General features: G+C 40.0%; 3 protein-coding genes and 2 long non-coding RNA genes across 10 annotated transcripts; 3 read left to right on the top strand and 2 right to left on the bottom strand.

The window, feature by feature from the left end:
- Nucleotides 1-11,856: 11,856 nt before the first annotated feature.
- Nucleotides 11,857-36,245, top strand: PSMC6 (proteasome 26S subunit, ATPase 6). Its single transcript, XM_027552969.1, has 14 exons — nucleotides 11,857-11,987; nucleotides 12,962-13,041; nucleotides 13,133-13,172; nucleotides 13,421-13,473; nucleotides 16,369-16,436; nucleotides 16,681-16,795; nucleotides 20,902-20,989; nucleotides 22,270-22,331; nucleotides 22,414-22,537; nucleotides 22,891-22,952; nucleotides 24,374-24,494; nucleotides 24,638-24,718; nucleotides 31,762-31,833; nucleotides 35,405-36,245. The coding sequence occupies exons 1-14, from the start codon at nucleotides 11,861-11,863 to the stop codon at nucleotides 35,521-35,523; spliced, it is 1,212 nt and encodes a 403-aa protein (XP_027408770.1). The 5' UTR covers nucleotides 11,857-11,860; the 3' UTR covers nucleotides 35,524-36,245.
- A 1,571-nt stretch (nucleotides 36,246-37,816) lies between these two features.
- Nucleotides 37,817-140,993, top strand: STYX (serine/threonine/tyrosine interacting protein). Of its 4 annotated transcripts, none has more exons than XM_027552964.1 (11): nucleotides 37,817-38,171; nucleotides 53,175-53,207; nucleotides 58,232-58,285; nucleotides 61,820-61,917; nucleotides 70,717-70,777; nucleotides 71,172-71,208; nucleotides 71,641-71,680; nucleotides 71,772-71,822; nucleotides 73,490-73,562; nucleotides 85,033-85,126; nucleotides 140,863-140,993. In XM_027552964.1, exons 1-11 carry the CDS (start codon nucleotides 38,115-38,117, stop codon nucleotides 140,880-140,882), a joined length of 618 nt encoding a protein of 205 aa, XP_027408765.1. In that variant the 5' UTR covers nucleotides 37,817-38,114; the 3' UTR covers nucleotides 140,883-140,993. The 4 variants fall into 4 exon arrangements, with proteins under 4 accessions (XP_027408765.1, XP_027408766.1, XP_027408763.1 ...); XM_027552965.1 differs by lacking the exon at nucleotides 140,863-140,993 and adding an exon at nucleotides 88,031-91,349; XM_027552962.1 differs by lacking the exon at nucleotides 140,863-140,993 and adding an exon at nucleotides 87,729-91,349 and having other exon boundaries at nucleotides 37,818-38,171.
- On the bottom strand, nucleotides 92,180-105,460 carry GNPNAT1 (glucosamine-phosphate N-acetyltransferase 1). Of its 3 annotated transcripts, none has more exons than XM_027552966.1 (6): nucleotides 105,282-105,460; nucleotides 100,197-100,364; nucleotides 99,162-99,224; nucleotides 97,866-97,993; nucleotides 95,248-95,309; nucleotides 92,180-93,974 (listed from the first exon to the last, which is right to left on the bottom strand). In XM_027552966.1, the coding sequence occupies exons 2-6, from the start codon at nucleotides 100,348-100,350 to the stop codon at nucleotides 93,827-93,829; spliced, it is 555 nt and encodes a 184-aa protein (XP_027408767.1). In that variant the 5' UTR covers nucleotides 100,351-100,364; nucleotides 105,282-105,460; the 3' UTR covers nucleotides 92,180-93,826. The 3 variants fall into 3 exon arrangements, with proteins under 3 accessions (XP_027408767.1, XP_027408768.1, XP_027408769.1); XM_027552967.1 differs by having other exon boundaries at nucleotides 105,194-105,386; XM_027552968.1 differs by lacking the exon at nucleotides 99,162-99,224 and having other exon boundaries at nucleotides 105,282-105,391.
- A 22,879-nt stretch (nucleotides 140,994-163,872) lies between the features above and the next one.
- Nucleotides 163,873-220,170, bottom strand: LOC113899729. The gene is made up of 3 exons (XR_003512972.1): nucleotides 220,010-220,170; nucleotides 167,899-167,986; nucleotides 163,873-164,024 (listed from the first exon to the last, which is right to left on the bottom strand). It is a non-coding gene; the product is annotated as an uncharacterized LOC113899729 (long non-coding RNA).
- LOC113899730 lies at nucleotides 171,639-179,247 on the top strand. Its single transcript, XR_003512973.1, has 2 exons — nucleotides 171,639-172,603; nucleotides 178,708-179,247. It is a non-coding gene; the product is annotated as an uncharacterized LOC113899730 (long non-coding RNA).
- Nucleotides 220,171-239,099: the final 18,929 nt, after the last annotated feature.

Below are 239,099 nucleotides of genomic sequence, written 5' to 3'. Positions count from 1 at the left end.
TCATCAATACCAGGGCTACGTATGTTGATTTTCTAGTAGTCACATCAAAAGAGCAAAAAGAAGCAGGTGAAATTAATTTTAATAATAGATTTATTGAAACCAATATATGCAAAATATTTCCAAAAAAACTCAATATTCAACGATTCATAATATATTTTACATTTTTAACTTTGAAATCTGTCATGTATTTTATGCAAACTAGCCACATTTCATAGTCAAGTGTGGACCGAGGTGGGAGATCACTCTATTTTATAGGAGGAAACAGGCCCAGAGAGGTGAGGGGATATGACCTAGGCCTGGCAGCTGGCGTGAGACAGCCAGGTCTTCTGAGATCAGCCCCGGGACTGGTCCGTCAGCTTTTTTTGTTTGTTTCTTAAAGGATATACTTTTCAAGGTGAAACTGGAAAGCTCTCCAATGTCTTACACATTGCATTAAAAGTTAAAATATTTCCGTTTATTTTTTGGTAAACCATTTTTTGTTTTTTCTTAAGAAGTCATCACTTATTGACTTAACTCTAGAATATGGTAGACCTAAAATAGGTTTTATACTCCTATTTTTCTAACTGAGAAAAATAGGCATAAAATTTATATACATTATTAAAAATCACTTAGTGTGATAGAGGTGAGACTCATGCCCTCTGCTCTGTCCATCGATGCCAGTGAACATGTAATTAAAAAGTCACCAGTCATCTGATACCCTGGTGGACCGGAGTAGCTCTGATCCTAGTATTTATAACATGCTGCTGCTAAGTCGCTTCAGTCGTGTCCGACTCTGTGGGACCCCATAGACGGCAGCCCACCAGGCTCCCCCGTCCCTGGGATTCTCCAGGCAAGAACACTGGAGTGGGTTGCCATTTCCTTCTCCAATGCATGAAAGTGAAAAGTGAAAGTGAAGTCGCTCAGTCGTGTCCGACTCTTCGAGACCCCATGGACTGCAGCCTACCAGGCTCCACCGTCCATGGGATTTTCCAGGCAAGAGTACTGGAGTGGGGTGCCATTTCCTTCTCTTCTACAACATGCATGTTAATACAATCACTCTCTTTTTACCTGGAAAGTTTTCTTTTCATTATACTGTGTATGGGTTCTCATATCCCTCTAGGGACAGACCTAACTCATTAGATCCCTTATTATGGATCTTCTTGGTTTCCTTTTCACCTGGTTCCAATGTCTAAATTAATTTCAATTCAATAAACTTACACTCTGCCAGAATGAGCCTGACATCAGAGATACAGAGATGTATGAAAACCAGTCCCTGCACGTGGATGGACACCCCATGGACTTTAGCATGTCATCTTTTATGACAGTTTTACTTTATGTCTCTATTACTGAACTGTGATCTCTTTTAACTCCCTAAACAGGGATTATGCCTGTGACTCCCGAAAATATTTGCATGCACTTGTAAAAATGAATGAATATATTTCATATGGCTAGAGTATTAACAGGCTTCCCTGGTGGCTCAGACAGTAAAGAATCTGCCTGCAATGCAAGAGACCCGGGTTCGATCTCTGGGTCAGGAAGATCCTCTGGAGAAGGGAATGGCAACCCACTCCAGTATTCTTGCCTGGAGAATTCCATGGACAAAGGAGCCTGGCAGTCTACAGTCCATGGGGTTGAAAGGAGTTACACACGATTGAGCGACTTTCATTTTCAGAGCATTAATGTCTGACGATTAAGCTATCAAAATGAGAGACACCATATGAAAAAGGGGAAACTAAATAAACCCTAAAATTTCAGAAAGAAGCAATCTCAACATGAATCAGCTCTGAATTTCATGCTGATGTAATAGCCCGAAATTTGGAAGAGTTTAAAAACATCAATATTCCCATGAAAAAGGCTCTATTCCATGACTTAAAACTCTTGCCCAGAACAGATTTCTAGCAAACATATCAGAAGCAATCACCATTTAAGATAATCTTTTTTACTTTATTGTCTGCCCCCGGCCCGCCTTATTGAAGTATAACTGACAAATAAAATTGTAAGATAATTAAAGAGTATATCTTGGTGATTTGACATACATAGACATTGTGAAAGGATTTCCGCCATCAAGTTAACACATTTATCATCTTACATATTTATCCTTCTTCCCTCCCTTGGTGAGAGTATTTAAGTTCAACTCTCAGAAAATATCAGTGATACATTACAGTGTTATCGACTATGGCTGCCGTGTTACACAGTAGATCCCCTGACTTTATTCATCTTACGGCTAAAAGAATGAACCCTTTTACCAACCTCTTCCTGCTTTCCCCACCCTCTTGTCCCTGCCAACCACTTTTATACTCTGTTTCTATGAGTTTGACCTATTATTATTCTACATATGAGTGATGCCATGCGGTACTTGTCTTTGTCTAGTTATTTCACTTAACACAAAACTCTCAAGGCCCATGCATGTTGCAGCAAATGGCAGGATTTCCTTTCTCATGTGAAATAATAGTCTGCTGTATATGTATACCACATCTTCTTTATTCATTTATCCATTGGCAGACACTTAGGTTGTTTCCATACTTTGGCAATTGTGAATAATGCTGGGTGAATGTGGAAGTACAAATATCCAGGGAATCCCCTACTTGCCCAGTGGTTAAGACACTGTGCTTCCAATGCAGGGGGCACGGCTTTGAGTCCTGATTGGGAAAGTAAGATCCTACATGCTGTGTGGTGTCAAAAACAAACAAAAAGAAGTATAGATATCCAGGTACAAACCCAGAAGTGAGATTGCTGGATCTTACTTTATTGTCTTGATAATTATAATTATTCCTTCCACATTTGTAAGGGATTTTAGATTGTATAAAGGTTTTTACATATTTGAATGTTTTATACATATTACAACTATTACTGACATTTCCCTGGGAATTCTTCGGGTTGGTCCTTTGTGTGAGCTCACTTCTTCAACTCTGCCTGCTCTGGCATCATTTCGTCTACGTTAAGGCCCATGAAATAACCGATTAGTCATCAAATAACTATTTAAGGAGCATCCACAGGGTACATAGTTCAACCTTGGATTTCTGAAAGTCCAGCCTCTCATTTATTATAACTTCACTAAACAGTATCCAATGTTTTAGAGATGAACAAGGTCACCACCTTGTTATTCTAATACTAGCAATCATAACAATAACATGACTTAGATTTAATGTACACAGCATTTCTTGATGGAATTCTGATTACTCTGCAAATAACAGCTATTATTATTTTTTTAATGACCAAAGCAGGAAATGGCTTGAGGCCAGTTTCTCAAAATGGGACATGGAGATTTTTGTGAGAAGCTTCTAGCTACATAAAATAATTTCTGACATTGAATAGACCAGAAGGAAATGATTAAGGGAAAAAATGTGGTCAAGGAAAAGGATTGTGATGACACACAAGAGGAAGAAAGGCTAAGTAAACACCTAAAAGGTTTGTGCTGATATTTGGTTAGATCTATTTATGTAATATTTACTGAATGTGTGTGCACATGCCTTATCAGTAGACTTTCTGTTGAGCTGCTTCAGATCATCTGAGTTGGAGAGTTGTTTTGCTCAGTTGCTAAGTCACATCTCTTTGTCACCCCATGGACTGTGGCCTGCCAGGCTCCTCTGTTCATGGGACTTCTCAGACAAGAATACTGGAGTGGCTTGCCATTTCCTTCTTCAGAGGATCTTCCTGACCGAGTGATCAAATCTGCATTGGCAGGCAGATTCTTTACCACTGAGCCACCAGGGAAGCCCAGTTTGGGGAGAGCTGCCATCTAAGTTCTGTCATCATCTTCTTTACCTTGGGTTTCTGAAAGAGCAAACTATATATAGTAACTGACTTCACTTCTTAATTTCCCATTCACACTTTTGCCCATTGTGTGCCAACTCCACCTTCCTACTCCTCTTTACCTGACTTTCTTATCACCAAATCCAATTACCATTTTTCATTGAAATCATAACAGCTTCATTGCTTTGACAAAGCTGATTCCTTCTTCCTTAGATTCAATTTTCTATGTGGTAAACACTCCAGATCCTCCTTATAGTCGTCTGATGTTATGCAACTGTCTCCTTCATGGGCTGTCCCTGAGCCCTCCTTTAAGATGTGAGTCTTCCCCAGGATTCTATCCTTTCTTCAGTGCTTTTGTTTATCTATACTCTACCTTGGAGAAACTTGCCCAATCTCATGATTTTAAATATTTCCTTTATGCTAATAACTCCCAAATCTGTTTTTCCAGTTCAGATCTCTCCCTTAAGCTTCTATGGAACACAGCCATCTGGTTTTCTCACATTTGTTTACATTACCACGTATATATATTGACAGCAAGAAATCAGGAATCAGTCTCAGTTTCCCCCTCTCTTTCATCTCCCATGATCTACTGATCAATCAAATCCCACCAGTTCTGTCATCAGTTTATTCCCTCCTCACCATCCTTATGACCTAGGACTAGTTTCAGCCCTGACTGTTGCTCACCTGATTTATTACAATATTTCCTTAACTGATCACCCAGCTTCTAGGCTTGTACTCTCAAAAAACAGTCTTCCCTGCTAACCTGATTTCTCAAAAATGTAAATTACATCTCTGTCTAAAATCTGCATGCTCTTGATCTGGTGCTTCTGAAGAATTAAATTCAAGATTCGCAGCACAACATTTAAGGTCCCCACTATTTCTCCAGCTTCATCTCCAACACCTCTCTGCCTTATAGCTAGTGAACTGCTATTATCCCCATAGAGACCTTGCTGGGCTTCCCAGGTGGTGCTGGTGGTAAAGAATCTGCCTGCCAATGCAGGAGACATAAGGCATTGGGTTTCAGCCCTGGGTTGGGAAGATCTCCTGGAGGAGGAAGTGGCAACCCACTCCAATATTCTTGCCTGGAGAATAGACAGAGGAGACTGGCGGGCTACAGTCCATAGGGTTGCAATGAGTCAGACATAACTGAAGAGACTTAGCACGCATGCACAGAGAGCTTGTACCCAGATGCCACATCTTTGCTCCCCCTATTTCCACCCCTGAAATGTTTTCTCCCCTGTCCCAACACCCATCAACTTAATACAACTGGCTAATTCCTTTAAGGGGCTTCCCTTGTGGCTCAGCTGGTAAAGAATCTGCCTGGAATGCGGGAGACCTGGGTTTGATCCCTGGGTTGGGAAGATTCCCTGGAGAAGGGAAAGGCTACCCACTTCAGTATTCTGGCCTGGAGAAATCCATGGACTATACAGTCGGGCACGACTGAGCAACTTTCACTTTCACTTTCAACTGCTTTAAGATTCAGCTCAGGCAGCTGCTACCTCCAGGAAATCCCCCCAACACCTCGTTTATGGTTGTATAGATTCCTCTTCTTTGGTCTCATAAGAGCATATAATTGTGCCTACCACATGGAATTAAATATAACTTATGTATAGGTTTTCCACATTCAACAGGCAAGCGGGGAACTTGCCTTTGGTAGTCTCAGTTTTTCCAGCACTCAGCATTATGTTTGTGCTTCACAAGATGACCTCTGAGTGAGTTAGTCAACTTACAAACAAATTAACTAACGAACGTAAAAAGATACGAGCAGCATGAGATGTCACAGGGCAGTGTATGATTACAATCCAAACAACCACTTAGAAACTTAGAAACAAATCGATCATTTTGGGCAGAAGTAATTTTGGATCAGGGAGAGGACAGAGCAGAATTGGAATTGACAATAGAAAATTAACAAAAGGTATGGATGTGGGAAAACTGATGACAGTAGAATCTCAACTACTAATTGATTCATTAGGAAAAATAAAAGAACGTTATCTAAAATTCATTTAGAAAACATTTCAAGATCAGGACTCTCCCCCACCTTCAGCAGACCACCTGTAATGCTCAGTTTCAAAACTGCAGACCTTATACACTTCTTTCCACTCACCTCATCACTCCTGATCCTTTTCTCTTCCATTCTAGAAGGCGACTGGAGTCCCTGGTGGTCCAGTGATTAAGAATCTGTCTTCCAAAGCATGGGATCAAAGCATAGGGTTTGATCCCTAGTAGGGTAACTAGCAGGCTGAGACAAACAGCTTGTGTACCCCAGTGAAGACCCAGAACAGCCTAAAAAAAGAAAAAGAAAAGGGGATTGGAGAATTTTCTAGGAATAAACAATGGCATCAAAAACAACAAAACAGCTGGTCCCCTCCACTCACACTACTGTTTTTTTTTTTTTTTTACTTTAGTGCCTCACTCATTCTATGATCAGAAAATTAAAGCTCACCAGATTAAAGAATGCCTCCAAAGTAAAATAGACCAAAATAAATAGGAAAAAGGGAACTTTGAAGAAACACAGAGAGAAGAAAGGAAGACAATCAAAAAGCTATACCAGAATCATCAAAGTCATAAGAACGGGATTACATTAAAAAGAACAAGCAGGGAACAAGGAAGAGTTCTTGGAAACCAAATATATGGTAGCTAAAATAAGAAGTTTCGATAGAAACACCAGAAGAAATGTTGATGAAATCTTCTAGATAGTGAAATAAAAAGACAAAGATGTAGAAATAGATAAGAAGAGATGGGGGGAAAATAGAGAATTCGTTCAAGGAGAAGAGTCTGACTAATAAGAGTACCATGAAGGGAGAACATACAAACAGAGGAGATAATCTTAGAAGTAATTCAATAAAATAACCAAAATGGAAGAATGGCTATCTAGATTCACTGGACACACTGAATACCCAGTGGATAGAAAATTCTCCTAACAGAGACAAAAAGTTCAGAAAGAAAAAAGAAATCCTGGTTTCTGACAAAAGATTGAGACTCAGCAAGGCACTGCAGAAGCCCTGGAAGATACAGGACAACGGAGCAAGGCCTTCAACATTCTGAGAATTTTATAGCCAGTTACAATGTTAATTAAGTAGCAGAGCAGAATTAAGATATTGTTAGAGAGGAAGGATAATGTACATTTTTACTCCTTTGTCATAAAATCACTGAGAGGATATGATCCAACCAAAAAAAGGAAAAAGCCAAAAATGAGGAGACCTGGGTATCAGGAAAGAGAAGATAGTACACAAGAGATGGGTTAAGGAAGTTCTAGAAGAGAGTTATGCAGCATCCCTACAGAGCCCAGATTAGAGCAAGAAGACAGTGGCCTCCAGGAGGGGTTTCTCCAGGAAAATCAGGACAGGAGGGATACTTGATGTGACTTTCTGAAAAACACTAGAGAAAAAGTGATTAAAAAAAAAAAAAACCCAACTAAACACTTTTTAAAATGAGGCAGCTTTTAATCACAGGAAGTTCAAAACAGTTTTACAATAAACCTAATATAACTATAGCATATTGTTTGTCCTGGGTGGCCTCACAATAAGACAAATACTGGACAGCAATTTAACCAAAACTTGTGTATATTGTATATGAGAGGTGGAGGTAGGGAAAGAGGGAATCTGGAATAATACAAAGGTGCTGAGTCTTTACCTTATTAGGAAGTCAAAAGATAAATCCTAAAATTGATCTAACAAGAAATAACAGCATAAGCATATTACTTAAAAATGTGGTGGTAACCCACCTCCCCCCTCAAAAAAAGGAATTAAAGGATGGATCTCAGGGGTAGAAAAGGATGGGGGAATGGACTCTTTTTCAATCTAAGCCTCATAGTACTTAAAAAATTTTTATGTATTCAGTTCAGTTCAGTTCAGTTTAGTCGCTCAGTCGTGTCTGACTCTTCGTGACCCCATGAATCGCAGCACGCCAGGCCTCCCTGTCCATCACCATCTCCCGGAGTTCACTCAGACTCACGTCCATCAAGTCAGTGATGCCATCCAGCCATCTCATCCTCTGTCGTCCCCTTCTCCTCCTGCCCCCAATCCCCTCCCAGCATCAGAGTGTTTTCCAGTGAGTCAACTCTTCGCATGAGGTGACCAAAGTACTGGAGTTTCAGCTTCAGCATCATTCCCTCCAAAGAAATCCCAGGGCTGATCTCCTTCAGAATGGACTGGTTGGATTACCTTGATCAAAAAGGGTATTTCCCACAAGTCTAGGAATTCAAACTTCTTGTTCTACCTCAACATTTTACTGGTCAACCATAGATGCATTCAATTAAGTGCATTCTGATAAGTATTTCAGGGTAGATACTTGAAGTGGCAAATTTCTAAAAATTCTAGTGTTGTAGCCGGTGTGTGAACAAGAAAAAGTAGTTGCCACCTGCCTATCTGGTACTGTTTCCCGATTTCTCTCTAGAAAAATATTAGTTCTTATTGTATTAGTTATCCTTCACCGTGTAACAAATGATCACAAAACTTTAGTGGCTTAAAACAACAAACATTTATTATCTTCAGTTTTTGTAGGCACTGTTACTTGCCCATCTGGTACTGTTTCCCAATTTCTCTCTAGAAAAATATTAGTTTTTATCATGTTAGTTGTCCATCACCATGTAACAAATGATCACAAAACTTAGTGGCTTAAACAACAAACACATTATCTTCAGTTTTTTGGGTCAGCAGTTCAGGAACAGCTGAACTGGGGTGCATGACTTATTTCTCATGATGTTGCAATCAAGCCGAGAGCTTCAGTCATCTGAAGGCTTGCCTAGGCCTGGAGGCTCTGCTTCCAAGATGGCTAACTCACATGGCTATTGGCAGAAGGTCTCAGTTCCTTGATGGCTGTTCCTTTCCATGTGAGTCTCTCCACAGGTCTGCTGATGTGTCTTCTTAGCATGATGGATGGCTTCCCTCAGAGGGAGTGATTCAAGTCAGAGTACGGAGGAAGCCCGAATGCCTTTTAAGGCCTAGCCTCAATGGCTGTGTACCATCACTTTCACTTCATTCAATTTGTCCGAAACATGTTGCTAGACCCAGGGGAAGGAAATTAGGCTCCACTTCTTGAAGTGGGAAGTATCAAAGCATTTGTGTACATATTTTAAAACCACAACACCTATCAATGCTACATTAGGTTAGGAGACTATCTGTAAATGATTTATTGAGGATCTAAATACAGCTCATCACTGTTCATTATGAAATCACTTTTAATGATCCTTTCCTCAATAACTAAGATATGGCCTAACTTCTCACCTCACTTCTTCTCTGCTCTGCAGTATTTTAAGTGCCTTGAGAACTGATGACATTTCTTAGTGTTTTTGTATCCCTGTATATCTATCACAGTGTTTAACATATTCACAAATTTATTCAATAGTATATATATGTATGTACGTGTGTATAGATGCTTTCAAATTGTGGTGCTGGAAAAGTCTCTTGAGACTGCAAGGAGATTAAACCAGTCAATCCTAAAGGAAATCAACCCTAAATATTCATCTGAAGGACTTATGCTAAAGCTGAGGCTTCAATACTTTGGCCACCAGATGTGAAGACCTGACTCATTGGGAAACACCCTGATGCTGGGAAATAGTAAAGGCAAAAGGAGAAGGGTGTGACAGAGGATGAGATGGTTAGATAGCATCACCAACTCAATGGATATCAATCTGAGCAAACTCTGGGAGATAGTGGAAGACAAAGGATACACAGTCCCTATGCATGTGTGTGTGTGTGTGTGTGTGTGTGTGTGTGTATAAAACCATCTTCTGAGGATACAATAATGAACAAGAAATAGTCATAGTTCTTGTTCTCTTAGAATTTATAGTCTCCTTGGGGAAAAGACACATTTAATTGCATTTAAATATTTGAGCACACTTATGAATGTACACTTACCAATTCAGTTACATTTTCTGATGGACAGGGATACAGTCTTAGAGGTGTATATAAAAAAGGAACAGGACTGTTCTGTTGTAGGCATAGAGAAAATAGATAGGAAGTTCAGCTGAAGGGGAATTTTGCCAGATGGGTGAACAAGAGTCAAAGGAGTGTAAAATATTGGTGTATGTTGAACTAACACACCAGTACTTATAAATATTTATTGAATTGAATCAAACTGAGGTGCCTTTTTTCTTCTTTGCCTCTTCTTCTCTTCTTTACTTCTTGATGTTAGAGGTGAAATACTCTGGTATGGACAGACTAGTTAGACCAGAATAATCGCACCTGAGTGGGAGAAGGGACTAACCCTGCTCAGTCCACCTTCCTTGTTTATTGTCTAACTGCGATTTCCAGTTATATTTGGAAAAAAACAGAATAGAATATTCACACAATGTCCGTAAGATTTTTTCCCAGTAAATTCGAAGACATCTTTTATATTTTCTAATATTTTAATTTCCTAACAAAATTTTTGGTAGTTAAATTTACTTAAATTTGAACTTCATATGCATACATAGGATATACCTATTGAAATTCAAACATCAGAGCCGCTGGATGAGATGACAGCAAATGGAGTCAGGAATGCGACTGATTCTGTTGAAACAACTACAAATTCTCTCCAGGAATAATGCTGAGAAGAGGTACAGCAATGTGGATCTGTACCACAAAGTTTGAGGTCATTACTACTCTTAAATAATTTAAAATAACACTATTGAATACTTGGGGCTTCCCTGGTGGCTCAGTGGTAAAGATTCTGCCTGCTAGTGCAGGAGATGCAAGAGACATGGGTTTGATCCCAGAGTTTGGAAAAGCCCCTGGAGGACGAAATGGAAACCCATACAGTATTCTTGCCAGAGTAAGATACGATTGAGCATGCACACATGTATTAATAGCTTAGAGGCACGCTGTTATTTAATACTCATGACATCCCTATGAGATAGGTAAAACATTATACTCATTTTACCGAGATTTTTGAAAGATTCATTTGTCCAAAAGCACAGAAATCTTATAGACAGTTCTATCAGGTTTCACATTCCTTACTCAGTCTACTTCATCATCTTTATCTTGTGCCCCTCATCTCCACAACCCATCCCTTCCGGTCTCATTGGCCTTCTCTCTGTTCCAAGAAATGAGCCAAGCCCCTTTCACCTCCAAAATCACTGCAGATGGTGACTGCAGCCATGAAATTAAAAGACGCTTACTCCTTGGAAGGAAAGTTATGACCAACCTAGATAGCATATTGAAAAGCAGAGACATTACTTTGCCAACAAAGGTCCGTCTAGTCAAGGCTATGGTTTTTCCAGTGGTCATGTGTGGATGTGAGAGTTGGACTGTGAAGAAGGCTGAGCGCCGAAGAATTGATGCTTTTGAACTGTGGTGTTGGAGAAGACTCTTGAGAGTTCCTTGGACTGCAAGGAGATCCAACCAGTCCATTCTAAAGGAGATCAGCCTGGGTGTTCTTTGGAAGGAATGATGCTAAAGCTGAAACTCCAGTACTTTGGCCACCTCATGCGAAGAGTTGACTCATTGGAAAAGACTCTGATGCTGGGAGGGATTGGGGGCAGGAGGAAAAGGGGACGACAGAGGGTGAGATGGCTCTGTCATCGGTGGATGGCATCACCGACTCGATGGACATGAGTTTGAGTGAACTCAGGGAGATGGTGATGGACAGGGAGGCCTGGCGTGCTGTGATTCATGGGGTTGCAAAGAGTCAGACACGACTGAGCGACTGAACTAAACTGAACAGCATTTATTACACTTTGAAATCTTTTTTTTTTTAATCTTCCTACCAGATCAAATCCTTAGTACTTCATTCACTGAATGAAGAAATAAATCAATAGCTTACTCCTTCTGTACCTGGAGATCCTAGATAGTATTGTGTTATACCAACAGGTATACATCGAAAAGCCATAAGCGCTACTTAGAGAAATATGTATATTCTCTATTTTACTCTCATATTAATTTATTACATTTCTTTAGTGGTTCCAGGACAGGATAACTTAAAAACACCAAGGCTTCTCAGGGGACAGCGCCCTGCTCTACCCAGGCCGACCAGCAGGGGACGGTGTAGGTGGAGGTCTCCTTCCGCGGGCTCCGGCGCCCTAGACGCAGAAGTTGGAGAAGTGCAGTGAAGAGGCGGAGCCAACCGGAAGGGGCGGGGTCACCTGCGAACCTGCCCTTCCAGGGAGGCTCTTCTCCCTCGCCCCGCCCCTTCCCCCGCCCGGGCGGCCATGGCCATTCCCGGCATCCCCTATGAGCGACGGCTTCTCATCATGGCGGACCCTAGAGATAAGGCGCTTCAGGACTACCGCAAGAAACTGCTGGAGCACAAAGAGATTGACGGCCGTCTCAAGGAGTGTGAGTGCACCTTTCTTTCCACGTAATCTCGTACCTGGACCCGCTTCTGTCTCTGCCGAAGCGGAGGCCTTTTGCCGAGTTCGGCAACCGAGTCCCGGGGATGAGAAGGCCTCAGTCCAGGGACAAGGCGCTTTGTCATTCCGCCCAGTACTTGGGAAGCCGAGCCTTTTCGGGCGTGGAAATGATCTAGTCTGGTCCAGGTGACATACAGAACATCCCCAGTTCTGAGATAAAAGTGGAAAATGACCCGACAAAGAGTGGGGAAGAAGTTGGTCAGAGATGTTTCCCAGGTTGAAGTGCAAGGAGTGCAGTATTGGTGGAGCCCCGGAACCCGGAGCGCGGAAAAGACTTGAGTCAAAGAAGCTCAAGCAAGAGATGAGATTCTAGGGGGATTGGCTTGTTAGTGGAGTAGAAAACCGAACATGGGGTTTAAGGGATAAGGCGTATCAGTCAGAGTAGCCCTTTTCATCTTTACTCGTGTTTTGAATTGTACTGCATTAATTACACACGTTTCCCTTACCTCCTGAACTAAATAAAAGAGTTGCATTTTTTTCTTAATGCACCGTCACCGACGTAATAAATGAAAACCTTAACCATACTTCTGTGGAGCTTTATTTAGGTTAAAAAGCCAGAGGGTAACAGTGCATGTAAATAGATGAAGTGAGGAGGGTCTAACTCTTATTCGGATTTGTAATCTCAGATTCGGAAATGTCAGAAGGTCAATATCTGTTAAGAATGTTACCTAAAATGTGCTCAAAGAAGTAAGTATTGCCGATCAAGAAAATAAAAATACGTGCTTTCTCTGTAATATTTCGTTTTGAAACATGTCATCTACAAACAGCATTGTTACTTTTGTGTGGTTTGATTCAGTGGATATAAAATATATGTAAAGTGAAACAGACAAAAATTAAGATTTGGTGGCTTAAACTCGCGAAGATTACTTAATTCAAAATGTTCAAATTATATTATTTCAGTAAGGGAACAATTAAAAGAACTTACCAAGCAGTATGAAAAGTCTGAAAATGATCTGAAGGCTCTACAAAGTGTTGGGCAGGTAGGTAATGGAGTTCGGGATGTAGAGGGTGATGGTGATTTATTTTTTTAAGCTCTTGGCAAAAAATAATGCTCTCTTTTTTCTTTATTAGATTGTGGGTGAAGTACTTAAGCAGTTAACTGAAGAAAAATGTAAGTGTATTAGATTGTTAGTAAAGAGAAAAAGAGCAGGGTTACCTCCTTTCTGTCACCAGCTTTGAATGCTTATTGCTTAAATGATTATAATGAAGGTGGATGATATTCTTGCATAGACTGAGTTTTCTTTCAACTCTTGTCTTTTGGAGAACAGAAATAAAACTCAACGTGCCATCAATGTGGATATATTTAGTTTTTACTTTCTATGTTTCAATTTGTTTTTTCATTTCTTTTTTCCCCTTTAGTCATTGTTAAAGCTACAAATGGACCGAGATATGTTGTGGGTTGTCGTCGACAGGTAACATTTTATATTTGTATAGTGCTTCATAATTGACAAATGTGCTTTGAGATAAGTTATTTAATTTTCCAGGTAGGCAAGTTAGAAATTATGCCCATAACTCCCGAAGGTGGCTTGTTCAGATATAGCTAATTATTAGCAAAGCCTAAACTCAAACCATGGGAGAAGGCAATGGCACCCCACTCCAGTACCCTTGCCTGGAAAATCCCATGGATGGGGGAGCCTGGTAGGCTGGGGTCCATGGGATCGCTAAGAGTCAGACATGACTGAGCAACTTCACTTTCACTTTTCACTTTCACGCATTGGAGAAGGAAATGGCAACCCACTCCAGTATTCTTGCCTGGAGAATCCCAGGGACGGGGGAGCCTGGTGGGCTGCTGTCTTGGGGTCGCACAGTCAGAGATGACTGAGCAACTTCACTTTCACTTTCATGCACTGGAGAAGGAAATGGCAGCCCATTCCATTGTTCTTGCCTGGAGGATTCCAGGGACGGGAGAGCCTGGTGGGCTGCCGTCTTGGGGTCGCACAGAGTCGGACACGACTGAAGCAACTTAGCAGCAGCAGCAAACTCAAACCATGGATTTGACTCCTGATGAAAGCTCAGCCGTGTCCGACTGTTTGCAACCCCATGGACTATACTGGCTATGGAATTCTCCAGGCCAGAATACTGGAGTAGGTAGCCTTTCCTTTCTCCAGGGGATCTTCCCAACCCAGGGATTGAACCCAGGTGTTCCGCATTGCAGGCGGATTCTTACCAGCTGAACTGTCCTGGTAGTCTACTTTTCTGCTTGATTGCATTAGCTCAGTCAACTCTACACACAGAGAAATCAAAGAATCTTAGAACTGAAAAATAATTCAGATTATTTTATTTTAATGTCTCTTTTTGAAGAAGACTTAAAAGTATTAAACCTTATAAATTGCATTTTAAACATTCAGAAATATTACTTACCAACTTTACTATAGGTTGAATTGATTTTGTGTGAATTGGTTTAGATTAGAATAAGCAAATGGCAACCCACTCCAGTGTTCTTGCCTGGAGAATCCCAGGGACCGCGGAGCCTGGTGGGCTGCCATCTATGGGGTCACACAGAGTCGGACACGACTGAAGTGACTTAGCAGCAGCAGAATAAGCAAATTGAGATAACTCCAAGTTTTATTTTGCAGTCAAAAACTGACAAATAGATTTGAATTATTTAGTAACCACTGAAGCCAATTTATGTACTACTCTATTCTTTAGGAAATGCCTTTAGCAGATTTTTAAAAACTCATTGGAAGAGCTTTCTCTGAGTATTTGTTATATCAGGTTCAGGTTTTAAAACATTGACCCGACATGGCTATAGAATGGAATTTTACCCAGGGACAAGGTTCAGTCTTAAGATTTTGCTTACATATAAGTGGGATGATATTTTCTAAATCAAAATTTTAGATGCCTAATCCTATAAAGAATATTTATGTCCCTTTCAGGACCCTTTGGATGCCAGAAGTTGGCATTTACAGATATTTCATGATTATATGAGGGCAATAGAGCATTTGAATGCTGAAAAATATTAGAAAGGCCAGAGTATATATTGCCTATAGATATAAATGAAATAACTTCTTATTGATCTCTGTTTAAGCTCTTGTTTCAAGTACAGTAGTCCCTCATCCGTGGGGGATATGTTCCAAGACTCCCAGTGGATGCCTGAAACCTAGGCATGTAACCAAACCTATATGTGCTGTATTTTTTCCTATACATACATACTTATTATGATAAAGTTTCCATTTATAAATAAGGGAGGGGGAACTACTGAATCTGGGAAATACTTTTAGTTTAATCCATTATATTAAACCTAGTATTTAGCTTGCTCCCACTTCAAGTTGCTCTATCTTATCCAACTCTTCGCAACTCTGTGGACTGTTGCCCTCCTCTGCCCGTGAAATTTTCTAGGCAAGAAAACTGAAGTGAGGTGCCATTTCCTCCTCCAGGGGATCTTCTGACCCAGGGATTGAATCCATGTCTCCTGCATTTCTCTCCTGCACTGGCAGGCAGATTCTTTACTATTGAGCCACCAGGGAAGCCTCCCACTTCATTTTAACTGGCACTAAATCCTAAACCAAGCACTCTCTGCAAAATTCTGTGAAAAGTGTTCAGTAATTTGTGTGATTCTGAAATTGTATTAACAAGCAGTTTTCTAAACTATTGAAAAGTAACTCTTTTTGACAAACAGCCTGAGCATGATTGAATCTCTTTGGATAGATTCTATCCAGTTCTACCCAAATAAGTTACACTGCCTAAATATGCCAATAAATTATTTAGTATGATTCAACTTAACATAAAATATATTTACCGTGGTGTCTGACATGTAGCAAAGGCATAAATGAAGGTTGCTGGGATTTTTTTTATTCTTTAGAATTTTACTAAATCTCTAGAGGGAAACAGTTCATTTCTCCCTTATCTACTGTGATCATAGAGTATATTCTTCTCAAAACCATAGTTTTTAAAATAAATTTAATGGACGTACTTGTAAGATGCTTTCCTTTCTTTCTTCACAAATGTTCACTAAGGAATCTGTATATATACTTTGCTACCAGTTTCCAAAGTCAAAAGTCAGTGCCTAAATCAAAATGATGAGCAAAACTATTAAATAGTGAGCCTTTGAAAGTAAAATATTGCAGTCAGTTCCTGCTTCAAAAACAAAGTCGTTGCCTCCTCAAATTTTGTGTATTAGGGGTTTCACAGTGAGACTGCACAAAAGGGCACTTTTTTAAGAGGCAGAACTCCATGTTGTTTATAATCTAATATTAGTGTTCTCTCTGAAGGGTAAAAATGATTATTTGGCTTCTAACTATGCTCTTGTTAGACTGTTATACCCCCTTTCAAGTGTTTATGTGACACTTTCTGTTTTATAAAATTAGCTTGACAAAAGTAAGCTGAAGCCAGGAACAAGAGTTGCTTTGGATATGACTACACTAACTATCATGAGGTAGGTATCTTATACTATTTAGTTAACCTTTTATTGTCATGGAGGGAAGATTTTATCCAAAATAGATGCTTCCTGAGATCACTGAATATTTTGCCACTTTTCTGCTTTTATTAATTTCAGATTAGTTTAAACATGATTTTATAAGATCTCCTACACGTTCTTGTATAAGCAAATCATTTATACTCTTTGTAGGCTGAGACAAAATACATCTTTTAAAAGAAAAGTACACACTTTATCATTACAGATATTTGCCAAGAGAAGTGGATCCATTGGTTTACAACATGTCTCATGAGGACCCTGGGAATGTTTCTTATTCTGAGATTGGAGGGCTATCAGAACAGATTCGGGAATTAAGAGAGGTTGGTAGTGTATGCTTTGTTCTCTGAACTTACCAAGGAATAGTACTGGTTTTAAAATGCCTGAAGGCCAGAGCCTGTGGTGTCTGGGTCTCTGGAGCCTGAGCGGCAGTCGGGAGGCTGAGAGGCAGATGGCAGCGCTACCAGCTCCTCTCCCTGCCCTACCTCTGTCCTAGTGGCCACGCCCTACCTGTGTGGTGGTAGGTGGGCTGTCTGTTAAGACGCATCATGTACATTTGTATCAAAAATAAATAAGTGACCATGAAAAAGAAATACCTGAAGGAAGGGAGAGGATGTAAAATTACTTTGTCCAAATAATATTTACTGAATATTATATAAATAGTATTTTTGCTGAGAGAAAAATAGCTCTGAAGCTCTAGCTATAAAAATTACAGGTTTTTGTAATTTGGAGATAATTTGATGTTAGAAAAATCTTACCCTTTTTTTTTTTATGACAAGGGGAAAAAAACTAAGAATAATTGACATATGCTGAATATATTGAATAATGGATATAATCCAATGCTCATGCCATCTGTTAGTTTGATTATCTTGTAATTTACTTGGGTTGGAGCACATTTGGATGGTGTGTGTAATGTAGTTTTTTCCCATAACCTCGTTATACTGTTATCCTTATAATAGAGTAAGTTATCTGTGTCTTACATATTTTATTTTGTTAAAACTGTTTACTGTCATTTAAGAAAAAGACTGGCTTTGGATGGCTTAAATGGTGTGCTGTTGTCCATGGGGTCGTAAAGAATGGGGCACAGCTTAGCGACTGGATAACAGAAACAATTAAGTTCTTAGGTGAAGAATCAAATCAGGATTGCCTTGCTTCACAGCACAGATAGCTTCTTAACACTTCTCTTTTAAGCAGATTAAATTGTCGTATTGATTTCATCCTAATTTAGGATGGAGATACTCAGGAATGAATTTGGTTAGTCAGAAAAGCTTACATTATCTGATTTCAGCACTTTAAATTTCCTCGAACTCTTATTAAAGGTACAGATTCATAAGCTCTCTGCATGGTTTTGATGTAACGGATTAGGGGTAGAATCCACAGGAATTAGCATTGAAACAAGCATTCTGGGGGCCTTGCGTTACTGTCCAGTGGTTAAGACTCTGTACTCCCAGTGCTGGGACCCTGGGTTCCGGTCCTGGTTGGGAAACTGAAATCCTATGTGCCTCATGGTGTGGCCTAAAACGCAAAAATAAGCAAGCATTCCAGATGATTATGAAACCAAGCTTTTTTATTTTTTTTTTTAACCATACTTGAGGAAGCACTGGCTTAAGCATAAATAAAAGCCTGTTATTTTCACTTAGTAGTTAATGAAAGGGCAGAGAGAGAACTGGTGCTTCATGAAACACTGAAATCTTTTACAGTGGTTTGCTGCATCAGCCATAGGAGCAGAATCTCTCTCTGTGTCTTCTCCTCTCTCTCACACACACACATACACACACACCACAGACATGCAATCCGTTTTCCATCTGCAGACAGTTGAGAATATTAATTACACACACACACACCATGGACATCTGTAGACAGTTGAGAATATTAATTAAACACACACACACACAGTCCATGAACATGCAGTCCCCCTTTCCATCTGCAGACAGTTGAGAATATTAATTGCCCACAATTTTGGTATGTCTTAATCATACCTTGGAGAAGGCAATGGCACCCCACTCCAGTACTCTTGCCTGAAAAATCCCATGGACGGAGGAGCCTGGTAGGCTCACTTTCATGCATTGGAGGAGGAAATGGCAACCCACTCCAGAATTCTTGCCTGGAGAATCCCAGGGACGGGGGAGCCTGGTGGGCTGCCGTCTATGGGGTCACACAGAGTCGGACACGACTGAAGTGACTTAGCAGCAGTAGCAGCAGCAATCATACCTTAAGTGCAAAACTACTCAAAAAAGTTTCTCTCTCAAGTTACTGGTAAACAGTGGCAGACTTCATTTTCGGGGGCTCCAAAATCACTGCAAATGGTGACCACAGCCATGAAATTAGAAGACACTTGCTCCTTGGGAAAAAAGTTATGACCGACCTAGACAGCCTATTAAAAAACAGAGACATTGCTTTGCCAACAAAGGTCCATCTAGTCAAGGCTCTGGTTTTTCCAGTAGTCATGTATGGATGTGAGAGTTGGACTGTGAAGAAGGCTGAGAGCTGAAGAATTGATGCTTTTGAACTGTGGTGTTGGAGAAGACTCAAGAGTCCCTTGGACTGTAAGGAGATCCAACCAGTCCATCCTAAAGGAAATGAGTCCTGAATGTTCATTGGAAGGACTGATGTTGAAGCTGAAACTCTCAATACTTTGGCCACCTGATGTGAAGAGCTAACTCATTGGAAAAGACCCTGATGCTGGGAAAGATTAAAGGCGGGAGGAGAAGGGGATGACAGAGCATGAGATGGTCGAATGGCATCACCAACTCATTGGGCATGAGTTTGAGTAAACTCCAGGAGTTGGTGATGGACAGGGAGGCCTGGCATGCTGCAGTCCATAGGGTTGCAAAGAGTCGGACACAACTGAGCGACTGAACTGAACTAGTTACTCGGACTGAAGAGTTTAAATTGGACAGTCAAATCCTCACCTTTTTGGTCCCTCACTTTGCTTTCTTTGAATCAGTCTTAGGGCATTGAGCTGACTGTGGCTCAATAGCAAGGAGAGATAAGGGAAAGCCTTCCTCAGTGATCAATGCGAAGAAATAGAGGAAAACAACAGAATGGGAAAGACTAGAGATCTCTTCAAGAAAAATAGAGATACCAAGGAACATTTCATGCAAAGATGAGCACAGTAAAGGACAGAAATGGTATGGACCTAACAGAAGCAAAAGATACTAAGAAGAGGTGGCAAGAATACAAGAAAGAACTATACAAAAAAGACCTTCATGACCCAGATAACCACGATGGTGTGATCACTCACTTAGAGCCAGACATCCTAGAATGCAAAGTCAAGTGGGCCTTAGGAAGCACCACTACGAACAAAGCTAGTGGAGGTGATGGAATTCCAGTTGAGCTATTTCAAATCCTAAAAGATGATGCCGTGAAAGTGCTGCACTCAATATGCCAGCAAATTTGGAAAACTCAGCAGTGGCCACAGGACTGGAAAAGGTCAGTTTTCATTCCAATCCCAAAGAAAGGCAATGCCAAAGAATGTTCAAACTACTGCACAATTGCATTCATCTCACACACTAGTAAAATAATGCTCAAAATTTCCCAAGCCAGGCTTCAACAGTACGTGACCCAAGAACTTCCAGATGTTCAAGCTGGATTTAGAAAAGGCAGCAATGGATATGAGTTTAAGAAAGCTCCAGGAGTTGTTGATGGACAGGGAAGCCTGGCATGCAGCAGTCCATGGGGTCGCAAAAAGTCGGACACAACTGAGCAACTGAACTGAATTAGAACATTAAGAGCAGAACTTACGGTTTTATTAAGACTATGACAAATGGCAACCTAAGAAAATTTAAATAACATTTCTTTCAGTGGCAATTTTATCATTATTTTTGTTGTATTCAAATGCAAAATAGTGTGGATCTTTTTGGGATTTTTTTGCTTAACTGATTTCTTGTATAATTTTTTTGTTGATGCAGAGGTTATATTCAGTGAAATTATAAATGTACAAGTTTTTAAATGTACAGCTCAAGTATGTTTTGACAGGTTATATGCCTGTGCAACCATCACTTCTGTTAAGGGTGTGGTTATTTTAACAAGTGTGTTAAATAAGTAGTATAAATTACCACATGCTTTTTTTACAAAATGAGTATTTTTATGTATTTATTTGACTGTCCTCATCTTAATTGTAGCATGCAAGATCTAATTCCCCAGCCCAGCCTTCTGCATTGGGAGTGTGGAGTCTTAGGCACTGGACCACCAGGGAAGTTCTGCCACATGCTTTTTAATTAATTTTTAAAATATTTTAAGCTCTTTAGATTTAAGAGATATCATCTGCCTGATAAAAGACCTCTAATATAAATGGTTTTGTATAGCACCGAATTCTAGATCTTTTATGAATTATGCATGTACGTAATAGCTCATATTGTACTTAAAATATTTGAAAGTATGTTAAAATGTTAACTAACTGTTTAAGAACCTGTAACTTCTTTTCCAGGTAATAGAATTACCTCTTACAAACCCAGAATTATTCCAGCGTGTAGGAATAATACCTCCAAAAGGCTGTTTGTTATATGGACCACCAGGTTGGTATTAAGCTTCATCTGTCTCAGTATGAATCAATGAATAAAACAATAAGATGGAAATATTTAATGTTGCCATTTCAGCCTTCATTCTGTTCAGAGTAAGGAAGCAACTGGAGATGTGTGTCTATAATTTTATTAGGCTTGCTTAGTCTTACGTTTCATAAGTATATATCTTAACATGTTGTGTGATTCTAGCCAGTTTTCCCATGTGGTTCACAGACCCATGGGTATCCCAGAGATACTTTCAGGGCATCTGCAAGGTCAGAACTTACTCTTGTAATACTAAGATGTCAACACAGTGAAAAAGGCAGCTAACATCTGTGTTGATGGTACAAGGCTGCTCATGATGTAGCATGAATCAGTTAAGTCAGTGGCACAAAATGTTACAATAGTCATTGTCTTTGTGGCCATTCAACATGTGCAGTATGGAAAGAGGCCAGTTTCACTTTAAAATGTCCTTGATTAACTGGTAAAAATATGAACTTTTGATCCTTGAATAATGTCTTGTATTTTGTGAGGAAATGGAAAATAAAGTACTTCTGTTGCGTTCTTAATAGGGTAGATATCTCCAGGAAAACCATTTGTGCTGTTATACAGTTGCCTGCTGAATTCGCTGCTTTTCACAGAGTGCCATTTTACTTGAAAGAAAAATTTACAATTAATTATCAGACTGGTTATTGGTAACCTTGCAAATATTTTTTAAAAAATGAAGTTAGCCAATCATGTTAAACAACTGACCCCATCTGTAACCATTGATAAAATTGGAACTTTTCACACGAAAATTTTTGAAAACTTTATATCTGGTACTATGAGCTTGACAACTTTTCCAGTGTGTTAATACAGGACAGGATGAGATTGGTGATGGTATTAGCAAATGTGATTTTTTAAATATTGTATAATGGAAAATGCCAGTATTTGGAAGATTTTAATAACCCACTGAATCAGTAGTTTCCAAATAGCCAATACTTACTATTACAATATCATACCAAAGTAAAGATCCACTCAGTGTGCAGTATAGACTAATGGATTTTAATATGCAAGTTTCCATCATAGTTTGTTAGTACGTAGGGTTTGGTATATTTCTAGTTATGTATTTGGTTGGCTTAAAATAAAATTAGAAAGGATATTTTGAATAAAATGGAAATTCTGTTCAGGACTTAGCCTCCTTTTGCAAAATTTACTATTCAAAGGATTACATTCTTAAAAGCTTTTGAAAATTTATCTTATTTTCCCTCAAATTTATATTACTTTTCAAAAATTACTTCTTTTTTTATTCCCAGGTACAGGAAAAACACTCTTGGCACGAGCTGTGGCTAGCCAGCTGGATTGCAATTTCTTAAAGGTAAAGGGAAGATTCTTTGTGTAGTTGTTGAAATTAAATTTGAATTGTCTTATGTTTACCTTAATGTTTTTCCTTTAATCAGGTTGTATCTAGTTCTATAGTAGACAAGTACATTGGTGAAAGTGCTCGTTTGATCAGAGAAATGTTTAATTATGCCAGGGACCATCAGCCATGCATCATTTTTATGGATGAAATAGATGCTATTGGTAAGAATAACAGTTTTTAAAATTTATTTTAAACTTTACTTGAAAGTGTTAGGAAAACTTTTTTTAATCTAAAAGAAAATTTTCCATCTCTTTTCACCTCTAATTGCAACTTCTGTGAAGTAGCAAGATGAATGTTACTGTTTTTTGATTCTTAAAGTTTAACCAATCTTAATAAATAAACTTTAACATTGAGAAAATGAGAAACATACCAAAATCAATTCTATCAGTATAATTTTTGTTAATTAATTTTCATCTTAATACTTTAAACCCTAGAACTATCATTTTCATATTGTTTTCTTAAATGATGCTTAAAGAGGAAGAGTAACACATAAGTTTCCATATCATTATTTCAGGTGGTCGCCGGTTTTCTGAGGGTACTTCAGCTGATAGAGAGATTCAGAGAACTTTAATGGAGGTAATATTTGGTAAAAGTGGTTTAGAAGAAAATCAGTATTTATAAAATGAATAAGTATACATTGGATATTTGAAAGTCAAAATATGTACAATGGTTTAAATGAAGAATGCACTTACATATGAACTTAGAAAATATTGCCAGGAATGAGCACTTTTCTCTGGCACAGTCTCTAGTAAGAAAATGAGTCCTAGAAAACAATAGGGATATCCACAGATTTTCATTTGATTTATTGCTGGCTGTACTGTTCTGTTTTTTGAGCAGACTGGCCATTTAATATTTAAATTGTATATTGTATTTATGTTGTGAATGTGATCTTGTATTAGTTTTATAAAGATATTTTACAAGTGGCAAATATATTAAAACTGATAACAGTAAATGAGTTGTGATTATGTCTTAGGCTATTCTGAAAATTACTAATACTTTCCTCTATTGTTGACAACGAAAGAAAGCTAAAATTGTTTTGATTATTGAAGATGGATGCTGGGATATTGAAATGTTTATTAAAGCTTTTTCCCACTCTTAAGTTCTGTGAAAGTGATGGCAAGATTTTAAACACATTTTCCAACTTGTGTAAATAGATAGGTAGCATAGGTAATACATTGTCAGTTTGTGTCTTAGTGGGGATATTGGAAAACTGTTTTTTATAAATGTTTCTGGTCTGCTCAGAATATACACAGTAGTTCAAAATTAGTTGTAGAGTCTTTTAGAAGCCTTAAATTGAATTATTTTTAAAGCAACACATGCTAGTTTTATTCATGTAGCTGATATGTTATTAGCTAACATTTTGGGAATGTTAGACATGTTGACATGAAGAAATAGACATATTGTTAGATTAGCTTTGTTTTAAAGATGTTATTGAATGCAGTTTTTTCCAGCATTTACTCAAGAAGACTTTAGAAATCGAAGGAAATATATTAGGTGTCTCAGTATTTCTATGTATAATAGAATTATTTGAAAAGATATTTAATGGATTTATTATCAGATTTGTAGAAAATCATTGTGTCCAGTTATACTAATGTAAATTTTATATCTGGCATACCATAAGCACTTGAAACGTTAGTTACTATTTTTACTTTAAAATTAATTCTATCAAAAAATTCGAACATTGGAAATCAGAGCCACATAGTTTAGTTTCATAATTTTTGATTAGATGGATGCCTTCAGATTTATTAGACCTAGTCTGAAAGCTGTAGAAAGGTATATAGTTAAATAATCTATCTTGGAACTTGTAGCATGAAAGATATATCCCTTTATGTAAGAAAAAAATATTCCATCAAATGATCATTCTGTACCTCATATATCTATCTGTAAGCAATACATTTCATGGCTTTAGGCATATAAAAGTTCTGTCTTGAGTTTTTTAATGGTTGGGATATTTTATAAAATGTATCTTTGATTTATATTCACAAATACATTCTTAGCTACTGAATCAAATGGATGGATTTGATACTCTGCATAGAGTTAAAATGATCATGGCTACTAACAGACCAGATACACTGGATCCTGCTTTGCTTCGTCCAGGCAGATTAGATAGAAAAATACGTGAGTTAAATTTCTTTGCCTGTTGTCCATTTCTCTTCGTCTATGTCTATTCTCTATCCCAAACCTCCTCCTCACCCCCTACTCTATTTAACAAAGAAAAAACCTGACTGTAATATAATTTTTTATAATTTTCTGATTTTCAGATATTGATTTACCAAACGAACAAGCAAGGTTAGATATATTGAAAATCCATGCAGGTCCCATTACAAAGCATGGTGAAATAGGTAAGGAAATAACTTATTTTTTATATATTCACATTTCGTAACCGTGAAGCAAAATACTACTGGATATTACCGATAGTCTACCAAATTGAGTTTTAGATTCAGGAAACACGGTGGTCTTGAATTCAGCTAATAGTTATTGAGCATCTGCTCTATGCTGAGTTGTTCTAAGTGCCTAGGATATAGCAATGAACAAAACAGACACGTTCCTGCCATCATATGACTTGTCAGGAGAGACAGGTGAAGTGAGTAAAATATTCAGTTGACTCTTGAGCAACGTGGGATTGAACTGTGTGGATCGGCTTATATGGGGATCTTTTTCTCTAGCAAATGCTGTAGTACTACCTGACTGGCTTTGGTTGAATAAACAGATGCAGAATCAGGGATATGGAAGGCTGACTATAAGTCATGCACAGATTTTCGATTATGCAGAGAGCTAATGCGTATACCCTTTGTGTTCTTCAGAGTCAGCAGTCTAGTATGTTCAGTTCAGTTCAGTTGATCAGTCATGTCTGACTCCTTGCGAGCCCATGGACTGTAGCACACCAGGCTTCCCTGTCTATCACCAACTCCTGGAGCTTACTCAAACTCATGTCCATCAAGTCAGTGAAGCCATCTAAGCATCTCATCCTCTGTCATCCCCTTCTCCTCCCGCCTTCAATTTTTCCCAGCATCAGGGTCTTTTCCAATGAGTCAGTTCTTCGCATAAGGAGGCCAAAGTATTGGAGTGTCAGCTTTAGCTTCAGTCCTTCAAATGAATATTCAGGACTGATTTCCTTTAGGATAGACTGGTTGGATCTCCGTGCAGTCCAAGGGACTCTCGAGTCTTCTCCAACACCACAGTTGAAAAGCATCAATTCTTCGGCACTCAGCTTTCTTTATAGTCCAACTCTCACATCCATACATGACTACTGGAAAAATCATAGCCTTGACTAGACGGACCTTTGTTGGTAAAGTAATGTCTCTGCTTTTTAACAGGCTGTTTAGGCTGGTCATAGCTTTTCTTCCAAGGAGCAAGTGTCTTAATTTCATGGCTGCAGTCACCATCTGCAGTGATTTTGGAGCCCAAAAAAATAAAGTCTGTCACTGTTTCCACTGTTCGCACATCCATTTGCCATGAAGTGATGGGATTGGATGCCATAATTTTACTTTTCTGATTGTTGAGTTTTAAGCCAACGTTTTCACTCTGCTCTTTCACTTTCATCAAGAGGCTCTTTAGTTTTTCTTTGCTTTCTGCCATAAGGGTGGTGCCATCTGCATATCTGAGGTTATTGATATTTCTCCCAGCAGTCTTGATTCCAGCTTGTGCTTCATCCAGCCCAGCATTTCACATGATGCACTCTGCATATAAGTTAAATAAGCACAGTGACAATATACAGCCTTGACGTCCTTTCCTGATTTGGAAGCAGTCTGTTGTTCCATGTCCAGTTCTAACTGTTGCTTCTTGACCTGCATACAGATTTCTCAGGAGGCAGGTCAAGTGGTCTGGTATTCCCATCTCTTTCAGAATTTTCTACATTTTGTTGTGATCCACAGAGTCAAAGGCTTTGGCATAGCCAATAAAGCAGAAGTAGATGTCTTTCTGGAACTCTGTTGCTTTCTCGATGATCCAGCGGATGTTAGCAATTTGATCTCTGGTTCTTCTACCTTTTCTAAATCCAGCTTGAACATCTGGAAGTTCTTGGGTCACGTACTGTTGAAGCCTGGCTTGGGAAATTTTGAGCATTATTTTACTAGTGTGTGAGATGAATGCAATTGTGCAGTAGTTTGAACATTCTTTGGCATTGCCTTTCTTTGGGACTGGAATGAAAACTGATCTTTTCCAGTCCTGTGGTCACTGCTGAGTTTTCCAAATTTGCTGGCATATTGAGTGCAGCACTTTCACAGCATCATCTTTTAGGATTTGAAATAGCTCAACTGGAATTCCATCACCTCCACTAGCTTTGTTCATAGTGATGCTTTCTAAGGCCCACTTGACTTTGCATTCTAGGATGTCTGGCTCTAAGTGAGTGATCACACCATCATGGTTATCTGGGTCATGAAGGTCTTTTTTGTATAGTTCTTCTGTGTATTCTTGCCTCCTCCTCTTAGTATCTTTTGCTTCTGTTAGTTCCATACCATTTCTGTCCTTTATTGTGCTCATCTTTGCATGAAAATGTTCTCTTGGTATCTAATTTTCTTGAAGAGATCTCTAGTATTTCTGATTGTATTGTTTTCCTCTATTTCTTTGCATTGATCACTGAAGAAGCCTTTCTTATCTCTCCTTGCTTTTCTTTGGAACTCTGGATTCAAATGGGTGTATCTTTCCTTTTCTCCTTTGCCTTTAGCTTTTCTTCTTTTCTCAGCTATTTGTAAGGCCTCCTGAGACAACCATTTTGCCTTTTTGCATTTCTTTTTCTTGGGGATGGTCCTGATCTCTGCCTCCTGTACAATGTCACGAACCTCCGTCCATAGTTCTTCAGGTACTCTATCAGATATAATCCCTTAAATCTATTTGTCACTTCCACTGTATATTTGTAAGGGATTTGATTTAGATCATACCTGAATGGCCTGGTGTTTTTCTCTACTTTCTTCAATTTAAGTCTGAATTTGGCAATAAGCAGTTCATGACCTGGGCCACAGTCAGCTCCTGGTCTTGTTTTTGCCGACTGTATAGAGCTTCTCCATCTTTTGCTGCAAAGAATATAATCAATCTGATTTTGGTATTGACCATCTGGTGATGTCCATGTGTAAAGTCTTCTCTTGTGTTTTTGAAAGAGGGTGTTTTCTAAGACCAGTGTTTTCTCTTGGCAAAACTCTGTTAGCCTTTGACCTGCTTCATTTTGTACTCCAAAGCCAAATTAGCCTATTATTCCAGGTATCTCTTGACTTCCTACTTTTGCTTTTCAGTCCCCTAAAATGAAAAGGACATCTTTTTTGATGTTAGTTCTAGAAGGTCTTATAGGTCTTCATAGAACCGGTCAACTTCAGCTTCTTCAGCAGCATTGGTCGGGGCAGAGACTTGAATTACTGTGATAAAAGAGATCATTCTGTCGTCTTTGAGATTGCACCCAAGTACTGCATTTTGCACTTTTTGGTTGACCATGAGGGCTACTCCATTTCTTCTAAGGGATTCCTGCCCACAGCAGTAGATATAATGGTCATCTGAGTTAAATTCACCCATTCCAGTCCATTTTAGATCACTGATTCCTAAAATGTTGATATTCACTTTTGCCATCTCCTGTTTGACCACTTCCAATTTGCCTTGATTCGTAGACCTAACATTCCAGGTTCCTATGCAGTATTGCTCTTTACACTTTCAGACTTGACTTCCATCATCAATCACATCCACAACTGGGTGTGTTGTTTTTGTTTTGGCTCCGTCTCTTCATTCTTTCTGGAGTTATTTCTCCACTGATCTCCAGTAGCATATTGGGTACCTACCGACCTGGGGAGTTCATCTTTCAGTGTCCTATCCTTTTGCCTTTTCATACTGTTCATGGGGTTCCCTTCTCCAGTGGACCATGTTTTGTCAGAACTCTCCACCATGACCCGTCCATCTTAGGTGGCCGGTACACTCATGTGTCATAGTTCTTTGATTTAGACAAGGCTGTGGTCCAGATCAGTTTGATTAGTTTTCTGTGATTGTGGTTTTCATTCTGTTGTGCTCTGCTGGATAAGGACAAAGGCTTATGGAAACTTCCTGATGGCAGAGACTGACTGATGGGGAAACTGGTTCTTGTTCTGATGGGTGGAACAAGCCCTGGGACAATGCTCAGTAAATCTTTAATCCAATTTTCTGTTGATGGGCTGTGTTCCCTCCCTGCTGGCTGGCCACACTATGGTGGAGGTAATAAAGGTGGTGGTGACCTCCTTCAAAAGGTCCTGTGCACGCTCTGCTGCACTCAGTGTCCCCGACCCCACAGCAGCCACCGCTGACCCATGCCTCTGCCAGAGACTCCTGGACACTCGTGGGCAAGTCTGGGGCAGTTTCTTGTTGGGTCACTGCTCCTTTGTCCTGGGTCCTGGTGCGCACAAGGTTTTGTTTGTGCCCTCCAAGAGTCTGTTTCCCCAGTTGTGTGTAAGTTCTGGCGGCTTTATAGTGGGGTTAATGGTGACCTCCTCCAAGAAGGCTTATGTCATACCCAGATCTGCTGCACTCAGAGCCCCTGTCTCTGTGGCAGGCCACTGCTGACCTGTACCTCCACAGGAGACGCACAGACACTGTTCTGGCTCAATCTCTGTGGGGTCTCTGGGTCCTGGTGCACACAAGGTATGTTTGAGCCCTCCAAGCGTCTCTGGTTGTATGCGATTTGATTCTAAACGCAGTTTTGCCCCTCCTACCGTCTTGCTGGGGCTTCTCCTTTGCCCTTGGACGTGGGGTGTCTTTTTGGTGGAAACCAGCATTCTCCTGTCAACAGTTGTTCAGCAGTGAGTTGTAATTTGGAGTTCTTGCAGAAGATGAGCGTACGTCCTTCTACTCTGCCATCTTGACTTGCCTAATAAATAGTTACTGGATGATGATAAGTAGTATGGAGAAAAATAAAGCAAGAAAAGGGGAATAGGTAATGTCAGGAGCAGGTATGAACATGTATACAGTTTTGAATGGAGGTAGGGAGGGGGAAGCATAGGGAAGGCCTTACCAAAGTGATTTTTAAGTAGTGACCTAGAAGAATATTTGGGGAAAGATCATGCAGAAGGATCATCAAGTAAGAAGACCTTGAAGTAGATGCATTCCTGGGCCAGCATTGAGATCAGAGTGTCTGTGGCAGAGTCAGTGGGACAGTAGCAAGTGAAGTGGGCTTCCCTGGTGGCTCAGCAGTAAGAATCTGCCTACTATGCAGGAGAGGTGGGTTTGATCCCTGGGTTGCGGAGATTCCCCTGGAGAAGGGCATGGCAACGCACTCCAGTGTTCTTGCCTGGGAAATCCCATGGACAGAGGAGCCTGGGGGGCTACAGTCCTTAGGGTTGCAAAGAGTTAGACACAACTGAAGTGACTTTGCAGCAGCAGCAAGTGAAATAAATCATAGAAGTAATGGGAATCAGGTTGTGTAAAGCCTTACTGAGGCCACTGAGTAGGAACTCTGGCTTTTGTTTTTAGTGGTATGGATACCATTGGAGGATTGTGAGCAGAGGAATAAAATGACCTTTTTATTATTTAACCTTCTGTTGCAGAAAATTAGAAATACATAAAAGTAGAGATGAGTATAATCTTATCAAGTATTAAATCCCCAGCTTCAGTAATTAACTCTTGGCCAATCTTGTTTCATCTGTAATCTCTTCTACCTCTTAATTTCCCTTTGGCTTTTTAAATTCCAGGCATTATAGTATTTGTAAATTTTTCAAATTTCACTTACCTTAATTAAGATCATTCTGGCTACAACTAGAGGGACAAGGATATAAACAAGAGGATCAATAACGTTATTTCAGTAATGCAGGCAAAAGATGATGGTGGCTTGGTTTAAGGAGGCAGCAGCAGCTTTTGTACTAATGTGATTCTGGACATATTTTTAAGATAGAGGTCATAGGACTTGCTAATGAATCAGATGTAGAGTGTGAGCTAAAGAGAAGAACCAGGAATGACATAGGTTTTTGATTCATGCAACTGGACAAATGGAATTGCCATCAATTAAATTTGAGGTAAGACGGGAAAGATTAAGTTTTAGAGGGAGAATGAAGAATTTTATTCTGGCAGTATTTAATCTGAGATGCCAGTTAGATAGCCAAATAAAGATGTTGATTAGTAATTCTTGGAGCATCAGTAGTTCATTGGAGAGGTCTGTGCTGGAGCCAGAAATATGGGTAATGTCAGCATAAAAATGGTTCTAAGGAAGTGACCATGGATAGAGAAGTGTTTTAAAAACTGAGCTAATTGCAGCATTAAGAAGTTGAGAGGAAAAACCATCAAAGGAGACTGAGAAAGGATAGTCACAGAGGTAGGAATTAACCAGGAGCTGGTGGTATCCTGGAAGATAAATGAAGAAATTATTTTAAGGAGGGACTAATTTCCTGTCAAATGCTGACAGTGGGCCTGATAAGAAGAGTTCTGAGATTGATTTACTAGGTGAGGATCATTGGTGATCTCAAGAAAAGAAATTGGAGTGAGAGCCTTATGCAGATGGATGTCAGAGAGATGAGGACATGAGGCATTGAGTTTAGACACTTCTTTTAGGACTTCTTTAGCAAAGGGGAGAAGACACGGAGGTGCAGCAGAAATGGAGAATAGGAACTGGGGGAGTTTTCTTTAAGATGGAGGAATTTACAACACTTTTTTTTTTTTTTTTTTTGCTGATGATAATGATCTAGGAGAGAGAGATAAGTGAAGACTAATTGATGAATTGTCTATGTGATTTCAAATAGAGATTCACATATTCTAGATTGCCTGACAAGGATGTCTTATCACAGATTTTCACATTGTAGTAGCCTTTGTTGCCTCTTTTCTTCCTATCCTTCATCAAGTCTATAATTGCTTACCCTAATCAGCAGCTCTTCAAGTCTCATATGGACAGAAAGGTCATGTAGCTATTACTGATATCATAGATCTCACCACTTGTAGCTTTCACAGAAACCAGAAAATGTAGCCAATAGTCATGCTAGCATTTAAAATTGTGTGTGGTAAAATGATGTCTGATGACTTATTTTTGGTGTAGTTTGTATTTATTTTAATGATTCAATTCCATTGTGGTTACAGTTGGTTTTGAATGTTCTGAATTTGTTCAAATTAGATACTTGGTTACAGTTTTAGAGTCATAACTTGACAGATACGTGAAGTTCACATGTGTTTAATTGTGTCTCTGTGTACAAACAGGTTAAGATGCTTTCAGATCTTGATTGTTTCTTGGTTTTAGAGTTTTAGAAGTACGTTTATTTCTGCTTGGTGCTGGTTTACTTAACAGAAGTATTGCTTTTAGTTGTTGATATTGTGGAATATTGACACAGATGTTGCCTAGCTGACTTATTTCAAAGCAAGCTCTTAAGTTAAATTTTCTATATGGTCATAAATCAAGTAAAGGTCTACTGTAACTATTTTTTTTTTACAACTAATTTCCAGTATTTTTCTTAAACAGATTATGAAGCAATTGTGAAGCTTTCAGATGGCTTTAATGGAGCAGACCTAAGAAATGTTTGTACTGAAGCAGGTAAGGCTTTAAAGTACAGTTTTTACTCTTGATTTTGATTTGTTTAATTTACTAAAAATGTGCTTGTGTTTGTCCAGATGCAGAGCCTGGACTTTGCAAGGTTTTGAGTGCTTGTTATTTTCTGGGAATTGATTCCAAGAAGTAGGAGAGAACAGGGCAAGTGAGATGCGAAGAGGGAAGGCTGTTACAAGGGTACATCGCTAAAGTAACTGTTGTAGGCAGGAGGTGTTTGATTCTGATGAAGCTTCAGAGAAACATACAGAATTCTTTCCAGGATTGTCTGGCTGAAATATGGGAGACCAGAGCATTTATTTACCAGCTCTTATCCTCTATTCCTCCATGGGATGAGATCCCCTTGGGAAGGTTAACTTCTTGGCACTTACAGATGCCTCTGGGTAGGGTATGGAAAAACATGCATGTGATAGCATGCTGTCCCCCTGGAGTAAGTCTGAGACCGTTCAGAACTGCCACGCCTGCAGAAACTCAGCCGGGCCAGCACTGGGGGTCACTCCATCCACTGCAAAATGGTTGACAGGCCTTCTGACACTGGTCAGCCAGTAGTTCAGTTTCAAAGCTGGATTTATGAGTTTTGTGTTCATGCAGTTTGTGGAAATGTAGTAGTTTTTTAGTATGATTTTCTCTGTGAATTGTGTGATTTTTATTTCTGGTACCAAGTGGCTTTAAAACCCTATAGAGTCACTTAGATTTGTCCTCCACACAAAATTTTTAATTAAAATTAATATCTACAGTATATTTTAGACTTTCATAGGTTGCATATGAACAGTTTTTAAGTATTACAATATGTGATTTCCTCTTGTTTTCATTTTACCTTTAGCCTTATTTTTACGTTTCTTGTAAATTCACCAGTGTTTAAAGAGGCTGCTCAGACATGCTTCTCCATAGGAGTATCTTCGGGTATACTGTGAATCAGTATCTAGATCAAAATCTGCAGGTCCAGAAACTCTGAGTAGAAGTCACAGTTAATCATGCTCACAAAGACTTACTAATAAGCCAAAATATTGAGGTAAACTCAGTAACCTACACTAAAAGCAAACCAAAAGTGAAGTCGCTCAGTCATGTCAGACTCTTTGGAACCCCATGGACTCTAGCCTACCAGGCTCCTCTGTCTATGGAATTTTCCAGGCCAGAGTACTAGAGTGGGTTGCCATTTCCTTCTCCAGGGTATCTTCCCAACATAGGGATCGAACCTGAGTCTCCCACATTGCAGGCAGATACTTTACCAACTGAGCCACCAGGGAAGCCCACAACTTAAATTATGATTCATTCTCCTTTCAGAATCTACATTGGACCAAATTATTGGAAGATTATTTTGGTGAAACTGAAATCCAAACAAAAGCAGTATCATAATCTTAAAAGCTGATACCATTAAGTTATATTCTTTCCCCCACATTTTTTAAAGTTTATTTTTAGCTATTTCCCAATAAAGAACTGTAACTTGTGTGTGGATTAAAATTTAAGCTTTTTATGCTTCTCATATGGAGACAAACTGAATTTCTTTGGTTTTCTTTTTATTCAGCTTCAAATTTTTTTTGTTAACATATCTTTCTGTGAGTTAAAATATATTTAATTCAATTATAGTTGTCTTTTTCCATTCAGATCCTGAGATTATCTTTCTTTTTGAGAATGTATCTCAGATTCACTCATTCACTAAAAATTATTTGGAAACAGTAATATGCACAGGGTTTGGAAAAATAGCTTGCCTAATTAAATTACAGCCTTCTAAACAGGTTTTAAAACTTCACTATTAAAAAAACTAGTCATTTCCATTCACCTAATTTCTGAGGATAGCACAGAATAACTATTGCCAAGATTTCTTATATAGAAATCTTAAAAGGGAAGACAGGAAGCAACCCTTGAAATTTTCTATTGCAATCCAGTCATTTAATGTTAGTGAAAATTCAGTATAAGCAGATTCTCAGTGAAAATAGTAGTAGGATTCATTTATTTAGTAGATTATTTTACCAGTTTTAACTTATTATGAAATTAGGTTTGTCTAAAAATCTGGGACCTACATCTATGACACAATTAACGTTTTTTAAAAACACATACAAATCTTTACCTCCTTGTCAAGTAGTATTTGACAAGTAACGTGTCAAAATTTGAAAGCAAAAATTGAATTGTGGTATTTGAATTGTGAAAGTCATATTATCAATTTGTACATGAAAAAGGTAAATTCTCTTATATGAATATGCCATTGGCTTTTGTTAAAGCCCACTATTGACTTTAATTCTTATTCTCTAAGTTTTTGATTATTAACAAGGAAAAGATATCAAACTTACTGGAGTTGTTTTGTGTTTTCCCAAACCATAGATGGGAGAAGGCAATGGCAACCCACTCCAGTACTCTTGCCTGGAAAATCCCATGGACAGAGGAGCCTGGTAGGCTGCAGTCCACGGGGTCACAAAGAGTCGGACACGACTGAGCTACTTCCCTTTTACTTTTCACTTTCATGCATTGGAGAAGGAAATGGCAACCCACTCCAGTGTTCTTGCCTAGAGAATCCCAGGGATAGAGGAGCCTGGTGGGCTGCCGTCTTTGGGGTCGCACAGTCGGACACGACTGACTCGACTTAGTAGCAGCAGCAAACCATACATGTGCTTCCTCCTTCCAGGGGATTGCTGCATGTAGAGTTAGGAAAGAGCTGCCTAAAATGTGTATGTATGTATTGTTGATAGTTGGGTTTTGTTCACTGGCTGACTGGTGACTCAGACGGTAAAGCATCTGTCTGCAATGCAGGAGACCTGGGTTCTATCCCTGGGTTGGGAAGATCCCCTGAAGAAGGAAATGGCACCCCACTCCAGTACTCTTGCCTGGAGAATCCCATGGACGGAGGAGCCTGGTAGGCTACAGTCCATGGGGTTGCAAAGAGTCGGACACGACTGAGTGACTTCTCTTTTACTTTCACTTTTGTTTTTTCAAGATGCCATTGGATACAGGGACTATGTGAGCTGGAGTTAAGTATCCAGATAATTTTCTCATTGTTTCCTAATTTTTGGTTTGGAAAATAATGCTCACTATAGCTATGGAAATTAGTTGAACAATGATAGTGGTTTTTAACAAATTGGAACTGCTTGCTGAGAAGTAGTACCTCTGGGTTCCTTCACATTTATTCCATAGAATAATATTACATTATTTACTTTTCTTTTAAAGGTTTTTAAATTGAGATATAGGTTTAATTGATACATAAACTAAATTGACATTTAGTCTCATGTGTACAACATAATGATTATTTGTATATATTATGAATGACCACCACAGAAAGTCTAGTTAACATTCTGTCATCACACATATAAAAATATTTTTCTTATGATCTACTGTTAGCAACTTTCAAATATAAAATGCAGTGTTAATAAGTATAGTTACCATGCTGTACATCTCCAGGACTTACTTTTTTAAGTGGAAGTTTGTACCTTTTGACCACCTTCACCCATTTCACTTACCCTTCTTCGTTATTTTATAATAAATAATCACATATTAAATATAGCTTCATTATTTTATAATAAATAATCACATATTAAATATAGCAGTCATGTTGTTTTATTCTCCACAGGTATGTTTGCAATTCGTGCCGATCATGATTTTGTAGTACAGGAAGACTTCATGAAAGCAGTCAGGAAAGTGGCTGATTCTAAGAAGCTAGAGTCTAAATTGGACTACAAACCTGTTTAATTTACTGTAAGGTTTTTGATGGCTGCATGACATCTACTGGCTTAATTTTAAAAAAGTTAAGGAAAATAATGTATTGGCAATGATCTCATTAATAGCATATGAATAAAAATGTGTATGAATAACATTGTAAAAATTAGTAATTCAGTAATTCTGCTTTTAAGAAGTACAGAGGAAATTTGTATGTTTGTTAATGTTGCATTTATTGCAGCAGAAGTCAGAAGAGTATGTTGAAGCTTTTTGTATTTGCTGTGTGAGTATTTTGTAAAACCTTGAAAATGGTTTGACATAGTAGTACCAGGGAGCATTTCTTATGACTTATTTTATATCACTTGTTTTCCTCATCCTAAAAAGTTTAATAAAATCTGTTTAATTTAGTTCTACAAATATTCTTGTCTTTTATAAGACTACATTTACAATGGTCTATTAGGTTCTTTAGTAAGTATAATAAACTAATAACCAAGATGAAGTTGTATTTAGATTGTAGATTTTTGAACTTTAAAACAGTACCTACACTCAGTGTTCAAGACCATTTTATTACATGTAACATAGGTGTGTATGTGTGTGTGAGAGAGAGAGAGTCTATATCTGTATATCCCTCCTTCCAGAAAGTATTTATTTCTTTGCCTACTATGATTAGGCTGTATGATAGTTGATTGATATAGTACATGCACATCCATACCTTTTTTTTAAGATTATGATTAAAAGTAATGTTTGCTATTAAATGTGACTTGGTTTTCTTGATTTTTGTAAGATGATAATTTCCTTTTGAGGAGGTTTGTACACTCTTCTCAGAAAAATTTACACATAGGTACACACAATTTTGCATATATTAAAACTTACAAGATGTATTATTTCCCAAGCTCACCCATGGACTCCATAGGTATCTATGGATACCAGGCTCAGAGTGTCTGATGTAGGGGATGTTGATGTCAGAAGTGTTCAAAACAAAAGTTCTGTTACCTATACACAATTCTTTCTCATATTATGTGGCAATTAAAGCTTTAACAAATTACAATAGGAAATCATCATTGGGCATCAATTAAGATTATGTTATTAAAGGTGCAGTTAAAAAAAAGAAACTGTCTTCAGTTTAGTAAACACTGAAGAAGTGAGTATGACTCAGGTAAGTATAAAATCATTCTTCTAATAAAAAACTTGCTAGCAGAGTAATATGTACCTTTTTATAACTAAAAGAGAACTGTTTATAGATAGTGATAAAGAAAATGGAGCCCTCAAACTAGCCATTTAATATTCAAAATTAAACAGTTCTATTTCTCTATATATTTAGCGTGTTTCATAAATATGACTATAAAAAGTAATAGGATGTCAGGTTTCGGTCAAATATCAATGTGCTCTTTTTATTCTTTCCATTGTAATTCGCAGTTCAGTTATTGAATGATTTTCTCACTTTTTTACTTTAGTGGGGGGGGTGGAGTTTTTAAAAGAGTAAGTTTGGTGTACAAATCTTGAATGTTTTAAGTGTGGGTTCTTCCACTAATTTTCTTAATTTTCATCTGTTTAAAAAACAAAAAAGATACCATTATCTCCCTAGGCCCAGAGAAAGTGTTATATACCTGAACTTTATAAACAATATAGTATTAACTGATTCAAACTCCTTTTAAAAAGATATCGAAAGCCATGTAGTTTATAGTTTACTAAAACGTTGAAGTCTAATCTTAAAATTAAAGAGACCTTCTGTATTATGTACAAATTAGTGCGCTATCAATTTTTCTTTAAGATTTTTTCTTGATATTTTCCAATTGTCGTATTCCCAAGTATTGTTAAAAGTACACCGTTTCGATTTGCTTAAAAGTGATAGTGTTTCATTCTCTGTGTAGCATTACATAATTTTCAGGTGAACTCTTCATTACTCTTTTTTGGTTATAACCTCACCACAGATTGCGCAGGATTCTCAATAGAGGAGAAAACTATAGTTTCCTTTCGTATGCCAGTTTATGGTGGCTAGGATGTCTTCCCGGTTCTTACACCAAAGTAGGGATTTGCGTTGATTCCAGAAAGGGCATTGTCGTTTCAGATTATCCCACTGCCTTTCCCAGGACAGTCCTTCCTTCTCCCTCCTGCGGCAGCCCCACCTCCTCCGCACCCGGCAAGCTCCCGCCCGGGCGCCTCCGGGGCCCCGCCCCCCCGCGTCTGCGCGCTCGCGAAGGGGCGGGGCGGCGGCGCGCTGACACCTGGCGGCTGCAGCGGGGGCGGGCCGAAGGCAAGCGTAGGCTGGGATTGGCTGGGGCGGCGGGGGGACGGCGGGAGGGGGAAGGAGGGTAGACGGTTGTAGGGCTCGTGTTGGTGCCAGAGCCTGGGCGGCCTGAGGGGCGCGGAAGCACGGGGGGGAGGAAGACGGCAGCAGCATGGCGGCCGGATACGAGCCGCCCAACCTTCTTCCCGGCTGTCGCGGCCGCTGTTGCCGGAGTCGCCGGGACCCTATAGTCTGCGTGTGTTAGTTGTAAGCCCGCTGCCTCCCGGTCAGTCCTCCGGTCTACCTTTCCTTTCACCGCCACTGCCTGCCCGAGGGTCGGCCGGCGGGTAACTCCCACTCCTACCCGGCCCCACCCACAAACCCGCGGGCCAGGACCATGGAGGACGTGAAGCTGGAGTTCCCCTCGCTCCCACAGTGCAAAGAAGACGCCGAGGTGAGTCTGTCAGTGACTAACACGCACAGGCCTCAGTGGCTCTTCGCCGAGGGGCGGACCCCAGGCCCCAGCCGTCGGAGCTTTCACCTACTGGTACCCCTGTTGCCTCCTGAGGGCGTCTCGGGACCCCGGGGCGGAGTCTCTCGCTCCGGGGCCGTCTGCCCCGACCATGGCTCCGGGAGTTCCTCTTCCCCTCCGAAAACGCCGGGGCCGGGTCTGGTCTACTTACTTCAGTCCTTTCTTCCCCAGATTCGGCGTCGAGGACTTACTTGAAGTAAGGTAACCCTTTTATTGCCAAAGCAATGCAAGGGTATGTTTTTAATCTCATTTTGAGGGGTAATCTTTGGTGTCATCGATTGACTTGTGGGACACATGAGCCCACGTGTGGAATTGATGTGGGGCCTGAACTTGGAAGTGTGCCTTCAACAAGTTTCCAGAAGCAGTTGGTTTGTTTTGATTTGATTTGATTTTTGGTGTTCTTGAGGCAAGCCGTGATCATCAGAGTAAAATGGCACGAAACTAGCTCATTTGAATCTGAAAACTTCAGTCAAAAAACTTGCCCTTTGGAGGGAAATTAATATGGGGATTCTTTATAACTTGGTCTCCTGATTTCTAACTCGGGGTTCTTTTTATCCCATCTTACATCTTCCCTCCCTAACGTTTGTATTGAGTTTTCCCCCATCTATTCCTAGTTTAAAATTCTTTATGGTATTGCTGCTGCTAAGTCACTTCAGTCGTGTCCGACTCTGCGCGACCCGACGGCAGCCCACCAGGCTCCCCCATCCCTGGGATTCTCCAGGCAAGAACACTGGAGTGGGTTGCCATTTCCTTCTCCAATGCATGAAAGTGAAAAGGGAAAGTGAAGTCGCTCAGTCGTGTCTGACCCTAAGCGACCCCATGGACTGCAGCTTTCCAGGCTCCTCCATCCATGGGATTGTCCAGGCAGGAGTACTGGAGTGGGGTGCCATTGCCTTCTCCGCTTTATGGTATTGGAGACTACTAAATTAGAAATTTTCTGAAGACAAAATGCGCTCTAGTAGTCTCAAGAAAGAAATGTTAAATTTCTACTTTTAAGAGATCATTCAGTTTATGGCAGGTATTCATTCTATTGAATGTCTTCTTTTGTGGTTGGTTCACTTTTTTTGATTTGGGGGATCATTGCTTGTGATAATAATCCTTGAGAATTTCATGTTTTAGGAGATTCAAATAAAAAAAAAAGTAGAATTTAGGTTAGGTTAAAAATGATTTTATACTTTTTTCTTTTATATGGAATAATGTGAATGAAGAGTATGCTTTTATATCCTTGAAATGATTCAGTAATTTCAACACTAGGCAACCTTAGAAATAATGTAGAGCTTTCCCACTTTTAAGATGAAGAAATAGTAGCTTACTAAGAATAAATGGTATTCCTAGTGCACCTTGGTCTTCTTGTTCTCAGTTCATTGTCCTTTTAAATACACCTCAATTCTTCTCTGTTCTCGTCTTAATAGTTCTAGTTTAAAATGTTTACAGACTTTGCATCTAATCTCTTATTGAATAATAATATATCTTATCCTTGCAAAGATTGTAAAATTCTTAGGAATACAGCTTACTTCTTTCCTGCTTGCTGCTTTTCTTGTGTTGGAGAGAAGTAATACTTAACCCTAGTACATAATGATATTCATATCATCCACTGAAAGCCAGTTCGTTCCTTATTCTGTAGCATTGGATGTTTGTTATCTCTCAGTTACAAGTGACAGAAACCAGAGGAGCTTAAGCAACAGAGAAAAGAAGTAACAAAATCCAGAAAGTTTGGAGTGCAAACTGGTCTCAGAGACTTGACTAGATGGTATTAAAAATGCAGCAGTACAGCCCCTGCCTTTCATTAATGCCTGTCTCTATTTTCTGTCAAGATCTGTTCTTTTTCTTGGGCTTCTCCACAGGTATCAAGTTTGACCATCAGTTGCTTGAGGGTCAGACCCTTAGAGCATTCACATTAAGGGGGGAAAGGCACTTTTCTCTAAGCTTTAGTGTTCAAAATCTAGTGGATTGGCTTATCCTTGGGATCAGTCAGGAGAGCCAGGAAGGGGTGAATATAGTGAGGGATCCAGTCTAGGTCACATACTTCTGGGCTGAGGGGACTGAAGTTTATCATTGGTAGTCCTCCCACCAAGATGATAGGAGCATTTCACAGAAGATGGAAGATGCTTTCTGGCCAGACAGAACTGTAAATAATCGTAAATAGGGCATCTAGTTAATTACGCATGGTAAAGTGACTAATTGGAGAAGGCAATGGCAACCCACTCCAGTACTCTTGCCTGGAGAATCCCATGGACGGAGGAACCTCGTAGGCTACAGTCCATGGTGTCGCTAAGAATCGGACACAACTGAGCGACTTCACTTTCACTTTTCACTTTTCATGCATTGGAGAAGGAAAAGTGACTAATAAAACAATGTTAATTTTTTAATTTCCAGTGAAATATGTAAAGTGGCAGATGTTCTTACACAATTATGGTGACCAGCCAGCATAATTTTTTCCACATAGGAAGCACTCCCAATCACATTCCAGTCTTGCTTAAGTAAAAAAGAAATTCAAGTACAGTAATTTCAGTGAAGACTATTAATGATTGATGTAATCAGGATATGATAACTTTATGATCCTGTCACCTCTATAAAAATTTTTACCTCCAAGTTTCTTGAAATACTGGATAGAGCACTCTTCCCAGAATGGTTGCTAGCAAAAATTTAGGTCAGCTTGCAAAAAGATTGTCATTCCTTTAAAATTGCTGTAATTTCATGTTGTTTTGAGGATGAAGTTCAAACCCTAATGTCATCAGCATGGTCCTGTGTGAACTGGCATCACCTGCCTCTCTTAATCATGTTATGAGCAACTCTTCCCCTTGCTCCATTCGGGCCCTATCTATAGTCACCTTCTCTCCGTTTCTGGAATGCTTCTATGTTTTTCCCCCTACCTTAGGAGCTTTAAGCTACAATTTTCCCCTGCCATGACTGCCAGCACATTTCCCTTGCCCTCTCCTGATTAACTATTTATTTTGGGGCTAGATCCCACATGAGGCATCATTTTTTCTGAGAAGCTTTCCCTGATTTTGCCAGTTCCTCGTGTCCACTCTCCCATCTCCAGAGGAGTTCGATCCCCAGGTTTCTAAGCTTCTGTAGCACTTGCTGGACTTCCCCAGTGGCTCAGCTGTAAAGAATCTGACTGCACTGTAGGGTACTCAGGTTTGATTACTGGATTGGGAGGATTTCCTGGAGGAAGAAATGGCAACCTGCTGCAGTATTCTTGCCTGTGAAATCCCATGGACAGAGGAGCCTGGTGGGCTAGAGGAGTCCATGAGGTCACAGAGTTGGGAACTACTGAGTGACTAAACAACAAGAGTAGGATCACTCAAGGAACTTTTAAAAAATAACCAAGGCTGGACTCCTTTTCTGAGTTAATTGGTTTAAGATGGAACTAGATAATTCCAGTGGCAGTTAGGTTTAGAAATAACTGATGTGGAAGCATCTTACTTAAATACTTCTTTGTTTTTCCATATCCTCCCAACCCTCTCATTTTTAAAGTAAAAATTGCTTTTGGTCCTTTGGTTTAAGCAGAGCTTGAGCTAGGCCAGAAGGAAAGAGCTTACTCTGAAGAGGATCTTTTTTGGGGGCAGGGAGCGGTGAGAGAAACTATAATACTACTTTTTCTGTTTTGTGAAGTGTCCCAGCTCAGGTATAGTATTCTAATTTTTTTTTTCCTTAACTGCCCCAACCTGTTGTTTAAACAGTCCTCTTGGTATTTGTAAACATTATGTTTCAACCAGCCTAAGTTGGTACATTTATTTGTTTATTGGTCTTTGAACATTTTTATAGCATTCTTTCTGTCCCCTAAGTGTGATTTTATAGGTCATGTAATTGCATTTGCTTGAGAAGTAAGAAGAGAGCCTGAAAGATGTTTTAATATGTGGTATCTTATAGCTCATATTGATTGAAGGATTTTCACTTGTGAATTCCCATCAGAAGCATGGTGTGTTTCACAATTAAGGATATTTTGGCTTAACTGGCTTGCTTTGGTTTGAGAAACATAGTTGGACTGCTTGGCTAATCAGCAGAGTTTGGGAAATTGATTCTACTAATTAATTATAGGAGTAACTCAAAATACATCATATCAGTTATAATGAGAGTCTGCCTTATTAATACTACCATCTCTAAAGAGATGAATTTTTGAAACAATGTGGGCAGGCTGAGATTAAGATTGAGTGTGATATATATGCAAGACTTGGTTATTAGATACATGTTCAGACAGATACATGTCTGGTAGAGCAAGACTGTGAGCATAAATGACTTTCAAAGTCCTGATCTAAAGGCAGAGTTGGTAGACAAGGCAAGTTTAAGATTTGTTCTGTAGGTAGTAATCAGGCTAGATAAAGAAGGTAAACTTCTGAGATCAGGATCTGATGCTGGCACCAGGAAATGCTCCAAATGAAATTTTCTATGAGAAAAGACATTCTAGGTTTCAAAGGAACCATGCCTGTTACAGCAAGTCATATAACAGGTGAATAAGAGTAATTTTTATCTGTCCAGTGAATAGGAGTAATTTTTCATTCTCTTCTATACAGCTTGCTTCTTACTCCTTTATTATCTCTTCTATAAATACAGTATATGTGTTCTATCGAATACAACCTTATGAGAAGCTCAAAATTTATTTGAAGCCTCTTGTTTCACTTAAAAATTCGTATAAATTTTGAATTCTATTCATATGGTCATGTTTGTTTTAACATGAATGTTCTAAGTTAGTGGTCAGTGAAAATATTTTTTTCCTCGGGGGGGGGGGGTGGGGGTGGGGGTGGAATTTATGATAAAATTGACACCAGAAAGAAGCACATGTTTATCCTGTGGCTTTAAGTGCCATCAGGTATATTGCCTCATAGTCCCTAGAATATATGTACACCACTTCTCTATATATGGTCCTCTTTTTTTCTTCTTTTGTCACACATAATGTAGAAATTTCAGTTTTGGTAAATTCAAACGTACATATTTCTTTAATCACATCCTTTCTCACAACTCTGACAAGTTTTTTCAGGAATATAAGGCTGCTAGAGAATCTTTAAAAAAAAAAAAAAAAAGATCCATAGAGTCTAGTGCCATGAATCTCCTCAGTGCATATTCTGTATAGGTACTGTGCTCAATGGTTAAGGGTTCTGTGACTAAAATGACAAGAGTATTTGACTTGTTTAACATTTTTTCAATATAAGAAGGTTATAATATATTGGTAAGTTATAAAAGCAGATAAACATTCAGTTTGTACAGTTTGATTACATTTCCCCCTCTACTGGCTTGTAAATTACATACTTTTTTCTATTCTATTAATCTCTATAAGCTAATCATATTATATAGTCTATATTTGTTAAAATATAACTATATGTTTGCTTATAGTTCCTTCTTACATTGAGAGACTGTATAGTGTAGTGATGAATAGAATGGACTCTATAGAGTCAGACTACTTGAACTTGAAGTCAGGTTATGTATGCTCTCAGTGCCTAAAGTAGAAATGTAAAATAGAGACAGCAGTACTTTTTCTTCAAAAAAACATACTTTAGATGTTCTTTTAATAAGAGTCTGCTGGTAGAGACTCTCTTTTGTTTATATGGAATTGTCTTTTATTTCACTTTTGTTCTTGAAAGATGATTTTCTCAATATATATCCTAGACTAACAGTTACTTATTTCACCATTTTGAATGTATTATTCTTCTGGCGTTTCATTCTTGTAGTTGAGAAATCAGTCAGTTGAATTGTCTTTTCTTTATATGTAATCTGTCGTCTTGTCCGGATTCTCTCTCCTTTTGATAGAGATTATAAAATTTACATAGAGTATAATGCAGATATTATGTACAATCAGTGAGTTTTGTTAAATATATACACCAGTGTTTACTGCTTCTATCAAGATATAGACCATTTCTCCCAACATAGGAAGTTACCTCATATTTCCAAGCAACACCTACCACACCCCACATTAGGCAATGAATATTATGATTTCTATAACCATAGTGTAGTTTTGTCAGTTCTTGAACTTCATATAAATGGAATCATGCAAAAGAAACTGTTTTGTTAATGACTTTTTTCACTGATCATAGTATCTGTGAAGTTCATCTCTGTTGTGTTTATGAGTTGTTGATTCTTTTTTATTGCTGAGTACTGTTTCATTGTATGAGTATACTATGTATAGACGTTTGGGTTACTTGGGGTTATGATGAATAAAGCTACTTTGAATATTCTTGTACAAGTCTTTTTGGTGGACATATGTTTTCATTTCTCTTTAGCAAATCTTTGTTAAGAATTGCTCAATTAATAGAGTAGGTGTATTATTAGCATTTCATTTTATACTCGCATCAGCAGTGTTTGAGAGTCCCACTGGCTCCACATCAACACTGACTTATATAGTACTGTCACTTTTTAACATTAGTCATTAGTGGGTATGTAGTGGTTTTAATTTGAATTTCCTTAATGACTGACTAATGATGTTGAACATGTTTTCGTGTGATATTGACCTTTTAGTTATTTTCCATGAGATGTCTCTTCACTTATTTTCCCATTTTAAAAATTAGGTTTTCACTTTATTGTTGGTATTTTGTATTTTGGATACAAGTCTTTTGTTGAATATATGTACTACAAATATTTTCTTTCAGTCTGTGGCTTGATCTTTTGTATTCTTAGCAGTATATTTCAGTTGATTAGAATTTTTTAATTTTCATTAAATCAAATTTACTAAATTGTTTTTCCTTTGTGCTTAGTACCTTTTGTGTCCTCTTTAAGACATTGTTCCTTTCCCAAGGTTGCAGATATTCTTCTATGTTTTCTTCTAGAAATTATATCATTTTTGCATTTATGTTTACACACAAACACACATATACTTTTTTTTCATTCATTCAACAATTATTGAGTGCCCACTGGCTTCCCCAGGTGGCATTAGTGGTAAAGAACCTGCCTGCCAATGCAGGAAATGGAAGGTAGGTTTGATCCCTGGGTTGGGAAGATCCCTGAAAGAGGAAATGACAGCCCACTCCAGTGTTCTTGCCTGGAAAATTCCATGGGCAGAGAATCCTGGCAGGCTACAGTCCATCGGGGCTGTTGAGAGTTGAACACAACTGAGCTCCTATGCACACAGGAGTCAAACATTGTTTGGGTCAAGTCTCATAGACCCACACAAAGCTGCATCTCTTTGACTGATTCACTGTGTGCCGAGCACTGTCATCAAGTATTGGAAGTAGATTACAGCAATGAAGACACATGAGACATTTGTGTGTGTCTGTCTGTGTGTATGCACATGTGTGCATGTGTGGTCAGGATCAAAATTTATTTTATTTCCCAGACATTTATTCAGTTATTTCCAGCATCACTTGTTGAAAGACTTCTTTCTCCATTGAATTACATTGGTGTCTTTTCAGGAAAATTAATTGGCTGCATATATGTAGGTCTTCTGGCCTCTATTCATATTTTCCATTCTTCTATTTGCTTTTAGTCTGGAAAAAAAAAATCTTCTTTCTGTGTTTGCTGTGCTGAGCAGTTTCCTCTTTTCCTGTTTACCTGTGCATTTCTTTCCCTTATGGGCTGCCTATTTCTAAGGTACCTTTAACTCGTTTTGGAAAATTCTTATTAATATTGTGTGCAATATTTCCCCTTTATTTTTTCACCCCTCCTTCTAGAACTTAGATTCTATGGATGTTAGACCTTTTACTTCTATCTTACCAGTCTGTTAACTGCTCATATTTTCCAACTCTGGATTTAGGTCATTTCATTAGTTTTGTTTTCTAATTCACAAATTCTCTCTTTAACAGTATCCTTTCTTCTGTTTAGCCTATCTGATGACTTTTCATTTCAATTGTACATTTTCAGTTCTACATATTCCTTTTGGGTCTTTAAAAAATTGATTTCTTAATATTTGATTATACTTAAGGGTACTTTTTTTTTTTTTTGCATTCCAGTCCCCTATAATGAGAAGGACATCTATTTTGGGTGTTAGTTCTAAAAGGTCTTGTAGGTCTTTATAGAACCGATCAACTTCAGCTTCTTCAGCGTTACTGGTTGGGGCATAGGCTTGGATCACCGTGGTATTGAATGGTTTGCCTTGGAAACGAACTGAGATCATTCTATTGTTTTTGAGATTGCGTCCAAGTACTGCATTTCAGACTCTTTTGTTGACCATGATGGCTACTCCATTTCTTCTAAGGGATTCCTGCCCACAGTAGTAGATATAATGGTCATCTGAGTTAAATGCACCCATTCCAGTCCATTTTAGTTCGCTGATTCCTAGAATGTCAATGTTCACTCTTGCTATCTCCTGTTTGACCAATTTGCCTTGATTCATGGACCTAACATTCCAGGTTCCTATGCATTATTGCTCTTTACAGCATCTTCAAGGCTGTGTATTGTCACCCTGCTTATTTAACTTCTATGCAGAGTACATCATGAGAAACACTAGGGTGGAAGAAGCACAAGCTGGAATCAAGATTGTCGGGAGAAATATCAATAACCTCAGATATGCAGATGACACCACCCTTATGGCAGAAAGTGAAGAGGAACTCAAAAGCCTCTTGATGAAAGAGGAGAGTGAAAAAGTTGGCTTAAAGCTCAACATTCAGAAAATGAAGATCATGGCATCCCGTCCCACCACTTCATGGGAAGTAGATGGAAACAGTGTCAGACTTTATTTTTCTGGGCTCCAAAATCACTGCAGATGGTGATTGCAGCCAGCAAATTAAAAGATGCTTACTCCTTGGAAGGAAAGTTATGACCAACCTAGATAGCATATTGAAAAGCAGAGATTTTTTTTTTGCCAACAAAGGTCCGTCTAGTCAAGGCTGTGGTTTTTCCAGTGATCATGTATGGATGTTAGAGTTGGACTGTGAAGAAAGCTGAGCACCGAAGAATTGATGCCTTTGAAGTGTGGTGTTGGAGAAGACTCTTGAGAGTCCTTGGGCTGCAAGGAGATCCAGCCAGTCCATTCTAAAGGAGATCAGTCCTGGGTGTTCATTGGAAGGACTGATGCTAAAGCTGAAACTCCAGTACTTTGGCCACCTCATGTGAAGAGTTGACTCATTGGAAAAGACCCTGATGCTGGGAGGGATTGGGGGCAGGAGGAGAAGGGAACGACAGAGGATGAGATGGCTGGATGGCATCACTGACTCGATGGACATGAGTTTGAGTAAACTCCGGGAGGGAGTTGGTGATGGACAGGGAGGCCTGGTGTGCTGTGATTCATGGGGTTGCAAAGAGTCGGACACGACTGAGGACTGAACTGAACTGAACTGAAGGGTACTCTTATAGTGAATGTTTTATCATATCCACAAAGACAGCAATATTTTTTATTGTTGTAATTAATATCTGAAGTTTTTGTGGATGTGATTCAGTTGTATGGCTTCTGATACTGGCTTATTTCCTCCTTTTTTTTTTAATGAATTTTTAAATTGTGAGTTCTTAGAACTTAACTTTTGAATTATTTCTGATTTAGGTTTAGAGTATGTTCCTCCAGAGAGAAAATGCATTTACTTCTCCCAGGACACTCATTCAGGACCACTTGACATTAAATTTTCACTTGGTCTCACGAATCAGACTGGTTAACACCCCATCCCACTATTACCACCACCACCTACTCAGGCCCAAAGATAGGAAAGGCAGGGGTACTCATTTTTATGGGGATGAAGTAAGCTTCTACTCCCTCCAGTGTGTCTTCACTGAAGGTATTGCCCTTTGGGGACCCAGTGTTTTGGTCATGATCTCGCTTTCCACTTTGAGTAGGTCCTAGGCTTTCTCTCAAATGCAGTGCCATTTAAAGCAAGACCATGGTGAGAATGTGGAACAACTAAAACTCCCATCCATTGCTGGTGGGCGCATAAATTGCTTTTGGAAAACTTTTGACACTGTCTGGTAAAGCCAAATATAGGCCTACTCTGATTGTCATTTAATTGCCACATATATTCAAGAGAAATAAATGCATATGTCCATCAAAGGGCATATAAAAGAGTTTTCACAGCACCTTTATTCATAATTGCCAAAACCAGAAAGCTACTTAAATCTCCATGAACAGGAGAATGAGTCAGTTGTGACTGCACAGCAATAAAAAGGCATAAACTACTGACATACACAACAGCATAGATGAATCTCATAGACATTAGGTTGAGATAAACCAGACCTAAAATAGTACTGCTGTATGATTCTTTCCTGGTGGTTCATTAGTAAATAATTCTCCTGCCAGTGCAGGAGATGAGGGTTTGATCTCTCGGTTGGGAAGATCTGGAGAAGAGACTGGCAACCCACTCCAGTATTCTGGCCTTGGGAATCCCATGGACAGAGGAGCTGAGTGGGCTCTGGTCCATGGGGTCATAAAAGAGTTGAACATGACTTAGTGACTAAACAACAAATGATTCCACTTACATGAAGTTTTAGGACAGACAAAACTAAAATCTGTAGTGATAAAAGTCAGTCTGAAGACAGGAGATACTGACTGAGAAGAGGAAAGAGGGAACTTTCTGGGATGATGGAAATCTCCATCTAAGTTGTGATTTTGTGGGTAAGTATATTTGTAAAGAAAGGCAATGCCAAAGAATGCTCAAACTACCGCACAATTGCACTCATCTCACACGCTAGTAAAGTAATGCTCAAAATTCTCCAAGCCAGGCTTCAGCAATATGTGAACTGTGAACTTCCTGATGTTCAAGCTGGTTTTAGAAAAGGCAGAGGAACCAGAGATCAAATTGCCAACATCCGCTGGATCATGGAAAAAGCAAGAGAGTTCCAGAAAAACATCTATTTCTGCTTTATTGACTATGCCAAAGCCTTTGACTGTGTGGATCACAATAAACTGTGGAAAATTTTGAAAGAGATGGGAATACCAGACCACCTGGTCTGCCTCTTGAGAAATTTGTATGCAGGTCAGGAAGCAACAGTTAGAACTGGACATGGAACAACAGACTGGTTCCAAATAGGAAAAGGAGTTCATCAAGGCTGTATATTGTCACCCTGCTTATTTAACTTCTATGCAGAGTACATCATGAGGAACACTGGACTGGAAGAAACACAAGCTGGAATCAAGATTGCCGGGAGAAATATCAATAACCTCCGATATGCAGATGACACCACCCTTATGGCAGAAAGTGAAGAGGAACTCAAAAGCCTCTTGATGAAAGTGAAAGAGGAGAGTGAAAAAGTTGGCTTAAAGCTCAACATTCAGAAAAGAAGATCATGGCATCCGGTCCCACCACTTCATGGGAAATAGATGGGGAAACAGTAGAAACAGTGTCAAACTTTATTTTTCTGGGCTCCAAAATCACTACAGATGGTGACTGCAGCCATGAAATTAAAAGACGCTTACTCCTTGGAAGGAAAGTTCTGACCAACCTAGATAGCATATTCAAAAGCAGAGACGTTACTTTGCCAACAAAGGTTCGTCTAGTCAAGGCTATGGTTTTTCCTGTGATCATGTATGGATGTAAGAGTTGGACTGTGAAGAAGGTTGAGCGCTGAAGAATTGATGCTTTTGGTGTGTTGGAGAAGACTCTTGAGAGTCCCTTGGACTACAAGGATATCCAACCAGTCCATTCTGAAGGAGATCAGCCCTGGGATTTCTTTGGAAGGAATGATGCTAAAGCTGAAACTCCAGTACTTTGGCCACTCATGCGAAGAGTTGACTCATTGGAAAAGACTCTGATGCTGGGAGGGATTGAGGGCAGGAGGAGAAGGGGACGACAGATGAGATGGCTGGATGGCATCACTGACTCGATGGACGTGAGTCTGGGTGAACTCCCGGAGTTGGTGATGGACAGGAAGGCCTGGCGTGGTGCGATTCATGGGGTCGCAAAGAGTCGGACATGACTGAGCGACTGATCTGATCTGATATTTGTAAAAATTATTTGAGCTCTACATTCAGATTTGGTCGTTTTAGCACTTCATTCTTACATCCATTTTAAAAGCCAACTCACGGGAAAAGACCCTGATGCTGGGAAAGATTGAAGGCAAAAGGAGAAGGGTGTGGCAGAGGATTAGATGGTTAGATAGCATCATCAACTCAGTGAACAGGATTTTGAGAAAATTGTGGGAGATAGTGAAAGTTGCTCAGTCATGTCCAACTCGTTGCCACCTCGTGGACTATACAGTTCATGGAATTCTCCAGAATACTGGCGATTTGCCTGCCATGTGGGAAATCTGGGTTCAATCCCTGGGTTGGGAAGATCCTCTGGAGAAGGGAAAGGCTACCCACTCCAGTATTCTGGCCTGGAGAATTCCATGGACTATACAGTCCATGGGGTTGCAAAGAGTCAGACTCCACTGAGTGACTTTCACTTTCACTTTCTGGGAGATAGTGGAGGACAGAGAAGCCTGGCCTGCTGCAGTCCATAGGGTCGCCAAGAGGTGGACATGAGTTAGGCACTGAACAACAGTGCTGCCCTCATAAAATGAATTTGAAAAGTGTTCCCAGTTTTTTTGTTTTTTGGAAAAGTTTGTAAAGGATTGATATTAATTTTTCTTTGAACGTTTGGTTGAATTTACCAGTGAAGTTGTCTGGTTCTGGACTTGTTTGTTGGGATGATTTTGATCAGTAATTCAGTCTCTTCGTTGTTTCTTCAAATCTTATTATTGAGTTTTAAGAGTTCTTTTTATGTTCTATATAGATACAGTTTATTTATCAAATACATTCCTTACAAGTATTTTCTCCAGTTCATGGCTCCAAGTTTCAATTTTTAACTATGAATGCTTCTTATAAAGAACAGATATTTGTGTCATGATGGAAGTCCAGTTTATTGAATTTTTTCTTTTATGTATTGTGATTTTGGTGTCATATTTAAGAAGTATTCGCCTAACCCAGTCACAAAAATATTCTCATATGTTTTCTTCTAAAAATTGTTATTTTGGGTTCACATCTAAGCCTACAACATTTTTGTTAAGTGGAAGATATGAATAAAAATTTGTTTTTTATTTAAAAGAAAAAGAACAGAAACATAAGACTGAAAAGACTAGCAGATTTTCTCAGGATGCTGTGTTTCAGTGTTTACTGCCCTTACTGGGTTTGTGCTTTCTTATGTTTGTGAGTGTGTGTCTGTCTGGGGACTTTCCTCACTTCTTAGTTCATCTGTGCATTTAAAGATACTTTTGAGTCAAAGTTAACATGCCTCAGATTGGCTATCATTGGCTGTGATACTGCCACTGTGCAAAGCTAAAGATACTTTGGAAGATGTATTTTAACAGTCATTTTGTAGATGGTTTCTCAGGGTTTATAGACCAGTTCTACATTGTTGAGACCAGTTTTCAAGATTTGAAACAAAAAATGTATTTTGTTTCTCTTTATTAAAAAAAAAAAAGGAATGGTGATGGTCATTGTAGGAGTATATATTCTCTTTCCATTACAGAAGTATAACATTTCTACCTTCTGTGTTAAAAATACTTTTCTGACTTGGGGAATCTGGGTGGAGGGTAAAGGGAATTCTTTGTACTATTTTTTTAACTTTTCTGTAATTCTAAAATTTTCTAAAGAAATGTAAAAAACCTTTTTGCAGTTTTAACTTTAGAAACCTAATTACTATTTTTAATTCTGAGTTTTAAACAACTAAGCTAGAAACTTTTAGAATGTAGTCCATTTACAAATGAAGACTACCTGTAGTGTATTTGATTTCTCATTTCAATTCACTGTAATTGCTTTTATCTTCTTCTAACTTTTAAAATATTTTCTGTCTTTGCCATTTTGCTTTGGCATTTTTCATGGAGAAGGAAATGGCAACCTACTCTTGCCTGCAAAATCCGATGGACGATGGATGGAGGAACGTGGTAGGCTACAGTCCATGGGGTTGCAGAGTCTCACACGACTGAGCAACTTCCCTTTCTAGCTATTTTATTTTGGTCTGCATTCCAAGAATGAACTCTGTACTGACGTAAAGTGTATCTTTAAAGGGACTTGAACTAGACAGAATCAAGCCCAAGTAAGATATGGGAAAGGCTATTTGATAAGCATCTAGCAGTTTAGATCAGGCATGGCAGATAAATACCTATCACATTCTGTTCTTTTTTCATCCGTTGCAGATGTTGCTCAATGATCACAGCACTCTTTTCTTCCTTGAATTTTTCTCCACAAAAGGTTTAATTAATAGCTGTCTGAAAGTGAAAGTTGCTCAGTCGTGTCCAACTCTGCAACCCCATGGAGTATACAGTCCATGGAATTCTCCAGGCCAGAATACTGGAGTGGATAGCTTTTCCCTTCTCCAGGGGATCTTCCCTACCCAGGCATCGACCCAGGTCTCCTGCATTGCAGGCAGATTGTTTACCAGCTAAGCCACAAGGGAAACCATGAATACTGGAGTGGGTAGCATATCCCTTCTCCAGCGGATCTTCCCAACCCAGAAATTGAACCAGGGTCTTCTGCTTTGCAGGCAGATTCTTTATCAACTGAGCTATCAGGGAAGCCGATAAAGTGAAAGTCACTCAGTCGTGTCCGACTTGGCAACCCCATGGACTATACAGTCCATGGAATTCTCCAGGCCCGAATAGTGGAGTGGGTAGCCTTTCCCTTCTCCAGGGGATCTTCCCAACTCAGGGATCAAACCAAGGTCTCCCGCGTTGCAGGCAGATTCTTTACCAGCTGAGCCACAAGGGAAGCCCAAGAGCTATCTACTGTCAGTTGATTAGAGGTGGCAAAATGACAAGGTGTCTGTTTTACATCTCTGATTTAGAATATCATTTTTGTGAGAAACATCTGGAATACCTATACTTTCAATTACTGAACTATTCGGTCTGTTATAAAGTAACATAATCATAATTTTGGAAGCCTGACTACTTAAGAGTCACCTTAATCGTTGTTTCTTATCACTTAAATTTTCACGTATTTATGAAGCCAGTTGATCTGCTTGTGTTTATAGAATATTCGCCAAGTATAATGTATTTTTAAAAAATCCGTACACTTGTATATCACATCTTTGACCTTTAGTTGGGTGACATTTTTCATAATGTTATTTACTTTTCTTATGTTTTCCTTCCATTTTTAAGGAGTGGACCTACCCTATGAGACGAGAGATGCAGGTATGACAACCTCCTTGTTTATTCCAGCCAACCTGTATTACTGTTACTATCATTATTAAATAATTTAACCTAATTTCACAAAGGATTTGAGCCCTATTGACTCATAATCTGTAGGTTCATCACTGAGTATTTTAAATACTCATATTAACTTTTAACATGTTAAAAGTTAATTGTGGCTCTTAAAAAGATGGGAGATGAAATTTCTTAGAATCATTGAAATAGTTACATATGTATGTGTTTAATGAGTCACTTTGGTTTTCTTCATCTGAAAAATTGGGCACAGTATTTGTATTATTTCTGAAAGCAGTTTGCTTTCTGTGTTTGTGTAGTTTAGATAAATTCTGGAGAGTAGACTGTAAAGCATATCACCGTTTTGACTTAATTGTTTACATTTGTGTCTGATTTCCAGTCAACTTCAGTTAATTTAGTGAAATTCTCCAGAAGATTGAGTTGAATACTCACACTATGTGGAGGAGGAAATGGCAACCCACTCTAGTATTCTTGCCTGGAGAATCCCATGAACAAGGGAGCCTGGAAGGTTACAGTCCATGGGGTCGCAAAGTGTCGGACATGACTTAGCAATTATAAAGATACAGAAAACAAACTAGTGGTTACCAAAGGAGAGAGAAAAGTGTGGTGGGACAAATTAGGTGTATGGGATTAAGAGATTAAAAACACCTATGTATAAAATAGCAACAAGTTTTTATTGTATCAGATAAAGAATTATAGCTATTACTGTATAATAACATTTAATGGAGTATAATCTGCAAAAATACTGAATCACTATGCTATACACCTGAAACTAGTATAATATTGTAAATCTACTATACTGAAATTAAAAATTTTTAAATTTTAAATAAAGAATAAGCAGGTGAATTTTCCACAGGGAATTGATAAAGACTATTTTCTGGATGGTACAAACCAACATTTAATAAAGGGAATTTATGGAAAAAAAATACAGTATGGAATGAATGAATTAGTGATAGCTTGACATTGTACAGGAGGCAGTGATCAAGACCATCCCCAAGAAAAAGAAATAGAAAAAGGCAAAATGGTTGTCTGAGGAGGTCTTACAAATAGCTGAGAAAAGAAGAGAAGCTAAAGGCAAAGGAGAAAAAGAAAGGTATACCCATTTGAATACAGAGTTACAAAGAATAGCAAGGAGAGATAAGAAAGCCTTCCTCAGTGATCAGTGTAAAGAAATAGAGGAAAACAATAGAATGGGAAAGACTAAGGTCTCTTCAAGAAAATAAGAGATACCAAGGGAATATTTCATGCAAAGATGGGCAAAGTTGGGCACAATTACCGGGGTCCAGCCCCGGTTGGGTCCAGGGATTCCCTCGGGGGGACGGCGTTGGCGATTAAAAGGATAGATAAAAGGAGAAAGATCAGAGGCTTAATATAACTGGTTTACGCGGAAAGCCAATAAAACCTGTGACACCAGGCTTGCACTGACCATGGAGGCCATAGGCGCCCTCTCGAATAGCAGAAGGTACCCCACCTTAGGCACCTTCTGGAGTGGGTCTTAGAAGCCCGGGCAAATAAATGGTCTCAGAGGGCCCCCACGCTCCCAATTATTTGTCCTGAAAGAAGAACAGAGAAGAAAATGAGAGAAAAGGAAGCAAGAAAGAACGACACGGGGAGACCAAGCTTTGAGCAAGGCGCGTAGCTTTATTTTCAAAGGGAGCTTATATACCTTAAATTGTGCATAGAGGATAATAGGGGGTGTAAAATCATGCAAAGTCAGCAGTCTTTGATCCTTATCGAGACCAAGTTTTCTTTTCTGCAGACTTATCGTATACAAATGGTTTAGGTGATTTACATCATCTTCTGGCCAGAAGGCCTGTTAACATTTTATGACTCTGATAAAGGTTTGTCAACCATAAGACTTATTTTCTCTAAGAGTAATTATTTTAAAGTTTGGCGCTATCCTCTGAAGGCGTTAGATAAAGTTGCATTCCTGTAGGGCAGAGGTGCAGTGGGTTTACAACAAGGAAAGAATTTATTACCTTAAGGGTCTAAAGTTGTTAGCACCAAGGCCACTACTTACATTTTTCTGTATACCAACTATATTAATTAATACACTTTTAAGGATACAATACAGGGGATTTGGAAACTTGGCAGCAAGCATTGGCTCAACAATGAAATCTTCTAGTTCTATTCTAACAATTTCTAACTCTCCGAGAGGCTCTATACTATTTGAATATCTTAAGCTTCCCATGCCTCTCAAGGTTGGGAGGCTGTAAACAATCATATTCGTGGTCCGGATAAACCTGTCAAGCAAGTTAGCCATCTGAGGGGTTTGAATTGAAACACTCCTATTATGCCCAGGAGGCTAATTAGCTAGAGCTCTAAGTTGATTTCCTTCAAAGAAAGGTGGTCAGGGATGGCCCCCCGTTAATGTCAGAGGAGTTGGTGAAAGTCGTAAAATAGTAAGACAGATTCTGGTTTTGGGGTAGACGCTTAGGCAGATCCAGGGGGGGCCCTCAAGCCCTGACTTGCCTTGCCCGTCATGGCTCTCCTGCATGACCTTGTCATGGGTAGGAACTCCCGTGCTGGCTCCCGGCACACAGTAAAGGACAGAAATGGTATGGAACTAACAGAAGTAGAAAATATTAAGAAGAGGTGGCAAGAATACATAGAACTATACAAAAAAGATCTTCATGACCCAGATAACCACGATGGTGTGATCACTCAACCTAGAGTCAGACATCCTGAAGTCCAAAGTCAAGTGGGTCTTAGGAAGTATCACTGTGAACAAAGCTAGTGGAGGTGATGGAATTCCAGCTGAGCTATTTCAAATCCTAAAAGATGATTCCGTGAAAGTGCTGCAGTGAATATGCCAGCAAATTTGGAAAACTTAGCAGTGGCCACAGGACTGAAAACAGTCAGTTTTTATTCCAATCCCAAAGAAAGGCAATGCCAAAGAATGTTCAAACTACCGCACAATTGCACTCATCTCACACGCTAGCAAAGTAATGCTCAAAATTCACCAAGCCAGGCTTCAACAGTATGTGAATGGTGAACTTCCAGATATTCAAGCTGGATTTAGAAAAGGCAGAGGAACCAGAGATCAAATTGCCAACACCCGCTGGATCTTCAAAAAAGCAAGAGAGTTCCAGAAAGACATTTACTTCTACTTTATTGACTATGCCAAAGCCTTTGACTGTGTGGATCACAACAAACTGAAAAATTATTAAAGAGATAAGTATACCAGACCAGTCAGGAAGCAACAGTTAGAACTGGACATGGAACAACAGACTGGTTCCAAATCATGAAAGGAGTACGTCAAGGCTATATATTGTCACCCTGCTTATTTAACTTCTATGCAGAGTGCATCATGCGAAATGCCGGGCTGGAGGAAGCACAAGCTGGAATCAAGATTGCTAGGAGAAATATCAATAACCTCAGATATGCAAATGACACCACCCTTATGGCAGAAAGCAGAGAAGAACTAAAGAGCCTCTTGATGAAAGTGAGAGTGAAAAAGTTGGCTTAAAGCTCAACATTCAGAAAACTAAGATCATGGCATCTGGTCCCATCACTTCATGGCAAGTATATGGGCAAGTAGTGAGAGACTTTATTTTGGGTGGCTCCAAAATCACTGCAGATGTTGACTGCCACTATGAAATTAAAAGACGCTTGCTCCTTGGAAGAAAAGCTATGACCAACCTAGACAGCATATTAAAAAGCAGAGACATTACTTTGCCAACAAAGGTCCGTCTAGTCAAAGCTATGGTTTTTCCAGTAGTCATGTATGGATATGAGAGTTGGACTATAAAGCAAGCTGAGCGCCAAAGAATTGATGTTTTTGAACTGTGGTGTTGGAGAAGACTCTTGAGAGTCCCTTGGATTGCAAGGAGATCCAACCAGTCCATCCTGAAGGAAAACAGTCCTAAATATTCATTGGAAGGACTGATGCTGAAGCTGAAACTCCAGTCCTTTGGCCTCCTTCTGTGAAGAAGTGACTCATTGGAAAAGACACTGATGTTGGGAAAGATCGAAGGTGGGAGGATAAGGGGACAACAGAGGATGAGATGGTTGGATGGCTTTACTGACTTGATGGACCTGAGTTTGAATAAGCTCCAGGACTTGGTGATAGACAAGGAAGCCTGGCATGCTGTAGTCCATGGGTCGCAAAGAGTTTGGCTACAACTGAGCAGCTGAACTGAACCTACATAGCGAAACTTTTTGTTTCGTTTTTCATCTCTGCCACTCCCAAGGTCAAGGAGTGTCTCTCCTCAGGAATTCCTTGACCTCTAAAAAACCTGTTTCTCTTAGTGAAAATTCACTTGTTAAAAATATGTGATTACCAATGAGGTATTTTATTTGGTGCTATGGGGAATGCAAATATGAGTAAAATTTAGTTTCTGCATACAAGAAGCTATGAAATCAAATCTATACACAAATAATTCTGATATCCCATAGAATTGAAGTATAAAATTGTGTTAGTATATAGGGTATGATATATCCCTACTGAAGAGTTTCTATATTGAATTCTCATAGAATAAATTTTAATTCACGGTTCAGATGTTATTTATTTAAATTGCTGAATCTTAAAAAATAAAAATAAAATAAATTGCTGAATCTTGTGCTACTTTTCATTTGATTGAATAAGATTTTGTGTAATTCTAAAAGGGTGATTTTTTTTAATACCTGTTTTATTTCTAGACTGTAGCAGAGAATAGAAGTAAAATTAGAGGTATTTTAGTAATCGAAAAGACAACAATACTAATTATACTAAAAGACAAAAGTACTGATTCTCAGACTGCTTATAAAAAAGCACTATGGAAGTTCAAATACCTGACTTTTCAGAATTAATTTAAATTTTAAATGTGTCATCATGTTATATAAAGCACATCTGCATTTCTCTTCCCAGTCATTTGCTCAGTGTTGCTAGAAAATTCTCCCTAAATAATAAACTTTTTAGCAAATTATTATAACAGCTATGAAAATACTTACATGGTACGTGTTTTGTATAGATTTAAATTGCTGGTGGTAAATAGCTCAATATTTTTTTCTAGGAAATTCTGCCTGGTTTGTTTTTAGGCCCATATTCTTCTGCCATGAAAAGCAAGGTAAGAACTTTAAATTAGATTCATCAATAGACCTTATTAACCAACTTTTTCGGGTGAGTTTTTGTAGTAGAAAGAGTTTTGTTTGAGGAAGGGCCACTGATATTGCATATTAGCAGTAATTGTGACTCTGGAGTACCTACTTCTTTTGAAATTTTAATGGACCAGTGATTCTCAAGTGTTTAACCACAAATCACAAGTGAGGTTTTATATTTTTATTTTCCTCATGAAATCCATGTGCTTAAAATACTTGCCCAAACTGACCTTTAATAATTTATTTACCTTCCAGGATACCTGGAATTGCTAATCTGGATATTGGACATCTGCAATTGCTAATCATAGTTTCTGAGAAATATGAGATGTAATTAAATCCCCAAATAAGATTATTTTACATATTAGTTAAAGGGTAAAATAGAATGTGCGTGATGAGCGTGTACAAATACATTCATAGAACCCACATATTTTAATTGAAGTGACTCAAATTTTATTTCTGTTTTTCCAAACTATGGAGATCTAGAACCTCCAGGTTGTAAAGTATTGTATTATATATCTAGGTGTCCTGTATATTTACACTGAAATGTATTTCTTTAGTTACACAATTGAAAGGGTAGATCTCATTCAGATATATGTATTAATAGCAGTGTTACCAATTCCTAGAGGATTCAGCCCTATGAATTATGGCAATGCTAATTCTCTTTGAATTATAATATAAAACATCATATCACAGATGTTTTCCCTAATACCCTGCCTATTTAGAAGTCGGTTTGATACCTGCATAGGTTTTTTTTAAAAACTTTAGAATTAAAAACTTTTTTGAAATAATTTGGTAATATTTATGAACTTTAGGTGATGGGACGTTTTGTTTTTTAAAGTTAATGTCATTCATTTTGAAACTGGAAAGCTTTTTGACTGTTGAGGCATATCTAAGAATAATAGTAGTAATTTGATGGCCTGCAACTAAGTTGAGAAGGTGGGATGTTGATAAAAATATATATCTAAATAAGTACTTAGAAAAGGATATGGTAGATAACTATAGACTTAAATGTGATCTACTTTGTAAAAACACAGTTATTGCCCAAATAATGTAATATTCACAAATACTGGGATTCAGAATGATTTTAGACTATTTGCTTTTGGTATTCTCACTGTGCTTTATAAATATATATATTATACTGTTTGTCATATTAATTTGTAAGCATTTGTTTACAGATACATTGTCTCAAAACCTCTTCCCTCCTAACTTCACCATGGTCTCATTAGATTGCAGAAAAGCTTCTATGGCAAAATTTGATTATTTCCCACCATAAATCATTATAGTTCAGCCCATATTTCTTTTCATATCATCTTAAACAGTAATAGCAGAAGAGTAATAGAAGTAAAAAATCCTTAAGGAATAAGCTCCTTATAAACTCATTTAGTTTGGCCTTTTATTACATTCAAATACAGTTTTAATAAAAGGGACATATTTAGGGTCTTTGTAGGTAGTGAACTGTTTCTTTTTATAAAATTTTTTCTGTTTGTGAGATAAGGTTATAGTTTGCTTTGTATAAATAAAAGTCTGTTGAAAACGAAAAAAAAAATTTATGTGCTATTATATTTGGGTTCCGTCTTAAGGTTTGTTTTTACTTAGTAATCTAATGTGCCTTCCAAGTTTGTTAAAACAAACAGGTTTTATCCCTGATTATATATGTCTTCTTGTAGTTTCTCATATTCATAGAGTAGGTACGAAAAGTTCACATATCATAGATCAGTGATAGACAAGTGAATGAATATTGAATTCACTTTGGAGGTTCTATAAATATGAATATGAAACATTGATTTATTATTAATCCTACCAAATTCTTAACCTCCTTTCCCCTGTCTCAGGATGTATTCAGGAAATACAGATAACTGAACTGTAATCTATGCCAGACATAGGAAATTTTGCTGCAAAAATTAACATTTAGAAACAACACTTTCTTGGCTTAGGCTGCTATAATAAAATACCATCGAGTGGATGGTCTCAGCCACAGACATTTATTTCTCACAGTTCTGGAGGCTGGGAAGTTTGAGATGAGGGCACCATCATGGTTAAGTTTTGGTGAGGGCCCTCTTCATGGTTTGCTGCCTTCTTGAGGTAGTCTCACATGGCAGAGGGATGAAGCTCTGATCCCTCTTCCTCTTGTAAGAGCACTAATTCCAGCATGGGTACTCCACCTCATAGCCTCATTTATATCTAATTACCTCCCAAAGGCCCCACAAACTAATATTACCTTGGAGGTTAGGGCTTCAACATAGGAATTTTAGGGAGACACAAGCATTTGATCTGTAATAAGTAGAAATTATTCTTGAACTTTTTTATGCATTATTAGTATTACTGTTCTATTAATATAGAAAGGGAATTAAATATATAGGATTATAAACTGAAAATAGAAAACACAGGCTTATTAATAATTCTGATTCATCATGATTTGTTCATTCATTTCTTGAACATGTAATTATTGAACAACAACTGTGTTCCAGGCACTGCTTTACACATAGTTAGCATGAATCAGTGAACAAAGTCACTGATGGCATACATATTCTAACTATTTAAATAACATGTTGTCTGTAAATTTCACTGAAGCCTATGGTCACTTACAAATAAAAACTTAACAGTTTTTAGAGTTATCATGTTAAATTTCTTTAAATATAGAGCCACAAAGCACCACAGAATACTTTGGAGTCGCCAGTTTTAACTTTAGGAGAATTTTTAAAACCTAGAAGTTAGTTTTTGTGAATTGTATAAATTAATTCTGGCTTAAAATAGAAAAAGTGTCCTGGGAGATGCAGAGAGCAGTCTAGAGATTTGGGCTCCAGCACTGCTATTAACTAGGTCAGAAATGTTGAATAACTGTTTATGTTAGAGTAGTTCTCTCTAATAAATAAGAATTGTAACCAATATATATAACTGCCATTTACTAAAAAAACTTGCTATGTGTCCCAGCCACTATTCCAAAGATTATCTTACAGAATTCTCACAACTATTCAGTGAATAGGTAGTGTTTTCCTAGTTTTCACGTGAGAAAATTGAGCCACAGTGCTCAGGTCATTAGCAGAGCTGGGATCTAGAGCTTGGACTCCATAGCTCATGACTCTGTACGTAGCCCATGCCTTTAACCACTATATAGTATTAAAAATAAATAATAAAGAGTATATAAATGTAAATTATAAATAAAGTATGTTATACATAATATAAAGGTCAAAGGGTTAATATATATAATGAAGGTAGAGTATTGTTTCCCAAATAAATTATCTTTAAGGTCATATCAAACTCTAAAATTATAGATATAAAATAATTCTGTAAGCCTTTTGAGAACATGTAGTGTGTTTATCTTGAATCATTGAAATATTTTGCTGATGACTTTAAGCATGTTATTATGAAATTAGCTTTGATTCCCTGTATTTAAAGCTCAGATGTGGCTATACTAACTATAAAGTTGAGTCCTATGTATTTTCAGATCTCTATTACAGTAAGATGATGTTTTGTATTTCAAACTATTTCTCTTTTTTTAATAGCTACCTATACTACAGAAACATGGAATAACTCATATAATATGTATACGACAAAATATTGAAGCAAACTTTATTAAACCCAACTTTCAACAATTATTTAGGTAAGAATTGTTGATATAACATAAAAATGTTATGGGTATCAAACATGTAATGTTTTTATTTTAAATTGATTTTATTATATTGGACTTCTGTATATATATGTTTTATAAAGATGGGTCATACAGTACATCATTTAAAGAATAAACTTCCCTTAAAATATTTTAAATAAGTAATTTATGCACATAATGTAGAATTCTAAATGTTCAAAAGAATGTATACTGAAAAGTAGTTTCCCTATTCCTGTCCTATAAATAGTCTATTCCCCTCACTACAAGTATCTATTGTTACTTTTTTTTGAGTATCTTTTTAGATTTATGTTACATATATATTTACAGGTCAACTTAGGCTTTTTAAAAAAAATTATGTATTTAGGAGATTGCTTCATATTATTACTTAGCTACATTCTTCTTTTTTTTTTTTCTTCATTGCATCTTCTGGCTGGTAGAACCTCAGTTCCCCAACCAACTGGGCCACATCAATGACAGCCTGGAATACTAACCACTAGCCCACCAGAGAATTCCTGTGTTATTCTTTTTAAGTAGACAGTAATCTATTGTATTACTCTACTAAAATCTATTCAAACTATCTCCTATTGTTAGACATTTAGATTGTTTCCAGACTATTGCTAATGTAGTGACTATCCCTCTATGTCATTTAATTCATATGTGAATATATCAGTAGGATAAATTTGTAGTAGAATGACTGGATTAAAGAATGTGAGCATTTAAATTTTAATGGATGTTACAAATTGCCCTCCATTGAGTTGCATCAGTTTGCATTCCCAGTGCAAAGTAAATGACAGTGACTCCTTCCTTGGTATCTCTCTCAGACAGAATTATAAAATATTTTTAATTTTTTCCAATCTTGTTCATTTGCTAGTTCATGTCTGACTTTTTGCAATCCATGGACTGTAGCACACCAGGCTCCCCTGTCCTCCACTGTCTACTGGAGTTCACTCAAATTCATGTCCATTGAGTCAGTGGTGCTATCTTAACCATCTAATCCTCTGCTGCCCCCTTGTCCCTTTGCTTTCAATCTTTCCCAGCATCAGGGTCTTTTCCAGTAAGTTAGCTCTTCGCATCAAGTAGCCAAGGTACTGGAGCTACAGCTTCAGCATCAGTCCTTCCAATGAATATTCAGGATTGAGGTTTTTTAGGATTGACTGGTTTGATCTCCCTGCAGTCCAAGGGACTCTCAAGAGTCTTCTCCAGCACTACAATTAGAAAGCATCAGTTCTTCATCACTAAGTCTTTATGGTTCAGCTCTCATATATGTACATCAGTTCAGTTCAGTCGCTCAGTCATGTCCGACTCTTTGCAGCCCCATGAATCGCAGCACGCCAGGCCTCCCTGTCCATCACCAACTCCCGGAGTTCACCCAGACTCACGTCCATTGAGTCAGTGACGCCATCCAGCCATCTCATCCTCTCTGGTCCCCTTCTCCTCCTGCCCCCAATCCCTCCCAGCATCAGAGTCTTGTCCAATGAGTCAACTCTTCGCATGAGGTGGCCAAAGTACTGGAGTTTCAGCTTTAGCATCATTCCTTCCAAAGAAATCCCAGGGCCGATATCCTTCAGAATGGACTGGTTGGATCTCCTTGCAGTCCAAGGGACTCTCAAGAGTCTTCTCCAACACCACAGTTCAAAAGCATCAATTCTTCAGCGCTCAGCCTTCTTCACAGTTCAACTCTCACATCCATACATGACTACTTGAAAAACCATAGCCTTGACTAGATGAACCTTTGTTGGCAAAGTAATGTCTCTGCTTTTGAATATGCTATCTAGGTTGGTCATAACTTTCCTTCCAAAGAGTAAGCATCTTTTAATTTCATGGCTGCAGTCACCATCTGTAGTGATTTTGGAGCCCAGAAAAATTAAAGTCTGACACTGTTTCCACTGTTTCCCCATCTATTTCCCATGAAGTGGTGGGACCGGATGCCATGATCTTCTTTTCTGAATGTTGAGCTTTAAGCCAACTTTTTCACTCTCCACTTTCACTTTCATCAAGAGGCTTTTGAGTTCCTCTTCACTTTCTGCCATAAGGGTGGTGTCATCTGCATATCGGAGGTTATTGATATTTCTCCCGGCAATCTTGATTCCAGCTTGTGTTTCTTCCAGTCCAGCATTTCTCATGATGTACTCTGCATAGAAGTTAAATAAGCAGGGTGACAATATACAGCCTTGATGAACTCCTTTTCCTATTTGGAACCAGTCTGTTGTTCCATGTCCAGTTCTAACTGTTGCTTCCTGACCTGCATACAAATTTCTCAAGAGGCAGATCAGGTGGTCTGGTATTCCCATCTCTTTCAGAATTTTCCACAGTTTGTTGTGATCCACACAGTCAAAGGCTTTGGCATAGTCAATAAAGCAGAAATAGATGTTCTTCTGGAACTCTCTTGCTTTTTCCATGATCCAGTGGATGTTGGCAATTTGATCTCTGGTTCCTCTGCCTTTTCTAAAACCAGCTTGAATATCAGGAAGTTCACGGTTCACGTATTGCTGAAGCCTGGCTTGGAGAATTTTGAGCATTACTTTACTAGCATGTGAGATGAGTGCAATTGTGCAGTAGTTTGAACATTCTTTGGCATTTCCTTTCTTTGGGATTGGAATGAAAACTGACCTTTTCCAGTCCTGTGGCCACTGCTGAGTTTTCCAAATTTGCTGGCATATTGAGTGCAGCACTTTCACAGCATCATCTTTCAGGATTTGAAAGAGCTCAACTGGAATTCAATCACCTCCACTAGCTTTGTTCGTAGTGATGCTTTCTAAGGCCCACTTGACTTCACACTCCAGGATGTCTGGCTCTAGGTCAGTGATCACACCATTGTGATTATCTGGGTCATGAAGATCTTTTTTGTACAGTTCTTCTGTGTATTCTTGCCATCTCTTCTTAATATCTTCTGCTTCTGTTAGGTCCGTACCATTTCTGTCCCTTATCCAGCCCATCTTAGCATGAAATGTTCCCTTGGTATCTCTAATTTTCTTGAAGAGATCTCTAGTCTTTCCCATTCTGTTGTTTTCCTCTATTTCTTTGCATTGATCACTGAAGAAGGCTTTCTTATCTCTTCTTGCTATTCTTTGGAACTCTGCATTCAGATGTTTATATCTTTCCTTTTCTCCTTTGCTTTTCACTTCTCTTCTTTTCACAGCTATTTGTAAGGCCTCCCCAGACAGCCATTTTGCTTTTTTGCATTTCTTTTCCATGGGGATGGTCTTGATCCCTGTCTCCTGTATAATGTCACGAACCTCATTCCATAGTTCATCAGGCACTCTATCAGATCTAGGCCCTTAAATCTATTTCTCACTTGCACTGTATAATCATAAGGGATTTGATTTAGATCATACCTGAATGGTCTAGTGGTTTTCCCTACTTTCTTCAATTTAAGTCTGAATTTGGCAATAAGGAGTTCATGATCTGAGCCACAGTTAGCTCCTGGTCTTGTTTTTGCTGACTGTGTAGAGCTTCTCCGTCTTTGGCTGCAAAGAATATAATCAATCTGATTTTGGTGTTGACCATCTGGTGACGTCCATGTATAGAGTCTTCTCTTGTGGTGTTGGAAGAGTGTGTTTGTTATGACCAGTACATTTTCTTGGCAAAACTCTATTAGTCTTTACTACTGGAAAAACTATAGCTTTGACTGTAGGGACCTTTGTCAGCAAAATGATGGTTTTGCTTTTTAATATGCTGTCTAGGTTTGTCGTAGCTCTTCTTCCAAAGAGCAAGTGTCTTTTAATTTCATGGCTGTGGTCACTATACCATGCAGTGATTTTGGACTCCAGGAAAATAAAATCTGCCACTGCTTTCACTTTTTCCCCTTCTTTTTGCCATGAAATGATGGCACTGGATGCCATAATCTTAGTTTTTGAATGTTGAATTTTAAGCCAACTTTTTCACTCTCCTCTTTCACCCTCATTAAGAGGCCCTTTAGTTCCTCTTCATTTCCTGACATTAGAGTGGTATCATCTGCATATCTAAGATTGTTGACATTTTTCTTGGCAGTCTTGATTCCAGCTTGTTGTTCATCCAGCCCCACATTTCACAAGATGTAGTCTACATATAAGTTAAATAATCAGGGTGACGATATACAGCCTTGTTGTCTCCTTTTCCAGTTCTAAGCCAATCAGTTTTTCCATTTCCATTTCTAACTATTGCTTCTTGCCCTGCATACAGGTTTCTCAGGAGGCAGCTAAGGTGGTCTTGTATTCCCATCTCTTCAAGAATTTTCCACAGTTTGCTGTGATCCACACAGTCAAAGTTTAAAGAAGTAGAAATAGATGTTTTTTCTGGAACTCCCTTGCTTTCTCCATGATCCAGTAAATGTTGTCAATTTGATCTCCAGTTCTTCTGCCTTTTCTAAATCCAGCTTGTACGTCTGGAAATTCTCAGTTCACATACTGTTTAAGCCTAGCGTGAAGGATTTTGAATATAACCTTACTAGCATGTGAAATGAGCAGAATTGTATGGTAGTTTGAGCATTCTTTGGCATTACCCTTCTTTGAAATTGGAATGAAAACTGACCTTTTCCAGTCCTGTGACCACTGCTGAGTTTTCCAAATTTGCTGTCATATTTAGTGCAGCACTTTAACAGCATCATCTTTTAGGGTTTTAAATAGCTCAGCTGGAATTCCATCACTTCTACTAGCTTTAGGCTTCCCAGGTGACACTAGTGGTAAAGAACCTGCCTCCCAAAGCAGGAGATATAAGAGACGCAGGTTTGATCCCTGGGTTGGGAAGATCCTCTGGAGAAAAGAATGGCAACCCACTCCAGTATTCTTGCCTGGAGAATTCCATGGATAGAGGAGCCTGGCAGGCTGCAGTCCATGGGGTCTCAGAGAGTTGAACATAATTGAGCAACTAACACACACTACTAGCTTTGTTCTTAGTAGTGCTTCCTTAGGCTCACTTTACTTCACACTCCAGGATATCCTGCTCTAGGTGAGTGGCCTCACCATTGTGGATATCCAGGATATTAAGACCTTATTTGTATAGTTATTCTGTGTATTCTTGCCACCTCTTCTTAATCTCTTCCGCTTTGGTTTGGTCCTTACAGTTCTGTCCTTTATTGTGACCATTGTTGTGTGAAATGTTGCTTTGATATCTCTAGTTTTCTTGAAGAGATCTCTAGTCCATTCTGTTGTTTCCTCTGTTTCTTTGCATTGTTCATTGAAGAAGGCCTTCTTATCTCTCCTTGCTGTTCTCTGAAATTCTGCATTCAGTTGGATATACCTTTCTTCCTTGCCTTTCACTTCTCTTCTTTCCTCAGCTATTTGTAAAGCCTCCTCAGACAACTACTTATCCTTCTTGCATTTCTTTTTCTTTGAGATGTTTTTGGTTATTGCCTCTTGTACCATGTTATGAACCTCCATCCATAGTTCTTCAGACACTCTGTCCACCAGATCTAATCCCTTGAGTCTATTTGTCACCTCACTGTATAATCATAAGGGAATTGATTTCGGTCATAACTGAATGGCCTGATGGTTTTCCCCACTTTCTTCAATTTAAGCTGAATTTTGCTATAAGGAGCTCATGATCAGAGCCACAGTCAGTTCCAGGTCCTGTTTTTGCTGACTGTATAGACCTTCTCTGTCTTCAGCTGCAAAGAACATAGTATGATTTTGGTGTTGACTATCTGGTGATGTCCATGTGTAGAGTCATCTCTTGGGTTTTTGGAAAAGGGTGCTTACTATGACCAGCGTGTTCTCTTGGCAAAACTCTTTTATCCTTTGCCATGCTTCATTTTGTATTCCAAGGCCAAACTTGCCTGTTATTCTGGGTATCTCTTGATTCCCTACTTTTGTATTCCAGTCCCTTATGGTGAAAAGGACATCATTTTTTGGTGTTAGTTCTAGGAAGTGTTCCAGGTCTTTGTAGAACTGATTGTCTTCAGCTTATTCAATATCAGTTGGTTGGGGCATCGATTTGGATGACTGATGTTGAATGGCTTGCCTTGGGGACGAAGCAGGATCATTCTGTCATTTTTGAGGTTGTACCCAAGTACTGCAGTTTGAACTCTTTTTTGGCTTTGAGGACTACTTCATTTCTTCTAAGGAATTCTTGCTCATAGTAGTTGATATAATGATCATCTGAATTAAATTCACCCATTCCAGTCCATTTTAGTTCACTGATTCCTAAGATGTCAGTGTTCAATCTTGCCATCTCCTGCTTGACTGTGTCCAGTTTACCTTGATGGATGGACCTAATATTCCAGGTTCCTATGCAGTATTGTTCCTTATGGCATTGGACTTCACTTTCACTACCAGACACATCCACAACTGAGTGTCATTTCCACTTTGGCCCAGGCACTTTATTCTTTCTGGAGCTATTAGTAATTGCCCTCTGCTCTTCCCTAGTAACATATTGGACACCTTCCAACCTGGAGGCTCGTCTTCCGGTGTCATATCTTTTTGTCTTTTCATAGTGTCCGTGGGGTTCTTCTGACAGAAACACTGGAGTGGTTTACCTTTTCCTCCTCCGGTGGACCACATTTTGTCAGAACTCTTCACTCTTCACTATGACCCGTCTCTCTTGGTTAGCCCTGCATCTGGAGTAAATTGCCCTTCAGCTTTGTGATCTCCTGGAGTAAAAATTGTGTTGTGTAGTTTTAGTTTGCCTTTCACATTTATCTTAAAATGATGAGGTTGAGCATCTGATGGTTTTTAATGTTCTTTATTTTGGCTTCACTTAAAAAACAAAGCATATATTACACATGATACAAAGACCAAAGGGTCAAAAAGGTATGAGAAGAAAGGTTTCTTTCCTTCCCTAAACCCAGCTACCTAATTTATCCCTGGCTAGCAGGCAGGTACTGTTAACTCTTCTTTGGATATCATTCTAGAAGTATTAGTATAAAACCGTATATGTTAGAAATCTTTTAATGTTCTGCTTTATTTTTGTAAAAATGAAAGCAACCTGAATGTCCCTCAGTGTAAAATACTCTTAAAATATATTTTGTGAATACATAATAGACTATGTAGTCAGGCAAAAGAATGGAATATTTGTGTATGTGCTGATATAGACTAATCTTTACAATTTATTGCATGAAGGAAACAAGATGCAGAGCCACATGTGTACTCTCCAAGTGTTTAAAGTATGTGCAGTACATTAGGCATTATTCTTGTATAGGAAACTTCTGGACTGACAGACTAGAAACTTGACAGTGGTTATTTCTGGGAAGGGAAATTTAGGGTCTGGGATGGTAGGGAAACCTAGTTTTCATTGCAGATATCTTTATGCTGTTAGAATTTTTTACTGTGCATACACATTTTTCAGTTAAAGAAAATTAGTTTTAAAAAGGGGTTGCATGTATCTAAAATGAAATAGATTGAATTTTTTCCAATTGCAGAAGATACACTTGTTCTTTATACATATTTATGAAAATACAGAATAACACCAAGAGAAATATTTAAAAACCCAGCCATAATTCCACAACCCAGAGGAGCTTGACATTAACATTTTGTTAAATTTCCTTCTAAATTTTTTGTGTTATGTGTGTGTTTCATGTATACACGGGCTTCCCAGGTGGCACTAGTGGTAAAGAATCCACCTGCTAATGCAGGAGACATAGGAGACACAGGTTCGATCCCTGGGTCAGGAAGGTCCCCTGGAGAAGGGCATGGCAACCCACTCTAGTATCCTTGCCTGGAGAATCCCCATGGATAGAGGAGCCTGGTGGGCTACAGTCCATAGGGTGGCAAAGAGTTGAACACGACTGAAGCAGCTTATAGTGCACGCTTGCATGCACATCATGTATACACACATTTAGACTTGTATATATTAAAGAAAATGACAATGTTATATTTTAAAATGCCATACTATACCTTTCTAATTTTTGTTGTTAGTGCCAAAACGTCCTGGGTATAGCTTCTCTGTGATAAGTCCTGAGTTTATTGAAGTTGCTACCACCAAAGTAATTATTAAAGCAATATTGACTTTACATTTTGATTTTATAACTCAATTACTTAACTAAGTTGTGTTAATAAACAGATGGTCTTGGATGGGTTAGAAATGAAAGTTTTCTTTGTTTTTTGGTTGGGGGTGGGGTGAGGGGAGCAGTTGTTGAGGCTGTATGACAAGGCTTGCAGGATCTTAGTTCCCCGACCAGGGGAACTGTCCCTGTCCCTGTCCCTGTCCCTGACAGTGAAAGCACTGAGTCCTAACCATTGAACTGCCAGCAGATTTCCAGAAATGGCAGTTTTTCACAAAAGTAAGGCTTGTATATTGAAATGACTTATTTTAAATGTTTTTCAAGTGTAAAATTTGAGGACAGGTTAGTTGTCCTCTGTTGTAGGTTAGTTCAGACAATGAATGTTTGACTCACGGCTCTGTCAGACTGCTGCATTCTATTTCTGTCAGTTTTTTCTCTGTCAGGCTTTGGTGTGTCTCTGAATTGTCCTCTGTAGGGTTGTGAGGAAGGGTGGCAGGGCCATCCAAAGAAAACTCTTCTAGTCTTAGGGAAGTTGCTAGAAATGGAAGAATAACAAAGAGGAGAAAATAGGTAATTTTTGTCTTTATTTTCTAGGTCTACTCTGATCTAGAGGAAAATTTCTTACCATTTATGATTTTTCTATTTTAAGAAGATAGATTTTTTTTTATATGTAAGATATCAGAGAAATGTTAATGTGTTAACTGTTATTTAGGGCTTTAAATGCTGTGCCTTCAAGCATTATAAAATATATGGCTTGGTCCTTGGGAATATGATATTTTGAAAGTTACTTTCATGGTTGTCAAGAAATTTTTGTATTTTTTTATATATGAAGAGTTTTATCTGAAAGTGTGCTTAATCACACAATATTCTATTTTCAGATATTTAGTCTTGGATATTGCAGATAATCCGGTTGAAAATATAATACGTTTTTTCCCCATGGTAGGTAACAATATTTTAATATCATTTAATATTTATGATTTGCTTTCTTAATTGTGGTTTTAAAACTTAATGGGACATGATTTTCTCCTATTCTGCTATTACTTGTAATGTCTGAAAATTGTGGGATTGTATTTTAAAGAAAATTGACTATTTTAAAAATCTTTTTTATGATCTCAAAATATTTGAGAAATTATATTTCAGATTTCTTAAATGCAAAATATTTAAACTTATAATAATGGTATTTGTGGCATTTTGGAAATTTTTGATGCAAGGTAATTTTTATTCAAATAAGCAGGAAAATATTTTCAGTATATTTTGTTTTGTGTATATATGTTTGTATTTTATGCTTATGTTACTCCATATATTTTATTATAACACACTGTCTTTCCTTCAGACAAAAGAATTTATTGATGAGAGCTTACAAAGTGGAGGTAAGTAATTTTTCTTTCATTTAACTTATGTTTATTTTTAGGAAATTATTCATTATAGTTAATTTTTAGTTATTTAAGACTAAATTCATTTAGTCTTAAATGAATATGAAAATTATAATTATATATAATAGACTTTCCAAATTTCCCAAAACTTACTTCATTTGGATAGACTTTCTTAAATATCTCTATAGAACTATTTTCATATTGTCAGCTTTAAATCTTTTTAATCTAAAAGTCTATTGTAATCTCCACACAGTTAATATAAATAAATTCAAGGATTTGAAAATTAGTAAGTATCCAAGTTGTGTATACAGAATACATAAAATGCTTAAGATAAGATTTATTTTACTGTGGTATGATACATGGTTTCAGTATATTTTAGCTGCTGCATCAGGTATCTTTCTATCAGAATAACTATTTCTTGTTTTTCAGGAAAAGTTCTTGTCCATGGGAATGCGGGGATCTCCAGGAGGTATGATGTTAGCAATAATCTTTCTTTCTCCAGCATTTAATTAATGAGTATGTTTTCTGTTTTTTTTCTAAAATATTTTCCCCCTCTTTAGTGCTGCCTTTGTTATTGCATACATTATGGAAACATTTGGAATGAAGTACAGGTAAGAAAGTATTCTGAAACCTAGCCAAAGTTTAAATTCTCATTAAAATGAAGCTTAATGGAGACATTTGGGCACTGGAAGTTAATAATCTCTTGATTTTTGTCATCTAGTTATGGTTGATTAATCAGTCCCTTTTATCCTGTGGTTAGTCTCTTAACCTCTGTAGCTGGTCTACCTTGTATAGATCCACTTAGGCTATTTTGTTACTTTATGAAGCTAGTTCTCTTATTATTTTAAAAACCCAAGATAATTACAGTTGGAGTAACCCATGGAAAACTGCTTGCTTACTACTAGGAAATTGGTTTATCTAAGTTTTAAAATTCTTATTAGACAAAGATGTAATTGCTTTCTTTGTTAAAAAGGTTAATTTATTATGTTTTCCTTTAACAGTAGTTGGGTGAAAAATTGCTTAAGAATTGTTTTATTGTCTATTCACAATTTATTATTTGTTTTACGCAAAATCATCTTTTCCAAGCATATTGCATAGACGAAAGGGAGAGAGAGGCTAATGTGCTTTTCACCCTAAAACAAAGCTGGCCAATGTACAGTATTTCCTTTCTTAGAGTGTCTTGTACAGGTTACCAATCTACTGTAGTCATTGATACTCTTGCACTCATGTCCCAGACTGATCCATTACCAAATTCTGTTTTATGTCCTAAAATTTTCCTTGATTCTGGCTCTTTCTCATTATTGAATCTCCCTAATCAAGCTCTAGTCATGTTTCATTATTTAATCTCCCTAATACAAGCTCTTCCAGTAGTTATCTTAGTGGTCTTGTGTTTTCTTTCTTTCTCTAGTCTGTTCTGTTCTTCACACTGCAGTCAAAATGATTGTTTCAAAAGATAAATCATATTTCACCTTACCCTAAAAAGCTCTCAGAGGTTTCTGATCCTTAATAATTCTAAATGTGGCCAGTGAAACTTCACATGACATGTTTGTATAAACCTTCCGTTCTTATGCTGTGTACTCCGTTAACCTTGTCCATTTGAGCTGTGTTCAACATTGGATCCACATGCCTGACACATAGTGGACGTTCAAATCTTTTATTTCATTTGGTATTTTTATCTTAAATTTATAATGGAAAAATTTGCTTAAAGGTGTTCTTAAATATTATTTGAATACAAATGTTTTGTGTTTATTTCATTGAAAAGATTAATGCTTGGTAGATTTTGTTTTATATATATTTTTTATTATTTGGTGCCATGTCAGCAAATAATAACTTAATTTATTGGGTCTCTGCCAGATGCCAGATACACTGCTGGACACTTTTATCTCAACAACACAAGGGAGTCCATATGTTTCTAATTTAACCAGTAATAAAATCTGAACATGGAGTGTGTGTGACACATGCTATACATGATATGTTATACTTACTATCTTCCATATTCATAGTAGTGCTTAAAGATAGGAATTGTTATGATCCCCAATTTACACATGAAAAAAATAAACTTAGAGAAGTTGAAAAGTATCCCCTAGAACACAGCTGGGGAGCAAAGGATTTTCCCACTGCAGTTCACTACCTCTCTGTAGTACAAGCTGTCTGATTATGATTTTCTGTTTTAGGTAAATTGTTAGGTAAGTTCCTACTTTAGATAAATTCTGGAAAAATTGAGATTAATTCATGAAATAATATTACCGCCTTAGTTTTCCTATTTTTTTGTTTTCAGAGATGCGTTTGCTTATGTTCAAGAAAGAAGATTTTGTATTAATCCTAATGCTGGATTTGTCCATCAACTTCAGGTAACTTCTCTATTTTTCCTCTTTAAGGCAGTCAGCTGCTGCTGCTCAGTTGCTTCAGTCGTGTCCGACCCTGTGCGACCCCACCAGGCTCCACCGAACCTGGGATTCTCCAGGCAAGAACACTGGAGTGGGTTGCCATTTCCTTCTCCAATAAGGCAGTCAGAAAGTATGATAATTAAAAGCTTGTATTCATATGATTTAGTTGTAGTACTTGGTAAATACTTAAAAATTGCCATAATCTGACTAATTTCTTTGTTCAAGTTTAAATCTATTTAAAAGTATTTTTTTTAAGCTGCCATTGACAAGAAAAAAAGGATTAAAACCACATTGTTAAATCTAAAGTAAAATAGTTGATCTTAGACGTGTCTTCCATTTTCCCTCTATTTTGATTACATACAGAGCATAAGAAAATTTTGGTTCCAAGTGTGTTACATATAGCAGCTTTTTCTATTTTATATGCTTTATCTTCTCCATGTTCTTTCACACTTTGATGATGTGTAGAAGATACACTAAAAAGAAAATAAAACTGTGAATTATCTTATTAATTTTTTCCAAGATGAAAAATCATAAGTCAAAGAATGTGCTCTGGCTGATTGCATCCAGTTATGCAGGAATAAATCTTACATTGAAATATCAAGAGCGCTACAAAATGTGTTAGTTACCAAACTTAATTTACTTTGTTTTTATTTTTAATTCACTTTTAGTTTTTATTTCATTTTAAAAAGAGAAAAATAGTCATGATTAAAAATATAAAAATTCAGTAATGCTTAAGAAGAATACTTGAAAAGTAAGTCTCCTTAATAGTGTATCTTGAAGATTATATATAGCTCTACCTTAATAATATTTGTGTGTGTGTGTGTGTGTATATCACAGTTTTATGTGACCAGTTCCTCATACATTGGAGAAGGCAATGGCACCCCACTCCAGTACTCTTGCCTGGAAAATCCCATGGACGGAGGAGCCTGGTGGGCTGCAGTCCATGGGGTCACTAAGAGTTGGACACGACTGAGCGACTTCACTTTCACTTTTCTCTTCATGCACTGGAGAAGGAAATGGCAACCCACTCCAGTATTCTTGCTTGGAGAATCCCAGGGATGACGGAGCCTGGTGGGCTGCCATCTATGGGGTCGCACAGAGTTGGACACGACTGAAGCGACTTAGCATAGCATAGCATGCTTATACATGGAGCTTTAAGTTGTTTCCAGTCTTTCATGATTTTAAACAACATTGGAAAGAATGTCCTAATAGGTGTATCTTTGTTTACATGTGTGAATGTACCTCTAAGATAATTGATCAGAGTGGAATTGCTGGGTCAGAGGGCATTTGAAAGTTGATGTTGCTAAATTGCCTTTAAAAAGACTCCAGGAAACAAAGAGTACCTACTTACCCATACCTAGTCAATACCAACAGCAAGTTTCATGAAACTTTTGGACCATTGTTGTCATGGTGGTAAAAGTGGCAGCTGCTTGTAGTTTGCCCATTTTTCTAACATGTTGTTGGTCTTTTCTCATTGGTTTATAAGGATTCTTTGTAGAAAATTTATCTGTAGCCAGTGATTTGAAGGCTTCCCTCGTGGCTCAGATAATAAAGAATCCACCTGCAGTGCAGGAGACTTGAGTTTGCTCCCTGGGTTGGGAAGATCCCCTGGGGGAGGGCATGGCAACCCACTCCAGTGTTCTTGCCTGGAGACTCTCCATGGACAGAGGAGCCTGGTGAGCTACGTACAGTGCATGGGATCGCAAAGAGTTGGACACGACTGAGCAACTTAAGCACAGCACAGCCAATGATTTGAAATGCCATTTTTATTATATACCAAATTTTAAATCCACACGAGTCTGTTTCTGACTTTGTATTTTGTTCCATTGATCTGCTTATTGCTGCCTTTGTATCAAAGTTTTAAATGCTATAATATTTGTAAGTAGTCTGTATTACTTATATTAAGTAATTTAATCAAGATTTCCTCATTAATGTTCTTTCCGAAAATTTCCTGGCAAGTTCTTAACACATATTTTGTGGTGTGATCTTTACTGGAAAGGGTGCAGAAAGAATTGACACCTTTAAATTTTTCAAAGAGTATGTTTCTAAGAGTATGTTCCATTTATTCAAGTCAATTTCTGTGTCCTTTAGTGTTTTAAAGTTTTCCTTGTATAAAATATATGTTTTTCTTATGAAATTTATTCCTAGCTATTTTCTTTTACTCCATTATAATTAAAATTGTTTTTTCAAGTATCTTTCTAGTGTGTTTTCTAATTGCTTATTTTTTTTTTATAGGAAAGCTGTTTATGTTTTTAATTGGCAACCTTACTAAACTCTAGGACCAAATTTAAAGAATTTTCCAGTTGATTATCCTCCATTTTCATCTTCAAATCATAATAATTTTGCCTCTTTTCTAATTTTTTTTCTTTCTCACTTGATGGTCATTGTATCACAACAATTGGATAAGTAATAGTGGTGTGATATTCATACTTACTTTATTCTTGATTTCAATTTCATTGCTTTTATTATTGCACTGTGTGTGTTTCAGTGAGTATTTGCTTGTGCATATTTAAAAGATTTTTTATCAGGAATAGATACTGATTTTTAACTTAAAACATTTTTTTATGAAATGACTCTAGTTTCGGTCCTTTAAGTCATTAATATGGTGAACTGAATCACATAATGCTAGACCTAGACCATTCAGGTATGACCTAAATCAAATCCCTTCTGATTATACAGTGCAAGTGAGAAATAGATTTAAGGGCCTAGATCTGATAGATAGAGTGCCTGATGAACTATGGAATGAGGTTCGTGACATTATACAGGAGACAGGGATCAAGACCATCCCCATGGAAAAGAAATGCAAAAAAGCAAAATGGCTGTCTGGGGAGGCCTTACAAATAGCTGTGAAAAGAGGAGAAGTGAAAAGCAAAGGAGAAAAGGAAAGATATAAACATCTGAATGCAGAGTTCCAAAGAATAGCAAGAAGAGATAAGAAAGCCTTCTTCAGTGATCAATGCAAAGAAATAGAGGAAAACAACAGAATGGGAAAGACTAGAGATCTCTTCAAGAAAATTAGAGATACCAAAGGAACATTTCATGCAAAGATGGGCTCGATAAAGGACAGAAATGGTATGGACCTAACAGAAGCAGAAGATATTAAGAAGAGATGGCAAGAATACACAGAAAAACTGTACAAAAAAGATCTTCATGACCCAGATAATCACAATGGTGTGATCACTGACCTAGAGCCAGACATCCTGGAATGTGAAGTCAAGTGTGCCTTAGAAAGCATCACTACGAACAAAGCTAGTGGAGGTGATAGAATTCCAGTTGAACTATTCCAAATCCTGAAAGATGATGCTGTGAAAATGCTGCACTCAATATGCCAGCAAATTTGGAAAACTCAGCAGTGGCCACAGGACTGGGAAAGGTCAGTTTTCATTCCAATCCCAAAGAAAGGCAATGCCAAAGAATGCTCAAACTACCGCACAGTTGCACTCATCTCACACGCTAGTAAAGTAATGCTCAAAATTCTCCAAGCCAGGCTTCAGCAATACGTGAACTGTGAACTTCCTGATGTTCAAGCTGGTTTTAGAAAAGGCAGAGGAACCAGAGATCAAATTGCCAACATCCACTGGATCATGGAAAAAGCAAGAGAGTTCCAGAAAAACATCTATTTCTGCTTTATTGACTATGCCAAAGCCTTTGACTGTGTGGATCACAACAAACTGTGGAAAATTCTGAAAGAGATGGGAATACCAGACCACCTGACCTGCCTCTTGAGAAATTTGTATGCAGGTCAGGAAGCAACAGTTAGAACTGGACATGGAACAACAGACTGGTTCCAAATAGGAAAAGGAGTACATCAAGGCCGTATATTGTCACCCTGCTTATTTAACTTCTATGCAGAGTACATCATGAGAAATGCTGGACTGGAAGAAACACAAGCCGGAATCAAGATTGCCGGGAGAAATATCAATAACCTCAGATATGCAGATGACACCACCCTTATGGCAGAAAGTGAAGAGGAACTAAAAAACCTCTTGATGAAAGTGAAAGTGGAGACTGAAAAAGTTGGCTTAAAGCTCAACATTCAGAAGACGAAGATCATGGCATCCAGTCCCATCACTTCAAGGGAAATAGATGGGGAAACAGTGTCAGACTTTACTTTTCTGGGCTCCAAAATCACTGCAGATGGTGACTGCAGCCATGAAATTAAAAGACTCTTACTCCTTGGAAGGAAAGTTATGACCAACCTAGATAGCATATTGAAAAGCAGAGACGTTACTTTGCCAACAAAGGTTCGTCTAGTCAAGGCTATGGTTTTTCCTGTGGTCACGTATGGATGTGAGAGTTGGACTGTGAAGAAGGCTGAGCACTGAAGAATTGATGCTTTTGAACTGTGGTGTTGGAGAAGACTCTTGAGAGTCCCTTGGACTGCAAGGAGATCCAACCAGTCCATTCTGAAGGAGATCAGCCCTGGGATTTCTTTGGAAGGAATGATGCTAAAGCTGAAACTCCAGTACTTTGGCCACCTCATGCGAAGAGTTGACTCATTGGAAAAGTCTCTGATGCTGGGAGGGATTGGGGGCAAGAGGAGAAGGGGACCAGAGAGGATGAGATGGCTGGATGGCATCACTGACTCGATGGACATGAGTTCGGTGAACTCTGGGAGTTGGTGATGGACAGGGAGGCCTGGCATGCTGCAATTCATGGGATCGCAAAGGGTCGGACACGACTGAGCGACTGATCTGATCTGATCTGATGCTAAACTTGTTAATTTTGAATCATTTTGATTCACAAATGAATCTCACTTTGCTATGGTAGACTATATTCCATTAATGTGTTGCTAGATTCTGTTTGTCAAATTTTTTTTTTTTTTTTTTTAAGATTTTGGAATTAGTTGAATAAGTTATACTGGTTTGTAATTTTTTTTTTCTGTACTACCATCTTCTGGTTAGAGTGTCTGTCACATTTTTCTCATGTTTAAAATGAAAACTTGCTTTCTCTTTATTTGCTCTAGAACAGTTTAAATTAGATTGGAGTTACCTGCTTCTTAATGTTTGAAATATAGTACCTGTGAAATCACTGGACCTTGATTTTTTCAATTTAATTCAGTTATTCATTATTACATTCATTCATATATTTTGAGGGTGAACCAATTCTTGGACAGCTTTCTTCATTTGGTTAATGGCTAGGTCTGATTTTCATAGCCTGTTTAGGTCACTTTGGATGATTTCATAATCTTCTATATAATTTCACTGGATTTGAGATAAAATTGAGGAAAATAATGTTTTGCATTTTTTGATATCTTCTAATTTCTTTGGTTATTTTTTTCATTCTTTTTTTCTAATTTTGTATATCAGTGCTTTCTTTTTCCCCTTTATCTGGTTTGTTTATATAATTTCTGTATTTGAATTTCTTCTTGCTTTGTGCTTTCCTTAGGTTTTTGTTGTTTTTGCTGCTGCTGCTGTTATTCTTTTGTGGATTTTCTCAGTTGCATGCTTAGTCGCTCAGTCATCTCTGACTCTTTGTGACCCCACGGACTATATATCCCTCTGTTCTTGAGATTCTCCAGACAAGAATACTGGAGTGGGTAGCCAGTCCCTTCTCCAGGATATCCTCCCAACCCAGGGGTCAAACTCGGGTCTTGAGCTATAAGAATTCAAGACTGTAAATTATCCTCTTAGCATTTCTTTAGCCATATGACTCATTGGAAAAGACTCTGATGCTGGGAGGGATTGGGGGCCGGAGGAGAAGGGAACAACAGAGGATGAGATGGCTGGATGGCATCACTGACTCGATGGACATGGGTTTGGGTGGACTCCGGGAGTTGGTGATGGACAGGGAGGCCTGGCGTGCTGTGATTCATGGGGTCACAAAGAGTCGGACACGACTGAGCGACTGAACTGAACTGAACTGATTCTACATATCCTCTATAAATTTTGCTATGTAATGTTTTTATTCTTGTTATAACTTGATATTCTGTCATTTCACTTTTGATTTTATTTTTACTTCACGTTTGAGAGTTTTTTTCATAAATCATATAACTAAATTTTAAATGTTTTCTTTGTGGTGTAATAAACAGTTGTTATTATGACTATTGGAAAAGAAGATATATTCTCTGTTTTCAGGGCATAAAATTCAGTCTGCAGTCATCCTTCTATATCCGTGAGGAATTGGTTCCAGGGCCATACACACTCCCTCACCATGGATTCCAAATCTCATGTAAAATTGCATAGTACAGTCAGTTCTGTGTATCTGTGGGTTCTGCATTCATGGATACAGAGGGTACATTGTATTTGTTCACTTCATCTTTTGGGGGCTTAGAGGTGAACTGAAACTCCCTTTGTTCTGTTTCTGTTTACTTCTTTAATTCCTCTAGTTTCTTTGCCAATTTTAGTGCTGCATTATTTCATAGATAAAATTCAAGTTAGATCTTCATTGTAGTTATATGTTTATTGTCCAGTTATTTTACTTTGAAATTAACCTTAATATTGTGATCCTTTTTTGTTTGCATTTGTCTTGTGAGTTTCTTCATTGCTTTTCTTTCCACCTTTCTAAATCGCTTTGTTTTACATGCATTTCTTGTATGTGCCCTATGGCTGGATTTTGTTATTTTGATTTTTTACTCATATTTTTCTTTAATAGGTGAATTTATCCCACTTTTTTGTACTAAAAATGACATACACTTTTGTCTGTCATTTTATTTTCATATCATGCTTTCTCTTAAAATACATCTTTTTTGAACTTTTCACTATAAATTGATGAATTTTTTGTTTGTATTCTTTTGATACTTTTAAATTTATAAGTTGTTTACTTAATGGGCACAATCGAACTTTATAGTATATACATATGTTCCTTGAGTTATCACATTTAAATAACTATCAATGGATTTCCAGTGTAAAAGATAAAAATTTATATACCTCTACTTTCCTCCTTCCCCTCCACAACCTATTTTGTTGATACTAATCTTAGTTCTTCTAGGAGATACCGCTTACACTTTTAAAAATATTTAAATATGGTACCTCTTTTTACTTAGCAATATAGGATCATCCACTTAAACTATGTCCTGTTACATTTCCCGGCTTTTACTTTTTCTACATTGTTACAAATTATAATATTTGCATTCTATGCTATAACCGCATTTTCTCATTGTTCATGCTGAGTTCTATATTTAAGTAGGATTTTAGCCTCCTTATTCAACTCCTGGAGTTTGAACATTATTTTCAAGAAGAGTTCTTCGAAACTTAAGTCCTAGCATTTTTGGAAAATGTTTTTCTCTTGCTCTTATGTTTGTTTTGGCCACACTGCATGGCATGTGGGATCTTAGTTGCCTGACCAGGGATCAAACCCATGCCGTCTGCAGTGGAAGTATGGAGTCTTAATCACTGGACCACCAGGGAAGCTCTGTTGTGTTTATGTTTGAATGGCACTTGGCTAGATTAAAAAAATTTTAATACTTTTTCTCTTATGAGTTTCTACACAGACCTAACATTGAATAATTGTCCTAGAGAAGTCTGAAGGGAGCTTAATTTTTAAAATTCTTCCCTCTTAGAAGACTTGATTGGAAGGAGGAGCTGTTTTCTGGATGAGCATAGGATGCTTTATTAAGTATATCTTTTTGATTGTTCTATATTAATTTCCTTTTAGTCATAATATGCCCTTACCACTTAGAGATTCACATCTTCCCTTATTACAGAAAGTTTTCTTCTAATACGTATTTGGCTATTGTTGTTCTTTTTCACTTGCCTGTTTTTTTCTCCCAGAGACATATTTTATATTGTTTTCTTTTTTTCTTCCATATCTACCATTTTCTCTGTATTTATTTTCAACTTTGTTTTTTTGTCTTTTGGCTTGATTTTTGGCAAGCTTTTCTTTCCATTCCCATGCTTTGTTGTTTCATCAGATGTTTATTTGACATTGTTATAAGCAGTGGCAGTAAAGCAGAGAACAAAACAGACAAATCCCTGACTTCATAAAACTTATTTTAATGAATTAGACAGTAAACCAACCTAGTGGGCTGCCATCTATGGGGTCGCACAGAGTCGGACGTGACTGAAGCGACTTAGTAGCAGCAAACTAAAATATAGGAGGTTATGGAGAAGAAAATGGCAGTATCCTTGCCAGAGAAATCCCATGGACAGAGGAGCCTGGTGGGCTTCAGTCCATTGGGTCACAAAGAGTCAGACGGAATGACTAAACTACAACAACACAAAAGTAGTAGATCATATGGTAATAGGTCACAGAGGAAAATAAGAGAGCCGTTAAGGTCATATAAAGAAGTGAGACATTAATTGCATTTTTGAAAGGTGATAAGAAAAGGCCTTATTGCAAAAATGTTATTTGACCAAAGACCTGAAGAAATTAAGAGAATGAGCTATTTCGGTACTTGGGGGAAAGCATTCTAGATAGAAGGAATATGTGCAAGTGCCTTGAGATGGGAGTATGCCTAGTATTTTCAAGAAGTGTGAGGAGGTCAGTATAGCTGGAACAGAGTGAGCAAATGAATAGTAATAATAGATTTAAACCTGGGAGGTAAGGGGCCACGTGATAGGCATTTATAGGCCATTATAAATAAGGCCTTTGACTTTTAAGTGAAGGAATAAACTGGGTCATCTGTGTTAAATGTAGTATACCATGTATATATACTGTAAGGGTTGTTGGGGTTAGGGCAGAAGCAAGTACATAAATTACGAGGCTATGGAGTGATGGGAGTTAGGAGAGAATACGGATTTAGACAGAGGTGATTGTTGATGAAAAGAGATCAGATTCTGGATTTACTTGACAGTATAGCTTACAGAATTTGCTGTTGGATTGGAGAAGAGAGACTGGGATGATTCTAAGCCTTTTAGTCTGAACAACTGGAAGAGGAACTGTTGCTTACTTGTATAGGAGAAACTGCATGAAATTTGAAGGGAATAAAATTGAGACTTTTTGGTCATGTTAAGGTTAAGAGAGCTATTAGATAGTGGGCAGGTCTGCATATAAGCCTGGTGTTCATGAGAAAGAACCTTATATATAGGGGTTTTCGGTATATGGATGCTATTGAAAGCTTTAAAACTGCGTGAGATCACCAGAGAAGGGAATGTGGGTAGAAAAGGACTTCAAAAACAGAAACTTAATGTACTCCCAACATGTAGAGATTGGGGAGATGGGGAATCAGCAGAGGAGGCTGAAAAGAGTGGCCAGTGAGTTGGGAAGAAAACCAGGATGGTCTGGTGCTTGGGAAGTCAAGTGAAGAAGGCATTTTAAGAGTAGGAGATGATCCTTTGTTTCAGAGGTTGATAATAGGTTAAGTAAGGGCTGAGAACTGACATTGAGTAGGAGCACGAAGTGATCAGTGCCCTTGACAAACAAGTTTTTGTGGAATGGGGCGTATAAGCATAATGGGAAGAGAGGAATGTGAACAGCCAGAACAGATATTTCCAGGAATTAAAAGGGGAAAACAGAAAAACAGTAGTTGGAGGGGAAACTGGGATTAAGAGGGGCATTTTGTTTGTTTTCTAATATGGTAGGAAAGGGCATATTTATGTGCTGTTGGGAACAATCCAGGAGAAAGAGGTACATTAATAATGTGCTAGAATTGCATGGTATGGTCCGTTCTCCTCTTTGTTGATTCTCTTACAGTCATTATTTCTGTGGTTTATTTTCTTCTTTCTGTTTTTCTATTGAGCTCTAAGAGTTACGTCATCTCTTTCATTGTTAAATTTCTTCCATGAGTCCTTTTATCTCTTCTTTGAACTTGTTTCAGAAATGCCGTTATCTCATTGATTTTATGGAGAATTATTCACAATTTTCACCTGCCTCGTGTAATTTTCATGCAGTTTTCTTCATATATGGACTTTGGTTATAATGTTGCTTTTTTTCCCCTTAGAAACACTTTTACATAAGACTTATATTGGTTCATTTTTGATTATTGGTCATCTTCGAACTGGAGGCATTCTTCTTAGATAAGCCATTTTCCCAATAATAAAGTTTTGGGGAGAGATTGGGAAATATAGGCAGCTTAAATTTTCCCAGTTGTTTTGGAAGACTTTCTCACCAACAGTTTTTCCCACTAGTATGAATCTACTCAGTGAGTGGAGAAAAGGAGCCCCTCTGTCACAGGTTTTTCCTTTTTAGGTTCATAAATACTACATGCACATTGGAGTCACCTGGGGAATTTTACCCATCCCATTAAATGAGAATCACTGGAAAGGGGGCAGCCAAGGAGAGGGGTAAGCTGAGTATATATATACTGGTTTTAAGATTTTTCAGGTGATCCTCAGGTATAGTCAGCCTGAGAATTAGTGATTTAGTTTTTACTTTTAGCTGACCAAGATTAGCAGATGCTTGGCAACAGTTTCTCCTCCACCAGGCTTGCTTCTTGCAAAAATGCCAGGTGTGGATGTTCACATTTTCCTTGATAGACCCACACATACTTCATACTATGCAGGGGCTTCTAAGATTTGTCTTAGGTCTGCCACCCTTTTTGGAGAACTCTAAATTGTACCCACTTTGTTTGATATATGCAGCCAGGTATTTTCTGTGCATAGCTTAGTCTGGTTCCATTTTTTTAATATTATTGTGAAATATAATACACATATGTAAGTGCATAAAGTGTAAACAAACATCCATGTAACTACCATCCAGATAATGAAATTGAACATTTTCCAGAATTCCAAAAGTCCTCTTGAGGCCTCTTCCTAATTATAATTCTCTTTCTTCTGTCATAAAGGTAGGCACTGTTCTTTTTTCCTTACTCTTCTTTCTCATATTCAGGGTTATCGATGTTTTATAGTTTCATCAAATCAGGAGTTCTCTATATATCTTGTTCTATCTCCTCCCTTTAAGGAAAGAAGGTACATGAATGCTTTTATTATTTCATCTTTAACTGGAAGTCGAGGACTATTGATTTTAAGAAATTAGAACCAGATACATACTTGAACCAGATATATGCTTGAAGATTGAAGGTGGGAGGAGAAGAGGACAACAGAGGATGAGATGGTTGGATGGCACCACCAACTCAATGAGTTTGAGCAAGCTCCAGGAGTTGGTGATGGGCAGGGTGCGGTCAATGGGGTCACAAAGAGTCAGACATGAATGAGTGACTGAACTGAATATACTTGAATCCATTAAGTACTTTATATTAGTCTGATTTTTTTAATATTTTATTTCATTTTCTTCTTAAGTCAGAGATCTGCCCCAGTGGCAGGGAATATGTCCTGATTGCTAGTTCAGTGTGTGATACCCTAGTGCAGGCTATTGGCTTGATTTGATTTATAGTCTCATCAGTATATATGAAATTATAAGATAGGAATTTTAAGCATTTCTCTTACAGCCATATGGCACTGGAGTTTTCAGTATAAACTAAGAATACCAATAATGCATGCATTAACCACTTTTTAAATTTCATTTTGTTTTGGGTATCCAAGAATTTAAATGTATACTCAAGTTAATTGTATACTCAAGTTAAATGTATACTCAAGTTAATTAAAATCTTTTCTAGGAATATGAAGCCATCTACCTAGCAAAATTAACAATACAGATGATGTCACCACTTCAGATAGAAAGGTCATTATCTGTTCATTCTGGCTCCACAGGTAAGGATTTTTTCATTTTGGATAAATTTGGGGAGATAGATGATATGAAAAGTAGAAGAGAAGATGCATCTGTCACTCATTAGCAAGTTACACTGAGCAATTTAAATTGTTTAGAAACTTTTGGATGGGCTATTGAATTAAAATAATTTCTAATTTTAATTTTATAATTAATTATATATTATACTGAGCTTCTGTGTGTATGCCACTAGTTAAGTAGAACATGCTGGTTGGAAGATCAGATTTCCATTTTGTTGACCTTTAAATCTTTAAGTAGTTCAAAGTGAAAGTGTCAGTTGCTCAGTGGTGTCCAACTCTTTGTGACCCCATGGACTGTAGCCCACCAGGCTCCTCTGTCCATGGAATTCTCCAGTCTAGAATATTGGAGTGAGTTGTCATTCCCTTCTCCACAATTAAGTAGTATAACTGTGTTGGAAAGATTAAAATAATAAGAGGGGTCTGGTACCGGAGGCCCTAAATAGACTTAGGTGATCTTATTGAAAATAAAAGGTGGCTAGTAAGTGAAAGCAGGGTGACTCAGTTTCTCTGTTGCCATAAATATCTGTCCTTTTTTCTTCCCTATTTTAGAGTGTTTCCTCCCCCATTTAATGATCCAGGCATGCTCTCAAAATCTTTTAACGTTTACATTCCTCTCCAAGACCTTGCTACCCTTTTTTGTCTCCTTTCTTTTTATTAGAGCATTCATGGAATTTATTAGTTTATTATTTTTCTCTCCCAGAGTTCCTTTCAGTCTTATTTGCACCAACAGCCTTTTAAGTTAGGAAAAATAGGTTACATACCTGGTTAGTGTTGGATTTAGAAATTGAACACTGGTGATCTCATCCACAAGTCCAGCACTCTATTGTACCTCCTTAGTTGATGAAACTATGTAACCACACTTCAAGCTTGTCATTGACTCTTTAGTTTGCAACTTCTATGTAATCATTTTCCAAAATGGGAGGCTCTGTTTCTTCAGTAACAAAAATTCTTTCTTTTTATAATACCTTTAATCTCAGTATAGTTCAGGTCTGTATTGGCCTCCCATCCTACATGTTCCATACATTGTGGCCAGACATATTTTCATGAAAGATAATTCTAATAGTGGTTTTCTTCTTGTCTAAAAGTCTTCGTTGGCTTAATTTTTTACTGAAGCAAACACATCACAGATAGTAATTAAAGGCCCTTTTGATCTTTATTTGTATCTCTCACTGTACCTCTATATATGTACTGCAGAAAACTGAGCTACTAATGGTTACCCGTGTGTCTTCTATTCTCCACCTAGAAAGCATCACATCCAGTCTCTCCATAAAAACTTGGTTCAGATGTCGTTGCCTCAAGAAAACATGATGATTAACTTACTCTTCCTCTAACTTCTAGTTATTCTGCCATAGAACTTTATCTGTACCTCCTCACTTTCTGCCTTGAATTAGCTAGCTATGTCTCTCAACCTCCTTTAGTAGAATGCAGATGTAGCACTGCATCTGAATCTGTTATAACAGCTCTATTTAGACTTAAGGCTTTCCAGGTGGTGCTAATGGTAAAGAGCCTAACTGCCAATGCAGGAGACATAAAGACACAAGTTCAATCCCTGGGTCAGGAAGATTCCCCTGGAGGAGGGCATGGCAACCTACTCCGGTATTACTGCCTGGAGAATCCCATGGACAGAGGAACCTAGTGGGCTGCAGTCTATAGGGTCACAAAGATTGGACACAACTGAAGCGACTTAGCACGTATGCACACATTTAGACTTATTTTAATGACTAGCATATTTTCTTCTTTATTCCATCAGTACTATATTTCTGTTCTTTTCTTATTAATCTTGTAGTGAAATACTAGTTTCCCTTCGGAATCCAATCCACCCTCTGGACTAACACTAACCATGATTTAGCACAACTTTTAGGGCATAAGTTTAAGGTGATGTAACTATTTGGCAGATAACGCAGCAAACCCTTTACCAGTTCAGTTGTTCCCTAAAGTTTTCCTCCACTGAGACTCAAATTTCTTGATTATGATTGTTGGGCATATACAATCCCACACATACTCTTTGTGGGAAATTCCTGTACTAGCAGACTATGATATGAGGAGTAGATAAAAGAAATTCTCTTATCTGCTACATGCCTTCCTTCCAATTCTACACTTGTTGATAACAATCAGTTTCACTGGAAAAACATTTTTGACAGCATCTGTGAAGCAAAAGGATAATTACATCTACAAAATAAAATTATACAAATTATAACTTCATAAAGTTATATGAAGTTCATAAGTAATATGTTCAGAGTCACATGTTTATGATGGATGCCTAGAAAATGGTAACCAAATATTTATGAACCATTATTTTAAAAATTAATGTTCATTATATAAAATACCTTAATAATTATTAAGAGGGATGATGTCATGAAGATACAAAGTTCTTTGGGCTATTTGTAACAAAAGTATTTTATCAGTACAAAGGTTTATTAAAAATTCAGTCATGAAATTTTCATTGTCATATATATATGATAACACTTCATGAAAAATGAAGCCTTTCCTAGCTGTAACATTCTAATGAATGAATTTATTTAAGTTCCCATTATACCATATGTTGTGTTCATGCAATAACTTTTAGGCAGTTTGAAGAGAACACATGAAGAAGAAGATGATTTTGGAAACATGCAAGTGGCAGCTGCGCAGAATGGCTGATTCAAGAGCAGCATTATAGAGGATGTGAATTTCTATTTGAGGAGAAAAATACTACAGACAGTAATAATGTAAAATGGTAAAAACACAAGTAGTTTCTTTTCAATTATATGTTGCTTCCAGACGTGTTTCTCTGCGACTTGTTGAGCAACATTTTAAGATGTTGGACTTCTGCAATAGATGGCACTGATGGTTTTACTCCTTTTTTTTTTTTTTTTTAATTCTTTACAGTTTTATTATAAACCAAGAATTTTGGACTTGCAAAGAGGTATTATTGCAATAATGCACTTTTCATACTTGAAATTTATTTGTATGATATAAAGTTGTTACTTTAAACAAAATGCAAGTTAGGGGGGATTTGTTTATAAAATCTGGGTAATTTATAACAAAAGAATTTCCTAAAGTTTGCTAAAAATTCATTTTATGTTCTACATATTACATTTTAAAAATAATTTTACAGTTCAATTTTATGATGGAGCCTCTTACAGAAACATTAACAAATGTAGGAATCTGCCACATTTCTTTTTTAGTATAATTCAATAGTTTATCTTTTTTTAAACTTCTTGATCCCTTATTAATAATCTTTAAATCATGACAGCCAACTGTCCTTATTTTAACATGATCCAAGTATTGCTTCCTTTCCTATTACCTTCCTAATTTTATTCTGTAGAAAGAAAAAGTTTAATGAACAAAGGAAAATGTTTGCTTTATAATACCAGATGTTCACAAATACAAGGAGAGTTTTCAACTTTCAAGTGACTTTCCTTTAGCGTTCTTAAAAGCCAAATGTTCTGTTTCTTCTTTTCGGAGTCGTGTAGCCGATTTTTTCTTTGTCCAAAATGGTTCTAAATATAATAAACCAATGTAGCACTATTTTTCCTAAACAAAGCCCCAAAAAGAAAAGTGCCTTGCTTCATTAGAAAAAATAAGTAAATAAATCCTTATGACCTCTAAATTAGTATGTAGAACAGTGAAAAGTTTTGAACATTTTTCTATAATTTTTTTTAACCATAAATTAATTTAAACTGAAAGTCTTAAGGCTTGAAGAAACCTGAGTAAAATTATTTGGAATATGGAACATTTTACTCCTTCATTTTATGTTGTCTTAATGATTCTGTGAGATTGTTCTGGCTCAGACAGTAAGTTTTCTTTGAGGATGCATTTTTTGTAGAAAAGTGATTGTGGAAGACTTCAGTGTATACAAATTAGTGTTGTAATCAGTTCTTTCTTTACATTGAGTTAATCCAAATTTCCCCCATAATTTGCATTAGCAAAGTCACTTTATGGATCCTAGGTTCTCCATGTTTTTATTTATACATATAAAAATTGTTCTTAAAAAAAACATTTTTACTACTTTAAGTATGATGTTGGGGAGGAGAGGAGTGTTTTAACTTTTTATAGTTGATGATTTAGGGTAGCACGAATGAAACTCCTTTGTATTTCATTTTTCTCAGTCCTCTCTTGAGGTGCTTTACTGATGAGAGTGATTTCCATACCTTCCTTTGGTACCAAGAGGTACCCCATAAAGTAACCTATTATACCAACTTACCTACTTTGCTTTCCTCCCTAAGGTGAAATAATACAGTAAGTTTTTTTATCCAGCATAACAGGAGAGTGGAAGTGAATCAAAACTGCTTTGTTAATTAAGCGTTAATTCTGTTGACCCAGGTGGTTTTCTTCTGATTCCTCTTCCCTTCCCCTATTTTACCACCCTAAAAACAGCATATTGTCAGTCCCTTGAGGTCTTGTATTCTGTTGTATGATTGGTGTGTTATATCATTGGGTGTGGTGGTCTAGTATAGTCAAGATTTGCATTGAGTGTTCAGAAATTCCAGTTGGTAAAGTGCCAGATAACACAGCTTCCCTGTATATAGATTACTATTGGGTAGGTCAGCAAAAATCTCTTTTGCAAACTAATAATCTATGATGCTCCTTCCACAAAAACTGCTTAAAAGAATCTTCATAATAGTCCATTTAGATTTTAAAAATGAGACAGTTAAGATTTTCTAAATTAATTTCTTAAAATATACATATCTTCTCTAATAGTCTGGCCAAGGATACAGGTTTGGTTATTGAATTATATTTGGTAATTTTCCACTTTTAATCACTGTAATTTTTATGTTGTCACTAAAGTGCCTGCCCAGCACTGTAAAGACTCTCACAGACACTAGAAAAAGGGACTTCATTTTCTTGAGGACAAATTAATATGGACAAAAAGTTTAACTTTTCTTTCATATAAGAACACTGCAAGTTTGTTTTAAGTATATTCTTCCATCCAGTGTTTAACTGGTTCTTCTGGTAGCTCTTCCTATTCTTTTTATTTGGTTCCGTTTCTATAATTCCTCTATTTCCTTTGATGTTTTGTGATAGCTAATTATAGTACATTTAACCAATCATGATTTATTTTATAGAATATTTGAATAATATATGAGTGACTCAGCACCCAATTATAAGCATTAAATATTAATCTGGGCACAGAATTTAAAATGATATCACATCAGAACATAGGAGAACTGCTTTATTGTCCATTTTGAAAGTATGAAACTTAAATATTGAAAATATTCAACTAGAATGGCAGTATTCTTACCTTGTAATTTCAGTCCATTGGTCTGTGTTAATTTCATATCAGATGTATAAAGAGCAGTTACCTTTGTTTATTTGTATCTACTCTGTGGTGGAAATGTTAAACCATGATAGCTTTTGCTACCAACTTTCAACCACTTAACTTTCAAAGCAGTATATTTGTTTTGGGAGGATTTTGTGCTTCATCTGAGTTTAGAAGTAATGTCAGAAAATGTTAAGCATGTCCTTTTAAAGAAAATATAAGGTTTCTAATTGTCTTATTACCATGGTAATTTAAGTGAATTTAGAAGTATTTAACTGCAATCTTGAATTATAAAGTTGGGATGCATATATAGAGATATATATATCAAAATCTCAACTTGATGTAAAGTAAATGAGCAGTTACCTGGCGGATTTTTTTTTTTTCAAATAACTGTTTAATCCATAATTCCATAGCAGACTTAGCTTCACCTCAATATTTTTGTCCATTCATCAGTGCTCCAATAAGAAAATGATAGGAAATAGCTGAAAATTACTAAAAGTTTTTTTTTTTTTTTTTTAGAAAAATAAGTTGCTAGGGTCTTTGAATGCTGGATTTTTTTTGTCTTACCCATCCATGGCAGCTAAAAAAAAAAAAAAAAATCACTCAAAATATTCAGGTTTACATGTTAGCTCTCTCTCATAGGGAGTTGCCATACCTCACAGTTCAAAGTGTATTCTATAGATCAGTAACATTATACTGACATGTAATTGCAATTTACTATGCAGCAAAAATGATTCAAGAAAAAAATAACCTACAGTGTCTATTTACCTTTGTATAGACAATTGCTTAAGTTACTCTGCTTTTAACATTTGTACTTGGATAAAATGCTTATTATGTATGTATAGGAATGTCACAGTGCAAGATGCTGCTAGCTCAGGCACAAAGTATTAAAATTATTTTGTGAAGATTGGTGGTTGTATTAAAACTGTTGTGCCATTATACCTCAAAAAAGATTGAAAAGTTCATTTATACTGCTTATGCCATAACCGCTTTACTTAGATTGTTGTCTTCTAGGTAAAAGTAACCCAGTTTTAATCCCACACACATATTAAATCTGAAGGACAAATGAACATTGGATAATGAGAAGCACTTAAGGGTATTTTCTAAAACACTGTGATTACACACATAAAAATTAAGGTCAGTACAGGGAGGTCCCAAGTTTAGGCTCAAGATATTGTTTAATGATTATTTGAACAAGTTTGGAGTTGAAAGTGAGGGAATTTGTGTCTGAAGGCAGAGGTAAGGCCATTCATAGAACAGCTTCCAGCTCATTTAAAAAAATACTTCATGCTTTTAGTTTTCCCCTTGTTAGCCTACCTACATAATATCCTTCATCAAATCTGAGATGTCATCATCAGCATCACTACACTATCTTTTTGATCCCACTAAAAGGCAAAAATATTGCTGAATAAATCATGACAAACAATTGATCATAAAATGCATCCAGATTTCCAAATGTTACATGTAAAAAAAGATGTGCATTTTAGTCAGTAAAATACAAATATATAAAACACATGGAACAAAATAAAAATCACAACTGCCACTTCATTATACCTTTTCAAAAGTGAAGAGTACCCAAAAATGTATTACTGAAATGTATCTGCAGTTTTTTTCATACTCAAGTTTACCCACAGGATGCCTTAGTAAAATCAAGCTTTTCTGGTTAACTAAAGCTACGTGCAGATCATCAATTCCTCAGGGACACAATTTTTATGTGTTATACCTTACCTACAACTTTTGTTTCCTATCGGGGGAATTTAAGATAAGACTGTAAGAACATTATTTAAAGGGATTTATTGAAATAGCCAGCTTATATTACTTCACATTGTTTAGTGGTAAGAATTATAATAAAACATTTGCCTTTTATTAGGGTCCCAGCCACGCAGGGATCTTAGTTCCCCAACCAGGGATCAAACCCATGCCCCTTGTATAGGAAGCAAGGAGTCTCAACCACTGGACCACCAGAGAAGTTTCTATTAGGTTTATTTTTTAACATGGGTTTTTAATTACCAGGATATACCTAGTGAAGCTACTGTTACCAAGGTTATAGGACTCCTTTTTCTTAAAAAGCAAAATTAGTTTTGTCGCTTTCACTAGGGACACACCAATTCATGTGCTTAGGTCATCAGCAGGTAAGTAGCACACCCTCTATTGGTAAAGAATTTCTGTTATTTAGAAAGTTAACTAGCTTTACTGCATGGAGGGAAATAGGAAATCTCTTTGAACCAGGTGTGGGTCAACAGGATGAGAAACAGGTGGTTTTTACTTTCTATGCTCCTTTTACAAAGAGTACACAAAATTAAAATTTTACAAACCCTGACTTGACCTAATTGTTTCAATAGACAACTCAAGAAAAGCACAGAAAACATTAGGATTCTAACAAAATTATTCATATGAACAGGTTTAATGTAACATGGAATGCAGAAGATAAGAACCAGTTGTGAAGTATCTAATTCTTACTTACTTAAAAAAAAAATTAAAATCAAAATAGGATAGTGACCAGAATAATAGTACCATTATAGTCACATTAAATAGAAAAGCTTCCATCAACATTTTAAGGATGTAATAAATGTAGTATGATACATTTTAAAATGTTCCACAACTTTGTAATCCGCTTTTCATAAAAATGTTAGAAGACAGGCTTTGGACACCCCATGGAAAGATGAGAAATAAGGTTAGAAATATATAATATACCAGGATTTATTTACTAACTCACTGTTAAAAAGTACCTTATATTTCTCTTAGATATTTAAACATGGATAATTATTATATTTCACATATAAGACAGGTAGTACTTCAGCTACATTAGAATTATAACAACTTTTAGATGTATATTTAATTGTCACGTTTTATAAGTTAATCTTCATTTCTACTTCTTTTAAAGGCTCACCAGGTTGTCTGCCAGTACAGTATTAGGATAGGCAAGTGTTGGACTGTACTACATTTAGTTATATCTAACATCCAATTTCATGTAACGTGTGAAATGACATACCCTTAAGTGGTATTTAGATATATTTCTTTGAAACAAAAATATTAATTTTATGAAGTGATAAGAAACAATCTTATTCACTGTATGCTTTTTTTCTTTTAATGAGCAGTACAGATAGCAGACATAACTCCTTACTACCTATACTCTGACTACTAAGAAATGAAGCCAAACTTTAGAAAAATACAATGCAAGAAAAGATTCAAGTTAAAAATATACTCCTTTGGTTAAAAATCATCCCCTTAATAATTTATTTGTAATCTAAATTCAGCATGTCCCACCAGCCCAAAGTAATCTTCTAAGTGTCATTATACTTGTATCACAATCCAGTATTTATGGAGGTCACCTGGTCGCAGCAACAAAATATTTTAACTCAAGGAACAGAGGATAGCCTTGCTGCATCAGCTCCTTTGATAGATGTCTTTCTTAAAAGATTTTACTTTAGAAACCTCCGACACATGTAGTTTTCTTCAGATACTGTATATCCAAACTTTTTATAGAAACCAACATTTTGTGGTAGACATTCCAGGGTAATCTTATAACAGTTCAGTTTCTTGCTTAGCAAAGTAAGGGTTGATAATAACCTGAAATTTTAAAAAGGGTTGGGGGGAGAGGCATAGAGCATTTGTTAATAAAAATGGATATTAATAACAATGTGAGTGAATAGTTTACAAAACTTTGTTTACATTACAAATAGGTTTATATCATGGCCTTTCTCACTATATTCATTTAAAATTCAAGTTACAAATATATAAAGCATTTAAATCACCCAAAGCATTTTATTTTGTTCCAGATATACTTTATGTAGTAATCTCTGGTCTATTAATAAAAAGAAAACTCACCCCAAACCCTCTTTACAAGTAGATTTTAAAATTGTTAACACCAAAGACTGGCAGCCTTTTAAAAAAATATGGCCAAAATTAGCCTTTGTATCTAAATTCTATTCATACTATTTAGTCAGTGTTGAATAGTCAAAACTATTCAGTCAACATTCCCACATAAAGTGGATAAATAATTGCTTTGTTCTTTATCATTTTAAAAGCTACCTAAATATCTGTGAAAGAATGTATCAGGTTACCTATGGATTTAGTCTAATATGAAGTGGAAACAAAAACATATACATCTTTATAAATTCTTAAAGAATCCAAACCAAGTATAAAAATGTGATTCTAACTGCCTTGAGAGAAAACTAGGAATTTCTCAGGTTGCCCATACAGAAAAAAACCTCATCATTCTGAAGACAGAACCTCTTGCTTGAAGTTACACAACTATAAAAGGTATGGCTAAGTGAACGTGCATCAGAAATACTAGAAATTGGTCTGTTTTGTTCACTGATAGGTATCAAATACTTTGAATAGTATCTAGCACATGTGCTTAATATTTACTGAGTGAATTCCGTAAAACTCAGAAAATATTAAAAAGCAAATTCTAACCTATGAAAGTTAAAAGACTTAGATAAATGTATAGAGGATTATACAGTGAAGGCCGGTTCTAAAAGTCATATGACTGAGAACATGTCCTTTGTTTTTAAACGTGATAGACAAATTACTTGACTCAACAAAAGTTTCTTCTTCCTAGTAATATGAAAAAGTGCTACTATTAAAAGTTAATAACTTTAAGATGTTGGCTGTTTTAACAGTACAGTTCCAATTTCCAAACTTTATGACAAAAGTTATATATAAAAATACTTTTCACTAAATTCAGTCTAAGCTCGAGTGAGAATGGGTTCATAATTAATGACACTTAAAAAACTTCAAACAGGGAAACATTTTTAACAAGTATCTTGGCAAGAAAATGTAAACTGAAACACAGAGAGTAGCTGCTTTATCCACGGTTACCTTGTTTCTGCCTACTTACAGTTTGCCAAGCTGCTTTCCTCTGCATTCATCACTAACAACAACATCTTCTACTCGTCCTCTCTGAAAATATACACAATGTTTAAAAGACTAAGCATGTAGGTTTTGTTTTTAGTTAAATCAACAAATGATGGTAAGAATTCACTGATGAATGTTTTATAAACCTTAACTTCAAAAATTGCAAATTTTTTAAACTTATTATAGAAGAAATAATATAGTGAATCAATTTGTGGCCTAATTCACCCATATCCCGAGCCATCCCATCCCATTATTTTAAAACAAATCTCAGAATCCACATCACCAAAATGTAATCTTGTTACTAAAGGTACTACATCCATTATCCTATTCCTGCTTAAAAGCAATTTATTTCAGACATAACAAATACAATATACTAATTTCTAGTACAGAAACCACACCAAAATTCATACCTCACAGAATACATTCCAAGTGTTTATCATATTCTCACTGGGTTATCTAGATCTTGTTTTCTTTACTATTTCCTGTGAATCATGAGGAGTGAAGGGACTCTACAGGCATTAGAAGGGTCATGATTAGAACATGTTATTCTGAACTCTTGACCACTGGGAAACTGATGGGAATTTGTGTTAATGTAGTACATTCCAAGTATCATTTTTGAAAAAAATTAGCATTAGTGATTCCAAACACTAATTCCACAAATTCCACAATGCTGACTTGATTTTTCTACGTCTATACCAATTCTCTTCAAGAAAATTAGAGATACCAAGGGAACATATCATGCAAAGATGGGCTCGACAAAGGACAGAAATGCTATGGACCTAACAGAAGCAGAAGATATTAAGAGGTGACAAGAATACACAGAAGAACTGTACAAAAAATATGTGATCACTGATCTAGAGCCAGACATCCTGGAATGTGAAGTCAAGTGGGCCTTAGAAAGCATCACTATGAACAAAGCTAGTGGAGGGGATGGAATTCCAGTTGAGCTATTTCAAATCCTAAAAGATGATGCTGTGAAAGTGCTGCACTCAATATGCCAGCAAATTTGGAAAACTCAGCAGTGGCCACAGGACTGGAAAAGGTCAGTTTTCATTCCAATCCCAAAGGCAATGCCAAAGAATGCTCAAAGTACCGCACAATTGCACTCATCTCACACGCTAGTAAAGTAATGCTCAAAATTCTCCAAGCCAGGCTTCAGCAATATGTGAACTGTGAACTTCCAGATGTTCAAGCTGGATTTAGAAAAGGCAGAGGACCCAGAGATCAAATTGCCAACATCCGCTGGATCATGGAAAAAGCAAGAGAGTTCCAGAAAAACATCTATTTCTGCTTTATTGACTATGCCAAAGCCTTTGACTGTGGATCACAATAAACTGTGGAAAATTCTGAAAGAGATGGGAATACCAGACCACCTGACCTACCTCTTGAGAAACCTACATGCAGGTCAGGAATCAACAGAACTGGACATGGAAGAACAGACTGGTTCCAAATAGGAAACGGAGTACGTCAAGGCTGTATATTGTCACCCTGCTTATTTAACTTCTATGCAGAGTACATCATGAGAAACGCTGGGCTGGAAGAAGCACAAGCTGGAATCAAGATTGCCGGGAGAAATATCAATAACCTCAGATATGCAGATGACACCACCCTTATGGCAGAAAGTGAAGAGGAACTAAAAAGCTCTTGATGACAGTGAAAGAGGAGAGTGAAAAAGTTGGTTTAAAGCTCAACATTCAGAAAACAAAGATCATGGCATCTGGTCCCATCGCTTCATGGGAAATAGATGGGAAAATAGTGGAAACAGTGTCACACTTTTATTTATTTGGGCTCCAAAATCACTGCAGATGGTGATTGCAGCTATGAAATTAAAAGACGCTTACTCCTTGGAAGGAAAGTTATGACCAACCTAGACAGCATATTAAAAAGCAGAGATATTACTTTGCCAACAAAGGTCCATCTAGTCAAAGCTATGGTTTTTCCAGTGCTCATGTATGGATGTGAGAGTTGGACTGTGAAGAAACCTGAGCGCTGAAGAATTGATGCTTTTGAACTGTGGTGTTGGAGAAGACTCGAGAGTCCCTTGGACTGCAAGGAGATCCAATCAGTCCATCCTAAAGGAGACCAGTCCTGGGTGTTCACTGGAAGGACTGATGCTGAGGCTGAAACTCCAATACTTTGGCCACCTCATGCAAAGAGTTGACTCATTGGAAAGACCCTGATGCTGGGAGGGGTTGGGGACAGGAGGAGAAGGGGACGACGGAGGATGAGATGGTTGGATGGTATCACTGACTCAATGCACAAGAGTTTGGGTGAACTCCGGGAGTTGGTAATGGACAGGTATACCTGGCATGCTGCGATTCATGGGGTAGCAGAGAGTTCGACGTGACTGAACTGAACTGATACCAATTCTAACACCTTACAGAACAATTTTTAGCAAACAATTCATATTAATAACATTTTCTGTCTCACAACTCTTAAGAGAATGGGAAAATGACTAAGTGATTTCTAGAAAACAAAACTATTCCAGGCTATATTTTGCTCTCTCATTTTGCAGTAAAAAGCAGTGGGAAAACAGACTTGTCTGATGGAAACTCAAAGTTGATATCCATTTTACTCATAAGCATTAATGTGAACACATACCTTAGCACAGGAATGGATGAATTTATGTTCTATTATCAGAGTTGCTGTAGCAACTATCTGGCCTAAAGTCACATCTTCCACAACTGTAACATAGTAATCCCCAGATTTCTTCATGTGCTCAAAAGATTCTGTGGAAATTGGAAAAGTGTGTTATATGGACATTAAACTTTATTAGGTACCAAAAAAAAAAAAAATACTAGAATTAACCAAAATAATTTAATGAATATTTAAAGCTATTTTATCACAGTAAATTACAACTTTGTGTCTAGAGAAAATGTCAGTTATTAAGCATGACCATGTATTTGAAACATCAGCAGTCAGTACTGACTAGAACATAGTCCATACATTTAAAAGATCTGCTAGCAGAATGAAGGAAGGCTAATACAGCTATTTTATAATCTGACAAATTAGTTTTCAGTTTTCCTCTTGTGATCCCAAATGTTTCATGATTATATGACCGGTTTTAGAAATACAATCATCATTTTTGTTTGCTTTGAAAGCACCCTGTGAAATAGATAAAAAAGTCTCCGTTTCCCAGTAATTTTTCCAAAGCCACATAGCAAATAGGAGCAAAAATGGAATAAATACCTTCCCCTCAAACTGACTTATATTGATGAAATAACATGATTTCTCATCTAGTATTCCCACAAAGAAGAATTTAGGAATAAAAACTGAGCCCAAGAGTATTAACATACTGTTTATTTCCACAGTTGTATTCTAGTAATGGGTCTGAAATGGGATGAAATAGATTCAAAGAAGGAAAACAGAATCACAAAATAATAACTTTTACTTCAAGAGGGTCATATAGAGTACAAAATAAAATTACCTATTGAAGAAAATGAAGAAGATAGGAAGACAGTGTTAAGAGCACTGGATGGAGTTAGGAAGGTTGTAGTTTTTTCCTTACCAACAACTCCCTGTGATTTTGGGTAAGTCAACTGACCCTTCTGGGTTTCTATCGTCACATATTTTTATTACATTTTTGACAATGAAGTTTTTGTGAAATAACCTAACTACGTGGAAGGAAAATACTATAATGAAAATCTCTAAAACTGCCACCCAGGTCCTATGCTATAGTAATTATCTAAAAATAGCCAGGTATTTTGTAAAACATGGTAGTAGTTACTTTTGGATTCTAGAATAGATTGGCCACATTAAACAAATAATAGCTAATTTGTTATTTGAATATTTTCCAGCTATTTGAACAAAACAAGTAGACAGTGAACAGAGTTTGAAACAAAAATATAATCTTGTTTCATTTCTTTTTCTTCAGGAAAAAGAGGCTGTAGGACTTACTCATAAATTGTTCTGGGTTGACAACTCCAGTCTCTGTCAGCTGACCTAGTACCTTAAAAAAACCTAGTTTTGAAAAACAGATTTCAAGTCATGAGAAGAGCAAATATATATTAAAAGAAGCAATGTGTCAAGCTGGTGGGCATTATTTTTTTCAAAACTTTATGTAATGAACCATTCTTAAATTATTTTAAAAGATTAAACAAACCCATTCTTTCTATATAATCAATATGTAAAACAATAATAGATTTTACTAATGTTTTTGCCTGCATAAGATTTTTGGAATAGTGCTGACCTTAAGACTCAGTATATAGAACCAGCATATACAGTTTTAAATGTAATTTGCAGTAGATTCAATGCAAGGGATGTCAAATTTTCCCAAATACGTGCTTTGGTTTTAAAAATGCAAGATTCTCATTGTGATCAAATATGATATTATTTGTAAAATATAACATTGTTGAGACAACAGTTTTTTTAAAGATTCCCGATTAATGTTATGTTAATATGAACAGCATAGAACTTTGGGAATCTTAACTTTTATATATTGAAGAACTGATTCGACCAAAATAATTTAAGATTTCCTGCCAAAAAAATGAAAACTGTAAAAAGTTGATTTTTGGTTACTGAAATTTAAGGATATTATTTTGGAGAATTTAGATATTAAAAAAAGGAATACATGTAGACAAAACCTTTTGCAACTATCCGAGGCAAATTATCTTCATTCTCATTTTCCATCCAGCTTCTTAGAGAAGATTCTTACTTTTGTGTCATTATACAAGGTAATTTCCCCCTTTTTGCTGCTTAATTAGGAAGGAGCACTGTTGTATATAAGTCATTTGAAATGGTGTAATTCAGTACTGTAGTACAGTAATATCTGACCTATACACATTGTAATTAAGTTCTCAGTCACTTTAAAATTTAAGCACAAAAAACTAATATGAAAGTCAAATATTTAAAAAAATTATCAGCATCATCATGTATGTGGAAAAAACAATGCTAATTATAAGTCTAAGTAGCATTTATAAACTGAGCCCATACCTCTATTTAAATCAGCAGTACAAAGAGGCCTCAAAACCAAACCTTCTCCAGGATGTGTTGGGGAAATGGCTGGAGAAAATGTAGCTGTATTCTGACTCCAGTCCACTTCTTTGAGTAGACTTGGGTCAAACATAGGAGTTTCATCAGGTTTCATCTTTGCAGTAAGATCTAAAACAAAATTTTAAATGTTAAGGCATTTTATTTAATAGAAAATTTTTGATTGGCAAAATTGTCAATTTCTTAATAAAAATGAATGGCACTTAGAAAAAATCTTTAACAGGTATGCCAGGTACTTATTTTAGTCTATCCTGAATGTAACATCAAATGCCACAGCTAGAGCTATATAGAAAACTCAGAAATTCTGTCATACAGTAAATGAACGACTAAATTTAGAAGTTGTTACACTTTTAAACTCCATTTTTCTAACAGGACTTTTAAAACATTTTTTCCTATGGGCCAGTGCTACTAGCGTAGCATTTTGAATATCTGACTTTTAAATGACTTTTTTTTTTATTAACATTATTGGATTAAGGAATAATTTGTTGGTTTTATCTGATACTAAGGAAGACTACTGAGCATGTAGCTTTAAAAAAAATATGAACCATGAACAGAAGATTCTCTGCATTTACTGGAATATTTGGTCTCAGCTATGATAAATTCACACAAAGTATCTATTGGATTTTGTTTTCATAGCAGGTTTTCTAAAAATCTAGAAGTTGCTCAGCTGCATCTAAGCAACTTTTTAAGAATAGCCTGTGTTTTTCATGCTATTGGAAAATGATTAATTACGATATTTTTCTCTTTTTTTGAACATTCAGAAATGGTCAGGTTCTTATTAGGTGTAGTCTTAATAAAACTGAAACTAAATGAAAGCTAGAATGCTAGAATGAAAAACATGAAGCATAGAAACAGGTGGGGGGGCACGCTTCTGTAGAAGAGGATTGCTGGAGGGAACAGTCTTCCAAACAATTACCAGGAGACTGTGTGGTAACACTAAACTTTCATTTCTAACACCACACCCAGTTAAACCAGAGTTGGTCCTTGACCAGCACGGGTTTAGGGTGCAAATCCTCCATGCTGTCAAAAATGCACAGTAGAAAATTCGCATATAACTTGTACTCTGCGCTCCGTATCTCATCTATCTATATGCATAATATACTACCATAGCGCTCCGTATCTCATCTATCTATGTGCATAATATACTACCATAAAACAAAGCAATACAGGAAAAAATTAAAGTCCACTTAATAACAGAATAACTTCCACCAATAACCCAACTCCCAGATGTTCTCTTATTTCATAAATCACAGTATGTCTAAGGGTAACTACTTTTAACTTTTCCATAAAGCTAGATTATATTGCATAACCCGATGTAACTATATAGGGAATGCTGCAATCTAGCAGAGGCTTTGGGAAGGTAGTGTGGTGTAATAATAGAAGTTATTATTTGTTCAGCACTTATTATGTGCCAGGCATTGTTCAAAGAACTTTACATGTTACTCACTCACTGTAACAATCCTAGAGTACTGATGATGATCTCCATGTTAACAGATGAGGAAATGCAGGTGTAGACAAGTAACTTGCCCAAGGTCACAAAATTATACCAAAGCCGAGACTGAAACGTAGATGAGGAAAGACCATGAGCTCTAGAGTCAGACCTGATATTCAGATGTCAACTATCTGATCATGGCCGTGTAAATTAAACAATCTGTTTCGTCATTTGTAAAATGGAGATGAAACTGGTGAAGAAATGGCTTAGTATATACAGACACCTACCAGTGCCTCGCACACTACACATGCTCAACAAGATATAATTTAGCTACTAATCTAAAATTTATTTTTGTGTATGTTCATGTTAACTTATTTTTATATATTCATGTTTTTTCACTTTTAAATTAATTCATGAGTCACACTGCTGGGTACAGCGGCTACAAAAAGGTTATGCTTATGTTAAACTGAAAACATTCTTGGAAAGGAAGAAAACTTGCTCTAAACACTATGCTTGGATCTAAGAACAGTAAAGAAAGGAAATTGTGATGATTAAAACAATCATTCATAAAATTTAACCAGCTTATGGTCTATCTGGGGACTTCTTGGCGGCTCAGCAGTAAAGAATCCACCTCCAAAGCAGGAGATGCAGGAGGCTTAGGTTTGATCCCTGGGTCAGAAAGATACTCTGGAGGGGGCATGGCAACCCACTCCAGTATTCTTGCCAGGAAAATCCCATGGACTGTAGTTGGACTTGACTGAAGTGACTGAGCACACACCCATGGTTCATTTGAAACAGGTTTTATTACAAGTAATTTTAGTGTGTGCACTTTAGTATTTGTTCCAGATAATTGGGCCCCTGAAGCTCTTGATTACTCTAATCTGAAAGAAGGGGCTTCCCTGATAGCTCAGTAGGTAAAGCCGCCACCTGCAATGCAGGAGACCCCGGTTCGATTCCTGGGTAGGGAAGATCCTCTGGAAAAGGGATAGGCTACCCACTACAGTATTCTTGGGCTTCCCTTGTGGCTCAGCTGGTAAAGAATCTGCCTGCAATGTGGGAGACCTGGGGTCGATCCCTGGGTTGGGAAGACCCCCTGGAGAAGGGAACAGCTACCCACCCAGTATTCTGGCCTGACCAAAGAGTTGGACACGACTGAGCCACTTTCACTTTCATTTGGGCTTCCCTTGTGGCTCAGTTGTTAAAGAATCAGCCTACAATGAGGGAGACCAGGGTTCAATCCCTGGATCCGGAAGATCCTCTGGAGAAGGGAGTGGCAATCCAGTCCAGTATTCTTGTCTGGAGAATCCCATGGACAGAGGAGCCTGGCGGGTTACAGTCCATGGGTTGCAGGGTCGTACATGACAGAGCGACTAACACACACACAACATTTAGTCAAAGCAGCACTCATAACCTATATTTGGAAAATAAGAATTTCAGGCTAGTTAAAATTCTTAAAGCATTCTGGATAGAAGTTAAGAATCCGTATCCTTACACAATCAAAAATTAATATCAAAATGTTTATATGAGCTATTTTATAAAACAGAGCCATACTTAAGGTTACTATCTTTTATTTTACTATGTCCCCATGTAGTAAAATTCTGTTGGTGTCCAATTAATATATTGAGTAAGTTAAAGTAAGGTGTGATTTGATACTAAATTTCAAAAGATTTTAGAAAACAGCAAAATTGTTAAGTTTATTTGGTTTGCAAAAGATAATTTTCAGGATCTTAAAGTGGCCCCAGGTACCACATTAGGAATTTGAAGCCGAATTCCATCATTATCACTGGAGTCTATTTGAGATTTTGGGTTTTTTGGCCAGGGGTCGGGGTGAGGGGTGTGCTGCTTGTGGGATCTTAGCTCTCCAACCAGGGATCGAACCCAGGTCTATGGCAATGAAAGCACCAAGTTTTAACTGCTGGACTGCCAGGGAATTCCCTTGTTGGGGTCTGTCTTTGAAGATTTTAGACTAATTTTAAAAACAACCCTAACCGTTAAGTATTTCTCAAAAACCTTTTCTATTTAACTACTAAGTTAGCAGGTATTTAAAGGCCCTTAATGCGTAAGATTAGCACAATAAATGCCTAGTGAATAACAAATAGTACAAGACTTATCTGGAGGTCATTCAGAAAATCCAGAAGAAAGATTTCCAAACTGCCACAAATGATATCACAAAAACCATACAGCCAATTCATTTTTACTAAGATCACATCAGTTGGTTGACCATTCTCTGGACACAATTTCAACAGGTTTCTCACCATCTTTACTGATACACAAGGGGATGAGCTGCTGCTAGGAACAAACAACTGAGAGCAACAAGTAATAGATACTGAGAATGAAGATTTCAGAAGTTGATATAAAAATTTAAAAAACAATCTAAGGTCAAATCTAAACTTGTCTTTATATCTCATGAGCTCTTGGAGCAGTACTTTATTTAGTACACGGTTAAAGCAGGAAGGGGGACCTTGTGCTGTTTGAGACTTTGGGGTTCGTCTACATACATTTCATAACAATGTCAATTTGAATTTTGTTTGAACCTAAGAACACTTCACTCACTGATGATTTTAATAGGCCTGGCTATATTAAATTATGCAATTACACTTCAGTTGAGAATTTTAAAATTTCTTGATAGTTTATTTGATCCCTATAATTTAGGCATTATTCCCAGTCTATCCATGAGCACCCTATATAGCACGTGGCGCTTTCGGGACGTGACCTCAAGGTAATAGCCAATGAGTGAATCTTAAATCCTCCAATGTCGTTCTTGCCCTCCAGTATCAAACTCAGTAGAGGCCAATCTTTACATCATCGTGCCAGACTGGGAGCTATTTCCCCTATTCTACAAAATGTCAGTGAATCCTGCCTAATGAAACTGACCTAAATGATTTCCTGAGATCCATTCTAGGATTCATTCACGAGTGTATATCCTAACAAAACTAGTCGGCCTTCAATTTTGTATGGCATTTTAAGAGTTCGATTTACATAAATGTTAGCTCCTGTAAGAGAAGTCACAATACTTAGTGTCTCTAGAGGGTAGAATTCCCCCGGAAGAGACAAAGGATGTCCGTCTTTCCCACAGTGAAACCCCAATTTAATCAGTGCAGGAGGTGATCTTCGGAGCAGAATCAGGTCCTCAAGTGGCTCCTGACCGCCGTGGGGTGCTCCTCCGAAGCGAACAGGGGGGCCAACAGCGTTCATGCCCATTTCAAAACCGAAGGCGGCAGAGACTGTGAACAGCTGTTTCAATTCCCCACGTTAAAGCTGCCGAACGGAGTCAATTTCACCCTAGTCTCTGCTCCTGCCTGGCTAAGGCCACCTCCTGCATGCCTGGACCACTGACCACCATCCCTAACCTCTGCTCCAGGCGTGCGTTCGCTCAACTTGCTCCAAACTGCCCTCTACGCCCCCATGTGCACCCAGCTGGCGAAGATAAATGCCTGGATCCCCGAACGGAATCTGCTCCCGCCCCTCGCCGGGCCTAGCTCGCCTCGCCCGGGGGTAGCAGTCACACCTGTTTGATAAATCTGAAGGCAGGCCCAACCTGGCACTCAGGGCATCCGGTCCGGACCTGCTCTCTCTCCCGACCCCCAGACTCTCACCCGCAGAGGTCAGCAGTCTGCGCTCTTCTCCAGGCTCGACGGATTCTCACCCACCCGGGTACACTGCACTGGATCCGGATCCGGCTTCAGAGCCAGCCCCACCTCTTCCCGCCTCCCGCGCTACAGCCCGCTGCCCCTCGGCCGCTACGCTCGCAGCCGCCAAGACGTGGCAGCACCAACGCCTCCAGCCCGCCCCTGCCCGCTTACGCAGGGCCGCGAGCAGGGCAGGGGGAGGTGCCTGCGGAGGGGGCGGGGGCGAGGCCCGGAGGACGGGGCGGAGTGGAGGCGGGACCTGCGGCTGACGTCAGCACGTGGGGCGGGGGCCGGGAGGCTGTGGAAATTTCTCTGGGACTCCACCCGGCCGGCGCGCCGGGAGGCATTCTCAACTCGGCCCGCACCTCCTCGCTTGTCAGGCTCCCACGGCCTCGGTGTCTCGGTTTAACTGGAAAATAATCTTGCCTCGGAATCAGCTAAGCACTGTGAGTGGTGACTAGGGTGTGTATCTTTGATTCGAAGACCAGTCTCAGCGCCTTGCCCTCTTTGCCCCTTGTTGCACCTTCCCTTCAGAGTCAATTCATTTATTGATTAGGACTTCGGGTACTCACTGGAGGCTCGAAGCTCCTCATCCCTAGTTTTCTGAGTCACAAATCCTGCCTCTGTGTGGTGGAGCCCCTGCATTCTACTCCCAGACTACGTTTTAATTCCCGCTCAAACCCTTTGGATGAACACTGTGACTCTCAGCTGCAGCGACTTTGCCTCCCAGAAGGCAATTAACAATGGGTGGTCATTTTCAACCTTGAGTCTGGGAGAGAAGTGTTACTGGCCTCTCACATGATGATAGAGAGTGATGTGGGTAGAAGTCAGGGACGCTGCTAAATGTTTTACAGTATACAGAACAGCTCCCCACAGCAAACAATGACCTGGCCTGAATGTCAGTATTGGTAAAGTTGAGAAACCCTGGATTAGGATAAGAAAACTGACTTCTCTGACTTCCCACCTGCCAAGCGACTTACCTAACTAGCAGGTGTCCTCATTTCACAGATTGGGAAACAACTTCAGAGATGTTAACTACTTTACATAACCAAAGTTATATAGCCAGTAGCTCTTCTTCTTTGTCTTGTACCATAAATTTCAATTTATTGACCTTTTTTTTAATACTGTTCAAAGGATTAGCATTTTCTGCTTATTTGTGAGACTTAAATTTCAGATAACTTTCTGATGTGTTCTCAAACCTTCAAATATCTCTATCCATCCTTGTTTTTGCCTTCATGTATACAAAACAATTAAGATATAAAGAAAAGTAAACACTAATCTTAAGAAAGGGGCTTCCTAGGTGACACTTGTTCTATTGCTCAGTCGTGTCTGACTCCTTGAGACCCCACGAAGCACGCCAGGATTTTCTGTTCTTCACCATCTCCCAGAGGTTGCTCAAACTCATGCCCATTAAGTTGCTGATGCCATCTAACCATCTCGTCTTCGGTCATCCCCATCTCCTCTTGCCTTCAGTCTTTCCCAGCAATTGGTCTTTTCCAATGAGTCTGCTCTTCCCATTAGGTGGCCAGAGTATTGGAGCTTCAGCTTCAGCATCAGTCCTTTCAATGAATATGCACGAATGATTTCCTTTAGGATTGACTGGTTTGATCTCCTTGCAGTCCAAGAGACACTCAAGATTCTTCTCCAGCACCACAGTTTGAAAGCATCAAATCTTCAGCACTCAGCCTTCTTAATGGTCCAACTCTTACATCCATACATGACTACTGGAAAAACCATAGTTTTGAATATACAGACCATATTTATTGGCACAGTAATGTCTCTGCCTTTTAATACACTGTCTAAGTTTGTCATAGCTTTTCTTCCAGGGAGCAAGCATCTTTTAATTTCATGGCTGCCATCACTGTCGCAGTGATTTTGGAGCCCAAGAAAATAAAGTCTCTCACTGTTTCCATTGTTTCCCCATCTATTTGCCACAGAGTGATGAGACCAGATACCATGATCTTTGTTTTTTGAATATTGAGTTTTAAGCCATCTTTTTCACTCTCCTCTTTCACTTTCGTCAAGAGGCTTTTTAGTTCCTCTTCACTTTCTGCCATTAGGGTGGTATCATCTGTATATCTGAAGTTATTGATATCTCTCCCTGCAATCTTCATTCCAGCTTGTCCTCTATTTAGTCCAGCATTTTGCTTGATGTACTCTGCATATAAGTTATATTCAACTTACATAGCAAAGTGACAATATACAGCCTTGATGTACTCTGTTCCCAATTTGGAACCAGTCCATTGTTCCATGTCCAGTTCTAACTGTTGCTTCTTGACCTGCATGCAGGTTTCTCAAGAGGCAGGTAAGGTGGTCTGGTATCTCTTTAAGAATTTTCCGCAGGTAAGGTGGTCTGGTATCTCTTTAAGAATTTGACTGTGTGTTTTTGTGATCCACACAGTCAAAGGCTTTAGTGTCATTAATGAAGCAGATGTTTTTCGTGAATTCTCTTGCTTTTTCCGCTATCCAATGGATATTAGCAGTTTGATTTCTGGTTCCTGTGCCTTCTCTAAATACAGCTTGTACTTCTGGAACTTCTCAGTTCATGTTCTATTGAAGCCTAGCTATAACGATTTTGAGCATTACCTTGCTAACGTGTGAAATGAATGTAATTGTGCAATAGTTTGAACATTCTTTGGCATTGCTCTTTGGGATGGGAATGAAAACTGACCTTTTCCAGTCCTGTGGCCACTGCTGAGTTTTCCAAATTTGCTGGCATATTGAATGCAGCACTTTAACAGCATCATCTTTTAGGATTTGAAATAGCTCAGCTAGAATTCCATCACCTCCACTAGCTTTGTTCTAGTGATGCTTCCTAAGGCCCATTTGACTTCACACTCCAGGCTGTCTGGCTCTAGGTGGCACTAGTGGTAAAGAACTTGCCTGCCAATGCATGAGATGTAAGAGACATAGATCCCTGGATCAGGAAGATCCCCTGGAGAAGGAAATGGCAACCCACTCCAATATTCTTGCCTGAAGAATCACCATGGGGAGAGGAGCCTGGTGGCCTACAATCCGTAGGGTCACAAAGAGTTGGTCACAACTGAAGCAACTTAGCATGCATGCAATAAAGAAACATACAACCTTGTTTTCTTTCAGACTTCTGGCCCTATGTTTACAACAGGTTCCTCCTGAGCAAAAGAACCCTGTGGATTTTATAATTTATCAGTGAAATAATCAATTACAAAATTGATCACAAGCCACAGGAGTTCTAAGAGGTACCCCAGAAGATCTGCGTTCAAGACATACTACTCCCTCATTGTACCATGGGAACCCAGTTCTTCCTCAACAGTCAGATTCAGTCAGTCTGGCCAGACAGTGACCCTCTTTTCTTTGACTGTCACGATGAGCTCAAGGTAGCCCAGTGACAGTATCAACTTATAGTTTAATAGAACCATTGATGTGTCCTCTAATGATTTTTTTTAATGGTTTAAAAAAAAAATAGAATTGGCATAAAACATTGTATTAAATATTAGTTTTAGGTCTTCAACATGATGATTTTGATATATGTATTATATATGTGGGGAAGTGATCACCACAGTAAGTTTAGTTAACATCCATAAACCTCACATTATTGCAAATTGTGTGTGTGTGCGATGAGAATTTAGGATTTGTTCTCTTAGCAACTTTCAGATATACAGTACAGTGTTGTTAACTATGGGCTTCCCAGATGATATAGTGGTAAACAGTCTGCCTACAATGCAGGAGATGCGAATTCAGTCCCTGAGTTGGGATCCCCTGGAGAAGAAAATGGCAACCCACTCCAGTATTCTTGCTTGGGAAATCCCATAGACAGAGGAGACTGGCAGCCTACAGTCCACAGTATCACAACAGAATCAGGCACAAGTTAGCAACTAAACAACAATTGTTAATTATAGTCACCATGTTGCTCAGTTCAGTCACTCAGTCGTGTCTGACTCTTTGCAGCCCCATGGACTGCAGTACACCAGGCTTCTCTGTCCATCACCAATTCCTGGAGCTTGCTTAAACTCATGTCCACTGAGTCGTTGATGCCATCCAACAACCCTCCCATCCTCTGTTGCCCGCTTCTCCTGCCTTCAATCTTTTCCAATATCAGGGTCTTTTCCAGTGAGTCAGTTCTTCCCATCAGGTAGCCAGAGTATTGGAGCTTCAGCATCAGTTCTTCCAATGGATATTCAAGACTAATTTCCTTTAGGATTGACTAATTGGATCTCCTTGTAGTCCAAGGGACTCTCAAGAGTCTTCTCCGGCACCACAGATCAAAAGCATCAATTCTTTAGCACTCAGCCTTTTTGTTTTTGTTTTTGTTTTTGTTTTTGTTTTTGTTTTTCAGCCTGCCCAGCTGTAGTCAGTGATTTTTTTTGTTGTTGTTGTTGTTTTTTCAATTTTTTTTTCTAATTTTATTTTATTTTTAAACTTTACATAATTGTATTAGTTTTGCCAAATATCAAAATGAATCCGCCACAGGTATACATGTGTTCCCCATCCCGAACCCTCCTCCCTCCTCCCTCCCCATACCATCCCTCTGGGCCTTCCCAGTGCACCAGCCCCAAGCATCCAGCATCGTGCATCGAACCTGGACTGGCAACTCGTTTCCTACATGATATTTTACATGTTTCATTGCCATTCTCCCAAATCTTCCCACCCTCTCCCTCTCCCACAGAGTCCATAAGACTGTTCTATACATCAGTGTCTCTTTTGCTGTCTCGTACACCGGGTTATTGTTACCATCTTTCTAAATTCCATATATATGCGTTAGTATACTGTATTTATGTTTTTCCTTCTGGCTTACTTCACTCTGTATAATAGGCTCCAGTTTCATCCACCTCATTAGAACTGATTCAAATGTATTCTTTTTAATGGCTGGCACTCAGCCTTTTTTGTAGTCCAACTCTCACATCCATACATGACTACTGGAAACACCATGAAGTGAGGTGAAGTCACTCAGTTGTGTCCGACTCTTTGTGACCCCATGGACTGTAGCCTACAAGGATCCTCAGTCCATGGGATTTTCCAGGCAAGAATACTGGAGTGGGTTGCCATTTCCTTCTCCAGGGGATCTTCCCATCCCAAGGATCGAACCCGGGTCTCCCACATTGTAGGCAGACGCTTTACCGTCTGAGCCACCAGGGAAGCCAGAAACACCATAGTGAAAGTGAAAGTGAAGTCACTCAGTCATATCTGACTCTTTGCGACCCCATGGACTGTAGCCCACCAGGCTCCTCCATCCATGGGATTTTCCAGGCAAGAGTACTGTAGTGGGTTGCCACTTCCTTCTCTAGGGGATCGTATCTTCCTGACCCAGGGGTCAAACTCAGGTCTCCTGCACTATAGGCAGATGCTTTACCGTCTGAGCCAACAGGGTAGAAGAGTGATCCATAGCTTTGGCTATACGGACCTTTGTTGGTAAAATAATGTCTCTGCTTTACAATATGCTATCTAGGTTGGTCATGCCTTTTCTCCCAAGGATATATATTTTTTTGGTGTTAGTTTTAGAAGGTCTTGTAGGTCTTCATAGAATCATTCAACTTCAGCTTTTTCGGTTTTAGTGGTTGGGGCATGGACTTGGAATACTGTGATATTGAATGGTTTGCCTTGGAAACAAACAGAGATCATTCTGTCATTTTTGAGATTGCACCCAAGTACTGCATTTTGGACTCTTTTGTTGACTGTGAGGGCTACTTCATTCTTCTAAGGGATTCTTGCCCACAGTAGTAGATATAATGGTCATCTGAATTAAATTCACCCATTCCAGTCCATTTTTGTTCACTGATTCCTAAAATGTTGATGTTGACTCTTGCCATCTCCTGTTTGACCACTTCCAATTTACCTTGATTCATGGACCTAACATTCCAGGTTCCTATGCAATATTGTTCTTTAGAGCATCAGATTTTACTTTGATCATTAGTCACATCCACAACTAGGCACTGTTTTAGCTTTGGCTCAGCTTCTTCATTCTTTCTGGAGCTGTTTCTCCACTGTTCTCCAGTAGCATATTGGGCACCTACCAACCTGGGGAGTTCATCTTTCAGTGTCCTATCTTCTTGCCTTTTCATACTGTTCATGGGGTTCTCAAAGCAAGAATATTGAAGTGGTTTGCCATTCCCTTCTCCAGTGGACCATGTTTTGTCAAAACTCTCCACCCTGACCCGTCCATCGTGGGTGGCCCTACAAGGCTTGCCTCATAGTTTCATTGAGTTAGACAAGGCTGTAATCACTTGTTAGACAAGTGATCAGTTTGGTTAGTTTTCTGTAATTGTGGTTTCCATTCTATCTGTCCTCTGATGGATAAGGATAAGAGGGTTATGGAAGCTTGCTGATGGGAGGGACTGGCTGTGGGGGAATCTGGGTTTTGCTCTGATGGGCGGGGCCATGCTCAGTAAATCTTTAATCCAGTTTTCTGTTGATGGGTTGCTTCAAAATCACTGCAGATGGTGATTGTAGCCATGAAATTAAAAGACTCTGGCTCCTTGGAAGAAAACTATGACAAATCTAGATAGCATATTAAAAAGCAGAGGCATTAGTTTACCGACAAAGGTCTGTATAGTCAAAGCTATGCAGTTTCCAGTGGTCATGTATGGATGTGAGAGTTGGACTATAAAGAAAGCTGAGTGCTAAAGAATTGATGCTTTTGATCTGTGGTACTGGAGAAGACTCTTGAGAATCCCTTGGACTGCAAGGAGATCCAACTAGTCAATCCTAAAGGAAATCAGTCCTGAATATCCATTGGAAGGACTGATGCTGAAGCTCCAGTACTCTGGCTACCTGATAGGAAGAACTGACTCACTGGAAAAGACCCTGATGCTGGGAAAGATTGAAGGCAGGAGAAGGGGATGACAGGATGGGATGGTTGGATGGCATCACTGACTCAATGGACATGAGTTGGAGCATGCACCAGGAGTTGGTTATGGACAAGGAATCCTGGCTTGCCGCAGTCCATGGGGTTGCAAAGAGTCAGACATAACTGAGCGACTGAACTGAACTTCTTCCAAGGAGCAAGCATCTTTTAATTTCTTGGCTGGAGTCACCATCTGCAGTGATTTTGGAGCCCAAGAAAATAAAGTCTCACTGTTTCCATTGTTTCCCTATTTATTTACCAGTAAAGTAATGGGACCGGATGCCATGGTCTTTGTTTTTTGAATGTTGAGTTTTAAGCCATCTTTTTCACTCTCCTCTTTCACTTTTATCAAGAGGCTCTTTAGTTCTTTGCTTTCTGCCATAGGGTGGTATCATCTGCGTATCTGAGGTTATTGATATTTCTCCTGGCCATCTTGATTCCAGCTTGTGCTTCATCCAGCCCGGCATTTCGCATGATGTACTCTGCATATAAGTTAAATAAGCGAGGTGACAATATACAGCTTTGACGTATTCCTTTCTCAATTTTGAACCAGTCCATTGTTTCATGTCTGGTTCTAACTGTTGCTTCTTGACCTGCATGCAGGTTTCTCAGGAGGCAGGTCAGGCGGTCTCGTATTCCCATCTATTTAAGAATTTTCCACAGTTCCTATGTTGTGTGTGTGTGTTTGCTAAGTTGCTTCAGTTGTGTCCAACTCTGCGCGCCCCCGTGGACTATAGGCCACCAGTCTCCTCTGCTTCAGTGTTAGATACATGTAAATCTATAAATGCTATATCTTCTTATTGGATTGACCCCTTTATCATTCTTCTTCATCTCCTATTATAGGTTTGTCTTTAAGTCTTTTGTCTGATGCAGATATAGCTACCACAGTTTTCTTTGGTTTTTGTTTGCATAGACTATTTTTGTCACTTTTTGTCTCTGTGTGTTCTTAAAGCTGATGTCTCTGATAGACAGCATATATTTTTATCCATCAGCCATTCTGTATATTTCAATTGGAGAATTTATAACATTTATATATAAAGTATTAATAAGTATGAGCTTATTGCCATTTTGCTGATTGGTTTCTGGGTGTTTTGTAATTCGTTTGTTCTCTTCTTCTCTTGCTCTCTTCTGTTGTGATGGGTGATTTTCTGTAGTGGTAACCTTTAATTTCTTTATCTTTTGTATACCTACTATAGTTTTTTGCTTTGTGGTTATCATAAGGCTCACATGCAATATGCTATATTTGTTAACAGTCTATTTTAAGTTGATAATAACTTAAGTTTGCACACATTCTGAAGCTTTACCCCCCTTCACATTTTATATTTTTGATTTCACAATTTGCATCTTTTTATCTTGTGTATGCATTAACAAATTACAGTAGTTGTAGTTATTTTCCATGTTTATAACTGACTAACCCACCACCCTTACAACATTAGATTATTCTGAATTTAACTCCATGTCATTAAAGTCTTTTTCTGGGATTTTATCTTGTTCTTTTCCTTGGAACTTATTTCTCTGTGGATATAATTTTCCCTGACTGTCTATATTGGCTTAATGCCATGTCTCAGTCTGGAAGGAGTGGTCTGATTCAGAAGATGGAATTTCTTCAACCCTGTAGTAGCTCATGCCTCTCACTTAAACCTTTGTGGTTATCCAAGCAGCCTTCTGTGTTCTTACAGGCTCCCAGTAATTGAGGATCTGCCAAGATTTGTCTGCATGCCAAAGGGGAGGATCTCAGTCAGCACCTAGAGGCGGACTAAATGGAAGCCAGACTCTCAGGCAGCACACTTTAGTATGTGAATATTTTCCTTCGGGGGAGGACTGGTAAATGAATCTGTCTGCGTCCTCTCTGCTGAGCCCTGAAGGGATAGCCAGTTTAAAACTTTTTTTCTTTTTTGCTATCATCCCATTGAACCCATGAACACAGGGTCCACTGGTCACTGGTGCCAGACCTCTGAGGGGCAGTCAAAAAACCCCAGGTGGCAGATGTGTGCAAAAGCGCCTTTCTCAGAGACGCAAGCAGTATAGAGTGGGGCACAGAGACAGCATTAAGGTGGTGCCCACTGGCCTCCCTAGTCTGTGGAGAGGAGGGTAGTCATCCCCTCTGGCCACAGCTATTAACAGAGCTAATAGTCTTCTCTCATAGAAAGACTGGTCAGTTCAGTCTGCTCCCTCCACCCTGGGCCTGGGAGGGATAACTAGTGAAAAGGTGTTTCTCTGTTTGTTACAGTCCAGTGAGACCCTTAAGCAGAAGCCTCACTGGCCACCAAAGCCAGGAGAGCAAGTGGCACCCTCTGGGCAGCAGCCACAAAACCTGGGGCATCAGACATGCACATGAGCCCCTTTCTGAAAGATCCTGGCAACCTGGACGAGGCAGGAAGAGAGCAGGAAGATGAACCTACCAGCCTCCGCGGTTTCTGGAGAGCAATAGTCAGCCCTTGGAAGCCTTTTAAGTTAGAAGCCTGTCCCTTGGGCTTTTAAGGTTAGTGACTAGCCTCTTTCACGGAAAGACTAGGTTCATTTCAGTCTGCTGCCCCTGCGCTGGGCCCTGGGGTTTAACCACAGGGAATCCACACAGTCTAAGAACTATCTATTGGATTAGTTTGCTATACCCTTGTGGGTCTCATGTCTGCAATCCCTGTTGGCTTTCAGAGCCAATGTTTTGGGGTCCATTTCTCAGGTGGAAGTCGTAAGAGTTGTGATACCAGCAGTGGGGTCCAAACCCTTCAGTCCTCTGGGGGAAGCTGAGTTGTGAGTTCTCTGCTGGTTTTATGTCACTGCACGGGATGAGGTTTATGGTGAGATTGTGTCCCACCTACCCATTTAGATGTTGGGGGGTTTGGTTCATCTGATGTGTATGAGTTGCTCAGTTAGTTTCCAGATATCTTTCGAAGGAAATTGGTGTGTGTGTAGCTATAGATTCAGTGTGTCTGTGAGAGGTGGTTTCAGGATTCTCCTGTGTTGCCATTTTGAAGCAGAAAAACATTTTTCAGTTTGTTATAACAAATACTGCATCACCAACATTCTTGTTGGGATGGATAATGATATTATGTGGGAAAAAATGAATATCAGTGATTGAATTGAAAAGTGATTCAGGATGTTGGATTCAGTGAGAAGTTTTAAGAATACCTTAACCGATTTATTTTCTTCATATTTTTCTCTCAGTGTATGCACAAGAACTAGGTATAATGATCCATGTTTAGTTAAGTATAAAGGACTCTTTTACTAAGAGTTAACATTCCAAAGAAGTATGTGTTATAGAAGAAGAAAGTATGTGTTGTAGTTTTTAACTGGCCATACTTTTCTTTCTTAGTGGTTTATAATAAACTAGTTTTTTATTATATACCAGTAAGAAAAACTAATAGTGCATCTTACAGTCGGTATATCTTAAATAAATTGCTTCATTTGGTTCTCAAATGAATACTGTGAGATCAGGCAAATGAAATTTGGGGAATTTTCATTTTCTTACTGGTGAGGTTGTATTTTATTTTATACTTTTGAACCTAACCTAAAAAACTAGTTCAGAGATTTGTTTTCTGTAACATTCAACCACAAACTTAAAAGCATCTTTACTGTTGAGTAGATCATGTTCCATAATGACACCTGTCTGAAACTGGGATATTACAAATGAAAGATGAAAGATGGGAGTTAAGCATAGGTGTTTTATGCATGGAGTCAGGGAACACTCAGATATGACAGAAAATCCTGGATAGGAAGCAAAAGGCTGGGAGAAATGTGGTGGTATGCAGTGTATCTCAGGTCTGGTCAAAGTGCTTTCATGGCATTTATTGTTGCGTTATAGATTTAGGTCTTCTTCTTGAATCTTTCAAAGGTGGTTCATTTCTCCTAAACTGTGCCTTCAGATTATATAGCTGTCAGTTTGCCTGGATTGGTAGTGAAGTTTTTCCTTCTATGCAGGAGAAACCAATTCTGGAAGGATTACTAGTTTACGGAATCGGTGGGAAGCCTGGTGAGACCCGAGATCAGACAATGATGATAGAAGCAGCCAGTAGCCCAGTGAGCTGCTCAGAATCTGGGACAACCAGAATTTTGGCCTTTCAGTTTCCCCTTGTCCAAAGTCAAATGTTGTTCAGTTCCCAAAACGGGGATTCAGATCATGGGCAGCCAGCAAAGCTACTTATACACCGTATTATTATATATTATGCCATATATGTTTTAATATCACTGAACAGAGAAGTTAAAAATACATTTAATATAGCCATATTTAGCTGTAAGGAATTATTTTTTTATTATCGCATTTTTTTTAAAGACCACTGTTAAATACAGCTGTTGTTGTTCAGTCGCTAAGTCACGTCTGACTCTTTGCAACCCCATGAACTGCAGCCAGGCTTCCCTGTCCTTCACTATCTCCTAGAGTTTGCTCAGACTCATGTCCATTGAGTCAGTGATGCTATCTAACCATCTCATCCTCTTCTGCCCCCTTCTCCTCTTGCCCCCAGTCTTTCCCAGCATCAGGGTCTTTTTCAATGACTTGGCTCTTTGCCAAAGTATTGGAGCTTCAGCTTCAGCATCAGTCCTTCCAACGAGTATTTATTGTTGATTTCCTTTAGGATTGACTGGTTTAATCTCCTTGCAGTCTAAGGGACTCTCAAGAGTCTTTTCCAACACCACAATTGGAAAGATTCAGTTCTTCGGCACTGAGCCTTCTTAATGGTCCAACTCTCACATCCATACATGACTACTGGAAAAACCATAGCTTTGACTATTGGACCTTTGTCAGCAAAGTGATACTTCTGCTTTTTAATATACTGTCTAGGTTTATCATAGCTTTTCTTCTAAGAAAAGAGCAAGTGTCTTTTAATTTCGTGGCTTCAGTCACTGCAGTAATTTTGAAGCCCAAGAAAATATAGTCTGTCACTGTTTTCCATTTCTTCCCCATCTATTTGCCATGAAGTACAGTTGACCCTCTGTATCTACAAGTGTGCATCCATGGATTCTACCAAATATGGAGCAAAACCTTAAAAAAAAGAATTCCAGAAAGTTCTAAAAAGCCAAACTTGAATTTGCCAAGCATCAGCAACTATTTACATAGCATTTGCATTGTATTAGGTATTATGAGTAATTCAGAGATGATTTAAAGTATATGGGGAAAAAAAATAAAATATATGGGGAGGATGTGTGTAGACTGTGTGCAAATAACAGGCCATTTTATATAAGGGACTTGAGCATCTGCATATTTTGTTATCTCCAAGATAGCCCAGTTGGAACCAACTTGTTGCAGGTATTGAAGGATGACTTTCCTGGAAAACCTGCAAAACATTCCCTGAACTACAATATTCATAATGCTATAGGCATGGCCATTTTTATTAATTCCTTTCTTGCCAAAAGTTAAAATATATAAGAATATTATTCTCCTAGAAAAAAATCCGGTTTTATTATGAAATATAATATGATTCCCATGCTGAAATTCACCTATAAAACCAGGCATGCCTATATGGATGGTAGAGGGCCAATTTTAGACGTTTCTTAATTACACCAAACTCCAGCGGTCACTTGACTTCCGTCTCTGAATTCACAGTCTTTAAGTATCTAACACGTCATTTATCTGTTTGCTTATTGCTTACTGCAAAGGTAATGAATGATTATTTTAAAATTTGCAACATTACAGAAATGTAGAACGAAGAGTAGTAAGTCCCCATAACCCTGCCCTCAGGGATAACTCCTGTTAACAGCTTGGTAGCTTGTACTCCAAACTGCCTGGGTTCCATTTCCAACTTCTGCATTTAGCTGGCAGCCTTGGACTGGTTATTTGCCCTCAGGCTGCCTCACTTTCCTCAGCGTGATAGTAATGGCTTATGGGGGTTCGTGAGGGTTTTAATAAGATAATGTGTAAAGCGTTCAGTGTAGTTCCTGGCATATAGAAAGAGCTTAATGAATACTAGTTTTTCTACATGTATTCATCTGGATAAGCTAGATTATGTCTCTATTAACAAATAACCCCCAAAATCTCAGTGATTTAACACAGCAAAGGTTTATTTCCTGCCAGTGCTACGTGTCTTACACAGATTGGCAGGACCGTTTCCTCATGCAGTCATTCAGAGACCCAGGGTACTGGAGAGTCCACATGCTGCAGTCACACCCTGGAATACAAGGCCCCTTTGGTCACCATAGCAGTGAAAAGAGACTGTAAAATCTCACATGGACTTTTTACTGCCTCGGCTCATAATTCTCCCCTTCCAATTGCAGTTTATTGGCCATAACTGCAGGTAAGCTGAGAAATGTGGAGTGAAGTGGGTGAGTGCTACTGCCTCTGTCACAATCCACTTCTTTCCCCTCAGCATGGTATATTATTATTTAAACTGTGATGTAGTTTTATATTTCTTTAAACTTACCATATCATGGACATCTCTCCATATCAATACACGTTCATTTGTTAATCATTAAGCCCTTCTGTGTGCCAGGCATTGTTCTAGGTATGGGGTATACCAATGAAAAAATTTGATAATCTCTGTCTTCATACAGTTTAATGCATTGCAAACAGGAAGTGTAATATTGTTAAGTATAATATGTTAGAAATAATAAATGTTATGATGAGAAATAGGGACAAGTAGGGATGTGTTGGGAATACAGTCTTTAAAAAATTTTTATTGGAGTATAGTTGCTTTACAATGGTGTGTTAGTTTCTGCTGTACAGCAAAGTGAATCAGTTACACATATATGTGTATCCTCTCTTATTTAGATTTCGTTCCCATTTAGGTCACCACAGAGCATTGAGTCGAGTTCCCTGTTCTCTATAAAGTAGGGTCTCATGTCTATTTTATACACAGTAATGTATATTTTATCAGTCTGTCTCCTAAGTCATTCCACTCCTCCTTCCTCCCTTGGTAGTTGTAAGTTTGTTTATAAGTTCATCTGTACCTTTTTTTTGGATTCCACATATAAGGGATATTATATGTTTGTTTTTCTCTTCCTGACTTACTTTAGTAAGCCTATGACAGTCTGTAGGTCCATCCATGTCTCTGCAAATGGCACTATTTCATTCCTTTTTATGGCTGAGAAATATTCCATTGTATATGTGTACATGTCTTCTTTATCCATTCCCCTGTCGATGGACATTTAGTTGCTTTCATGGTCTGGCTATTGTAAATAGTGCTCAATGGACATGGTGTGCATGCATCCTTTTGAATTATGGTTTTCTCTGGCTATATGCCTAGGAGTGGGATTGCTGGGTCATATAATAGCTCTATTTTTAGTTTTTTAAGGAACCTCCATACTGTTTTCCATGGTGGCTGTGCCAGTATACATTCCCACCAACAGTGTAGAAGGGTTCTCTTTTCTCCACACCCTCTCCAGCATTTATTATTTGTAAACTTCTTGATGATGGCCATTCTGATAAGTGTGAGATGATGCCTCCTTATAGTTTGTATTTGAATTTCTCTGATAATCAGTGATGTTGAGCATCTTTTCATGTGCCTATTGGCCATCTGTATATCTACTTTGGAGAAAGGTCTTTTTAGGTCTTCCACCCATTTCTTGTTTGTTTTTTTAATATTGAGCTGCATGAACTGTTTGTATATTTTGGAGATTAATCCCTCATTAGTTTTTTGTTTGCAAATATTTTCCTCCATTCTGAGGATTGGGGATACAGTTTTAAGTAAAATGGTCATGGAAGACCTATATGAGGTGACAAGGGCTTCTCTGATGGTTCATATGGTAAAGAATCTGTGTGCAGTGCAGGAGCCCAGGGTTCTATCCCTGGGTTGGGAATATCCCCTGGAGAAGGGAATGGCAACCCACTCCAATATTTTTGCCTGGGCAATCCCATGGACAGAGGAGCCTGGAGGGCCACAATCCATGAGGTGTCAAAGAGTCGGACACAACTGAATGACCAACACTTTCCCTTTTACTGAAAAGTATGATGAAGTAAGTTTTGTGATTATTTTCAGAGGATGAATGTTCAAGAAAATAAAATGATGTGTGGTTTGGTGATGTGTACATGAAAATGCATTTTTCTGTTTTTGTATGTGTTTAAAGTTTTCCATGAAAAAATTAAAAACAAAAAAGTAGCCATGACTCTTTTGTAACCCCATGGAGCTTGCCAGGCTCCTCCTCTGTTCATGTGATTTTCCATGGGTTGCCATTTCCTCCTCCAGGGGATCTTCCCAACCCAAAGATTGAACACACATCTTTGTCTCCTGCATTGGCAGGCGGATTCTTTACCATTGGCACCACCTGAGAAGCTAAAAATTTAAAGGCATGAGCAGGTACCAGGAATGGAATTCTCCAGGTAAGAATACTGGAGTGGGTAGCCATTCCCTTCTCCAAGAGATCTTCTCGATCCAGGGATTGAACCCCAGTCTCCCACATTGCAGGAAGATTTATTACAGTCTGAGCCACTAGGGAGGTCCAGTTGTAAGACTCACATCTAAATTTTATGTCTGCATTTTGGAAAAGAAAAATCATGATAGAAAATTTAATAGATCTTCAAAATTTTCTAAAAAAAAAAAAAGGGTTTATCAGTTAACTTCCTCAGTAACAGTGTTTTAACTTGTTTATTTCTCTGCATCCTCACTAACTCTGGGTACCGTACAGTCTAGCATTTGATTACATTTTGCTTTTTATCACTGCATACTTGAATATGTTCGTCTTGTTTTTCTAATTATTTGTTAAACTCTTGATCATTACTTTATTATCTCCCTTTCAGTCATTCCTTTAACATGTTTAGACATATTAGAAATTCTCTGTGGAAATTATGGAATGAGAAATAAAACTTAATGATGACTTTGTTAAATACAATATCAGTCACTAATCATTCTCACAGCATTTTGCTATGTTGAGAATGTAAAAGAAAAAAGCAAGCCACATGAAATAGTATATCCACAAGCGACTTGAAAGTTTTGAGGATTAGAGAGCTCAGAAATACTTTAGGCACTTTTTTCAAGTAATTGGCCAGTAAAAGGTACAGTTGAATAGAGACTTTTCTTAGTCACATACTTGCCATGATTCTTCCACTAGAAATTTTGTTCTTTCAGTGATTTCCTTTCTGTTGCCATAGAATTAGGCTACATTATGCAAACATTTGAGTAAATTCTGTCAGTTTTTCCTTAAAATGACCAAGAGTCTCAACAGTTAGATGACTATGATTGAAACAAAAAATGAAATCAGCCCAGTTCAGCCCAGAGTTTACTGGATTGTCTCACACTTACTGGACCAGATTGTGAGGGCACACCCAGGCCCCAAGGAGGAGTGTCTGAGAGAGCACTCACTTAGAACCACCCTGCATTTAATGGAAGTGGTGATAGGCTTGGTCAAGCAGTGAGTAACTCTTGTCAAATTGGTCTGTTGTTAGTCACACAACTGGAACATCATGTTTAGAGGAAAATGCATGATGCCGCTAGGAAGCTATGTTGGAAGAGCTGTGGCCAAAGAAAAGAGAATTCAATCTAGAGAGAATTGCACTTCATTGACCCAGATGACTTGGAAGTCTGATGCACAGAGTCTTGTTTTCATAACTTAGTTCACCCTCATTATGATGTATTCTGTGAGGCAGAATCTCTATTTTGAGAACAGTGTTGTTACCTCAGGAAGGAAGGATGACTGCATTATACTGACATTCAGTTGGAAACATTTTTAGGATTTAGAATCAAACTGTCTACTCACCGGCCTTATTTAATCATGAAAACAGCTTTAGAATAGTGGCCATACCTCAATGTCAAACACAGAAAACATAATAGCATCATTATAATTCAAAGGTCGCAAAACTGCTTTGAGACAATAAACAGTTATTTTGATCTCTGAACTTCAATTTCCTCCTGCGAAACGTGGAGACACAGATTATCCTCCTTCTGTATTTTACTGGTATGGTTTGAGTATACGAAAATCCCAAGCCTGGTTCTTCCAGGCAGAAACCCGAACAAAGGGAAACATAAAGAATCATAAAAGAACCATTCATATGGTCCTCGTATGTTCCCTATGTTAATTACTAATCCTCCTCTGAAGGAAGGATTTCCTTAGATTTCTGAGGATAGAGCTTTGCTTGATACTCCTCTAATATATCACAGATTCTCTATTCAGTGATCATTCATTCAGTCTTTGGTGTGTTGATCATTTGCCAAATATTAAGATCCTACCGTGTACCAAGAAACAATGCTAAGGACTGGAGATCTAAAGAGAAATAAGATAGACAACTTCCAGCCCTTATGGAACTGATAAGAGAGCAGGGGACACCAGTGTTACACAAGTATCTATAAATGCACTGAGATTATGCAGACATAGTACAGGGTGTTGTGGGAGCTTTCAACCTATTTGGGAGATCACAGTGGATTTTTAGAGATATCCAAGCTAAACAAGAAAAATGAGAAGTAGGCTAGGTGAAGAATAGAGGGGAAAGTGGTTTAGGCAGAGGCAACGGCACTGAATTGATTTTGAAGTACTGTGAGAGGAAAGCCAGAGGGGCTGTGGTGAGAGGCAGGAGCCAGTTCTCAGGGGCCTCACTGAGGGCTTCGTCTCTATTCTGGGAGTGATGGGAGGGAAGCCATTGGAGTTCCCTTTTTATTTATTTTGTTGTTTTATATGTTTAATCAGGGAAGTGACATGGGCACTTGCATTTTTAAAAGATCATTCTAGGCACTATGTGCAGAATGGAGGACATGATCCTGTACAGATACATGTAGAGAAAGCAGTTAGGAGGCAGTTAGAGGAAATAGATTAGGAAGTTGGCGGAGAAGAGGAAGAAAAAGTGGACTGAGTCAAGAGATACTTAAGAGACAGAGTCAATAGGATTTGATTGTGAAGAAAGGATGAATCAAGGCTGACTTCTAGATTTCTGGCCAAACCGAATGGGTGGATGTCATTTATTTAAATAAAGAATCCTGGAAGAAGAGAAGGTTTGGGAAGGAGAGTCATGAATCATAGTTGACCAGCACATAGCATACACAGTAAGACATTTAGAATACAAAAACCTTAGGATGCAAATTACATATAGATATATAAATATAGGTTCTCATCATTTATGTTTATTACTTAATCCCAAGTCTTGCTTTATAAGTTCTGGATATTTATATCCTTTTAGTGGTCGTTTACAGTCCTATTCTTGGGTATTTTATGTCCTTTTAGTCCAGGCATTCAGGCTTGTATTATATTGCATCAAGTCTACCCATTCTTATAGAAGTCTTCGCAGGCGGCACTAGTGGTAAAGAATCTGCCTTCCAATGCAGCAGGTGCAAAAGACTCAGGTTCGATCCCTCGGTCAGGAAGATCTCCTGGGGAAGGAAATGGCAACCCACTCTAGTATTCGTGCCTGGAAAATTCCATGAACAGAGGAGCCTGGCAAGTTACAGTTTCTGGGGTCACAAAGAGACAGGACTGAGCACGCGCACACACATCTGTGCACACATTTTCTTATAGATTCTAAAACTGTTGCGAAGTCAAGTGGGCCTTAGGAAGCACCACTATGAACAAAGCTAGTGGAGGTGATGGAATTCCAGTTGAGCTATTTCAAATGCTAAAAGATGATGCTGTGAAAGTGCTGCACTCAATATGCCAGCAAATCTGGAAAACTCAGCAGTGGCCACAAGACTGGAAAAGGTCAGTTTTCATTCTAATCCCAAAGAAAGGCAATGCCAAAGAATGTTCAAACTACCGCACAATTGCACTCATCTCACACACTAGCAAAATAATGCTCAAGATTCTCCAAGCCAGGCTTCAAAAGTACTTGAACTTTGAACTTCCAGATGTTTAAGCTGGATTTACAAAAGGCAGAGGAACCAGAGATCAAATTGCCAACATCTGCTGGATCATCCAAAAAGCAAGAGAGTTCCAGAAAGACATCTACTTCTGTTTTATTAACTATGCCAAAGCCTTTGACTGTGTGGATCACAACAAACTGTGAAAAATTCTGAAAGAGATGGGCATACGAGACCACCTTACCTGCCTCCTGAGAAACCTGTATGCAGGTCAAGAAGCAACAGTTAGAACTGAACATGGAACAACAGACTGCTTCCAAATCAGGAGTACGTCAAGGCTGTATATTGTCACCCCACTTATTTAACATATGTGGAGTACATCATGTGAAATGCTGGGCTGGAAGAAGCACAAGCTGGAATCACGATTGCTGGGAGAAATATCAATAACTTCAGATATGCATATGACACCACCCTTATGGCAGAAAGTGAAGAAGAACTAAAGAGCCTCTTGATGAAAGTGAAAGAGGAGAGTTAAAAAGTTGGTTTAAATCTCAACATTCAGAAAACGAAGATCATGGCATCCAGTCCCATCGCTTCATGGCAAATAGATGGGGAAACAATGGAAACAGTGACATTTTATTTCCTTGGGCTCCAAAATCACTGCAGGTGGTGACTGCAACCATGAAATTAAAAGACGCTCCTTGGAAGAAAAGCTATAACCAACCTAGACAGCATTTTAAAAAGCAGACGCATTACTTTACTGACGAAGGTCTGTCTAGTCAAAGCTATGGTTTTTCCAGTAGTCATGTATGGATGAGAGAGTTGGACTATAAAGAAAGCTAAGCACCAAAGAATTGATGCTTTTGAACTGTGGTGTTGGAGAAGACTCTTGAGAGTCCCTTGGACTTAAAGGAGATCCAACCAGTCCGTTCTGAAGGAGATCAGTCCAAAATATTCCTTGGAAGGACCGATGCTGAAGCTGAAACTCCAGTACTTTGGCCACTTGATACGAAGAACTGACTCATTGCAAAAGACCCTGATGCTGGGAAAATTGAAGGCAGGAGGAGAAGGGGACGACAGAGGATGAGATGGTTGGATGGCATCACCAATGTGATGGACATGAGTTTGAGTAGGCTCTGGGAGTTGGTGATGGACAGGGAAGCCTAGCGTGCTGCAGTCATGGGGTTGCAAAGAATCAGACACGACTGAGTGACTGAACTGAAAACTGTAATTTCTTGTTTTCTCTTAACTTGATATGTCTCATATAGTATCTGATTCATTTGAAGATCATTCCCACAAATTGATGTTTCTTTTTTTGCTATACTTTTTTTTCCCCATGACCTTCTAATAGACTCAAACACTTTCTACCCTCCAGCTACTAATCTTCCCTATGTTTTACCAGTTTCCAAAGCTGAACAAAAAATTAGAAAGCTATTATGAAGCTTCATCACAAGCTACTATGCCAAGTGTTGCTGGGGGACAGTAATGAAACAGTAATGAAACAGGACTGAACTGAATGTCTATAAATGTTCACAAAAGATACAGCTAAAAATAAGAATATAAGAAGGTTGAAAATAAAAGCATGAAAAGTATATATCAAGCAAACAGAAAAGCTAGTATAAATCTATCACTATCAGAAAAAGTAAGATTTTAAAGCTAAGAGCATTACTAAAAATAAAAGAGAGTCACTAGATTTAAGAATCGAATCAGCAGAATCAACAGAGAACTGTAGAGAAGTCCCACAAATTATAATGAATGATTTTACTACCAATTTCTCAGTGGTAGATCAAGCAGACAAAAATCAAAAAGAATATAGAAACAATGAATATATTTGATTCAATGGACACACAGAACATTCCACCCCAAAACTGCAGAATACACATCTTTCAGTGGAATATTTGTGACCATATATTGATATATAAAGGAAGTCTGAACAAATTTCAAAAGAATGGTATCATACATATTGCTTTCTTTGATCACATTGGGATTAAATAAGAAATATGCACTGAAAAAACATGAAAAGCTTATGTTTGGAGACTAAGAAACATACTCATGAACCACTTAGAAAATAGTGGGAATTTGAGAGTCTTTAAACTGAGTGTTAAAAATGTTGCATATTAAGAAATGATGGGGATTGCTGTTTCTATACTTGATGTAATAACTGATGTTAGGCTTTGCTAAGTTGCTAAGTCACTTCAGTCGTGTCCAACTCAGTGCCACCCCATAGACGGCAGCCCACCAGGCTCCCCTGTCCCTGGGATTCTCCAGGCAAGAACCCTGGAGTGGGTTGCCATTTCCTTCTCCAGTGCATGAAAGTGAAAAGTGAAAGTGAAGTCACTCAGTTGTGTCTGACTCTTAGCAACCCCATGGACTGCAGCCTACCAGGCTCCTCCACCCATGGGATTTTCCAGGCAAGAGTATCGGAGTGGGGTGCCATCGCCTTCTCCGGATGTTAGGCTTAGCTTCGTGCCATAAATGAGTATGAAAGTGGCAAAGCACAGAAGATGACTGCTCTCCAGCAGTGGACAACAGCGCAGGTCAGTGATCCTTAAACACAAGGGAAATGTGAAGTGACCTTTATGACTGCCTTCCCTTTTGGAACAGGAGCACTTTTTGGTGTGTGGAGCAAGAGGTGGGCCGAAGTGCAGAGCAGCCGAGTAGAAGAGGCAGAGATCAGATTTGAGTTGCTGAGGTGACTGTAGTTTGTGAGCCAGTACCCCCAAAATGATGGAGCTGTGAAGAGGGGAATCTCATAGGAGGTTGTGTTCAGGAGTGTGGCTAAGTGCTTGACTCAACATATGTAAGTCAAGGCCATTGTGAGATCAGCCAGGAGTGACTATTAGGGGACTGAGAACTTAACAGAAACACCATTGCTGGAAGATTGTGGAGTTCCAATCCATCCAGACTGGAGGGATCTTATTGAGTACCTGGGCATTCAGTTGAAACTCCAGTAAGGTCCATGCCTTAAATTAAGGACAAAACCAGAATAGGATCAAGGCAAATAAGTGTAATCAACAATGTGCCAGAAAAAAACTCAACAAGCTTTAAAGAAAAACAGTATCATAGAGTTCCTCACAGTGTAGCAGCCAAAATTGTTCCATGCACCGGAAGAAATTATTGGACAACTAACTCAAGAAACAAGGGAATGTGACCCTTAATCAAGAGATAAGTAGCCAATAGAAACAGATACGACCCTGGATGTTGGAATAAGTACACATAGACTTTAAAACAGCTTTTACAAATACATTGTTCAAGGGTTTAAAGAAAAAGATGGATTTTTCCTTGAAAAATGTGAGAAAACAGATGGGGAATCTCAGCAGAGAAATGGAAACTAGAGAAACAGAACCAACTGGAAATTTTATAAGTGAAAAGTGACAGCTAGACAGAGCATTGAGGGAAACTTATTGTCTTAAATGCTTCCATTAGAAATGAAGAAAGGCTAGCAATTAATGCTCAGTTCATAAAATTTAGGAAATTAGAAAAGAAACAGCAGAATAAACAAAATGTATGTGAGGAGACAGTAACAGTAAGAGAGGAAAGTAGTAACATAGTAAACAAAGGTCAGAATGAGGCCTTTGCTGTACAAGGCCAATGTAAGAATCATAAAACAGCAAACTTCTAGCAAGATTCATCAAGAAAAAAAAGAGAATGCATAAACAAATTATAATAGGAATGAAAAAGAAGGCTTAGAAATGCTTCCAACATTTAATAAGATAAAAGATATTAAGTTTATGATAAAAACTTTGAAAATTAGATTACAATTGGTAGTCTTAGAAAATGTCTTCCTGCAGCTATCTCTAGAAGAAATTGAATCTCTGAAAAGTAGTTCTATAGCCATGAAATACATAGTGTGTGTATATGTATGTATGTAATTTTGTCAAGGTGTATCTATAATTTATATATAAGAGCCAAAAATACACTCGTGAAGAAGAACAAGATGGGGAGAATTGCTTTACAGATTACCTTCTTAAAATCTTCAGTAATTAAGGAAGGGTGATGCTGGTTCAGGATAGAAAAAAATGACCAGTGGAACAGAATAGGATCCCCAAATAGAGGCCTGCCTAGATGGAGAGTTGATTTGTAAGAGGCTTGCTTGGTGGGTCACTTGAAGAAAGGACTTTAAAAAAAAAAATGTTAATACAATTTAGATGCATGACTTTAGAGCCCTGCCTCCCACCATGTGCTAAAATAAATTCCAAGTAGATAAAAGGTATAAATGAGAAGGGCAAAAAATAAAAGTTTTAGAAAACCATATAAAAATATTTTATGGCTTTGGAGTCCAAAAGCATTTGGAGAACTTACACTTCCCAACTTCAAACTTTACTACAAAACTACAATAATCAAGACAATGTGTTTTTGGCACAGAATAGACATACAGATGGGCTTCCCAGGTGGCGCTAGTGGTAAAGAACTCGCCTGCCAATGCAGGAGACGTAAGAGACGCGGGTTTGATCGTGGGTCAAGAAGATCCCCTGGAGGAGGGCATGGCAACCCACTCCAGTATTTTTGCCTGGAGAATCCCATGGACAGAGAACCCTGGAGTGCTACGGTCCATGGAGTTACAGAGTCGGACATGACTGAAGCGACTTGGCATGCACGCATGGCACAGACATATAGATTAATGGAAGAAAATGGAGAATCTAGAAATAAACCCTTAGGTTTGTGGTCAGTTGATTTTCCACAAGAATGCTAAGACAATTCAATGGGGAAAAAATTGTCTTTTCAATACATGGTGCTGGGAAAATTGAATATTCACATGTGAAAGAATAAAATTGGACCCTCTATCTCAACTATACACAAAAATTAACTGATCTAGATCTAAATGTAAAGAAACTATAAAACTACTAGAAGAAACATTGGAACAAATTTTAGTGACCTTGAGTTAGTCAATAATTTTTTATATATAACACTAAAAGGACAACTGACAAAAACATAAATTGGATAAACTGGATTTCATCACAATTAAAAGTTTTATGGGGAAAACTGTACCATCAAGAAAATTTAAAGACATCTCATTTAAGAGAGAAAATATTGGTTGAGGGTGGCAAAGAAAGCCCTCTAGCAGCACATGAGATGCAAATGCTGGCAGTTAGGAAAGCAAGTCCTGTTAATACGGAGGCCTCGAGGCACATGGGCTGGGCACCAGTAGTACCTGCAGCACAGTCCCAGACTCTCTTCGGTAGTATTAGGCAGGCCCAGTCTTAGCTGGGGTTTCTGCATCAAGTAGATATCGCCTGAGGCACAAGGCTTATGTGCTATCCCTGTATCAGGGCGACTGGTCCAAGAAACAGAAATAAGAAAAAGAGTGAAGCAAGGAAGGAGGGGGAGCTAGTATGAAATTGCATTATGGAGCTGGCCATCATTACACGCCAGAGGTTGCTAGACCTCTTGGAATAGTCCTTCAATTCTGTCGCTCAGTCGTGTCTGACTCTTTGTGACCCCAGCAAAGACTGCAGCACGCCAGGCTTCCCTGTCCATCACCAACAATCTTTCCCAGCATCAGGGTCTTTTCCAATGAGTCAGTTCTTTGCATCAGGTGGCCAAAGTATTGGAGCTTCAGCTTCAGTCCTTCCAATGAATATTCAGGACTGATCTCCTTTAGGATGGACTGGTTGGATCTCCTTGCAGTCCAAGGGACTCTCAAGAGTCTTCTCCAACATCACAGTTCAAAAGCATCAATTCTTCGGCGCTCAGCTTTCCTTATAGTCCAACTCTCACATCCATACATGACTACTGGAAAAACCATAGCCTTGACTAGACAGACCTTTGTTGGCAAAGTAATGTCTCTACTTTTTAATATGCTATTTAGGCCGATCATAGCTGTTCTTCCAAGGAGCAAGCGTCTTTTAATTTCATGGCTGCAGTCACCATCTGCAGTGATTTTGGAGTCCCCCTAAAATAAAGTCTGCCACTGTTTCCATTGTTTCCCCATCCGTTTGCCATGAAGTGATGGGACTGGATGCCATGATTTTAGTTTTCTGAATGTTTAGGTTTAAGCCAGCGTTTTCACTCTCCTCTTTCACTTTCATCAAGAGGCTCTTTAGTTCTTCTCTGCCATAAGGGTGGTGTCATATGCATATCTGAGGTTATTGATATTTCTCCCGGCAATCTTGATTCCAGCTTGTGTTTCCTCTAGCCTGGCATTTCGCATGATGTACTGTGCATATAAGTTAAATAAGCAGGGTGACAATATATAGCCTTGATGTACTCCTTTCCTGATTTGGAACCAGTCTCTTGTTCCATGTTCGGTGTAACTGTTGCTTCTTGACCTCCATACAGATTTCTCAGGAGGCAGGTCAGGTGGTCTGGTATTCCCATCTCTTAAAGAATTCTACACAGTTTGTTGTGATCCACACAGTCAAAGGCTTTGGGATAGTCAATAAAGCAGAAGTAGATGTCTTTCTGGAACTCTCTCGCTTTTTCAATGATCCAATGGATGTTGGCAATTTGATCTCTAGTTCCTCTGCCTTTTCTAAATCCAGCTTGAACATCTGGAATTTCATGGTTCACATACTGTTGAAGCCTGACTTGGAGAATTTTGAGCATTACTTTGCTACCATGTGAGATAAGTGCAATTACGCTGTAGTTTGAACATTAAGGAATAGTCCTTATGAAGCCTTGAGAAGCCTTTGGACTTTTGCACCTAAAGACCCAAAAAGCACCTGAGTACAATTTTTAAAAGAATGATTTAAAATTTTTTTAAAGAATGATTGATTTTCTCCCAAAGGTGGGTGGTTGGTATCTGTAAACTAAGATCCTCCTAGACCTCATTCATATCTCAGGTTCCCTTTAATCAACATCCAACACAGAACTGGTGGAAATGAATAGCGGGAATAATTGAAATCCATAGAATAATAGCTACCATTGAGTAAGCACATGGCAGTATTATATAATGTCTGATCCTCACAAAGTAGCTTTTGTTATACTGATTTTATTAATGTGCAAAATCACACATTAAACTGAGATTCAGCTAATTTAAGGAACTTGGCCAAGGTCACAAAACTAGTAAGAAGCAGACCAGGTTTGGGAACCAGGTCTTTTATTTTTTGTGTATGTGAACTCCTAAAACAATGCTTTTTCTAGTATCCCACAAAGCCGCCTAGAAGAAAGGATTGAGATTCCTAAATCTCCTTTTAGCCAGTACTCTTTTAAAAAAGCTTATTTGTTTTTAAAAAGTAGGTCATTCAAATACATGGTGCAAAATTCAAGAAATAACAAGAGCATCCCGTGAAAGCTCTTCTTTTTTTTTTTTTTAATTTTATTTTTAAACTTTACAATATTGTATTAGTTTTGCCAAATATCGAAATGAATCCTCCACAGGTATACATGTGTTCCCCATCCTGAACCCTCCTCCCACCTCCCTCCTCCTTCCTCCCTCCCCCCTCCCCATACCATCCCTCTGGGTTGTCCCAGTGCACCAGCCCCAAGCATCCAGTATCGTGCATCAAACCTGGACTGGCAACTCGTTTCATATATGATATTATACATATTTCAATGCCATTCCCCCAAATCATCCCACCTCTCCCTCTCCCACAGAGTCCAAAAGACTGTTCTATACATCAGTGCCTCTTTTGCTGTCTCGTATACAGGGTTATTGTTACCATCTTTCTAAATTCCATATATATGCGTTAGTATACTGTATTGGTGTTTTTCTTTCTGGCTTACTTCACTCTGCATAATAGGCTCCAGTTTCATCCACCTCATTAGAACTGATTCAAATGTATTCTTTTTAATGGCTGAGTAACTCCATTGTGTATATGTACCACAGCTTTCTCTTCTTTTAACCCTGTCCACTCAGTTCCTCTTTTCAAGAGCAAGTAATGTTACCAGTTACTTGTGTATCTTTCCCAAAGTATTTATAGAGAAATATAAATGTTCTTTTTCATATGTTTAACAGAATGGCACCCCACTCCAGTACTCTTGCCTGGAAAATCCCATGGGTGGAGGAGCCTGGTAGGCTGCAGTCCATGGGGTTGCTAAGAGTCGGACACGACTGAGCGACTTCACTTTCCCTTTTCACTTTAATGCATTGGAGAAGGAAATGGCAACCCACTCCAGTGTTCTTGCCTGGAGAATCCCAGGGATGGGGGGAGCCTGGTGGGCTGCCGTCTATGGGGTCGCACAGAGTCGGACACGACTGAAGCGACTTAGCAGCAGCAACAGAAATAACAAACATACACACTAGTCTCACCTTGTGTTTTTGTTTTTTTACTTAACATCTTGGAATTCACATCCATATTCCTACGCAAAGCTTAGCTAACACTTTGAAATACTCTCATCACTGGACCTTTTATTATTAAAGAATACCAGAGGTAGTATACTAAAATTTACCTGCTGTTTCCCTTGTCCTACTTATCTACTCCTGAAAGAATAAACAAGAAGCAAAATAGTTAAGCATCAGGCAACAGGAAAGGAATGGAGAAACATGAAATGCAAGCTCAACAGTGGCTCTTAAAAGACTTCTTTTGTTTTCTCAGGTTGCTTTGGCCCTAATGCATTTGCAGTTTTCAGGTGTGCTGCATAAAGTAACTTCTGTTACTGTTCCCTACTGTGTTTTTGTTCATATGCATGAGTGGAATGTGATTGTGTATTTGTCCTTCTGGTATCTCAGACCATCTGGCCCCCAGTATTCCAAGATGAAAAGATATTGTGAAAATGAGTGGGAAGCCTAGATCTTATTTTCCAAATTTCATAGTCCTAAAGTCTCCATCACACAGTGTGACACTTGATTGCATTTAGTCTAATGCTTTTCACTAATTGTTTCTTTAATCTAGAGTATTACAGCCTTCAGGGCTGAGACCATACCTCACAGCATGCTACCAAAGCCAGAGTAGGTGCATATTAGTGAGTCCTAGAGGACAGAAGATAGATTTTGTGATCTTGATACTTACTTCTGTATTAACAAGATACTAAGAGAGCTGCTTGGGGATATGGGGAGAGGTGAGGATGGAAGTAGATTGGAATCACAGGAAGATTTCTTGGGATATATGTGCTAGTTCACCCACATTCCTATCAGCATCTCAGCTGGAGGAGGGAGAGAGAGAGAGAACATATTTTGAGAGAGCTTCTTAGGTGATTCTCATAGTCCTCCATCCTCATACCCCTAATTGACAACTGTGGCTAAGAGAAAGGAGAGGCACAAAGCCTCTCAAATATCCTCTTAAGCTGAAAAGCATTAAACAATTTATTTTTAAAATACTTATTTGGCCATGCTGGGTTTTAGTTCTGGCATGTGGGATCTAGTTCCCTGACCAGGGATTGAACCCAGGCCCCTTGCATTGGGAGTGCAGATGTGCAGTCTTAGCCACTGGACCACCGGGGAAGTCCCTTAATTTATTTTAAAGGGAAGAAGATGGGGTTTTCTTTTTATTTCCTAATTTTCTTCTTGTCATCATAGTAGCGCACAGAAAGAGCAAACAGTAATAGTGAAAGCTGCCTATACACATAATCTAAGAGGCTCAGATGGCTGTGTTTGTGGTCTCCAGGTATTCTAATTTGTTTGGTTAGGGTTGTTGTATCTTCTTTGTCTTTCCTTCCCAAAAGATTCACTCAGAAAGATGTTAATGTCTAACAACATATACACTAATATTTACTAATTTTCTAATTCAGTGCTTCCTAAACTTAAATGAGCACCATGATCACCTAGAGGATTTGTTAAAGCACAGATTTCTGGAATCCATTCTCAGATTTTCTGATTCAGTACATGTAAGGTGGCATCTAAGAATTTTCATTTGTGACAAATTCCCATTTGATGCTGATGCTGCTAGTTTGGGGACCACACTTTGAGAATGACTGTTCTGGTGACTAATTTCATACTTACCACTGTAGAGGGGGAGGGAATCCTAGGAACTAATAAGAGTGATTGAGAATGACAATCACAATACATGTCAATAGGAGAAGATGTTGTAATGCACATTAATGAAGAAGAAATGCTCTTTTAGCATAGTCAAGTCCAGAAGTGTCTCCAGCATTCAGATGAGATTCCTGTGTAATGAGAGCTTTTGACCTAAAACATCGTTCCAATGTGAGAATTCTCATTAAAAAAAGGGGGGGGGGGCAGAAGGAGAAGTTACCACCCATCTTGATGTTCTTTTTTCCCAATCCAGCATAAAATATGTTATGGATACACTTACTTTTCTCTATCTTTATTGTCATGACCCTGTTCCTAATTACAGTCATCTCCCAGAGATCAAATTGCCAACATGCGCTGGATCATCAAAAAAGCAAGAGAGTTCCAGAAAAACATCTACTTCTGCTTTATTGACTGCGCCACAGCCTTTGACTGTGTGGATCACAACAAACTGTGGAAAATTCTTAAAGAGATGGGCATCCCAGACCACCTGACCTGCCTCCTGAGAAATCTGTATGCAGGTCAGGAAGCAACAGTTAGAACTGGACGTGGAACAACAGACTGGTTCCAAATAGGAAAAGGAGTATGTCAAGGTTGTATATTGTCACCCTGCTTATTTAACTTCTATGCAGAGTACATCATGAGAAACGCTGGGCTGGATGAAGCACAAGCTGGAATCAAGATCACTGGGAGAAATATCAATAACCTCAGATATGCAGATGACATCGCCCTTATGGCAGAAAGCGAAGAACTAAAGAACCTCTTGATGAAAGTGAAAGAAGAGAGTGAAAAAGTTGGCTTAAAGCTCAACATTCAGAAAACTAAGATCATGGCATCCAGTCCCATCACTTCATGGCAAATAGATGGGGAAACAGTGGAAACAGTGGCAGACTTTATTTTAGGGGGACTCCAAAATCACTGCAGATGGTGACTGCAGCCATGAAATTAAAAGACACTTGCTCCTTGGAAGAACAGCTATGATTGCCCTAAACAGCATATTAAAAAGCAGAGACATTACTTTGCCAACAAAGGTCTGTCCAGTCAAGGCTATGGTTTTTCCAGTAGTCAGGTATGGATGTGAGAGTTGGACTATAAGGAAAGCTGAGCGCCGAAGAATTGATGCTTTTGAACTGTGATGTTGGAGAAGACTCTTGAGAGTCCCTTGGACTGCAAGGAGATCCAACCAGTCCATCCTAAAGGAGATCAATCCTGGGTGTTCATTGGGAGGACTGATGTTGAAGCCTACACTCCAGTACTTTGGCCACCTGATGTGGAGAGCTGACTCATTTGAAAAGACCCTGATGCTGGGAAAGATTGAGGGTGGGAGGAGAAGGGGTCCACAGAGGATGAGATGGTTGGATGACATCACCAACTCAATGGATATGAGTTTGAGTAAACTCCAGGAGTTGGTGATGGATGGAGGCCTGGTGTGCTGCATTCCATGGGGTCGCAGAGTCAGACACGACTGAATGACTGAACTGAATTGAACTTACCTGGATACTCCATGGTCTCCCAGTAACTTGCCACTAAAAATGTGGTTCATAGACCAACAGCATCAGCATCATGTGGGAACTAGTAGAATTTCAGGCTCTCAGTTCCCTGTCCCCCATGCAAGAAACAGCACTTTAACAAGGTCTCTAGTTTATTTGTTTGCACGTTAATGTTATAAAGTAATGTACGTAGCTGTTCTATCAGATTTCCCTTTTCAGTCCATTCTCCTCAGCTGGAGGGTGACCCTTTCAAAACAAATTAGATCATAATGTTCCCCTCCAACAAAACCACTCTGATGGGGTCCCATGGCTCTTGAAAGTCAAGCTCAGTATCTTGGCCTATAAAGCCTAAGGTGAGCCAGTCCCTTCCTCTCTAATCCATCCTCATCCTGTGTCTTGTTCCTCTCTCTCACTGGGCTCCAGCCAGACCTTACTTCTCAGTTTCTCTCACAGATCAAGATTGTTCTTACCTTCCAGTAAGTTGTTCCTTCTGCCTGGAATGTTCTCCCCCAGCATCCACTGCAAATCTAGCTCCTTCTCCTCTTTCAGCTCTCAGCCTCTGCAGGGAAATCCACCTTGGCCTTGTGATTAGAGCTCCATTTCCATCATTATTTATTTCCTTCATAATACTAATTTATAATCATTTCATTTGTTGACTCCACCTTGAAAAAAAGGATTAAGCCTCTCTTGGTCCCAGTGTCTGGCACCCAGTATGCACTCAGGAAATATCTACTCAAGGAATGACCCCTTATTTCTTTACCAAGCAATGGAAAATTGGGTTGGAGGTGGGGAGTAGCCTTGGATTTTAAAGATAACACAGGAGACGACCTGTGTGTTTTGAGGGAAAGGAAGGAAGTGGGGATTTCAAGAAAAAATGAAGGACAGAAAACAAGGTGAAAGGATGCAAAGGGGAAATTTTTGTTGGTTGAGGCATTATCCACATGGGGACACTCTGATGGGACAGCTGGGTGGGCCCACTTCACCTGTGAGGTAACACGGCTAGGTGGTGAGTGATTTAGGTCATTAGTTTGGTGCATGGTCCCATCACTTCATGGCAAATAGATGGGGAAACAGTGGAAACAGTGGCTGACTATTTTTTTGGACTCCAAAATCACTGCAGATGGTGATTGCAGCCATGAAATTAAAAGACGCTTACTCCTTGGAAGGAAGGTTATGACCAACCTAGATAGCATATTCAAAAGCAGAGACATTACTTTGCCAACAAAGGTCCATCTAGTCAAGGCTATGGTTTTTCAAGTAGTCATGTATGGATGTGAGAGTTGGACTATAAAGAAAGCTGAGCACCAAAGAATTGATGCTTTTGAACTGTGGTGTTGGAGAAGACTTGAAAGTCCCTTGGACTGCAAGGAGATCCAACCAGTCCATCCTAAAGGAGATCAGTCCTGAGTGTTCATTGGAAGGACTAATGCTGAAGCTGAAACTCCAATACTTTGGCCACCTGATGCGAAGAGCTGACTGATTTGAAAAGACCCTGATGCTAGGAAAGATTGAAGGCGGGAGGAGAAGGGGATGACAGAGAATGAGATGGTTGGATGGCATCACTGACTCAATGGGCATGGATTTGGTGGACTCTGGCAGTTGGTGATGGACAGGGAAGCCTGGTGTGCTGCATTCCATGGGGTTGCAAACAGTTGGACACGACTGAGCGACTGAACTGAACTGATACCACCTACTCCCAGCCTCTTATCAGCTGAACAGTTAGCGTTCAGTGGTCTGAATTTGAAATTGTTGGCTACCCAGACAGAGAAGGAGGGAAATAGGCTTCCACTTCCCCAGCAGCCACCTAAGATGCACTCAGTGCCAGTAACAGGGACACCCAGAACCCCAGTCTTTGTGGAGCTGTTACTCAAATGGTTAAACTTATATTTGTAACTAATGCTTTTCTCTCACTTGTCAAAGGATATCTCCCTTCAGTCTTTCCCCACTTGCCCAGATTTTTTTTAATACAGTGATACAGTTCTCATGTGTGCTACTACATCCTGTGTTGTGGTTGATGAAGTTAGTTTGAAGATTAGAATGCTGATAGGTTCCTTAAACATATGTACTTCGTTCTGTTCCTAAACATCTTGAATTTCTGAACTAACAAGAAGACATACTTCATTCATGTGTCAATTTTGTTAATGCTGACTTCTAAAGTACTGAAAAGGCGGTTGTGAGTGGTACACCATAAATAAGGTGGTGTGGGTTTTATTCTGTACTGGTCACTTAGATTTTTAGAGAGAAAACCTGACGTGGTTATAAATATCTCAGCCAGTTATTCAGAACAGCGTTTTTCAAACTTGAGAAACCAACAGCCCTCCCGTCAATGCTCCTTGTAGATCTCTAAGAGTATGTCAGCAGAGGAATGTTGACTTAATAAGCTAAAAGACTTTTTATATAAAAATACTTTTTAATTGTGAATTATGATGAGGGAGAATTTGTAAGTGATAGACAACAGTTTTAAAAACAGTCAGGGATTTGGGGACCCTAGTTTACAAAATCTTGAACTATGTACATAGTTCATAGTTGAGAGAGTGAAGACATAGTTACTCCTCATCACTGATGGAAAAACAGTGCCATAGGCTTGTCTTTCTCCCTCAACTAAAATAAATAATCATTAAAACAATGTGGAAAGTTCCCTAAAAGAAGTGGGAACAGTAGACACTTAACTCTGAAGATGATAGAAATTTTCCTGGAGGATGTGACATTTGAATCAAGTTTGGAGTTTATGCAGGACTTTAAAAAGCAGATGAGAGAAGGAAAAAAAATCCATCTCAGGTGGCAAAAAACAAAAACCAAAAAACATTACATGCAAAGGTGGAGATGACAAAGATCATGACTTACTAAATAACTGCAAATTGTGCAGAGTATTTGAAGTGCAAGACACATGGGGTAGTGGTAGGCAGTGAAGCTATAAAGATAGAATTTAGACCTCCGAGTTCCTGTACTTCATCCAGAGAAAGGTAGACTTAATGCTGTAAGTGATGGGGAGCCCCTGGAAGAGTTTAAGCAGGGTGCTGTGGTCAGATTTGCACTCTCAGGAAGTGTACACTGCCGGCAACATGGAGAATGAACTGAAGGGAGACAAAACAGAAGCTTGGAGACGAGTTAAGAAGTTATTGTTATGGCTCTGCATGAAGATGAGGAGTATCTGAACTACATTCAAAGGGGAATGAATAAGAGAAAGAAATATTTAGACATATTAATGGAGTATAATTGCTAGGACTTAGTAAAATTTGGATATGACTGTGAACGTGAAGAAAGACTCAGAGGTGAATCCCGAGAGTCTGTCTTGGATTACTGAGTGGTTTACAGTGTCATTAAACAATAGGAGGAAATAATGAGAAACTGGTTTGGGAAATGAGCTGATGGTTTAGTGTTGGGTATGTCGTCTTAGTTGCTGGGAGATGTCTATAGATAGAAATGTGAAACATGGGTTCAGATAGGAGATCAGGACTAGAGAAGGAAGATCCTGAAAATTCTTAGTGATCCCTACCATCGTAAGGTTGCTGTCCATACTCTTAACCTTATCAATGGGCCTGGTAGTTCAAGTTCAGTTTGTGCGTATAGATGAGGTTGTCCAGTGAGAGTTATAAACCATGAGAAGAAAGCCAAAACTGAGACCCTGAGAAACACTAGTGTTTAAGAGAGGGATGAAGGAAAAGAACCTGCAAAGGAAAATGGGAAGTAGTGAGGAAGAACAGTAATATCAGCTGCCTTGGGGATGGGAGAGGGTGGTGCCAAGAAAAAGAAATATAAATGAAAAAATTGGAATGTTTTAAATGTCAGAAATTAGTAGGTACTGATGGGTGATTTGGAAATTTGTATGTTACCTCCAAACTGAGTAGCTGCACGTTGTCACAGGAATGTAGCCCTGATGTCAGATATTTTGATTTTTTCAAAAGACATCAGGAATTTCAAGTTTTATGCCAAATATTTTCTTACACAAATGTTTATTCCAATTAAAATGCAAGCAAAAACTATGTATAGCCATACTTGGTAGGATATTTGAGGTAAGAAAACCAAAGAATGGCACCATCATTGGATATACACTGTGAGAATACTACCTATCTGTAGCCAGCTTCCCTGGTAGCTCAGTCAGTAAAGAATCTGCCTGGAGTGTAGGAGACCCGGGTTTGATCCCTGGGTCGGGAAGATCCCCTGGAGAAGGAAATGGAAAACCACTGCAGTATGCTTGCCTGGAAAATCCTATGGACAGAGAGGAGCCTGGTGGGCTGCGGGCCATGGTATCGCAGAGTCACACTTATCTGTACAAAACTGCTTAGACAAATCGAAACTGAAAGAGTTGTATCTGATGGTGCCATTTTCTGGGGTTAGTCTACCAAACGTACACCACTGTCAAAACATCTGAAACTATTAAAAAGAATGGCTATGGATTTTAGGTTTTTTATGTATCAGAATGTACAAAAAGAACTTCTCCAAGATGGAAGTTTCTGATGAATTCTATTCAAATGATCATTTATTACTGTTTGCCATATCTGACTTATTTCCTCTGCTAAATATAGCTTTTGTTTGCTCTCTCTTTTCTGGTAGAGCCAGATAGTAAGTATTTTAGGCTTTGTGGTCTCTGTCGTGACTGTTCAACTCTGCTGTTACAGCACAAAAGTAGACATTGACAGTATGTAAGCAAATGGGCATCGCTGGATTCCAGTAAAACTTTATTTGTAAAAGCAGGCTATGCAGCCCTGTTTACAATAGCTAGGACATGGATGCACCCTTCATGTCTATCAGGAGACAAATGGATAAGAAAGTTATGGTAGATATACACAATGGAATATTACTCAGCTATTAAAAAGAACTCATTTGAGTAAGTTCTAATGAGGTGGATGAAACTGGAGTCTATTATACAGAGTGAAGTAAATCAGAAAGAAAAACACCAATATAGTATATTATTGCATATATATGAAATTTAGAAAGATGGTAACAACAACACTATATGCAAGACAGCAAAAAAGAGACACAGATATAAAGAACAGACTTTTGGACTCTGTGGGAGAAGGCGAGGGTGGGATGATTTGAGAGAATAGCATTAAAACATGTTTATTACCAAATCTGAAACAGATGACCAGTCCAAGTTCGATGCATGATACAGGGCACTCAAAGCCGGTACACTTGGACAACCCAGAGGGGTGGGGTGGGGAGGGAGGTAGGGGGGAGGTTTGGGACAGGGGACAATGTACACCCATGGCTGATTGATGTCAATATATGGCAAAACCACCACAATATTATAAATTAATTAGCCTCCAATTAAAATAAATAACAATTTTTTTAAAAAAAAAGGGACAGGTACACTAAGCTTGCTAGTCAAAATAATCAGGTACTTCTTAAGACATCACTTTTTATGAATGTGCCAGTGGCTGGAGGGGTAGCATAAGAATATGAGCAGGAGCTTTGGGGTAGTCTGAGCTGTGCCCGAATTCTAGCTCTGCTATTTCCCACGGCATAACCTTAAGCAAGTTACTTTGTCCCTTTGGTCCTCAATTTTCCCATCTGTAAAATGAGGATGATGATAATCTCGTAAGGTCAGTGAGTGGTTGATTGACACGGTGTCTGTAAAGCTTTCGTAGTGTTTGTCCTACGGAAAATACCAAGTGTGGATGATGGCTTATTAGCACCAAACACTACTGCTGCCCTATGAGTTATAAGTTTTCAGGAAACAGTTTTTTCCTCTTTTTCAAAAGCGGTCTTTAAATAGTTTCAACTAAATGTGTTCCATTTTCAGAAATACATACTGAAGAATAAGAGCTGTATGAAGACAACTATCTGTGAGAATGTTCACCATGCTGTTACCTGTAACAGAAAAAAGGAACCTGTGTAAATTCCTAAATTTATTTCACGAATTGGTAAAATAAATTATGGTACACCAATAAAATGATAATCACTGTTCCAAAAAAAAGGGAAAAAAGCAGGTGATGGGCCAGCTTTGACCTGTTGAACTTCCACTCTACTGGAAGCATACCTCTGGGAGAATCAGTGTTCTGTGATTATAGGTAAAGCCAAAGAAAACACAGGGAGAAAAAAGGTTATCTTTTTTTCTAAACTCTTAGCTTAATGCACACAAATGAGCAAAATTAGCTAAATGTCCTTTTCCATATTCACTAATGTTTATGTAGTTTTTTATTGTAAAACAGATGAAACTAACTTTTATGGACATGAAGTGATCACTTTTGCATTATCAGGAGATCTGGTGGCATTAGCACTGAAGTTAAGTGTGGCTCAGCTGATAAAAAATCCGCCTGCAATGTGGGAGACCTGGGTTTGATCCCTGGGTTGGGAAGATCCCCTGGAGAAGGGAAAGGCCACCCACTCCAGTATTCTGGCCTGGAGAATTCCATGGACTGTATAGTCCATGGGGTTGCAAAGAGTTGAACATGACTGAGCAGCTTTCACTTAAGTCAAAGTAAAAAGGGCTGGGACAAAAAATGTGTATGCCTGTGTATATAGTATACACACATATATATTATGTGTGTATAAAGAGCACATATATTTTATATATATATATCAATTTCAGTCCTTTTCTGGTTCAGAACTTGTTACTTTTTTCTATGTCTAGTGATTTTTTGTTCCATATCATGGATTATAAATGTTATGCTATTGAGTGTTTGCCCTCTGTTGTCTTTCTTCAAAGAGTTTTAAAGTTTGTTTTGGCACAAGATTAATTGTTAGGTTACTTGTGGATTGACCTGATATCCTTGAGGATTATTTTAAACTTTGTTGGAGTGTGCCTAGAATAGCCTTTAGTTTAGCTTTAATAAGAAGCCGTGACCCACCCTGGGGTTTCCGTCGATCGCCCTATGGCTCAGTGAGGTCTCTCTACTCTGGCTGGCTAGAACTTGAACAGCGTCTGACTCCCTGTGTGCTGAGAATTGTCCAGTGTACGTAGTCTGGTAGTCGTTCTTTGCCCGGCTGTGTGGAATTTCACCTTGTGTTTGTGCAGACTGGTGTTCAGCCAAAGATCAAGACCTCTGTGCAGATTTTGAAAGTTCTCTCTCTGTATAGCTCCCTCCTCTCTGGTACTTTGTCCCACAAATTCTAGCTCCCTCCCCTCCTTGAAACCCCGTCTCTGTCTCCTTAATTTCATGAGACCACTGTGCTCTGAGTTTTTCTTTGCTGTGCTGTAGTCTCAAAGTTGCCACCGTGTAGGACGCTGGGGCATTTTATTTTCCTTCTCTCAGTTATCTGTCTTTCCCTGTCGTTTGCAAACAGTTGTCTCATATCCTTTGTCCAGGTTTCTGGTTGTTTACTGTGGAAGAGCAAGTTCTGTGCTACTGACTTCTTTATGATCAGTAGTGGAGCTCAGCCTCTTTAAGATGCTGAATCCTCCAATCCTGGTATATTTATTTGGGTCTTCTTTGAGATTTTAGATAAGCTTTTCAAATTTTCTCCCTAAATTCTCTCCATAGAATCTAAAATTTAGAGCTTGATTTATTTCCAAGTTTTCAAACTTTAATGTCATTGCAAATGGTATTTTTTAAAATTATTTTTTACTTACTAATTGCTAGTATAAAGGAAAAAATAAAATTTTCATATTGCTTTTTCTATCCTACAGTGATGTAGTATACTGATTTTCCTATACAACAATTAATTGAAGTATTATTTTGAATTACTTAACTATAATTTTCAAATAATTAATGATAGTTTAGTTTAATTCAAATCCTTATATATATATATATATTTTTTTTTTCTTTCTTGCTGTCCTTCACTGTTTAAGAACTACAGTGTAGGGACTTCCCTGGCCATCCAGTGATTAGGACTCTGTGCTTCCAATGCAGTGGATGTGGGTTTGATCTCTGGTTGGGGAACTAAGATCCCACATGCTGTGTGACATGACCAAAAAAACCCTACAGTGCAGTGTTCAATAGATGTTCCTTTCTATTTCTACTTGACTAAGATTTTTTTTAAAGTCATAAATGTTGAATTTTATTGAACACTTTCTGCATCTATTGAAATATTTGTATGCTATTTCACTATAATTTCGTAAAGTACATTGTTTGGTTTTTATTCCAATGTGAAACCAACTTTTTACATCTGAAATAAAACCAACTTGGTCATGTTACATTTCCCTTTTAATACTGTGCTTGGTTTGCTTTGCTATTATTTTGCTAAAAGATTTCTGCATTTGTATTTGTGAGTGAGATTGTCCTGTACTTATCCTTTCTCTTTCTGTAGGTTTTCACTTATATGTTACACTTATATGAAACACATATATGTTTCACTTATATGTTACAGCCCGAAACATTTTGGAATTAGTTCTTGAATATTTAATAGAGCTTGTCCAGTAAGCCATCTGGGACTGGAGTTTTCTTTGTAAAAAGTTTGAACCTCTTTATCTCTGGTAGGGCTTTTTGCCTTAAAGGTTTTTTTTTTCCTCTCATATTAATATGCCATGCTAGCTATCTTTTGGTTATATTTGCAAAATGTATATAGTTTAACATCTTTTTACTTTAAACTTTTCTGTCTTATGTTTTGGGTGTCTTTCTTTTGCAGAGGGTATCATTGTTTTGTAAAATGAGTTTCTTTTTGGCTGTGCTGGGTCTTCATTACTGTGCCAGGCTTTCTGGCTCTGTGGCGAGTGGGGGGTACTCTCTGGTTTTGGTGCACGGGTTTCTGTTGCGGAGCATGGTCTTCAGTAGTTGCTGCTCTCAGACTTAGTAGTTGTGGGTTTAGTTGCTCTGAGGCATGTGGGATCTTCCCAGACCAGCGATGGAACCCATTTCCCCTGCATTGGCAGGTGGATTCTTAACACTGGAACCACCAGGGAAATCCCATGGGTTTTTTAATTTTACTTAGTCTGATGATCTAACCTTTTCGTTGGAGCATTTAGTGCATTATCATTAAATATAATTTCTTATATATTTAGGTTTAAATCTGTCATTTTACTTTGTGGTTTCTTGTACAACATTTTTTCTCTTCTTTATTGAATTCTTTGGGCTTGGTTGAGGTTTTTGGTATAATCACTCCATGTTTTCCCCTTTAGTTGAAAGGTATAGTGTACTGTTTATCATCTTTAGTGGTGACTAGAAATTTTAACAGGTTTATTAACTTACCAAAGTCCTAAAAAGCAATACTTTTATCTTTGGTATAACATAAGAACTTTAGAATATCTTAACTTCATTTATCTTCCTCCTTATTTACCTTATTGTTGTTGCATATTTTAATTCTCTCTTTTCAAATTTTACTCCATAAGAGATTATTATTATATTACATCTGTACAGGATTTACCAATAAATTTTCCACTTCTTTTTGCATCTCAGAACATACAGACAACTCCTTTAGTTAATTTCAGTCTTCATGAGTTCTTTTCTGCTGTTTATTTCTGTTGGTTCTTACTCATGAGTCCTTGTTTCTTGTGTGCTTGTTTTTGTTTTTTTTCCCACTGCAGGCTGCTCATTTTCCTGAAAATTATTTCTGGCAATTCTGTGAGGCCTCTGATTAAGGTGAATTCCCTCAAAGAGTCTTGTACCTCCTCCTACCAATCCAGTCCCACTTTAACACTGTAGCTTGTAGTGTCAGGAATCGTCAGTGGTGTTTTAAAGACTATTTTAGATGCTTATTAAGCATTTTTAGTTATCTGTGGGAGGAACTGTCTGTACAAACAAGTATGCAATATTGAAATGGAAGGCATTATCCGTATTTTCTTCTGAGTTTTTAAATTGTGGTAAAATGTACCTAACATAAATTTTACCATTTTCACATGTGTTCAGGGGCTGTAAGGACGTTCACATTGTTGTGCAACCATCACCACCATCTGTCTCCAGGATTTTTATCATCTGGCAAAACTGAATGCAACTCTACCCATTAAGATTAACTGTCCTGTCCTCTTCCCCAGCCCCTGACGATTACCACTCGACTTCCTGTCTCTGTGAATTTTGACTAGGTACTTCATATGAGTGGAATAATATGGTATGTTTCCTTTGGGATTGGCTTATTTCAGATGTCTTTCATCTATGTTGTAGCATTATTCTTCTAAGAGTTTTAAAAATGATTTCTTTCACAGTCAGATCCTCAGTGTACCTAGGATTAATTTGTGTTGAGCTGTGGGGTACAAATCTAAATTTATTCCACAATGGATATCCTGTTGTCCCAATACCCTTTATTAATTATTCCATCCTCTTCATATTGATTTGGATGTCACCTCTGTCATATATCAAATATCCATATAAATATAATATAAGCCTGTTTCTAAGCTGTCTGTTTTGCTCAGTTGGTCTATTTATCTTTTCTTACACCAGAAAATAGTATTAGCTCTTAAGGCTTGAAAGTAATTCTTTTTTTTTTTTCATGTGTTAATAATTTTAAAACATTTTTTTAATTATCCTGAATCCATGATCCATTTTATTTTTCACAAAGCACTTTATACATTTATGATAATAGCAAACCTTGATCTGTTATTTAAATCCCATTTCAAAAGACAGAAAGTATTTCTTAAAGTACGGTAAGACAAATCCATTTACTAGGTCTGGGGGTTCCTAGCCTCACTCAGGTCACAGGGAGCTGCCCGCAGTCCTGTAGGTGAGGACTGAAGAACAGGATCGTGGCAGCATCTGCGGGCCTAGAGTGGAAGCCGCCTGCATTGTTACTTTGCTTGAGCCTTCAGGTCTTTTGGGCTCAGTTCAGATGTATTGTTTCGATGTGATTTCTGGCGATGGCTCAGGTTAGAGCTAAGTGGAGGAGAAAGTACCCACATCATGGCACTGCTTAGACTCAATAGTCTGCCCCAGTCCACTGTTTTTTCAGAGCTTAATAGCTGCCTCAGGAGTTAAAAACATTCATCATATCCCTTGAGCAAATATTTATCGAATGCCTACCATATGCTAGCACAGTGTGTATAGTAACGATCCACACAGAGTTAGTCTCTGTTCTCATGAAATTTATATTCTAGTTAAGAGGGAAGCAGTCATTTTTTTGTTGGGTTCAGCGCTTTACTAAAAAATGCTAAAGGCCTTCTACATGATTATTAATGAAATTTGAGCCTATCAGCCTTTGTTCTCTATAGTTTACATATTTCTGGGGACATGAAGACATGTCCCCAGATTTGAAACCTGCTCGATTGCTGGTGATGAAATTTTCAAGAATCATACTGTATCATAGTGTACAATAGGTACTCGGTGTACTGGAAGTATTCTGTATGCTTCAGGGCTTTGTGGACTTGATGAAAACCATGGTCAGAAAACGATCTCTCCATGATTAAAACATAGTGTCACTCCCTGGCTTCAATTTCAGAGAAAATAATGCCTGGGTTGAAAATGCAGGCAGCATCAAAGATTTCCAGTGATGGCGCACTGAATCTACTTGAACTGGAAGAAAATTTTGGTCTATGGAAAGGTATGAGGTCTATGGAAAGGTATGAAGTCTATGGATGTCCAGTTGCTGTTAACATCTAGAATATTACAACAGTCTTGTTTCCACACTGATACTAAGGACAGCTTCCTCTTTGTAACCCACTCTGAAACTGCACTGATCTCATCTATACTTGCTAAATTGTGTTTTTGAAAGGACACTTTCTAAAATGTTTTAAAACACTTTCTAAGTGGTTTAAAGAGCACAGTATTCACTGGGCAAAAATGTACAGATACCTGCATAACTGAAGCCACGTTTATGACAGCAAAAAAAAAAAGCCCTGCAGGAGTCTGCCACCAAAAAACCTTGGCACACTCTGCCTCCCTGCACCCTTCCTGAAGATGCCTTACCCCAGAAAATGTATCTTTTGGCTTTCTCAGCCTGTGAAGTGGGATGGTTTAAAAACAAGAGTAAATTCTGCATGCAGTTTTACTAATATCAGCCTAATGCAAAGTATTCACACAAAGAAGTACCTGAAAAATTGCTTCTTTGGATAGATGTATGCTGGCTCAGGGGAAGGTACTGGTAGGAATTTCTTTAAACAGGTTTAAACTGTTTCCCTTCATAGACAACCAAAAAGACATCACAGCAAACTGGTAAAATCCAAATAAGATGAATGGCTCCATTGTTCCGCTTTACAAAGTTGGCTTTATTCAGCAGATTCAGCTAGCAATTGGAGGGCCGAATTATACATTTCTGTACAAAATTACTATGATGAATATTTATCATGGAAACTATGAGTTATTTCAGATTCTTCACTCATACATCATAGAAATTACAGTATTCTTGGTAAAAAATCATCATCTTTCTAAAACAGTTGTTTGATGGATAAGTCTCTCAAGATTCTACAAGAGGCTGACAAAGTATCAGAGAATATTTTAGCCCAATAAATGACATAAATGACTTACCTTCTTACCAGGTAATACTTATCAAAATATCACCAAAATTAGGCTGAAATTGTTGCAGTCTATCACCTCTTTTGCAATGTTCTGTGTATATGTTTTCAGGGATTAGCCTGCCATAGTTCACAAAGATTAAAAAATTGTTTGCTATTTGTATCTATATTGTTAGGTGAATCTGAGTTCTCAAACTCCTATGACTCAAAAAAGAGAAAAGAAAGTGCTTAGATGCTAAACTTATGTTTTCTGTTGGCTACCATTTAGTTTGTGTTCCATATTTGTGTCTGATATACCCTGTAGCCTGACAAAACAAATGGGAAACTCTTTCCTCCTTGATGCTAAATTAAAAATAAATTTTAATATTAAAACAAAAAATGGATCTATTGAATAGAAGCAAAGTTGGCATAAACTGTCATTGTTATCCTGTAACGGGTCACTGAAGGCAGCTAAGGTGGACGGCTCCAATGTTCCCACCAAAGTGCCTGGAAAAGCAGGGGGATGCGGAGAGGGGCTGCTTCTGCCTAGGTGTGTCATCACAACACATTAGGTCCTTTCCATCGTGTTTTTAGTTGTAGTTTTTCCATCAGAATGGACAAGTACACCATGTTCCATTTATTTCGTATTTAGTATGTTCAAGGCTCTGTGCTAAATTCTGTGAATAAAATGGTGAATAAGTAAAATATATCAAGTGTTCACAGGTAAAGATTTTATCACCATTTGACATAGTATCAAAAGCTATAGCAAGTTTTCTTGTGAAAATTAAACCAGAAGGCCTGTGTAACCTAGTAAGCACCCAATAAACGAATGCAACATAAATTGTGTGCAACCTGTAATCCTTGATTAGATCTTGTTTGTTTGTTTTTTTAACAACTATAAAGGATCTCCTTGGAACAATTATGGACATTTGGATTTCAGGTAGATATTAGAGCATTCTTGTTAATTTTCTTGAGTGTGACGGTTACACTGGGTTATGGAGAATATCATTGTTCTTAAATTTTTGCTTGAAGTGTTTAGGGGTAAAGTGTTATGTAACTCAGTTTCAGAGTTTCAGAAATAAGTGTAGTTACATAAAGAATGTTAATAATGCTTAAAGGTAGGTGATAGGTGTATGGCTGCTTATCATACTATTCTTGCATCTTTTCTGGGTGTTTCAGTTCAGTTCAGTTCAGTCGCACAGTCATATAACTTTCAAAATAAAATGTTGGGAAAGCTTTTAGTCCATTTTGTCTTCCCTGTTAAAAACAATGTATGATTGTGCAATTCCCCAATGGTAATCTATTCCCAAAAATATGAATTAGAAATTGGAGACCGTACAAATTTAAGGCAGTTTCAGAAAGGATTTTTGTTGTTTTTCTTTTAAATCTAAGTTACATCAGTCAAGGATAAACTCAGATCTTAGGCAACACTTTCTGAACTTTGTCACAATAGTTACTTAACCTTTATTTGTCCGAGCTTCATTTTACCTGGTACGTTCACATTTGCCAGAGAAATTGTGTCTTTATACCCACCAGCAAGGTACTTGTCACTTAGTCCATTCAAACGTTCCCAATATGGGAGGCCTAGAAGGTGGGAGGCTGGACCCAAGGCCTTCAGGAGATGCAAATTCACTTGGTGAGCTTACAGCTTAATTGGAAAGTTAAGCATGATGAAGCTGAAAAACACACTCAGAACAATCTAGAAGGCACAGATGAAACCAGTGCCATTCCAGAGGAGGCTACAAAGAGGAAGCTGTCCTTAACAGCAGCGTGGAAACAGAGCGCTGTAATATTCCAGATGTAAACAGCGATCAGACATCCATAGACATCATACCTTTCCAAAGATCAACATTTTCTTCAGATTCAGGTAGATTCAGTGCGCCATCACTGGAAATCTTTGATGCTACCTACATATTCAACCCAGGCATTATTTTCTCTGAGTTGAAGCTGACACTGTATTTTAATCATGGAGAGATTGTTTTCTGACCATGGTTTTCATCAAGTCCACAAAGCCCTAAAGCGTAAAGAAATCCTCCAGTATACCAAATATCTATTGTACACTATGCTGCATCATATTATCTAGTAATCATGACATCTGTGGGCCTTAGAGTCAGACTTAAGATAGTGTCATGGTTTCTTTCAAGCAATGCCAGTTTTCTCAAGATTTATCCCCTAAAAAAGTGACAGTAGGAAAAAAAATGAGTTAAATTTGCATAGGAGCTAAGAAGTCTTGAAGATGCTGTGACAGATTCATTTTAAGAATTTGATCCTCTATTGTAGAGACTATGAAAATTCCAATACATTTACTCAGGCAACTTCTGCTAACATAAAATTTATTGACTTGATATTTTGCTGAAGACGAAAGATTCTTTAACTTAGGGAAAATGTGTAAAAGTATTTCTTTTTACCTCTAGGTGGTGCTGTGTATTGTTTTATGTTAGGCACAAGACTGCCTACTTTTGAAGTGTTGTGTTTTATTTTACAGGTGAACACACTGAGACTCATTGAAATTTTGTCTCAAGATAAAGAAAACTTGATTTGAGGCCGATCTTGGACTTTTTTTTTTTTTTTTTGCAAAATGTTTAATGTATGGTTTATTTGAGGAAAAATTAGACATCCCATCATTATTTCATACAGTTCTATGTATACTGTTTGTGACAGGTTTAAGAATTTATTTCACTTTATTGATTCATAAAAGTTTCTTTAAGACGTTCTAAAAGAAAATAATTTGTCCAAGTGACAATAGATTGTAAGGAAAGATAATGAGCTATCATATACATATATATATATCTCTAAATACTTTACTCAATGGTTGGAGGATACAAAGAGAAAATATAAATTACTAGTAATTATGTAAAAGTCATTAAAACTTATTAATAATCAAATCAAAACTGAAGAGCAGTATAGTGCCTCTTTTTCCTCCCAGATGAGCAAAAAGTCTGTAATGTTCATCCTCAGAGATACGAAGGCATTGGTAAGACAGGCTCCTTATCCACTGGCAAAGAGAGTGTAAATCAGTGCAACTTTTCTGAAAATTAATTTGACAGATGTCAACAAGAACTTTAAGTTGTTCAAACCGATCTAGTAGTTCAAAGTCTAGGCTCCTCTCTGTAGGAATAATATAGGAATGTGGACAGTGATTTGTTTATTTATATTTTTAAAGAATTTTTTGTATTGCTGCTGCTGCTAAGTCACTTCAGTCATGTCCGACTCTGTGCGACCCCATAGACAGCAGCCCACTAGGCTCCCCCGTCCCTGGGATTCTCCAGGCAAGAACACTGGAGTGGGTTGCCATTTCCTTCTCCAATGCATGAAAGTGAAAAGTGAAAGTGAAGTTGCTCAGTCCCTAGAAATACAACTGATTATTTATCTTTGGCTGCTCTGAGTCTCCTTTGCTGGGCACAGCCTTTTTCTGGTTATGGTGAGTGGGGGCCACTCCCTAGTCGTGACGCGTGGGCTTCTCCTTGAAGTGGCTTCTCTTGCTGAGGGGCACCGGCTCTAGGGCACCAGGCTTCAGTAGTTTGGCATGCGGGCTCTAGAGCATGGGTTTAGTGCTTGTGGCTCACAGGCTTAGTTGCCCCTCGGCATGTGGAATCTTCCCTGACCAGGAAGTGAACCTGTGTCCCCTACATTGGCAGGTGGATTCTTAACCACTGAACCTGCAGAGAAGTCCTATTTATTACTATTGTTTTTTGGCTGTGCTGGGTCTTCATTGCGGTGCATGGGCTCTTAACTGCAGTGCACAGGCTTCTCTAGTCACAGTCTGTGGGCTTCTCTCTACTTGTGTAGTGGGTTTCGTTGCTCCATGGCCAAAGGGATCTAAGTTCCCCCACCAGGGATTGAACCCTTGTCCCCTGCATTGGAAGGCAGATTCTTAACCACTGGATCACTGGGGAAGTCCCTGGACAATGATTTATATACAAATATATTGATAATGGTATTATTTATAAACATTTATAAATAAAATCATTATATAAAGTGGGCTTCCCTGGGGGCTCAGACAGTAAAGAATATGCCTGCAATACAAGAGACTGGGGCTCAATCCCTGGGCTGGGAAGATCTCTGGAGGAGGGCATGGTAACCCACTCCACTGTTCTTGCCTGGAGAGTTCCATGGACAGAGGACCCTGGCAGACTACAGCCATGGGGTCACAAAGGGTGGGACACCACAGAGCAACTCACACGCACACTTTTTGATGTACGGCAGCCATGTACAAATTACTTGCAAAATAATGTTAAATGACAAAAAGAGGTTCATAATACTTTACTGAGTTAAAGGTGAGGTTAAAAATCTATAAACATATTATCTCGTATAAAATATTACTGCATTTGGAGAAAAATGATGAAAAACATAAGCAAGCATTGATAAAGGTCATCTGGATGTGTCCCAAGAAGAATGAGTGCTTTTCTTCTTTTTCTCTCTGTCTTTTAAGTTTTCTGCAAAGTATACTTTCTACAGAAGTACAATAAATACATTTATAGACAGAAAAAAAATGTTATTTTTTTAAAAGAAACAGGTAGCGTTTTAAATGATTTTGAAACCTGTCACTCTGCAGGTCATCTGAGGCCGGCAGCCTTTCTGCCTTCCTTACTTGAACTGATGGTCAGAGGGAGGAAACCCTACCACATCACTTCCACGGAATTCCACTCCCACAGAATTATTACATACGTCCCACTCGTTTTCCTTTTAACTCTGATTAAGAGTGACATTTGTAAACTCCAGAGTCTGACATTCATTTTGGACAGTAGTGAGTAATCACCACATCTCAACAAACTTCCCTGAGTGTACGTTGTCCACTTTTCTTCTTCAGCATTTTCTTTCTCTTTTCTTCATTGTATTCTGTGGTTTTTATTGACTCAGGTTTTGAGATCTATTTTTGTGCCTTACAATGCTTGTCAAGTTTTCTAACTAATATAAAGGTCACATATTTAGATATTTTGCTAGCTGTTCCTTAGTTCATACTTGAGCTGGTTGACTGAAATGTTCTCAGTTTAATTGAAACAGCCTCTTGTTAGTTCCCAATCCACAACTTAAAGCCCTTCATTCTTGTCATTGGAGGAAATTTTAGCTCATCTGAACCTTCCTTTCTTAATTCAGATTGTCTTGTAATGATGCAACTCTTAAAAAGCATATTTAGGGTTATATAGTGAGAAAGGACTAGAAGTAAATTGCGGGAGACCTTGACTTTGTCCTGGGGCTCAGTTAGAAGGACAGTGAGGAATGAACTGGTTGAACATTTCCATCTGGCACTGATTACTTGTGTGATCTTTGGAAAATTATTTATTCTTGATTTCTTTGCCTATAAAGTTAAGGTGTTGGCCCAGATGACCTACAACTTGATCTGACAGAGGAGCAGCATATTTGAAATTGTGCTTGCAAGGAAAAATCTGGGTCAACAAGGCTCCCATACATTTAAGGTTCCTTCTGATTCTGAAATGTTTTTCTGGTCACAGTGTTCCTTTGAAACCACACAACTCAGGTTGGGACTTGAATCCACTGTCTTTTAATTGATCACATACCTGGCATCAGGACTTGCTTCAGGTTCTTTATGTCTCAAAGCAGAAGAAATTCAAATATTGTTGGCCTAAGAGGCAAAGTGATAGTTAAGAAGTTGATTTACTGAGAGAGAGACATACTCCATAGACAGAATGTGGGCCATCTCGGAAGGCAAGAGGCCCCAAAATACGGGGTGGTTAAGTTTTCTTGACCTACGACTTTCATAAACTAATGAGTAGGACGATTATTCCAACTGCTTTGGAGAGAAAGGGCAGGGATTTTCAGGAACTGGCTACTTGCCCTCTTTCTGCCTTTTGTGGTCAGCTTTGGAACTGTCATGGCCCCGGTGGATGTGTCATTTAGCCGATGTATTACCGTGCGTGTATAATGAGGCTCAAGGTCCACTGGTGCTGGTGCCAGCCGGCAAAGTTGATCAGGTCCCGAGAACGTGCACGGCGCGGCTGAGAAAGAAAACTACAGCAAAAGAATTCTACAACAAAGATGGGGTTGAGAGGTTCAGACACGTCTCCACAAAGGGAAGTGGTCTGACACCGGCTTTATTCAGCATCTTATATTTATACAGGAGAGCGTGAGAAAGACAAGACAGTTAACTTTTTCTTGGTTGACCTATACATCTTACAAACAGTTACAAGAAATCTTGAGAGCATGGTAATGCACCCTGTTATTATTTCTTACACCAGATAACATTTCCCTGTGCGTGAGAAGTTTGCCCAGAACTCCAGGTGTCTGCAGTAAATAATCGCCTAATCTCTGGGGTGGCGGGACAGAGAGCTATGTTTGCAAGCAAACCCTCAAGGACTGAGGCAGCTCCCAGAGCTGTGTCCTTCAGACAAAGGACCCCGTTCTCACGGGCAGCTCCCCGCACACCGACAGTCGAATCTTCCACTATCTTCCACCTAGTTGGCTCTAACCAGTTTATGTCATATCCTCAAGGGCTATTTCATCCTGTTTTTTAAAAAACGTATGTATTTTTTTGGCTGCATGCACGGCATGTAGGATCTTAGCTCCCTGATCAGGGATTGAACTCTTGCTGGCTGCAGTGGAAGCCTGGAGTCTTAACCACTGGACTGCCGGGGAAGTCCCTACTGCCACTCTTTTAAAGATTGTGTTTTGTCCCCTTGTATCCTGTTTTACCTCTAAAACCTTCATAATTTCGCCTTTATCTACAGTAGGTGCCTTGTGGTCCTTGTCTTTCAAGGTTTTTCCCATAGTTTAGAGGCCACTGTTTGCTTTTATTTCTTAGTTATTCAGAGAAGGAAGTGTTTAAGTGTTGGAGCTGGTGGCATAAAAGCTGCTACTAAAGCCCTGGAATAGTATCTTGTATCAGCCACAGCCATGAACACGTCTGGAAGGGTACAGCAGCATATGCATGAATGTTCCTTTATTTTACCCAGGGTTGTGTTAGCAGAAACTCTTAAGTGTAGCCATTCCCTAATCCTCCCCATCCAGGACCTGCTTTAAAGTGGATAGAACACATAGATGGTATGATTTGAGGGGATGCCAGGCAGGATGCTTCATTCAGAAATGCTTATTCCACTGCCTCTTAAGCCAACATTATTAAGCTTAACTTTGGCTCTTGAAAGCTACCACAAGTGCTTACAAACACACCTTTCAAAAAATGGAAAGAAATCTTATCTTAGAAGAACAGGAACATTCATAGAGTACAGTGGGTTAAGTTCAAACTAAAACTTTCAGTGAGACATTAAGAAAGATATTTCAGTGTATATTTCCTCTGACAGGAGGCCAAGGTCATCTACTTCTCATCCCGCAAATAGCACATTAACATCTTCACATTTCTCCCTACTTGTTCCTGGGTTATCAAATGTACCATTCTTTAGTGCTCAGTCACAAAGTTTACTGTGAGTAAGCTGAGAGTTCTCAGTTTACCTGTGTGTGTGAGTTGCTGTTGAAAAAGATTTCAGATTAAGATTTCCTTTGTGCCTGTTTTTAGAAGTATTTATTTGGTCTGAGTCATATTCCATTTTTGGTGTGTTTATAGGCAAACTTCTTACACTTGTCTCTGGGTGTTTTGTTTAACTACATTTAAAGGCATTAATAATGAAGTAATGTTTAAACAAGAGATTATGAAAATGTATTAAATACAGGGGAAATTTTTATACCTTTTTATTATAAATTGTAAGCAATGAACAGCTTTATTTTCTGTCAAAGTTTTAGCATTATAATCTATAAACATAGTGTTATATAAGCTTATAACATAAACTTATACTTTTACACCGTTTATATTAATTGGTGAGGAAGACAAAAGTAGATTCTGAGAAAACAGAACTGTGAGCATCCCAGATGAAGAGTGTGACCTTGTTTGGCCAGAGCTTACCTCGTGAGGTTTATGATGTGCTTGACCCGTTTTGTTGATTTTTCTGTGATTCTTCTGCCTCCTGTTCATTAAAAATATTCTCTGAAGTTTTAGACACTTATCCATTTGTTCAACAAATTCTGTCTTATTCACCCAGTGTGTTCTGGACACTGTGCTTGTACCTGCAGCTTTGAAGATAAGGAGTCCCTCTCAGTGTAAGTGGGTGACAAAGACGATGATGACGTGATGATTCACAAAATATGCTTGAGATGCCAAGAGGTTCCTGGGAAGGAGCTCCTGGTTCTGCTGGGAGAGTCAGGGGAGGCCTTTCCGAGGAGGGAGCACACCCTCCCTAAGCCCGCCGCCAGGAGCTGGAGCGGGAGGAAGCAGGTGTGTGTGGTGCACACTTGGCTGAGAAGCCCTGGGATGCTGGCTGCAGGGCACCTCGGCCTGCTTGAGAGGTTCTGGGAAGGTGCTTGGAGGAGGACCACTAAGGGTTGGAGGAAAAACATTGGAATAGGGGAATCTTCCAGGAGGTCCAGGGCACAGGGGTGTTTGCATACTCTATTTAAGGAATGACAATTAGCTCAGAAAGGCCAGGTGACATGATTTGTGAGGGGAGTTGATGAGGGAGGGTGTGAAATTTTAACAGTAGCTAGTACTTAGTTCTTCGGAGAAGGCAATGGGACCCCACTCCAGTACTCTTGCCTGGAAAATCCCATGGACGGAGGAGCCTGGAAGGCTCCAGTCCATGGGGTCGCTAAGAGTCGGGCACAACTGAGCAACTTCACTTTTACTTTTCACTTTTCACTTTCATGCACTGGAGAAGGAAATGGCAACCCACTCCAGTATGCTTGCCTGGAGAATCCCAGGGACGGGGGGAGCCTGGTGGGCTGCCGTCTATGGGGTCACACAGAGTCGGACACGACTGAAGCGACTTAGCAGCAGCAGCAGCAGCAGTACTTAGTTCTTACCACATGCAGGGCACCATTCTAAACCCTGAGCATCCATTAGATCCTTTACTCCTCATATAACTCTATGAAATTACTATTATTATCTCCATTTTTCAGACAAGGACATTGTGGTAGCATTAAAATATGTCCACAAAGTTTTTAATCTGCTTCCCTATAAGTAGACCCTAATTCCTCTCCCCTTGAGTCTGGACTGGCTAATGACTTGCTTCTAACTAATAAAATATAACAGAACTGACAGTTTGTGACTTCTGAGACTAGGTCATAAAAGGCATTAAAGTCTCCTCCTTTTTGCTGTCTCATTCATTCTGGAGGAAGCCAGCAGCATTCTGATAGGGACACCTAAGCAGCCTTATGGAGAGGCCCACATGCCAAGAAATAGAGCCCTCCTGCCAGGAGCCTCCTGCCGTCTGCCCCGTGAGGGAGCCATTTTGGAAAGAAAATTTAGCCTCTGTCTGGTCTTCAAAAGATTGCAGCCCCAGCCTCGACCACAACCTATATAGTGCGGCTGCTTCCAAATTCCTGATCCCCCAACGTCTCTGGGATAATAAGTATTTGTTCTTTCAAGCTACTAAGTTTTTTTTTCCTTTATGGCTGTGCTCGGTCTTCGTTGCTGTGCGGGCTGTTCTCTAGATGTGGAGAGCAGAGGCTACTCTCTACTTGTGTGATAATGCTTATTACGGTGGCTTCTCTTGCTGCGGAGCACAGCCTCTAGGGTACTTGGGCTTCAGCAGTTGCTGCACCTGGTAAGCTACTAAGTCTTGAGGTAATTTGTTACACGGCACTAAGTAACTAATACATACACTGAAGCATCACACATTTCTGGGGTCACATACGTTATAAGTTATGAATTTGAAATTTGAACTCAGGCATTCAAACTTCAGGCTCCATTCACTTCAACTGTACTATTCTGCCTTGAAAAGTAGGTGGGCCTCTTTCTCTGGCGATCTAGTACTTATGTTAATATTACACTTACACAGACATACACACTATCTTCCTTTCTTTCTGTTTGTTTTTTTTTCGGACTTGATAGTGATAGGAAACCTCCTATCACTATCCAGTACACAGCAGCTGTGTATTGGAAAGATCCTTTGGCGCGGAGGCCTGACTGTAAGGAGCTCTAACTGGAATCAGGAAGAATAGTGTCAGGTGATGGGATAATCCAGATGGGGAATGTGAGGTCCTGAACTAAGGCATGGGTTGGAAAGGATTAGGCAGGTTCAAGAACTCTTTCATGGGTAGACCTGAAGGACCCTAACGTGGCTGACTAGGTATTTGTGATGCTCGGCTGTGAGAGGGCGGGAAGTCACTGGATAGATCTGGTGCCGGGGTGGGTGGGTGGGTGGGTGGGGCGGGAGTGCTGACAGCTGGTAGAAGAGTAGGGGAGGGTTGTGAGGAGCTCTGCCTTGGCCTCGGTGCAGTGGAGACATTCACGAGATACCTGAGAGGTGGGGTCCAGAGCCACTAGAGAGGTCTGAGCTGAGAGGGGGACCTGGGAGTCCTCAGCCCTCCTCTCAAGGATGCTGACGTGATGGCATGGACCGCTGCACCCTGGGAGAATGTGTGGAATGAGAGGACGAGAGTCTATCCAAGGAGGCCTGGCCTAACCTTGACGGGGGCTGGGCAGAGAGAGGAGCCAGAGAAAGGAGAACCAGGGAAAATGGCATGAGAAAATGTAGGGAGAGAGAGGTTTGAGGAAGAGAGTATTATTCCAGTGTCAGATGCTGCCTCTGTATATGATAGGTGCCACTTTCCGAGTCCGTGAAAGCTGACCACTGTGACCTCTAGGCCTGCCCCTAGAAAGAGCACCCCCCTCCCCCATGGGCATCTTTCCCCAGTGCCGCAGGTTGAGGCACCCCCAAAGGCTCCCTGGGGAGCTTCATGTGGTTGCCTGGCCTTGCAGATCAACTTACTTAACTCATTTCAGTTCAACCAACGTTTATGTAAAGTTGAGCACATAACATGATTTGTTGGATGACTAAATACTTACTAATAATACATGCAGGACACGGGTAGGGCAAGGCGTTACTCTCTTCACACGTGCAAAAGTAATATAAGAAGATTGCTCCACAAGTCCATTGACTTACTAAGTAGCTGCAGATTTTAATGAGGGCTTGATATCTCCTATAGAGACACGGAATTTTGTTTCTGTTGTGGAAGAACTATTCATGTTAATAACAACAGAAAAAGGAGGCCATTGAAATTTTTCCTAATATTTTACTATGTCTACAAAGGTAATCTCGAAAGTTAACATGGATTATTAAGCTGAAATTTTTAAAAGGGTGTCTTTAATGAAATAAGCTTCTTTCAACTCCAGCTGTTCTAATGGCAGCTTCCTGGTTTAGCTGACAGTCATTATTTTTTTAAATGTATTTAAGTTAACTGAAATGTCAGTACTTAAGCTCTCTTTGTGATTAGATATGGTGATTAGAGTCTCTTTTAAAATTATGCTCGGATTTTCTATTAGGAAAACCACAGCAGAGCCATGACACAATAGGTCCATAATAGAGTTTCAAAGGTCTGATAACTTTTATGTACTAAATACTGAATTTTAAGAAATTGAATTTTGTGACTTTCCTATTAAAGGCAAGCAGAAGTTTCCTACATCTTTAAATAATTAAGACAAACTTTTACTGAGTCCAGGCTTACTCTTATCACTGCATGGCGGGTCAGTGAATTCATTGAGAGATGAGGTGTAGAGGCAAGGAAGAGATTTTAATCAGGGAGCCAGCTGACTGAGAAGGCAGGCTGCTAAGTCACTTCAGTCCTGTCCGACTCTGTGCGACCCCATAGATGGCAGCCCACCAGGCTCCTCCATCCCTGGGATTCTCCAGGCAAGAACACGAGTGGGTTGCCATTTCCTTCTCCAATGCATGAAAGTGAAAAGTGAAAGTGAAGTTGCTCAGTCGTGTCCAACTCTTAGAGACCCCATGGACTGCAGGCTACCAGGCTCCTCCATCCATGGGATTTTCCAGGCAAGAGTACTGGAGTGGGGTGCCTCTGCCTTCTCCGGAGAAGGCAGGCTAGCACCCCAAAATAAACATCTTGTCAGGGCCTGGTTGCCAGGTCCTTTTATGGATCAGAGATGGCAGGGAAGTGAGGCAATAAAGAAAAAGACTATTCAGTCCTTGCAAATGTCCCTAGAATGGCAAGCCTCAGGCGGGGGAATGTGTTAGTTTCACTTCCTACAGTCCTTCAAGGATGGGCCGCTCAGATCGCAGGCCATTTTGTATGCTTACAGTAACAAATAGGGTTAAAGTCACAGAAGCAAATCTGATGTAAATTTAACACTTCTGGGTTACACTTCCAATAATAGAGACACAACCAGAAAAATTCCCAGCAAGAGGTTAAAGCTGGAACAAGATGTGGTACATATATACAGTAGACTATTTCTCACTCATTAAAAACAGCTACTGAAATTAGGGAATTAAGACACTGTTAGCCACAGGGATGGACATTAAAGGATCTAGGCCAAGGGAAGCCAGGGAGGCAGAGGAAGACTATGGTATAGGATTTACCTTCCCAGCAGAAGAAAAATAGACATATAAGGCAAAAAATTTACAATCCAAAAAGAGACTCAGAGAATTCAAAGACAGACAAAGGGTTCCAGGAAAAAAAAAAAATGTGAATGGCCTTGAATGAATTAGGAAGTCCTTACCCTCATAGACAAGAAATGTGAATCTGTAATAGATAATCCACAAGGAATATTCTTTTCTCTCCTTCCATCCTTCCTTCCTTGCACAGATCCACAGAAATCTGATTATCTTAAGAGATAATCCACAATAATTATCTAAGTTTGTCTATGTATACACAGAATAGTATAACTGAGATAGATAATTCAGAAGGACCTGATGTTCAGCACTCTTCTCATCCTTCTATGGCAAAAAAAAAAAAAAAAATAGAGATACCCCACCCCATAAATACATAGGCCTGAGTCAGGAGGCTGTATGCTGACGACAATCCCAAGACTGCAGATTGAGTGTACTGCACTGCAGCATTGACAAGATGGGAAGAAAAGCAGAGAAAAGCAGTGCCTACTCTCTTATCTCCGCCCTCCCTGACTTGGGATGCTATCACGTCCCTGGAGCCTGGACAGGCTTGAGTCCCACTGCTGAACTGGGCATGGTTGACAATCCGGCGGGGTGCCCTTGGTTGACCCTTTTAAAGGGCTAGTGTCTCCTACATTCTGGCTGGGACCAGAGTCCCACGTGGCATCAAGGCCTCAAGGGATTTGAAGGCAAGGTTCAGCTAGCCTCGACCTCTCCTGGGGCTGGGGATCCCAGCTCAAGCCTCGTTCCTGAGGGTGCAGCCTCCTAGCACTAGCACCTAAGCACCCTCAGCAGTGTACTGAGGTCCTGGGAAGACTCGCCAGGGCGGGCTGTTTGTGTGATGCTTTAGGGGGAAAGATTACTGAGATGCAAGCCCTTTTGGGTTAGCTCAGGCAGCAAACTTTCCCTAAGGTTTTTGTTACCCCAGGAACCAAAGGTAGGCCTGAATAATGCTGCTACCCTGTGGACATTTTCTGTAACTACAGCATTTTCTCTGGTGTTTGCTGCTGTTGCTGCTAAGTCACTTCAGTCGTGTCCGACTCTGTGTGACCCCACAGATGGAAGCCCACCAGGCTCCCCCGTCCCTGGGATTCTCCAGGCAAGAACACTGGAGTGGGTTGCCATTTCCTTCTCCAATGCATGAAAGGTGTTCCCTGGCAACTCAAATCACAGGGCTGGATTTCTGTTAATGACAGAAATTAACATTACCCGCCTCAGGAAATGACCTGGGGTGGGTGATGGAGAAATAAATTTCAAACACAGCTGAGTTTCAGTAGCCCAGTTGTCAAAGGCAAATGCTCCTGACAACCTTTTAGGAAAAATTTAAAAAGCCAAAACAAAGTCAAACCTCCACAACAAGACAACATACTAAGGATCCCTAATTGTTGGAGGAGTGCCGTTCAAAATGACAATGGGAAATCAAATCCCTCCAGGCACAGTGGTCATCAGCACCAATCTACAACCGATAAATGTGGGAGAGCGCCTGGAGGAAAAAGAATCCTCCTAAGCTATCTCTGGGAATTTACATTGGCAACAGTCAGTAGAATGGACAGTTTCTGAATGCCTGAAAAAAAAAACCTCTCAGATTAAAACTAGGATCTGACATTCCCACACCTTGGCCTATGTCCTGAGAAAACCACTGATCAAAAGGCACGGACACCCCAACAAAGCTTCAGCCCTGCTTCCGATAGCCGAGCCACACTACCAGCAAAATCGACAATGAGGGACTAAAGCTGAAACGAGGTGTGGTACGTGTATACAGTAGACTGTCTCACTCGTAAAAAACCATCGCTGAAATTAGGTAATTGTGACAGTACTAGCCACAGGGATGGGCCTTGGAGGATCATACACTAAGGGAAGTCTGTCAGGCAGAGGAAGACCATGGTATATGAGGTACCTTCCAGGCAAAATAAAAGTAGACATACAAGGCAACAAACTTACAACCCAAAAAGAGACTGAGAATTCAAAATCAAACGAATGGTTCCAGAGAATCATAAGTGACAGCCCGGGGATGAGTTAGGATATCTGTGCCTATATACATGAGAAATCTGTATTGTAATAGATAATCCACAGTGATTATCCCCTTCCTTCTGTTGCAGAAACCAGTAATCAAGAAACCAAGCACCACACTCGGAGAGTTGGAAAACTCAGGTTTATTACACCGGCAGGCCCAGAACACTAAGCGCTGAGCCCTGAACAAAGGGGTTGCAGAGTTTTTATAGACAGACTATAGTGAGCAACACTACCTGCTAATAAGCCTGTTTAAACTAAGGGGTTTTGTGTGTGTGGGAACAGCAGTCAGGATGGGGTGGGAGATGCCTGACCTTTACACAGACAGGCATGGTTGAGCCTGCAGGGATTGGGCAATTGCAAAGAGCAGGACAAGGGTGAGTGAGATAAGCTCCAGTTCCTAGTACTGTAAGTCCCGACTTTCTGAGACTACGTGACCTACGTGATCCAGACTTTGCAAGGAGAAAGCTGAGTTACAGAAGCAGAAGGAGCAGGAGGTTATGTAAAATTCTAACTTTTCCTCTTCATTCCCCCTCTTGATGCTTCTATCACTTGTTGTAGAAAGCATCATCTCATGTTCTGGTAGGACATTCAGAGCTCCCCATCGTTTAGGGGTCTATATTGAGCTATTACCACTTGTAACTTTATAGATTCAATCCGAGAACTGGGTTATGAACTGGGTGATTGCATTGAGAACACAAGGGCCAAACAAGAGGGCCGCAAAGAGCATGAGAGAGAGGACCCATTAAAGGGAGAAGCCACGATGCCAGCTCCAGATGTTGTTCAATTAGCCCAGGAATTGGCTAGTTTCTCTCTGCTTTTTATGATTTGTTCCCTTAGCTTTTGGGCCATGTCCCTGACTATTTCTGATTGGTTTACATAAAAGCAGCATTCTTCATTCAAGAAGAGGCAGAGTCCTCTCTTTTCAGCTGTCAGTAGGTCTGCTGCTGCTGCTGCTAAGTTGCTTCAGTCATGTCCGACTCTTCGCGACCCCATGGACTGCAGCCCACCAGGCTCCTCCGTCCATGGGATTTTCCAGGCAAGAGTACTGGAGTGGTGCCGGGAGCCGGCATATTGCATATTGAGTGCAGCACTTTCCACAGAATCATCTTTCAGGATCTGGAATAGCTCAACTGGAATTCTATCACTGCCGGGAGCCAGTGTGAGGAGCTCCACCCATGACAAAGGTCATGAGGAAGGAGGCTCCGCATACGCAAGGGTGGGATCGAGCCTCAGGAGTCCCCCTGGAAATTCTCAGAGTCTGCCTACTTTCTGCTTTGTGCTTTCCCCTACACCTCTGACTTTACAGGGGGCTGTCCCCCACTACCTCTCTGAAAAGAGTTAGCTTACAGCTCCAGTTAATAATTCCTGGGTGTGACAGTGTTTCAACCTACAAACTCCTTTGGAAATCCTCTAGCCTGCCTGAATAGGTTTTTCCGGCCACATGTGATTGCTCAGAGCCTCCCAACTGTGAGAGGCATGAGATGTTCTAAACTGTCTAAATACAGATTCCTTTGAGCAGTTAAAAGATTGATTAGAAATTGTATTGGTGAAGGATTTTCACTTTTTGGGCCAATGTTTGCTGCTAAGTTTCCATATCCCTTACCTGCTGTGTCCCTGGCAGTGTATTGATTAATATAATTGGTGTAAGTAGTAGCTTTAATGTTTGTAACCTGGGACCCTTGAGTTAATTCTTTTTCTTGTTATAGCCCACCACACCTTTGCTCTGTAGGAATGCAACTTTATCTAATGCTTTTGGAGGGTGGAGCTTGACTTATCACCTTTAGAGAAAAATAAGTTTTCTGAAGAAAGGGTCTTAAAATGTTAACAGGCCTCCGGCCCAGAAGATGATGCAAATCACCTAAGCTTTTGCATATGATAAATTTGCAGGAAGAAAGCCTGGCTTGCTTCATGACTCTACCCCTTCCCCCATTATCCTCTATGCATAACTTAAGGTATAAAAACTACTTTGGAAAATAAAGTGCGGGCCTTGTTCACCGAAACTTGGTCTCACCATGTCGTTCTTTCTCTTACCTTCTGGCTGAATTATTCAGCCTCTTTTCTCCACTGAATTTCCTCACTGAGCTATCCTTATTCTATTACTCTTTATATCCTTAATTAAAGTTTAATTAAGCAGTTGTTTCCTGATCCTCGCCGACGCCGTCCCCGCTTCGAATTCCCTGGATCCACCGGGGCTGGACCCCGGCAGAGTGGGGTGCCATTGCTTTCTCTGGTCAGTAGGTCTAGCCCTCTCCTATTCTGTAAAACCAGAGTCTTACAGTTCTGTAAAGCCAGGGAGTCTAGTTGGTCCTGTAACAAAGAGCACAGCAATAATACTGATTAGGGATACAGGCCAGGGTTGACAATGAAAATCCATCAATATCTTGACAGCCAGGTCCTCAAGCTTCCTCCATGTGTTGACCAGCCAGCTGCCGGAGTGTGGCTGGAGCAAGGCTGAAGAATCCTCAAGCTTCTGCTGTGCACTGACTAGTCAGCTTCTGGAGTGGCTACAGCAGAGATCAGCATCCTTTGTGGGTGAGGGCTGTTGTCTTTGGAACTGGACCTTGGGGAGTTTTTTGGGGTCCTGAACTGTTTTCCAGGTGTCTTCATCACAGGAAGCCGCTGCCTTCTTGACTCTGGTGCGGTGGATCCAAGGGATGACGCCTGTAACTTTATCAGCAGTAGGGGTTGCCAGGACGACCGTGTGAGGGCCTGTCCAAACTGGCTTAAGTGGTTCCTTCTTCCAATCTTTAACCTATACCTCATCTCCTGGCTGATAGGGATGAACCCAATTGCCCAAATAAATGGGTGTCCTTTCTAAGGTTTCTCGGGCTATATGGCAGAAAACTTCTCCAGGGCCTGGAGGTTTCGGGACATCTCCAGGTCAGCTAGTTGCTGGTGGTCTCCCTTGAGCTTTTCTATCACTGGGGGTGATTTCCCATATAAGACCTCAAAGGGAGACTAGCCTGAGGACCTCGGGGTGCATTTACAGAGGGAGATGAGAGTCCACAGAATGATAAGGCAGCTTGTTCTAGCATTGTCTGGGTGTTGGCCGGGGGATATTCTTGTTGTACTACTACTTGGAGAAACAAACTTAACAAGAAAGTTAAAGATATATGGTCCAAAGATCAATAGACTTAGGAAAGCTGCTGAGGGGCTAGCCAGGAGAACCAGGTCCAGACACTGATTCATGACATTAGTGTTTCTCTAGGTATGAGAAGATGCAAGAATTTGGACTCATAAAAATCTTTACCTGAAAACATCTGACTATCTGAAGGCCTGTTTGTGTGTGTGTGTGTGTTTTCTTTTTTTTCCCAGAGCACAGAGTGCCTTATTTTTTGTCTCTATCCTGAACTCCTTTCAAAGGGGGTGTTGAAGGTCAGCATCTTGTAGTGGTCATGATTCAATCTTTGTAGAGGCAGCCAGCAAGGGCCAACTTTCAATCAACAGGGCCCCTTCATAGCCACATATTTGACCATGTTTGGGGGCCTTTCATGGTCACTGTGACCCGCGGTGCTGGGAAGGCTCATTCCCAGGTCTAACAAAAATTCCACTGACAGGTCACTCAGTGTGTTGTCACTAGGCCAGGCCTTGCAAGTAACAAAAGTCTCTGCACCATACCTGTCTTGTTAGCCTCTTGGTCCACGGCCTTTCCTCTTGCTGCTGCTTCTCATATCTAGAGCTACATTATTACCGTTATTGATCTCATATGGAACTACATATCAGCATTTTATCACAGGCTCAGTCACACATTTGGTAATGTAAGAAATAATCTTCTGAAACAAGCTACATAGAAAATAATATAGCTAGCTGTTATTAGTAAGGTCACAAGCAAGAATTCAAGTCAAGAACTTTCACTGGGTATAGCCTGGTATACCCCAGGTCATCCGACTCAGTTAAATGATAATAGCCAAGTGTTTATCTCCTGGTGTATGGAGCATGGAGCATCTGACCTTTATCCAAAGACTGGTTACTGAGACAAGCTTTAGAAACAATCTTAGAGTGTCCTTTTTAATAACTTAATTAAATCTTTTAGCGACGTAACATAACAAGGAACTATTTCAGAAGTGAAAGTTAGTAAGCACAGACCTTAATTAACAAAACTAGAAGTTAATATTCAGTGAAACATAATTTTTTCTTTCTTTCTTTTTTTTTTTTTAGAACTCATTCTGAGGGCATTAACACTGTAGCCAGGGAAGTCTTTAACCCATCAAATAAAAATAAGGTCTGTCAGGGAGCCGGGAAAAGCCAAGTGGCCATCCTGGATTTCCTATAGCCCTGGCTTTTTGATTTTCAGCTGTTGTTCATCCATTTTTAATTTCCTGATTTAGGAGCAGACTATTGCCATGTTTTAAGGCTATCTGGATAGCAAAAGTCTAACCTTGAGGAGTTATTTTTTGTAGAAGCAGAATGAGCTTTGTCTACATGTCCCGCAATCTTAAATAATGTTTATTTACTTTACCAAAGTAACAAAAACATTTTAAAAACAAATATAAATCACTTAAAGACAAAGAAATTCATAATCTGTTATCAAAAGCTGCATTCTAAGAAAACTTTGTTCTCTAAACAGAGAAAAGACCAAATTCCACTCTGGTACCAGCTTACTGTTAATAACAAAATTTGTTTATCTGCTTAATGTTAGAAAGTCTTTTCCAAAAATCTTGAAGAACTAGCAGTATTCTTCTAAAGGCTTGAGAGTAAAACCATAGAAGCATGTTTAAAATCTGATTCTATTGCAATTGACAAAGAAACCTGGTCATAACAGTTTAATACAGTATCAGGGCATATCAGATGTATATGAATTTCACATAATTCTAGGATATCTATATTAGTAACATCAACCATACAGTATAACCTGAAAAGATTTATCACCCCTTCAACACTACTTCTTATGTAATTTAACATGTGCAGTGAACCCAGGTAGCTTAATAGCTCTCTGGGATGTCTCAGGGGCCCTCTGAAGCATCCCAAAGTTAGCTAGAAGTCAAGTTATTTAGGAAGTTTTGTCAATAAATGTCGAAAGGGTTTATAACAGTCAAGTAGGCTCGTATAAGTTACTGTGAAATAATAGTTATTTACTTAGCCAAAGTTAACAAAAGATTTCAAAGGTAAATATAGAACAGATCAATTAAGAGGTAAAGAAACTTTGATCTATTATTAAAAGCAGTTCAGCATCTGAAGAAAGTATGTCCTCCTAACACAGAAAGACCAAACTCAAGTTTTTGCACCAACTTACTTTAAACTCATTTATGTAAACTTAATTAAATTTATTTTAAACTTAGTCCTAACCATGCCCCAAACTTTTTTTCAGAGTCCACTTTCCACCAACCTTTTAATCACTTTCTGTAACAGCCACCTGTAAGTCAGACCTACTGTCTTTTCCCCTTATAAAATATAATTTTATTTTTTATACCCTCTTTACCAAAAACACACACCGTACTTTCCTTATTAGATTAGCAAACAAACATTAATACTAGATATTTAATATTGAATATTTTCCAGTTCATGTGAATCTGAAATTTATTTAGGTTAATTTTTCTTGTACTTGGAATTGTTTGATTTATAAGCACTTACTTTTGTTCAGGCCAATTAGAACTCATTTAAAACTTCAACAGTATTATCAGAAGAAAAAAAAGACATACACTGAAGTATACATAAATCCAGACAGTCAGACAGAGAGAGATCTTAGAGTTTTCTGTTTGAGATTTAAAATATCTCTTTGACCCCTTTTTTTTCTTTGCTTGAAGTTCTAATTTGCCCAAGGCTGAGGTCTTAGGCAAAGTGGGTTATGTATTTCAAGGACCTGGAAAGGGTTAACTTCAAGCTTTTTCCTAGGCAGGCCTTTTAACAAGCTAAATATTTTTAATTGAGTATGCAAAAAGAATTGGTTTTGCAGTTTCCAAAAAAGAAAAATTTCTCTCACTCCGTTCAATCAGCAGTCATGCACTCACAATCTTTCAGAGGCTATCACAATGCCTCCCTTCTCCCAAGTCCCCAGGTTTCCTTAACTGTTGCTCCCTTCCTGGAAGCTCCAAGGAGGTTCTCAGTCACAATGCCTCCCTTCTCCTGAGTCCTCGGGTTTCCTTAACTGTTGCTCCCTTCCTGGGAGCTCCAAGGAGATGATCAGTCTCCTCTCCTACCTGTTGGGGTAGGACGTGACTGGGGAGTGGCCCTGGGGCCTTACCTGATCCTGTGGCCATTCCTGGTGAGTTGGTCCGTCACTCCAATGAGTCCAGTCGGGGCTCGGCTGTCTGGAGAGTCAGAACACCACTCTGAAAGAGACCCCGGAATACTGTCAGGCGGCAAGCCTCCTTGTTCATCTTGGAGTTCCTTTGCTCCAGCCCAGCCGAGCCACCAGTCCAACGGCTCAAGGGGCTGGCGTCGTTGGAATCTCGCTGGGGCCTCCAGAAACGTTGCAGAAACCAGTAATTGAGAAACCAAGCACCATACTCAGAGAGTTGGAGAACTCAGGTGTATTATGCTGGCGGGACCAAGGAGTTAACAGTCTAAGCTCTGAGCCCTGAACAAAAGGGTTACAGAGTTTTTATAGACAGACAGTTGCCGGGGACCAGCCCCAGCTGATCCAGGGTATTCGAAGGAGAGACGGCCTAGGCGACTATTTATATGCTAATTAGAGATATAAAGAATAATAGAATGAGGATAGCTCAGTAGGAAAATTCAGTGGAGAAAAGAGGCTGAGTAGCTTGGTTTACACGGGAGACCAATAAAACTTCAAGACAAGAAGTTTGCACCACTTACGTAGGCCGCAGGCGCCCTCTCGAATAGCGGAAGGTGCCTCACCCTAGACACCTTCTCGAGTGGGTCTTAGAAGCCCAGGCATAATTAGTAAGCGTGGTGGGTTCCGCGCTCCAGATGGAGACTCAGCTGGAAGTTAAAGGGAAGAATGACATGGGGAGACCAAGCGCTGGTGAGCAAGGCCCGTAGCTTTATTTTCAACAGGGGCTTATATACCCTAAGTTACACATAGAGGATAATAGGGGATCCAAAGTCAGCAGTCTTTGATTTTTATCAAAAACCAGGGTTTCTTTCCTGCAAATTTATCGTGTACAAATGGTTTAGGTGATTTACATCATCTTCTGGCCAGAAGGCCTATTAACATTTTATGACTCTTGACAAGGACTTATCAACAAAGACTTATTTTCTCTAAGAGTAATTATTTTAAGGTTTGGCGCCATCTTCCAAAGATAAAATTGCTTTCCTATAGGGTGGATGTGTAATGGGTTTACAACAAAGGAAAGAATTTATTACCTTAAGGGTCTAAAGTTACTAACACCAAGGCCACTACTTATTTTTTCTATATACCAACTATATTAATTAATACATATTCAAGGATACAATTCAGGGGATGTGAAAACTTGGCAACAAACATTGACTGATCAATGAAATCCTTTACTAGTCTTATTCTGACAGTTTCTAATTCTCTGAGAGGCTCTAAGCTATTTGAATATCTTAAGCTTCCCGTGCCTCTCGAGGCTGGGAGACTGTAAACAATCGTATGCATAGCTGCAGGAGTCCGGGTAAACTTGTCAGGCGAGTTAGAGAGCCATCTGAGGGGTTTGGATTTAAACACTCCTAATTGCCCAGGAACTTTATTAATTGGAGCTGTAAGTTAACTCTTTGACAGAGAGAGCGAGATGGTGGTAGGGGACAGCCCCCAGTAAAGTCAGAGGTGAGAGCACAAAGCACTAAAGTAGGCAGACTCTGGTTTTTTGGGGGAAGATACTCGAGAATATCCGGGGAGACTCCCGAGGCTCGATCGCGCCTTTGCGTATGCCGAGCCTCCTTCCTCATGACCTTTGTCACGAGCGGAATGTCTCTCGCCGGCTCCCGGCAGACAGTGAACACAGCTAGCTGCTAATAGGCTGGTTTAAACTAAGGGGTTCCGTGCATGTGGGAACAGCACTCAAGATGGGGAGGGAATACCTGACCTTCACGTGGGCGGGCATGATTAAGCAGGTTTTCAGGGGCTGAACAATTGCAAAGAGCAGGACAAGGGTGAGTGAGATAAGCTCCAGTTCCTAGTATTATAAGTCCCCACTTTCTGAGACTGTGACCCACGTGATCCAGACTTTGCAAGGAGCAAGCTGAGTTACAGAGGCAAAACGAGCAGGAGGTTATGTAAAATTTTAACTTTTCCTCTTCGCTTCCTTTCTGCCTCCCATATATAGACAGCAATCTGTATCTCTAAAGACAGAAATCTGTATCTAAGAGATAATCCACAAAAATTGTCTCCTAACTTCTTTATATACACAGAAAAGTGTATCTGAGATATATAATTCACAAGGACCTGATGCTTGGCTCTCTTCTTGACCTTCTATCTATGTTAAAAAGTTCAAAACCGCAATAGAGATACACTGTGGATATGTTATACCTGAATCCAGCGGCTATACACTGACGAAAAGCACAACACTGCAAATCGACTGTCCTCCAACATAGCATCGGCATGATGTTAAAGAAAAAGAAAGAAAAGCGGTGCCTGCTTTGTTCCCCTGATCTTCCTGACTTGGCGTGTGATCCATCCTGGAGTCTGTGCAGCTTGGGTGTCCAGGCTAGACTGCTGTGTTCTTGAGACAGTCTGGCAGGGTGTTTGTTGAGCCCTTGTTAAGCATGTGCCCTGCTGTGCTCTGGTTGGGACCAGAGACTCGAGTGGGATCAAGTCCTTGAAGACCTTGGGAGCAACAGTCTCCTAACCTCCATGGCTCCTCGTGCTGGAGTTCTCAGCTCAAGCCTCCTTCCTGAGAGTGCAGACTCCTAGGCACTGAAGCACAGTCAGCAAGGTGCTGTGGCTTCCGTTGGGATCAGTCTGGAAGCCGTGTGTGTGTGATGCTTTACGGGGAATAAGTAGTGAGACACAAGCCCTTAAATGTTCACTCAGGTACTTTCCACTCTATTTCACAACCCTGGAAGCCAGCTTTGCCTAATGCTGAAGCTGAAACTCCAGTACTTTGGCCACCTCATGCGAAGAGTTGACTCATTGGAAAAGACTGATGCTGGGAGGGATTGCGGGCAGGAGGAGAAGGGGACGACAGAGGATGAGATGGCTGGATGGCATCACTGACTCGATGGACGTGAGTCTCAGTGTACTCTGGGAGTTGGTGATGGACAGGGAGGCCTGGCGTGCTGCACTTCAGGGGGTCGCAAAGAGTCGGACAGGACTGAGTGACTGATCTGATCTGATCTGCTTGCCCCAGGAACCAGAGTGGGCATCAACAAGTGCCGCCACCTGTGGACCTTTTCTGTAACTACACCTTGACCAAAGGCATTTAATGCCACCTCCAATTCACAAGGGGGCCGGGGGTGCTGTCAATGACAGCTTGCCTCAAGAAAGGTCTTGAGGTAAATATTAGAGAAATAAATTGCAATGGAAACAGTGAGAGACTTTATTTTGGGAGCTCCAAAAGCACTGTAGACGGTGACTGCAGCCATGAAATGAAATGACCCTTGCTCCTTGGAAGAAAAGCTATAACCAACACAGACAACATATTAAAAAGCAGAGACATTACTTTGCCGACAAAGGTCTGTCTATTCAAAGCTATGGTTTTTCCAGTAGTCATGTATGGATGTGAGAGTTGGACTATAAAGAAAGCTGAGCACCAAAGAATTGATGCTTTTGAACTGTGGTGTTGGAGAAGACCCTTGAGAGTCCCTTGGACTGCAAGGAGATCCAACCGGTCCATCGTAAAGGAAGTCAGTCCTGAATATTCATTGGAAGGACTGATGCTAAAGCTCCAATACTTTGGCCACCTGATGCAAAGAATGGACTCATTGGAAAAGACCCTGATGCTGGGAAAGATTGAAGGCAGGAGAATAAGGGGATGACAGAGGATGAGATGGTTGGATAGCATCACTGACTTGATGGACGTGAGTTTGAGCAAGCTCCGGGAGTTGGTGGTGGACAGGGAAGACTGGCATGCTGTAGTCCATGGGGTTGCAAAGAATTGGACATGACTGAGCAACTGAACTGAACTGAAATTGCAAATACACCCAACTTACAAGATGCCAATCAAGACATAAATTTTTCCACACATGCCTAAAAGAAAACAAAAATGAAAGAAAAAATACCCTAACCACCACAAGACAAGATTCTTAGTATCCCTAATTATTGCAGGAGGAATGCTAGTCAAAATGACAACCAGAAATCAAATTCCACCAGTCAAGAATGACTATTCTCACAAGTCTACAAACAATATATGTAGGAAAGAGAAGGGAGGAGTGGGGAACCCCCCACATGCTTGGCCGAAGGAACACTGGCAACAGCCACTAGAACTGAAAGCCTCTGCGTAGCAGGAAAAAAAAAAAATTCAAGAGAGCTAACCCTAGGATCTGACATTCCCACATCTCAGCCTATATCCTGAGAAAACCATTATTCAAAAAGTCCCATGCACCCCAACATTCACTTCAGCACTACTTACAAGAGCCAAGACACAGACCCTGCAAAATGTCCACTGAGAGACTAAAGCTTAGCAAAGACCTGGTACTTACAGACAATGGACTATTATTTAGCAATGAAAAACCGCCACTGAAATTACGAATCATTCCACTTGTAGCCATAGAAATGGATGCTGGAGGATCACATACAAAGCGAAATCAGCCAGACAGATGAAGACAAGAGTGTGTGATGTCCCTTCTAGGCAAAATTTAGAAAGAGATACAAAGGAACTAAATTACAACACAAAAATTGACTCTGAGAATGCAAACACAAGAATTTTTTGAAAATTGAAAAGCCCAAGGAGTTAATTAGGAGGTTGGAAATAACAGATATTTGTATCTATACTAGATACTCCACAAGGACCTGGTGATCAGCACAGGGAACTATGCTGACCTTCTGCAAAAAACCTCTGTGGCAAAGGAATAAACAGAATTTGTAGGTATGTATATGTACGTATATGTCATAAATGAATCAGGCAGCTATACACTAACAACAAACAGAAAACTGCAAAAATTAATATACTCCAACATAGCACAGGCATGCAATTAAAGAAAATAAAAGCATCGCCTTGTTTATTCCCTCCAACCTTCCTGACTTGCACTGCTATTCCATCCCTGGAGCCTGAGCAGGCTTGGGTCCCATCGCTGGATTGGGGTGGAGTCAATACAGCCGAGCATCGAGCCCTTAATTGAGACCCCTCTTAAACGTCTTCTGTCTGGTTTCCCTGACTGAGACCAGAGTCCCTAGTGCTCCCCAAGGATGGGAACCCGACCCTCTATCTTCCAGGACCTTGGAAATGTTACCTAACCCCCAGGACCTCTGGTGCTGGGGTCCCCAACTCAAGCTTCCTTCTTGAAAGTACAGCCTCCTAGGCCCCTCAGCAGGGTACTGTGGCCCCGGTTGGAAAGAGTCTGGAGGGGAGGGGTGAAGCTTTAAGGGGAAGAAGTGAGACCCAACCCCTTAAATTGCTCAGGCACATTCCATTCCAATTCACAGCCCAGGAAGCCAAGTTGCCCAAGGAACCAGAGGTGGCCAGGAAAAAGTGCTGTCACCTTGTGGACACTTTCTGTACCTACAACTGCACCTCCACGCTTACTGGCACCTGTTTCTCTAGTGTTGGGGTCTGTTAACGACAGCTGTCCTCAGGACATGTCCTGCGGCAGGAATTGCAGAAATAAATTCCAAACACAACCGGCTTTCAGGAAGCCAACTGCCACAGGTAAATTTTCCTCACACTGTTCACGGAAAAACTAAGACTCAAACTTCTACTACAGGACAAGACGCTCAGGCATCCGTAAATACTGCAGGACTGTCGATCAAAATGAAAACAAGAAATCAAGTCCCATCGGTCCCATCAGAGCATCCTCAGGAGGCTACAAACACTAAAGGCAGCAGAGCCTGAGGAAAGGGAACGCCCCTACACAGTAGGTGGGAAGGCACGCTGACAACACCCAGTATAATGCAGTCTCTGAATGCCTGAAAATACACTATCAAGAGAGGCTAGGTCTCAGCTCAGTCACTCAGTCGAGTCGGACACTTTGCGACCCCATGGACTGCAGCATGTCAGGCTTCCCTGTCCATCACCTCCCAAAGCTTGCTCAAACATGTCCATCGAGTTGGTGATGCCATCCAACCATCTCATCCTCGGTCATCCCCTTCTCCTCCTGTCTTCAATCTTTCCCAGCATCAGGATTTTTCCAATGAGTCTGTTCTTCACATCAGGTGGCCAAAGTCTTGGAGCTTCAGCTTCAGCGTGTCCTTCCAATGAATATTCAGGACAGATTTCCTTTAGCACTGACTGGTTGGACCTCTTTGCAGTCCAAGGGACTTTCAAGAGTCTTCTCCAACACCACAGTTCAAAAGCATCAATTCTTCAGCACTCAGCTTTCTTTATAGTCCAGCTCTCACATCCATACATGACTACTGGAAAACCCATAGCTTTGACTAGATGGACCTTTGTTGGCAAAGTAGTGTCTCTGCTTTTTAATATGCTGTCTAGGCTGGTCATAGCTTTTCTTCCAAGGAGCAAGCGTCTTTTAATTTCATGGCTGCAGTCACCATCTGCAGTGATTTTGAAGCCCAAGAAAATAAATTCTCACTGTTTCCATTGTTTCTCCATCTATTTGCCATGAAGTGATGAGACTGGATGCCATAGTCTTAGTTTTCTGAATGTTGAGATTTAAACCAACTTTTTCACTCTCCTCTTTCACTTTCATCAAGAGGTTCTTTACTTCCTCTTCACTTTCTGCCATAAGGGTGGTGGTGTAGTGGGGGCATGTAATTTCCTCGGTTCTGTCTCGCTGCAGCAAAAATTTGAAGCGATGGATGAATCGGTGTTACAGCTCAGTTTTCTTAGGAAAACCAAAGGATAGTACATCCTCGAGAAGTGAGGCCGGGCTGACCCAAAAGACAAGAGAGGCCTCAATCCTTCTAGGCTTCCTCCTTTTATACACTTGTCTCCTCCCTGCTCAGCCTGCCCTATGTAAATTGGGCTAGCCAGGAGGGCTGTTTGTTTTACCTGAGGTCTTCACTCCGGTCCTGGACCTTCCTTTGTTCTATTTTTGTGGACCTTTTTTTTTTTTCCTAGTCTAACTACCAAACAATGTCATCTGCGTGTCTGACATTATTGATATTTCTCCCAGCAATCTTGATTCTAGCTTGTGCTTCATCCAGCCTGGCATTTTGCATGGTGTACTCTGCATATAAGTTAAATAGGCAGGGTGACAATATACAGCCTTGACGTACTTCTTTCCCAATTTGAAAACAGTCTGTTGTTCCATGTCCAGTTCTAACTGTTGCTTCTTGACCTGCATTCAGATTTCTCAGGAGGCAGGTAAGGTGATCTGGTATTCCCATCTCTTGAAGAATTTTTCACAGTTTGTTGTGATCCACACAGTCAAAGGCTTTAGCATAGTCAATAAAGCAGAAGTAGATGTTTTTCTGGAACTCTCTTGCTTTTTCCATGATCCAGCGGATGTTGGCAATTTGATCTCTGGTTCCTCTGCCTTTTCTAAATCCAGCTTGAACATCTGAAAGTTCACAGTTCATGTACTGTTGAAACCTGGCTTGGAGAATTTTGAGCATTATTTTGCTAGCGTGTGAGATGAGTGCAATTGGGCAGTAGTTTGAGCATTCTTTGGCATTGCCTTTCTTTGGGATTGGAATGAAAACTGACCTTTTCCAGTCCTGTGGCCACTACTGAGTTTTCCAAATTTGCTGGCATATTGAATGCAGCACTTCCACAGCATCATCTTTTAGGATTTGAAATAGCTCAACTGGAATTCCTTCACCTCCACTAAGTTTGTTTGTAGTGATGCTTCCTAAAGCCCATTTGACTTCGAGTTCCGGGATGTCTGGCTCTAGGTGAGTGATCACACTATTGTGGTTATCTGGGTCATGAAGATCTTTTTTTTGTATTGTTGTTCTTCTGTGTATTCTTGCCACCTCTTAATATCTCCTGCTTCTGTTAGGTCCATACCATTTCTGTCCTTTATTGTGCCCATCTTTGCATGAAAAGTTCCCTTGGTATCTCTAATTTTCTTGAAGACATTTCTAGTCTTTCCCATTCTTTTGTTTTCCTCTATTCCTTTGCATTGATCACTGAGGAAGACTTTCTTATGCCTGAATAAGACATTTCTGAATGCCTGAAAATACACTATCAAGAGAAGGTAGGTCTAGGATCTGACATTTCCACAATGATAAATCCATCATTCAAAAAGGCACATGGACCCCCAACTAGCACTGCAACATTACTCACAATAACCAACAGAGACAGCAGAATCTTCCCCAATAGATTAAGCTTAAACAAGATATATATGTATGATATACATATATATGATGGACTATTAGCCATAAAAACCAAGACTGAAGTAAGGAAATTATGTCACTGGTAGCCACAGGGATAGATCTAGAAGGATCATACCCTAAAGGATCTCACGCAGACAAAGGAAGCCAATAACACAAGATGTCCCTTCTAGGCAAAATAAAAAAGGTGAAACGAAAGAATTTACAACCCAAAGACAGACTATAAGAATTCAAATTCAAACCAAGAGTTCAAGAAAAAAGTGAAGGGCCTGGGATGAATTAGGAGGTTGAGACTAATATAGACACAGAAATCTGTATCTGTAATAGTAATCCACAAGGATTATCAGCTTCCTTCCTCCCTTCCACATATACACAGAAACGGGCATCTCTAAGAGATACTCCACATAGACTATTTTCTTCCTTCCTTCCTCATATACACAGAACACTGTATGTGAGATAGATAACCCACAAGGACCAGATGCTCAGCACATTGCTCAACCTTCTGCAATAAACTCTATGGCAAAAAAAAAAAAAAAAAAAAACACCCCCCAAAATTAGACATGTTCCATGGATATGCCATACCTGAATCAGCTGACTGTACACTGACATCAAGCACAGTGGGCAGGTTGACTCTACTCCTGCTTCATCGGCATGAAGTCAAAGGAAGGGAGAGAAAATCAATGCCAATTTTATTGTTTCCAGCCTCCCTCATTTGGGCTTCTATGGCATCCCAGGAGCCTGACTAGGCTTGAGTCCCAAGGCTGGACTGAGGTGGGGTCCAAACAGCCTGGCAGGGTGCCCTTCATTGAGCCCCTTTTTAGTTATTATTATTATTTCTGAATGCCTTTGAAAATCACAACCGTCTGCTTATCTCAGCTGGGACCAGAGTCCCAAGTGGGATCAAAGCCTGGAGGATCATGGCAGCAACAGTGACCTAGCCTGCACATCCCCTGCTGCTGGGGGTCCCAGCTCAAGCCTCTTTCCTGAGAGCGCAGCCTCCTAGCACCTAAGTACCCTCAGCTGGGTGCCGTGGCTGTGGTTGGGGTTAGTCTGGTGGTCGGGTGTGTGAAGCTTTAGGGGGAAGAAGCAGTGAGTCACAAGGCTGCAGGTATTTTGCTCTGGCACATTCCACTTCAATTCACAGCCCAGGAAGCCCACTTTCCCTGAGGCTCTGGTTATCTGAGGAACCAGAGGCGGGCAGGGGAAAGTACTGCCTTGTGGAGACTTCCTGTAATGACAACCACACCACCTGTTCAGTTCAGTTCAGTTTAGTTGCTCAGTCGTGTCTGACTTTTTGCGACCCCATTGACTGCAGCATGCCAGGCCTTCCTGTCCATCACCAACTTTCAGAGTTTACTCAAGCTCGTGTCCATTGAGTCGGTGATGCCATCCAACCATCTCATCCTCTGTCGTCCCCCTCTCCTCCCACCTTCTGTCTTTCCCAGCATCAGGGTCTTTTCAAATGAGTCAGCTCTTCGCATCAGGTGGCCAAAGTATTAGAGTTTCAGCTTCAGCTTCAGTCCTTCCAAAGAATATTCAGGACTAATTTCCTTTAGGATGGACTGGTTGGATCTTCTTGCAGTCCAAGGGACTCTCAGGAGTCTTCTCCAACACCACATTTCCAAAGCATCAATTCTTCGGCTCTCAGCCTTCTTTATGGTCCAACTCTCACATCCATACATGACTACTGGAAAAACCATAGCTTTGACTAGACAGATCTTTGTTGGCAAAGTAATGTCTCTGTTTTTTACCATGCTGTCTAGATTGATCATAGCTTTTCTTCCAAGGAGCAAGTGTCTTTTATTTCATGGCCGCAGCCACCATCTAGAGTGATTTAGAAGCCCCCTAAAATAGAGTCTGTTACTGTTTCCATTATTTCCCCATCTATTCGCCAGGAAGTAATGGGAGTCATGTATGGATGTGAGAGTGGACTGTGAAGAAAGCTGAGCACTGAAGAATTGATGCTTTTGAACTGTGGTGTTGGAGAAGACTCTTGAGAGTCCCTTGGACTGCAAGGAGATCCAACCAGTCCATTCTAAAGGAGATCAGTCCTAGGTGTTCTTTGGAAGGAATGATGCTAAAGCTGAGACTCCGATACTTTGGCCACCTCATGTGAAGAGTTGACTCATTGGAAAAGACTCTGATGCTGGGAGGGATTGAGGGCAGGAGGAGAAGGGGGACGACAGAGGATGAGATGGCTGGATGGCATCACCAACTTGATGGTCGTGAGTTTGAGTGATCTCTGGGAGTTGGTGATGGACAGGGAGGCCTGGCGTGCTGCAGTTCATGGGGTCTCAAAGAGTCGGACACGACTGAGCGACTGAACTGAACTGAATGGGACTGGATGCCATGATCTTTGTTTTTTGAATGTTGAGTTTAAACCGACATACAAATGTCTTGGGGGGGTTGTCAATGACAGCTGCCCTCAGGCCATTTCCTGGGGTGGGTGTTGCAGAAAGAAATTCCAAACACCATGGACTTTTCAGGAAGTCAACAGCAAAGGGAACTTTTCCACACAACCTTTAAGAAATAATACAAAACCCAAATCTCCACCACAGGCCAAGATGCTTTGCATCCCTAATTACTGCAGGGATGCCATTGAGTAAGAAGAACCCCCTACACAGTCGGTGGGAAGGTAGTCTGGCAAAACGAAGGATAGTTGACAGTCTCCGAATGCCTGAAAGTAAACTATCGAGAGAAGCTAAGCCTGGGATCTAACATTCTCCCATCTGGTCTTAGATCCCAAGAAAGCCATCTTTCCAAAGATGCATGCACCCCAATGAGTGCTGCAGCACCACCTACAAGAGCAACGATGATAAACAGCAAAACCCTCACCAACAGATTAAAGCTTCAACAAGATGTGCTCCGTATGTACGATGGACTATCACTCGGTCATATCAAAACAACACTAAATGAGGATATTGTGCCCCTGGGAGCTGATCAGGCCTACATGGGGGCTCGTGGTAGAAATGCCTCATTATGTTGACCTCAAAAACAAGAATAAAATCACAGCGACCCTTGAGACTGACCAAATTGCCCAAATGGCATTCTGTTTTCCCACTGGCACCTACCTTCTCAAAGCTAGGAGACCACAGGATTCCAGACCTCTGGCTACGTGACCACAGGACTCAACTACAGGCTAAAAATTAACCATCCCTTCAGAGAATTTTTCATTGGCAGGGTATAAGAAAGACCCCATCAGAAAGGGAGGACACTGGTTCTTCTTAACAGCCAGTCACCCTCTCATTTCCCTCTAATAAATTTCCTTTTCTTGCCTGACTGCCCGGCTTGCTCTCCTTTTCTCTGCACTCGCCTTGCATTTTGGTGCTGAAACCTGGGAGGGAAAATCCACCACAACTGGGTCTCAGGAGCCCACCTCCGGTGGTCCCCTCCCTTGGACCTGTCCGAGAAACTGAGACGAGCTCCGGGACGGTACCATCCACTTGCCTTGCTGGACTGACATCCACCCACCAGCCCAGATTTCATCCATCTGTTTCAAGGGTGAGTGAAATCCCATTCCCTTGGATCCTCTCTCCCTCTCTCTCTAGCCTCATTTCCAAGCCCTAGCGCTAGGCGGGAGGATCCCCACGGCCCTCGGGCCCTCAGCCTTGTGCTCCGTCTGACTTTGAAATAGGGGGCACTCATTTCAAAGCAGACTTATTACTCTCTGAGAAGGTCCTGAGAACAGGGATGCCTTTTCTCTCAGACCTTTCTCCTTGCTTTCCCTCGCCCTTGTCTACCCTTCCTATTCGGCCACAACGGGAAATTCTCAGTCCCAGCCCTCAAAATCTGCTCCTCTAGGATGCCTTCTCCAAAACCTAAAAGCCTTAGACTTCCAAGGGGCGATTGGACCAAAAAGACTTATTTACTATTCTAACACTGTCAGGCCACAATACAGACTTGATAATGGGTCCCTATGGCCAGAAAACAGAACTCTCGATTATAATCCTCTACGGGACCTCAGTAACTTCTGCCACCACAACAGCAAGTGGTCAGAGATCCCTCATGTCCAGGCTTTCTTTGCTCTCCGCTCACGACCCTCCCTCTGTGAATCCTGTTCTACTTCTCAGACACTCTTAGCCCACTCTGGGCCACATCCTCCTCATACAATGTCTCCTGATCCCTGTTCAGACTTTTCTTCTTCTTCCTTCGATCCTTCCGACTACAGTCCACCCCCTATTGCTCCCAATCCCCTTGCAGCTGCTCCAGATCCAGTTTCACAGCATCCACCTTATGCCCCCTCCTCCCTCCCTCCTTCTCTGTGGCTCCCAGCCCCCTCCCCAGCCTGTGCCTGAGATAAGCTCTGAGACCTCAGCCCCACCCTCTACTGGAGGGTCCCAAGGCTTTACCCCGACCTCCCTAGATCCCCTCCCCATATCTGGTCCTGAACAAGCAGGAAACTTTATGGCAGGACCCCTCTCCTTACCCTGTTCCACTTCTCCTGTATGGGAAGCAGCTGGAGCAGAAGGCATTGTTGGGGTTCATGTCCCATTCTCCCTCACCGATCTATCTCAAATCCAAAAGCAGCTTGGCTCTTTCTCTTCAGACTCTGATAATGATCTAAAAGAATTCAAGTATCTTACCCAGTCTTACAACTTAACCTGGCATGATATTTTCATCATACTTCCCTCCACTCTTCTCCCAGAAGAGTAGGAACGAGTATGAGTATAGCAAGCCTCTCAGGCACATCTGATGAATACACAGGACAGACAACACTAAGCCCAGAGGGGCCACAGCTGTCCCCCGAGATGATGCCAACTGGGATTATCAGGCAGAGAGACCTGGAGGAGCAGCCCGTAATCACATGCTTGCTTGCCTCATCATGGGCCTTCAAATGGCAGGACATAAAGCCATCAACTTTTATAAGCTCCAGCTAATAACTCAAGGACTAGACGAAAGCTGGGCACAATTTCTAGCCAGGTTAATGGAAGCCCTACAAGATTAGACCCCACTTCAACAGAGGGCATCATTGTCCTTAACAGCCATTTTATCTCCCAGTCATCCTCAGATATCTGAAAGAAACTAAAAAAGGCAGAAGGCCCTCAAACCCCTCAATGAGACCTTTTAAATTTAGCCTTTACAATTTTCAATAACCAGGAAGAGAAGACAAATCTAGAGAAGGCCCAGGGGGATCAGATTAAATGCCACCTGTTGGCCATTGCCCTACATGGCTCCACGTCTCCACCAATCAACAAAGACAGGCAGCCCCCTGGGCCTTGCTTCAACTGCGGCAAAGACGGTCACTGGGCCCTCTCATGCTAAACCGAGGCCCCTCCAGGTCCGTGTCCCAGCTGTGGCACAAAGGGACATTGGAAGGTCAATGGCCCAAATCCCCTTCCAGGGATCCGGACATCCCCTCCTGGTCCCGAGCAGGAGTCCTCCGACCCAGCTCTGCCCAGCCTCCTTGGACTCGCCACTGAAAACTGAAGGTGCCCAGGGCCCTGACTCTCATCACCTCTATGGAGCCCAGGGTAACTTTCTCAGTCTCAGTTAAGCCGATCTCTTTTCTCATCGACACGGGTGCCACATACTCTGCTGTGCCTGCCTACTCTGGAAAAACCAAGGTCTCTCAGGTCTCTGTTACAGGGGTTGATGGTTTAATAGCTACACTATGAATAACCGAGCCTCAACTTTGCACACTTCAAGATACCCCATTTTCCCATTCTTTTCTCATACTCCCAAAATGCCCCACTCCTATTCTTGGAGAGACCTTCTCTCAAAATTCAAAGCCTCTATTACTGTCCCAGGCCCACCTTCTGATCTAGCCTGGCTACTGCTCCTCAACCCCACCTTCTCTTCCCCCACCCCATTGCCCTCCTCGTCCATAAACCCCATAGTTTGGGATACCGACAACCCATCTGTCACCTCTCACCATGCTCAATTCATATCCACCTCAAAAATCCCTCTAAATTCCCCAATCAACCACAATATCCAGTCCCCAAAAAACATCAACAAGGGTTAAAGCCTATCATCACTAAACTCCTACATCAGGGTCTCTTGCGCCCAAGCCACTCTCCCTATAACACCTCTATCTTACCCATCAAAAAGCCAAATGGCTCCTATTGCCTGGTCCAAGACCTGAGAGTTATCAATGTGGCTGTCATTCCCATATACCCAGTAGTTCCAAATCCCTATACTCTTCTCTCATTCCCTCTTCCACTACACACTTCACTGTTCTACACCTCAAGGATGCCTCCTTTACCATCCCTTTACACCCAAACTCTCAAGACCTCTTTGCCTTTATCTGGACCGATCCAGACAGTCATCACTCCCAACAGCTGACAGGGACAGTCCTCCCACAAGTCTTTCGTGATAGCCCTCATTTCTTCGGCCAAGCTCTAGCATCAGACCTAACCTCTCTTGACCTTACTCTGAGTGCTGCTGCTGCTGCTAAGTCGCTTCAGTCATGTCCGACTCTGTGTGACCCCATAGACGGCAGCCCACCAGGCTCCCCCATCCCTGGGATTCTCCAGGCAAGAACACTGGAGTGGGTTGCCATTTCCTTCTCCAATGCATGAAAGTGGAAAGTGAAAATTCAAAGGGAAGTTACTCAGTCATGTCCAACTCTTAGCAACCCCATGGAGTGCAGCCCACCAGGTTCCTCCATACATGGGATTTTCCAGGCAAGAATACTGGAGTGGGGTGCCATCGCCTTCTCCCTTAATCTCAGTACTGTCATCCAATATGTGGATGATCTCCTCCTTTGTAGGAGGAGGCTTACATACTCTCAACAACACACTATACAACTCTTCAATTTTCTAGCCAATCGAGGCTATTGAGTATCTCCCACCAAGGTTCAGCTCTCTCTTCCTAGAGTTCACTTATCTTAGAGTCCTCTTATTACCAACCAAAAGATATATTACTACTGATAGAAAGTCCCTTATATCTACCCTACCACTCCCTTCATCAGAAACAGAGATCCTGTCCTTGGAGTTAGCTGGATATCGACACCTCTGGATTCCTAATTTTGCCCTCTTGGCACAACCCCTGTATCAAGCCACCCGAGAAGATCTTTCAGAACTAGAGCTAAAATCAAATATCCATTCAGCCTTTAAAACCCTTAAGCAAGCCATTCTCTCAGCCCCAGCTCTCACACGTCCTGACCTTTCTTGCCCCTTTATACTCTACTGAGAGACACAAAATTGCCCTAAGAGTTTTGAGACAAAATTAGGGCCCCTCCTTCACCCCTGTTGCTTATCTGTCAAAGCAATTAGATGCCACAATTTGAGGATCGAGAGCCTGCCTACCTGCTCTGGCAGCAGCTGTGTTCCTCACTCAGGAAAGTAAAAATCTTCCTTTTGGAGCACCCACTGTCATTCATTCACCACGTGACTTTAAGGACCATCTCACAAATCCATGACCCTTCTATCTCCTTCACGCTTTCATCTAATTCATGTCACCCTTCTTGAATCTCTCGTTTTCCTTTGAACTCTGTCCTACTCTCAACCCTGCCACCCTCATCCCGAATTCTTCTGAGCCCCACCCATACTTGCAAAGAGGCATTAGAGGACCTGATGCCCCATTTCTCCCACATTTCCCCAACACCTTTAAATAACCCTGACTTTACTTGGTATACTGATGGCAGCTCCTCTACAACATCAGAAGGAAAAAAGGTAGCTGGATGTGCAGTTGTCTCTGACACCGAAATTATTGAATCCCTACCTCTCCCCTCAGGAACCTCTTCCCAAAAGGCAGTACTTATTGCAGTAACTAGAGCACTTACCCTCACAGCTTACAAGAGAGCAAACATATACACTGATTCTTTCCACATCGTACACTTACATGCTGCCATCTGGAAGGAGCGAGGGCTCCTATCTGCCAAAGGTTCTCCCATAACTAACGCCCTGCTCATATTCCAGCTTTTAAAAGCAGCTAATATGCCAACTGAAGTAGGCATCATACATTGCCAAGGTCACCAGGGGGCCTCAGACCTCATTTCATGGGGCAATGACACCACAGACAGAGAAGCAAAACAAGCCTCACTCCAATCACCAGCTCAACAACTTATAGTAATCTCCAACATAAAACCCCTTCACCTCCCCGAAGAAAACACACGATTATTGCAAGAGGGAGCACAACTACAAGCAGACTGGTTACAAAAACAGGGCTGCTCTGTCCTTCCCCAATCTCAGGCCACACTGATGCTTACAGACGCTCATCAGGCCCGTCAAGTAGGCACCAAACCTCTTTATCATCTCTTAAGGCCTCTTATGGCATCACTGACTCGATGAGCATGAGTTTGAGAAAGCTCTGAGAGTTGGTGATGGACAGGGAAGCCTGGCGTGCTGCAGTCCATGGGGTCACAAAGAGTCGGACACGACTGAGAAGTTGAACTGAACTGAAGACCTCTTATCACCTATCCTAACATTCTTTCACTCCTACAGTCACTTACTCTTGCATTATCTGCTCCTCAGTCTTACCACAGGCGACCCTAAAGCCTATTCCCTCACTCTCAAAATGTCAGGCTTGAGGGCATATCCCAGGAGAGGACTGGCCAATTGACTTCACGCACATTCCTCCAACACGAAAATTAAAACTCATGTTCACTGTCAGAGACACTTTTTCAGGGTGGATTGAGGCTTTTCCTATGAGATCAGAAACTGCCTCAGAAACTGAGTAACACTGAGTAGCACTTCTCATATGAGAAGTCACCCCTCGCTTTGTCCTCCCACTCTCTCTCCAATCTGATAATGGGCCAGCTTTCATTTCCCAAATCACTCAACTAGTAGCCCAATCCTTTGGCATAACCTGGCAACTACATATTCCTTACACCAAGGAATATGTATCCCTTCCTATCCCTTCCTATCCCACTAATTCATAACTGACCCAAATGGGCAATTCAATTCATTCCTTTATTAAGAAGTATAGGAATAGTGGCTGGGATTGGAACAGTGACTGCAGGACTCACAACCTCTTTAAATTACTACCAAAGCCTTTCTAAAGACCTCACTGAGAGCCTAGAAGAAATAGCTACTAGCCTTATCACTATTCAAAACCAGCTCGATTCCCCGGCAGTCGTGGTCCTCCAAAACAGAAGAGGATTAGACCTTCTCACGGCAGAAAACAGGGGCCTGTGTCTATTTTTGGAGGAAGCATGCTGCTTCTACACCAACAAATCAGGCGTTCTAAAGAAAGAAAGTGAAAGTCGCTCAGTTGTGTCTGACACTTTGCAACACCATGGACTATGCAGTCCATGGAATTCTCCAGGCCAGAATACTGTAGTGGGTAGCCTTTCCCTTCTCCAGGGGATCTTCCCAACCCAGGGATCAAACCCAGGTCTTCCGCATTGCAGGCAGATTCTTCACCAGCTGAGCAACCGGGTTGTAAAGGAAGCAGCAAGAGATCTAACAAACAGGGCCTCTAGAATATATGAACACCTCAGTCATTCATGGGAAAACTGGTGAAGCAATTGGAATTGGTTGCCCTGGGTCCTACCTTTGCTAGGCCTTCTTCTTCTGCTTACCCTTATTTTAACTTTTGGCCCATGTTTAATGCATCTTTTTCAAAATTTCTTCAGGACCGTTAATGAGCATTTACCAGCTGAACTATCCATGAGCTACTTCTAGCTCGCTCAAAAACTTTGACCCCACACAAATCCCCTTGACTCACATTCCAGACTTTCCTCATCTCACCCCGATGTGCCCCTGTCCTTCAGGAAGCAGTTAGGCAAAATTGACCTTTGGCTCTTATCCCAAATCAAAAAGGCTGAATGTTAGAGTCTATTTGGGGGTTCATGGTAGAAATGGCTCATGATGTTGACCTTGCAAACAAAGAATAAAATCACAGTGACTCTTGAGACTGACCAAATTGCCCAAACAACATTCTTTTTTCCCACTGGCGCCTACCTTCTCAAGGCTACGAGACCACCGGATTCCAGACCTCTGACTATGTGACCACAGGACTCAACTGCAGAGAATTAACCATCAGAGAATTTTTCACTGGTAGGGTATATGAAAGACCTCATCAGAAAGGGAGGACACTGGTCCTGCTTAAGGTCCAGTCACCGTCTCTTTTCCCTCTAATAAATTTCCCTTTTCATTGCCTGACTGCCCGGCTTGCTCTCTTTTCTCTGCACTCGCCTTACAGTAGCCACAGGGATAGATCTAGAATACTCATACACAAAGGAAATTCAGCTAGCCAGAGCAAGGCAATTACTCAAAATGTCCCTTCTAGGAAAAATAAAAAGAAAGTGAAAAAAAGAGCTAATTTACAACCCAAAGAGATTTTATTGAGTCCCAGCTTGCTCTGGTCACCACAAAGTGATGTCTCTGCTTTTTAATATGCTGGCTAGGTTTGTCAGAGCTTTTCTTCCAAGGAGCAAGCATCTTTTAATTTCATGGTTGCAGTCACCATCTGCAGTGATTTGGGAGCCCAAGAAAATAAAGCCTGTCACTGCTTCTACTTTTCCCCCTTCTATTTGCCATGATCTTTATTTTTGAGTGTTGAGTTTTAAGCAAGCTTTTTCACTCTCCCCTTTCACTTTCATCAAGAGGCTCTTTAGTTCTTCTTCACTTTCTGCAAGTAAGAGTGGCTTATCTTTAGGAATGCAACCTATCACATTAAGGATCAGAGGGGGAAACCACTGTAATTTCTATTAAGAATTACACTTGACATAGAGTGTTCTGCCTGTTTTCCTCTAAGAGTTTTATGGTTTCTGGTCTTACATTTAGGTCTTTAATCCATTTTGAGTTTATCTTTGTGTATGGTGTTAGGAAGTGTTCTAATTTCATTCTTTTACATGTAGCTGTCCAGTTTTCCCAGCACCATTTATTGAACACACTATATTTGCCCCATTGTATATTCTAGCCTGCCTCCTTTGTCAAAAGGCAGACTTCCCTAGTGGCTCAGACAGTGAAGTGCCTGCCTACAACGTGGGATACCCTGGTTCAATCCATGGGTCGGGAAGATCCCCTGGAGAAGGAAATGGTAACCCACCCCAGTACTCTTGCCTGGAAAATCCCATGGATGGAGGAGCCTTGTAGGCTACAGTCCATGGGGTCACAAAGAGTTGGACACGACTGAGCCAATGGCACCCCACTCCAGTACTCTTGCCTGGAAAATCCCATGGATGGAGGAGCCTGGTGGGCTGCAGTCCACGGGGTTGCTAAGAGTAGGGCACAACTGAGCGACTTCACTTTCACTTTTCACTTTCATGCATTGGAGAAGGAAATGGCACCCCACTCCAGTATTCTTGCCTGGAGAATCCCATGGACGGAGGAGCCTGGTGGGCTCCCATCTATGGGGTCACACAGAGTCGGACACGACTGAAGCGACTTAGCAGCAGCAGTAGCACAGCCATTTCACTTTCACTTTGTCAAAAACAAGGTACCCATAGGTGCGTGGGTTTATTTCTGGGCTTTCTATCTTGTTCCATTGGTCTATATTTCTGTTTTTGTGCCAGTACCATACTGTCTTGATGACTGCAGCTTTATATTATAATCTGAAGTCAGAAAGGTGGATTCCTCCAGCTCCATTCTTCTTTCTCAAGACTGCTTTGGCTATTCAAGGTCTTTTGTGTTTCCATATGCATTGTGAAATTTTTTGTTCTAGTTCTGTGAAAAATTCCATTGGTAATTTGATAGGGATCGTATTGAATCTGTAGATTGCATTTGGTAGTATAGTCATTTTCATAATATTGATTCTTCCTACCCAGGAACATGGAATTAAAGACCTAAATATAAGACCAGAAACTATAAAGCTCTTAGTGGAAAACATAGGCAGAACACTCGTTGACATAAATCAAAGCAAGATCCTCTATGATCTACCTCCTAGAGTAATGGAAATAAAAACAAAAGTAATCAAGTGGGACCTGATTAAACTTAAAAGCTTTTGCACAGCCAAGGAAACTATAAGCAAGGTGAAAAGACAACCCTTGGAATGGGAGAAAATAATAGCAAATGAAACAACTGACAAAGGATTAATTTCCAAAATATACAAGTAGCTCATAGAACTCAATACCAGGAAAACAAACAACCCAATCGAAAAGTGGGAAAAAGACCTAAACAGACATTTGTCCAAAGGAGACATACAGATGGCTAACAAACACATGAAAAGATGCTCAACATCGCTCATTATTAGAGAAATGCAAATCAAAACCATAATGAGATATCACCTCACACCTGTCAGAATGGCCATCATCAAAATGTCTACAAACAATAAATGCTGGAGAGGGTATGGAGAAAAGGGAACACTCTTGCACTGTTGGTGGGAATGTAAATTGATTACAGCCACTATGAAAGATGGTATGGAGATTCCTTAAAAAACTAGAAATAAAACCACCATGTTACTGCTGCTGTTAAGTCGCTGTATGACCCAGCAATCCCACTCCTAGGCATATACCCTGAGGAAACCAGGGTTGAAAAAACACATGTATCCCATTGTTCATTGCAGCACTGTTTACAATAGCTAGAACACGGAAGCAACCTAGATGTCCATTGACAGATGAATGGATAAAGAAGTTGTGGTACATATACACAATGGAATATTACTCAGCCATAAAAAGGAATGCATTTGAGTCAGTTCTGATGAGGTGGATGAACCTAGAACCTATTATACAGAGTGAAGTGAGTCAGAAAGAGAAAGATAAATATCATATTCTAATGCACATATACGGAATCTAGAAAAATAGTTCTGAAGAATTTATTTACAGGGCAGAAATGGAGAAACAGACATAGAGAACAGACTTATGGACATGGGGAGAGGGGAGGAAAGGGTGAGATGTATGCAAAGAGTAACATGGAAACTTACATTACCATATGTAAAATAGATAGCCAACAGGAATTTGCTGTATGGCTCAGGAAAGTCAAACAGGGGCTCTGTATCAACCTCGAGGGTTGGGATGGGGAGGGAGATAGGATGGAGGTTCAAAAGGGAGGGGATATATGTATACCTACGGCTGATCGAGAAACGCTGGACTGGAAGAAACACAAGCTGGAATCAAGACTGTCGGGAGAAATATCAATAACCTCAGATATGCAGATGACACCACCCTTATGGCAGAAAGTGAAGAGGAACTCAAAAGCCTCTTGATGAAAGTGAAAGTGGAGAGTGAAAAAGTTGGCTTAAAGCTCAACATTCAGAAAACAAAGGTCATGGCATCCAGTCCCACCACTTCATGGGAAATAGATGGGGAAACAGTGGAAACAGTGTCAGACTTTATTTTTCTGGGCTCCAAAATCACTACAGATGGTGACTGCAGCCATGAAATTAAAAGATGCTTACTCCTTGGAAGGAAAGTTATGACCAACCTAGATAGCATATTCAAAAGCAGAGACATTACTTTGCCAACAAAGGTTCGTCTAGTCAAGGCTATGGTTTTTCCTGTGGTCATGTATGGATGTGAGAGTTGGACTGTGAAGAAGGCTGAGCGCTGAAGAATTGATGCTTTTGGTGTGTTGGAGAAGACTCTTGAGAGTCCCTTGGACTGCAAGGAGATCCAACCAGTCCATTCTGAAGGAGATCAGCCCTGGGATTTCTTTGGAAGGAATGATGCTAAAGCTGAAACTCCAGTACTTTGGCCACCTCATGCGAAGAGTTGACTCATTGGAAAAGACTCTGATGCTGGGAGGGATTGGGGGCAGGAGGAGAAGGGGACGACAGAGGATGAGATGGCTGGATGGCATCACTGACTCGATGGACGTGAGTCTCAGTGAATTCTGGGAGTTGGTAATGGACAGGGAGGCCTGGCGTGCTGCGATTCATGGGGTCGCAAAGAGTCAGACACGACTGAGCGACTGATCTGATCTGATGGCTGATCGATGTTGAGGTTTAATGAAAACAACAAAATTCTGTAAAGTAATTATCCTTCAATAAAAAATAAATTTTAAAAAGTATATTAAAAAGAGAATTACACTTGAGCCAGTGTAATTAGGCTACAAAGAAAAGATGAAAGTCATAGGAATTGGAAATACGAAACACAAAACCATCATATATTGTATACAATATGATTGTGTCAAAAATCCAAATAATTTTTAAAATAAATTTAAATTTAAGATGATCTCTGGACATAGGTCAGTGATCCATTGTATTCCTTTATAAAAATAAAAAGAAATTGAAAACAAAAGAATTTTAAATATGATTTACCAAAAATGCATAAAAGACCAAATACCTAGGAATAAATCTAGTACAAGTTAGACTGCAAAGTACAAAATATTATTGAAGAAAATTAAAGGGGAAACATTTAAAAACCTAAATAGAGGTTACATCAGATTTGTGGGTTAAAAATTTCAATATTGTAAAACTATCAGTTCTCCCCAGATTGATCCATAGATTTGATCTTAATTAAAATCCCAGTAGAATGCTCCAATAATTTTTTTTTTTAATCCCAATAGAAGTTGTTGTGGAAATTATCAAGATGGCTGTAAAATCATGTGGCGAGTCTAAGGGTTTAGTGTGTCCAAGCAAGAAGAAGAAACCTGGAGAATTTACATCATCATCTATGGAGAATTTTTATTATAAAGTAATTAACACAGTAGGAAATTGATCCATGGAGAGAACTGAGGGAACAGGATTGAGAATTTAGAAGGAAATACCCACAGAGAGAGAATTACCTGATTTATGATAATAGGGACAATGTAATGGAAAGAGTGACTGGTTCTGGGTTGATTGGCTCACTGTAGGGGAACAAAATGCCTTGAAACCCAGCATTTAAAAAAAAAAATCAATGTCCAGTGTATTCCAGGTGTAAAAGTGAAACATGGAATCATGTGACTAATTGCCTGGGAGTGTTAAATATGCCATAAACATTGTTGTATTATATTGCTTCACCATTTCTGTTTATGGTGTGTGCATGGGTGCTCAGTCATGTCTGACTCTTTGAGGTACTTACTCACTACTTGCTAACTGAATGGAACAGTGGTTTAACTCAAAATAAGAACTGGAGTCTCACATTCTTTCTTGTATAACTCCAACTATAACATTATTAGTCTTTTTGCTATAGACATCTTTCAGTTCAGTTCAGTTGCTCATTCGTGTCCAACTCTTTGCAACCCCATGGACTGCAGCACCCCAGGCCTCCCTGTCCATCACCAAATCCCAGAGTTTACTCAAACCCATGTCCATCAAGTTGATGATGCCATCCAACCATCTCATCCCCTGTCGTCCCCTACTCCTCCTGCCCTCAATCTTTCCAAGCATCAGGGTCTTTTCCAATGAGTCAGCTCTTCTCATCAGGTGGCCAAAGTATGGGAGTTTCAGCTTCAACATCAGTCCTTGCAATGAACACTCAGGACTGATCTCCTTTAGGATTGCCTGGTTGGATGTCCTTACAGTCCAAGAGTCTCTCAAGAGTCTTCTCCAACACCACAGTTCAAAAGCATCAATTCCTCAGTGCTCCACTTTCTTTATAGTCCAACTCTCACATCCATACATGACTAGACAGAACTTTGTCAGCAAAGTAATGTCTCTGCTTTTTAATATGTTGTCTAGGCTGGTCATAACATTTCTTCCAAGGAGTAAGCATCTTTTAATTTCATGGCTGCAGTCACCATCTGTAGTGATTTTGGAGCCCCAAAAAATAAAGTCTGTCACTGTTTCCACCATTTCCCCATCTATTTCCCATGAAGTGATGGGACTGGATGCCATGATCTTAGTTTTCTGAATGTTGAGCTTAACATACTCCTTTCCCGATTTGGAACCAGTCTGTTGTTCCATGTCCAGTTCTAACTGTTGCTTCCTGACCTGCATACAGATTTCTCAAGAGGCACGTTAGGTGGTCTGGTATTCCCATCTCTTTCAGAATTTTCCATAGTTTATTGTGATCCACAGTCTGTGTGGTATTGAATGAGGTAAGCCATCCATTGATGTAATACATGTGAATGATAGGCATTCTACTTTAAATTATATACTAATCTCATTAGAATGGTTTAAGAGAAAAACCTTTACAATGCCTTCACAAATGTTGTCATCTTTATGCATTTCTGTACACCTAAGAGGAATTCAGGATGCTGTATTTTCTCCATCTAGAAAGGTCTGCTTTCTCTTATCCCTCTACGGTATCCAAGAGACACATCATGGTTATCCTGTCCTGAATAACATCAAGGACATGATTTTTGCTTCCTTCCTGAACTTCTGTACTCTCTGCACTTGTTGGTCACTTATCAAGCACTGCCGTTCTTTGTCAGAAAATTAAAGTATTAGTCATTCAGTCATGCCTGACTCTTTACGACCCCATGGACTGTAGTCCCAGGTTCCTATGCCCATGGGATTCTCCAGGCAAGAATACTGGAGTGGATTGCCATTCCCCTTTTCCAGGGGATCTTCCCAAACCAGGGATCAAACCTGGATCTCCCACACTGCAGGCAAATTCTTTACCAACTGATACATCTAGTGTAGTATAATGCTGTGTGGCTCCAGATGAATTTAAACCCCTTTGCTGAAAGTAGAAATCAAGCCAACCTAACAATAATCTAACATTATATTTTGGACATAGCATAATTTAACCGACTAGTTACAAAGACTGATCAAGATTGAGCTCTCAAGATCTAATATATGAAACAAATCTTCAAATATTAGGAATACTATCTCTTGAAGATAAAAGTTGTAATCAACTTCCAAGTAAGTCAACTTCCAAGGAAGTCACAAGGAAGTCTGAGGTTGAAGAACAAAAATAAAGCCTATTCACCAAGTGAAAGTTGCTCAGATCAGATCAGATCAGTCGCTCAGTCATGTCCGACTCTTTGCAACCCCATGAATTGCAGCATGCCAGGCCTCCCTGTCCATCACCAACTCCCGGAGCTCACTCTTTGTGACCCCATGGACTATACAGTCCATGGAATTCTCCAGGCCCGAATACTGGAGTGGGTAGCCTTTCGCTTCTCCAGGGGATCTTCCCAACCCAGGGATCAAACCCAGGTCTCCCTCATTCCAGGTAGGTTCTTTACCAGCTGAGCCACAAGGGAAGCCCACTATACATGGAAGTCTGGGTTTGAAAAACAAAAATGAAACCTATTCAAAAACAAATAAATAAAACTGCTTATAAACCTTCAGAGATGGTAGAATGCTAAAGTGTTGTGAAAAATCAAATATACTCCATTTAGTTCCTGACATATTCCAAAAAGGCAGCGAGGAGATCCAGTAGGTTTCATCAACTAGTCAGTTGCTAAGCAACTCATCGTTAATATGGATGTAAAGTGCCTTGGTAATGATAATGGGCATCAGAGGATGTCCTTGCATTAGTACAGTGACCCAATCATAGAGAAATGCAAAAATAAAGAAGGATAAAAACCAGGTAGTCCTCAGATGCTAACCTCAAACAACAGACCTTTAAGAAGATCTTATGTCTTAGCACAAATATACGTACTGAACACGTGACCATTTCACAGCAGATTTCTTCATTATAGAAGTACTACACAAGTCACAAGAGTACTACGAAAACAATCTGAGTAATGACATGCTTAAAATAAAACAAAAATCTTTATTTCGATGTCTGTTTCCATATTTTCAATTTATGTTGTAAAATAGTATTCTTAAAATTAAATCCCAAGTTCTCAAGTTATTATCACTGTCATTTTCACTGCTGATGAATAAAAAACTTCATTTATGATAAAAAAAAAAAAGAGTCCTAAAAAGTGTACCAGTCGCATGGGAAGGTTTTTGAAAATGCACCAGGTATCCTTTACTAGCTATGGCCATTACATTTTTTATAATTATACAGTCATGCAGAGACATAAGAGCATACTGAAATTAAAGAGAATGATAAAATAGCAGAGCCTTTCTACTTGATCATAAATTCTCACGAGACACAGATGGAGACCCTCTACAAATTGACGACAGCCTGAGATAATCTTGTGGCTTCCCTGGTGGCTCAGACAGTAAAGAATCTGCTGCAGTGCAGGAGACATGGGTTTGATCGCAGGGCTGGGAAGATCCCCTGGAGGAGGGCATGGTAACCCACTGCAGTAATCTTGCCTGGAGAATTACATAGACAGAGGAGCCTGCTGGGCTACAGTCCATAATCTGGCTGTGTGAGCACACGGCCATGAGTTGTTTCTGCTTTGGGGTTCACCCCAGAACATTCTACATATATATAGAGCTTATATATGTCTTATATATATATATAACAGAGCAGACTTCAAAGGAAAATGAACGGTACTCCTCAGTTTTCTTCCTCTCGGGGTAATTTTAAGATTGTTTTCACTCTGATTCACTTATGGCCTCAAAAGTTAGACCATCTTACTACCAATAAGAGTTGCCAAGAGCTACACAGAACAAGGTTGAAAAAAGGTGGGACTAAAAGAAAGTGTAATTTTTTTTAATAACAAATACAGAGTCTTTCATGGAAAGTTTTCTAAAAGTTAAATTTGTATCTCAATTTCTAAAGATCAATTTTTATAATTTAACAAAAAACTAAATTAAAAGTGAAATGTCTTTGATAAATTAACTATGTGAACACTTGAAATACATAAAAATGATAAGCTAGTGTTCATGGTGTTGACTGAATTCACATGTCAACTGTCAGGTACAGTGTGAGTGCCTCTGAGCTGAGAGCTCTCTATTGCTGTTGTTCAGTCGTTCCGTCGTGTCTGACTCTGTGACCCCATGGACTGTAGCCCACCAGGGTCCTCTGTCCATGGGGTTCTCCAGGCAAGAATACTGGAGTGGGTTACCATTCCCTTTTCCAGGGGATCTTTCAGACCCAGGGATTAAACCCACGTCTCTGACATTGGCAGGCAGATTCTTACCAATGAGCTACCTGGGAAGACCCCAACTCCTCTGAGCCAAGGTTACTGGCCTGCTCTCTGTTTATTCTGTAGAAGCTGAGATGGGAACCACAGCCAGCTCCCTGCCCCTCCTCAGCCCACAGGGCAAGTGGGCAGCTCACCACTCATGCCCCATCATGCCTCACCAAACATCCTCTGGCCAGCATTTTTCCTTTGGAGAAATTGAACAGGCCATTTTCGTATATTCGGTGTGGATTAAGTACAAAGAGCACCGTGCACCTCCATTAAAATAGAAACCTAATTGTTGTGTTGTTAACAAACATAACTCAAGTGTTAATTGTTAACAAATAAAAAGACCAACACCTTTGGGAGCTGCCAAGGGTTTTCACAGATTTCTACCTTCAGCGAGTCAGTTCTTCTTTCTCCCTTTTCACTCCATTTAACCAATGAGAAAAGGCAAGTCTGCTTATTTTCAAAATCCACATTATTGAAAGCCCAGAAAACAATTATGGAAAACGGGGCAGAGCAAAATGCCACAGTCATTCATGCTGTTTGAAGTTTTCCTGAACATCTGTTTTCTGTTACTTCTTTCCACATAAATGTGTTATATGTATGCCCTCAAAATACTAGAGTCTGGAATATAAAGAATTGTTTTGGCACAAAGCTAGTGGAGGTGATGGAATTCCAGTTGAACTATGTCAACTCCTGAAAGATGATGCTGTGAAAGTGTTGCACTCAATATGCCAGCAAATTTGGAAAACTCAGCAGTGGCCACAGGACTGGAAAAGGTCAGGTTTCATTCCAATCCCAAAGAAAGGCAATGCCAAAAAATGCTCAAACTACCACACAATTGCACTCATCTCACACGTTAGTAAAGTAATGCTCAAAATTCTCCAAGCCAGGCTTCAGCAATATGCGAACCATGAACTTCCAGATGTTCAAACTGGTTTTAGAAAAGGCAGAGGAACCAGAGATCAAATTGCCAACATCTGCTGGATCATTGAAAAAGCAAGAGAGTTCCAGAAAAACATCTATTTCTGCTTTATTGACTATGTCAAAGTCTTTGACTGTGTGGATGACAATAAACTGTGGAAAATTCTGAAAGAGATGGGAATACCAGACCACCTGACCTGCCCCTTGAGAAACCTGTATTCAGGTCAGGAAGCAACAGTTAGAATTGGACATGGTACAACAGACTGGTTCCAAATAGGAAAAGGAGTACATCAAGGCTGTATATTGTCACCCTGCTTATTTAACTTATACGCAGAGTACATCATGAGAAACGCTGGGCTGGAGGAAGCACAAGCTGGAATCAAGATCACTGGGAGAAATATCAATAACCTCAGATATGCAAATGACACCACCCTTATGGCAGAAAGTGAAGAAGAACTAAAGAGCCTCTTGATGAAAGTGAAAGAGGAGAATGAAAAAATTGGCTTAAAGCTCCACATTCAGAAAACTAAGATCATGGCATCTAGTCCCATCACTTCATGGCAAATAGATGGGGAAACAGTGGAAACAGTGACAGACTTTATTTTTTGGGGCTCCAAAATCACTGCAGATGGTGATTGCAGCCATGAAATTAAAAGACGCTTACTCCTTGGAAGGAAAGTTATGACCAACCTAGATAGCATACTGAAAAGCAGAGACATTACTTTGCCAACAAAGGTCTGTCTAATCAAGGCTATGCTTTTTCCAGTGGTCATGTATGGATGTGAGAATTGGACTATAAAGAAAGCTGAGCACTGAAGAACTGATGCTTTTGAACTGTGGTGTTGGAGAAGACTCTTGAGAGTCCCTTGGACTGCAAGGAGATCCAACCAGTCCATCCTAAAGGAGATCAGTCCTGGGTGTTCATTGGAAGGACTGATTTTGAAGCTGAAACTCCAATACTTTGGCCACCTGAGGCGAAGAGCTGACTTACTGGAAAAGACCCTGATGCTGAAAAAGATTGAGGGCAGGAGAGGAAGGGGACGACAGAGGATGAGATGGTTGGATGGCATCACCGACTCAATGGACATGGGTTTGGGTGGACTCTGGGAGTTGGTGATGGACAGGGAGGTCTGGCGTGCTGCGGTTCATGGGGTCACAAAGAGTCAGACACGACTGAGCTACTGAACTGAATTGAACTGAATACAGAAAGTACTTCCTTACCATATCAGAAGTAAAGGTCAGAGTCTTAGAGAGTAGGTAAAAACATCCTTTCTCTTTCGGTCTACTAATTTCTTCAGTCTGATGAAGAATGATCTGATTTCTTCAAGCTGATTTGATCCAAATCAAAAATAGAGCTAATGTACATAGTTTTGAATTTGAACTGTTAATAAATCAGTTTTAGCTCATAGTTACTGTTTTATGTATCTCACAAGAACTTTCGTGCTCGCTTCGGCAGCACATATACTAAAAAAAAAAAAAAAAAAAAAGAACTTTCACCAACTGATCCATAAATAAGGTGACTAAATAGAGTTTTGTAATTACGTTTTTGAAAAAAAGTTCATCATCTTCAGGTAGTTGTATTACAGCTTTATTTTGAGGATTATTAGTTTGGATTATTTTAAATCAGGACACAATTGAGAAAAGCCATAATAATGCCTTTCAGAGAAGTAAGAAGCACTATGCACTCTTGTGCTGCAGTCTCTGCCCAGCACCGTGAAGACAGGGCTCAGCACATAAAAGAACTGTCTGCTGAAGAACAACAACTTATCTATGCTCAGTATTAGCAAGATCCCCAAGGCAACACCAAAGATGTTGTCAAAGTGTAGCTGGGAACCTGTTAGCTGGGAATCTGTTGATGGCAGCTTTACAGTTATCACTTTGAAACTTGTAAGCCAGAGTTTTGGTCAGAGTGCACGCTTTCTGCAGATGTATGAAGAAAGCTTTTGTGCTCTGGCTGTGTGCGTCTAAAACCTGATGAAATGACTGTGTGACTTGACACGTGCACTCAACTGTACACTTAGGTAACACCCAAATCAAACTGGTTATCTCAGTTTTCAAAAGTGAAATTTTCAGGGACCTCACTGGTGGTTCGGTGGTTAAGAATCCACCTGGCAATGCAGGGGAACTCGGGTTCAGTTGCTGATCGCTGATCAGAGAACTAAAATCCCACCTAAAAAGGGGCAACAGAGCTTCCATGCTGAAGGTAAGTTACAGGGCTCAAAATAGCCTGGAGTTAAAACTCCCCGCCAGGTCCTCCCCACCATTCTATGCAAAACAAAGAACTCTCTCACCCGAAGGAAAAAATGGACATTAGGGCTGATTATGCCCAGCTCCTAGCCAGTTCCATCCTCTGGCTGATCTCCAGAATTCCCTGCCCCAGCTGTTTAAGAGATAACTAATCTGAAACAACCTTGGAGAAGACCAGGCCCCCTCAAAACAGTTTTCCACATATACGCCTATACTTACTCTTTTCTTGGGTTAGTGCAGCAGCGCACTAATCTGACTGCTGCCCCTTCTCACCTCATTAAAGGTAATTTGTTCCTGGAAGGGGCCGGTCTCCTTCTTTTTCCGAACCAACTCCCTTACCCTACACATGCCACAGCTCCTGAGTCTCAGAGCCACAACTAGAGTTTGCACAGTGACTCAAAAGATCCCACATAACGCAGCGAAGATACCCTGTGCCCCAACTAAGACCTCATGCAGCCAAACACATAATAAATAAATAAATTCTTTAAAAAGGTGAAAATTGTCAGCCATTTGGAAGAATAATACATTTGAAATCTGGGTAAGTTAATACATTTCTGAAAGAGCCGATTTCCTTGCACCACATGAGGGGGTTTTACAAGTCTGGAGAGAGTGGGAGCTACGGGAAACACATGGGGTTAAGGGAAGGCCACTGTAGCCAGACACACGGGTGGAGGAGGCTAGACCAATTGCAGAGGGGAGCGGCTAAGCGTAGAAACTCAGTTGGGAGGATGCTACCATTACCACTGTCTGCTTCCTGACAGAATTTAGAAGCTTAGGAAAGAGTTTTCTCACTATCTCTTTTAATGAGATGCTTGGGGCAGGATATCTGGGAGTCTGCGGGATGCAGGTGGAATGTCATGGGCGCTGCAGGCATCAGAAGGCTTGGCCGGAGCTGGGTGTCCGCCTCTGTGGACCACGCAGGTGAAGGTGGGAGGGAGGCCCCACTTACGGGTCACCTGTGTCTTTCCAGAGCTGCTGTGTTCCCCCTCACAAGGCAGCCACTTCCCCCCAACAGGGGTCCCAAGTGGAGGTGGAGGAAGTGGCCAGTCCTATATCAGGAAAAGAGTACGTCAAGGCTGTATATTCTCACCCTGCTTATTTAACTTCTATGCAGAGTACATCAGCAAAATGCTGGGCTGGATGAAGCACAAGCTGGAATCAAGACTGCCAGGAGAAATATCAATAACCGCAGATATGCAGATGACACCATCCTTATGGCAGAAAGCGAACAGGAACTAAAGAGCCCCTTGATAAGGGTAAAACAGGGGAGTGAAAAAGCTGGCTTAAAACTCAACATTTAAAAAATGAAGATTATGACATCTGGTCCCATCACTTCATAGCAAAAGATGAAGAAATAATGGAAACAATGAGAGACGTTTATTTTCTTGGGCTACAAAATCAGTGTAGATGGTGACTGGAGCCATGAAATTAAATGATGCTTGCTCCTTGGATGAAAAGCTATGACCAACCTAGACAACATAGTAAAAAGCAGAGACATTACTTTGCCAACAGAGGTCTGTCTAGTCACAGCTATGGGTTTTCCAGTAGTCATGTATGGATGTGAGAGTTGGACCATAAAGAAGACTGAGCATCGAAGAATTGATGCTTTTGAACTGTGGTATTGGAGAAGACTCTTGAGAGACCCTTGGATGGCAAGGAAGATCCAACCAGTCCTTCCTAAAGAAAATTAGTCCTGAATATTCATTGGAAGGATGGATGCTGAAGCTGAAGTTCCAATACTTTGGCCACCTGATGCGGAGAACTGACTCATTGGAAAAGACCCTGATGCTGGGAAAGATTGAAGGTAGGAGGAGAAGGGGATGACAGAGGATGAGATGGTTGGATGGCATCACCAACTCAATGGACATGAAGTTCAGCAAACCCTGGGAGATGATGAAGGATGGGAAGCGTGGTGTTCTGCAGTCCATGGGGTTGCAAAGAGTCAGACACAACAAAGAGACTGGACAACAACAAATCTACAGAAAACTGTACAAGATCATATTCATTGTGAGCTGCTCTTATGTCTAAATTAAAATGTTCCTACTGGGATAGCAATGCATTTTCACTTATTCTTTTTTGGATGAAGAATAATGCTTGTCCACCACCTCCCATTGATAACATCAAAGGTGAGCAATGAGCAGAGAAAAGAGAAAGAGGTGAAAAGGCAGGACTGGGAAGGGAAGAGAAGAGCCTGTAAGTCAGTTATTGGACCAGACCTTCTGCTCTATGGGCTGCTGTCACCATCAGTCAACAGGGAGGAAGGGCATGGGGACAGAATTCATTAAAGTAAGGAGCTCAGAATCCGCCTGCAATGCAGGAGACCCCAGTTCGATTCCTGGGTCAGGAACATCCCCTGGAGAAGGGATAGGCTACCCACTCCAGTATTCTTGGGCTTCCCTGGTGGCTCAGCTGATAAAGAATCTGCTTGCAATGTGGGAGACCTGGGTTCGATCCCTGGGTTGGGAAGATCCCCTGGAGAAGGGAACAGCTACTCACACCAGTATTCTGCCCTGGAGAATTCCATGGACTGTATGGAGGTTGCAAAGAGTCAGACACAACTGAGCAACTTTCACTTTCAAGGAGCGCAGGAAGTCACAGAGATTTAGAGTCAGTGGGAGGTGAGAGCTTCCTGTCACAGCTCCTGAAACCCTTGGTCACTGGTTGATAGAAGATTATGGTCAATGACATGTGTGTACATCAGTGACCCTTCATGCTTATGAGGGCTATTACGTGTCAAGCCTCGCAGTTTCTTGTGAGACAAATCACTTACCAGACTGTCTTAGGACATCTGAGGTGTCTCATTTTTTTTATCTCTTTTATCAAAATGCCTGAGCCTAACGGGCAAAAGCACTGTGTGATTTAGTTTCTCAGAGAAGAGTTTAAAATAAACGGAAAGAATGTTTCAAATTTTAACACAGAAATGCAAGATCGACCAAAGTTTAGGTTATTTCAAAATCATTCCTTTCAAAAAGAAAGTCCTAACTACTTCCAGATAATTTGGAACATGTTATTTCATAATCAGATTTCTAACTTTGGTGATATTATTTTTTCTGCTAATGCAGATGAAGGACTTCCCCACTGGCTTAGACGGTAAATTTAAAAGAAACAGAAGTTACATTGTCTAGAATTTAATCAGGGTACAATGGTGAGAAAGCAGAAATAACAGCAAAATAGAAAATATATTCAGGTCACCTGCCACTGACACACATTGTGTATCAATGTTACTATAATATGGACTACAGGTTAATTTAAAAAAGAATACTCAGGAAAAACACAAAAGCTTTTGGGTTTTCTTCAGGTACATTCCACATTAAATTAACAGCCCTGAATTAAAATTCTGGAAAGCTTTGATTTCCCAGGTAATCACAATTGGGCTTGAGAAAAGCCTGTCACCTTGTGGCCATTCCCTGCAATAGCAACCGTAAAACTTGCTTGTGAGTCCTTGTTCAGTCACTCAGTGGTGTCCGATGTTATGACACAAACTATTCACAGCACATACAGCTCACTGTGGGGCTTCAGCGTAGTGGGTCGCCAGGCTGGGCAGGCTCCAGGGCAGGAAAAGCAGGTCCAGGGTCCAGAAAAAAGCCTTTCAGGGGAGGTGCTCAAGTACACTCCCTGAAAAGGATTCAATTTAGGGAAGTTAACACTCAGGTTACCTCTGAGAGGATACTGGGAGTTTTCCAGGCAGTCAGGAAAGAACAATGGATGCAGAGGTGATGAACAGAAATAATCACAAATGACTCTGCATACCTAAGATGAAGAAGTGTTTGGGTATAAGAGAAGGTGAGGGCGATTTACAAGGTTCAGATTAGGAGCACTTCTGTGTACCATTTCAGAGGCTTTGATTTTGTACATAGGAACTGAGGAAACCCTGAAACTTTGGAAGGGGAGGTTGGTGCTTGAAGGAAGACCCCCTGAAGACAGAAGGCTTCTCATGGGGCTGATCTAAATGACCCCAATAAGACCTATTTTTTGTTTTTTAATTTTAAAATTTATTTTATTACTTTTACAGCTTTATTAGGAAATAAATGACATACATCACTGTATAAGTTTAAGGCATACACCACGACAGTTTTGATTGATATGTATTGAGAAATGATTACTACAGTAGGCTCAGTTAACATCCATCTTCTCATTCATCATTTTCTTATTTCTTGAATTATGCTTTGAGTACTTCATAAGACTTTAGAAGATTCACATATCTCTAGCTGAGTTATGCTCATTCTAATGCCTTTAAACAAAATTGGAACAGTCACATTATTTTTCTTTACTTTTTTTTTATTGGAGTATAGCTACTTTACACTGTTATGTTAATTTCTGCTGTACAGCAAAGTGAATCAGCCACATGTATACACATATCCCCTCATTTTCGGATTTCCTTCCCATTTAAGTCAGCACAGAGCACTGAGTAGTTTCCTGTGCTGTAGAGTAGGTTCTCCTTAATTATCTATTTTATACATCACAGCCTTGTCCTGGCGAAGGGGCTTGCATAACTCAGTGAAACTATGAGCCATGCCATGCAGGGCCACCCAAGACAGACAGGTCATAGTGAAGAGTTCTGACAAAATGTGGTCCACTGGAGGAGAAAGTGGCAACCCATTCCAATATTCTCGCCTGGAAAACCCCATGAACAGTGTAAAAAGGCAGCAGTCCATGGAATCGCAAAGGGTTGGACACAACTTAGCAACTGAACAGCAACAAAGTGAATAGAAGACCCAATTTTTAAAAGAGTATTTCCTGTTACTTTCATAGAAGTACAATGGAAATGTCTAGATTACTGGTGGTTACTGTTTCTTAAACTGTTTCATTGAAGTACTGAAGTGTAATTGTCATATGCATGGGTGTAATTGTCATATGCATGTCTATATTACTGGTAATTACTGTTTCTTAAACTGTTTCATTGAAGTACTGAAGTGTAATTGTCATATGCATGGGTGCCTGCTTTAGTCCTGCTCTTTGTGATCCCATGAACTGTAGCCTGCCAGGCTCCTCTGTCCATGGGATTCTCCAGGCGAGAATACTGGAGTGGGTTGCCATTTCCTCCTCCAAGGGATCTTCCCAACGCAGGATCAAGCCTGCATGTCCTGTGACTCCTGCACTGCAGGTGGATTTTTTTACCCACTGAGCCACCGGGGGAGTCCTGTCACTGGCATAGAAGCAATGATGTTCTGTGCTGTGCTTAGTTGCTCAGTCACGTTCGACTCTTTGTAACCCCCACGGACTGTAGTTCACCAGGCTCCTCTGTCCATGCAGATTCTCCAGGCAAGAATACTGGAATGGGTACCGTGCCCTCCTCCAGGGGATCTTCCAAACCCAGGGATCGAATCCAGGTCTCCCTCATTGCAGGCAGATTCTTTACTATCTGAGCCACCAGCCCATAAACAATGATAGTTTGGAGGAAAATAGTAAAGCTCTATTTGATCAGCTGTGCTTGGTGTGTCCCACAGAACAGACTGACTCAGAGATGGAGGCGTGAAGTGTATTTCTAAATTCATGTTTAGGAAAACCGGGACTGATGGTACTATTAGCTCCACACACACTTCATCACTCACTCTCGTCTCCATGACCTAAATAAAGCAGATGGAATCTAAGACACCATGTTGCAGTAGAGAAAAGTGTATAAAAAATGGAACCATAGTGAATTTATTTCAAATAGTAAGTGCTCAAGTACAAGACTGAATGTATCATAAAAGAAAGGACAGTGGCAATTAGATGAATCAAAAATACTGAGTCCAGGTACTTCCCTGGTGGTCCAGTGGCTAAGACTCCACAGTCCCAGTGCGGGGGGTATGGGTTTGATCCCTGATCATGACAGGTTGTTGCTGAGCCATTAAAGATGCTGGGATTCTTGGCCTCCGGAGGAGAAGAATTCAACCTGGGGCCAGTGACGAGGCTTGATCGCTCAGACCTTTTGTGTAATAAAGTTTTATTAAAGTATAAAACAGATAGAGAAGGCTTCTGACATAGACATTGGAAGGGGGCAGAAAAAGTGCCCACCTGCTAGTCTTAAAGAGTCGGACACGACTGAGTGACTGAACTGAACTGAACGGATATACCTACTAGCAGGCTGCTAATTAGAGAAAGGAAACATCTCGAAACTCAGAGAGTGGCACCAGGCCTCTCTGGTGCCTGGAAATGGCCTGGAAAATCCCATGGACAGAGGAGCCTGGTGGACTGCAGTCCATGGGGTTGCTAAGAGTCGGACACGACTGAGTGACTTCACTTTCATGCATTGGAGAAGGAAATGGCGACCCACTCCAGTGTTCTTGCCTGGAGAATCCCAGGGACGGGGGAGCCTGATGGGCTGCTGTCTCTGGGGTTGCACAGAGTCGGACAGGACTCAAGCGACTTAGCAGCTTAGCAGCAGCAGCCTTCCTGCCTGTTACCCTCTCAGTCAGGGAACTAGATCCCACATGTCGCAACTAAAGAGTCCGCACGCTGTAATGAAGATGAAACAGTCCACACACTGCAACTAAGGCCTATGGCAGCTAAATACATTTTAAAATAAGTTTTAAGAAAAAGAAATATTGAGTCCATTTTTACTAAGTAAGAATATTGAGTAATGTTATTATATGATTGCAAATAAATGTTACAAGATGGTGAAATGTGCTGAAGGAAAATATTATTGTAACAACATTTAAACACTTCAGATAAACAAGGACTATAACCATCATTTTATTGCAAGCAAACTATGCATGCTATGGCTGACAAAAGTGGCCCTTATTTTTCTCATGTAATTGGCTCTTTTTATCATGCTATTCTGCCAACTAAAGAAGCCCACTGAACTGCATCCTGAAGGTTTGCAGCAGGCTGAGTCTGCACTCCCGGAGCCCAGTAATTTTTCCAAGTGAAAACAACTTGCTTGACTTATAAATCTTGACTTATAAAAATGTTACAACATAATCCTAAAGTGTAGCATAGGGAACTGTGACAATTCCCACAATTATAATACAATGTAACAGGATCTAAAATGGAAATATTTTGGTGCATGTTACATAAATGGCAAGAGAATAGTAGAGGTTCAGCTCTGTACTTACTATTATAAAGTTATCATAAGCAGAAATAATGGCTATATTTCATTATTATCGTTTTTAGTCTCACTGTTTGTGATCTTAAGCACAAAGTCAGTTAAGCACATATTAGACAATTTACAATTTCTTATGACTCATAAGAAAGGATTACATCTGAATTATTTACCCAGATGTGTCGGAAAAAAAAAGATTACACTTGTTTACTCATGACTAGTAATCTAATACAAAATAAAGGAAAACTTGTTCTCCTCAAGCATCGGGGCATGACTAGTAATCTAATACAAAATAAAGGAAAACTTGTTCTCCTCAAGCATCGGGGTCGACAGAAACGTTTCAGTGCCTACTGGGGTTCACCGTGAATACTAGTGTGTTTACATCAATAAAAACTAGACTAACGTTTCTGAGGACTGTTTCTCGGGAGTAAATAGACTGATAATCATCACAGCTTTATTTCCAGGGAGACACACTTGGAGGAGATGAGCCCGAGGTGCCTTCTCTCATGAAGGAGGAAGCACACTGTTTGCTCGGATGACTGCGGGGCTGACCTGCACTCCCTGGCTTTGCTCTCACCTAAGGAGCGGTTCGAACTTCCCAGGTGACTCAGTGGTAAAGGATCTGCCTGCCAAGCAAGAGACATAGGTCGGAGCCCTGGGTCAGGAGGATCCCCTGAAGAAGGGAATGGCAATCCACTCCAGTATTCTTGCCTGGGAAATGCCGTGGACAGAGGAGTCTGGCGGTTCCAGTCCATGGGACCCCAAAGATCTGACGCAACTGAGTGACTAACACTTTCACTGTGAATGAGCAACCGCAAGGCAAAGGGAGGCACTGAATCACATCCACTGACCACCAGCATTTACAGCCTCAGCCAGACCTGGGCTGTGAGGTCACCCAGCCCCGACACCAAAAGCATGAGATGAAGAAGAGGAGCAACGAGTGCCTGTGTCCTGTGTCGTCTGCCCTCAGGTACGTACGTCTGTCTCCTTTTTACAAGATGACATTCGGAGTTCCTGCTGCAGTTGGGTCCCTAGCGTCCATTAGGTAACTTGGATTAGCCGGCCCCACTCCAGCTCCTGCCCCTGCATGGATGCACTCTCTCTCAGTCAGGCACCAAGTGGAACCTCAGAGTTCTCCACGCACAGCGGGCATCTCCACCTCCATCACACCTGTGTGGAGTCAGGGGCGTGAAGCTTTTGTGAGTCTAAAACCAACACACCAAGATCCAGGGGCACAGTGTCAAGTATCAGGACTAACAAGTGGGACTTCCCTGGAGGTCCACTGGGTAAGCTTCCACCTATCAGTGCAGGGGACACAGGTTCAATCCCTGGCCTGGGAAGATCCCACATGCTGCGGGGCAGCTAAGCCTGAACGCTACAACTACTGAAGCCCGTGCACCGAGAGCCCACAACATGCTCCACACAAAAAAAGAAGCCACTGCAATGAGAAGCCCTGGCACTCGCAGGAACTAGAGGGGAGCCCCCTGTCGCAGCAACTAGACAAAGCCTGAGTGCAGCAAGAAGACCCAGTACAGCCGAAAATAAAATAAAAATCAAAGCCAAAACATAAGACTCACAAGTGGTCCATGCTGTGTCTCAAATAGCAAAATATAACTGTGCTGAAAAGTATGAATAACACATTTATTGACTGCAGTGACCTACTCTTAGAAGGGAGTTTAAAAATAAACCATTTTAATAATCTTTGCTGACTGTTTATCTGCTTTTTAAAAGCAACTTTCTGTTAAACAAATGTTTTCCAATGATCAATAAAGCAAGCTAGTACAAATTTATGTTCTTTACAACAGAAAGAATACACACACAAGAAATATTTGAAAGTGGGAAAGTGCCTTTTTTAGAGTTCTATGGTTATAGAAGGATTTGTATGCTAGAGAAAGTGTGTATACTCTCCTAAGATGGTTTCACATTCATGGGACAGTCAACATCTCATTCTCCAGCTGCTATTCGACCCCTAGGCATTTCTAATACTTTTCTTCATTTGACAATATGCTCAGTCGCTCAGTCATATCCGACTTTTTGAGACCACATGGACTGTAGCGCACCAGCCTCCTCTGTCCGTGGGATTCTCCAGGCAAGGACAGTAGAATGGGTTGCCATGCCCTTCTCCAGGGGATTTTCCCGACTCAGGAATCAAACCCGTGTCTTTTGTGCCCCCTGCACTGACAGGTGGATTCTTTACCAGTGCACCACCTAAGAAGCCCTAATATGATGTTACAAACTTAAAAACAAATCCCCTGTGTGATAGAATTGGAGGCTAAATGTAAATCTACCGGCTGTTCACACTAAGTCGACAAGGCCTCTCTTTACCACCCCCTCCAAAGCCATCCCGTTACTGGGAGCAGGAGCCACAGCCACCACAATACATAACCTGTGAGCCGAGTCTCCTCAGTCCTGCTCCCTCTCCCTGGCCCCAGACAGACAGGCTTCCTCGCTGCGCCCCTGCCTCGGGGTCTTTGCAGGTTCTGTTCCCTCGCCTGAGAACAAGCTTCCACAAGCGTCCCCCTCATCTCTGGCACACAACGAGCTCCTGCACCCTCAGGCTGTTGTTCAAATGTTACCTTCTTAGAGAGATAACCCTTAACCATCTTTACAAACACTGTATCAACACCAGAAATTCCCTAAATAGCTTCCCTGCTTGTTTCGTTCACAGTGCTTAACGACATATATCTCTGCAGTTTCCTTTATTTATAGATTTATTAACCCCCGTCTTCTCTTTCTCCTCACTAGACCTTGAGCTCCATGAGGACACGTTTTGATTGCTTATCCATTGCTTGCAACCCTAGGGCCTACCCAAGTGCGTAATATGCAGTCAGGTTTTTTGTGTTGTTTGTTTGTTTTCTAATGCGGTATAGATGCTTTACAATGTTGTGTTCATTTCTACCACACAGCAAAGTGAATCAGCTATACAGATGCATAAATCCCCTCATTTCTGGACTTCCTTCCCATTTAGATCATCACAGAGCACCGAGTAGGGTTCCCTGTGCTGTGCAGTAGGTTCCCCTTAGTTATCTATTTGATGCACAGTAATGAGAGCTGAGGGGTAATTTCATATCAAAGGAAATTTTTTTTTTTTTTTACTATTCAATTATGTCTGCCTCTGAAGTCGCATCTTAGAATGTGAACCATCAACAGCACAACTCAGAGCAACCATGCTCACCCTAACCCTATTCTGCCTGAGGCCTTGCAATGTCTCCCACATTCTCCCGTGGTCCACACCGAAATGGGGACGCACAAAGCCTTACTAGTAAAATTCCACCACCCGGTTCCGGTGACTCAGCCCTGACATGACATTGAAAGTCAGCATCAGTGCCGTGGATGGAACTGTTTCAAAGGCTGAATGTGGTAATCAGAGCCAATATTTAATCAATATACTATTCAAACAAAAAGTGAATACTCTCATCTCCTCACAAATATGTTTTTATTGATTCTTCTCTTTCTTAAATCTTTGTCCTTTTTATTTCACTACTACAACATTAGGCCATTTATTTGAAAGGCTTTTTTCTTTTTCATATCATTTTAAAATTGTCTTATGAAACTATCATCTTTATTCATGCAAACATAATGCCATAATCAAACAGTTTAAACTCGTGTTTAATTTAAAACAGTTCCTGCTCTGTTTTCCAGATGATTGTACAGGATGCAGTGATCAAGACCGTTCCCAAAAAAAAGAAAGGCAAAACGGCTGTCTGAGGAGGCCTTACAAATAGCTGAGAAAAGAAGAGAGGCTAAAGGCAAAGGAGAAAAGGAAAGATAAATATATACCCATTTGAATGCAGAGTTCCAAAGACTAGCAAGGAGAGATAAGAAAGCCTCCCTCAGTGATCAATGCAAAGAAATAGAGGAAAACAATAGAATGGGACAGGCTAGAGATCTCGTCAAAAAAATTAGATACCAAGGGAACATTTCATGCAAAGATGGGCACAGTAAACAACAGAAATGGTATGGACCTAACAGAAGCAGAAGATATTAAGAAGAGGTGGCAAGAATACACAGAACTATACAAAAAAGATCTTCACGACCAAGATAATCACAATGGTGTGATCACTCACCTAGAGCCAGACATCCTGGAATGCAAGGTCAAGAGGGCTTTAGGAAGCATCACTACGAACAAAGCTAGTGGAGGTGATGGATTTCCAGTTGAGCTATTTCAAATCCTAAAAGATGATGCTGTGGAAGTGCCGCATTCAGTCAGTAAGTCATTTCAGTTGCTCAGTCACGTCCAACTCTTGGCAATCCCATGGACTGCAGCACACTGGGCTTTCCTGTCCATCACCAACTGCTGGAGGTTTCTCAAACTCATGTCCATTGAGTCAGTGATGCCATCCAATCATCTCATCCTCTGTTGTCCAATCTTTCCCAGCATCAGGGTCTTTTCCAATGAGTCAGTTCTTTGCATCAGGTGGCCAAAGTACTGGAGTTTCAGCTTCAGCATCAGTCCTTCCTGAATATTCAGGACTGATTTCCTTTAGGATGGACTGGTTTGATCTCCTTGCAGTCCAAGGGACCCTCAAGAGTCTTCTCCAACACCACAGTTCAATATACCACCAAATTTGGAAAACTCAGCAGTGGCCACAGGACTTGAAAAGGTCAGTTTAATTCCAATCCCAAAGAAAGGTAATGCCAAAGAATGCTCAAACTACCACACAATTGCACTCATCTCATATGCTAGCAAAGTACTGCTCTAAATTTTCCAAGCCAGGCTTCAACAGTACATGAACCGTGAACTTCCAGATGTTCAAGTTAGATTTAGAAAAGGCAGAGGAACCAGAGATCAAATTGCCAACATCTGCTGGATCATCCAAAAAAGCAAGAGAGTCCCAGAAAAACATCTACTTCTGCTTTATTGACTATACCAAAGCCTTTGACTATGTGGATCACAACTAACTGTGGAAAATCTTTCAAGAGATGGGAATACCAGACCACCTGACCTGCCTCCTGAGAAATCTGTATGCAGGTCAAGAAGCAACAGTTAGAACTGGGCATGGAACAACAGACTGGTTCCAAATTGGGAAAGGAGTACGTCAAGGCTGTATATTGTTACCCTGCTTATTTAACTTATTGTGCAGAGTGAATCATGAGAAACGCTGGATTGGATGAGTCACAAGCTGGAATCAAGATTGCCAGGAGAAATAGCAATAACATCAGATATGCAGATGACACCACCCTTATGGCATAAAGTGAAGAAAAACTAAAGAGCCTCTTGAGGAAAGTGAAAGAGGAGAGTGAAAAAGTTAGCTTGAAACTCAACATTCAAAAAACTAAGATCATAGCATCTAGTTCCATCACTTCATGGCAAATATATGGGGAAACAGTAGAAACAGTGGCAGACTTTATTTTGAGGGGCTCCAAAATCACTGCAGGTGGTGATTGCAGCCATGATATTAAAAGATGTTTGATTCTTGGAAGAAAAGCCATGACCAACCTAGACAGCATATTTAAAAGCAAAGACATTACTCTGTCAACAAAGGTCCTTTTAGTCAAAGCTATGGATTTTCCAATAGTCATGTAAGGATATGAGAGTTGGACTATAAAAGAAGCTGAGAGCTGAAAACTTGATGCTTTTGAACTGTGGTGTTGAAGAAGACTCTTGAGGGTCCCTTGGACTGCAAAGAGATCCATCCAGTCCATCCTAAAGGAGATCAGTCCTGAATATACATTGGAAGGACTGATGCTGAAGCTGAAACTCCAATACTTTGGCCACCTAATGCAGAGAACTGACTTATTTGAAAAGACCCTGATGCTGGGAAAGATTGAAGGCACAAGGAGAAGGGGACGACAAAGGATGAGCTGGTTGGATGGCATCACCGACTCAATGGGCATGAGTTTGATTAATCTCCAGGAGTTGGTGATGGACAGTGAGGCCTGGCGTGCTGCAGTCCATTGGATCACAAAGAGTCGAATATGGCTGAGTGACTGAACTGAACTGAACTGACAGAAGAGTGTTTTAAAAAGATTCTGGGGGCTTCTTTGGTGGCTCAGTGGTAAAGAATCCACCTGCCAATGCAGGAGACATGGGTTCCATCCCTGGTCCAGGCAGACCCCACACGCTGCAGAGGAATTACGCCTGTGCCATAACTATTGAGCCTGTGCTCTAGAGCCTGGGAGCAACAAGAGAAACCACCACACACCACACCTAGAAAAAAGCCCACACATCAGTGAAGACCCAGCACAGCCATAAGCAAATAAATAAAAAAATTTTTAAAGATTCTGTGCTGTACAGTAGGTTCTCATTAATTATCTATTTTATTCATAGTATCAATAATGTATATATGTCAGTCCCCCAAATCATCTCACTCCTCTGTCCCCCTTGGTGACCTAAATGAGAAGGAAATCCAAAAGAAGAGGGGATATAGTTATACATACAACAGATTCACTTTGCTGTACAGTAGAAACAAACAGAACACTGTAAGGCAATTATACACCAATAAGTTTTATTTTTTTAAAGGAAAAAAGAGATTTGGGTCTCATGCACCATTTAAACCCTACCTTAAAAACAGATCTCTCTAAAAAGAATGAGTCAGGTGAAAGCAGAAGTGGCCTTGAACCTGCTAAATTACTTTAGCTGGCTTGTACAGTCACCCGAGAGCACACTTGTGAGTTTCTATATCACACAAAAACAGCGTGTCAAGGATTCAGGGTGGTTCAGTATCTCAGGCAATGATTTGCTATGTAAACAAACATCTGATGAGGAGACTTCCGTGTGGTTCCCAGGAACAGACTACTTATTCTTCAGAGTCTGTCATTTAGGAATCACCCTGTTGGGAAGACCTCGGTCAAGACAATGCCTGAAATGTCTTTCTATGTGGCCCTGAATATCTCGTCTCCAAGACAACCAGTCACTCACACACACGTGTCTGTCACGGAGTCATCACATCCTGCTGACACAGTCACAAGTCTCAAGCTTCCCTGAATTACTTGCACAGATGTCCCCCCCAGCTTGTACTTACAATGTGTGGTCTCTGAGTATAGAGAGGATGAAGTCAGACTAACAAAACTGCATGTTCAAAGCTTTAAAAGTTATTATCATATAAATGTCACTGGTGACATCTTGCTCCATTACACTGGATAAGAAGCAAAAGTGTGTCAGTCGCTTCAGTTATGTCTGACTCTTTGCGACCACATGGATCCTCTGTCCATGGAATCCTCCGGGCAAGAATACTGGAGTGGGTAGCCATTCCATTTTCCAAGGGATCTTCTCAACTCAAGGACTAATGATCAGTAAATCAAGTCAAAACCTAATGTGCACTTTTTATTGGCACTAAGGAATGTTGCTTTTGCTTATAAGGTCCAAGGACTTCTTCATAACACTATGTCTCAGTGTCATTTTTCCCCAATGCTCCAGGCCTTCACCAGACCTGACCTCAAGAGAAACCACTTTACAGAGGTTAACCTACTCAGGTTTCCTCACTGCCTAGCTGCCCCGGAGCCAGGAATTACCCACCTCTGTTCCGGTTCTGAATCCCACATGGGGTAACGAAACATCTGGAGTGGAGACACACAAGTGGAAATTACCACAGGAGCCAGTCCTGGGCTAGGAAAGCCTTAACTGTAATTTATGAGTTGCCTGAGGCTCATGGGCGACAACCTGTGTTAAAAACTCCAGAAGGACCTAATGATGGAGGGACACCCACAAGATTGTGGGCTTTTCCCTGAGGAGTTCAACCTGGTCCTCACATTAAATACCAGTGAGAAAAGCCTCTGTGCTCTAACAGAGACAGCACTCTGTTCTTCTTAACGAGGCTGCACAACCACCTGGGGTCATCAGGGCCTAACTGAAGGAGCAGAAAGAAAGAAACAAATGAAATGTATGAACCCATTTGTTGTTGTTCAGTCATGAAGTCATGTCTGACTCTTTGGAATCCCATGGACTACAGCACGCCAGGCTTCCCTGTCTTTCACTGTCTCCTGGAGTATGGTCAAACAGTGATGCCATCCAACCATCTCATCCTCTGTCGTCCCCTTCTCCTCCTGCCTTCAATCTTTCCCAGCATCAGGGTCCTTTCCAATGAGTCAGTTCTTCGCATCAGATGGCCAAAGTATTGGAGCTTCAGAGTCAGCCCTTCCAAGGAATACTCAGGGTTGATTTCCTTTAGGATTGACTGGTTTGGTCTGTTTGCTGTCTGAGGGACTCTCAAGAGTCTTCTCCAGCACCACAGTTCGAAAGCATCAATTCTTTGGTACTCAGCATTCTTTATGGTCCAACTCTCACATCTATACATGACTACTGGAAAAACCATAGCTTTGACTAGATGCATCCCTGTTGGCAAAGTGATGTCTCTACTTTTTAATATGCTGTCTAGGTTGGTCATAGTTTTTCTTCCAAGGAGCAAGTGTCTTTTAATTTCATGGTCCAGTCATCATCTGCAGTGATTTTGAAGCCCCCCAAAATAAAGTCTGTTGCTATTTCCATTGTTTCCCCATCTATTGCCATGAAGTGATGGGACCGGATGCCATGATCTTCTTTTTGTGAATGTTGAGTTTTAAGCCAGCTTTTTCACTCTTATCTTTCACTCTCATCAAGAGGCCCTTTAGTCTCTCTTTGCTTTCTGCCATAGGGTGGTATCATCTGCATACCTGAGGTTGTTGATATTTCTCCCGGTAATCTTGATTCCAGCTTGTGACTCATTGAGCCCAGTGTTTCTTATGATGTTCTCTGCATAGCAATTAAAGAAACAAGGTGATAGTATACGGCCTTGACGTACTTCTTTCCCAATTTTGAGCCAGTTCATTGTTCCATGCCTGGTTCTAGCTGTTGCTTCTTGACCTGCATTCAAGTCTCTCAGGAGGCAGGTAAGATGGTCTGGTGTTCCTGTCTCTTTAAGAATTTTCCACAGTTTGTTGTTATCCACACAAACAAAGCCTTTAGCATAGTTAACGAAACAGAAGTAGATGGTTTTCTGGAATTCTCTTTCTTTTTCTATGATCCAATGGATGTTGACAATTTGACCTCTGGTTCCTCTGCCTTTCTAAATCCAGCTTGTACATCTGGAAGTTCTTGGTTCACGTACTGCTGAAGCCCATCTTGATGGATTTTGAGGATTACCTTGCTAGCATGTGAAATAAGCACAGTTGTGTGGTGGTTTGAACATTCATTTGCATTGCCCTTCTTTTGGATAAGAAAGAAAACTGATCTTTTCCAGTCCGATGGCCACTGCTGAGTTTTTCAAATTTGCTGGCACACTGAGTGCAGCACTTTAATGGCATCATCGTTTTGAGGGTTATGAAACAATACTGGCTGGAATTTTATGCTCAATCTCCATAAGACCAAAGATAGACAAGAAATCCTGAGAGACACCAGAGCGGGGGAAAACAAAAAACAAAGCACCTTGTCTGGTGTTGAAATACCTTTCTAGGTCCAAGATGGAGCTTTTAGAGAAGGAAAATAATAAATTATTTAGACAGAAGGGAAAAATAGTTGTTTAGAGAGAAGGTCAGAAATTTAGGCCTACATAAAGGAAGAAAGAGCACTGAAGAAAGAATAAGTGAAGTCAAAATAAACTTTTATTTTTCTTAGTTCTCATGCATCTATCAGATAACATTTTGTTAAAGAATACTACCAACAATATATTCAGTTATGTAATCATATATAATATACTTATATATGCTTGTGTATGCTTGTATATGGGCTTCGCAGGTTGCTCAGCAGTAAAGAATCTGCCTGCCAATGCAGGAGATGCAGGTTTGATCTCTGGGTTAGGAAAATCTCCTGGTAAAGGAAATGGCAACCTGCTCCAGTATTCTTGCCTGGTAAATCCCACAGTCCACGGGGTCACAAAGAGTCAGACATGACTTAGTGTCTAAACAATAACAACATGCTTGTATATATATTTTAAAAATGACAGCAAAGATTCAAGGGATTGAAGGAAGGGACTAGGATTATTTTGTTGCTGCTGCAAAGCTGCTAAGTCACTTCAGTCCTGTCCAACTCTGTTCGACCCCATAGACAGCAGCCCACCAGGCTCCCCCATCCCTGGGATCCTCCAGGCAAGAACACTGGAGTGGGTTGCCATTGCCTTCTCCAATGCATGAAAGTGAAAAGTGAAAGTGAAGTCACTCAGTCGTGTCCGACTCTTAGCAACCCCATGGACTGCAGCCTACCAGGCTCGTCCATCCATGGGATTTTCCAGGCAAGAGTACTGGAGTGGGGTGCCATTGCCTTCTTACTTTAAGGTATTTATACTACCTTTGAATTATGACATTATTTGAAAGTGGCCTACTATTAGCTGTAAATGTATGATGCAAACTCTAGGGCTACCACTAAAACAAGTAAAAAAAGAATATTTAAGTGATATGCTAATAAAAGGGAAAAAATGACATCATACAAAATGCTCAGGTAAAGTCACAAAAAGCAGGAAAAGTGTTGAAAAAAATTAGATGGTAAAGGGCAACAAATAAACTATAGTAACAAACATGGCAGATACGAATCCAGCTACCTCAGCAACCACTTTGAACGTCAGTGATCTAAATGACCAATAATTGTTTGTAAGCTGGGTCAAAACAGCAGACTCAATCACACATTGTCTATAGGAAACTCACACTGAGTGTAAAGACAAACAGATGAAGGAAAATCCACATATAAACAGCAGTCCAGAGAAAACAGGAGTAACCTATTAATTTCACAGAACAAGCTTCAAAGCAGGGAAAGGTATCAGGGATAAAGAGGGTATTAAATAATGATAAAGGAATCAATTATCAAGAAGACATAACAATCCTTCATGTGAATGAACCTAACAATGGGCAAACTGTGTGAAGGAGAAACTAATAGAATTGCAAAAGACGTAGGTAAATCCATTATCCAAGTTGGAGATTTCAACACAAGTCTATTAGAAATGGACAGATCATCAGGAAGAAAATCAGGAAGGAAACTCAACAATAACATCTAGGAACTTCCCTCGTGGTCCAGTGGTTAAGAATCCGCCTTGCAATGCAAGGGACACACATTCAAACCCTGGTTCAGGATCTAAGATCCCACATGCCATGGCGCAACTAAGGCCGCGTGCCACAACTCCTGAAGCCACGTGCTTTAGAGCCCGCACCCCCAACTCCTGAGCCTGCACGTCACAACTAGAGAGCCTGTGAGCTGCAGCAAAGGATTCCATGTGATGCAGTGAAGATCCCGCATGCTACAACTAAGACCCGACACAGCCAAATAAATGAATGTTAAACACATAACATTCGTCAACTGGATACAATTCACATCTATGAATTATGGCAACAACAGAACACATGTTATTCTCATGCTCACCTGGAAGATTCACAAAGATACACCATGCCACATTCTGGGCCACAGACACACTTTAACAAGTTTAAAACAACAGAAATAATGTAATGAACCTCCCTGTTGGTACAGTGGAGAAGAGCCCATGTGCCATTGCAGGGTGCACAGGTTTGATCTCTGGTCCAGGAAGATTCCACAGGCCACAGAGCGACTAAGCCCATGCACCACAACCACTGAGCCTGTGCTCTAGAGCCCGTGCTCCACAAGGGAAGCCACCTCAGAGAGAAGCCGTGCACCACAGATGGAGAGGAACCCCCGTCTGTCGCAACTAGAGAAAAGCTCACACAGCAAGGAAGGCCCAGCACAGCCAGAAGCAAATTCTAAAAAACGAAAGGAAACTACAGACCAATATCTCTCATGAACATAAACGTGAACTACTCCTACGTGAAAACATTAGCAAATAGAACCCTGCTGCTAAGTCGCTTCAGTTGTGTCCGACTCTGTGCAACCCCATAGACAGCAGCCCTCCAGGCTCCCCCGTCCCTGGGATTCTCCAGGCAAGAACACTGGAGTGGGTTGCCATTTCCTTCTCCAATGCATGAAAGTGAAAAGTCAAAGTGAAGTCGCTCAGTCGTGTCCGACTCTTAGCGACCCCATGGACTGCAGCCCACCAGGCTCCTCCGTCCATGGGATTTTCCAGGCAAGAGCACTGGCGTGGGTGCCATTGCCTTCCCTGAAATAGAACCCAACAATGTATAAAAATAGTTATACACCACAATCAAGGGTGGTTTACCCCAAGTATGCAAAGTTGGTACAACATTTCTATTAATTTTAATTTTACAAAGAATAGTAATCCTGGTTGATCACATCTGGCTTTTAAATTTATCTTGTTAAGTAAAAAGGTGAAAAAGTAATAACTCAAAAGTATGGCCCAGGGATGTTCAGTTCGGCTCCTGCTACGTTTGTGTCTCCCCCAGATTCATGCATTAGACCTTGATGCCCATGTGATGGTACTGGGAGGTGGCCCAGGAGAGACACTTCATCGTGAGAGTGGAGCCCTCAGGAATGGGGTCAGTGCTGTTACAGAAGGACCATGGAGCCCCTGCCCCTTTCTCCCTGTGAGGTCCACCTGGACCCGACCCTGACCCCAACCCCAACCACACTTGGCCTTCAGCCTCCAGAATGGTCTATTGTTTATAAGCCTCCATGGCTGTGGTCTTTTGTTACAGCAGCCCAAAGGGCCCAGGGCCCTCCCCTCACTCTACTTCTGTGAAAAAGGTTGTGTGTGTGTGTGTGTGTTGTGTGCATATGTTGTGTGTTGTGTATGTGTGTGTGTGGTGTGTTGTGCAGAATAAGGCCACTGACTCTCACATTTTACATGGATGAGCCCTAAGAGGTGATCAGACAAGCACGGTTTCCTCCTTCCAAGCTCTTTGCTCCAGATCATCTCTCATTGTCATGAGAGTGACACTCTCTCAGCCATTCAACAGTTTAATCGTTTGTTGCATGCTGGGAGACGTGGTGGGGACTGAAGTCTGGCACTCCAGGTTGGGTGGCCCCTGGCTGTGGTTGTGGTCCTCCTGCTGGGGTTCTGGGCTCTGGGGACCGTCTGATGTAGGCACATTCTCCATGTTGTCATGTCTACCACCAGAGACCATCATAAAGGAGCTGGTGATGAAGCTTGCTTTGTCCTTTCATGATCTCTCTTTTCCTTCAGGATCTCGGGCAAATGTTCAGGTGCCCTGGGTTTGAGAAGCAGATTAAATCACACACATTCATGCTCAGGAACTTCCATGTAAAAGCCAGTCTGCTGGATCTGAGGGATTATTTTATTTCTGCATGAAATTCTGTGGGCATGCACTCTAGTTCTCTAGATGAAACTTGCTTACCCATGCTCCTTGATGGTAACATGAGAACTAACTTACTCAGAGACGTGAGATTTAAGCAAAGTAACAGCATTGAACTTGGGTTTACAGGAAGTTCTAAAGCTCCACGTGCCCAAAGGAACAGAGTTACAGCATCCTGCTCATTGCCCTGAGGACTAAGAGCCTTCCACTCTTTCGGATGTAGAATAACCAACGTTCTTTTCATGCAGTCACGAACTATGGCAGACAAAAGATGTGCTGCTTCTTTCTCACGTCCTCAAATTATTGCAATTATCTGATAAAGGAAGACACTAATTTAAAATACCATACCATGCCTGGATCTAGTCAGCAATTTTCCAATTAAAAATCCCATGGCAACTAGCTAATTTGCTGTTTCATTGGCTGGACAAATGTTTTAATCTATTGTTCTGCGCCCTATCTTAGATTTACAGTGATACATATTAGCAAACAAATGTTAGTTATCTGCATGTCTGTATAACTGCTGCTATATATGTAAATCCCACCTACATGACATTTTACAAATGTATGAAATAGCCTCCCTCAGCATTAACACTGTTGGAGAAATCTAATTCCAAGATTATCATCATTGAAATGCCATTAAACATTTAATACTCTCTCCCTGAGATTGACAAAAGAGTTCAACAACATTTGCATCAGAACTTCTTCAGTTCCTTCTTTTTCATAATTTTATATTTAATATCATCTTTCCATTTTATCTAAAATAAATATGTTGCTAGAAATTCTCATTTGGTGAGAATTAAGAACCTTTCAAAACATCATGCTACTTTCTGCCTCTCTGCTATTCACCACTTTTACGAATGAAAGATACAAATAGGTACAAAGATACATCAAGATCCCTGACTTGTGTCCTGTCTACAAGAATGGTTGGACAATGGCCACTCTGACTGGTGTGAGGTGGTATTTCATTGTGATTTTGATTTGCATTTCTAGTAATTAGTGATGCTGAGCATCTTATTATGTGCCTATTGTCCATCTATTAATTTGGGGCAAGCATAACTGTGGTTTTGAACTGTGAGTTTTAAATCATTATAACTAGGCTCAAACATATCTTTATTAATCAAAATAGGAACCATTAGAATCAACACATTTTTGCCAATGAGAAATAAGTTTGTTTATTCCTGTAGCAAAAAAAAAAAAAAATCCATGCTTTGGGATATGATGAACTCTTGGACAGCTTTTTTTGCATCCCGCTGGTTGTGGAAGTGTTTTCCCTGTAAAAAGTTATCAAGATGCTCGAACAAGTGGTAGTCGGTTGGCGAGAGGTCAGGTGAATATGGTAGATGAGGCAAAACATCATAGCAGTTTGTTCAACTTTTGAAATGTTAGTTGTATGATGTGCAGTGGGGCATTGTCATGGAGAAGACTTGGACCCTTTCTGTGGACCAATGCTGGCTGCAAGCTTTGGAGCTATCGGTGCATCTCATTGATTTGCTGAGCATACTCCTCAGATATAATAGTTTTGCTGGGATTCAAAAAGCTGTAGCGGATCAGTTTGGGCAGCAGACCACCAAACATTTACCATGACAATTTTTTCTTATAAGGGGTGGCTTTGGAAAGTGTTTTGGAGCTTCTACTCAGTCCATCCACTGAGCTGGTCTTCAACAGTGGTCTTCAACAGTTCATATTTTCAAAAATGGTACATATTAAATAATTTCATTGAGATTTTTGATATTATAAGTCCATCTGGACAAGGTGTATGCTATATCACACACACACTCTCACCAACTGACTACCACTTGTTCAAGCATCTTGATGACTTTTTGCAGGGAAAATGCTTCTACAACCAGCAGGAGGCAAAAGAGTCTGTCCAAGAGTTCGTCATATCCTGAATATGTGTTACTGTTGCATTACCTGAAGAGAGAAGTTACATTTTTAAAGGCTCTCATTTGAGATTCAGTAGAGAAGAAAGGCTAAACCCTTTTGTTAAGTAACGATTATAGAATAAATAGAATACAATAACATTTACAGGGCCTTGGCTTTCATCAGGGAGAAAGAAAAGCAGTAAACAAAGCAAGCAAAGCCTCCTTTCCTTTACCTCAGATCCCCAGACACAGCGGGAATGAGAACAGCTGTCCTGCTGGGGCTGTTGTGTAGGGAGCAAAGCCTTCCTCCTCGGGTCAGAGGGACACGGTGTCTCAGAGGTGGCCGAGGCTGTACAAAATGAGAGCTGAAGCATTTCAGCCTCAGAACCAGAAAAGACAGAGATGCACTGGCCAATCACAGTCCAAAAAGGACTACAAAATGGATTTCACTGTTTGTGTTCGTTCCAACTTGGCCAATTCTTTCTGTATTTTCTTAGAGTTTCCATAGAGACAGTCTCACAAAATGATCCTCTTCTAAGCCACAGAGAAAAAATACAGACAAGAGCATAAGGAAACAAAGAGAAAACAGAATTTAATTTGAACTTATAATGATGGGAAATGGAAGAGAAATCCTTTTCTTTTGCTGGTGTGATTACTTGCAAAGGCAGTAATTTTGCTAAACAGACTTTTCTGATAGCACTCGGGAATGGCCTTGCACTTACTGTTCTACTGCAAGCCTCGAATAGTGGAATTCTGTAGAATGAAAATTCTGGGGAGAGCTATCTAAATGCTGTTTTACAGGGACGCATTGATTTTTTTCCCCCCAAGTAATCTCTTTTAAAAGTTATCAAAGTTTTACATATATGGGAGAAAATTCATTACTTACTGCAAAGCAAACAGTTTTAATCATTTTCTGTGATTCCACTACCCAGAGAAAACTGCCACTAATGACATTTCTGATTAGTGTGTGTGTGGATAGACACACAGTTCCTTGTTCTCTCTCCACAGCATTCCACTACATCAGCTTCCCGCTTAGAGGCATGTGCATTGCTGTGTTTTTAGGAAATGATTTTAAACTATTATGCAAGCAAAGCTTTAAATATAAACCTGAAATGATACACTCATTACTTCCTTCTGAAGAATTCCAACTACTGGACTTGTTTGCATGTATGGCTTCCATAAAATTCTCTTGTGCATAAATTACATCATGAGTTTCCTTGGTGGTCCAGTGGTGAAGAGTCTGCCTGCCAATGCAGGGGACATGGGTTTGATCCCTGCTCCAGGAAGATCCTACATGTCGTGGAGTAATTAACCGTGTGCCCCACAACTACTGAGCCTGCGCCCTAGAGCCTGTGCTCTGCAACAAGAGAAGCCACTGCAGTGAGAAGTCCACACGCCAGAGCTAGAGAGTGGTCTCCACTTGCCACAGCTAAAGAGCCTGAGCAGCAATGAAGACCCAGCACAGCCAAACATAAATAAACAAATTCATTACTTGAAAGTGAACTACTTCATTTGATTTTTAAAACTATCCTGTGACCTGGATAAGCCCACTCTGACCATGGTTAAAAGTTCATCGTACGGATGAGTAAATTGAAGCTATTTAATGGAAACGCAGAGTCGGACATGACTGAGAGTCTGAACCAAACTGAATTGAATGGAAAGCCACACTTGAACTGAGCTGTATTTCCATAGAGTCTGCGTGATTTTACAATAGCAAATGGCAGAGACACATGGTATATCGAAGTGTTGTCGAGTGTAGCAGTTGTAAGAAATTGACAAAATGAAAGTAAAAGTCTTTCAGTCGTGTCCGATTCTTTGCAACCCCATGGACTATACAGTCCACGGAATTCTCCAGGCCAGAATACTGGAGTGGGTAGCCGTTCCCTTCTCCAGGGGATCTTCCTAACCCAGGGATCGAACCCAGGTCTCCTGCACTGCAGGCAGATTCTTTAACAGCTGAGCCACCAGAGAAACCCAATAAATTGACAAACTCCATGTAAATGACTGTGTGGTGACTTGCCAAGAGTGGCGTGGCTGGGTTTAATACAGATGCTCTGTGTCAGCTGCCGGCTTGGTTCCTGGAGAGGCTCCTGGAACTGGGATTTTTTTTTTTTAACAAAAGCCACCATACAGAGTTGCTTTAAATTATCACAAATTTGCCTTCCTTGCTGTCCCATTTTCCAGTTAATTCTGCTGAATACATGCCCTTCCCCTCTAGACCAGCTGCTGGGCAAGAAGTAGACAGCAGGAGGAGCTAATGGTGTTCCAGCTAATAAAACCCTGTACAAACCCCCATGTCCTTTTCTTGTAAAATGTTGACTCAAGGTCCTGATGAGCCTATTTGCAGGGCAGCACTGGAGACAGGGACTTAGGGAACAGACTTGGGGACACAGTCTGGGAAGGAGGAGGCGGCACAAACAGAGAGAGTAGCATTGATGTATACTCACCACCATGCGGGAAGCTGCTGTCCTGCACAGGGAGCTCAGCTCTGTGCTCTGTGATGGCCTAGAGGGGTGGGATGGGGAGGAGGGAGGCTCAGGTGGGAGAGGATATATGTACACCTCAGCTGGTTCACTTCATTGTACAGCAGAAACCAGCACAACATTGTAAAGCAACTATACCCCAATAAAAGAGATAATGGATGTAAAAAAATATATATATATATCCCTCTGGATCTGCCATGTACCTCAAACAAAATAACCAATAAAGTACATTTTAATGATCTTCAAAAGAAAAAATGTTAAATATTTCAATTCTAATTTTAACCCAACCCAAACTACTATACTGAATATCAATATATCACCTAAATGATAAAACTTATACTTACAAAATCCTACTCAACTTGGTGATGTAGCTTAACAATTAAAGTGAAGCCCTATAAACACCTGGATGGATTTAATAACCCCATAAACACACAAGTTCCAGTCTACTAATGTCTAATATTGATACAGTTACACATGTAATTATCTGCATCTGGTGAGGTCTCTAAACACAGAAGATTAAAAGGAGCAGACACCAGGTACACAAAGACGATGGCTGAGTAACCCTGCCCCATGGGAAACGGCAGGGATGAAAGGTAAGCCATAGAGGAGGCTCAGCAGGTAGAGAACCCCCTGCAAGGCAGGAGACAAGGAAGACGCAGGGCCCATCCCTGGGTTGGGAAGATCCCCTGGAGGAGGAAATGGGAGCCTACTCTAGTGTTCTGGCCTGGAGAATCCCATGGACAGAGGAGCCTGGCGGGCCACAGTCCATGGGGTTGCAAAGAGTCGGACACGACTGAGACCAAGCACACACGAGAGGAAGTCTGAGTGAGTTATGTTAACTAATTAGGGTTGGCACATGTCAGCTACTTTGGCCCTAAGATTAACTCATATCAGTAGAAATCCAGTGTAAAGCATGTTAAGGATTACCTCAAAATAAAGTTAAGTCCTAGTGAAGCTGTAAAAATCCATAGCTAAAAGAAAATAAACCACGAAATAAAATTAACACTGTGTATGTTACCTATGAAAGTTAAGAGAATCTTGAGTTCTCAACACAAAGAAAAAATATTTTTTATATTTATTTAATGTTGTTTTTAACATAAGACTGGATGTTCAATAATTTTTTTGTGATAATCACTTCATCATGTATATAAGTCAACTTATTACAGTGTATATTTTAAAATTATACAGTCTCTATATGTCAATTACATATCAGTAAAAGTGGAAGACAAGTTTTCAAATTAAAAAATAAAATAATAAAAAAATATAAATAAGCCATGAAGCTGACTTTAACACTTCTGATGACACCACAACGAAGACCCACACTGGGATTAGATATCCCTCTATGCTCAGCCCTACATCCACATAATTATAACAACAAAATTATTCACCAGAATAGGACGAGCATCAGCCTAAAAGTCAGAGAACTTGGCAGTGATTCATGTTCCTCTAGAGAAGCCTGTTTGATCATTGACAGGCTCTGGTAAACCCCATCCTCAGGGAACCCGGGGGAGGAACAGCAGAAAGCATAATTACCATAACTGTCAGATGTTTGGTCAAGGCATAGCCCATGGGAAGGGAAGACGTAGGCTACATTTTGTACCTCAGGAACATAACTTATACAGAAGTGTTTAGACAATAAAAAACCAAAGGAGAATTTAGTGGTAAATAAGGAATATCAATAACCTCAGATATGCAGATGACACCACCCTTATGGCAGAAAGTGAAGAGGAACTCAAAAGCCTCTTGATGAAAGTGAAAGTGGAGAGTGAAAAAGTTGGCTTAAAGCTCAACATTCAGAAAATGAAGATCATGGCATCCGGTCCCACCACTTCATGGGAAATAGATGGGGAAACAGTGGAAACAGTGTCAGACTTTATTTTTCTGGGCTCCAAAATCACTACAGATGGTGACTGCAGCCATGAAATTAGAAGACGCTTACTCCTTGGAAGGAAAGTTATGACCAACCTAGATAGCATATTCAAAAGCAAAGACATTACTTTGCCAACAAAGGTTCGTCTAGTCAAGGCTATGGTTTTTCCTGTGGTCATGTATGGATGTGAGAGTTGGACTGTGAAGAAAGCTGAGTGCTGAAGAATTGATGCTTTTGAACTGTGGTGTTGGAGAAGACTCTTGAGAGTCCCTTGGACTGCAAGGAGATCCAACCAGTCCATTCTGAAGGAGATCAGCCCTGGGATTTCTTTGGAAGGAATGATGCTAAAGCTGAAACTCCAGTACTTTGGCCACTTCATGTGAAGAGGTGACTCATTGGAAAAGACTCTGATGCTGGGAGGGATTGGGGGCAGGAGGAGAAGGGAATGACAGAGGATGAGATGGCTGGATGGCATCACTGACTCGATGGACATGAGTCTGAGTGAACTCCGGGAGTTGGTGATGGACAGGGAGGCCTGGAGTGCTGCGATTCATGGGGTCACAAAGAGTCGGACAGGACTGAGCGACTGAACTGAACTGAACTGAAACATCTTAAAGAACAAATGCTAGAGAGGGCGTGGAGAGAAAGGAACCCTCCTGCATGGTTGTTTGCAATGTACTTAGGAGAAATCTTGGCTTTCTCTGTCCACTGCAGCTGAATAAAAAAATATGGAGACAGAACTTGGAGGAAATAGAAAGGTGGTTTTAATACTCAGCCAGTGGAGAGGAGAACACAGGGGGCTCGTGCCCCAAGAACTGTGCCCCCCTCCTGCATTCTAACACATCCTCTAACAAATATGTTAGAATCTTCTCAAAAACAGTCATAGGCTGGCATCAGTAACCCAGTGATTGAGTCTGGCAGGCCGGTGGCTCTGCAGCCTCCTTCTGATGTGAACTGCAAGGAGGAGGGTGTTGTAAGGGTAAGCAAAGGACCATAGGTGTGAGTGTAGCTCCTGCAGAGTTAGGGGGCAGAAAAGCAAACTAAGTTACAGACGCATGGAGTTAGGAGCAGCTAATGTAACAAAGAAAAAAGAAAAAAAAACTAAAACAACTAGGAATGCTCAGGCCTGCTCACTGTTCTCTTCATCTTCTTTGTTCTCAGGAAAGAAAAGAAAAAATCTCACTCCTCTTTTTTTTCCTTTTCACTGCAACAAACTCCCTGTCATTTTATTTCCTCTGTTATCAATGGAGAAAGGGAAATAGGTGTCATTCTTGTTCTTGTCTGGTTGAGGACAAACCTCAGTTTTGCTCTGTTTGATAACCATCAGCTGTTCAGCCCAGGGGCCCAGCTGTCTCCTACTTCAAATTTTCCTTGAGAGATGTGAACCCCAAGAAATCTTTTTTGGGTTGATGAGGGATAGAAAGTCAATCTTTTGTAACTTTAATGCTGACATGGTGCCAGAAAGCATTTAACAGGAGGCTTCCTGTGTGCTGTTTTGGATCTGTCATGAATCCTCTGTTCCTTATTAATTCCTGAATATTCAGGAATTAAGAGGAGTGGCAAACCGCTCCCAGGGCTGAGGAATGCATGCATTTCCTCTGTTAGTTTTTCCATATGGTGATAAGTAACTATTTATGACCCTCTTCCTTTTTATGAACCATACGGTAAAAGTGATTATTTACAACCCTCTTTCTTTGATATGGATTGCCTTATGTTTCCTTGATAATTTGTAAGTCTGGACTTTTGATCTTTATCTTTGCTGAAAATAGCTACCTTGTAAGACAGTATATATACCCACCCTTGCTTCATCAGAGCTTGTGTCCCTGTGTCTTTCTTTCTCTCTCTCCCCAGCTAATTCTCTGGAGCGTAGAAACCCGTCATGCTCACTCTTCTGCCCGGGCTTCTGAGACCCTCTCGAGAAGGTGCCCTGTGCCTTCACCACCTCGAGAGGGTGCCCAGTGCCTTCGTGAGCAACGCAAGCTCTGTGTCAAGGGCTTTATTGGTTTTCTGTGTAAACCAGGGAATATCAGCCTCTCTCTCTCTTTTACTTTCTTATCGTCAACTCCGGACCACCAGGTTCCAGTCCATTAAAGGACCCCAACAACATGGGACTCATAGACCCTATCTAATCGAGGTCACAGAGCTCTGGCCCTGTTTTATTAAGGGACCCCTGAGTGACTTTTGTGGTTATTCCCACAGAATCTGTTCAGAGGAGTGGCTGTAATCTCTTTGAGGGTGTGGGTTTTCTCTCTGCATCATTATTATCTTGATGTAAATCTGTTGTTATCTGGAAGAGTTAAGTCTTAACAGGTAGTTTAAGAAACCAGAGGCCATAGATCAGTAAAAGAGTTATTGTAACTAGGAGTCAAAGAAGGAGTAAGAACCACATTACATTTGATGGTGATTTTGATTGTGGTTCAGATAGGGTCAGTGCTTGGGTCATCCTGTTCAAAGGGATGGAGCCATTAGGACTCAGAAATAGTTGGACGAATGACAACCTGAACATTAATAGACAAATTAGGAAAAATTAAGCCTGAATCCTAGTTTATACTTAACACTTTGAAGGGACCTGTAGTCAGGTAGCCAGTTGTCTAGGTTTATCTATGTAGGTCTTAACCTTTAATGTGGATATTGGTCACTACACATTTTTTTTTTCTTGTCAACATATGATGCAGAGCAATTTCCTCACTTAAATGTATAATAGTTACAAGAAGAGACCTTTAAAAATAAGATTGTAGTCACCTGCTGCTAGCAGGCTTGGTTTTCAGAATGGCTGACGGCATCCTAAGTCTGACACAGCTCAGAAAACTCAAGCTCTCAACAATACAAGGACCTGTCTGAAATGACACCATAGTGTCACCTGGTTATTTCCATAGCTACTCTATTTTGACTTTAATTGTAAATTTTTCTCTTAATAGCCAAAGTGGCTGTCACTGTCAGCAATGTTAGTGTTTCTCTAGGTTAGAGAAGATATAAGAATCGGGGGTCATAAAATCTCCTCCCCAAAGTGTCTATCTGAATGTCTCTTCTGCAGTTTTTTTTTTTTTTTTTACAGAGCACAGAGTGCCTCATTCCTAATTTCTATCCTGAACTCCTTTCAGGGGGTGTTGAAGGTCAATGGCTTCAGTGGCCATGATTTAATCTTTGTAGAGGTAGATGGCAGAGCTCCTTCAAGGTAATGAATCTGACCATAGTTTGGGGAAATTACATAACCATTTTGTCACACACTTGGTAATGTAAGAGACAACACTTTTTTTTTAATTTTTAAAAATTAATTGATTTTAATTGGAGTATAATTACTTTACAATATTGTGATGGTTTTTGTCATACATTGACATGAATCAGCCACGGCTACACATGTGCCCCCCCATCCTGAAGCCCCCTCCCACCTCTCTCCCCACCCCATCTCTCTGGGTTGTCCCAGAGCACCAGCTCTGAGTGCCCTGCGTCACGCACTGACCATGCCTCAGTCATCTATTTTACATATGGTAATATACATGTTTCAATTCTATTGCCTCAAATCATCCCACCCTTGCCTTCTACCACAGTCAAAAGTCTGTTTTTATATCTGTGTCTCTTTTGCTGCCTTGCATATAGGGTCATCGTTACCATCTTTCTAAATTCCATATATACGCATTAATATACTGCATTGGTGGTTTCTCCTTCTGACTTACTCCATTTTGTATAATAGGCTTGGGACAACACTTTTGAAACAGGCAATATAGAAAACAGTATCAGTTAAGTTCAGTTGCTCAGTCGTGTCCAACTCTTTGCGACCCCATGAATCGCAGCATGCCAGGCCTCCCTGTCCATCACCAACTCCCGGAGTTCACTCAGACTCATGTCCATCGAGTCACTGATGCCATCCAGCCATCTCATCCTCTGTCGTCCCCTTCTCCTCCTGCCGCCAATCCCTCCCAGCATTAGAGTCTTTTCCAATGAGTCAACTCTTCGCATGAGGTGGCCAAAGTACTGGAGTGTCAGCTTTAGCATCATTCCTTCCAAAGAAATCCCAGGGCTGATCTCCTTCAGAATGGACTGGTTGAATCTCCTTGCAGTCCAAGGGACTCTCAAGAGTCTTCTCCAACACCACAGTTCAAAAGCATCAATTCTTTGGCACTCAGCTTTCTTCACAGTCCAACTCTCACATCCATACATGAGCACTGGAAAAACCATAGCCTTGACTAGATGGACCTTTGTTGTCAAAGTAATGTCTCTGCTTTTCAATATGCTGTCTAGGTTGGTCATAACTTTCCTTCCAAGGAGTAAGCGTCTTTTAAGTTCATGGTTGCAATCACCATGTGCAGTGATTTTGGAGCCCCCCAAAATAAAGTCTGACACTCTTTCCACTGTTTCCCCATCTATTTGCCATGTAGTGATGGGACCAGATGCCATGATCTTCGTTTTCTGAATGTTGACCTTTAAGCCAACTTTTCACTCTCCACTTTCACTTTCATCAAGAGGCTTTTGAGTTCCTCTTCACTTTCTACCATAAGGGTGGTGTCACCTGCGTATCTGAGATTATTGATATTTCTCCCAGCAATCTTGATTCCAGCTTGTGCTTCTTCCAGCCCAGTGTTTCTCATGATGTACTCTGCATAGAAGTTAAATAAGCAGGGTGACAATATACAGCCTTGACGTACTCCTTTTCCTATTTGGAACCAGTCTGTTGTCCCATGTCCAGTTCTAACTGTTGCTTCCTGACCTGCATATAGATTTCTCAAGAGGCAGGTCAGGTGGTCTGGTATTCCCATCTCTTTCAGAATTTTCCACAGTTTATTGTGATCCACACAGTCAAAGGCTTTGGCATAGTCAATAAAGCAGAAACAGATGTTTTTCTGGAAGCTGTGGTTAGCTGTCTGTTATCTCACTGTAGTGGGAAGCCTCATTCTTATCAGACGTCTCATGATCGATTCTCCCTGCTAACTAAATCGCTCACAATATAACCTTCACGATAGGCTCAGTTGCTATAACCGTGACAACCCAAAGACGGGGAGAAAAGCTTTTGCTAGAGCTCAGTTATCTGTTACGTGCAGGCTGCTTTGCAGGCTTTTGGTGCCCCTTGCTCTAACAGATGGTGCCGTTCCTTATCCATCATGCACCTGTCAACGTTACAGTCAACCCTTGGAAAATCACTTACTCAACCATCAGCTAGAACAATGTATAGATAGCCAATCCTATAGGCTGATCACCCACTGCCTTCATAACCATGCGATGTATATCCAGGGGCCTGGGGGCCAAAATGTTTTCCAGTCATGCCCCCTGCTGCTGCTACCTTTCCCCCATCAGAGGATCCAAACCCCAGGCCGTATCCCAACGCCATGGCATTGCCATCATGCCCCTGTGCCTCTGTCTACCCCCAAATGCCATGCACATGCTACCACCCAGAGCAGGTGTCTGTCTGCCAAATAAATGGAAAGACCTACTGGACAGGGACAATAATGCAGACAAGCAAAATCATGGACCAACTTTGCCCTAAAAACTCAAGCTCTGCCTGTTGGCAGTAAGACCCAGGCTACAGAGTTAACCCCCCCTTAGACCCCCATCAGGACCAGGTTCTCAACACAGCTCATCGCCTTCTCAACAACACCAGCCGTGCTGGCCAGGAACTGCTGGCTCTGCTCATCCTTAGGAGCTCCACGGTACTTAGCTACACCAGTACCATCAAATAATGCAACAGCCATGGGAACTCCTATAGACTCTCCCTTACAAGGGCCAGTCTTTAGGACAATTGAGTTAACTCAAAAGGCTCCAGAATGCTTTACAAATGATGGAGGAACTGAGCCTATAGGCAATTTAGCCAGGGACAAATGTATTCAAACTTTAAAAGGTGAGTGGCCCACTCATCCTCTGACAAACACAAGACGGTGCCACCCCCGTCAAGGCCTTTTCTTTGTGGGCCAGATGCTTGCTTACATCTACCAGTCAATTGAATGGGTATCTGCACCTTAGCTTTCCTCACTCCCCAGATTAGCACTGTCCCTAACAACCAGACTCTCACCGTACCTCTGGCAGGACATACGCAGTCAAAAAGAGCCATCCAGCTTATACCTTTACTAGTTGGTCTGGACATTGAGAGAGTAGCCAAATCTTAAGTGGCCTTACAGGACCAACTAGATTCCCTGGCTGAGGTGGTTTTACAGAATGCTGCTGCTGCTAAGTCGCTTCAGTTGTGTCCGACTCTGTGTGACCCCATAGACGACAGCCCACCAGGCTCTGCCATCCCTGGGATTCTCCAGGGAAGAACACTGGAGTGGGTTGCCATTTCCTTCTCCGTTTACAGAATAGGAGAGGGCTAGACTTACTGACAGCTGAAAAGGGAGGACTCTGCCTCTTCTTGAACAAAGAATGCAGCTTTTATGTAAACCAATCAGTAATAGTCAAGGACGGGGCCCAACAGCTAAGGAAACAAATCATAAAAAGGAGAGAGGAAATAGCAAATTCCTGGGGTAATTAGAACAATATCTGGAGCTGGCATCGTGGCTTCTCCCTTTAACAGGTCCTCTCTTCATGTTCTTTGGGGCATTCTTGTTTGGCCTTCGTATTCTCAGTGCTGTTACCCACTTCATAACCTCTTGAATTGATTCCACAAAGTTACAAATGGTAATAGCTCAATATAGCCCGTAAACGATGGGGCTCTGAATGTCCTATCCAAACATGAGATGATGCTTTCTACAGTAAGTGATAGAAGCATCAAGAGCGGGGAATGAAGAGGAAAAGTTAAAATTTTACATAGCCTCCTGCTCGTTCTGACCCTGTAACTCAGCTTGCTCCTTGCAAAGTCTGGATCACGTAGGTCGCATAGTCTCAGAAAGTGGGGACTCACAATACTAGGAACTGGAGTTTATCTCACTCACCCTTGTCCTGCTCTTTGCAATTGCCCAGCCCCTGCAAACCTGCTTAATCATGCCTGTCCGTGTATAAAAACTCTGCAACCCCTTTGTTCAGGGCTCAGAGCTTGGAGTGTTAACTCCTCTGGGCCCACTGGCATAATAAACCTGAGTTTTCCAACTCTCCAAGTGTGGTGCTTGGTTTCTCGAGTACTGATTTCTGTAACACATGTACACCTCAAACAAACAAAACATTGGAAATAAACTCTGCCCCAATATAAAATAACAATAAATTACAAATTAAATTACATGAACTCAGTCTAGAGGAAACCCGACAGTGGTGACCCTATGAATTAGATACATGATATGCTATGATATCAATACATGACCCCACCAAAGCTTCTCTTTCACTCAGCAGAATGCAGAGTGGCAACTCACTCAAAGGTGCCTGACCTCATGTGATTGTGACAATATGAAGAGAAAAAAAAGGACTGCAGAGGGAGGAGCTAAGATGGCGGAGGAGTAGGACGGGGAGAACACTTTCTCCCCCACAAATTCATCAAAAGAACATTTAAACGCCGAGTAAATTTCACAAAACAACTTCTGAATGCCGGCAGAGGACATCAGGCACCCAGAAAAGCAACCCAAGTCTTCGAAAGGAGGTAGGAAAAAATATGAAGACAAAAAAAGAGACAAAAGAGGGAGGGACGGAGTTCTGTCCCGGGAAGGGAGTCTTAAAAAGAGAGGTTTCCAAACACCAGGAAACCTTCTCACTGCCGAATCTGTGCTGAGCCTTGGAAGCACAGAGGGCAACATAACAGGGAGGAAAAATAAATAAACAATTAAAACCTGCAGATTACGAGCCCTACGGTAACTCCCCCAGTGGAGAAGCAGCGCAGACGCCTGCACACATCACTAGCAAGCGGGGGCTGGGCAGGGAGGCACGGCGCAGGCTGCATCGCTTAGAGTAAGGATCTGGCCTGAATACCCCGAGCACTATCTGAGCGAAATAATTTGGGTTAGCAAACCAGACTGTGGGATATCTACCACGTGAAAAGCCAGCCCTAACCTAAGACACCGCCAGGCCTGTGCACGGAACAAAGGACTGAACAGAGATAGCCGGCTGCAGACCTTCCCCCTCCGGTGACACGCAGCCAGAGCCGGAAGGGGGCAATCGCAGCCCCAGAGAGACATTATCTATAAAACTGTAAGCAGACTTCTTTGCTAACTAAAACTTCTTGGGGGTCTGGACCGTCAACATCCGCCTGAGAAAGGGCGCTGGATGTATACCTAGATAACCGAGGGTGGGGAGGCGATAAGTCGCAGCAATCCTGCTGGCCAAACACCTCATCACCTGAGCTGCTTGGACCTGGGAAGGGCACAAAACGCAGGCCCAACCGAGTCTGCGCCTCTGAGGACTACCCGAGTGCCTGAACCTGAGCGGCTTGGACCTGGGAGGTGCAAGCAGCCCAGGGCCGGCCTCGGATGGTTCCTGGCGGAGCAACCTAGAGCCTGAGCAGTGTGGGCAGGGAGGCTACACGCGCCATGAGCGGAGACAGGCCCAGTGTGGCTGAGGCACTGCGAGCACACACCAGTGTTATTTGTTTGCAGCGTCCATCCCTCCCCAAAGCGCGACTGAACAAGTGAGCCTAAAAAAAACAAAGTGTCCACCACTGTCCCCTTTGTGTCAGGGCGGAAACCAGACACTGAAGAGACCAGCAAATGGAAGAAGCTATAACAGAGGGAACCGCCTTGGAAGCTACAGGCAATCGATTAAACCCTGTGGTTAGTACTGACTACATAGCAAGGGGCCTATAGATCTTGAGAAATATAAGTTGGACCAAGGAACTAGCCAAAAATGAACTGACCCCACAATACTCACAACAAAACCAGAGAAAGTCCTAGATATATTTTTACTATTTATACGATCATTCATTCTTTCTTTTTTTTTAATTAAAAAAAAAATTTTAAGTCCTCTATTATTCCTTTAATTTTCACTTTTATAACCTACTATTACTTTGCAAAAAAAAAAAAAGACCCTATTTTTTTTAAAGCAAACTTCATATATATATATATTTTATAATTTTTTCCCCTTCTTTTCTTTAACATTGTATTTTTGAAATTCCAATCTCTACTCTAGATTTTTAATTTATGCTTTTTGGTATTTGTTATCAATTTTGTACCTATATTTTCTTTATAATTTTTGTGACTTTGTTTGTTTTTGTTTGTTTTTCTCTCTTTCTTTTTCTTCTTCTTTTTTTTAACATTGTATTTTTGAAATTCCAAACTCTACTCTAGATGTTTAACTTTTGCTTTTTGGTATTTGTTATCAACCTTTTACCTATATTTTCTTTATAATTTTTGTGACTTTGTTTTTGTTTGTTTGTTTTCTCTCTTTCTTTTCCTTCTTTTCTTTAACACTGTATTTTTGAAATCCCAAACTCTACTCTAGATTTTTAATTTTTGCTTTTATGTATTTGTTACCAATTTTGTACCTTTAAGAACCCAATCTTCAGTACCCATTTTTCACTAGGGAACGAGATTACTGGCTTGACTGCTCTCTCTCCCTTTGGACTCTCCTTTTTCTCCACCGGGTCGCCTGTGTCTCCTCCCTAACCCCTCTCTACTCTACCCAACTCTGTGAATTTCTGTGTGTTCCAGACGGTGGAGAACACTTAGGGAACTGATTACTGGCTGGATCTGTCTCCCTCCTTTTCATTTCCCCATTTTATCCTCCTGGCCACCTCTGTCTCCTTCCTCCTTCTTCTCTTCTCTGTATAACTCTGTGAACATCTCTGAGCAGTCCAGTTGTGGAGTGCACATAAGGAAGTGATTACTGGCTAGCCCACTCTCTCCTCTATTGATTCCACCTCATCTCATTCAGGTCACCTCTAACTCCCTCCTCCCTCTTCTCTTCTCCATGTAACACTGTGAACCTCTCTGGGTGACCCTCACGGTGGAGAAACTTTTCATCTTTAATGTAGATGTTTTATCAATGGTGCTGTATAGAAGGAGAAGTTTTGAAACTAGTGTAAAAATAAGACCGATAACTGGAAGCAGGAGGCTTAAGTCCAAACCCTGACTCCAGGGAACTCCTGACTCCAGGGATCATTAATTGACAGGAGCTCATCAAATGCCTCCATACATACACTGAAACCAAGCACCACACAAGGGCCAACAAGTTCCAGGGCAAGACATACCAAGCAAATTCTCCAGCAATACAGGAACACAGCCCTGAGCTCCAAGATATAGGCTGCCCAAAGTCACCCCCAAACCATAGACATCTCATAACTCATTACTGGACACTTCATTGCACTCCAAAGAGAAGAAATCCAGCTCCACTCACCAGAACACCGACACAAGCTTCCCTAACCAAGAAACCTTGACAAGCCACCTGTACAAACCCACACACAGTGAGGAAACGCCACAATAAAGAGAACTCCACAAACTGCCAGAATACAAAAAGGACACCCCAAACTCAGCAATTTAAACAAGATGAAGAGACAGAGGAATACCCAGCAGATAAAGGAACAGGATAAAAGCCCACCAAACCAAACAGAAGAGGAAGAGATAGGGAATCTGCCTGATAAAGAATTCCGAATAATGATAGTGAAATTGATCCAAAATCTTGAAATCAAAATGGAATCACAGATATATAGCCTGTAGACAAGGATTGAGAAGATGCAAGAAAGGTTTAACAAGGACCTAGAAGAAATAAAAAAGAGTCAATATATAATGAATAATGCAATAAATGAAATAAAAAACACTCTGGAAGAAACAAATAGTAGAATAACAGAGGCAGAAGATAGGATTAGTGAATTAGAAGATAGAACGGTAGAAATAAATGAATCAGAGAGGAAAAAAGAAAAACGAATTAAAAGAAATGAGAACAATCTCAGAGACCTCCAGGACAATATTAAACACTACAACATTCGAATCATAGGGGTCCCAGAAGAAGAAGACAAAAAGAAAGACCATGAGAAAATACTTGAGGAGATAATAGTTGAAAACTTCCCTAAAATGGGGAAGGAAATAATCACTCAAGTCCAAGAAACCCAGAGGGTCCCAAACAGGATAAACCCAAGGTGAAACACCCCGACACATATTAATCAAATTAACAAAGATCAAACACAAAGAACAAATATTAAAAGCAGCAAGGGAAAAACAACAAATAACACACAAGGGAATTCCCATAAGGATAACAGCTGATCTTTCAATAGAAACTCTAAGCCAGGAGGGAATGGCAAGACATACTTAAAGTGATGAAAGAAAATAACCTACAGCCCAGATTATTGTACCCAGCAAGGATCTCATTCAAATATGAAGGAGAAATCAAAAGTTTTACAGACAAGCAAAAGCTGAGAGAATTCAGCACCACCAAACCAGCTCTCCAACAAATACTAAAGGATATTCTCTAGACAGGAAACACAAAAACGGTGTATAAATTCGAACCCAAAACAATAAAGTAAATGGCAATGGGATCATACTTATCAATAATTACCTTAAACGTAAATGGGTTGAATGCCCCAACCAAAAGACAAAGACTGGCTGAATGGATACAAAAACAAGACCCCTACATATGCTGTCTACAAGAGACCCACCTCAAAACAGGGGACACATACAGACTGAAAGTGAAGGGCTGGAAAAAGATTTTCCATGCAAATAGGGACCAAAAGAAAGCAGGAGTAGCAATACTCATATCAGATAAAATAGACTTTAAAACAAAGGCTGTGAAAAGAGACAAAGATGGTCACTACATAATGATCAAAGGATCAATCCAAGAAGAAGATATAACAATTATAAATATATATGCACCCAACACGGGAGCACTGCAATATGTAAGACAAATGCTAACAAGTATGAAAGGAGAAATTAACAATAACACAATAATAGTGGGAGACTTTAATACCCCACTCACACCTATGGATAGATCAACTAAACAGAAAATTAACAAGGAAACACAAACTTTAAATGATACAATAGACCAGTTAGACCTAATTGATATCTATAGGACATTTCATCCCAAAACAATGAATTTTACCTTTTTCTCAAGCGCATATGGAACCTTCTCCAGGATAGATCACATCCTGGGCCATAAATCTAGTCTTGGTAAATTCAAAAAAATTTAAATCATTCCAAGCATCTTTTCTGACCACAATGCAGTAAGATTAGATCTCAATTACAGGAGCAAAACTATTAAAATTCCAACATATGGAGGCTGAACAACATGCTGCTGAATAACCAAAAAATCACAGAAGAAATCAAAAAAGAAATCAAAATTTGCATAGAAATGAATGAAAATGAAAACACAACAACCCAAAACCTGTGGGACACTGTAAAAGCAGTCCTAAGGGGAAAGTTCATAGCAATACAGGCACACCTCAAGAAACAAGAAAAAAGTCAAATAAATAACCTAACTCTACACCTAAAGCAACTAGAAAAGGAAGAAATGAAGAACCCCAGGGTTAGTAGAAGGAAAGAAATCTTAAAAATAAGGGCAGAAATAAATGCAAAAGAAACAAAAGAGACCATAGCAAAAATCAACAAAGCCAAAAGCTGGTTCTTTGAAAGGATAAATAAAATTGACAAACCATTAGCCAGACTCATCAAGAAACAAAGGGAGAAAAATCAAATCAATAAAATTAGAAATGAAAATGGAGAGATCACAACAGACAACACAGAAATACAAAGGATCATAAGAGACTACTATCAACAATTATATGCCAATAAAATGGACAATGTGGAAGAAATGGACAAATTCTTAGAAAAGTACAACTTTCCAAAACTGCACCTGAAAAAAATAGAAAATCTTAACAGACCCATCACAAGCACGGAAATTGAAACTGTAATCAAAAATCTTCCAGCAAACAAAAGCCCAGGTCCAGATGGCTTCACAGCTGAATTCTACCAAAAATTTAGAGAAGAGCTAACACCTATCCTGCTCAAACTCTCCCAGAAAATTGCAGAGGAAGGTAAACTTCCAAACTCATTCTATGAGGCCACCATCACCCTAATACCAAAACCTGACAAAGATCCCACAAAAAAAGAAAATTACAGGCCAATATCACTGATGAACATAGATGCAAAAATCCTTAACAAAATTTTAGCAATCAGAATCCAACAACACATTAAAAAGATCATACACCATGACCAAGTGGGCTTTATTCCAGGGATGCAAGGATTCTTCAATATCCGCAAATCAATCAATGTAATACACCACATTAACAAATTGAAAAATAAAAACCATATGATTATCTCAATAGATGCAGAGAAAGCCTTTGACAAAATTCAATATCTATTTATGATTAAAAAAACTCTCCAGAAAGCAGGAATAGAAGGAACATACCTCAACATAATAAAAGCTATATATGACAAACCCACAGCAAACATTATCCTCAATGCTGAAAAATTGAAAGCATTTCCTCTAAAGTCAGGAACAAGACAAGGGTGCCCACTTTCACCATTACTATTCAACATAGTTTTGGAAGTTTTGGCCACAGCAATCAGAGCAGAAAAAGAAATAAAAGGAATCCAAATTGGGAAAGAAGAAGTAAAACTCTCACTGTTTGCAGATGACATGATCCTCTACATAGAAAACCCTAAAGACTCCACCAGAAAATTACTAGAACTAATCAATGATTATAGTAAAGTTGCAGGATATAAAATCAACACACAGAAATCCCTTGCATTCCTATACACTAATAATGAGAAAACAGAGAAATTAAGGAAACAATTCCATTCACCATTGCAACAGAAAGAATAAAATACTTAGGAATATATCTACCTAAAGAAACTAAAGACCTTTATATAGAAAACTATAAAACATTGGTGAAAGAAATCAAAGCGGATAGTAATAGATGGAGAAATATACTATGTTCATGGATTGGAAGAATCAATATAGTGAAAATGAATATACTACCCAAAGCAATTTATAGATTCAATGCAATCCCTATCAAGCTACCAACGGTATTCGTCACAGAGCTAGAACAAATAATTTCACAATTTGTATGGAAATACAAAAAACCTCGAATAGCCAAAGCTATCTTGAAAAAGAAGAATGGAACTGGAGGAATCAACCTACCTGACTTCAGGCTCTACTACAAAGCCACAGTCATCAAGACAGTATGGTACTGGCACAAAGACAGAAATATTGATCAATGGAACAAAATAGAAAGCCCAGAGATAAATCCACACACATATGGACACCTTATCTTTGACAAAGGAGGCAAGAATATACAATGGATTAAAGACAATCTCTTTAACAAGTGGTGCTGGGAAAACTGGTCAACCACTTGTAAAAGAATGAAACTAGACCACTTTCTAACACCATATACAAAAATAAACTCAAAATGGATTAAAGATCTAAACGTAAGACCAGAAACTATAAAACTCCTAGAGGAGAACATAGGCAAAACACTCTCCGACATACATCACAGCAGGATCCTCTATGACCCACCTCCCAGAATATTGGAAATAAAAGCAAAAATAAACAAATGGGACCTAATTAAACTTAAAAGCTTCTTCACAACAAAGGAAACTATAAGCAAGGTGAAAAGACAGCTTTCAGAATGGGAGAAAATAATAGCAAATGAAGCAACTGACAAACAACTCAAAAATATACAAGCAACTCCTACAGCTCAATTCCAGAAAACTAAATGACCCAATCAAAAAATGGGCCAAAGAACTAAATAGACATTTCTCCAAAGAAGACATACAGATGGCTAACAAACACATGTAAAGATGCTCAACATCACTCATTATCAGAGAAATGCAAATCAAAACCACTATGAGGTACCATTTCACGCCAGTCAGAATGGCTGCGATCCAAAAGTCTACAAGCAATAAATGCTGGAGAGGGTGTGGAGAAAAGGGAACCCTCTTACACTGTTGGTGGGAATGCAAACTAGTACAGCCACTATGGAGAACAGTGTGGAGATTCCTTAAAAAACTAGAAATAGAACTGCCTTATGACCCAGCAATCCCACTGCTGGGCATACATACTGAGGAAACCAGAATTGAAAGAGACACGTGTACCCCAATGTTCATCGCAGCACTGTTTATAATAGCCAGGACATGGAAGCAACCTAGATGTCCACCAGCAGATGAATGGATAAGAAAGCTGTGGTACATATACACAATG

This window comes from Bos indicus x Bos taurus, chromosome 10, assembly GCF_003369695.1.
Source record: "Bos indicus x Bos taurus breed Angus x Brahman F1 hybrid chromosome 10, Bos_hybrid_MaternalHap_v2.0, whole genome shotgun sequence".
NCBI lineage: Eukaryota > Metazoa > Chordata > Mammalia > Artiodactyla > Bovidae > Bos > Bos indicus x Bos taurus.
This window is presented reverse-complemented; position numbering and strand designations above follow the sequence as displayed.

What these genes read in the sequence shown, in the direction of transcription:
- PSMC6 (XM_027552969.1), top strand. Translation starts at nt 11,861, where the DNA reads ATGGCCATTCCCGGCATCCCCTATGAGCGACGGCTTCTCATCATGGCG. An exon ending in TTGTGGGTTGTCGTCGACAG is followed by an intron (nt 13,474 to 16,368) that starts GTAACATTTTAT and finishes TTATAAAATTAG; the next exon opens with CTTGACAAAAGTAAGCTGAA. An exon ending in TACAAAGCATGGTGAAATAG is followed by an intron (nt 24,719 to 31,761) that starts GTAAGGAAATAA and finishes TTTCTTAAACAG; the next exon opens with ATTATGAAGCAATTGTGAAG.
- GNPNAT1 (XM_027552966.1), bottom strand. Translation starts at nt 100,350, where the DNA reads ATGAAACCTGATGAAACTCCTATGTTTGACCCAAGTCTACTCAAAGAA. An exon ending in TACTGCTGATTTAAATAGAG is followed by an intron (nt 99,225 to 100,196) that starts GTATGGGCTCAG and finishes TTTCAAAACTAG; the next exon opens with GTTTTTTTAAGGTACTAGGT. An exon ending in CAACCCAGAACAATTTATGA is followed by an intron (nt 97,994 to 99,161) that starts GTAAGTCCTACA and finishes CAATTTCCACAG; the next exon opens with AATCTTTTGAGCACATGAAG.
- STYX (XM_027552962.1), top strand. Translation starts at nt 38,115, where the DNA reads ATGGAGGACGTGAAGCTGGAGTTCCCCTCGCTCCCACAGTGCAAAGAA. An exon ending in CTATGAGACGAGAGATGCAG is followed by an intron (nt 53,208 to 58,231) that starts GTATGACAACCT and finishes ATTTTTTTCTAG; the next exon opens with GAAATTCTGCCTGGTTTGTT. An exon ending in AACTTTCAACAATTATTTAG is followed by an intron (nt 61,918 to 70,716) that starts GTAAGAATTGTT and finishes TTCTATTTTCAG; the next exon opens with ATATTTAGTCTTGGATATTG.